This window comes from Manis pentadactyla, chromosome 11 (assembly GCF_030020395.1).
Source record: "Manis pentadactyla isolate mManPen7 chromosome 11, mManPen7.hap1, whole genome shotgun sequence".
Taxonomy (NCBI): Eukaryota; Metazoa; Chordata; class Mammalia; order Pholidota; family Manidae; genus Manis; species Manis pentadactyla.
The window spans coordinates 89,084,174-89,327,903 of record NC_080029.1 but is presented as its reverse complement, the minus strand read 5'-3'; the positions used below and the strand labels follow the sequence as shown (position 1 = coordinate 89,327,903).

Below are 243,730 nucleotides of genomic sequence, written 5' to 3'. Positions count from 1 at the left end.
CATTCAATATGGAATCTCAAGAACATTTTGATTTCTCTATTTCTACAAAGTAAGGGAAAGTGCTTGGGAGTGATCTTCCCATTGTTTAATAGCTGAGCTGGTAAACTGAAGCCCAGAGAAGTCAAGAGGCTAGTCCTGCTAGAATCAACAATAGAGGAGGATGCAAACGCCAAATCTCATAAAACCTAAATCAATTTTCAATTCATTCTATTACATCATGCTATAAAACTAGGGCAATTGTATTGTGGTTTGCTTTAATTTTTCATTTGTAGGTTGCAGTGGACAAGACAGATGGCTGTTAACCATTGCCTAGATGTTTCTAAACAGGCCATTCTTGTTGCCTAGCCTGTCGGGCAGGCTCACTGGTATGAACACTGCAGTTCAGGCTGGGACACACAAGCAGGTCATTTCCAATGACAGCCAAGTCTGCTTAAATCAAATGATCACGGAGCCTCAAAGCTGAGACTTAACCAGCCCCTTATTTTGCTACATGAAGAAACAAGCTGAGAGAGGTTAAGAGACCTGATCAGCTCTTTGCAGAGACCAGATGAGAAACCAGGAATGCATAATTTAAAAGTTTTGTGTGTCAGTGTATGAGTTGCATAACAAATTTTGAGCCAAATTAGAATATTAATTCCAGTTTGTCTGTTATGATAAAATGAAGGGAAAATAAAGCAGCCTTTGTTAAATAATGAGTTTGGATGATCAAATAAGAAAAAGATTTAAACATGAAAGCCAATAGTCTTCAAAATGATGACTAATTCCTAGTCTAATAAACACACTGTATGTTCAGATAGAAACATTACTTTGATTTTGAACTAAGAAAAAAGATGTGTAAGAAGTAAGTGAAATGCTAAGAACACCAGGGTGGCAGCCTGACTGCTGACTGTTGAACAACTCCCTATGGCTGTTTACCAATTTCTTCTTCATCTCCGAGATGTTAACGCTGGGAAATAATTTCTCTACATTCCTGCTTAAGACCCTTCAAGTTTGGTCTGAATACATTTCTAATATGCTATCTCAATTGTTTTTATCTTCCTTTCCTTTGTGTTAAGATAAATATAAAGGTTTGCACAATCATGAAGATTTACATAATTTACATGCTAAAATGCTTTTTTAGTACATAGATCAGGAGACCCAACTTAAAACCAAAACCAAAAAATCCTACAGGATCAGAGACCTAGCACAGTACAGAAGTTATGACTTGAATCAAAGACAAGCATGACACTCTATGTATGGACAGTGTGAAGAAGCTGTGGATTTCAGCCCAGTATTGATTGTTGCAGGTAAATTGCTAAACTTCTCTTCAGCCATTATCCAGAGCAGTGTCTCGACCGTTCTTCTGGCAGAGGTGAAATGTGGGAGTAGAACCCTGTAATCTCAGCTGGCACCCAGCAGCAGAAACTTCAGCTCGCCTTGGGAAGCTTCAGGCAACTCTTTCATTCTTTACAGGTAACAGAATAGCCACAGGCAACCAAACTTTGGAGGCAGCAACTTAAAGAGAGAGTTCAGCAGTCTGTTACTGTTGAGGGAATTCTCTAAGAGAAGAAGAGAAACAGATTTCTCCCCTTCTGGTGAGGATGACTCACTTGGCAGAGCTGATTTCTTGAGGGCAGAACTGAGATGACCTCCTCAAAAACATCATTCTGGATTTTAGAAGATACCGTCATTGTCTTTGTCTTTGTCTTTTAAAGGACAAGTCTCTAGCTTTCTGGGCCATAAACAGAGCTGCACTGTGTGTGTGTGTGTGTGTGTGTGTGTGTGTGTGTGTGCGTGCGCACACGCGCTGAGTTTTGTGATCTCCAGTCTCCTTTCTCCACGCTGATACTCATATCACTTGAACAAGTTAAACGAGGTCATATGACAACACATGAGCTAACTCCTTTCACTTAAAAAATTCCAAGAGTATCATTATGTGTTTGAGTTAATAGATAACTAAGAAGTAGCAAGCTTTGTTCCTCCTGATTTTTAAAATGGGAACATCCTCTGACAAGCACTTGATTCTCCGTAGCCTTCCACAAATGCACAGAAAGAGGAAATAAAGGATTCAGAATCAAGAAGTGGACGTTTGCCAGTTTTCTAGCTTACTATTTACAAAGGAAGTACGGAATGTCTCTGCATTGCACAGCTCCAGGGGTCCCCATGGTGCCTCTCAGAGCAATGACCTTACCACTGTTTACCTTTTAAAACACAATCTTGAAGTTCAGTGTTTTTCAAAGCATGCTCAAGCCGCTACTGCACCAGCATCACCAAGGTACTTGTTAAAATGCAGATTCTTGGGCTGGACCCCAGACCTACTAAATCTGGGAATAGACTAAAATCAACATTTAAAAATAGTCCTTATTAACATTAGAATCTGAGAACCCATATTTAGCAGATTTATTTCATAGCTTTTAAGTACTAAAAAATATACTAAAAAAAGTACTAAACACAAAAAAACTTAGAGTGCATTGAATAAAAATAGGATTACCTTTTCCAGAACTTGCTTTTTGTTCTTTAGGTCTTCATTTACTTCCCTGTTCATGCCTCTTGATTACATGGATGGCACTGCGGCCAAGCAGGATTGGGAAGTGCGGGAGGGAGTACAGTTGGCATAAGAGGGATAAATGAAATAAACCAGGGACTGAAGTCTGCGAAGTTTATATTAATACGGATTTGTGAGAACTTCAGTTTCTCCAAGTCACCAATGGTTATTTAATATTAGGTATTTATGATAGGCACTAAGATATTTTTACAAATCTATTCTGTTGTTTTAGAGATCTAATTTTCACTTTTCCTATTTGGATGGCTATTTAAAGATGTACCCAAGCACAGTTCAGACACAGAATATTTTTGTTCAGTGGTCTCTTGAATCACACCTAAAATCCAAAGGAAGTAAGTTTCTGGAGTTTACAGTTTTGTTTTTAACAGAAGACAATCAGCACCATCTAGTGGATTCAAATAACTTCTCTCCTTGAATTCAGTGCAATGACGAGGTAAAGAGAGCAGGTTTTGGGACAGGGTTGGAATCCCAGTACCAGTCAGTTCCTGAATGACTTTGGGAAATTTACTTAACTTCCTTGTGCTCTGCTTCTCAACTGTAGAGCTGGATAATAATAGTGCTGCCTAATATATTGGATGTTATGAAGTGAAGTGAAATGATGGATCTAAGGCGTGCCCTAAATGCTCAGTAAATGTTATTTTTTAATAATGCTAAACAATAGACTCACAGGAGGTGGGAACTGTCCGTGGCACATACTTTTAACTGCTCTTTACAAGAAATGGCTATTTAAGCTAGTGTGTAGAATCTATAATACAAGGCTTACTGAGATTCCTCTCCTAGTAGGTTGTTACATTTGGCTGAGTCTTATGGTGAGAAAAGGGAGATTGGGGCAACAGAGTTGCAATGGTAGTTGGAGCCCAGATGGAATACAGTGTGTGTTCTCCTTCATTCCAGTCTGACTCCACTGAGAAGGAGAAGGTGAAGAGTAGGGAGAGACTGAAAACCAAAACCAAAACCAGCTGTCACCAACCTAGAAGGAGACCAGGGAAATATTAGCTTAAAAGATCTTGACTATGGAAGACATCTTTATGAATTATTTTGAAAGGCACAATAATTTCTAGATCATGTTTGGAATTTTTGCACATAGCACTTCAGAAAACACTGCATGGAAAAATATATTGGGCTCTTTGACATCTGATTATGAATTGTTTTGACGGTGTCACCTGCAACAACTGACATAGAAATATTTCAGGAAATTGAAAACACAAAGACACAATGTATTGTGTACTAATACACAATAAATAAAGTTTGTCCTCATGGCACATACAGCCTCTCAGCACTTTGCAAAACAGAACAGCAGGAGGTAATAAAGTGAGAATGACAGAAAACAATTCAAGATGTGAACTTCAGGCAAAGTGTAATCAATGGGGACTTAATTTGAAAAGGTTACAGTGAAGAAACACTAAATTTCTATTGAACTTGAATTTTTCTTTTCACTTTCTTTACAGGTATCTTATGTTGCATATATTGTAAAAGCCCCAGTTAAAAAAAACACACTAATTAATCATTAACATTGAACATAGCCCTGATTTTTCTTAGTTGTTTTTTCCCCCACATCCTTAAGAAATCTGAAATATATTTTTAAAATAAGCGTTATATCACCAAAAATTAAAATACAAAGAAAGGACTTCATTTATGGAATATTAGAATTGTGCAGGCATTTGGAGATCATCTAGCTTCTAGCTACTTAAAGAGTGGTTGGTGGACTGGAGGCATTGGCATCACTTTGGAGCCATTTAGAACTTTGGGTCCCACCTGACACTGAATCAGCATTTTAACAAGATCCCTAGGTGCTTGATCGGCACAGTAAAGCTTGAGAAGCCCTAGAATGTCAGGTTCCTTTGATATCAGAGGTAGCCCTGGGATCAGGACTTTATGAACCTACCCCTGGTGAGTCTAACTCAGCAGGGCTAAGGACTGCAAATCAAGCCCAACTTATTTCTCAAATGAGGAAGTTATGACCCACGATACTTTACAGATTTACCCAAGATCACACAGCTATTTAGGATCAGAATCCAAACAATGGCACCTCTCCTCCTTATAAAAAAAATAAAGCAGAGTCAGGGGCACAAAGGGAGGGAGTGCACAGATGGGGATTCTTATTCATATAGTGTGGTCAGGAAAGGCCTGCCTGAGGAAGCAGACAACTCAGGAAGGAGAGGAAGAGAGCCTTATGGATTGCTGGGGAACTGTATCCCAGGCAGAGGAAGCAGCTGGTGTGTGTGTGTGTGTGTGTGTGTGTGTGTGAAGGAGGGATTATTCATATTTGAGGAACGATAAAAAGGAGTAGTGTTTCCAAATTCCCAACAGATATTAATCTTTGGGATGAAAAAATAAGAAATCAGAACTGCCAGGACTTCTCACAATCTTAAATTATTCTTAAAATATTTACAACCTTCTTCATATTTTTAGTTGCTATCATGGTGGCAGAAGTATTTGTTTAAAAAATAAGAACTATTAAATTTAGAAATGTTTACAACAACTGTAGCTTATAGAAAAACAAAACAAAACCAAATTACGTACACACACAACACTATTGGGTACCATTTGAATAATGTAACATGCAAATCTCCAAGCAAGTTTAATAGCAATTCACAGAATCACAGGTTGGATATTGCCAATATAAGGAGTTATTTTTAATAGAAATGTGTCATTTCTTGGAATACCAATCATAGCATTTGTATAAAATACACAACAAATATCACTTACTAATATTTATTTTATTTACAAGAACAATTCACTGTTAGCTGCAGACAGGGCCAGGAACACACACTTATAATATGGTACCAAGCAAGACTGACCAATCAGGTGGTGACTGCATCTCTCCCAGGTGCTCTTTTCCTGATTTCCAGATGTTAATCTCAACTTTTGATTCAGAGTGTCAGCTTTCCCTGTTCTTTCTTTTGACTTGACATTAGTGAATTTCTTTACTAACATCTCTCTGTTGATTGCTAAAGTTTAATTCTCACAGGAGAATTAAAATACTTCTCCAAGTTTCCTGATTTCTCAACTTTTTTAAATTGGAAAAACGTATAAATTTCCTGAGAAATGCTGAGAAGAAATTCTTGCATAGAAACAATAACAAGGAGGACAGGAAGGCTGGAACAAAGTTTACCAGGCAGAGGGTGGTAGGGCTGGAGGTCTGAGATAAAAAAGAGGTGCTGCTCACTTAGAAACTGTGGGCATTATAAGGATTCAGCACGAAATGGGGAGTCACAGAGAGTTCTGAGCAGAGGAGTGTGGCTTGATTTAGGTTTTGAAGACATCATTCAGGAGGCCGTTTCAAAGTAGTAGGGGCAAGGATGGAAACTGGGAGATGTTTGCAAAAATCTAGGTTAGAGATGATGGACCTGAATGGAATCACTTAAGGTGGTGAGAAGTGGTTGGATTCTGGGTATATTTTGCATGTAGAGCTGATAGGATTTACAACGAATTGATTGTAGACTGTGAAAGGAAGAGGAATTGAGGATCACTTCAAGGTTTTGATCTGAACCTAGTAGGATGTAGTTAATGTTTACTGAGATAGATAAGAGGGTGGGCAGCCTATGGAGAAGTTTTGATTTTGACCTGTTAAGTTTGAGATGCTTCTTAAGTCTAAGTGGAGATGGCCCCCTATCTCTGTGAAGGTGCCACATAGTCAGATAAAAGAGTGTGGAGTTCAGGGGAGAAGTCTGAGCTGGAAATAGAAAACTCAGAATTTGGATATTTTCCAAAACAGCAGTATATGGATGCCATTTACAACCAGGTTTTCACACCCAGTACTGCCTTAGATAGTAGCCATTGCTCCTTGACACCTCACTTAACCTTTGTCTATTAAGCTGAGAAACCGTAAGGAATACACATCCTACCTACTTAAAACAAGGCTAAAGGGACCATGTGAAAATTCCTTGTAAACTGCAAAGGGCCGTTCAGATGGAAAGAAGCAGATATCTGATGGTACTGGGGATGAAGAAAATCAGTTTGGGGACCCAGATAAATCTTTTTACGTTCCAAGAATCAGAGAAACCAGACATAGTGCATATAGCAACTATTAAGCTTTCTGGACTGTAGCCCAATGTGGAAAACCAGTATTTTTTATTTACATAGCATCCGAAATTTAGCAAGAACTTCACATACACAATCTTTTTGAGTTGCACAAAAATCTGGTGAGGAAGGAATTGTCACCCCCATTTTACGGAGGAGAAAACTGAGTTCAGGGAGGACAGCAGACCTGCAGGGCATGATAATGAGGGGCAGAGCCATACAAACATCCAGACATCCTCCCTGCGAATTCAGCCTAAGTACGAACAAACCATTTCCCACCCACACCGACTGCAAGGAAGACGCAGGAAACAGCAGGGCTGTCCCCCGCTCCGGGGGCTCACTCAGTGCTCCTCGCTGACCCTGGCCCCCACATCTTGTATCTGGATGGTACAGCCCTTTTCGCCTATCGCGAGACTGAAAGCGTCAAGTTTCTGGTTGCCAAGGGAACGGCGTTCCCGGAGCAGGAGGGCTTTTGAACGGCAGCTCCTTCCAGACTGGAGAAGCTGTAGTGGCGGGGAAGACCCCTCCTCTTTGGGGGACAGTGAGTGACGCCGAGAGTGTCGGTGGTGCGCTTCTGCGCCCGTCAGTACTCCGCGGACTAGCAACTAGCTCCTGGAGTTTCCGCGGGGAAGGTGAGGGACCGCGCCGATTACGAGCCGGGCTCCGGCGCTGCGCAACCAGCCAATGAGCGAGCGGGGCGCAGTCGTGTCGGGCTGCTGGTGACCCGGCTGTCAGGGAGAGGCAGGGCCAATGAGAGGGCGGGGCGGAGTCGTGTCCCGTTGCCGGGCCCCGTTACTGGCTGTGAGGGAGAGGGGCAGGGCCCGTAGAGGCCGGGCTCCCCGCGGGCGATCTCAGTCCGGGGCGAGCGCGGCTGGGGTCTGCCAGGTCTTGCGCGGAGCCCGCGGTGTGATCTGCCTGCTTAAAGACGGGGTCGCCAAAATTTCCTGTGCCCGGCGGCAGACGTTTCTGACCTTCCGTCCTCCTGCCAAGGACTTCCACTGTTCTGTGCCTTCTGGCTCCTAGGATCTAGAATTTAGATAAAAAATTAATCGTTAGCCATTTAAAATAGACCAAGGATGCAAATAGGAATTTCACAGAAAAATTAACAATAAGAGGTGGCCAGTAATTACACATTTGACTAGAGTTTCAACTTCTCTCATAAAGAAATGCTAAATCAAACACACAGATACCTTATGACAATTATCAGAATGAGGAAGATGAAAAAGCATTGACAATAACCAGGCTGACCCCAGGCCCCTTTGAGGAAACAAACACTTACATCTCATTTTACACTAGTACCTGTTGGTGTAATCTGGTACAACCTTTTTTGGAGGACAAATTGACAGACTGCCAAAATTTTAAATGCCAAGTGTTTTTTGACTCAGCAATTCTTATTTATTTTCTAGATACATAAACTTAAGTAAACAAAGATTTGTAAAAACAGGTTAACTTAAAATTGAAGTGTACATAAGAAATTCACCTTTCTAATGTACAGTTCCCTGAGCTTTGACAAATGCATCAGTGCGTAATTCCCACCACAATTGACTCAGAACAGTGTCATCCTTCCCTCTCCACATCCCTCAGTACCTTTTTGTAGTTAACCCCTCCCCACCCCAGTCTTGGCAACCACTAATCAATTTTGTGTCACTGTAGTTTTGTCTATTCCAAAATGTCACATAATTGGAAGCAACAATATGGAGCCTTTTGAATCTGGCTTCTCTCAACTGTTAAAAAAAAAATTCAGTTAAGTAAATTGGAAGATCTAATTGCCTTTGTAAAGCTATTCTTGAATTGGGAAGCATCCCCTCCAGCTAGTTAGGGATGCTCTGTTGAACTGTAGAAAGTAAAGGTTTCTAAAGGTAGGGAGGAGGCAGAGAAAAGGAAATTATTAGCAAAGGATCCATTGTTTCAGGCAAAGTTACCCTTCTAAGGGGAATAGAAGTGGGGTCTATCAGTTAATTTCCTACTGCTGACTAGGAAATTCCATGTTGACTGTTTAAAAGTTACATTCCAGGGTTGAGGGGATCAAACTGCTGTTAGGTTAGGTATTGTTGGGCTTTGCCCACCTATTAACATGAGTGACTCCATCTTTGGGCCTGTTGTTCCCTTTTATTTTTATTTTGGTATCATTAATCTACAATTACATGAGGAACATTATGTTTACTAGGCTCCCCCCTTCTCCAAGTCCCCCCCACAAACCCCATTACAGTCACTGTCTGTCAGCATAGTAAGATGCTGTAGAGTCACTACTTGTCTTCTCTGTGTTGCACAGCCTTCCCCCCACATTATACATGCTAATCATAGTGCCCCCTTTATTCACCCCCCTTATCCCTCCCTTCCCATCCATCCTCCCTAGTCCCTTTCCCTTTGGTAACTGTTAGTCCATTCTTGGGTTCTGTGATTCTGCTGCTCTTTTGTTCCTTCAGTTTTTTCTTTGTTCTTGTACTCCACATATGAGTGAAATCATTTGGTACTTGTCTTTCTCCGCCTGCCTTATTTCACTGAGCATAGTACCCTCTAGCTCCATCCATGTTGTTGCAAATGGTAGGATTTGTTTTCTTCTTATGGCTGAATATTATTCCATTGTGTATATGTACCACATCTTCTTTATCCATTCATCTACTGACGGACATTTAGGTTGCTTCCATTTCTTGGCTATTGTAAATAGTGCTGCGATAAACATAGGGGTGCTTCTGTCTTTTTCAAACTGGGCTGCTGTATTCTTAGGGTAAATTCCTAGAAGTGGAATTCCTCGGTCGAATGGTGTGTCTATTTTGAGCTTTTTGAAGAAACTCCATATTGCTTTCCACAATGGTTGAAGTAATTTACATTCCCACCAACAGTGTAGGAGGGTTCCACTTTCTCCACAACCTTGCCAACATTTGTTGTTGTTTGTCTTTTGGATGGTGGCGATCCTAACTGGTGTGAGGTGATATCTCATTGTTTTAATTTGCATTTCTCTGATGACTAGTGATGTGGAGCATCTTTTCATGTGTCTGTTGGCCATCTGAGTTTCTTCTTTGGAGAACTGTCTGTTCAGATCCTCTGCCCATTTTTTAATTGGATTATTAGCTTTTTGTTTGTTGAGGTGCATGAGCTCTCTATATATTTTGGATGTCAACCCTTTATCGGATCTGTCATTTATGAATATGTTCTCCCATACTGTAGGAGACCTTTTTGTTCTATTGATGGTGTCCTTTGCTGTACAGAAGCTTTTCAGCTTGATATAGTCCCACTTGTTCATTTTTGCTTTTGTTTCCCTTGCCTGGGGAGATATGTTCATGAAGAAGTCACTCATGTTTATGTCCAAGAGATTTTTGCGTATGTTTTTTTCTAGGAGTTTTATGGTTTCATGACTTACATTCAGGTCTTTGATCCATTTCGAATTTACCTTTGTGTACGGGGTTAGACAGTGATCCAGTTTCATTCTCTTACATGTAGCTGTCCAGTTTTGCCAACACCAACTGTTGAAGAGACTGTCATTTCCCCATTGTATGTCCATGCCTCCTTTATCATATATTAATTGACCGTATATGTTTGGGTTAATGTCTGGAGTCTCTATTCTGTTCCACTGGTCTGTGGCTCTGTTCTTGTGCAGGTACCAAATTGTCTTGATTACTGTGGCTTTGTAGTAGAGCTTGAAGTTGGGGAGCGAGATCCCCCCCCCACTTTACTCTTCCTTCTCAGGATTGCTTTGGCTATTCGGGGTCTTTGGTGTTTCCATATGAAGTTTTGAACTATTTGTTCCAGTTTGTTGAAGAATGTTGTTGGTAATTTGATAGGGATTGTATCAAACCTCTATATTGCTTTGGGCAGGATGGCCATTTTGACGATATTAATTCTTCCTAGCCAAGAGCATGGGATGAGTTTCTATTTACTAGTGTCCTCTTTAATTTCTCTTAAGAGTGTCTTATAGTTTACAGGGTATCGGTCTTTCACTTTCTTGGTTAGGTTTATTCCTAGGTATTTTATTCTTCTTGTTGCAATTTTGAATGAAATTGTTTTCCTGGTTTCTCTTTCTATCAGTTCATTGTTAGTGTATAGGAAAGCTACAGATTTCTGTGTATTAATTTTGTATCCTGCAACTTTTCTGTATTCCGATATCTGTTCTGGTAGTTTTGGAGTGGAGTCTTTAGGGTTTTTAATGTACAGTATCATGTCATCTGCAAATAGGGACAGCTTAACTTCTTTACCAATTTGAATTGGTTGTATTTCTTTGTTTTGTCTAATTGCCATGGCTAGGACCTCCAGTAGTATGTTGAATAACAGTGGGGAGAGTGGGATTCCCTGTCTTGTTCCTGATCTCAGAGGAAAAGCTTTCAGTTTCTCCCTGTTAAGTATGATGTTGGCTGTGGGCTTATCGTATATGGCCTTTACTATGTTGAGGTACTTGCCCTCTATACCCATTTTTCTGAGAGTTTTTATCATGAATGGATGTTGAATTTTGTGAAATGCTTTTTCAGCATCTGTGGAGATGATCATGTGGTTTTCTTTTTGTTTATGTGGTGGATGATGTTGATGGATTTTCGAATGTTGTACCATCCTTGCATCCCTGGGATGAATCCCACTTGGTCATGGTGCATGATCCTTATAATGTATTTTTGAATTCGGGTTGCTAATATTTTGTTGAGTATTTTTGCATCTACGTTCATCAGGGATATTGGTCTGTAATTTTCTTTTTTGGTGGGGTCTTTGCCTGGTTTTGGTATTAGAGTGATACTGGCTTCATAGTTTGGGAGTATTCCCTCCTCTTCTATTTTTTGGAGAACTTTAAGGAGAATGGGTATTATGTCTTCTCTGCATGTCTGATAAAATTCTGAGGTAATTCCTTCTGGCCCGGGTGTTTTTTTCTTGGGTAGTTTTTTGATTACCGCTTCAATTTCTCTGCTGGTAATTGGTTTGTTTAGAGTTTGTGTTTCTTCCTTGGTCAGTCTTGGAAGGTTGTATTTTTCTAGGAAGTTGTCCATTTCTTCTAGGTTTTCCGCTTCTGTGTTCTTTTTAAGCCACTTTCAGAGTCTAACATTCTGGGAAGTAAGATTTAATGATGGATGGACCCAGATGTCTTTTGATGAAACTAGTGTAGTGTTAGTTTGGTAGCAACATAATCCTTATAAGGCTCTGAGTTAATTACATCCTAACACTAATGAAACATTAAACATACAGGTCATACATAACTTGCTTTACACTTTTTGTCTGTTTCAGGATCTCAATGGATATTATAAAAGGCAACTTAGATGGAATTTCAAAACCAGCCTCAAATTCAAGAACACGTCATGGTAGCAGAGGTTCAAATGCTTCTTTGGAAGTACTTTCATCAGAACCAGCATCCTTCAAGGTAAATATTGTTTCTTTCCTTACCTTCTCCTCCTTTCTTTTGTTTTAAAATTTTTAGATGTGGCTGATTTGTTCACAGTTGTACTTTGTTAATGCTCATTTGTTGACTTTTTCATAAAGTTTTGTGTTTCAATATCTATGCCACTTTTGTCTCTTACTATGAAAAAGGTTAAGTAATTAAAAAAATGTAGTTTGGGTAACAGCCATGTGATTTTTGTTTTTTAGTATATTACGTGACTATGACTGCCTTTTGCTTACTTTGGTAGTCTCTTTTTCATTTCTTAAAATCTCTGAACTTAATGATTTTTAAAATATCAGTTTTTAATCTAAGATATGGGACAATTTATTTGTTTTAAGGTTATTTGTTTTGAGGTTTGAACAAAAATTTTGAACTTCTTGGTGGAAAAAATCTTTGCAAGTTTACAAATGCATCTCCATTTATTCTTTTAGCTTAAGGACTAGACTTTGCATTATGAAACTCTTAGAGTTTTGTCTATCATGATTTAGTACAGGAAATGGGAAGCACTGTAGGTGTTTCTAGCAGAAAGGGATTGAATACAAGAAATTCAATTCCTCAAAGCAATGGAAGGCCACCAGCAATGGAAGGCCAGCAGGGAAGGAAATCATGGGAAGAGGTTTGTCTCGGGTTACTGGTTCCCAGATCACAGCACATGGCTGAAATTCAGAGATCAGAAAGCTGCTGCTGCTGCATCTGACACTGCACAAGCCCCTCAGGACCACAAAACTGGTGACTAGATATGCAGAGATGACTTCCTTTCATTTTTCTTGCCGATGCCCTTTCAGGAGCTTAGGAAGATGGCTTCTGCCCCACTTCTGCTTTCTAATTTTTGTGCAGATGTATCTAAATGGATAATCTTAACATGCACCCAGAACTCTAGCTGCAGGCAGCTTTGTAAAATACAGTTTCTGTCTTAGCTCTCTGTTTTTTATAATCTAATCCTGCATCATTACTATACTGTGTGTTTAGACTCTTGTAGCTGTGTAATAAGTCTTGATATCTCCTAGGATGGGTCTCCCTATCTTAATATTTTCTAGGACTGTCTTTATTCTTAACTTTCTGTTCTTTTATATTTTAGATCAGTTTTTCAGGTTCTGTGAAAATTACTGTTGGGGTTTTGAATGAAATTGCTTTGCATTTATAGATTAATTTGGAGAGGATTTCTAACTTTATGATATTAAATTTTCCCATCTATTAACACTGACACATATAGTATAAGAAAGAATTCAAAAATTTAAAAGTATGTAAAAAACTGCCCAGAATGAAGCACAGAGAATAACACATCTCATTGACTTTTTTGTTTCTAATATAAACATTTTACATACTTTAAAATTTACTCTTTTTTGATGTATAGCTGAGTCTGGCAAATGTGTAGCATGATACCATCTCAATCAAGATATAAAATATTTCTAGCACTCTTCAAAACATTACCCCTTTGTAATCAATCTCCCCTACCTTTAAAATCTGGAAACTCTTGATCTGTTCTCTGTCCCTATAAGGTTTCCTTTTCCAGGAGGCCATATGAATGGGATTAAAAAGTGTGTAGCTTTTGATACTAGCTTTGACTAGGGGTATAGTGCATTTCAGAGTCATCCATGTTGTTGCATGTATCAATAGTTCACATAAGATTCCTTGTATGGGTGTATCATGGTTTGCTTATCCATTCCCCAGGTGAGGAACATTTGGATCATTTTCAGGTTATGGTGATTATGAACAAAGCTGCTATAAACATTTGCTCACTGAATTTTTTTTGAGGGAAATATGTTTTTATTTCTCTTGGATACCTAGGAATAGGATTTCTGGGTTGTATGGTCTAAGTGTTTGTTTAACTGTAAGAACTGTCAAACTGTTTTCTATTCCCACCAGAAATATATAAGAGTTCCAGCTGTTTTGCATCCTCACCAGAAGTTGATATTGTCAGTTTCTTAAAAAAGCCATTATAGTAGGTTAAGTAGTATCTCACTGTGGTTCTAACTTACACTTGCCTGGTGAATAATAATGTTGAGAATGTTTTCAAGTGCTTATTTGCAGACCACATACCTTTTTTTGAAAATTATATGTTCAGATTTCTTGCTTTTAAAAATTGTGTTTGTTTTCTTACTGTTGACTTTTGAGAGTTCTTTATATATTCTGGATAGAGTCTTTTGTCAGATACATGATTTGCAAATCTGTAGCTTGACTTTTCCTTCTTTTAACTGTGTCTTTTGAAGAGCAGACAATTTTAATTTTGTTAAGTTCAATTTATCATTTTTTTTTCTTTTGAGGATTGCTTTTTGTTGTATCTAAGAACTCTTTCTGACTGAAGATTCTGAAGATTTTCTCCCATGTGTTCTTCTGAAAGCTTTATAGTTCTGTGTTTTAAATTCAGATGCCTGAGGCCTCTCTTGTTGTGATGCCAGTGAGAAGGCTGTGTAAACCCAATGTTCATTCCAGTGTGGGTTGTCCAGTTTAGATATTTTTCTCTGGTTGCTTTAATTTTTTCTCTTTGTCTTAGTATCTACTATTACCCATTTAGGTATGGATTTATTAAATTTATCCATCTGGGAGACTAGTACTTCTTCAATTTGAGGATTTGTGTGTTTCATTTATTTTGAAAAGCTCTTAGTCATTGTGTTTTCACGCTTCAAATATTGCCTACATTAAAAAAAATTTGTGTCATTCCAAGTCATATTAAATGTCTTTGAAACTTTCCCTTCTATTCTTCATATCTCTTGTCTTCTTTTTAATATTTTTGATTCATTTATTTCTCTATGCTTTATCCTAGGGAATTTTTTAACACGTATTTAAAAATTTTTGGGCTATTTCTTATGCTATATCAAATTGGCTCTTTAATCCATCCATTGAATTTTTAAATTTAATGATACATTTTTAATTTCTGGAAGTTCTTTCTAGTGTATTTCCAAATCCATCTGTTTTTTACTTTATTTTGATCTTAAATTCTTTGATTCTCTTTCCCACACTCATTAAAATACTTATATGATTATCATCAGCTTTTGAACATCTTAAATTCTTTTGTTTCTTGTGATTCTTGCTTATTGTTGGTATTGTATGAACCTGGTCATGCTTTTGAACTTTGGGAATGTAAGGTTTAGTTTTGGGATTTATGGAGTCTGGTTTGAAACTACGTCTCCAAGAGCAGGTTTCCGTTTGCTTCTACCAGATGCCTCAGTGATACCACCAGTATGAATTTTTTCTGTGTGTGTGTGTATGTTAATTTTTCAGCTGTAAGTTGGACTGGTGAGGTCCTTTCCTCATATGAATAATAAATCCTGGAATTTTGACTAGTTTTATTGCTCAAGCTAGTTTCCTCATGTATTCAAAGGGGTAGTAATACTATCTACCTCATAGGCATGTATTGAGGATAAAATGAAAGAAAATATCTAAAGCTTTTATAATAGTGACTAGCACCTAGTAAGTATTCAGTATGTCTTAGCTATTGGCCTCAATTCTTTAACTCAGTTGATCAGTCCTTCCTATGTTATTCACAGCATTCAGCATACAGTCTGGCACATAGTAGGTATTCACAAAATATGTGTTCAAAAGATTTAGAATGAAGATTTTCCCATTTTATGTATGTAGGATAATATATAAAGATCTGGCAAATATTAGAGTACCACAGAATTAGCATTTCTGCTTACCTATTTTTGGGTGATGATTTTTTAAAGCAGCAACCTCACAATATTGACACATATGTTTTAATAAATAGATTAATGTGTTAATCTTACTTCAGTCAAGATTTATATAAAAGAAAAAATATCAGCAATATCTTCAAGTAAGATTTTATATAAATCCACTAAGCTATAGGTCAAATTCTAGTATATTTATTAGCCAACAGGGACTTTGATATTTATAACAAAAGCAAAGTTTCCTGAAAGTTGTGATTTGTGTTAATCCATTTCATAGAAAATCAGCAGGGTTCATCTCAGGTTGGGGAAGAAAGCCACAGATCTACTGCGTGCTGACTGCTGATGGCAAATAATTCATAAACCTTATGTATTGTCTGAATAATAAACGCTGGAATTTTGACTAGTTTTATTGCTCAAGTTTGTCTTATTAATTCTCACCCAAAATTTCTATATGGCAGAAAATAAGCCTAAAATGATAGAGTTTTAATGAAATTTCTGTAGTGATACTCTTTTTCTCATTCTAAAAATGTCTAAAGATGAATCTCATTTTAAAATCCAAGTATGTTCCTAATACCTAGTCATGTCTTATATATTCTGTGTTCCCTGATGTAATAACCATTCTCGGAGGAAGGGTAACTAAATTCATTTTATGCCAAGACATAAATGACTGACAGGGCTCATGTGACCTCTCTGAGTAATTTCAGCATTTTCACAGAATTGGATAGCTTTAAGGATTTACTGGATATTATGGATTTTCAGGCTTTACCTGGTCTTTGAGAGAGTTATGTTTTTGAATGGGGAATTCTCTTTAACACCTCCAAGATTCCATAAAGTAGGCACTGTTTTGCTTGTTTATAAATTGGGCCTCCACTAGTTTCATTCTATTTTGGATCTGTTTTCTTGTTCAATTGGGGGAGTAAACCTCTACCACAGGGTTCTTGTAAGTAGTCAACAAGGTGGTGTGTAGGCATGTAGACAGGACCTTGTCAGTCCAGTGCCTCGGGGGATGTTGGCTGTGATGTCATAGCATTCACTCAGCTCAGTTTTGCTGGGGCTCAGTTCCTGGTTCAGGGGAACAGAGATGCTCGTGCAGTCCTGTATCCCAAGTCACTGCAAATGATTCAGTGCCTATAGAACATTATATATTGCCTGAATAATGAAACCTGGAATTTTGTATGTTTGATTCTTAGCACCACCCATGTTCTACCCTGGCGAGTCCCAAGAGGGAGCAGATTACAGTGGGAGAGAGTTGCCCCTGTCGTTGCAGAGAACATCAAACCCTCCAAGGGCTGAGCCCCGAAGTACTGGAGCAGACAGGCCCTCTGTGGAGAGAGAAAGCTCCTCCCGGAAGTGGCTGGCTCTCCCTTCCTGACGTTTTGCCTCTCCCCTGGGTTTTGTTTGCTTCTACCATGACTCTCACTGCCATGAGCAGCCCTAAGGGCCCTATGATTCCTGTGTTTCCCTGGTGCAGCCATAGATGTCTTTTCTTGTTCTCTCTCAGGAACACACAGCTGCACAAACTGGTGTTTTCAAGATGAACTTTGCTAAAATGGAAAGAGGAAGCAAAATGAAATAGAACAGCTGTGAATAGCATAAAAATAATCACCAAAGCATGTGGTTCTGATTTGAAGGATCTCATTAGAAGCGCATCTCAATTCAGACTATTCACTTTTCAACCCTTCAATAGCCACCTGTGGCTACTGGTTATTGTCTTGAACAGCATAGCTCCAGACCTTTGACTTTCCATCTGAATTCATGCTCAGGGAGTGGGGAAGCACATGCCTCATTCCTAGAGCCTGGCAGAGACCTTCTCTTCCGGATTGGTTCCCGATCTTTCTCTATTATTGCTAGAAATTGCTGGAGAATGGTGCATATTTCTTTGGTGCAAATATTATTAAATTTAATTGTTTAGTTGAATTACACTTAAAAAGTGTTATATTTCTAGAATAATTTAATGCAAGTGTCTGTCCTCACATATATTTACATTACTGTTAAAGTAGTCTAGAAATTTTAAGTTAAAAAAAATACATTATTTTTGAAAACTGTTGCTTTGGAAATAATTTTTAGGTTGATACTGCAATCAAGTTGAACTCTGATAGAAGTGGCCACTCAGAAAGCAGTAATACAGAGGAAAGGAGAAACAATAATGATGATAAAGGAGAAAACTACTCTGAGAAAATAGAGTTGTCTGAGGAGGGGTCAGATGATGATCTGATCGTGGTTCAGCATCAGATAATCCCTGCATGTTCAGGTAGGGTAATCAAAAGTGATTGGCTCATGATAATTATAGGTGTTGTAGTTAAAATAGAATTATATGTGCTTTTTATCAGCTAAGTAGAAATTTAAAAAAATGAGACATACATTTTGTAAGCAAGCAATCACCAGGTTTTATTTAGAAGGACATTGAATTCTTAAATACACTTAGAAAAATAATAAAACATGCTATTTAATAAAACTGTTATTGTGGTCATTCTACCTTAATCAAGTAGAAAGTGTATCTACATTAATGATGTGATTTTAAAATCTTTTTAGTGACAAAATTGCACAATAAAATGTATCCTGTAATTTATAAATGCCTTTTTGGGGATAATCCCATCTGATCTTAATAACATTTAGATTTTAAACGGCTCCTTTCTTTCATGGTTATTAAATTCATACCGGTCAGAACAAATTAGAATGGCAGGTATCAAAGTGCCGCCTGCAGAGCCCTGGCGGGTCCTTAAGACTTTCAGGAGCTCTTCAAAGTAAAGACTGCTTTTATCATATTACTGATATATCAGTACTATAATTAATCATAATACTGAAATAATGCTATTTGCCTTTTTGCCCACTGAATGGACATGTGCACTGATGGTAGAAAAGCGATCGCAGGTAAGATTTCTGGTGCTTTAGCCTGAAACAAGGCCATGGCACCAAGTCGTACTAGCAGTCATCATATTCTTCACGGTCAGGCACTGGTGAGAAAAAGAAATAGCCAGTGCTGTTCAAGAATGTGCTTGATGGGACAGTAAAAATTAGTAATTTTATTAAGTCTTGACCTTTGAACATACATCTTTTTAATATCCTGTGTGGAAAACTGAGAGGTCCATATAAAGCCATTCTGCTGTACACCGAAATGTGAAGTTTGTGTAGAGGAAGAGTGCTTGTGAGATACTTTGAGAGCCGAGCTGGCCGCTTTTTAAATGGAAAAACATTTTTATTTGAAACAATCACCATTTTTATCATTTTATTGGAAAGAATTTACTTGAAAGTTTGACCAACAAACTATTATCATTCGGACTTGGATATTTGGCAACAGCCTGTTACAAGGAAAACAATGGACAGTATTTTTTGTCAGTGAAAAAATTTGAGCTTTCACTGAAATTTAGAACTGTGGAAAACGCGTATATGTCAGTGTGAGCATCTCAATACTAGATTTTTCTGATAAACATTGGTGGCGATATTCACACGTGATTTTTTTGATATTGTATACTGAAATGTGTTGCATTTTGAAATTCTGCATAATTCATTGAACCACTACATTTCAAAGACCAATGTAGGGCAAAAGATCCATTCAATACAAAAGATATGCCCATGGATTTTAATGGAATAAATAAAAAAAACTCACTGGTGTGATTACAGACTTCATATTACAACTAACCTTTAGAAACTACCCCTTTTCAAGTTTTGATGTTGTATCAAAGAATATCCACAACTATCTGAAAAGGCTATTAAATTTCTCTTCCTCTTTGCAACTACATGTCCCTGTGAGGCCAAATTTTCTTCATATACTTTAACTGAAACCACAGATTGCAACTGATGGACTGTAGAAGCAGATGAGAATCTAGTTGTCTTCTATAAAGCCAGATACTAAAAATTTTAAACAATGCCATTCTTAATACTTTGAAAAATACAGTTTTCTGTTATAAAGATGTTATATTTATGTTAACATGTAATTAGTAATGACATACTTATTATTTTAAAAAGAATAAATACAATATTTTCCAGTTTTGATTTCTAATATGGTAATTATCAATAAATAGATAAAACACATAAACAAAAGCTACTTTGGATTCTCAATCATTTTTAAAGCTGTAATGGGAAGCTGAGATCATAAGTTTTGAAAAACTGCTAATTTAGAATATGCTTAGAGTGAGATCAGCTCCCAAAGTTATAGTTATGAGGAAACAAGATATAGTTGATATTAGCTACTGACACAGTTTACACTGTGTTTGCTAATATTAAGTACTGCAAGAGTTACTGCAAAATGCCTGCTATATGAACCACCTATGTACATGGAGCCTGAGAATGTTAGGATTGGCAGTTGGGAATTAGAACTAAAGACTATTGCATTTGAAGTAGGTAAGCAGTAAGATTTGCAGAGATAGCATAGGGTCATAGTGAAGAGTGATCAATTAGGTCAGTATTAATTAATAAGATCAGTATTCTTTTTAGATAAGTTTATTCTCTTTAAAAACATCTCTTTCTTAAAAAGGAAATTATATACATTATGGGGAAATATCAATGGACTCTGGATTTTCAAAAGTTGCAAGATTTGGCCTTTCTTAGCATAATGTGCCATTTCTAATGATCTGCCTGGGGTTGCTGAGACTTCAGTATCTGAGCATTTATGCTTCTTACCAGATTTTCATCTTTTATTAGAGGAAGTATTGCTTCATGATGAAGAGTTTTGGCTCTGGCGTCGGATCTGGGTGGGAACTGACTCTGCCATTTTCTAGTTACATCATCTTGGTCATGTATGTAACTCAGTTACAAATCAGCCTTAGTTTACTAATTTGTAAAATGGGGACAGTAATTATACCACCTTACAGGGTTATGATGAGGACTAAATAAAATGATGCCTGTAAATAAAGTACGTAACATTGTGCCTTAGCAGATAACTATAAATGTTAGCTGCTATTATTAACACTATCATTAATCATAAGTTAAAACTTGAATGTGAAAGTTCTAGACAGTTCCTAATTTCAAATAAATTACTGTCAATTATCTACAATTCAAGAACATTTTTAAGTACATCAAGAAACTAGAACAAATGGGAGGGGCATAGATAGAAGGTGTCCAGTTACATGGAGTACTTCTCTGAATTTGTTTCTTTATGTTGGAACCACTTAAGTCACTTATATGCTACATTTCACTGTGACAATTTGTGCAGACAGCTTCTCTTTCAGGTAGTATGAAGCAGCTTGAGGATAGGGTCTTTGTCTTATTCTTTATTTGTTAGCTATAAATATAGAAGGTAATGTAGGATAAAGAACTTGGGATTTAAAATCATATGAGACCCACTTGTGAGTTCAGTGCTATAATTTCTTAGCTGTTTGAAAGGACCCAGTTATTGCAACTGTAAAATAGAGATAAATGTCTATTTCACAGGGTTTGTAGATAATTATATGAAAAAATATACATGAAAACACCTTGTAAATCAAGATATATGACACCATTGGTAGTTATTACCATCAGCCACAAACATTTGTTGAATGAAAGAACAAATAGTAAAAACACAACAAAGCTTTATTGTTTAACTAAACTTCAAGCTAATTCCTACTTTCAATACAATACAGATGAACCTGAGTTAAAAGAAATAGATTCTCAACTTCAAGATGCTATTCAGAAGATGAAGAGGCTTGATACGATATTGGTGAAGAGACAAAATAGAGAAAGAGAAATTAAGAAGCAAGGTCTAGAAATGAGAATAAAGCTGTGGGAAGAACTTAAGGTAAGAATGGTATAACCATATGGCTGACTGCAGTAAATAATTTCCTTTAAGATGCTTAAGAAAGTATAGACTGTGGTAGTGTTAATGTGGTCTGCCTTTATTGATTTATTTTGTGGAGGTAGGACAGTGGTGTGCAAATGTGTGTATGGGGGGAGGTGAGGGAGAGAGTTTTCTGGAACTGGTGATGGTACTTTTGCATTGTTGCCAATTTCAGGCTGTGCACTACCGTGCACATTCCTCACGGGCAGCACTGTAGCCCTCTTTCCAGTGTCAGGCTAAGGCTCCTCCATCTCTGGAATAGAAGGAGATGTGGTGCCTACTTTCATCAAGTCTGTATGCCTCTTTTTTCTACAGCAAAGTTATGGTTTAGAGGTAAATTCACAAATATGCAAAAATTTAACCCCCTGGTTACCATTATTATTTGAGTTATCTTTTGTGACCAACAAGTGGGTGAGTTTACTGTTTCATATGCTGGTCAAGATCTCTTTGGGGAGCTGGGAAGTGCTTGTGGTCTGTCACCATGCTCTCTTTGCTTCTGTCTATGAATTTCTAGGGCTCCATTAACTTTCCTTGGCCTTCTTGGACATTTTGTTCTTTGTAGTATTGAGGAGTGGAAGTAGACCAGCTGTTGGCACTGACTTGATGTATAGCCATTGGCTTATATTTGAACTTTGTCCTGCAAAGGAGAGCACTTTTAAGTAAGGAACATTATAATAACAGATCGTTTTGTTCTTTTTTTTGATAAATTTCTCCTTGAGTAGTTGACTGACTTCTGAGATTTCCTAGATGATAATATGGATTAATAATGGGGTAATTAAGAATACATTCTTACAAGGTTTCCAGGAAGACCAATGGGATGGGAAGAAAACAACATACAAATATAATGCTTTTAACTAGAGAAATAATTTGTGTAAGTCTTTTTTAAAAGAAAAATGTGCCTATTATTCCTTTTGAGTCTCAAAGCAAAATTGTTTTTGTGTGTGTGGGAAAAACTTAAGGTAAGAATCATATAACCATATACTGACATGAATTATGTCATATGAACATGAAACAAGGATTAGAATTAGAAACATAATAAAGTACATTATCTTGAAAGGTCTGAAAATGTAATTTGGTGATGTACCTCTAGGTTACTCATTGGTTGTAGAAATATTAAATAGAAACTAAGGACACTTTAAGCAAGGTAATTCTCATAAAATGGTACACATGTATTACTGTTCTGTCTGGGAATACTCATTGCTAGAACTTTGTGGAAATAGGAAACATTAACAAATTTCCTAATTAAAGGAATAAAAATGACCTGAGCCTTATTGTTTGTATGTACACAATAGGAAATCAGGCTGAAATTTTAAGAAATATCAATGAGTTTAGTTGCCTCCTTTTCCCATGTTTAAACTTTTATTTTTCATTAGTCTGCAAAAAATAGTGAAGCTTTGGAAAGTAATGAGGAGATGGAAAATACAAAAAAGTTTCTAGCTTTGACTGCTGCATCAGAAGAAGCTGTTGGTGAGTGAATGTATTCATCTTTTTTTCAGAGTCATAGAATATTTAGATTTAAGTAAAATTCCCTAACTTGTTATTTATTTATTTTTCTTTGTGAAGTTAACACTTCTTTAATCCTACGTTAGGTAGGAATATATGGAACTGACCTGAACTTAGGTATGTTTCAGAGTCTTGCACAGTTTGCGTAAGGGTGGGGGACAGGGCAGTGACAAATCGGGAAATAGGCATAGATGTCTTTGCCTTTATTTCCTGTGCCTCTTGGGTGCCTCTAGTCACCGATTTATGCAGTCAGTTCCTTAACTGCCTAGAGTCCTCCCACAAGGTGTCTCTCTCAGGCCTCTGCAACCCTTTCATAAAAATCCATTCCTGTTTTGTCCTATTTTCTGTTCTCTCACAGTCTTGCTTTTGCGATGAGCTAATTCATTCTGCATGTTTCTGCTTATCCTCTGTGTATATGCCCATTTGTGACTCTTCCTCTCATCTTCTTTATCCTCCCCTTCTTTCTCCCCTATCTCCCTCTTCTCCCTTTCCTTCTCTTCCTCCTCCTCCTCCTCCTTCTATAGACGTATTACAGAGTCACGTAATCTTTAACCTACTTACACAGTGGTGAAAATCTTAGGGATTGGGAAGCAGTTGGTATTTTTTGGCAGGACGCTTTTGAAATCCTTTAACCTATATTGCATAGGTGGTCATTTAGTACTGCCCAGGCACTAGACTGACTCAGCAGGGGCTTCTGATTTCTCTGGGAATCCAGGGATCCATTTGTCTTTTTACAAGATGAATGTCTAACATTGTAGAACCCTGAGAACCTGACAGAGCTCCCACAACTGTTTAGCATGTACTTTGATGTGGATGACATACCTTCAGGTTTGTTCCTGTCTGGACCCAGCACTGAGAGCTCCAAACTGCTTGGGCCTGAGGGATTTGGATTTAGAATGCATCAAATGTTTCTCCTCAAGAAGGTGGGTGTCCCATCTGGGTTGCCTTTTCTATGATAAGGACTTCCGAAAAAAATGCATGTTTGCATTAGGCACAGGAACAGACCCATAGATCAGTGGAACAGAATAGAAAGCCCAGATATAAACCCAAGCATATATGGTCAGTTAATATATGATAAAGGAGCCATGGATATACAATGGGGAAATGACAGCCTCTTCAACAACTGATGTTGGCAAAACCAGACAGCTACATGTAAACAGAACGAAACTGCATTATTGTCTAACTTAATACACAAAAGTAAACTCGAAATGGATCAAAGACCTGAATGTAAGTCATGAAACCATAAGACTCTTAGAAGAAAACAGGCAAAAATCTCCTGAATATAAACACGAGCAACTTTTTTATGAACACATCTCCTCGGGCAAGGGAAACAAAAGCAAAAATGAACAAATGGGACTACATCAAACTAAAAAGCTTCTGTACAGAAAAGGATACCATCAGTAGAACAAAAAGGCATCCTACAGTATGGGGGAATATATTCATAAATGACATATCCGACAAGGGGTGAATATCCAAAATATATAAAGAACTTATACACCTCAACACCCAAAAAACAAATAACCCAATTAAAAAACCCAAATAGAAAAGTGGAGGATCTGACCAGACAGTTCTCCAAAGAAGAAATTCAGATGGCCAACAGGCACATGGAAAGATGTTCCACATTGCTAATTATCATGGAAATGCAAATTAAAACCACAATGAGATATCACCTCACATTAGTTAGAATGGCCAACATAGAAAAGACTAGGAACAACAAATGTTGGTGAGGATGAGGAGAAAGGGAAACCCTCCTACACTGCTGGTGGGAATGTAAATTAGTTTAACCAATGTGGAAAGCAATGTGGAGGTTCCTCAAAAAACTAAAAATAGAAATACCATTTGACCCAGGAATTCCCCTCCTAGGAATTTATCCAAAGAAAACAACTTCTCAGATTCAAAAAGACATATACACCCCTATGTTTATTGCAGCACTAATTATAATAGCCAAGATATGGAAACAACCTAAGTGTCCATCAGTAGATGAATGAATAAAGAAGATGTGGTACATATACACAATGGAATATTATTATAAGAAGAAAATAAATCCTACCATTTGCAACAACATGGATGGAGCTAGAGGGTATTATGTTCAGTGAAATAGGCCAGGTGGAGAAAGACAAGTACCAAATGAATTCCCTCATTTGTGGAGTGTAACTACAAAGCAAAACTGAAGGAACAAAACAGCAGCAGACTCACAGACTCCAAGAAGGGACGAGTGGTTACCAAAGGGGTGGGATTGGGGAGGGTGGGTTGGGAGGGAGGGAGAAGGGGATTGAGGGCTATTGTGATTGGCACACATGGTGTCTGGGGGGTCATGGTGAAGATAGTGTAACACAGAGTAGACAAGTAGTGACTCTGTGTGGCATCTTGGACAGTGACTGTGGTGGGCTGTGTGTGTGAGGGACTTGATAATATGGGTGAATGTAGTGATCACAGTGTTGCTTAACGATGTTGCTTACAATCTTCATAAGATTGTATATCAATGATACCTTAATGAAAAAAATCAAAGAAAATAGAGAGACAGAGGGCAAAGAGACACAGAAGAGAAGGCAATGTGAAGACGAGGGCAAAGATTGTAACCATGGGTCTCAGACAAGGAACGCTGGCAGCTGTCAAAAAACAGGGGTCAAGGAATGAATGGAATCTCACCTAGAGCCCCTGGAGGAAGCATGGCTTTACTGACACCTTGATTTTAGACTTTTGGCTTCCAGAACTGTGAGAAGACAAATTTCTGTTGTTTTAAGTGACCAAGTTTGCATAATTTGTGACAGCAGCTACAGGAAACTAAGACACCTTTGATTAAATCCTACAAGAGAAATTACTTAGTCAAGAGGTTTTTTAAAAGATTTTTATCCATATTGACTTATTGAAATCTTATGCCAATTTAGACTCCCACCAACATTGTACTTGAGTATTGTTTTCCTATACTCACAGCAGCAATGAATTTTGTAATAGTTTTAAAGATTGTTTATTTAAAATGGAATCAATAATTTATATCTCTTTGATAATCAGGGAGGTTGAATATTTATTCTTTTGTTTAGCCATTTCATGAATTACTTGTTCTTTTCTAAAGTGAGATGTTCTTTTTTTATTAATTTGAAGTACTCCTTTATGTATTCAGGATACTAATTTTTCATCATAAATATTAAAAACATTTTTTCTAACTTATTTTTCTTTAGTTTTGTGGTTTCCTTGCTCTCCTGAAGTTAATATTCCCCCCACCCCAGTTTGTTAGCTAGTGTCAGAAGTTCATAAATAACAGAAGTAAAACCAGTGAATCTCCAAAATAGTAATTAGTAAAAGTTTATTGTGTGCGTATTGAGAGGACAGTTTGCAAACCAGGAGCACTCAAACCAAAACATGGAATGAAGCTCAGTGGTACATTTTTATAAAGCAGAGTGCTTACCTCATATCAGTTTTGGAAAACAGTTTAAGTTTTACTTATGACTTTCAGAGGTGTGAGCAAAAAATGACCGAGGTCAAGTTGGCCTTGCAAAATAAGCTAAATTGCACTTTTAATTCCCTGTTTTTGTCTGCTTGGGGAATTTTCAAGGCTGGTCTCTGGTTGTTTTTCATTTTAACTGTAGTTATCTCAAGACCTTTTTTGGATAATCCATCATTTCCCTCATTACTTGAAATGCTGAATTTATTGTGCACTGACTGGACCTATTTCTAAATTTTCTGTTCTATTCTGTTAATATTTCTGTGCTGATGTTAGTATTACACTGTTTTGATCATTGTAGCTTTGTAATACACTTTATTAGGGCAGGTATATTGTTGTCTTTTTCAAAAAGTATTTTTGGAATGACATGTTTTTATCAAGCTTCTTTTTCTCTGTGAGAGTTTTCTGGCAATGACCATTATTTATGAAAAAAGACTGCAAAGCACCTTTAAACCTATAGATTATAAAATGCTTTTTTACTAATTGTATCTAAAGACTATTGTGGAAGATTATCTTGAAAAGTACAACTTCTTATATTTTCTTTCATATCTATCAAATTTATACCTTCATAGAATCAAGACTCACTTACTCCAAATAAAAAACATGGACAGTGTCAGGAATGTGATTGTGGATGTTATAGTATCTCAGCATCTGTATTTTAGGAAGTAGGAGCTAAATGCTGATTCCTCTAGTGGATGAGACATTTCTAAGAGGCCACACCTGCTTGTGGTTGACTCTGGAGTAAGAACAGTGAAACACACCACTCTGTAAGGGGATCCATGGTGGCCTTTTGACATTGACCTTTTCAGTCACAGAGTCACTCACTACCAAATGAACTTTTGGCCTTCTAGGACAAGACTTTTGTTATCAGTTTCCCTTTCTTCAAAATCAAATCAGAACTATCAAATATTTAATTTTCAAAACTCATGGCATGTATGTATTTGGCTTAAACCTGTAGAGCTCAGTTATATCTCGAGTCACATGATTACTGCAGGCCCTGTAGACATTTACAGTAATTTTAGATTACTCCTAATGTTCTAACATGGAAATTAGTTGGACTTGATGAGCTGAAAGCTGGAGTTAACAGGGGCTTGAAAGCTATGTTCAGAGAGAATCATTGCTTTAAACATCAAATTAGAGTTTCAGTTTTTAGATTTTGAATTCTTAGCTAATTATTATGTATTGGCAGTGTTTATTGTGTGCAGCACAGATAAGATGTAGAAGCAGAGTTGATGTCAAAGAAAACGGGAATGGAAGACACTGTTAGGAGAACTGAATGTTGCCCTTCACTCTTGCTACCATCCGTCTTGATTTAGCTCACCTCTGACCAGTGCACCAAAATAAAGAGACATTATTGTATTCCCTCATATTTTTTTAGAATTTGTTTTTTTTGATGACTGGTCTTTTATAGAAGGCAAAATCCTTAATGAAATTTCCTACAGTCTCTTTACATCATAGGCATATATTTAGCAGTCACACATACCTAATTTTTAAAAATCTTAGAAAACAGAAGAGATACTGTTTACTTTAGGCTACATTGTTAGCCTAATTACACTTTTTAAAATGTTTTATATAGCATAATTATTACCTATTCCAAAAGAGGAAATTTTGGAATCTTCAGTTTAAGAAAGGTATTATTAGCAGAGTGCTTCCACCGCATGCATGAAAGAAATGAATAGGATGCCAGAGTCCAAGTTGACCACATAGCACTGATTTTGAAAGTCTAGTATTCTTACTATTACAGTATAGCCACATATTTAAAAATGGCGTGAAACTGCTTGTGTTTTCTCTGTTCCATTCTGACATTTCGTTCCCATGTTATTCACTGAACCGTGGTTACCCCTCTTAATTAAAGTATAAAACTTTTTAACTTAAAAATTATTTTGATTAAGGCTATATATAGCCATAAGTTTTAAAGTAAAATGTTCCTATAAGGCTTTTATGAAAACAGAAATCATTTGCTGTGTTTCCGTCCATGATCATTTTTTCAGTTACCAGGAAAGCGCAAAGCCTTTGTAGATTGTCCAGTAGGTGGCAGTATCCAGTTAAAATTCATACTATAAAAGTTTGAAGAATTTAGAGCCACGCTTATTTGGATTTGAACTTTAAATGCACATCTGCAAACATACCCAAAACTACTTTCTACTTTTCTTCTTATTTTTTGCCTTTAAAGTAATGGAGAAACTCTTAGGAAGAGTATTCTTCATTGATCTCCCAGGTATTTCCTTAACCTCTTATTTAAGAGTAACGAGGTTACCCCCAAAACACAAAATATATCCCAGTATCCTTCTAGCCTCACAAATAACCAACAGCAAAGCAAAGATACATGCTGAGTTGTACATTTAGTTTTATTTATAGACACTAAACACAAATAAGGCCTTGACTCCAAGAGAAAGGTTAGAACTACATTAAATTGATTTTTAAACCATATTTTGACTTTATAATCTAGAGATAATAACCTCAAGTTTAACATTGAGACTTTGAAATGGATAATATTGCACTTGCTAGAGATCTCAGAAATACTTCAATCTGTTCTACTCCACTTATGAGGGATCATTTCTAAGTTTTTCTAGAAAATTTTCTGTGAAAATCAAAACTCTTTACCACACCAGGAGTTTTCCTTAGTTCTAGCATTTGTCTAATAGATAGAGGAAGAATTCAGTACTTTCTGAGACAAATCCTTCTAGTGAGTAGACTTGTCAGTGTTTTAGGTAGAGATTATTTTTTTCTACCTTTGTCACACTTGCCTCTTGTTTGTCCAGTTCCAAATTTATAAATGTGCGTAAGTGTAAGACGACATCTTCATCCATCAGGCTTCTCACCATTGGTGAGTACCTCTTTTGAAAGTGCTTTTCCCTCAAATTCAGTTATATGATATTTCCCTTGGATGTTAAGATTAAATATTCCAGGAAAAGCTGGTAGTGTCTTTCTGCTTTGATTTGTGGAGCACAGAGGGAGAAAATTACTTACCCATGCTAACTGGTACAGTGAAGAATTTTTGGCTTTTAGCCTCTGCTGGATCCTCAGTATTGCTTAGCATTTTCTTTTGCATTCTTTGAAGTAGCTGTTCCAAATTGTTACTGTGTGTCTAACCTCTTACCTTCTTTTGCAAGTCCTTCACTCTGGGAGCCTTTCTGTCCAGAGAAAACAGATTATTGGGTGGGAATCCCTTCCACATTCTTTCTTTCTGTCTCTATACTGCACTCTGTATTCCTTCATTCCCCTTCTGTCTGACCTCAGTCTGAGGGAAGGTGCTCCTCTTCTCCAAGGCCAAAGTCAGCAACATCTATCCCTTTCACTCTGCCCTGGCTCCTGGTTCATCAATCATTCTGTCTCTCACTAAGAGCTTCAGTATCTCACTTCTCTGGATCCTTTCCTTCAGTTTACCATGTTTGAATCTTCTAGTTCTAAAACAGAATCCAAGGGCCATCAAACTAACCAAACACAAATAAAACCTCCTCCCTCAGTTCTTCACCTTGCTCCCAAACAGGTACCACTCAGTTTCCCTCCTCTCCTTAAAGGTCAGACTTCTTGAAAGACTAGTCCACACCTACTGGTGTTACCTGGTCAATTTCCATTTATTTCTCAACTCCTCAATGGTCTGTATTTTCTTCTATCATACTACAGAAACGTCTTCATCAGTGGGCTTCCCAAATTCTGAATCTAGTGACATATTTCTAATTTTTATCCTACTTGACATTTCTGTAGTATCTGACATAATTGACCACTCATGGAATATTAACACTTTTTACTGGATTCATTATTCTCTGCAGGTTCTCCTTTCCTCTCCCCATACTCTTACTTCCCATTGTTGAAATCTGTTCTTCTTTTGTGGGTTTTCTGTATCTTGGCTAATGGTTTCATCATCCATCTAGTCTTTGTGATGATTAATATTGATGTATCAACTTAACTGGATCCCAGGATGCCCAGGTACCTGGCTAAGCATTATTTCTGGAAGTATCTAAACGGTATTTCCAGAAGGGACTAGCATTTGAATTGGTAAACTGAGTAGAGTGAATTACCCTCCCCAGTGTGGGTGGGTGTCATCCAATCTGTAGAAGGCCCGGATAGAACTAAAAGGTGGAGGGAGGGGAGGATTTGCCCTCTCTACTTGAGTGCTTGAATTGGGACATTGATCTCCCGGCCCTCAGTGATAATTAAATTAACTTATTAATTCTAATTCTCTTTAGTTGTTTGCTTTGAGTATTGTTAGTTTATGATCACCTGGAAACAATGTTAGTTTTTGTGGTCTTTTCAGTAGTCAGTATTCTGGGAACTTTTTAAGGACCTAGCATTGAAATTTATTGAATGTATTTCAATAACTATTCAAATTACCATAAAGCTCCTTGACAAACTTACTTAATGTTTCAAAATTTACAGATTTTAAACAAAATGAGTCTTCTATTCCTGAGTCAATATTTCTTGGTTATAAAAGGCTTATTCTTTAAATTTAACATCAGATTTGAATGGCTGAATTTATTCGGGATTTTTACATCTATTTTTATAAGTGAAATTAGCTCCATGTGTGTATATATGTGACTATGTATGCCCATATACACGTATGTTAGGGTGTTGGCTGGGGGTGTATGAGTATATGCTTTGTCAGATTAAGTTCATAAAATGAATGGGGTTAGATGTTCAGTTATTTCTATGCTTTGAAACAGTTTATATAACATGGGGATTATCTGTTCCCTAAAAATTTGAAAGCTTTCACTGGAAAAACCATCTGGTTCAAATAATTTCTTGGAGGCAATTCTCTGAGTCTCTTCTCAGCTTCTTTCATGTTTACCATTGTATTTGGTTTGCTTGTCTTCTAGAGTCAATTTTGGCAATACAGCCATATCAGCGAGGTTTTAATGTATGTTTTTCACCAAGATTTAAAATTTTACTCATACAATTTCATATGTTATTTTAAAACAATAATTCTCCTTATTGTTTGTATGTCTTATTTCTTATTTCTAATTTTGTTCAAGTTTGCCTTCTCTCTTTAATCAAGAAGTTTAACTTTTTAACTTAGCACAGTTTTACATTTACAGAAAAATTATGAAGATAGTACAGAGATTTCCCATATACCTGCAGCCGATTTCTCACAGCATTAACATGAATATGGTACATTGTTACAATTAATGAACCAATATCGATACACTGTTATTAACTAAAGTCCATACTTTATTCAGACTTTTAGTTTTTACCTAGTATTCTTTTTCTGTTCCAGGGTCCCATGCAGGATACTCCATTACATTTAGTCCTCGTGTCTTCTTAGGCTACCCTGGCTGTGCACTTCCTGGTTTCTGATGATGTTGACAGTTTTGAGAAATATTGGTCAGGTGTTTCATAGAATTTCTAGCAATTGAGATTTATTCGTGTTTTCCTCATGATTAGACTAGGGCTGTATGTTCTTTGGAGGAAGATCACAGAGCTCAAGTGCCATTTCCATTGGATCACATCATACGGTCAACATAACTTATCACTGTTGATGTTAACTGGGATCACCTGGCAGAGAAGTGTTTGCCATATTTCTCCACTGTGAAGTGCCTCTACTTTCCCCCTTTCATTGCTGTCCTCTTTGGAAGGAAGTTACTATGCACAGCCTATACTTAAGAAGAGGCGAATTATGCTTCACCTCCTTGATGGTGGAGTACTTACATAAATTATTTAGAATTATTTTGCATGGGAGATTTGTCTATTCTCCCCGTTTATTTATTCAATCCTTTATTTATATCAGTATAGACTTGTAGATATTTATTTTATACTTTGGGTTATAATATTCCACTTTATTTTGTTGCCCAAATTTTTCCAGTTTTGGCCATTCAGACCTGTCAGTCAACTCCTCTATGATACTTCCAATATTGTGAGTTTTGTTTTGTTGTTGTTGAGCATGTCTTTACTTTCTAGCATTAGAAGATGCCCCAGATTCATCTTGTATATTTCCTGAGTCCTAGAATCAGCTGTTTCTCCAAGAAGCCCTGGTTCCCCTGATTGGAGAATGACATTAGCAGCCAACATCTGGGTGCAAGGTGTGCTTGTTGTTACTGAGAAGTCATAGATTCTAGGCCCTCTGAGAAAGGAAATATTTGTGTATATAGTAAACCGTTATATCCATATCTATAAGCATTTCTATGTGTAACCATCTGTATTTATATTAAGCTAAATGTGGGTTCACATTGATGTCTCCAACTATACTCTATTACTCCATGGACCATTCTAGCCTTTTCCCCTTGCTTATCTGTAACCTTCACTCCAGCAGTGAGAAACTGGGCTCTTATACTGGCCCTCCATTTACTCAGTTGTTCAATTTCACTACACATGTATAGGGATATTAAAATTGTTAACCTGTGCCTCCATAGGAAACAACTTAATCCACTGGAGTACAGTGCTCATGAGCAGTTTCTGTTGCCTTTAGTCTTGCAGACTCCATTCATTTCCAAAGTTATATAAGGCAAGTGCCTTTTTCTTCCACCCACTTCGGTGAGATTGTTTCAGACATTTTGTAATAGAGTTCAATTGTTTTGTCATATTCTGCACTCCATCCTGGGATTCTGTTACATCCTAATTTTACTAAGGTTCACTCTCTGTACTGTAAAGTTACAGGTTTTAAAAATCTCATTGTATCATGTACCCATCATTACAGTATCATACAAAATAATTTTACCACCCTAAAAATATCCCATGTGATTTCCCATTGAAGTCTCTCTTTTCTGCCCAAACCTCTAGCCATCACTCATCTTTTTATTGTCTATATAGTTTGCTCTTTCCAGAATGTTATATAATAGGAATCAATACAATATGTAGCCTTTTCAAATTGTGTTTTTACTTAGCAATATGTATATAAGATTTATCCATATCTTTTTATGGATTGTTAACTGATTTCTTTTTGTTGCTGGATAATATTTCATTCTAAGGATATACCACAGTTTGTTTTCACCCTCTCCTATTGAAAGATATCTTGAAGTTTCCAGGTTTTGGCAATTATGAATAAAACTGCTTTAAACATTTGTTGTGCAGGTTTTTGTGGACATAAAATTTCAGTTTACTTAGGTAAATATTTAGGAGTAGGGTTGCTGAATCCATATGGTAAGATATTTAACTTTAGAAGAAACTGCTGCCTGTCTTCCAGATTGGCTGTACGATTTTGCATTCCCACTAACAAAGAATGAGATTTCCCGTTGCTCCATATCCTTGCCAGCAGTTGATATCGTTTTCTAGATTTTAGCCTTTCTAATAGGCATAAAATGTATCTCATTGTTGTTTTAATTTGCATTTGCATTTCTCTAATGACAAATGATGTTGAGTATCTTTTCAGATATTTGCCTCTGTATATTTTCTTTAGTGAGTTGTCTGTTCAGATCTTCTGCCCATTTCTCAAATTGGATTGTTTTCTTATTGCTGAGTTTTAAGAGTTTTTTGCATATTTTGGATAGAAGTCCTTTATCAGATCTGTGTTTTGCAAATATTTTCTTCCAGCCTGTGTCTCGTCTTTTCATGCTCTTAACAGTGTCTTTTGCAGAGCAGATGTTTTTAATTTTAATAAAGTTCAACTTACCAACTTTTTCTTTCATGGATTGTATTTTTGGTATTGTATAGAGAAATGCATAACCAACCCAAGGTCACATAGATTTTTCTCCTGTTTTTTTTTCTTTTGGTTTATAATCCAATTTGAGTTAGTATTTGTGGAAAGTGTAAGGTGTGTGACTTGGTTCTTTTGTGTTATTTTTGCATACACACAGCCAATTGTTCTAGCACCATTTGTTGAAGAGATTATCCTCTGGTGAACTGCCTTTGCTCCTTTGTTATAAACCAGCTGACTATATTTGTGTGGGTCTATTTCTAGACCCTCTATCTTGTTCCAGTGATCTATGTCTGTTCTTTCACCAATGCTATGCTATCTTGATTACAACTACTGTTTTCTTTTAAAAATTGTACTTGCAGATTTTTATTTTATACTTCCAAGAATGAGTTTTGATTTTTTTTCCTAATTCTACCTCTTTTTCTATTCGTGAACTTGTTTTGTTATTATTTCTGTAGTTTCTTCTGTTGAAATAGTTAATTTTATTGTCTCTTAAAATGTGTTTATTAGTCTGCTAGAGCTGCCATATAGAAATAACACAGACTAGGTAGCTTAAACAGCAGAAATTAATTTTCTCACAGTTCTGGAGGATAGAAGTCCAAGATCAAGATTTTGGAAAATTCATTTTATGGTGAGGTCTCTCTTCCTGGCTTGTAGATAGCCACCTTCTCACTGGATCCTCACATGACCTTTCCTCTGGGGACAAGGGAGATGGAAGGGAGGTGAAGATGTCTCTGGTGTCACTTCCTTTTCTTATAGGGATACCAGTTCTGTTGGATTAAGACCCTACCCAATGGCCACATTTAACTTTAATTATCTCCTTCTGGGTCCTGTCTTCAAATAAAGCCACATTTGGGGGTTAGGGCTTCAAGATAGAATTTTGGGGGGATATAATTCAGCCCAAAGTAATATGATAAAAGCATTATTGCTATGAATTTGCTTCTGAATATAGTAAATTATCCTCTGTAAGTCATTATTGATCCTTATTTTCTCATTGACCTAACAGCTAATTAGAAATGACAGTGCTTTTCCTTGTTCACCAGAATTTTCTTTGTAAATGCTGTATTTTAAAAGCTAATGTAGAAATTTATAATATTTCTATCATTGTTTTGATGTTTTGAATTTATTGAAAAATGCTTAATAGTCTTATAGAGTGGTTCTCAACCATAGGAGACATTTGGATAGGTGCATTTTTGGTTGGTGTGTGACAGGTGATGGGGGACGGCTTCTTCTAGCTCACAGGGGTGGTGAGAACTTCTGAATCTCCTTCATGCCATAGGCCAGCCATGGGGAATTGTATGGTGTGTGTGTGTGTGTGTGTGTGTGTGTGTGTGTGTGTGTGTGTATGTGAGAGAGAGAGAGAGAGAGAGAGAGAGAGAGAGAGAGAGAGAGAAAGAGAATGAATATTCCTCAGGCCCTGTCTTGCCCTACACATGGCACCGGCCATTGTTGCTTTGCAGGCTGTCACGGGTGGGTGAGAAGCATTGTGTGTGGGGTCTCCTCTTGGAGGTCTAGGGGTTCAGAGAGGCAGAGCACACTTTGCTCCGGGCTTTGGGGATCTCTGTCCAACTCCAGGATTTACCTCCAAGGAAGTGTGTACCAGGGAGCAGTTTCACAATTATGTTCACTTGTGTCTAAACTCATCCCCTCTGATTGCTCTTCTAGGTCCTTCCCTATTTTTTGAAATGGGTATAATTTTTTCCCTAGGTGGCAGGAAACAACTTAAATCACATCCTACAATCTTCTTTCAAGACTCTTATTAAAAACTATGCAAAGGCCTTCAAGCTCTACCTCTTGGTCTCTGGAAGGAGATTATTTATTTTCCAGATAAATGTTTGTAGTTAGAATAGGAATTTAAAAAAATTTCCCATTAACTTTTTATTTTGATATAATTTAAGGCTTAAAGTCTTAAGAAAAGTACAAAGAATTCTCAAACACACTTTACCCAGATTCTCCAAATGTTAACATTTTACCACGTTTTTCTTCTCTCTTCTCTATCTCCTCTCCCTTCCATCTCCTTCTCCACACAAGGACACACACACAAATCAGGAAATTAACATTAACAATGCTATTATCCAATCTGTGAGCCTTATTCGTATTTTGCCAGTTGTCCCACTAAAATCCTTTATAGCAAAAGAAAATCCCAGATCATGTGTCACATTCAGTGTCTTGTCTCTTTAGTCATTCTTTGTGTTTAATGACACTGGTGTTTTTGAAGACTACAGGTCTGTTATTTTGTAGACTGTTCCCCAGTTTGGGTTTATTTATATTTGTGCATGATTAGGTTCCAGTGGTACATCTTTGCCAGGTATCTCACAGAAGTGATACCGTGTCCTCAATGGGTCATACCAGGAAGCCTGTAATGTTGGTTGTCCCATTACTGTTGATGTTAACTTTGATCACTTGGTAAAAGTGGTGTCTGCCAGGTTTCTCTACTGTAAAGTTACTATTTTTCCTTTTGTACTGAATAAGTTATCTTGTGGGGAGATACTGTGAGGCTATTATCCTGTTATTCTTCAAACTTTTACTCTAATTTTATCACCCATTGATTTTTAGCTGAGTCAATTATTATATTATTATAATGTTGAATTATTATTGAATTCATACAATTATGAATTATTATTATTACTAAATGGTTATTTTCTAATTTCATCATTCCTTTTGCATTAATTTGTTGTTTTTTACTATAAGGAGAAGCTTTCTAAAGGAAGGCTTTTGAAATTAGGAAAAATTTTTTTTCTCCAGAAATTAAGGTCCTGAAATGGAATGTCTGACTTTAAAAATGACTTTTGACTGAAGCTGAGATAAGAGGCCTGTTTGTTCTAGGCTGTATCCACCTTCTGTCTGAAGCAACAAATCCATTGAAACTAAGGGTAAAGAGCCACAGGGTCACAAGAATAATGTTAGCCTAGGAAAAGCCCCTAGGTTTAAACCATTCAAGTATCATCTTGCTAAAAGAGTAGTTAGTTCTGCAAGTTTTCATATTTTTATGTCTTTATTAAAGGGGCTTTAGTGTAAAATTGAGTGAAACTGCTATTAAAAAGGAATTATGGGATCAAAAATAAATATATCACCACTTTAAGGATATGATGTATCTTGAACCAATAATAAAATGTTGCCAAATTGCTGACTTGCTTGGCCTGTTTTAATGAATATTTAAGACCACTGGTAATAGTGGTTGAAAAAAATTAAAGTTTGAAAAGAACTTAAACCTTTTGTCTTTTGAATAGCTTACTCTTCCACTGAGGCTTACACCTAAATTGCTAGATTAATTCACTGAAGACTGTACGAGGATTAATGTTGTAATGTCATCCCAATGGTGCTACATTATTATGAATTCCAAATTAGAGAAATGGAATTGATGAATTTGATTTTACTATTAGAAGTTGTATATTTTGAACTTGATGATGTATATATGCTGGGGTAAATGTATCTTCCACTTGCTTCCTTGGCTTGTGGCATCTCAGGGAGGTGCGACTGAACCAGGTTTGTTTCAGAGATAGGTGGTAGATCATGTAATATCTTCAAGATGTGTTATGTTTTCTGAGCAAAAACATTCCTGTGCCACAACCTGGCAGATTCTCCCATGTTAAGGCATTTAAAAGAGACTTAAAAAAAGGATACTCATTTATGTTTGCAGTTTCTTGCAAATGTACAATGCCTAAATTAGTTAATAGCGGAACATAAAATAAATTACATTAAAACAAAAAGAGTTGAAAACACAATTTTCTAATTTCCTTATGGGTATTAGTCCAAGAGAATGAATCACAAAAGAAAAAAGCTAACTCTAAGTCTCCCCTGTTTTCTCTTTTATCTTGATGATTGAAAATATATCAGAAATCTTCACCTTGGGGATTTAAGATAAAAAAAGAAAAACAATTAAAATTACTCAGTGTGCATGTTCTCTGTATTATGAATGTTGAAATGTGGATATATTATCTCCAGAGAGTTAATGTGACATTTCAGCACATCCTTGTACTTCCTCTTTGTACATAAGATTCAGGAAAATGCAATGATGTTTGTCTATCTTGATTTCTGCTGTTTGTTTCACTGGCTCATGTATACAATGATGATTATCATTTCTCCTGGGAAGTAACATTGTCTTTAGAAATGTGTGTGCAGTGGGGATTGAGGAATATGTCTTAGAATATTAGGTCTTTTAAAAAAATTGTTAATGTAGACAGTTCCTTATTTATTTGTGTGTTTTTTTTAGAATCAATAGATCCTTCTTGCTGTGAGCATGAAGACACCTTTTTCTCAGTGTTTCGCACTCAGATCCCTCCGGAAGAGTATGAAAACCATAAAGAGAATGTTAATCAAGGTGTGTTTTAATTTGTGTGATTTTATATATTTTAAAAATACTAGCTGTAAACAAATATTTACAGATGAAATGATTTGTGATTTAATCTGGAGTGGGTGGAGATAGGCGAGGTTCTAATGAAACAAGATTGGTCATGAGTTAATCATTGTTGAAGTTAGTTGTTGAGGGTTCATTATACCATTCTTTCTACTTTTGGAAGTCTGAAATTTTATATAATAAAGAGTTAAAGAAAAGCTGGCTGCAAGTAATGGAAACCTAGCTTAAGCAAAAAAGAAAATTTATGGAAAGAATCCTGGTGGTAGACAGTTTCTTTGATTCCCAAAGAGCACATTATGTGGATAGTCACTGAGAGGGAGACTCAATTCCAAAATTCTAGAGAAGAGACCAATGGGCCCAATTTGGATTAGGTGCCTACCCATAGTCTAACCAACTTGTACAACCCAGCAAGGGTTGGGGTCACTATAGGAACATGGCAGTGTCCGCTGTGGGTCACCACCAGGATGGAGAGAAGAGGACATTTCTAGTGAGACAATTCTGACCAGACAATCCAGTGTTTTTTCCTGCAATTTATTAAAAGTATATTTTAAAGAAACTCTATTACAAATATAGACATAGATGTATTTATCTGAGTTATTTTAATGTATTAAGAGCATTTAAAACTCCAACTGAGTGAATAAATCTCTTATTTCAACCTGAAATACTATATGCAACTTGGATGATGGGAAAAAGTTATGTATTGCGTATCTGAGGAGACCACTCATTCTTTAAAGTAACTCATAGGTAGTTGATTTTAAAAAACTGTGTTACTTATTAAAAAATAAAATCCAAAGTATAAAGCACAGATTTAGTTGCCTAGAAATTATAATTTGTATCTGAGTAATTTTTTTTACTCAAATTTATTTTTCTTGGAAAAGACTTTAAATGCAGAGATCTTAGCATTTTCTTGGTTCTTTCTAGCTATTGTTAAATAAATATATTCTTTAATAAATTTTTATTGAATCTTTGATAATTAGTTATAAAGACATCAATTGACTAGCTCCCTTAATCCTTTTAATTGAGGTAACCTTTTATAAAAAAACAAAGATAATTTTGAAGTAAAACTTGTCTGGGTTGAGCTACAGACTGGTGCTTTTCCCTTTTGGACTTTAGTATGGCAATGTATCCTATTTTGTGGGGTGGACTCCATTTGTTATTTGAGAACACTCTTCATTATGCATACTTTTAGAACTTAAAGAAGGGATCACATGATCTTGTTTTAAATGCCTTAAATGTGACTACAGTGAAAACAAGATATTTAATAAAGGGAATAAGATTCCACAAATATTTTTATTATCCTGGTTTTGAACACCCAAGGTTTGAACAACGTAGAGGTTGACTTAAACCTCTTTTCAAAGGTTGAGAAAAACTGACGAACTGAGACAGCCTTTCAGGGTTTGTGCAGATGGGATGTAGAACATCCAGGACACTTATGTCCAGACCTTGATTAAAAGAAAGGTTTGAACAAAAAGTGTATTGTTCAGATAGGGTGATGGCAAATTAATAGGATAGCAGGAAATGACTCTAGTCTTTAAGGAAAGTTTTGCTTTATGAAAAATAAAATAAAATGTGTTAAAAAATCCCCATGACATCTGAGATTTTTCCTTTACATGTATCACTTGAAGTTCTTTTCATGTTTCCTATGATTCCAATGGAACAGCAAGAAGTTTGATACATGATAATGAATAACAAAAGACATTTTATGAGAGCTTAATTGTAAATTATGGCAGCACATTGATCTTTTTAAGAATAAATTTCCATGTATATTAGGTTTCTGTACCTGGAATTTAGAAGTTCTTCTATGTGTATTTTCTTCCTTCCTTCTTTCTTTCCTTCCTTCCTCCCTCCCTCCCTTCCATCCTTCATCACTGATATACAATCTTATGAAGGTTTCACATGAACAACATTGAGGTTTCAACATTCACCCATATTACACCCCAACGTCCCCCCAACCCTTTGCAGTCACTGTCTATCAGTGTAGTAAGATGCTATGAGTCGTTACTTGTCTTCTCCATGCTGTACTGCCTTCCCTATGACCCACCTATTTTGTTATTGCAAATTATAGTGCCTCTTAATCCCCTTTTCTCTCCCTTCCCACCCCCCTCCTTAGTCCCTTCCCTTCGGTAACCACTAGTTCCTTCTCGGAATCTGAGTCTTCTGCTATTTTGTTCCTTCAGTTTTCCTTTGTTTTTATACTCCACAAATGAGTGAAGTCATATGGTACTTGTCTTTATCCACCTGGCTTATTTCACTGAGCATAATACCCTCTAGCTCCATCCATGTTGTTGCAAATGGGAGGGTTTGTTTCCTTCTTATGGCTGAATAATATTCCATTGTGTATATGTACCACATCTTCTTTATCCATTCATCTATTGATGGACACTTAGGCTGCTTCTGTATCTTGGCTATTGTAAATAGTTCTGTGATAAACATAGGGGTGCATATATCTTTTTGATCTGTGATCCGGCTTTCTTCAGGCAAATTCCTAGGAGTTGAATTACTGGGTCAAATGGTGTTTCTATGTGTATTTTATTTCTTATGTATTTTCATATATGTGTAAAGTAAAATTTTAGCATAATGGACAATTATAATTATGAAAAATTTTGAACTTTTTTTAATATTAGATTTTACCTATGATGTTGAAAGAAATGAGTCATTAAACAAAGCAGAAAAGGAACCTTTTTCAAATACCCCTGAACTCAGAGGTAAACACAGCCAGGATTTTATTAAACGAAACATTGAGGTATGTACTTAGATGTTTAGAAGCCACAATATGGGAATAAATGAGCTGTGAAAATGGAGATAGTTGTGTTTGGTGTTTTAAAATAATTTTTTGACCATGATACGTGTATATGTAATTGAAACAGTGTATGTAATTGAAAGAAAAGTTTTATGAACCAGAACTTAGCTCACTATTTTCTATTCCATCATCCTATGCTATCTTTTGCCTTTTAAAAGTGCTAGCTGCAACTCGGTACATTTATTTCCCTACCCAGAAATGAATCTGCTTCCTGCAATTTGAAAAACATATATTTAGATAATAGCTTTGGACAATGTTTGCATATTTTATTTATTTTTTGCATTTCCTCATCACTTTATTTATTTATTTAAGGTATCATTGATATACACTCTTATGAAGGTTTCACAAGAAAAACAATGTGGTTACTACATTCACCCTTATTGGCAAGTCGCCCCCATACCCATTGCAGTCACTGTCCATCAGTGTAGTAAGATTATTTGGCAGATTTAAAATTGCATATTAGAGTATATCTGTAATGTAGAAGCCTCAGGTGCCATTTTTGTTTTCCTGAAATTTAAAGTAATGAGACTGATTTTGTATGTGGTGCAGTTTAGAAATTCGAAGGGAAAATGCTCCTAGCAGAGCTGGAAATGCCATGTGGTTGTCTGCCCCCTGCCACCCCCTAAGCTGAGCTTCTAGACAGCCCATCAGTCGTTACTTCTCTTGATTAACTCCCTGCTTCAGGGGCTTGACCTTGGTCTTCCAGGCCCTGCAGCCTCACTTGGTGTGTCCTCAAGGTGGGCTAGCCAAGGGCACAGGGGCTCGTGCATTAGACCAGAATGCTGATGAACTAATTTACAGCAAGAAATGTAAGTGCAGTGGACAGAAAGCTCATGGCAAACCATTCAGGCAGTTAAGTCACTAGGGAACTACATTGGTGAGTGTGAAGTATTAACAAGAGGAGAGGGGTTAAATTATTACTCACAGTTCAAGCCTGAGGCTTTTTTCACAGTTGGCATTGGATTCATGGGTCAGCCTGCCATTGCCAGGACTGAACTCTGAGACTGATTTCTCTGTGCTCTGCTTTGATCATATGATTTGAAGGGAACTACCTTCTCCAACGTGATTGGTCTCTTTGTGCTGGTCCATTGAGTGTTGATTTATCATTTAATTTTCTAAGAGCAGTAGTGTTTTCCCTTATCCAAGTTCTTGCTGCCACAGACTAGCTTCACCTTGAGTTTCCCTTCCCCCCTTCTAACAGTAGTAACTGAATCTTTATTTAAACTCCTGATATGATAGTCTTGAAATTTCAAAGCAGTTTCATTTAGTGGATATGTGTAGTATTAGGAGGTGGTAAGAAGATTCCTTCCAAATGTCTCAGCAAGTGTTTTTGCATTGACATATATAGAGTTTTGCAAAATGCCCGTTTCATTGTTTTATTTTATTTTTTAAATAAAGTGCTTGTTGAAATGGTTAATATGAGGGCCTGCTTATAGTAGGAATATCTTTGCTTGGAGAATGGACCTATACCAAAAATTTGGAGTAAAATAAAGTTACCTAGCAAATGAACGACACCTTGTTGCACAAATTTTCTCAGTATATCTGTAATGTAGAAGCCTCAGGTACCATTTTTATTTTCCTGAACCATGAACTGCTTTGGGTATTTAATATTTTCCATTAATACATTTTGTAGTTGGCCAAGAATTCTGGAAAATCAGTGGTTATGGTTGACAGAGAGAAGAAAAGGCTGGTTGAACTTTTGAAGGACTTAGATGATAGAGATTCGGGGTTGTCCAGTTCTGAGGTATGTGAATTCTGATATTTAGTGACCTCTTTGCTTCTTAATTTTTATGTTCTAATCATGTTATTGACCTAATAGCACAAATTTACAGTATTGGCAAATTATGAGATAATATTCACTGACTTAAAAAAATTCTATTTTACAGATTTATTTTTATTGAAATTTTCAAATCTATTCTTAGTCTATTCATTATTGACTCTCAGGATTATTTTACATCATTATAAGAATGACTGCACCTTGGCTATCACAATATTAACCTCTGCCTGTGATGTAATGGGCTTAGTCACTGATGACATTTATGTTTTTCTCTGAAGCCCTTTGTTTTGGGCATTTCTTGTTATCCCTAAACTGGCTCCATGATTTCTCAGTGTAGCCTCTAGTACTTAAAGCACACTGTCCTGCTCCTGCCCACTTAACCTGGAACGTCCGGGTCCCTGACGGTCTGGACGGTGGCACTAGCTGAGTCTAACAAGGAGGCACCCTGCCAGGCGCAGGACAGCCAGGCCTCAGCATCTGATGCGGGCAAGGTTTGGTATGCAAAACTGCTAAATACCCACATAATTCTGAGATATTTTAGCTTTAGGATTCATGGTGATTTGTTTATTAACAAGAGCTAAGATAACAGGAAGAATTAAGGGATCTGAGTCTCATTCTTAATTTTATTATTAATTATGAGGTTGGGCAAGCTGCCACTTACTCATTCTTTGGGTACAAAACCATGGCATGACAGATCTTCCTTACATACCCTAGAAATGCTTTAACAATGAATTTTTGTAATTAATATTGTATTTTACATATTATTTTTGTTAGTATTTTTGTCTTGTCCCTCTATTTTAAACTCTTCTCTATCACTTAGTTTCAGGGAGATGTTTTACAAATAATATGTAGCTGGATTTTTGTTGTTGCTATTATGTCTTTATCTTTTGTTATTATTTCCTTGCTCTTTATCTTTTAATGAGGATATTTAATTTATTCACACTTATTATGACCACTGATGATTTTTGAACCTTTTCCTGACATTCTATTTTATATTTCTTTTATTATATTTATTCTGTTTTCTTAACTTTACCCCTTTTCCTCCCATGGCTTGAAATTCAGTGTCCTATTTCTGATCTGGTGCTGTTAACTCTCGAATTCTTAAAATACATTAAAATGTATATTTTCTTTTCAACTTCAGTATTTAAGTAGTCTCTTAACAAGACAGGATCTTTGGTATCTTTGGTTTTTATTTCCCTTTTCTCTCATTTCCTCTCCTCCAGAATATATTAAAATCATCAGGAACTTAATTCTAAAATATTAGAGGTTTTTACCTTTAAAAAACATGCTTCTTGTAGTTTAGGAATCTTTCTTCCAGTAGCCAGATTTTTTAGCCACTTCATTTGCATCATACCTTGTAGGCTCTTTTTATCTGAAGGTTCAAGATCTTTCTTCAGTTCAGAAAATTATCCTCTATTATTTCTTCCCTTCCATCATCTTTTTTCTCTCCTTTTGGGCTACTTGTAAAATGGGATATCAGTTGGGAATGTGATTGGCTGCAAATAACAGGAAACTTTATTAACAGTGGCTTCCACTGTTACTAAGTAAGTAGTTAATTTTTCTTCAGGAACAAGAAATCCAGGTAAAGGCAGCTAGTGTCTTTCTGTTTTCCTGCTGCACATTCTTAGTGTTTTGTTTTTAGGTTTGTAAGACTGCTGCTCTATCTGTAGGTAATGTTTCTCTTTTCTAGGCAGAAAGAAAAGGGGGAGGGGAAGGAGCAAGACACTCCTCTGAGGCTTGCCTTTTTCATTTGGGAAGGTGCGGTGCCCCTGGGGCTTCTACCTGCGACTTGTTGGCCAAGCTGTGTCACAGCTGTGCATTGTGTGCAGCACTGCAAGTGAGGCTGGGCTTTTGGGGATTTTACTTTCTCATAGCAGAGGAAGGCACGGAAGAAAGAAAGAGGAAAAGGGGATCAGGCCAGTCAATGTGCAAGCCCACAGATGGGTGTAGAAGCTCCTGGATATCTCCTCCAGGTCTTATAATATTTTTCTCATAGTCTTCATCCTTTTTTGTCATTTTGCTCATATGAGCCCATTTTAAGTTTTCCAAGTTGGGTTTCAGCCATGTCTGTTCTGCTCTTTAGCTATGCAGACCTCTTTTGAGATTATTGCTGTTATTTTTTACAGTTACTGTTTTTAAACTAGTATTTGCTGAGAGTTCTTTCTGCAAATCCTTGGGGAGAAAGAGGATCCTTTCTTATTATCTGGTGTGGGATATAGATATTTTATACAGAAATTGTATAAAGCCAGATAGAAGATGGAACAGAGATTCAGAGGTGGAAGATACGAAGTATGGCAGGAAGACTTTAAAACACTTTGGGGAAGGGACCTGTCTCCTGTATGCTTACACCATACCATTCCTCAGATTTGCTGTATGCTCTCAAACTTCTGTGCACCCTTTTCTTTATTGATTGCCCCACCATTTCATCTGTGCAACTTAAAGAGGATGACTAAAATGATGACCTTGTTTTAATTCCCAGGACTCTTGCTGTCTGGTGGTTTTTTTATAGTGGAATGTTTAATTGTGTGGATTAATATTCTCCTAAATCTCTCTAGGATACTTAGAATTTTTAAAACATTTCCTCCAATGTTGGGAGCTCCTAAAAACCAGATGCATGGCACAACACATGTTAGTCAGTGTTGTTCTGGGTTGCAAGAAACAGAGATGGACTTTGGTTAAAAAAAGAGCAAATGAATTTATTGGGAGATTTGGGTAACTCATAGACTTAATGGGAGGTTTGGAGAGCCAGGTCTGTAAACCAGGCAGATTTCAAAGTACCCAGAAACACAATCATAGAAAGTTGTCAGAAACAGGCTGGTTAGGGGCTGCACCACAGCCACCAGACACCCCACTTGGAGGATAAATGAGGCCACCTTCACTGCTACCAACACAGATTCTCCCTGCTGCCGCTGTTACTGTTAATCACTTCCCAGGTGCCCTGCATCTTTGAGTCTTTCTCTCCCTAAAGAGTCGAAGTCCAGGGTTCACTTTTGATTGGTTGAATCTAGGTCATTGCTTGTCTTCCTGATGCCAGTGGGTAGGGAGAAGGAGTGACTGGTGGGGACTTGTCCCCTACCAAGATGCATGCAGTTTGCTTTCACTGAAGCAGAAAGGGAGATAGGATGTTGGGGTCAGGGGAAAAAACAGATACGAGACTTTCTGGATAAGTTTTTGAGTGTATTTCTTCTGGTTACTGCCTAGGGTTCAATTTCTGGTACTAGAGTCATGAAAGTGAAGTACCAAATCCTTAAGCTTTCTTGCTCTCTCCCTGCCCCTTTATTCTTTATGTTCTTTATGATTCTTCTGTCCTTGTACTACATGTGTGACCTCACCCACTCCTGTGGTCCAAAGGTTTGATCACTATAGATACATGGGTAAGTCTAAAATACTTATTTCCAATCCAGGTGCCTATCTTGAACTTTATACATATTTAATTACCTAACGTAATCTGTGAATAACCTTGGGACATCTGTGAATATCAAAAGGTCTCAAGCAGAATTCATCATCATTTTCCTCCTCAAGCCTGCTATGTCTCTTATATTCCCTAGCTTGGTCAATGTGACCACCATCCCACTAGCTGACAAAAACAGGAATTAAGTTTTTATCCTTAATCCTTAACTCCTCCCTTCATACATCCCTTTTATTAAATTATCTCCAGATTCTTTAAATTCTACTTCCAAAGTATCTCTGGAATCTGTCCTATGTTCTGCATTCCCAGGAAATCTTCTTTAGTTCAGGTGTTAATCACCTCCCAAGTGCCCTGCATCTTTGGGTCTTTCTCTCCCTGAAGAGTCAAAGTCCAGGGTTCACTTTTGATTGGTTGAATCTAGGTCATTGCTTGTCTTCCTGATGCCAGTGGGTAGGGAGAAGGAGTGACTGGTGGGGACTTGTCCCCTACCAAGACGTATGCAGTTTGTTTTCACTTTTGTTCTAGATTATGGTTTTTGCTTCTTAACTGGATTATCTACCTCTGTCTTTCCCTTACCAGCTCCAGTTTTAAAGTGCATATCCCATCATATTGTTTCTTTAAGATGTGATTAAGATCTATCATTTATTCCAGGAAGCCTTTTCCAATCACTGTCTCCTTGTCCCTTTCTGTCCACAGTGGTTAGTTGACCCTGTCTGGTTTCCATGGTGCCCTAGGCCTACTAGCATTCTTTACACCTTTTTAAAAAGAACTCCCTGAGCACAGCAGTGTGTGAGATTCATACTGAATCACCGGTGCCCAGTGTAATGCCTACACACAGTAGGCACTCAGTCTGAGATTTTGAAATGATGGTTAGGAATGGGTTTTAACCTGTTATGAAACTAATGTTAGTTGAATAAGGAGTTAAATGACCAATTAAGCTCATGAAACCTAAACAGAGCATTTACAGACCCTATGTTACTTTTTAGGGACAAATTTTGAAAATACCATGTCATTACGGGTAAACATGATTTTTTCCTATTCAACATATCACAAGTCACTTTTTCAAACTGGAGAAATGAGAATGTTGTGAGAATCAGACTGTGAGACTAAGAGATTATTCCATACGGGGAAAAAAACCCCACAAAATTTAAGAAGATATTTTACAGAGAGTTTGACAGATAATGAAACCATAAAGTAATTTTTTTCTTTTACTATCCCAATGTTAATTTTATGTTTTTTGTTTATTTGTTTTTGGGAAGTCCTAAGCACTGGTGTAGCATATATATGCAACATAAGAATGACGTGGTGGTCCTTGTTCCCTCTTAGGGGGACCAGCCCGGCTGGCTGGTCCCAGGAGAAGGATACAGGCTTGCAGTCACCCAGCATCAGCAGCTTGCTGAAATCGACACAAAACTCCAGGAACTCTCTGCAGCCTCCCCAGCAATTTCCAGCTTTTCACCAAGAGCTGAAAATCAGAACAATCAGGTATATTTGATTTAAGAGCGCATACACTGCTCAGGTTTATGAGTGCTAAAGCTAGTTTACATAATTTGACCTCTGCTTGTTAATTAAAGAGGTTTCTTCCCAATTGCTGTTTCCATGACTACAACTGCAGATAATGGTGATTTCCATACAAGTGTGTATTTTCTTTAGGTGACTTCCACTTTCTATTTATTTTTCTTTCATTTGGTGATTTGCTGGGGTGGGGATATATTCACTAAGGAATTATATATTTTAGATGATGATATTTTGGTGATTTAAGCTGATTCTTAATCAGGAGAGAGGGAAGGAAATTGACATAGTACTCAATTACTCCTTTTAGAGCCTTATCTTTGTTTATTCTTTTTTTTAAAAAATTTATTCTTATTTCTGTTTATTCCTCTGGTTCTAGGAATTAGTGATGGCAACCACTTGTCCCTTACTCTGCTGCCTTCTCCCGGCTCCTTTAAGCTAACGTCAGGCGGTGAGGCGCACTGTGTTGATGACCTCTCCCTGTGAGGGATTTGAAATGAATATGTTTCCTCCCTAGATAGTTTCCTCAGGTATTCTTTTACAAAGCTCAGAGAAGGTGCAGAAAAAGAGAATAGCAGCAGCTTTGGAAAGTAGAATCCTTCCTCCTTCCCTCATCCCCCCACTTATTTTAGTACTTCATGGGATCTGGTTTGGAGCTGGGCCATGGTTTCCACTTGAAGAGAAAATGGCTGGTCTTTTACTATTCTATGAACCCCCTACCACTTTTGTAAACATTTCACCAAATCATTTTCTGTACAATCTTAGATGCTTGTGATTTTTTTCATCCTTAAAAAGATTAAAATACTGGGAGTCTCTAGGTAATAATTCTGCTTTATAGTGAGTCTTTTCTCCAAACTGTCAGTTGAAGGTTAGGGATTTGGCTTTGAGCCGGTTGTAATGACTTCATGAGAAAGCAACAGTGTTAATGTGTTCCAAAGAAAGTTTGGTCACCGGCAAAACCTTATGGAGCCATCTCAGCTTCCTTAGATTATGTTTCTATGGGCCGGGAACAGCTGCTTCTGAGCTGTTTACACAGCAATAGTGGTAGGAGTGGAAACCACTGATTTCTGGGTTGGGATTAGAATTCTTGGAGAACAGAGAATTGGAAACTCTGTCCCCACCTAATGTACCCCAGGACTTTGATACTAGTTACACTCGTGGTTTATTTACGTTATTGGGTGCCATTTACCAAAAGGAAGAAGCCCAGATGGGGACATAATGGTCTGGGGATATTCTTTGTTCTTCCCGTGTTATGGTGGTGGTGGTGTTAGATCTCAAAAGTAGCTGAGATTTGAAAGCTGAACAGTGGTTCTGAAGACGGAAAAATGTCTTTCATGGCTTCAAATGTTATTCTCAAAAGAGAAGCAGAATTTAGAGATTTGTTTATCCATTAGGTCTTCAAATAAAGCATGACTATGGTCATATTCTGTCATCTGAATCATGTTTTCAGAGTTCACACTTATAGTTCAGATAAAATATTAAAAAAGTAATACAAACAAAAACCAGTACGTTGCTTAGTTGTTACACTGTATGCTTTTATGTGAAACAGCACATATTTAGAGAGGAAAGAAACTACATTTGGAGACTTCCAATGGATGCAGAAACAGAAATGTAATATCAGTTGTTAAAAAATAAATAATTAAGGTTTCTTGCATGCAAAAAAGAGTATCATTTGCGCTTTTGTTCAATTTCCTCCTGGCATTTCTAACTAAAACCAGCATTGCACACTGAATTTTCAAGCCAGAAATGCTAACATGGAGAAGTATTTTATGGATATTATTTTTGGATAGGAATGCTTTTGAATAAATATGTTAAAAAGTATCTGGATAAACCCGGTGTATCTATTCAGTTGATGAATGGGCTGCACTCTATTTGCTGAACCACAAATATTCATAGTACTTATTCATGTTATTTTTATTTTTAATGCTTCTGCAAACCATTAACTCATCGGTAATTTTTCTCCATGCTCCTTATGAAAGTATGTCTTTTAAGTGGAATATAAATTTCTGCTTTTCAACAATCAATTAAACAAATATTAATCAGGAACTCACTGTCTGCAAGGAATAGTAGGGGCACTTAAAGACAAGTCAAGCAAATAGGGAACCGGGGAGTCAGAAGGCTGAGCTTCAAGTTCCGGCTCTTCCACTCACTAGTTCTGAGGACCAGGGCATTAATTAGAAGCACCTAAGCGCCAGTTGCCTCATGTATAAAGAAGAAGCAATAGTATTATTCTTTAGGGTTCCTTTAAAGAGTAAATGAGTTAATGTATGTAAAGTACTCAGCACAGTGTCTGACAAAGAACTCAACCAATGATGTTATAATAAAAAGTGACTTAGGGAACTTATTCCTTATGGGAGACACAGCAAATATATAAATAACTGTGATACAAGACAACATATATAAACACAATTGAAGGCCACTAGCAAAGTGGTGGTTTAGAGGAGAAATAAAAAGCACACACAGAAGGAATATCAAGAAAGTACATTTCCACAAGTGAGGGGCAGGAGGAGAACTAGTGAATGAGGTGGAAGGGGTCACAGGCCCATGAGAAGCTTACCACTGTATAGCATGAAGTTGAAAACTGGTGGCCTGCAGGGCAAATTTGGCTCACAGATGGGTTTCTTTTAGCCTATGTAGAGTTTAGCTAGCATTTAAAATCGGGTGAACTCATATAAAAATCCAGATTTCCTTATTTTTTTTGGGAAACTAGAAAATCTGGCAACATTAGGCCTGAATCTCTTTTTGGCAAACTATAGGATTAAGCTGAGTAACAACTGCTGCTTTATATGGAGTACAAGTTCTCCAATTTGCTTGAGTATCCACCACTCCATATTGTACTGCACGGCCTGAGGCCTACTTCGTCCATGTATGTTGCTTGCCCAGCCCATCAAAACATCTTTGAATGCCTGCTGATATCATAGGAGATGCTGTGGTCATTGATGGTGAGTATCCAGATTAGTATTTGGCTTCATCTCTGACCTTTCAGCAGCTTGTAGGATATTGGAGAGGATGTAAACATAGACGAGTTGTGGAGTGACCATACAATGAAACAAGAAGTACCACAAAGAAACAAAAATACCCGATCTTATGAAAAGTACAGAAAGTATATGCTGGGAGCTGCAGGGCACAGAGAAAGGAAAGGTTATTTGGTGCAGGCATGATAATTAAAAAATCCCTTTGGAGAGTTTTTAAATTTTGTTCAAGAAAATAGTTTTCCAAACAGCTTGAAACATGCAGTCTTTCTGACTTACCTGACTCTGGCAACCATGGGTGTTAGGTTGGTAGGCAAGTAAGTCTAGCATGACTGATGTACCTATGTCAGAATAATTTGAGGGACCCTGGGTATGTGACTCAGAGTTTAAGTGTTGGTTATTGTGAGATAGGAAATCTTATTTTCCTTATGAGCTTGCTGCTGATAATGTTCTCTTATAGATGCCCTGGCCTGGCTCTAACTTTGTGGCAATGTTTTAAAAGCAGCATTTGGCTTTTAGTTACCTTATTTACTTAGCGTACAACAAAGCATGCTGACATTCAGAAGAAAGAATGGTGTATTACTGCTGTTGCTGTTATGTGAATAATATCATGTGGTTGCAGTTTTTACATCTGTTTTTTATTTTCATTTCATCTTAGCAAAAGAGAACTAATTGAAGCAATTTTTTTCTTAAGGTCTGTGGTTGAACTGTGCATACCTTTCTCTGTCCCTCCCCTGACCCTCTAACAGATCAGTTAGTTCTTTCCACATATTATAAATCCCACCATAAAACTGAGTGATGTTCTATAATTTAGTTACTGTAATTTGTATGTGTATATGTATTAGATTCCAGCTTTCTCCAGAAATATCTAAGATATAGGAGTTATGTAAGCATTCAGTTTCTTAAATTCTTAGCAACTGGATTTAATAATAAACTCTATTCAGTTTGGCTCTTGTAAAGATGTGTAATTTATTCATCTCTCATGCAATCAGTCTTACTAAATCTAGAATTCCAGTTCATGGTTAGATTTTTTTTTTCTGTTTGGAAGAATGATTTCAGAAATGGCTCTCATTGATAAGAGGCATTTCTTTGTTTTCAAACCAACTAGTTTGATGAAATAGAAAGGTCCTCTTTAATTTGATTTATTTTCTTATTCCTAAAATTGATCAGTTGTACACAATTTGGTAAGACCAACAAAAAATAGCAAACATTTGACTGAGGAAAGTTGTAGTTGTACTCATCTGTTTTCTTGCCAAGAGTATACTATTATTGACTGGAACAAGTAACTGTTTTTGGTCTCTTCCTGTTTCAGCATTAGCTAAAATTGAGGAAATATAAAATGTTGCTTGACATGTAATCCTGAAAGATGTTTTATTGTTGAGTCCAGGGATTTCCAGAATTCTAATAATGGCCGTACAGTCCACTTGATGTCAAATTGCTTAATACACTGGTTGAAGGAAGGAATCTAGGAATTTTTTAATGTATGCTAATCACAAGCACAGAAATCTTATTGACCATCTGCTCATTTCCCCAAACTAGAAGTATGTCACAGGAGTAGGGACTTCTGGACTGAGAAATAAAAAAGAAGTTACTTCAAAAGTCCTTGCCTCTAATGCTAACCTGTGAAATATATCCAATTAAATCTGGGAAATTCTTGTTGCCACCTATTTTTCACAGATTACTTTGAAGTTTATATTTCTTTGTTTTTCTATGTTAAGCCTCCTGTGTAGTCCAAGTTTCTTTCATTTCATGGCAGTATTCCAAGATGATAAATACAATCAGGCTGGAAGATTTTCCCCCTGCTTTTAGTACTGCCAGGTAAATGATCCATCTGATGACAGGAAATAGCAGTAGCCTGTAGAAAAGTGTAGATTAGTTTGAAAATACAGGGCAAGCTAGATTTATTTAGGCACGTTTGTATTTTTCTGTGGCCCTTAACGCATGCCTTCTTTGCATGTCAGGTAATTTATGATGATGTGAATAATTTCCTCTGTATTTGGCTTTTGGAAATGAGTTTAATTAGCTTCAAAGATCCTTCTTGGCTCAGTCAACACCACAGATGACTTAGATTCTAAGGGCGAACTTAGAATCCCTTGACAATCAGTTAGTCAAATCAACAAATATTTATTGACCTCAGAGACAGTTCTCTTCTCATCCTTAGATAATCTGCATATCACACAGAGCTTTAATTGAACTGAACTTAACTTTTACTGAATAGAAGCATTCCTATGTGACTCAGAAATATAGAAATGATATGGGTGGTCAGAGAGTCTGTTCAAACAATTCTACCATAGGAAATCAAGATATTTCCTGATGATCATGAAAACACATGGTACTGGTTGGCACTTTGATGTGACAGTAGAACTTCTCATGGCACCCAGGGCTTCTTGAATATGCCACTGTGCAATTTTTGCCAGAATCAATGACTACCTGTTCTTGCTCTAAGTCTCTGCTTTCATTACATGCTATTCTTCATTTATTTGAATTATATGGTTGTGCTATCAGAGACCATGCTGAGGAAAAATGTCACATATCCTTGAGACTAACTGTAGAGAACTGCAGACTTATAAGCTGTTAGAATTGGAAGAAACTTTCTCAGAAGAAATTAAGACCCAGAAAGAGAAAGTGACTTGCTCAAAGCCCATAGATGGTTATACCAGCAGAACTGGGGCTAAAATTTAACCTTCAGGACATACCTTTTGGATACAGAATCACATTGTCAGAGCAGAGCAAAAATAGCCTTGGTAGAATAACCTTTTTATTTTCTTAAAAATAAAAAATGCCTTTTTCTGCTTATGAAATAAATACATGTTTATTATAGAAAACTTGGGAAATACACATCTAAGAAAAATAACATAAAGTAATCCATATTTCTACCATCAAGTTAAATTTCCTTCTAGTCTTTTTCTCTACAGTTTCAAACACACACATACATACATAGTACACCAGTTAGAGTTCTGAACAAGAAACACCCAGCTTGGATTTTGAAGATAAATGAAGGAACTATTTATAGATTTAAAGGAGCCAGTGACAGGTGTTTGGACACCCAGGGACTAGCAACAGTGAGTATGGGGATGAAAAAGTATATTGGGGCTTAGGGAGAGCCAGCACCTTGGTAGAAGAATTGGCCATCCAACGTTGTAATCATAGTAGGCAAAGGCTCAACTGAGCCCTCCCCTGCAGTATGAGAATTTGAGTTGTTGTTAGTGTCTTGTTCCCCTGGCAATGCGATGAAAGTTGAATGTCAACTTTAGGAAGCAATTTTGCTTATGCTAAAATGACCCCTGGATTGGGAGAATTATAAAGACCTGATGGGGAAGCCATGCTTTAGGGATCCCTAAGGACAGTGATTCTTGTGGCTGGGCACGTCTCTTGCAGGGAACTTAGGTGCTGCGCCTATAATGTCATTTCAAGAGGTGATGCTCCTCTAGGATAGAAGGCTTTTAAGCCAGTGGCTTCCTTGCCCCTTGTACCTGTATGGTTATGACATGACAGCAGCAAAAACTCCCATTGAAGAGACACACCCCCAAGTGTGCCCTGCTGTGTTTCTCGTCCTATATCCTATATCCAGAGATTGGCCTCTGTTTTATCTTTGAGTGTGAGTATTCAGTTGAATATAAGAAAACCCTCCTGGTAAGCACCTCAGGGCTACATCACTGCCAAAACTATGTCAAAGCCAGGTGAGGAAGGGGAAAATACCCCAAGCCCTTGCCCTCTTTCCTCCTGCCCTCCAGTCTCTTAACACTCTTCTCCCACATTGACTGAACCTAACCACAAGAGAAAGTCAAGGAGATGGGTTGACTCTGCCAGCTTACGTCAGGTGCTCACCACAGTTTATCATTCTCACGTTGGTGGGCATTTGACTATGCATAAAGCTGCTATCAACATTTGTGTGCAAGCCTTGAATCATTTTCATTTCTCTTGAATAGAGTCACAGGAATGGAATGCTGGATCATACCAAAGACACACATTTTATTTTTTAAGAAATTTCCAGCCTTCCAAAGTGGTTGTACCAATATATACATACACTAATAACATATGAGAGCTCCTCTTGTTCCACACTTCTTCAACATTCGGTGTTAAACTCTTTCATCCGGGCTATTCAAGTGGCTGTATAGTGATATCTCATTGTGATTTTAATTTGCATGTTCCTGATGTCTTAATGATGTTGAGGACCTTTTCATGTACTTATTTGTCATTCATATATCTTCTTTTATGATGTATCTGTTAAGTCATTTTAGAACCATATTGTCTTTTATTATTGTTAATTTTATTGTTGAATTGTGTGAGTTTCTTATACATATGGATACAATTCCTTTGTCGGATTTGTGTGTTATGATGTTTTTCTTTCAGTCTGTGGCTTATCTCTTTTTTTAATGTGACTTTGGATAAGCAAAATTAAAAAATATTGAAGTCTGATTTACAAATTTTTTTCTTTCTATATTTTTCTTTGTCTAACCAAGGATACAAAAAGTCATAGTTATAGCTTATTCAAATGATGTCCTTTTTTCTTTCTAAAAAATTATTTCCATTTAAAAATGAAATCCAATTTGGATGTTTTTCAGATCACTGTCTAATCTAATCCCCCATGTGATGGTATTTGGAGGTGAGGGCTTTTGGAGATAATTAGGTCATGAGGGTAGAACCCTCATGCATGAGATTAGTGTCTTTATAAAAGAGTCCCAAAGAGCTCCTTTGCCCTGTCTGCCATGTATGGACATGGCAAGGAGATGGCTATCTAGGAAACAGGAAGCAGGTCTTCATCAGACACCAAATCTGCCAGAGTCTTGATCTTGGACTTCCAAGCCTCTAAATATGTCTATGGTATTTATAAGCCACCCAGTCTGTGGTACTGTAAAAGCAGCTCGAGCAGACTAAGACAGCATGTATCCTCCTTCATAGTAGGTATATCTTCATGAAAGTTCATAAAATCCTGGAGGAAAAACTTCTGGTAGCTCTTGATCTCTAGAAGGATCCATAGGGTGAATTATTATCAAGAATATTTTAAAGAAGGAAACCTAAATGTTTGGGAGTGGTTTGAAATTGGTGGTATCAAGGTCTCTTTGCAGCTCTAAGCATCCAGGATTTTATTTGGGTCTGAGACTCAAGCAATGGGAGATCAGACTGAGAGATAGTCAGAGCCCAGGCCACAAGTGGGTGAGGACTTGCTCTGTGGCTTCTCTGCAAAGGGTGGAAGGAACAGGAAGAGTGGTGGTACCGAGATCAGTTAAGAGGACCAAGTAGTAGCTTAAGTCAGTAGCTCTCAAGTTTTCAAGTGGTTGTGCTTTATGTTGTCATCCCCAGTTCTCATGTATTAAATGAGAATCTGTAGCTTGGAGGCTGCACCTTTGAATATTTTCACAGGCTCTGTGGGTGAGTCTGAAGCACATTGGAGTTTGAAAACTACTGGTTACAGTGAACGATAAGGGGTCAATGAGAAAGAGAGAAGGGCCTTGATTAAAGGGGCATTAGTAAGTAAACTGGTGACTATTTTTGGTAACCAACTATTTATTATGTAAGGAATGAGAATGTGGGAGTATTCTGAGCAATTTAGAAAATGTCATTTGTGCCAGTCACTTACATGGCAACACAGAGTAGGAGATCTGTGGGAGAGAAGGTAGGAAGTTTAGTTATAAATATGGACCAACTTACTATCAAGAAAGAACCATTTATATTTCTTTGAAATATTATTAACCTTGGGAGAAAGTGGTTCTGTCAATTCAAATGTTGCTGATAATAATGAAATAACTTGTGTAATGCTTCTTTTTAAAGGAGACATTCATCTCACATTGTTAGGCACTAAGATTTGTTGCATGCCTACTATGTACTATAATGATTTTTAGGCTAGATATTATTATTATCATTTTGCAGATGATGCAGTTGAAGCTCAGGGAGGTTAGTTGATTTTTCTAAGGCCATCTTAGGTAGGAACGCGGTAGAGCTAGGATTCAAAACTCCTGACTTAGCCAAGTCCGGTTTTCTTTTTACTATTACGCAGCTGTCTCTCTTAACATGGAGATGCAGGGCTTTTTTCTTGTTATTTATATAGATGAACTTGAAGCCCGGAGAAACTGATTTCCCCAAGATTACAAGCTGATAAATACAGAGCAGGAACCAGAGCCCAGGTCCCTGTTTCCTGGCCATGATTGAGTTTACGCCCCTGCTTGTTTTATGTACAGTTCGACCTTTTCCCTCCTCAAAAATGAAGAGTTTAGAGAATTATAAAAATCATTTTGAAGAAAAGAAATACCGTTTGGGAAGCAAAGTCAACTTTCAAGGCTCAAGTGCTTTGGAGCAGTGTATGATGGTACGTTATCAGCCTGTGTATGAATTTTTTTTTAAATTAGGAACCTGACCTTAACGGTGATGAGAAAAACATGGAAATAACTCCAGGAGAAAAGGTACTTCGGAACACCAAAGAGCAACGGGATCAGCAAAATCGGTTGAGAGAGATAGATGAAAAGCTGAGAAAGATGAAGGAAAATGTGGTAAGTCTTTTTTAATTTAAAGTTTAGTTGTGACCAATGATATTAAAAAAGGTTCTAGTTTCCTCTGAATGTTTTATGACTGTTTTTATGTGTTAAATCAGTCAAGAAAACTGACATGGGAATTTGTCAGTAAGGATTTGAGTAGAAGCTAAAAATGTGATTCATAGAACTTAAAGTTGTAGTATACTTAATTATATAATAAAACCTGTGAAATACTATCTGAAGTCAGAAATAATGATCCATTATGCCTAATAATCTGTGTATGACAATGACTAAATGTTCTTCTTTTTGTGGAAAAATTTGATGGTTGATTTCAGAAAATCATCTTTATATATTGAACTTACAGCTTAAATATTCCAGCTTTTTATTCATAATTCGTTATTTATTATTACTCATTAATTTTAATGCATTCTAAATTTTTCTTGAGCCTATTTCATGTTTTAATTGTTTGCCATTGAAAGACATATAATTGCTGATGAGAGAAAGCTCTTAAAGCAACTAAATTGTGAGCTGTTTATATTCTGAATGTATTCGAAATCCTCTATAATGTGATGGTTTTCCAGTTTTGAGGTTGCCAACTAGATACTTGGTTTTTACCTACAATTAATCATGACAAGGCTAAACTTGTGATTTATCTACATCCTCTCTGTTGGGACTGATGGTGTCATAATTGCCTCAAGTACCTACTTTCTGTCTCCTACTAAATCCTTTCATCTTTGCTTATCTTTGAGCCTTGTTAAGTTTTAACTAATGTATCTAATTGTCACCATATCTTACCACGATTCCTTTCGACTCTTTGAAAATCTCTTTTTTGTGCCTACTTGTATCACCCTTCTCTCAGCATTGTCACCTCCTGTTTAGCCACTTATTAGCTGGTCACTCTCTTCTCTCGTTATGCCATTTTATACACTGCTCCATGGCAGTAGGCTTCAGGTAAGTGATTTTGATTAAACTCTGCTCCTCAGAGCTCCTCAAGAGCGGGCACCCATCCCGGCTGAGATTCTCCACCCACCACGATCACATCCAGCTGTACTGCTCTTACCATTTGCCAGCATGGACAGCACACTGACCCAGAGCCTGAAGGATGGCTGGGTCTGTTCAGTGAGAGTCAGGCAACAGATCGAAAGGGAATCAGTGCATTGTGCTTCTCTTTATATGTCATTTTGTTACTTTTCATGGGTAAGTTAATGGGAATTACATTTCAGAGACCCTTACTTTTAATTTCTGAGGGATGTTTTCTGTTTGAGTCTGTTGATATGGAGAAAAAGTAGAAGTAGGAATAGTTAGGAAGTGTAAAGGGCTCTTGGCCTATAGCTGTGTCAGTGATGATGGGGCATTGTAAACTTGATGTGGTAAATGAAATACATTAGAACAGATGGACCTAACAGACATCCACAGAACACTCCAGCCAAAAGCAGCAGGATACACATTCTTCTCAAGTGCATGTAGAGCATTTTCTTTCTTTCTTTCTTTCTTTCTTTCTTTCTTTCTTTCTTTCTTTCTTTCTTTCTTTCTTCCTTCCTTCCTTCCTTCCTTCCTTCCTTCCTTCCTTCCTTCCTTCCTTCCTTCCTTCCTTCCTTCCTTCCTTCCTTCCTTCCTTCCTTCCTTCCTTCCTTCCTTCCTTCCTTCCTTCCTTCCTTCCTTCCTTCCTTCCTTCCTTCCTTCCTTCCTTCCTTCCTTCCCTCCCTCCCTCCCTCCCTCCCTCCCTCCCTCCCTCCCTCCCTCCCTCCCTCCCTCCCTCCCTCCCTTCCTTCCTTTCTTTTTTGGCTTTAAACAGCAAATGTTTATTTTTCTTTCACACTACAAGTATATTGAGGAGTGTTGGGGGCTCCATTCAGCCTTATCTTCACTCTGTAACCTAGGTGATGGGGCAATCATTATGTTATATTTTTCTGGTCATGGTAACAGAAAAAATTCTGAAAAGGTTTCACACCAGCCATAAGGTTCTTGCCTTGAAGTGACATACACCATTTTCATTCACTACTCACTGGATAGATAAGGCACATTGCCCAGCTCAGAATATGGAGTTGGGCCCAAAATACCATCATAAGTAGCTTTACAAGAGAGAGGCACAGGCACAAAAAGAGCCTCCATAAATTCAGAAGGACTGAAATTGTACCAAGCATATTCTCATACCACAAAGGTCTGAAACTAGAAATAAATTATGCAAAGAAAACAAAAAAGCCCATAAACACATGGAGGCTTAACAACATGATCCTAAATAATCAATGGATCAGTGACCAAATAAAAGCAGAGGTCCAGCAATAAGTGGAGACAAATGAAATCAATAACTCAACACTGCAAAATATGTGGGATGTAGCAAAGGCCATACTTCCCTCAGAGGGAAGTATATTGCAATACAGGCTTATCTCAGGAAAGAAGAACAATCCCATATGAACAGACTAAACTCACAATTAACAAAACTAGAAAAAGAACAACAAATGAGGCCCAAAGTCAGTAGGAGGGACATAATAAAGATCAGAGCAGAAATAAATAAAATCAAGAAGAATAAAACAATAGAAAGCATCAATGAAAGCAGGAGCTGGTTCTTTGAGAAAATCAACAAAATAGATAAACCCCTAGCCAGACTTACCAAAAAAAGAGAGTCTGCACACATGAACAGAATCAGAAATGAGAAAGGAAAAATCACTATGGACACCACAGAAATACAAAGAATTATTAGAGAATACTATGAAAAATCATATGCTAACAAATTGGATAAACGAGAAGAAATGGACAACTTTCTAGAAAATACAACCTTCCAAGGCTGACCCAGGAAGAAGCAGAATATCCGAACAGACCAATTACTGGCAATAAAATCAAATCATTAATCAAAAAACTACCTAAGAACAAAACTCCTGGACCAGATGGCTTCATTGCTGCATTTTACCAAACATTTAGTGAAGACCTAATACCTGTCCTTCTTAAAGTTTTCCAAAACGAAGAACAGGAGAGAATACTTCCAAACTCATTCTATGAGGCCAGCATCACTCTAATACCAAAACCAGGCAAAGATACCACAAGAAAAGAAAATTATAGACTAATATCCCTGATGAACATAGATGTAAAAATCCTCAACAAAATATTAACAAACTGAATTCAAAAATACATAAAAAAGATCATCCATCAGGATCTAGTGGGATTTATTCCAGGGATGTAAGGATGATACAGTATTTGAAAATCCATCAACATCATACAAAAAGAAGGACAAAAACCATGTGATCATCTCCACATTAACAAAATGGAGGACAAAAATCCCATGATCATCTCCATAGATGCTGAAAAAGCATTCAACAAAATTCGCTATCCATTCATGATAAAAACTCTCAACAAAGTGAGTATAGAGGGCAAGTATCTCAACATAATAAAGGCCACATATGGCAAACCCACAGCCAACATCATACTTAACAGTGAAAAACTGAAAGCTTTTCCTCTAAGATTGAGAACAAGACAAGGATGCCTGCTCTCACCACTTTTTTTTTATATCATTAATGTACAATTACTTGAACAACATTATGGTTACTAGACTACCCCTATTATCAAGTTGCCCCCCCACACCCCATTATAGTCACTGTCCATCAGCATAGTAAGATGCTATAGAATCATTACTTGTCTTCTCTGTATATACTGCCTTCCCCACATCCCCACCCCACTACATTATGTGTGCTAATCGTAATTCCCCGTTTCCCCCCTTATCCCTCCCTTCCCACCCATCCTCCCCAGTCCCTTTCCCTTTGGTAACTGTTAGTCGATTCTTGGATTCTGTGAGTCTGCTGCTGTTTTGTTCCTTCAGTTTTTTTCTTTGTTGTTATACTCCACAGATGAGTGAAATCATTTGATACTTGTCCTTCTCCGCCTGGCTTATTTCACTGAGCATAATACCCTCAGCTCCATCCATGTTGTTGCAAATGGTAGGATTTGTTTTCTTCTTATGGCTGAATAATATTCCAAAGTGAATATGTACCAAAACTTCTTTATCCATTCATCTACTGATGGACACTTAGGTTGCTTCCATTTGTTGGCTATTGTAAATAGTGCTGTGATAAACATAGGGGTGCACCTGTCTTTTTCAAACTGGGCTGCTGCATCCTTAGGGTAAATTCATAAGAGTGGAATTCTTGGATCAAATGGTATTTCTATTTTGAGTTTTTTGAGGAACCTCCATACTGCTTTCCACAATGGTTGAACTAGTTTACATTCCCACCAGCAGTGTAGGAGGGTTCTCCTTTCTCCACATCCTTGCCAACATTTGTTGCTGTTTGTCTTTTGGATGTTGGCCATCCTAACTGGTGCGAGGTGATATCTCATTGTGGTTTTAATTTGCATTTCCCTGATGATTAGCAATGTGGAGCATCTTTTCACATGTCTGTCAGCCATCTGAATTTCTTCTTTGGAGAAGTGTCTGTTCAGATCCTGTGCCCATTTTTTTAAATTGGATTATTTGCTTTTTGTTTGTTGAGGTTTGTGAGCTCTTTATATATTTTGGATGTCAACCCTTTATCAGATCTGTCATTTATGAATATATTCTTCCATACCTTAGGATTTCTTTTTGTTCTACTGATGGTATCTTTTGCTGTACAGAAGCTTTTTAGTTTGATGTAGTCCCAGTTGTTCATTTTTGCTTATGTTTCCCTTGCCCAGGGAGATATGTTCATGAAGAAGTTGCTCATGTTTATGTCCAAGAGATTTTTGCCTATATTTTTTTCTAGGAGTTTTATGGTTTCATGACTTACATTCAGGTCTTTGATCCATTTTGAATTTGCTTTTGATATGGGGTTAGACAATGATCCAGTTTCATTCTCTTACATGTAGCTGTCCAGTTTTGCCAACACCAGCTGTTGAAGAGGCTGTCATTTCCCCATTGTATATCCATGGGTCCTTTATCATATATTAGTTGACCATATATACTTGAGTTTATATCTGGACTCTCTAGTCTGTTCCACTGGTGTATGGATCTGTTCTTGTGCCAGTACCAAATTGTCTTGATTACTGTGGCTTTGTAGTAGAGCTTGAAGTCAGGAAGTGTAATACTCCCTGCTTTATTCTTCCTTCTCAGGATTGCTTTGGCTATTCGTGGTCTTTTGTGGTTCCATATGAATTTTAGAACTTTTTTCTCTAGTTCATTGAAGAATGCTGTAGGTATTTTGATAGGGATTGCACTGAATTTGTAGATTGCTTTAGGCAGGGTGGCCATTTTGGCAATATTAATTCTTCCTAGCCAAGAGCATGGGATGAATTTCCATTTATTAGTGTCCTCTTTCATTTATTTTAAGAGAGTCCTGTAGTTTTCAGGGTATAGGTCTTTCACTTCTTACTTAGGTTTATTCCTAGGTATTTTATTCTTTTTGATGCAATTGTGAATGGAATTGTTTTCCTGATTTCTTTCTCTGCTTGTTCATCGTCAGTGTACAGGAAAGCCACAGATTTCTGTGTATTAATTTTGTATCCCAAAACTTTGCTGAATTGAGATATTAGATCTAGTAGTTTTGGAGGGAATTCTTCAGGGTTTTTTATGTACAATATCATGTCATCTGCAAACAGGGACAGTTTGCCTTCTTCCTTGCCAATCTGGATGCCTTTTATTTCTTTGTGTTGTCTGATTGCCATGGCTAGGGCCTCCAGAACTATGTTGAATGAAAGTGGCCACTCTTCCTGCTTTTATAGAAATCAGGAAAACAATTCCATTTACAATTTCATTAAAAAGAGTAAAATACCAAGGAATAAACCTAACCAAGTAGGTGAAAGACCTATACCCTGAAAACTATAAGACACTCATGGGAGAAATTAAAGAACACAACAATAAACAGAAATGCATTCCATGCTCATGGATAGGTAGAATTAATATTGTCAAAATGGCCATCTTGCCTAAAGCAATCTATTGATTCAATGCAATCCCTATGAAATAGCAATAGCATTCTTCAACAAACCAGAGAAAACAGGTCTAAAACTCATATGGAACCACAAAAGACCCCGAATAGCCAAAGTAATCTTGAGAAGGAAGAATAAATCTGGGAGAACTGCGCTACCAGACTTCAAGCTCTACTACAAAGCCACAATAATCAAGACAATTCAATACTGGTACGAGAACAAACCCACAGATCAGTGGAACAGAATGGAGAGCCCAGATATAAACCCAAACATATATAGGCAATTAATATACAATAAAGGAGCCATGGATATACAGTGGGGAAATGATAGCCTCTTCAACAACTGGTCTTCACAAAACTGGACAGTTGCATGTAAGACAATGAAATTGGTCTATTATTGTCTATCTCCATACACAAAAGTTAACTTGAAATGGATCAAAGACCTGAATGTAAATCATGAAACCATAAAATTCTTAGAAGACAACATAGGCAAAAATCTCTTAAATATAAACACGAGCAACTTCTTCATGAACATATCTCCACAGGCAAGGGAAACAAAAGCAAAAATAAACAAGTGGGACTATATCAAACTAAAAACCTTTTGTACAGCAAAGGACACCATCAGTAGAACAAAAAGGCATCCTATGTATGGGAGAACATATGCATAAATGACATATTCGACAAGGGGTTAACATCCAAAATATATAAGGAACTCACACATGCTGCAACACCCAAAAATCAAATAACCCAAATAAAAAATGGGCAGAGGATATGAACAGACTCTTCTCCAAAGAAGAAATTAAGATGGCCAATAGGCACATCACTAATTATTAGGGAAATGCAAATTAAAACCGCAATGAGATGTCACCTTACATCAGATAGGATGGCCAACATCGAAAAGACTAGGAACAACAAATGCTGGCAAGGATGCGGGAAAGGGGAACCCTCCTACACTGCTAGTGGTAATGTAAATTAGTTTAACCATTGTGGAAAGCAATATGGAGATGCCTCAAAAAACTAAAAATAGAAATACCATTTGACCTGGCATTTCCACTCCTAGAAATTTACCCAAGTAAAACAAGATCCCAAATTTTAAAAGACATATGCACTCCTATGTTTATTGCAGCACTATTTGCAATAGCCAAGATATGGAAGCAATCTAAGTGTCCATCAGTAGATGAATAGATAAAGAAGAGGTGATACGTATACACAATAGACTATTATTCAGCTATAAGAAAGAAACAAATCCTACCATTTGCAACATGGATGGAGCTAGAGGGTATTATGCTCTGTGAAATAAGCCAGGCAGAAAAAGACATGTATCAAATGGTTTCCCTCATTTGTGGAGTATAACAATGAAGGAAAACTGAAGGAACAGAACAGCTGCTGACTCAGCTGACTCACGGACTCTGGGAAGGGGCTGGTGGTTACCAAGGGGGAGGAGTCGTGGAGGGTAGGTGCGGAGGGAGGGGGAGGTGGATTGAGGGATTTTTCTTTTTTTGGTACAATGGTGTCAAGGGAGTCACAGGGAGGACAGTGCAGTGTAGAGAAGACAAATGATGACTCTGTGGCATCTTACTACACTGATGGACAGTGACTGCAATGGTGTGTGGGGAGGATTTGATAGGTCAATGTAGTAACCACAGTGTTTTTCATGTGAAACCTTCATAAGCGTGTATGTCAATGATACCTTAGTAAAAAATAAAAAAAAAGAGGGATGAGCCATGGTTTCTAGAAGCAGCATGTATGAAACAAATGTTTAGTGTTCTCTCAGTGTGAGTGAGCAATGTAATATAGCTGCTATGTGGTACATTAAGGGGTATGCTACACATTAAGGGAAAGGTGAGCAACATGGATCTTATTTATGTTTGTATAGTAGACAGGGATAAGGAAGATATTTAAAACCTGGTCAAATGAAAGATGGCTAGTGGGACTGAGTGTATTTATATAGTCTGGTGAAGAAAAGACTGTGTGTGTGTGTGTGTGTGTGTGTGCATGTGCGTGTGTGTGTGTGTGTGTGTAGTGTGGGAGGATAAGGATGGTTTGATAGAAAAATCACACATGATAACTTCTCAGAGATTTAAAGGACTATCTTCTTTTGGAGTATTAGTTTTATTCTTTATAGTGTAGGAACAAAAGCATTGTGATTGGGAGGCTATAAAGAGATTTTATTAAGGAAGAAAGAATTATCTCATGGGAATGGTCTATTTGAGGCAAGGCTTTCAAATTAGACTGGAGTGACATTTTCTGGGTAGCTGTAGATAGGGTGTAAGGATCAAAATGTTGCAGGAACCATGGAAACTATGAGCAAGGAGTTGGGACACTGAGACTTTTGGTGAGAAGAAGTATTTATTAGTGCCCTGGCTCAGTGGGTTCCTATTCAAAGGCTGAGCCCCAAGCACAGTAGGTCCTTGCCTTTTATACATTCACTATAAGGTTAAGGGGGAGTCAGCACCCAGGAAACATTGCAGTGGGAGCTATTAGGTCACTATAGGTGTATCTAGGATGCTAGTTATAGTTTAATCTATCTCTATAAAGTATACCCGGATACCCTACTATATGGGCCTTCTGAGACTATGTTCAATAAGCTGTTCCATACCACTGAGTCCCGGTAGGGGGGAATACATTGTTACACTGTTTCAACCTCAAGCACTCAAGCACCTTGTGATTCCTTTACATTCCTGAAGCCTCAACAGAAATTTTGTCTCCTTGGCTTTCTACCACAAAAGGGTGGCTGGATGGTTTAGATCAGTTTCTCCAGCACAGGCAGGCAGCTTGTATATGGAGAGTATGTGGAGGTGCTGTGCTTAGAGTTCTCTTTGACATATGGGAGTAGGATTTGTGCTGAGCCACTCACTTCTTGCTAGTTTGTTCCCACAGGGTTAGGAGTATTGGCTTTGACCATGGATAAGAGTGCATCTGTCAGGCTAACTACATGTATGGAGATAATTTGAGATGATAGAATCAAGTGAATATGGATATAGCTATATTCATATAACAGGCAACCCAAGACAAACCCCACAGACAAGCTCTCCATCATTTATCATGCAATGGTCTCTGGTACCGCTAAATCCTGGGTTTTCTCATCTAGCTCAGACATGCTTTCTATTGTTTTGGGTGCTCTACAGACTTGTCTGTTCATGTAGTCTTCTAATCCCCAACTACTTTATATTATCTTCTTGGGTTATAGTCCTTTTGTGTAAGCTTCTATAAATGGGACATAATTGTTAAGAATCAGACACTGGAGCCAGACTGCTTGGGTTTGAACCCCAGCTCTGTACTTACTGGCTGTGTAACTTTGGGCAGGTTTCCTAACCTCTCTGTGCTTTTGGTTCCTTGATCTGTAGAAGGGGGGAAGTTATAATTAATACCTGTCTTATAGGCTGTTATGAAGATTAGTTAACATGTGTAAAGTGCTTTGTACATGGTCTGGCACATCTTAAGTGCTATATAAATGTTATTTCTAGCATTGTTATTTTTTATTAACATTATTAATATGGCATTACATAAAGTTATTTCTATAATAAAGAAAGGGATGGTATAAAGGGTGACATTGAAGATGGAGGAGGAAGCCTCAGAGAAGAATCCAGATGCCCTTGTTCTGACTCGGATGAAGGAAGGGGAAGGATGGGCCTTGAAAGGCAGTCTTAGAGATGAAAAGGAGGTGAGAGAGGCCATGCCTGAATGTTCTCTACTTACTCTGTAAATTAGAGTTCAAGGCATATGGTCAGAATGAGAAGGTAGATGGGGATGGGGCTTTGAAGCAGGACACGAAAGGACTGGAACAGGTCACATGGGGATAAGAAAAGAGCAATGGTGAACATCAGGACGGCCCAGCTGCTTTGGAAACCCAAGCTGTGAAATGGGGCCTGTCAGCAAGGCTTGGAGTCTTTTCTGACAGCCTTTAGCGGTCCACTAAAAATGGAGACAATGGGTCAGGAGTTGAGGCAGGGGGGAGGAAAGGTTGGGTGATTGCAATGGAAGATCAAGGAGGCAGGGGAGTGACTGTACTAAAATTAAAGAGAAAATGAACAAATGTAATGTATATACTTCCGATATCAGCTGGGACTCTTGCCCTTTGACTTGGTTTCATAACTTGCTCATATACACATTGTATAATTCCGTACTGCTATCAGAAGAACGAGGTAGATCCACATTTATTGGAAATATGTTCATCATATTAAGGAAAAAAAGCCTGTTGCCCAAGATAGTGATCAGTATGATGCCATTTTTATAGAAGTCATAGGAAAATCCTAGAACAATATATACCAAGTGCTTAATGGTGATTACTTTTAGTGGGGATGGGATGGATGAGGAGGTGAAGAAAGGAAATTCACTTTTTATAACTTAAATTTAAAGGGAAGAATATCTTGGGATTATGGGCTTTATATTGTTTCTCATACTCTTCTCTATATCCCAACTTTCTGTAATATTCATGTATTGCATTTATAAACAGAATTAATGTTTAAAAATGTGGAAAATATTGCATTTAGTGGCTCAGTGAGTCATCATAAGGCATAATGTTCAGCCTTACCAGTGATTAAAATTTATATTCAAACAACCCTTAGGCAATATATATATTTATCAGACCAGCAAAAAAATGATAAATGTGATCTAATTATATGTTAGTAGGAGTTGTGTGGAGGTGGAGACAGCAATATTTGAACATTATTGGTAGCTTTTTCAATTTGTTACTTTTCTTCTGGAAAGCAACTGGCTAGTTATAGTGATAACTATAGTATTATTTATATATTTGACCTGCATTATTGACTTTTAGGAATATTTCCAAAGAAGTAATACCCTGGGAAAACCAAACCAAACAAGAAGCAACTTAAATGCTCTCAACTAGAATTCCTAAGCAATTTATACAATCTTAACTCATTTCATACTATGGTAGGATAATAAAAATGACAAGTATATGGATTTTATCAATTAAGGACTTTTAGTTGGCAATGGATAATGCAAAACATAAAATCTATATGGATTGTAGGTATTAACTATACCTATGTAATATATATATACTGACAACAATCTGAAGGGAAATAGAATGTGTGAATAGCTTAGCTTTATTATTTGTCATTTTCTATTAAATTGCCTTTATTCCTAAAGAAATAGGAGTCATAATTGAGGCAATTTTATTATTTCATTATTTTATTTATATATAGTTTAACACTTTAACATAATTATGGACTTTCTGAGTAATTTAAATAAATATTAATGACTCATGTGGTCTAATTTCCCTGAGGTATTGAGTGTTCTGTTGTGATAATAAGACTAAGGGGATTAAAAAAAAATAACACCTTTAGCTTCTAGGATTAGGTAAAAATGCCTTTAATGAAGTTGCTTAACAATTTTAGCTTTCACAAATCAGAAGAGTTCAATTTTAATGTTTGCGTTTTCTAAAAAAGAATCACCTATCTGATCTCATCTCATGGATTTCTGTAATGATAAAGTATTCTCAGTGTGTTTTGTTAGTATTATGAGGAAAAGCTTTCCATGATCCCAATCATTCTAAATGCATTGACCACACTTTTTAGGTCTTTATTGTGTCTCTTTTGGTTCTCAGTTTGAATTTCATTCATTTTTTCCATCATTTCAAGTCTCTACTATTTCTTTCCACATTCTTTCCCTTTTTGGTTTCCTGGAAACCACTGAGCTTGGCCTTGTTTGGTGAACTGCATTGTCATTATTGCATCCAAATGTTTAACACCCTAAGCCTTGTTGCTGAGCATTGTAGGTAAGAATGTGGTTCATAAAGGATGATAAATCCTTATATTCTGGTTCTTATTTGACATGCTTTCGCCATTTAACCTACTATGAGAATACATGGATGCCAATCAGAAGACTGGAGGGTTTCTTCTGCTTCAGTGAATGGACGGAGGGTCTATCTTTAATTGCCAAACATGCCATAGAATTGAAAATATAGAATGTGAGAGCTGAAGTGTCCTTAGAGGTCACACGGCCAGTTCTATGGATTAGAAACCAAAGTCTTGAACAGCTAAATGACTTTTCAAAGTCTATAATTAGTGGTAGACTTGGGCCAGTCTCCATTTCTTTTGACACTTCAACCTGTAAACTTTTTATTAAATCCAACCTAAGTCATACCTGCATAGTTCAGCCAATTTTCAGCTAAGATTTGGAGCCACTCACAAATGAGGGCTTCATTCTAAAACCTCCAAGCTGTGAACAATGATTTACACATCTTTTCCAAATTCAACAGAACTGCAAACAAACCTGATGTGTTTGTGGTTAAACTGGAAAACTAGTGAGTATACTTTGGTATTTATACATTAACTAAGGCCTGAGTTGGAAAAGTATTTATACTTTCTCTTTGGTGTCATTGTTCAGAACTGTAGAAGTTATTTAATCTTTTTTTCCCATTTATATAAGGTTTTAGGAAGATGGATGAAATGACAACATTGACACATAAAATTGGTATTTTTAAGTTTACAACCTTTACTTTTCCTTCGGTAGCTGATGGTAGGTGAGTGCCATAATGATGCAAAATATTTGGTTGTGAAATTTTGAGTGTGGGATTTGCACACTAACAATTAAACAAACCTTAAGAAATTTATTCTCATAATCATAGGCAAAGACACACATTTTGAAATGAGTGAATGGAACCAAAATTTTCAGAAGTACTTATATATGTTCTACATCATCTGGTGCAGAGATCTTAACAAAAGAAATTCTTGTAACTGAATAGCATTATTTAATGGTTGAGAAAGAACATGTAGCAGTTACAGGTACATGGCTGGTGTTCAGGAATTATTCTGGAATAAATAACTAACCTTTTCAAAAATTATCAGCTATATGTAATATTTGAATATGATGTAGGGTAAAACAGAGTTAGCTATAATGCTTGGGGTATAAAATGTCAAGGATAATTGGATGTTTTTTCATTAACTTATTTTCTCAACTATCATTTTTAATCCATTTGTAAAATATATTAATAAATTTCAGTTTCAAATGCATTTTGGAAAAAGAGGGATTATAAATATACTTTGTATTTTGTCTATATTAAAAAATATTTTAAAGATTATTAAGGATATTTTCTTCTGGATTATGATTCTTTACATGTATTATGATAATACAGACTTTGTTATTATTCTAGAAGGTGTAGGTATTGTGCTGTTTCTGAATGATAATGTGCCATAGCTTGAAAGTCATCTTAATGAAAATTTGGATGGCGACTTGGTTTTATAATACCTGTTTTTCCCTTAAAGCTATATTGTTGAGCAGAATCTCTAAAACAGGTAAGTTAGTGTTTAAGCATAACTGACCTTTTGCTTTCTGAATTAGGTTTTCAAAATTCATTTGTTGAAGCTATGTGCCATGGGTGTGATTACATGGAGCAAATGCATGTACATACTCAAGAAATAAGCAAATAATATCACACTGACTAATATAATTATGCATAGTTATATCAAATAAAAAGTATTTTAAAAGATTATAGTATGCTATGTGCAAATAGAAAACATATTTAACTAGTGTAACATAAATAATGATAACTTATGACAATTTTAGAGGTTGAAATTAAACCTATTATTTGGATGTTAACATGGAGAGGTAATACTGTTTAACATCTAAGGTCATTTTTAGTATCATTCTTTTATTATAACAAATTCTTGAATTTTTTCCTAATAGGGATGATGAATTCCCAATAGAGATGTTATTAGTACTCGTATGAGGTCTTTAATCCTTTCATCATTTTTTAAACCAGCTATAGACAATTTTTTTAAACAGATTTTCAGATTCTAGATCCTCTTCCCATTCCCATCTAAGGCTACGTCTGGCCAGAGCAGGGATCATCTACAGCAGGGACTGCAGTGCAGATGGACAGGGAACTGGTTGTTATTGGTGGGGAGCCAGGAACTTTGACCTGAATCTAAGTCCCTGTGCTTTTTACTTCATCAAGAGAAGCTTGCTTAAGGACATGGTTGATTTAAACTCTGGCATAGCTCCTTTTTGCATGGCGGACTCATGACAAACAGCCTGAGGACCGACACTGGCCAGCAGACCACACTGTGAGGGGCGTTGAGTGCAGGCCTGTTGCTTTTCTCTAATGTTGAGCCCATGGTTCTGAGCAACCCTCCTGGGTCTCAGTCACTGAGCTGTGTCTGGCCCTCCCTTTTTGCCTTCACCTTGTGTCTTCTGGTCCTATGTTACTCCTAGAGAGTGTGTCTTGGTATCACGGGGTTTGGCCCTGGTCTTTGGTTTTCAGCTCTTTGGCTCATATATATTATAGGTAACTATGGAGGCCTCCATCTCTATAGTTTACTGAGCTCACAGATTATCTATTAAATTCTTGTTCTCAACATCCTGTCCAACATAATACCATTGGTCACTGGCACTAGATGTTCAAGTTTAGGATGGTCCTTAAAAAATATGTCTGAAATTCTACCTCAAAGTCGAATTAAAACAATACCTTAATCTTGATTTCTGTTTAAGATCATGTTATAGACCTAAGTTATACTTACCTCAGCTCCAACTTTATAGAAAATTAAAAAAAAAATAGCATAATAGTAAAGCAAGATGTAGTATATCTCCATGGAGCAGAAATCTGATAGAAACACAAAACTTAGCAGACATGAAGCTGAGAGTTTGACTGATGTGAGGTCAAATTGATCCTTGTGAGCCCAGGGACCAGAGCCAGATTCATTTTGTGAAGCAAGTGGAAGGAAGGCTGTGGAAGGAAGTTGGAAAAAACTGAAATGAACTGAAAAAATACTGCCTGTGATTATGAATTATATAAAGCTTCATACTTAGAAATAAGAGAAAACATGGCCTTACAGCCAGTCTCTGTGCCAAGTCTCTGAGTAGAAGAGCTCTACGTCCAGTTATATGGCAAACTAGCTAATTAGAGAAACTGCTCTTTGTAAAGCCAACCCAAACATGCTGTATAAAATGTAGTTTTTACAAGCAATTTTTAAAGCTTGGTTGAATTGGCAGAAAAGGGAATTCCTTGGAGGACAGAAATGTTAAGGCACTGTGAATCATGACGGGTAAGTGGTTTGACCAGCAATGTCCTTGAGGTATCTGTTGATCTCCAATGGCCAAAAGCCCAGGTTTTAACAGGCTATGTGTAGCGGGCTCAGGAGACAGAGCCTGAGGCTGAGGAGGTTAAATCTTTCAATATTAAGTTGGAACACCAAATGGTTAAAATTTGAGTGGATGAATGAGGAAAAACTTGCTGTGGAGAGGGAATGGTCTATGTATGTATAATCTGTCTTTATTTTGGTTATGAGTGGAATTGAACAAAAAATCACCCATGAGACTTTCTAACTACAAGCTCACATGAGGGTAAGTTTTAGTTTTGAGTTCATACTATTTTCAGGGCCTGAAGAACCTCAGTTGAATGTTTAGATGAAAGGGGTCTTAGGTAGGCAGTACTCCCTCCTGGTAGAAGGAAAGGAAAATCTCTCTGGAAAAACACAATTTAAATCCAAATATTACAGACTCCAAGAAGACACTAGTGGTTACCAAAGGGAAGAGGGTGGGGAGGGAGGGAGAAGGGGATTAAGGGGCATTATGATAAGTATACATGATGTAAGGGGGTCACGGGGAAGGCAGCATAGCACAGAGAAGAAAAGTAGTGACTCTAGCATCTTACTATGCTGAGGGACGGTGATTACAAGGGGGGCTGGGGGGACGTGATAATATGGGTGAATGTTGAAACCACAATGTTCGTCATATGAAACCTTTTTCATAAGACTGAATATCAATGATACCTTAATAAAAAATAAAATAAATGCAGGTCTTAAAGAAGTCCCACAAAGTTTAAGGACCATGAATTTGCAATAAGGAACTCCCCTCTCCCCAAACACATAAAGAAATAAGCCACCACAAGCAAGAGGTAATAGAAAAAAACACACTGTAGAATCAGTTTCACATAGACTACAGTTTGGAATGATCTATTTCAGAATGTAAAATAAATCTACTTAATAAATAAAAGGAGCTTTTGAGAGTATGGCAAAGGAAGATTTGAAATCTACACAATTAGAACTCACAGAAATGAAAATATAATGAAAGTGGAAATTCATGGGTTAGACCTTCCTTGATTCCTGGACAGGATTCTGGCAGTTACATTTGCTGTTCCCCTCAATTTTCTGTAACTTCCCTAAAGCTTTGCATCATCCTTCTGGTGAGAACAACACAATATTTTCAAATCAGCCAGAGAAAAGCTATGTTGCCGAATAGTTTCCCTAAAAATCCTGTGTTCTACCTACTCATTCTTCCTCCTTTCCTTCTGAGCTTCTAGGAACTGCTGATCTTTTCTCTATGGTTTTGTCTTTTTCAGAATCTCATATACTTGGAACCATGTAGTATGTAGCCTTTTAAAAAGTTAAGAGGTTTTTTTTGAGTAGTTTTCAGTTTATAGATAAAATTGAGCAAAAAGTACAGAGAATTTCCACATACCTTCAGACCATTACCTATCTCCCCCATTTTCCCTATTATTAATATTTTACATTAATGAGGTATATTTGTTAAAATTCATGCTCCAATATTGATACCTTATTACTAGCTAAGTCTATAGATTACATTAAGGCTCACTCTTTGTGTTGTACATTCTATAGATTTTGGCAAATGTATGATATGTACCTATCATTACAGTATCATACAGAATGTTTTCATTGCCCTTAAAATTTCCTGTGGTCTACCTATTCATCCTTCTCTTCCTCCCCACGACTTCCCTGGCAACCACTAATCTTTTTCCTACCTTCACAGTTTTCTAGAATGTTGTATCTTTACTGTCTTCAGAGCTTCCAGAATGTCCTATAGTTGGAATCATACAGTAATGCTGAATTCTCATTCACTTCTTTCACTTAGCAATATGTATTTATAATTTATTCATATCTTTTTGTAGCTTACTAGCCCATTTCTTTTTTGCTAAAAAATATTCCATTGTATACTATACTTTAGACATATACTAAAGCACATCTTGGTTTTCAACTTACTTAGGTAATTACCTAAGAGTGTGATTTTTGGACCCTATAGTAACTATGTTTAACTTATAAGAAATTGCCAAACTGTCTTCCAAAGTGGCTATACCATTGCATTAACACCAACAATGAATGAGAGTTCCTATTGCTCCATATCCTTGCTAACATTTAGTATCATCAGTGTTTCGGATTTTAGCCATCCTAAGTAGTATGTAGTGGTGTTGCATTGTAATTTTCAATTGCCTGATGACTTATGATGTTGAGCATCTTTTAATATACTTATTTGCTAGGTGTATATTTTGTTTAGTGAGGTGTTTGTTTAGATCTTTTGCCCATTTTGAAATTGGATTGTTTTCTTATGTTGAGTTTTAAGAGTTATTTGTATATATTCAGCATAATCTGATGACCGGTATGTGTTTTGCAAACACTTTCTTCTGTGGCTTGTCTTCATTCTCTTAATCCCTGATCCATTCTTCACCACTTTAAGGATTATGTGTATTTTTTTGTTACAAGTCATAAATGTATAGAATATAATTTTAAAAGAATATGAAATACCAGAGCTTAAAAATATTAGTTTGAACGATATGTAATTGCTTTTTTCATAGGTCAAAAAATGATAGAGTATTGGCAATTTTGTGTAGGCCAACCTAACAGAAGCCAGCGTTCTCCCTTCAGTTTTCTGTGTGTGCATTATCCATCAGCAACAAATCATTACTATGTTTTTGAGATGATTTAGACAGAAATTAAGCTCATATTGGAATCAAAAGCAGATGTAGATGTTATAATCATACAACTTCAATTTTCAAAGACAGCTCTGGTTTCCATCACTCTGGTCACCAATTATTGAAATATTCCAGTTATTTTAAGGTTTCTTGCTTCCTAAAGCTACATTTAAAATGGGAACTCACCTAGGAATGGTACAAAAATTCTATATCCTAATCTTAATTTCAGGAAATTTGTTCATCCTCTGCAGAAGCTCAAGAAACTTTGTTTTACTGGATTTTGCTGCTGAACGTATGTGGGGGCCACTGGGCCAGAGTGGAACAGTGACTGCCTGTGTGGATGCTCATAGGCAATCTTCCTTGCTCGAAGCCATCCATTCAGATATCTGTAATAATTTTCTCTGGATCTCCAAATGGAAAACAATGGGATAATTATTAATTTGAGAGTCATAATTTGTGACCAGATCTTAAAACCGTGGTGGTCAACGATATGGCAATATTAAATTGTTCTGTCCAATAGATAAAACAAATCCAGATTTAAACAAATCTCTACATATTTAGTAAGTATAACACTGTTTTAAAGTTGGGGTATAGAGTCAAGTTTTTGACCTAGTGGGAGAAGAGGACTAGTAAACAAATATGACAATATAAGACAGAATAAGACAAGTGACATGAGAGAAGTGCAAGGAAAGTGCTATATTTGTTCAAATTAGAGAATGAGTAAGTAGAGGGATCTGGAAAGGCTTGGTGGAGAAGGTGAAATCTGAGTTGACGCTTGGGGAATGAGGAGGGTGCCACTTTGTGTAGATGGGGATGGGCATTACGAAAGAAGATACTTCGTGGAAAGGGCCAGATATGGGAAAGCTTGGGTCATTTTAGGGAACAGTAAGCAAGATCAGTAGCATTTATGAACTAGGCATATAAAGTTTGGGCTTTACGCTAATGACACAAAGATACACGACATTTTAGAGACTTGAATTTTGCTGAAGTAAGCATTTGAACCAGACTTTCTGCAGGGCTCTTGTTTGGGAGTGAGTCATTCAGTGAGTACCCCGAGCTGCCGCGCAGCATCCACAGCCAGCACAGCTCTTCTAGTATCAACTGGCACCTGAGCACCTGTGAGGCATGGACCTGAGCACCTGTGAGGTATTAAAAGCTATGTTTCTATGGTTTTTATTTAAAAATTTCTTCTAGTGGTTGTGATTGAGATTTGCAAAGAGGACAAAGACAGTGGTGCTTAGTAACAACAACAATGCTCCAGATAAATGTAAGAGTATAATGCTGAATTCAGTATTAGATCAGATTGGAGATAGGAATTTGGAATTTTATGGGTGACTTGGGACAAAACTTTGTGTTATCAGGCGTTTGCTTTTATTCAGTTTGACTGAAAGGAAAACAAGAAAAAAATTTAATATTAAAGTAGGAGGCCATATTTAATTGCAAGCTATGGCAGGTTGATAAAATTTTCTGAGTAGCAGTTTAATATGATTTGGACTGTTTGATATCTGAATTTTTAGAAAAGTTTTTATTGGTGTATTGATTAAACTTTTTGTCAACAAAGATAATGCTGAAAATTACTCTAAGGACTATTCCAACAGATAGAAATTCAGTAAAATGAAATGATTCCTATGATGGACATTACACTTTTAAGGCTTCTAGTCCCCCAGTCTTGTGCCCCACATTGAGATTGTGTGGATTATCTTGGGTTTTTCTGTAATATTCATCTCTCTAGGCATTATTTTTAATCTCTCTAGTAGAATTACAATAGTATTTGTTATAAAAAATATAGCTATGATAGACATTACCAGTTACCTATCCCAACTCCATTTACCCTTCCTCCTTACTGATGAAACTCTGGGACAGCCATGTGCCTAGTTGAAAATACCATCCCAGATTCCCTTTTATCCTGGGGGTGTCCATATGAATCAATTCTGGCCAATGGAATAGAAGCAGACATGTCCTATTGAAAAAGAAAGACTCATTGACATACGCCCTTTGCCTTTTATCCTTTCCCTTCTTGTTTGGGGCAACGAAATATTGCCTGAAGCTTCAGGAGGCTGGGGCAGTAATGCCACCATGAAGCCACTACCTCATCTCTTGTCTGCTTACCTCTGACCTATTCCTTAGGTTAGAGAAACAAACTAACCGTGGTTATATCAGGAGGTCGTGGTTTGCCGTTTCTTTCATGAAAGCAGTGCTAACTGATACAGTAGCCTACTTCCAGTCAGGTGTAAAATGGTTAACATTTCATGCTAGAGCGCAGAGGGCAGGGGGCGGTTAATGAGTTTGCCAGGGAATTGCCATGGCGCTTCAAGGTGTCTGCCTTTTGGGATGTGAGTTTGAACCTCAAACTGAAAGTTACCCTTCCACCAGACCTCTTCCCATTATTAAAGCATATGTAGCATAGAGGGCGAAATAGCAAGGGAGAGAAAGAACGCTGATCACAAGGAGCACAGAGTGGTCAGATTAAAGTATCCTGGGAGCTTTCAGTAAACACAGAAGTTATTTTTAGGGAAATTGGCCATAAACATTTTGCAGAATGTGGTGGAGAATGCAACACTCCTGCAAATGCCACTGGTGAAGACCCATTATTTAAAGAGAATATTGAGTGGTAAAAAGAATATAGGTGGTAATAAGAATCTTAGAATAATGAACTAACATTCTAGATCAGCATTGGTCAAAGAAATACAATGCAAACCACTTACGTAACTTTAAATCTTCTAAAAGTCACTTAAAAAAAGGAAAAAGAAACAGGTGAATTATATTTAACCCAATATATCCAAATATTATTGTTTTAATGTGTAATCAATATAAAAGTAATGATATATGCATATCTTCCTGTTAAGTTTTGAAATTCAATGTGTGTTTTACACATACAGCACATTGTGATCCAGACTAGCCACTCCTCTATTTGTTCTTTTCTAGTTATGTACAATATTTTTTTTTTTTTCTGGACTCTTGTTTTATTCCATGGAGCTATTTATCTGTTCTTTGTTCAACACCACAAAAGCTTGATTACATAAAGCTTGTTTGCTATAGCTTTTTTTTTTTTAATTTTTTTTTTTTTAAATAATTATTTTTTATTGAAGGGTAGTTGATGCACAGTATTACATTACATTAGTTTCAAGTGTACAACACTGTGATAAAACATTTATATACATAATTCTAGGTTCCAGCTATCACCCTACCAAGCTGTTACAATATCTTGACTTTATTCCTTATGCTATACATTACATCCCGGTTACTTATTTATTTTACCATTGGAAGTCTGTCCCGTTTTTTTTGTTGTTTGTTTGTTTTTTTTTTTGTGAGGGCATCTCTCATATTTATTGATCAAATGGTTGTTAACGACAATAAAATTCTGTATAGGGGAGTCAATGCTCAATGCACAATCATTAATCCACCCCAAGCCTAATTTTCGTCAGTCTCCAATCTTCTGAGGCATAACAAACAAGTTCTTACATGGAGAACAAATTCTTACATAATGAATAAGTTACATAGTGAACAGTACAAGGGCAGTCATCACAGAAACTTTCGGTTTTGCTCATGCATTATGAACTATAAACAGTCAGTTCAAATATGAATACTCATTTGGTTTTTATACTTGATTTATATGTGGATACCACATTTCTCTCTTTATTATTATTATTTTTAATAAAATGCTGAAGTGGTAGGTAGATACAAGATAAAGGTAGAAAACATAGTTTAGTGTTGTAAGAGAGCAAATGTAGATGATCAGGTGTGTGCCTGTAGACTATGTGTTAATCCAAGCTAGACCAGGGCAATAAAACATCCACGTATGCAGAAGATTTCTCTCAGAACGGGGGGGTGAGGTTCTAAGCCTCACCTCTGTTGATCCCCAATTTCTCACCTGATGGCCCCCCTGCGACTGTGCCTGTCTTAGGTTGTTCCTCCCTTGAGGAATCTTACCCGTCTCTGGCTAACCAGTCATCTTCCGGGGCCATACAGGGAAATGTAAAGTTGGTAAGTGAGAGAGAAGCCTTGTTGTTTGAAAAGGTTAGCTTTTTACTTCTTTGCATATTTATGCCCTGTATCTTCTATGCCCAGCATTTGTCTTGAGGTATCTTTACCACTTGGAAGAATTATGATACTCGGTAAATTTGATATGAGGCACGAATTCTATTTAAGGGTTGTAATTAGGAAGGAAGAAAAAAAGCTACAGAAGTAGCAGGCGGAAGAAAACATGGGAAGATTGATTATTTCTTTGACATATCTTCTTGTAGAGTAACTTCAGCATGTATAGGTTTTAAGCTACTACTTAAATTGCGTACACACATTAACATAATAGGAGTATAGTTACATAACCAAAGCATATCTGTAATTACCAGCCATCTGCAGTGAAACCAAGAAAACCAGTTAGGCACCTTAGGCATTTGTGAAAACTTATCTATGATATGGTGGATATTGTCCAACTGAACTTGAACAGTCTGAGAGAAATCAGACAAATTAAAACAACCCATTCCTGGGGAATGTTCACATCCCATATGTTCTTTCAACAGTAAATAGTCTGTAGTTGTAAGAGTTTGGAGCGCTACAATTTGCACTTCTCCAAATTCTTGGTTGAGTTCCAACAGTATAGATCCAGTCAAATTTGTTGTTTTACTGTATGCACAGGCCAGCTTAGATATCTCCTTCCTCATTCCCATGGCAAGTCCAGGAGCTGGTGGGATGAGTGCATCTACAGCTGTAGCAGTGTGTGGATCTTTGTTGGGGTTTTTTGATGATCATCTTCTGGCATGAGTCTTCCCGAGAGTGCTGATGTTGGAAGTTCTCTTTCATATTGTATCTTAGTTCATTTTTGGGGTAGCCCAATTAGGCTTTGATCCTCTGTATAAACACAAACAGACCCTTTGCCTACACTTTTATATGCCCTTTATACCCTTGTGTAGAACCCATTGGAGGTTACCACACAGGAACTGCCCTTTTTTTTTTTTTTTTTTTTGCTTTGTTTTTGGTATCACTAATCTACACTTACATGATGAATATTATGTTTACTAGGCTCTCCCCTATACCATGTCTCCCCTATAAACCCCTTTACACTCACTGTCCATCAGCATAGCAAAATGTTGTAGAATCACTACTTGCCTTCTCTGTGTTGTACAGCCCTCCCTTTTCTCCTACCCCCCCATGCATGTTAATCTTAATACCCCCCTACTTCTCCCCCCCCTTATCCCTCCCTACCCACCCATCCTCCCCAGTCCCTTTCCCTTTGGTACCTGTTAGTCCATTCTTGAGTTCTGTGATTCTGGTGCTGTTTTGTTCCTTCAGTTTTTCCTTTGTTCTTATATTCCACAGATAAGTGAAATCATTTGGTATTTCTCTTTCTCTGCTTGGCTTGTTTCACTGAGCATAATACCCTCCAGCTCCATCCATGTTGCTGCAAATGATTGGATTTGCCCTTTTCTTATGGCTGAGTAGTATTCCATTGTGTATATGTACCACATCTTCTTTATCCATTCATCTATCGATGGACATTTAGGTTGCTTCCAATTCTTGGCTATTGTAAATAGTGCTGCGATAAACATAGGGGTGCATCTGTCTTTCTCAAACTTGATTGCTGCGTTCTTAGGGTAAATTCCTAGGAGTGCAATTCCTGGGTCAAATGGTAAGTCTATTTTGAGCATTTTGATGTACCTCCATACTGCTTTCCACAATGGTTGAACTAACTTACATTCCCACCAGCAGTGTAGGAGGGTTCCCCTTTCTCCACAGCCTCGCCAACATTTGTTGTTGTTTGTCTTTTGGATGGCAGCCATCCTTACTGGTGTGAGGTGATACCTCATTGTAGTTTTAATTTGCATTTCTCTGATAATTAGCGATGTGGAGCATCTTTTCATGTTTCTGTTGGCCATCTGTATTTCTTTTTTGGAGAACTGTCTGTTCAGTTCCTCTGCCCATTTTTTAATTGGGTTATTTGTTTTTTGTTTGTTGAGGCGTGTGAGCTCTTTATATATTCTGGATGTCAAGCCTTTATTGGATGTGTCATTTTCAAATATATTCTCCCATACTGTAGGGATCCTTTTTGTTCTATTGATGGTGTCTTTTGCTGTACAGAAGCTTTTCAGCTTAATATAGTCCCACTTACTCATTTTTGCTGTTGTTTTCCTTTCCCGGGGAGATATGTTCAAGAAGAGGTCACTCATGTTTATGTCTAAGAGGTTTTTGCCTATGTTTTCTTCCAAGAGTTTAATGGTTTCATGACTTACATTCAGGTCTTTGATCCATTTTGAGTTTACTTTTGTATATGGGGTTAGACAATGGTCCAGTTTCATTCTCCTACATGTAGCTGTCCAGTTTTGCCAGCACCACCTGTTGAAGAGACTGTCATTTCGCCATTGTATGTCCATGGCTCCTTTATCAAATATTAATTGACCATATATGTCTGGGTTAATGTCTGGATTCTCTAGTCTGTTCCATTGGTCTGTGGCTCTGCTCTTGTGCCAGTACCAAATTGTCTTGATTACTATGGCTTTATAGTAGAGCTTGAAGTTGGGGAGTGAGATCCCCCCTACTTTATTCTTCTTTCTCAGGATTGCTTTGGCTATTCGGGGTCTTTGGTGTTTCCATATGAATTTTTGAATTATTTGTTCCAGTTCATTGAAGAATGTTGCTGGTAGTTTCATAGGGATTGCATCAAATCTGTATATTGCTTTGGGCAGGATGGCCATTTTGACGATATTAATTCTTCCTAACCACGAGCATGGGATGAGTTTCCATCTGTTAGTGTCCCCTTTAATTTCTCTTAAGAGTGACTTGTAGTTTTCAGAGTATAAGTCTTTCACTTCTTTGGTTAGGTTTATTCCTAGGTATTTTATTTTTTTGGATGCAATTGTGAATGGAGTTGTTTTCCTGATTTCTCTTTCTGTTGGTTCATTGTTAGTATATAGGAAAGCCACAGATTTCTGTGTGTTGATTTTGTATCCTGCAACTTTGCTGTATTCCGATATCAGTTGTAGTAGTTTTGGGGTGGAGTCTTTAGGGTTTTTTATGTACAGTATCATATCATCTGCAAATAGTGACAGTTTAACTTCTTCTTTACCAATCTGGATTCCTTGTATTTCTTTATTTTGTCTGATTGCCGTGGCTAGGACCTCCAGTACTATGTTAAATAACAGTGGAGAGAGTGGGCATCCCTGTCTAGTTCCCGATCTCAGAGGAAATGCTTTCAGCTTCTCGCTGTTCAATATAATGTTGGCTGTGGGTTTATCATAGATGGCCTTTATTATGTTGAGGTACTTGCCCTCTATTCCCATTTTGCTGAGAGTTTTTAACATGAATGGATGTTGAACTTTGTCAAATTCTTTTTCAGCATCTATGGAGATGATCATGTGGTTTTTGTCTTTCTTTTTGTTGATGTGGTGGATGATGTTGATGGACTTTCGAATGTTGTATCATCCTTGCATCCCTGGGATGAATCCCACTTGGTCATGGTGTATGATCCTTTTGATGTAGTTTTGAATTCGGTTTGCTAATATTTTGTTGAGTATTTTTGCATCTACGTTCATCAGGGATATTGGTCTGTAGTTTTCTTTTTTGGTGGGGTCTTTGCCTGGTTTTGGTATTAGGGTGATGTTAGCTTCATAGAATGAGTTTGGGAGTATCCCCTCCTCCTCTATTTTTTGGAAGACTTTAAGGAGAATGTGTATTATGTCTTCCCTGTATGTCTGATAAAATTCCGAGGTAAATCCATCTGGCCCGGGGGTTTTGTTCTTTGGTAGCTTTTTGATTAACGCTTCAATTTCATTGCTGGTAACTGGTCTGTTTAGATTTTCTGTTTCTTCGTGGGTCAATCTTGGAAGGTTGTATTTTTCTAGGAAGTTGTCCATTTCTCCTAGGTTTCCCAGCTTGTTAGCATATAGGTTTTCATAGTATTCTCCAATAATTCTTTGCATTTCCGTGGGGTCCGTCGTGATTTTTCCTTTCTCGTTTCTGATACTGTTGATTTGTGTTGACTCTCTTTTCTTCTTAATAAGTCTGGCTAGAGGCTTATCTATTTTGTTTATTTTCTCGAAGAACCAGCTCTTGGTTTCATTGATTTTTGCTATTGTTTTATTCTTCTCAATTTTATTTATTTCTTCTCTGATCTTTATTATGTCCCTCCTTCTGCTGACCTTAGTCCTCATCTGTTCTTCTTTTTCCAATTTCGATAATTGTGACATTAGACCATTCATTTGGGATTGCTCTTCCTTTTTTAAATATGCTTGGATTGCTATATACTTTCCTCTTAAGACTGCTTTTGCTGTGTCCCACAGAAGTTGGGGCTTAGTGTTGTTGTTGTCATTTGTTTCCATATATTGCTGGATCTCCATTTTGATTTGGTCTTTGATCCATTGATTATTTAGGAGCGTGTTGTTAAGCCTCCATGTGTTTGTGAGCCTCTTTGCTTTCTTTGTACAGTTTATTTCTAGTTTTACGCCTTTGTGGTCTGAAAAGTTGGTTGGTAGAATTTCAATCTTTTGGAATTTTCTGAGGCTCTTTTTGTGGCCTAGTATGTGGTCTATTCTGGAGAATGTTCCATGTGCACTTGAGAAGAATGTATATCCTGTTGCTTTTGGATGTAGAGTTCTATAGATGTCTATTAGGTCCATCTGCTCTACTGTGTTGTTCAGTGCTTCCGTGTCCTTACTTATTTTCTGCCCAGTGGATCTATCCTTTGGGGTGAGTGGTGTGTTGAAGTCTCCTAGAATGAATGCATTGCAGTCTATATCCCCCTTTAGTTCTGTTAGTATTTGTTTCACATATGCTGGTTCTCCTGTGTGGGGTGCATATATATTTAGAATTGTTATATCCTCTTGTTTGACTGAGCCCTTTATCATTATGTAGTGTCCTTCTTTATCTCTTGTTACTTTCTTTGTTTTGAAGTCTATTTTGTCTGATATTAGTACTGCAACCCCTGCTTTCTTCTCACTGTTGTTTGCTTGAAATATGTTTTTCCATCCCTTGACTTTTAGTCTGTACATGTCTTTGGGTTTGAGGTGAGTTTCTTGTAAGCAGCATATAGATGGGTCTTGCTTTTTTATCCATTCTGTTACTCTGTGTCTTTTGATTGGTGCATTCAACCCATTAACATTTAGGGTGACTATTGAAAGATATGTACTTATTGCCATTGCAGGCTTTAAATTCGTGGTTACCAAAGGTTCAAGGTTAGCCTCTTTAGTATCTTACTGCCTAACTTAGCTCACTTATTGAGCTGTTATATACACTGTCTGGAGATTCTTTTCTTCTCTCCCTTCTTGTTCCTCCTCCTCGATTCTTCATATGTTGGGTGTTTTGTGCTGTGCTCTTTCTAGGAGTGCTCCCATCTAGAGCAGTCCCTGTAAGATGTTCTGTAGAGGTGGTGTGTGGAAAGCAAATTCCCTCAGCTTTTGTTTGTCTGGGAATTCTTTAATCCCACCATTATATTTGAATGATAGTCGTGGTGGATACAGTATCCTTGGTTCAAGGCCCTTCTGTTTCATTGTATTAAATATATCATGCCATTCTCTTCTGGCCTGTAGGGTTTCTGTTGAGAAGTCTGATGTTAGCCTGATGGGTTTCCCTTTATAGGTGACCTTTTTCTCTCTAGCTGCCTTTAACACTCTTTCTTTGTCCTTGATCTTTGCCATTTTAATTATTATGTGTCTTGGTGTTGTCCTTCTTGGATCCTTTCTGTTGGCGGTTCTGTGTATTTCTGTGGTCTGTTCGATTATTTCCTCCCCCAGTGTGGGGAAGTTTTCAGCAATTATTTCTTCTAAGATACTTTCCATCTCTTTTCCTCTCTCTTCTTCTTCTGGGACCCCTATAATACGGATATTTTTCCTTTTGGATTGGTCAGACAGTTCTCTTAATATTGTTTCATTCCTGGAGATCCTTTTGTCTCTCTCTATGTCAGCTTCTATGCGTTCCTGTTCTCTGATTTCAATTCCATCAATGGCCTCTTGCATTCTATCCATTCTGCTTATAAACCCTTCTAGAGTTTGTTTCATTTCTGCGATCTCCTTTCTGGCATCTGTGATCTCCTTCCAGACTTCATCCCATTTCTCTTGCGTATTTCTCTGCATCTCTGTCAGCATGTTTATGATTCTTATTTTGAATTCTTTTTCAGGAAGACTGGTTAGGTCTGTCTCCTTCTCTGGTGTTGTCTCTGTGATCTTTGTCTGCCTGTAGCTTTGCCTTTTCATGGTGATAGGAATAGTTTGCAGAACTGGGACGAGTGACGGCTGGAAGGACTTCCTTTCTTGTTGGTTTGTGGCCCTCCTCTCCTGGGAGAACAGCGACCTCTAGTGGCTTGTGCTGCACAGCTGTGCGCAGGCTGGGTTTCTGCTTCCTGCCCGGCTGCTATGGAGTTAATCTCCGCTGTTGCTGTGGGCGTGGCCTGGCTCGGGCAGCTACTCCAAAATGGTGGAGTCGCGTTGGAGCAGGAGCTGCTGGGAGGCTATTTATCTCCGTAAGGGGCCTCCCTGCTCCCTGCAGCCCAGGGGTTAGGGTGCCCAGAGATCCCCGGATTCCCTACTTCTGGATTAAGTGACCCACTCTGCCCCTTTAAGACTTCCAAAAAGCACCCGCCAAAACAAAACAACGACCACCAAAAAAAAAAAAAAAAAAGAAAAAAATTTTTAAATTAAAAAAAAAAAAAAATTTTTTTTTTAATTAAAAAAAAAAAAAGGTGGTCGCTCGTTTTTCTTTATTCTCCGGTGCCAGCCTCAGGCCTCTGCTCACCGGTCTTGCTGCCCTGTTTCCCTAGTATTGGGGTCCCTATCCCTTTAAGACTTCCAAAAAGCGCTCGCCAAAACAAAACAGCAAAAAAGCAAAAAAAAAAAAAAGGTCGCGTGCTTTTCTTATGTCCTCCGACACCCGGCCTCCAGTGCCCGCTCACTGTTCTTGCTGCCCTGTTTTCCTAGTATCGAGCGCCCTGCACTCTGGCCCGGATGGCGGGGGCTGGGTGTTCGGCAGTCCTGGGCTCCGTCTCCCTCCTGCTCTGCCTGCTCTTCTCCCGCCGGGAGCTGGGGGGAGGGGCGCTCGGCTCCCGCGGGGCCGGGGCTTGTATCTTACCCCCTTCGCGAGGCGCTGGGTTCTCTCAGGTGCGGATGTGGTCTGGATATTGTCCTGTGTCCTCTGGTCTTTATTCTAGGAAGGGTTGTCTTTGTTATATTTTCATAGATATATGTTGTTTTGGGAGGAGATTTCCGCTGCTCTACTCACGCCGCCATCTCCCGCCCCTCTATCTATATTTTTATTATAAATCAAATACAGTGATTATCCTTGTCTCTGCATTTGTTGAATTATTTTCTTAGGATAAATTCTAAGCAGAATTGCTGAGTCAGAGTTTATATGTAAAGAATTTCTCTGTTACCAAATTAACTTCTAAAGATGATTTAAATTTATACGTGCACTAACCGTATTCCAGAGTGCTATGTCTATGCCAGTAGGGTTATCATTTGAAAATATTTACCAATTTGATAGCTTAAAAATTGTATTGTTGCTTTAATTTACAAGATTTATGAATCTTGGCATGTGTTTAAATGTTTATTGGCAGTTCATATTTCTTTGGTGGATTGCTTATTTCTATTTGTTGTTTATTAAGATGCTTTTCTTTTCCTTTTTTGTTGGGAAGCTGTCTACATGTTTAGAATATATGATCTTTGTCATGTAAATTACAGATTTAACTGTTTCCAAAAAATTAATTCCATGTATTATTTTCCAGTATTAAGAAAATTTGCAAGAGGCTGTTTTTCTAACTTATTATCATATGGAGTCATTTGTGAGAAATATATGTTGGCTGTTGGGACTTGCTTTGTATTTCTTGAAATAATCCATCAAAAGTGTTTATATCCTTTCATGTCTAAGCCCTGCATCATCTCTAGAGTATGTTTTGAGTAAGAAATGTCAAGGAAATCACCATCTGATTATGTTCTTGCTAAGGTGCCTATTACTAGCTTTGAAGTTTGCTGCTAATCTCTTCTTCATTTCATTTCTTTGGATCTATGGTTTAGATAAGCAGCGACAAGTAAAAACAGAGAACTATGTAATTCTTTTCTTGAAGGAGTCTGCTTTTAATATTTTAACTTAATGTTAACAACTGAGATTTAATAAACTCACTGTTTTTATTTTTATTTAATCTATGCTTACATTATATGAAAACCCACATAATCAACATCAATGGTCTAAGATTATCCTCTAGAAAACTTCCTGAGATGGTTACTCAGGCAATACCCAGCAGTCAGTGAACACTGAACAATGCATTAAAATTTAAAATACCTGCTATCCAATATTATAGCTCATATTTAAATGTTCTTACCACAAAAAAGAAATGGATACTATGTGAATGGTGGAGGTGGTAGCTTATGTTACGGTGGTAACATCTGGAACATATAAATGTGTCAAATCAACATGTTGTACACTTTAAACTTACATAATGTTATGTGTCAATCATATCTCAATAAATCTGGGTCGGGGGGAGATTTTAAATATCTGTCAAAAATTGGAACTTTTCATAGTGTCAAAAGTCCACCCACTGAGTGGTGTTTTTACTCACTGTCATACTTTTCAGTACAAAAGTAACATGGTAATACTAAGTTTGACTATGAAATAAAACACATTAAATTCATGACTCTAAGATTTAAAGTTAAATAGGGGACACATGACAAGTACATATTTTTGTAAATAAAATGTTTTATTTAGGTAAGTAAGTAGGTAAACAATAATTTAAAAATTTTGAAGAATAAAGTATACAAGGTGATACTTGAAACTTTAGCAAACAGGAAAGAAAACTTTATAGGTAGAGCTTGAGTTTTTCGGAGAGAAGGAGGGGAGTAAGATAAGCAGAGTAGGAACGGTTGGGTACTGGATGCCACAAGGGTACTGATGGGGATTGGCCGCCGTGGATGGCAGGCTGGCAGAAGATACAAAAGGCAGTGACCAGCAATGTATTCTGAAGTAGAAGTCAAGGACTAGCCCCTGGTAGGCAGCTAGAATCTTGGGGAAGCAGTGGGCATGGCATGGCTATCGCTTGCAGACTGATAAAACAGGTAATGTACTGACATATGCAAACCTTAGAGATATACAGTCAACATAGAAGCAAGACAGAGCTCTAAAACCCTATGCTCCATAATTCTGTCTGCCAGGAAAATGTAAACCCCACTGACAGTGCATCTCTATTATAAATTTATAGGAGAATAAATGGGCTAAGAAAGAGAGATGACATAATTCATTATGATTTTTTTCTATGGTGCCTAACTCACATTAGGTGTATTTTTAACTGTTTGATCAGATGACTATAAAAATGCCTTTGAAAAATGGATCAGAGTGCAATTCAAACTTTGCACATAATTATGTGTAAATACATGAACTTATATACTTACTGAGAATTTTGTGTATATAATTTGGATCTTTGTAAAGTTGGCTTTGTTTGTAATGATTGCTGTTCTTTAGCCATCCACTTTTAACCATATATTCCATTTAGACGAATTTCATAATTCTTAAAACTTTGATATTCTTTTTGATACTGGGTTAGGGGACTTTGAGTGATAATTCATAGTAAAGGGAGTTGAGGTCACAAGGCCTCAGTGGCTAAGGTGGCTACATATTAAAATCCTTGAATCAGAGTGAAAAACAAAAAGTTCACTCCATATCATTTGTAGAGTGTAATCATTCCCTTTATCTTTATAGTGCATAATAATAAGCAAAGTGCTTGTCCCTGCAGTTTGACTTGATCTTCATGACAACCCTGGAAGTAGGTGGCATAACCATCATTACCTGCTGTTGTCACAGGTGAGGACACCAAGACATGGGACTTAGGTGATTTGCCCATAACCTATATTATCTGACTTGAGGAGATGTCTTTAAACATATATGGCCTCTATCATCATCATTTGATCATAGCTTCTCAGTTAGATAATATTGGAAGTACTTTTTTTCTTCTTTAGGTGTACCATACTATTTCAGGCTTAGAAGAATTGGTATTCAAATATTTGAATGAATTCTTTTTCCTGAGAAAGGTAATAATACAGCTCTACCTTGAATAGATTGTTAAAATATTCAAATCTTACTGTGTACTGTGTTTCAAAACAGATGTTTTGAAAAAATTAGATGTAGAGATAGGTCAACAGCCATGCACTCCGCATGATTCCTTCCCAGAGACATATTGCAGCAGTTAAGCATGGAGAGTAAAGTGTGTAGACAAATCTTTTAATTAGCCCATGATCATGGAACTTGTCTCATTCACTTAATAGATCTGCAAGGGCACAAAGAAAGGTTATTTCAAGTCCTTTTTATACTGTTTTTGTGGCTTGTATACTTGGCTGTTCAGGAGCTACTAGACCATAAAATCCAGCCAGTGAGAGTGTTGGAAGTCACAGAGCTCAAGGGTTTATTAAGTGGTGTGAAACTCTATTGCTTTGTGCATGTATTAAATAATTCTTTGAGTGCAAGACTTGAAAATTCCTGGCTAGTAATAACACAAATAATACTTTTAATGGCTTCAAAAGGAGATGAAAGAAATTTTGTAGTCAGCACTTTGGAGATATCACAGCATATGTCAGTTTTGTTATTGTGAGGACTTTACTTTTGGCAGATGCTCTCCCTTCTGGCACAGAGGTCTAATTACCATACAAATTAAGCTGGGAAGTGAGTGGAGGGCACAAAGCCTGGCCCCTTCTGCTTGTACCCATGTTGTGAGGGCTGCAGTACCATGCAGGCATAATGTGGGCTCATGGAACAGAGAGGGCTCTGACTGCCTTTCTTCCCATTCACATTGATTAGAGGGACATTAAGCTGCTTAGCTGCTGTGCAAACACAAGGATCATTATTTTCTTTCTTTTTTTTAGCCCAGCATCTTCTCTCCAGCAGCTTTCCACTAATTAGCCTAACCCATTCTGCTTTAATTCATAGGCACTAATTATATTTCAGCATACATTCTTACACACTAAAGTATAAGTATCTTTACTTTAATCAGTTGTTAACTATTCCTTAAATTGAGGGTTTAGTACTTTCTTGTATAGAATAACGGGCTTTGCTATGTGATGGGATGTGATTAAACCTTTCATTTAGTACACGGAGCTGAAGATGTGGATGATGCATTATTTATTTCCTAAAAAGCTCTGTATTTGCTTCTAGCCAGAGTGTAATTCAAGACTTTGTAATGTCCTTTTAAAATGGTGTTCAATGCTTAGGTAGATTTTGGGTTTGAACTAATAACCACAATTAGTAGGGCCATAATGATAATACAGATGAATAACGGCTTTTGGTTGTAAAGCATTTTCCATTTAAACTGTCTTGTTTGGTGTTTAAATAACCCTCAACATGGGTAATTTAGGGATTAATACGAGGTGGTTGCTGCAGGCCACACAGTTAGTTGGTAGTACAGCTGGTGTTTGAATGAAAGTCTCATCTCCCTTTGGGGACTCTTTTCTCCCATTTCATACTGCTTATTGACTGGAGAGTCACCCCTGCTGTTAAGCTTACATACTTACAAAGTTTCTGATACAATTGTCCTTTCCTATCAGCACTATTTATCTTTTTATTAGACTTTATAGAAAATCATCATAATTTGTTGCACAAAGAGAACCGCCTATGAGCATTTTGCAAAATTTTACATTTCACTTACAACATAAAATAGGAATCTGTATTTTTTTACTTTTTGGCAAGTAATTGCTATTCTAATTCCTTAAAACAATTATGCTTTAAAAAAATGTATCACAGGGTTTTAAGCCTGTTTAAAGAATTGTAAAGAAGATAATTTGGTGACTAGCCCCTTATGAATGGCTATTCAGAGTGGGTGAGAGCTATAGAGCTTCACAGTAGAGCTAGGTAAGAATCAAATTGGCTTAGAGACATATCAGCCTCCAGTCTAGTGCTGCCCCATCCCCCCTGAAAAGGTGTGCACCCATTAATCCTTCCTGCCATCTTATCTTACATCATTGGGATTTCTCCCCTTTAATAGATGAGACTGGGTAGAAAGGACCTTAACCTGCCAAGGTCAGAGGCTCATCCTGGAACTTCTCCTCTTGAGGAAGATCGTTCAGCCATGGCAATCTTGGGCAGGGCTAGTAGGTGGCTGTGCATTGCGCAGAAGTGACTGGTTAAGGGACAAGAAGGAGCTAATGTCCAGTGTGCTCATTTGGTGAGGTGGGCTTACCAGTCAGGTGCTGGGTTCAGCTGGAGGAAGGGGAGACATTCTCTTTACAAGTCGCAGTCCAAGCCCTTCAGTGGGGTTGCTTCCTCCCAGAGGGTTGGGGCACCTTTTGCAATTTTCCCCAAGGCATCCTGTCTTTGGTGCTGCCCTGTTGAAGGGACTCAGAGCATAGATGGGCAGTTGTATCACCATCTATGTGGTCACCAAGGCTAGACACTTCACATCTTTTCTGCTATTTTTCTTTTTTAAAATTGAATGAAACATCCAGGCATGTTGCTTTTTAGGTGGACATGGAAAGTCACCCTTTCCTAAACACTTGATTGGACCCTATTAACTGTGCAAATGTAAGGCAAATAAGTGACCACTGTTCTAGGAGAAGACTGACAGGAAATTTGTATCTGGACAAAGCCACCCCTGCTGGTGTCCCTTAGTATGCATTGCTGATTGCCAGTACAGAGGCCAACGAACCTCCTAGGGAGAAAGGGAACCAGATTTTAACCCCCCTCTCTCTTTCTGCTTACTTTTACCAGAACCTCTCCAGTGGATTACTATTGCCTCAGCTGAGGTCCTTTGAAAGGGAGGAATTCCAAGAGGCCCAAAGGGAAACTCACCAAGGAAGCAGGAGGAGGTTGAACTGGTGACCAGGCTTAACATAGGGCCTTTGGAGACTCACGGTGGAGGTTCTGGCAGCTGAGCCTGGGTCCCTGGCACAGCACTGGGCCTTTGAGATAGTGTGCATGAAGGTAAAACAGCGGTACCCTGCAGACCCTAATGTGAGGCACTACTGTAATTTGCGTGGGCAGTGGATGAAAATGGCAGGTCTGAGCTTTGCTAGAGCCATGGCAGCTAGAAGTATGGGCCTCTCTTGGACTGATTGGACTTTCCATTCTCTGTCAGCCTTGGAAGAGGCCTTGACTTTGTGAAAGTGGGACAGAACACAGACTTTTTGAACAGTTGAGGATAGGGACAGTGGAGTAGCTGCTAGAGGGAGACACTGGAATTATCGCTAACAATATAGGCTTATGGCAACTCAAAAACAATTGGAAAAATAAGAGGATTATGTTTTTTATCCTATATCTATGAAGGGTGTCATATCAGGATATTCTTTCTCTTCAGCGTGTTTCAAATCCTCTGCCTCACCACATTAAAGGGCCTTTCTACAGCCAGTCACTCTAGTCCATTTCCACACTGCTGCAGGAATGAACTTTCTAGAATACAAATATTGTTATGTCACTCTCCTGGTTGCCATCTTATAATGGCTCTGTAATTTTTAGGATAAAATCCAGATTCCGGGTTGGGTAGGTATGAGCCTCACTCCCTGGTAAGAGTCTGTCTTCCAGCCCACCCCTCACCAGTTTGCCCAGTGCGCTCACTGCCATGAACTATTTGCTGTTTCCTAAGCATACTTATGTATTATAAGCATAAGAAGCATACTTATGCTTCTTTATTTCACTGAGTCTTTGCATGTGTTATTTATCCCCTGGTTTTACTTTCTCATACTTAAAGGCTTATTCAAATATCATGTCCTTGGTGGTTTTTTTCTCCTCCACATGTCTACTTTTCTAATGAGGCTATGGACAGGGGCTATACTTTATTTATTCATTTCAGAGTGAATGTACCTGTTCCTAGCCCATGCCTGGAGATGGTAGACTATTAACTGTGTAAAATGAGAGTAAATGTGGAGACTTAAGTTTTCAGCAGGAATGGAACCTTCCCAAGTATCTCTGAAATCATGCTAGATAGATTTGTCCTCAGGGCCAAATTCAAGGCCTCTTCATTGCTCCACCATACAGTCTAGGGCAAGATACTCCATTCCCAAAGAGGAAGAATGTGTGCTGTTTTCATTCTGTTTTCCACTGGCTGGTGTTGTACTTATTTGAAATGGGAAGAGGCGAGGCCTGGCCTGGTCCGTCCTCCTTTCTCTTCCTCTCCGTTTCATTCTTTCTCATCCAGAGGCAGGTAGATTCAGGGGCTATGCTCTGGCCAGAGATGGCCTGGAGTCAGCAACAGGAGGCTTTGGGTAACTCTTCTCTTGCTTGTGGTCTGGTGCCTTTTCCTCCTCCACTGATGAGATGGCCTTTTGTCTTCATTTACTGGGAAGTTCCTCCGAGGCTGCATTTGTACAGGGCATAAAATGGGTCAGTCTTATCAATAAATGAATGGATGAAAAAGATGTAGTACAAATTCAGCCATCAAAAAGAAATCCTGCTATTTGCAACAACACGGATAGATCTAGAGGGTGTTATGCTCAGTGAAATAAGCCAGGTGGAGAAAGACAAGTACCATATGATTTCACTTATTTGTGGAACATAAATACAAAGCAAAACAGAATGAACAAAACAGCAGTAGACTCATGGACACTGAGAAGTGACTAGTGGTTACCATGGGGGAAGGGGAGAGTGAGGAAGATAAAGGGGCACTGAAGTTCTCAGTCATAATATAAGTTGGTCATGGGGATGGTAATACAGCGTGGAGAATATAGTCAGGGATTCTGTAACATCCTTGTATGTTTACAGTAACTGCACTAGTGGGGGTGAGGATTTAATAATATGGGTAACTACTGAACCACAGTGTTGTATATTTGAAACCAATGTAAGGTTGTATATCAATGATAATTCATTAAAAGAAAAATAGATAAGCCCTGTTCTGGTGGGAAAAGGCTTTTTTCATGGGTCCATTCAAATCTTTGCTAAAGTTAAATTGTGCCCTTTGCACACTGTAACTTCCTCAAGGAATCTTAGAATGGGTAAGGTAGGATTTTGTAATTTATCAGAAAAACTCCACTACAAACCATCTGAACCCAATCCTAAAAGCCCAGGACCTAGGTGCTGTCCTCCTACTCATAAGGATGGCTTTTGACTGATGGTTGAGATGTTGGTTAAAGGCAAGGTGTATTTTCAACATGAGAAATGAATGACTTAAGAAAACCCATACTGAAAGAAGAAAAGTAGAAATAAAATAATTATCCAAATGATTCTCCATTTACTTCCAACATTTTCTCTTGGGGGACTTTAGTGATTTTCATCATTTCTGGACATTTAAGTAACCAATCTTTTGATTATTATTATAAATATAATAATTTGACTTAAGTATGGCTTTATCTTTCTGATGAGAGGGTTTGCTACATATATATATATTCTAATCATTATCTTCGGTCTGTAGTGTGGCTTCTTTGAAGTACTTATTTTGTGAATACATATGGTTGCAACAACCTTGGAACAAACTGGTTTGGTTTTCTTAGGGATATGTCTGTTTATTTTGTATTCAGGAGGCATTAGCTATAAGTAGAGTAGGTAGCTAGCTGCCTGCTGAAATGGTTCGTGGTTGCTTGGGAGGCCCCTTTGCCCAATAATACACCTCCTTTCTGATTCCTTTTGTCTGAAGTTCTGTAGCTTGATTTGGGTCCAAATTTTTGGAGCTGGAGACCCCTTTAACAATCTGATGAAAGCTATGACGCTCTTTCCTAGAAAAATGCTCATAAACCTGTACATAAAATCTTACTCTTGAACTCTAAAATTGAGAACTCCTTCATTAACTGGAGGTAAAGAAGAGATTACATCTTTGCCGAGAAGATGTAAATAGGGCAAGGAAAGGGGATACATTCATTAAACAAGCATTTCTTAAGGTTTTATTATTTCCAACAGCATAGTAAGTTTTGGGATACAGGTTAAGACCCTGTCTTCTTTCTTGACAAACTGTTAGCCTGGTGGAGGAGATACTCATGTAGACAGTTATAATATGAGGTATAAGGGCTAAAACAGAGGCAGGTTACAAAGTGTCAGGGGACCATGAGGGAAGGAGGGACCAGCTCTGTAAGTGACCAGCACATGTTTACCTTAGAATGAAATGGCTGATTCAAGACCCTTGCTTTGGTTTGTTTAGAAAGGAGAAAGGGCATTGAGTGTCAAAAGCAGGTGTTGCTGAGCAAAAGGCTGAAAAGCAGGGAAGGACACAGGTTGGGGAGGCAAAGGAGTGATTGAGATTGTCAAGGAGAAACCACGCATACTTTGAAATTTTACTTGGGACCCAGTTTATTTGTAGCCATCTGAAACTTAGTTGATATTTTTCAGCTAAATATAAATAAATAAGCATAACTGCCCACTCCATGCCAACAACAAACAAAACAAATCTAAAAATTTCAAATAAACAAAATGCCCATTACTCAGACTTTTCCTTTCAATCTAATGATGCCACGTAAGCCCTGGGAAATTTGCTGATTGTTTGTGAATGCTGCAAGGTCATAGTCTACCTGTTTAAAAAAATCTTTGAAAGCTTCAACACTGTTTATTTAAAATGGATAAAGAAATGATATACATTCTGCCCTGTCTGCAGGGTCACTTGACATTTACTGTCTTCTAGGATTTGAGAAGTATTAGAGGCCACCATCTATTTTTTTTTTTTCAGTTAGACACAGCCTTATAGGATAACCACTGTATGCAGGGGAAGGACAGAAAGGATTCTGAAAGGATTCCTGTCACATGTGTTTAGAAGATACAACAAAAAAGAATGAAAATAAATTTGTCCTAATTCTATGTGGTAATACTGGAACGATACATTGCCAAAGAGAAAGAGGGAGACAGAATTTCAATTTATTTATTTTAGTTGAATAAATACATTTATTTAATAAATTATGTAATGATTTTAAAGTTAATAAATTATTAAATAAATTTTTTGAGGTATAGTTGATACAGTCTTATATTGGTTTCAAGTACACAACACTGGTTTAAGTTACTCATATTATTAAATCCTCACCCCAACTAGTGCAGTTAGTATCTGTCAACATAGGAAGATGTTGCAGAATCATTGGCACAGAATATCAATTTCTAATTAGTTTGGTGACATACCCTTTGATGATTATATCCAAAGCATTGTATGTAGAAAGTTACAGAAAGCACTTTTTTTTAATTAAAAATGTTTTTTCTGAAAAATTTTTTTTGTTGGTGTTAAAATCAGACACATGAAGTTTGCACTGCCGATATTCTGGGAATGCCCTAAGATTAGGTTTAGAGATAAAAGAAACAGTATGGATGTGCCCCCTGGTGGTCACATCATTGTGTTTGTATTCTCTTTCTTTCCTGTAGCAGTTGAGTAGGTGGTAGATTGCCGGTAATGTTCGGGTTTCCTGCAGAATATCTTTAAGATATAAGTGGTGAATTTGAGTAGCATTTTGTTGTACTTGATTGGATAATGTTTTTACCTTTGATTTAGGGTCACTAAAATAATCCTACTCCAATTTCATTATTTGAAATCAGTTTTACTGGCTGCATGTATTTTGTTACCCTTCTTGAGAATGTTTTTAGCTAACTGTATCAGCAAAGATTCGAGTTAAACTTGAAAATCATAGCTTAGTGGTAGCTTATAATGTACATTGAAATGTAAATATGCAGAAGACATACACAGTAACTGGAGTGTATGGTGCGACCTAACTAAAGTTTGGATGATGGCCAGGTGCACTGGAATTTCATTAAACACCTTTCTTGTTCTTTCAGGATTAATCTCTCTTTAGTAGAATCTTGTAGAAGAAAAAGATCCGTGGGAAAACTCATTCTTTGCAAAAAACTTTTTTTTCAGATAAGCTATGTTTATCAAGCATAGACCTCATTCGAGAGACAGTCATGGACAGCTGACTACAATAATTTCTTTTCTTTACCCTTAAACCACATGTCATCCAGACTTGTGTCAAACATTGAGATTCTCCAAAACAAACTGTTAGTGATAGAGATCTTAAAAATGATCAAAATTCCCGGAGGGCACTGTATACTTTATCTCCTCAGGGACAAGAAATCTTTGAAGGTTACTCTGTTTGTGTGGGGTGGGGGAAAATGTTTGTAGCAAAGGCTTTTAACTGAGATATAAAATAAAATTCCCCAGGAGGATTTTTACTTTATTGTTTTGTATTTTAGTATGGTTTGGTATCCTTTTTGGATGGTATTTACATAAAAAGTCTTAACATCTGATAGAGTACCAACATTTTATCTTTATCACACATGAATAGTTTTTTTTTTGTCCAGGAAATTTTCACGGTGGAATTAAATAAAACATCAAAGAAACCACATTCAGAACAATGCAGACTTTTGCTAAAAACTTTCTCTACAGATGTTCTTTCAATTTGCAGACAGCCAGGTAACACACCGGTCATTTTGATTGTAATGTGTCTACTGTATGCCCAATACTGCTAGGTGGTGGTTACCAAGAATACAAAAATATGTATGATGGAATCTGGGATTTCAAGTCATTGTAAGAGGTACTGTTGAGACAAGTATGGAGCCAAATTGCCTGTTGGTATCCCTGCCCTGCTTCTTACTTGTAGTGTGACCATGGAGAAGTTACTTGACCTCTCTGTGCCTTGGTTTCTTTACCTGTGAGTGTAGATGATAAAAACTGACCTTGAATGTAAAGTGCTCAGGAGAGAGTCTGGGTATGTGCTGAGGGCTCAATTCATGTTAAGTATTCTCATCCTCATCATCTGGCGAGGAAGTCAAAGCTTAGGCACCATATGCAAGAAAATGGTTCAACACCATATTTCATCAGGTAAGAAATTGGTATGACCACTTACTGCAGGGATTCTCAAAACAAACCAGTGTGAGGTGCAATATTTTGGAAAGGAAAGAATAAGGAATGGATCTGGATTTTGAACACTTAAAAAAAAGAGATTTTTTTGCTTGTTTTCCCTATTTGGATTTTAATGAAGCGGAATAATTCATTATAAATCTTGCTAATTTCCCTCTATAGGTCTGAAGACAAAGAATGCACTCTTCTTTCATTGTTTCACTATTCGTTTTTCATTTATTCAGCAACAATTTATGGATTAAGTCCTGTGTACCAGGCATTGTATTTGGTACTGGGGAAGTGACGGTGAGTGAGGCACACAAGAATCACAGCTCCAGTTTCTGTTCTCCAACCTTTTGATAATGTTCTCTCTGTGCCTCAGTGTTCTCTCTGGATCATGTTTGGCTTATTTCTCAGTTTGTTTTTAAAAATTATTTAGGATGAAGATTGCAAGCACATACAAAAATGTAGTCAGAAGAGTATAATGAACCCAGGTACCCATCTCTAATCTTTAGCTTCAGTGATTATCAAGTCCATGTCCCTATTCCTGACCCTTCTCTAGCAGGAGTTATTCTAAAGCAAATCTGAGACATCATATCATTTACCCCATAAATACTTCAGTATGAGTCTCTAATTAATAAGGAAATTTTAGCAATTAAGCATCTGTGCTATTATCCACCTAAAAAATCAACAATAATTCCCTAACATTAAATTACCTCAAAGGTGTCCTTAAAATTTCTAAATTTTAAATTAACATACAGAAAAATGTACTTTTTTTGCATAAGGTTCTATGAATACTAACACATGTAAGAATAGGTGACAGTTCTGTTGCTCCCAAAACTACCCATGCTATCCTATCCTTTTATAGTTACATTCTCCCCACATCCATAAGGGAACACCATGTACATGGAGTAACAGTGTGTAATCTTGTGTCCAGATTCTTTCAGTCAGCCTAATGCCTTTGAGGGTCATCCAACTATTATTCTTTCCTTTTTATTGCTGTTTTCCAGTGTGTGGAATACAGTGAATAGTATTCCATTATACAGGTGTACCACAATTTATCCATTCACTTGTTGAAGGACATTTGGGCTATTTTCAGTTTTTGGAGATTATGAATAGAATTGTTATAAACTTTGTACAGGTTTTTGTGTGAACATATTTTCACTTCTCTGGGATGTGTGCTCAAAAGTGGATTGCTGAGTCATATGGTAAGTATATGTTTACCTTTAAAAGAAACTGCCCAAACTGTTTTATCCAGTGGCCTTACCATTTTGTGTTTCCCTCCAGCAAATTACAAGTTTTAATTGTTCCACACTCTTACCAGCCCTTGGTATTGTTAGAATTGAATATTTTAATCATCCTAATAGTTGTGAGTGGTATCTTGTTGTTTTAGTTTGCACTTTCCTAGTGGCTAATGATGTTGAACCTACTTTCATGAACCCGTTTGCCATGTACACACCCTCTTTGGTGAAGTCTTTTGCCCATTTTAAAATCAGCTGTTTTCTTACTGTTGAGTTTTGAGAATTCTTTTTATTTTCTGTTCATAAGTTCTTTATGAGATATTGGGTTTTTTTTGCAGTCTGTGGCTTTTCTTCTCATTTTCTTAACAATGTCTTTTGCAGAAAATTTTAATTTTGATGCAGTCCAGTTTATCTTTTTTTTTTTTTTGGTGTCATGTCTCAGAAGTCTTTGTCTAACCCCAAATATGACATTTTTCCTTTATGTTTTCTTTTAAAAGTTTTATGGTTTTATATATTATCATTAGATATATGATCCATTTTGAATTAAGTTTTGTAGAAGGTGTAAGGTTTAGGTCCAGGTTCTTCTGCTTTTGCATATGGGTGTCCATTTGTGCCAACAGCATTTGCTGAAGGTGATTCTTTCTTTCTTTGAACTGCTTTTTCTATTGAATTGATTTTACACCTTTTTAAAAATCACCTGGCCATATTTGTGTGGATTTATTACTGGGCTCTTTGTTCTGTTCTATTGATCTATTGTGTCTGTCCCTTTGCTAATACTTGCCTTAATTGCTGTGATTTTATAGTCAGTCTTAAAATCAGGTCATGGTGATTACTCCAAATTTATTTATCTTCTTTCAAAATTATTTTAACTATCATAGTTCTTTTGTGTTTTATATTAATTTAGAGTGAGCTTGTCTATATCTACAGAAAATCATACTGAAGTTTTGATTGGGGTTTCATAGACCTATAGATAAATTTGGTGAGATTGGCATCTTTATTATGTTGTATCTTCTAATCCATCAACATGGTATGTCTTTTTACTTATTTAGGATTTTTAAAAATTTATTTTGGCAGCATTTTGTAGTATTTCATATATAGATCTTGTACTCTTTAGGTTTATACTAAAGTATGTCACTTTTGGAACTTTTGTAAATGGTATGTTTTGTTTCTAATTGTACATTGTTAGTATATATAGAATAATGATTAATTTTTTGTGTTAACTTTTATCCTGTGAACTTGCTAAAATCACTTATTTGTTCTAGGAGTTTTTTTCCTGTTTCCTTCGGATTTTCTCCATAGTCAATCATATGTGTGACTAGGATTAGCTTTATTTCTTTATTTCCAATCTGTATGCCTTTTATTTATTTTCTTGCCTTTTTTCTTACACGTAGAGCTTCTAGTATAATGTTAGGTATGGGTGTTGGTGGATATATTTGCTTTGTTTCTGTTCTTGGGAGGAAAGCATTCAGTCTTTCACCATAAAGGATGATGTTAGCTGCAGGTTTTATCAGGTTGAAGAAGTTCCCTTCTGTTCCTACTTTGCTGAGTTTTTATCATGAATGGATGCTGAATTTTGTCAAATGCTCTTCTGCATCAATTTATAAGAGTCTGGTCTTTTTTTTTTGTCCTTTAGATTGCTGATCTGGTAGATTACATTGGTTGGTTTTTGCATATTGATTTGTTTTCAGTCCCATGATATCAAGTTGTGGTTCATATCAAGTTTTGAAGTCCCATCTGGAAATGTCTAATAAGGGATCAATTACCAGAGAACATTTAGACTTATTTTAGGGCTGATGTGTTGGAAATCAGTTGGCTATTTGGGCTGTAACCACCCCGTTAGGTTCTGCTGACCTGGTTCCCAAGAACTGACTCAGAGATCAGCCTGTCTCTACTGCCTATATATTTTGCCTTCACCCTTTCTATCTACTTATATTAAGTTTCCTTCTCTTGCCTTACCTGTATCGAATGAGGAACTTCTAAACATTGGAGTCACTTCTGAACATCTCCTTCCACCATTTGTACATATTTAATTTGTAGCAGGAGAGTCAGGGAACAGATTGTATTTTAAGAAATAAACATGTACTTAAATTATTATAAATACATTTGTGACTGGAGTGTTAAAATTTAAATAATATTAAATAATTTTCACAAATTTTGTCCTTTCATGTGGCATGAAAAGAAAAAACTATGGATGTCTTGTCACAACTAGTCTTCTAAGATCTGATTTAACATTGCAAATATTTTTGGAAGTTAATAGAAACAAACCAGGGAGTCATATAAATGTTTGTATGTGGTTAACATAATTTGCTTGCCTCCCCGGAGGCTAAATTCCAAAGAATTTGTTTCTGTATACTTGAGTCTGGAGGTACAACTGTACAGAGATCCCTGTGAAAGCAAGTCCTCATGGGAAGCCTCAGCATGCGTGGCTGCCCCACTCACCCGCCTCCTGCCCAGCAGTTGGAATGCCATGGCTATGGCATCAGCTCAGAGTTCTGCTTTCTGTTAAAACATAGTCTCAGTTTCTTCGATCAAACCATTAATAGATGTCATTTCACATTTTAGGTTTTAGTTCCCAGGCAGTGTTAAAATCAAATGTGTGGGGTTTATATTCCCAGCTGCCTTTTTTTCCAAAGTAAAATATGTAGGTTTCAGTTTTCAACAGGCCACATTTCTTCTAATAAAAACAGGTGGAACAAAATATGCTTTATACACATATAAAAATGTCAAACCATAATGATTTTAGTACTGCATATTAAAAAAATGGCTAATATTTAAGATATTAGTATCTGCAAAGAAAGTAAATTATGGAAAGTAAATTACAATATATCATTTATATAAAAGAAAAAGGTGGTTGGAAACTAGTCCAGCAACTTTATTGAGACGATTTTATTTTAGCTTCTATATATGCATGTCTTTGAGCTTTAAATTATTGAGATTTTGACCTTAAAATTATTAAACTTTTGTACCTGATACTTGGACCCAAAGTTTCAAAAATCCTATTTGTGTTTGGAGACACAGTTCGTCATGTGAAAAACTACCTTCATGCTGTGGACTCACCAGATAAAGCATCTAAGTAGGTTCTGGTGCCAAAATCAGTTGTGCCTCCTCATGGCTCACTTCCTACCATCTGATTGATACTCTGAGTGCCTTTTTGCCCTGTTTGCTAGGAAGCTCAGAAAAAAAAATTTCAGCCTATCTCTAGCAAGGCTACAAGACTTTGGTCCACACATTTTGCACATTGAGCATACACCTGGAATCATTTTCATCTGATTTCTTTTACCATTTTTTTTCTTTTGCCTAATTTTTTCACTTCCTCTCATGTTATATTGTAGTTAGTGCTATAAGCTGCTGTATATCCATATTGGAATAACACAGTTAGAAATTGATTTTAAAAAATCTGATTTGTTATTCTTAGATGATTTCATCTACAGCATTATATTTTTCTAGCACTTTGGCACTTTTTCTTTATAACTTACCCTTACACATTCTTAAATGATAAAATCCCCAACAGGAAAATTCCTGGGATGTATTTTAAGAAATCTTTACTGCCTTTTCAGATAATGAAAGTAATGCTATCTGGTTATAAAAACATAAAACATTATAGAAATACATAATGTAAAAAATAAAGGTCTCCTCCATAAGCTCCTTCCAAAAAAAAGAAAAAAAAATCCAAAATCAAAACCAAAGAACTGTTAACCATTTGGTGGATTTTTTCCCCAGGTTTATTGAGAAATAATTGACATAAATCATGGTGTAAGTTTAAAGCATACAGCATGATAGCTTGATTTATATATATTGTGAAATGATTATGACAGTTATGACAGTAAGTTCAGCTAACATCCATCTTCTATTAGGTACAATAAAAAGTAAAGAAAAAATAATAAAGGAAAAAACTTTCTTCTTGTGATGAGAATTAAGATTTACTCTCTTAACTTCTCTACATATCAGACAGTAGTGGTAACTCTAGTCATCATGTTGTACATTACAACCCTAATACTTCTTTATCTTGTAGCTGGAAGTTTGTACCTTCTGACCACCTTCCTCTAATTACCCCTCCTCCCACGCTTCACCTCTTGTAACTACCAGTCTGATCTCTTTTTCTATGAGTTTGTTTGCTTTTTTAGATTCCACATGTAAGTGAGATCCTACAGTATTTATCTTTCACTGACTTACTTCACTTAACATAATGCCTTCAAAGTCCATCCATGTTGTCACAATGGTAGTATTTCCTCATTTTTATAGCTGAATATTCTATTGTATGTATATGTATGTATACATATATCATAACTCCTTTATCCAGTCATCCATCAATGGACACTGAGGTTGTTTCAATATCTTGGCTACTGTAAGAAATATGGCTGGAACCCTGGGGCTGTGGATATCTTTCCAAGCTAGAGTTTTCATTACCTTTGGATATGCTCCTAGAAGTGGGATTGCTGGATCATATGGTACTTCTATTTTTAATTTTTTGAGGATCCTCCATACTGTTTCCCATAATGCTGTATCAATTTACAGTCCCACCAACAGTGCCAAAGGGTTTCCTTTTCTCCATATCCATGCCAGCATTTGTTATCTCTTCTCTTTCTGATGAGGTGATACCCCATTGTGGTTTTGATTCACATTATCCTGATAACCAGTGATATCAAACATCTTTTCATGTATCTTTTGACTGTGGCATTTTGTACATCTTCTTTGGAGAAATGTCTATTTAGGTCCTTTGCCAATTTTTAAATTGGGTTATTTATTTTTATGCTTTTGAGTTGTATGAGTTCTGTATATGTTTTGCATATTAATCCCTTATCAGAAAATATTTGCAAATATTTTTAACAATGTGTATGTTATCTTTTCACTTTGTTGGTGGTTTCTTTTACTGTGTCGAAACTTCCTTGATGTAGTCCCACTTGTTTATTTTATTTTGTTGCTTGTATTTTATTTTTTTAAATTAAGGTATCATTGATATACACTCTTATGAAGGTTTCACAAGGAAAAAATGTGGTTATTACATTCACCCTTATTATCGAGTCCCCCCCATACCCCATTGCAGTCACTGTCCATCAGTGTAGTAAGATGCCACAGAGTCCCTATTTGTCTTCTCTGAGCTACACTGTCTTCCCTGTGACCCCACACACACCATGTACACCAATCATGATACCTCACAATCCCCTTCCCCTTCCTTCCCCACCTGCCCTCCCCCACCTCTCCCCTTTGGTAACCACTAGTCCCTTCTGGGAGTCTGTGAGTCTGCTGCTATTTAGTTCCTTCAGTTTTGCTTCATTGTTATACTCCACAAATGAGGGAAATCATTTGGCATTTGTCTTTCTCTGTCTGACTTATTTCACTGAGCATAATACCCTCTAGCTACATCCATGTTGTTGCAAATGGTAGGATTTGTTTCTTTCTTATGGCTGAATAATATTCCATTGTGTATATGTAACACATCATCTTTATCCATTCATCTACTGATGGACACTTAGGTTGCTTTCCATATCTTGGCTATTGTAAAAAGTGCTGCAATAAACATAGGGGTGCATATGTCTTTTTGAATCTGAGAAGTTGTTTTCTTTGAGTAAATTCCTAGGAGTTGGATTCCTGGATCAAATGGTATTTCTATTTTTAGTTTTTTGAGGAACCTCCATACTGCTTTCCACAATGGTTGAACCAATTTACATTTCCACCAGCAGTGTAGGAGGGTTACCCTTTCTCCGCATCCTCACCAGCACTTGTTGTTCCTAGTCTTTTCTATGTTGGCCATTCTAACTGGTGTGAGGTGACATCTCATTGTGGTTGTAATGTGTATTTCCTTCATAATTAATGATGTGGAGCATCTTTCCAAGTGCCTATTGGCCATGTGAATTTCTCCTTTGAAGAATTGTCTGTCCATATCCTCCACCCATTATTTAATAGGGTTATTTGCTTTTTGGGTGTTGAGGCATGTGAGTTCTTCATATATTTTGGATGTTAACCCCTTGTCGGATATGTCATTTATAAATACGTTCTCCCATACTGTAGGTTGTCTTTTTGTTCTGCTGATGGTTTCCTTTGCTGTATAAAAGCTTTTTATCATGATGTAGTCCCATTTGTTCATTTTTTGTTTTCTTTCCCTTGCCTGAGGAGATGCGTTTAGGAAAAAGTTGCTCATGTTTATATTCAAGAGATTTTTGGCTATGTTTTCTTCTGAGAGTTTTATGGTTTCAAGACTTACATTCAGGTCTTTGATCCATTTTGAGTTTACTCTTGTGTTTGGGGTTAGACAATAATCCAGTTTCATTCTCTTGAATGTAACTGTCCAGTTTTGCGAACACCAGTTGTCAAAGAGGCTGTCATTTCCCCAATGTATATCCATGGCTCCTTTATCTTATATTAATTGACCATATATGCTTGGGTTTATATCTGGGCTCTCTAATCTGTTCCATTGGTCTATGGGTCTGTTCTTGTGCCAGTACCAAATTGTCTTGATTATTGTGGCTTTGGAGTACAGCTTGAAGTTGGGGAGCATAATCCCCCCAGCTTTATTCTTCCTTCTCAGGATTGCTTTGGCTATTCGGGGTCTTTTGTGGTTCCATATGAATTTTAAAACTTTTTGCTCTAGTTCATTGAAGAATGCTGTTGGTATTGTGATAGGGATTGCATTGAATCTGCAGATTGCTTTAGGCAGGATGACCATTTTGACAATATTGATTCTTCTTATCCATGAGCATGGGATATGTTTCCATTTATTGGTATCTTCTTTAATTTCTCTCATGAGTATCTTATAGTTTTCAGAGTATAGGTCTTTTACTTCCTTGTTTAGGTTTATGCCTAGGTATTGTATTCTTTTTAGTGCAATTGTGAATGGAATTGTTTTCCTGATTTCTCTTTCTGCTAGTTCATTGTTAGTTTATAGGAATGTAACAGATTTCTGTGTATTAATTTTGTATCCTGCAACTTTGCTGAATTCAGATATTAGTCTAGTAGTTTTGGAGTGGATGCTTTCAGGTTTTTTATGTACAATATCATGTCATCTGCAAATAGGGTAAAGGTAACCTCTTCTTTACCAATCTGAATACCTTTTATTTCTTTGTATTGTCTGGTTGCCGTGGCTAGGACCTCCAGAACTATGTTGAATAGAAGTGGGGAGAGTGGGCATCCTTGTCTTGTTCCTGATCTTGAAGGAAAAGCTTTCAGCTTCTTGCTGTTAAGTGCAATGTTGGCTGTGGGTTTGTCATATATGGCCTTTATTATGCTGAGGTACTTGCCCTCTATTCTCATTTTTTTGAGAGTTTTTATCATGAATGGACGTTGAATTTTGTCGAATGCTTTTTCAGCATCTCTGGAGATGATCATGTGGTTTTGGTCCTTCTTTCTGTTGATGTGGTGTATGATATTGATGGATTGTCGAATGTTGTACCATCCTTGCATCCCTGAAATAAATTCTACTTGATCATGATGGATGATATTTTTGATGTATTTTTGAATTTGGTTTGCTAACATTTTGTTGAGTATTTTTGCATCTATGTTCATCAGGGATATTGGTCTGTAACTTTCTTTTTTTTTGTGGTGTGTTTGCCTGGTTTTGGTATTAGAGTGATGCTGGCCTCGTAGGATGAGTTTAGGAGTTTTCCCTCCTCTTCTACTTTTTGGAAAACTGTAAGGAGGCTGGGTATTAGGTCTTCACTAAATGTTTGATAAAATTCAGCAGGGAAACCATCTGGTCAACGGTTTTGTTCTTAGGTAGTTTTTTGATTACCAATTCAATTTTGTTGCTGATAATCAGTCTATTCAGATTTTCTGTTTCTTCCTGGGTCAGTCTTAGAAGGTTGTATTTTTCTAGAAAGTTGTCCATTTCTTCTCGGTTCTTCAATTTGTTAGCATATAATTTTTCATAATATTCTCTCATAATTCTTTGTATTTCTGTGGTGTCTGTAGTGATGTTTCCTTTCTCATTTCTGATTCTGTTTATGTGCGTAGACTCTCTTTTTTTCTTGATAAGTCTGGCTAGGGGTTTATCTATTTTGTTGATTTTCTTGAAGAACCAGCTCCTGGTTTTATTGATTCTTTCTATTGTTTTATTCTTCTTGATTTTATTTATTTCTGATCTAATCTTTATTATGTCCCTCCTTCTACTGACTTTGGGCCTCATTTGTTCTTCTTTTCCTAGTTTCATTAATTGTGAGTTTAGACTGTTCATTTGGGATTGTTCTCCTTTCCTGAGGTAGGCCTGTATTGTGTATACTTCCCTCTGAGCATGGCCTTTGCTGGGTCCCACATATTTTGTGGTGTTGAATTATTGTTGTCATTTGTCTCCATATATTGCTTGATCTCTGTTTCAATTTGGTTATTGATCCATTGATTATTTAGGAACATGTTATTAAGCCTCCATGTGTTTGTAGGCTTTTTTGTTTTCTTTGTGTAATTTATTTCTAGTTTCATACCTTTGTGGTCTTAGAAGCTGGTTGGTACAATTTCAGTCTTTTTGAATTTACTGAGGCTCTTTTTGTGGCCTAGTATCTGATCTATTCTTGAAAATGTTCCATGTGCACGTGAGAAGAATGTGTATCCTGTTGCTTTTGGCTGGAGTGTTCTGTAGATGTCCATTAGGTCCATCTGTTCTAATATGTTTTCAGTGCCTCTGTCTCCTTACTTATTTTCTGTCTGGTTGATCTGTCCTTTGGAGTGAGTGGTGTGTTGAAGTCTCCTAAAATGAATGCACTGCATTCTATTTCCCCCTTTAGTTTTGTTGGTATTTGTTTCACATTTGTAGTTGATCCTCTATTGGGTGTATAGATATTAGTAATAGTTATATCCTCTTGTTGGATTGACCCCTTTATCATTATGTAATGTCCTTCTTTGTCTCTTGTTATTTTCTTTGTTTTGAAGTCTATTTTCTCTGATACAAGTACTGCATCTCCTGCTTTTTTCTTCCTATTAGTTGTATGAAATATGTTTTCCCATCCCTTTACTTTCAATCTGTGTATGTCTTTTGGTTTGAGGTAAGTCTCTTGTAGGCACCATATAGATGGGTCTTGTTTTTTTATCCATTCAGTGACTCTAGATCTTTTGACTGGTGCATTCAGACCATTTACATTTAGGGTGATTATCGATAGGTATGTACTTATTGTCATTGCAGGGTTTAGATTCGTGGTTACCAAAGGTTCAAGGGTAATTACCTTACTGTCTAACAGTCTAATATAACTCACTTAGTATGCTATTACAAACACAACCTAAAGGTTCTTCTTTTTTTTTTCCTCCTCCATACTTTATATATTAGGTATCATATTCTGTACTCTTTTTCTATCTCTTGATTGACTTTGGGGGTAGTTGATTTGATTTTGCATCTGTTTAGTAATTAATTGTTCTACTTTCTTTGCTGTGGTTTTATTATCCCTGGTGACAGCTATTTAGTCTTAGGAACACTTCCATCTATAGCAGTCCCTCCAAAATGCACTGTAGAGATGGTTTGTGGGTGGTAAATTCTCTCAGCTTTTGCTTATCTGAAAATTGTTTAATCCCTCCTTCAAATTTAAATGATAATCTTGCCTGATAGAGTATTCTTGGTTCGAGGCCCTTCTGCTTCATTGCATTAAATATATCATGCCACTCCCTTCTGGCCTGTAAGGTTTCTGTTGAGAAGTGTGATGATAGTCTGATGGGTTTTCCTTTGTATGTGATCTTTTTTCTCTCTCTAGCTGCTTTTAAAAATCTGTCCTTATCCTCCTTGATCTTTGCCATTTTAGTTATTATGTCTTGGTGTTGTCTTCCTTGGGTCCCTTGTGTTGGGAGATCTGTGCACCTCCATGGCTTGAGGTACTATCTCCTTCCCCAGATTGGGGAAGTTTTCAACAATTACCTCTTAAAAGACACTTTCTATCCCTTTTTCTCTCTCTTCTCCTTCTGGTACCCCTATAATCCGAATATTTTTCCGTTTGGATTGGCCACACAGTTCTCTCAATATTCTTTCATTCTTAGAGACCCTTTTTTCTTTCTGTGCCTCAGCTTCTTTGTATTCCTCTTCTCTAATTTCTATTCTGTTTACCGTCTCTTCTACTACATCTAGTCTGCTTTTAAAACCTCCATTGTATATTTCATTTCAGATATGAAATTTCTTAATGATTTAATCTCTATCCTATATTCATCCCTGAGTTCTTGAATATTTTTCTGTACCTCCATGAGCATGTTTATTAATTTTATTTTGGATTCTCTTTCAGGAAGATTGGTGAGTTCAGTTTCATTTGGCCTGTTTTCTGTTGATTGTGAGATTTTTGTTTGAACCAGGTTCTTTTGATGTTTCATATTTGTATGTGGCACCCTCTAGGGGCCAGAAGCTCTAGTCTCTGGAGGTGCACAGCCCCTGGAGTTATGTCAGGGGTCACAGGGGAGCTGCATTATATCCTGGGGGTAGGAAAGAGCTTTTTCCTGTTTCCCGGCTTCAGTGCCTGTCTCCACTCTCAGAACCACTGGGCTGACCACACAGTTGCAAGCCTATGTGCTTTGCGTCTGTGCCTGCCATAGGTGGGGCCTCCCTCTGTCTGGCCTTATGCCAGGGCAGGGACTGCCGGTTTGTGAGCTGGTGCTGGCAGGCCAGGAGGAAGGCACAGCAGGCTGTGCATCACAGTGCGGGACCATAGAGCTGAGTAGCCAGCCATGGGAATGGAGTGCCTGAAGCTCCTGAAAATTCCCAACCTTCTGGGCAGTGCACACCCAGACAACCTTGTCCACCTATCTCTTTTCCTATGCTGCAATTCTGTGCAAACCCTGCCCCTTCAGCAGCCCTCTCACTGCTAGGAAGCCTCCCAGACTGGCCACCTTTACTTTGTCCCAGAGCAGCCGGATGAGGATCCCTGTCTTCCACAAATGGCTGGAATCTCAGTCTCTCCAAGTATTCCATCTGTCTTAGCTTTCCAACCCCACTAATCTCCAGAGCACCATGCAATGTAGGTTTGTGCTCCTAAAGTAGATCTCCTGGGCTGGGTGTTCAGCAGTCCTAGACTTCCACCTACTCCCTGCTCCATTTTTCTTCCTTCTGCTGGTGAGCTGGAGTCAGGGAAGGGCTTGGGTCCCACCTGGTCAAGGCTTTTGAACGTTACCCTGTTTCATGAGGTCTACTCTGTTCGTGAGGTCTTTATGCAGTCTGGTGCAGCCTTCTTTCCTGTTGCTGTTTTAGGATTAGTTGTATTAACTATATTTTCATATTATATGTGGTTTTGGGAGGAGTTCTCTGTCTCACGTCTCATGACGCCATCTTGAATCTCCTGCCTCTTGTTGCTTATATTTTAGATGTCATATCCAAAAAATCATTACCAAGACCCATGTCAAGGAGCTTTGGCATGCTAAAACTTGTTATCTCTTGTCTTTTTGATGAGATGATAGCCATTGTGGTTTTGATTTGCATTATATTGAAAAGAAAACCTGTATTTTCTCCTAGGAGTTTCATGGTTTCAGGTTTTACATTTACATTTTCCCTCCATTTCGAGTCAATTTTTGTGAGTGGTGTATGGTGGTGTTTTATGTCATGCCTTCAAATTATATCACATTGGAGTGGCAGTGGGAAAGATTTTTTCCTCTGTGGTTCTTAGCTATGTAACTTTTTATCATTTCTATACTGCATAGTCTTGAAGATACATCAGTCAAATCTGAGGGACCTACAACTCAGTGTTCTTGGAATGTTTTGTAGGGGTTGCTCTCCAGATCAGGCAAATGGAATTTAGAGCATAGAGTGGTGGTTCACAGTCTGGCTGTGACATGAGAATCAGATAGCTGAGTAACTCCAGGCAAGTTACCTTTCCTTCATGAGGCCCAATTTTCTGGGGATAATAATTGCTTTAAAGTATTTTTGTTTTGTGCAAATAAGTGAGATTGTATGTAAAGCACTTAGCACAGTGTGTAGTATGTAATAAATGCTAAATAAATGTTAGGTTCTATATTATTTTGAGTAATGACTGATTGCTCTTTATAAACCCTAAATAATCATGGTACAAGAAGATAGAAGCTTATTCCTCTCCCATGTGTATGTGTAGATGAAGGTTCAGGACTGACTATAGTTCCACAGTTACAAATACCCAGGTTGTTTGTACCTTGATGCTTATGTATCTTTCATTTCATGGTCTAAAGTAGCTGCTGTAGCTCTGTGGCTACCTCAACTATTTTCCAGCCAGGGGAAGATCATGACTGAGAAGTTGCATATATTATGTGTACTCACATCCTGTTGGCCAAAACTTAGTTATATGACCATGCTAGCAGCAATGGAGGCTGGGACATGAGTTTTTAGCTAAGTGCCATATGACCAACTAAAAGTACTGATACCATGTCAGAGGAGAACAGACATCATGAGGCAACTTGCAGCCTCTGTCACTGCACCTATAGCCTTGTCTCTGAGGTAAGGCAGGTGTTCTGAATGTATTTTCTTTAAGAACCAGTGCATTTCTCAAACACCTTTGTAAACTTTTTTATGTTTTTATCTTTTGAAAATTCTTTAAGATAGTGATCGCCAGATGTTCATTAGTTCTTGTATAAAGAACTATTTCCTTTAATTCTAAAATTATTTTTTTATGCTTCAAGAACTCCCTAATATTTAGGATTGTGGGCCTTATTATTATTTTTTTGTATCATTAATCTACAATTACATGAAGAGCATTATGTTTACTAGGCTCCCCCCTTCACCAAGTCCCCCCCACATACACCTTCACAGTCACTGTCCATCAATGTAGTAAGATGCTATAAAATCACTACTTGTCTTCTCTGTGTTGTAGAGCCCACCCCGTACCTGCCCCCCCACATTATACATGCAAATTGTAATGCCCCCTTTCTTTTTCCCACCCTTATCCCTCCCTTCCCACCCATCCTCCCCAGTCCCTTTCCTTTTGGTAACTGTTAGTCCATTCGTGGGTTCTGTGATTCTGCTGCTGTTTTGTTCCTTCAGTTTTTCTTTGTTCTTATACTCCACAGATGAGTGAAATCATTTGGTATTTGTCTTTCTCTGCCTGGCTTATTTCACTGAGCATAATACCCTCTAGCTCCATCCATGTTGTTGCAAATGGTAGGATTTGTTTTCTTCTTATGGCTGAATAATATTCCATTGTGTATATGTACCACATCTTCTTTATCCATCCATCTACTGATGGACATTAAGGTTGCTTCCATTTGTTGGCTATTGTAAATAGTGCTGCGATAAACATGGGGGTACATCTGTCTTTTTCAAACTGGGCTTGTGGGCCTTATTCTTAACATTTCCTGCGTTCTATGTTTTAAGAAGTACACAATTCACTGAAATTAGTCATATACTGTGGGAGTTTGCTTAAGATTTTCTCTACTTCAGGTTAACATGGTATAGACTTTAGTTACATGATTATAAACATTCATATGAATGCTGAAAGATTCAGATTTGGAAAAGCCGAAAGTTTATTATCATAAGTAATAGTTTTGGTACCTTGTGGCCATTTCAAATATTAATGTTAAAGTTTGTGCCTGTGACAAATGGAAAGTTATGTAGTCAGGGAAACACCTGTGATGACATTGCCAGTGATGACATTTGTTGGGTTTTCTCCTTTAATAGACTGATATTTCTTCATATTGACTAATCCTTAAAATGCTTTAACATAAATGATTCTTGTTGGTATCTATGATATTCTTTCATATGGTGATAAAGTCTCCTATGTGACTAGGTTATCTATATACTAAGTTCTGTCATCTCAGATACAGCAGAACTCTTATTGTAAAATTTGACTTCATGGTTGTCTCAACTGAATAGTAGCTGAGACTATGACCCAAATTTGTGTGTTACTTAGGGAAGACATTCATTTTTCCATGTCAGTTTGCCAGGGCAGCAGTTCAGAAATATGTACAAGGCCTTGCAATATTTTTTCAGGTCTGTTTGTTTTTTGAAGCTGGATTTAAGATATTCAGCGCTCTTGGTTGTTTAGCTTTTAGCCTACTTGGGCTTCTAGGCTGCTGCAATAATTATACTGAGCTCTCTCTATCTTTCTTAAAATCTTAATATTGGTTGTCTGAGCATAGAATATCCTAAAATTTCATGAAAAACTATTCAGCTTTATCCAATTAACAAGGAGAAAAAGGATAAAAAGGATTCAGACACTGAACAGCATAGTAAACTCAGCTGCAGAATGAACCTGTGCATATGGATGGCCTAACACCCAGATAAAAGCCATCCATGCTTTTGGATTCTGTTTTGAGACCTCAGTAGTGGGGACTTTCTTGTGATTAAAAAAAAAAAAAGACAATACTCAAAGAATTAAAAAACCTAAAAACTTATAATTGACTTTTGTCTCCAGTGTTTAATTTTAGCAGCTTTTGTGATTCTGTGTGGACAGATTATACAGGGAGGCAGACTCGGGCTATGTGACTTTAGATTGTCTTCCAGCAGGGAAGCAAAATTTCCATTGGATGAGTCCAAAATTCTGATACTCTCATTGATTTTAGCTAGCAATAACATAAAACAGTATTAAAGGAGGAAAATCCCATGCTCTTGATAAGAATTGGTAGCAGTTTTATTTTTAGAAAACAAAATATGGAAACAACTATATTTATTGTTTTAAAAGATTTTATATGTTTTTGTAAAGCGTATTGCACTGTTATCATTACTTTAAATATGAATGCGTTTATATTTCAAACAAAATATTCACTAATATTTACCTTTCCAATGAGATATTTTATTTGCATGACTATTTTTAAAACATGTGCTCGTTTTGGTGGAGTTACTCTTGTGGTGTTTAAACTGTATTTACATATTTTCCTCTTCCTTATGACTGTCTCATTTCTGACTTATAAGACTAAATACCAAATGCTTTTTTTCTGTGTGTGGTTGTTGGATAGCTTACAGATAGAACACACACACAAAAAGTATGTTTATTATTAACTAAATTCACTTATATTTCATTTATTAAATATAATTTTAATTATTTTGTAAGCTTTTAAATATATTAAGTTCTGTTAGCAAAATGTGTTAACTACCTTTAACATTTTGGTGTATTTTCTTTCTACAAGTTCTTTTTCTATGTATACAAATATATTCATTTATACCTATGTAATAGATTAGATATAGGTGTGTGTGTATATATATATATATATATATATATATATATATATACACACACACACTATTTAGATTGTACATATAATGTTAATATCACAAAAATTCACCTTGTCAGTATTTACACTTTTAAAATACACTTTCACTTTTTTTGCATTAAAAAAATGGGAATATAGTTGACATACGATATTACATTGGTTTCAGATGTATAGCATAGTGATTCAGTAATGATAAGAATTACTAAATGCTCACAACTGTAAGTGTAGTTATCCCCATAAATACACTTCTAAACAATTGCCCAGTACTATATTATATTGTGTGATATACCACAATTTACCAATTCCCTTGTTGAACATTAAAATTTTGTGTTAGAAATAATGCTGCAATAATCATCCTTGTATGCTTATTTTTGTGTCTCTGAATTTCCTTAGGATAAATTCCTGGGAGTAGAATAACTGGTTTAAAGGGGTGAAAAAAATTTTTAAAGGCTCTTGAATGCATTATGCCAAATTCATTGGTCCATTCAAAAAATATTTTCTAAGCACCAATATTGTATCATGCCCTTGGGATACAGCATTGAATAAGACAGCCCTTTCTCTCAACTTATAGTATAGTTGGGGGACAGACATGTGTATGATTAAGCTCAAGTCCATGCTCTCCAGAAAAATTATGTTAATTTACATGTCATTAAAATTGTCAATATATGCATGTAGTTTTGGTATGTGTGTATGTGTTCTTTTGAAATTAGGACATCATGGAATTCTTTACGGGAAATAAAAATGTATGTGGTTTGGTTATTGTTTATCATGAATCAAATACCTAATAATTTTGGACATAATTGATTTAGAAAACATAATCCATTTCAGTGTTTTCAGTTCCCTAACAAGGCATTTATCTGCATTTGTATTGTGTTCTCAATTCCATTTTTTTAATGGGTGCTTTCTTATTATGTTCTCCCAGTGTTTTGATAACTTCTGCCACTGACGAATAGAACACTACTCTGACACTTGGAATGGTTGATGAAGAACACTGAAATCATATTGCTTAAAACCACCTTGCCACTATTTTGTTCTAATTTCAAGGGAGAAAGACCTTTATTTTGTATGTATTCTTTATAAATGAGGATAAGACATGTAAGAATGGAACTTAAATACCTATAGTAATGAAAACTCATGGTAGTGCTATTATATTTAATTTGCAGATTTTCCAATCCCTGTTAAGCATTACCTTAATATTCAGGACAAAAATAGCAGAAATTTTCCAGTTTTCTGGACAGTAGGTTGATTTGTTGCATTCATATAACTAGTATATTAAATATCTGGCAACCAAAGGCAATATTTGTCATCAGAATAGACTAATGACATTAAAGAGGGGAAAACCCCCACATTTTTTAGTGTAGTCTGAAAGTGAGGAGGACAATTTCATGGAGCACTGAGTTGCATTCCCATGTCCAGAATACACAGTCCTTGGGAATAATTATTCTATTCACTGCTCAATAGGTTTCCCACATGTGACGGCTGCCAAGCTCTCCTGGCTTCTAACTTAGGAGCTAATGAGATTTCCTTACTGGGCTTAAAAATAGTCTTTGAGTAAATGTATGGCTTTCCCCATTCACTCAGAAATGGCTACAGATGGACCAAGTGTGGCAGGATAAATTATGTGATTGAGCTGTTTTCCAAAATGTACCTCTTACAATAATATATCTAAAATTTTTCTGGTTTACTAGAGTTCTCCAAGACAGTCTTTATGACTGAGTATATGATCTCCATCCTTAAATGAGCAGCAAAATTATTCTTAATAAATAATGGGATATGGTTTAACATCTACCACTGTACACTTTCAGTTTTATCTATTTATATTTCATTTGATCTTGATGAAGTACATAATTTTATTTATCAAATGAAGTAAGTAGATTGCATATTACACCATGGAAATTCAGAAGATTTGTGCTTTTAGATAAGGTTTTAGAGAGTTAGGCATTTCAGTTTATTATTTGGATTGCTGGTTTAATATATCCTTAAATTTTATATTTGAGTTTTTATTTGATAAACGGGTATCTTGATATTGCCAATCTTTTAGGACTTAACTTTTCAGACAGCATTATATTACCAAGATCTATCTCTACTTTAGCATACATCAGTAGCGCATGCTTTTTGAGGGCCGTGTAACATTCCATAGGGGGTTTATTGTCTACATTTATTTACACATTTTCTTGAAAACAGGCATGTGGGTTTTTTCCAGACTTATGTTATAAATGCTGTTGCCATGAAACATTCTTGTATATGTCATCTGCTCTACATGTATAAGAGTTCCTCTAGATCCTATTTTGGACTGAAATTGCAAATGGGTCAGAGTATTTGAATGGTCAGCTTTACAAAATAATGCAGTCCTGCCTTCCAAAGTAGTTGTACCAGTTTGCATTTCAACCAGCAATACTTAAGAAATCTTGTTCATCCATATTCTCTCTAAACAGTTGTTATTATTAGGCTTTTTAATTTTTGCTAATTGTGTGGTTTTATAATGGTCTTCATATGCATTTCTCTGGTCACTAATGAGGTCAAGTATTTATTGCCATATGTATTCCTTCTTTTAAAAAATGTCTGTTCATGTCTTTAGCATAATTTAAAAAATTGGATTGGTTGAGCTTTTCTTATTCTTACAGGAATTTTAAATATATTTTTGATAGTAATCTTTTGGTGATTATATGAATAGGAGATATCCTCTCCCAGTTTGAAACTCATTTTTTCACCTTCTCTAAGGTGACTTGAATGATCAGATATCCATGCTTTTAACAGAGTCAAATTTATTAATATTTTATAATGAAAAATTTTGTGTCTTTTAAAGAAAAACTTCCTTGTCAAGGTTATAAAGAATTAGAAAAAATTTCAACTTAAACTTTTCAGCTTTGCTTCTGGTATTTTAGTCCTGATCCATCTGGAATTCATTTTGTGTGGTGTGAAATAGAGGTTCAATTTTCATTTATATCATAATTTATCACTTCTGTCATATATTAAAAATATATATGTGTGTGGAATTTATTTCTGAGCTCTCTTCTTTTCCATAGGTCAGTATGTCTATCCCTGTCAGTCATATTCTGTTAATTAGTTAGCTTCATAAGAAGTCCTAATATCTCATAGGGCACAACTTCCCTCAGCAACTCACTAGATTCTCACCCAATTTCCCAAAGTGAATCTTTCACCTTCATCTTAACATGAGGAAGTTGGGGCTTGGAGAAGTTCAATAAATAGCCCAGTGTCACACACTTAGTAACTGGCAAAACCAGGAGGCACTCCCTGGTCTGCTGACTCCAAAATCCACACTCAAAACCACTGCCTATGCAGATACTACTCCCTTGGAAGTCTTTTCATGCCCCTATTTCCTGGATGTTGACTTGGAAGTATGTGGAGCCCAGAACTCAGTGAGACCAGCTGGGTGGGTGACCAGTTGGATTCTCTGTGCCATATGGGAAGCCAACTCCTTCCTAAGGCAAGAAAAGCTTTAGAAACTTTGGGAGCTATTTGGCCATTTATCTACTGAAGATTAATTCTAAAATGATTTAAAGCTGGGATTGGTAGGTTTGAGAGATTTTTGTATTATTCACTTGGGTAAGGAATATTTAGATATGTAGCATCTGTGGCTCTATTTTGGATTTTTAAGTCAGAAAACTAGAGGGTTTATAAAAACCTTTGGAAAATATCTGTAGCATGTGAAATTAAGTGACAGAGCGCTTAATAAAAATATGCATTAATGCATGAATCTACTGCCCTCATACTAGGCACAAGAAATCTCTGTTGAACCTTGGGAAAAATAAACTTACTCCCTTGGCTTTTATGGAGGTGGCACTAAAATTCTGTGTTTGTGCCCAGAAATGGGGTAGATGGCATAGAATGAAAACAGTCTGCAGGAGCCTTCAGATTCTTTAAAACACAACCAAATTAAACATTAACATAGTCTTTACAGAATGAATCCCTGATTCTCTCATCCTGCACATACAATTGATTTTTTGAAAAGAAATTGAACTTAAAAAGTTAGTCTACTCTTCTACTCTTACCAAGTATTTAATTAGTCATGATTGAAGGATAAAAGAGTGTAATTTTCTGTTTAAAATTCTTTCCTTCTACAGCACACCAAAAGTATGAGAGAAGTTTTAGGAAGAACTGTTAAATTTTAGTTTTTGTCCTTTTGCTAGTTCCCTGCCTTGATCCAGTTAATATTAAATACTCAAAAAGCAATTATCATTTATCTTTCTAACTTGATGAACAAGTATTTTCATTGCAAATGAAGTGTGCCCTACAAATGATTAAACATTAATAAAACAAGAATCAACCTTATTTGTTTCAACACCTCTATTTCTCTGCAGGAGGTGACATTTTTCTTTCAGTTTGTCAAAGTGTTATTTTTGCAGCCTCGCTTTTGATCAAGTAGTGTATATTTGGCTTGGTTTTGAATTCAGTAAGGAATATGACAATTCTAAAATGGGAAATAATATCATACTTTCCAGATTCTGTTTATAAAAATGATACATAAGTGCTTACAATACATTTAGAAGTTTGTGACTTCCAAGAATTTCTATGGCATCTCTCAATATTAAATGTTTACAGCATATTTATTGGTAACATTGAATAACATGTAATATAACATGGCAGCACCATTCAGCTTTCCATTTAAACAGCCTTACTATGATGGTAGTTGACCAAAACCTGACAGCTGTTCCTGCCTCTGAAAGAAATTGGGTTCAACATTCCAGCTGAATCAATTGGCCAATTGATTTTTCTGCAGTATTCTCTGTACACCATTAAGAGAGTAATAATCAGTACTCTTTACTTTACATATAATATATGGTTCCTTAATTCACTTTTAATATATGGGAGTACATTTTCTGCCATTTTCATGTGAGGGGAGTTTCTGGACCAAATCTGTTTCCTGAATTCTTGTTTCTGTTCACCAAACAAGGTAATCACTATTGGAATAGGTTTAGCCACCCAAACATTAATTGGAACATAGTAGGTGCTCAGTAAAAATTTTTTCATTAATAAATGCTGGACAATAAATACAGGGACCTTTTGGCCTCTCTGCATATCTAATTCAGTGGCCATATATTTAGAGATTTCTGGTTTCAGGAGGGTTGGAGAAAAGACTTTCCCAGAATGAGCATGATTCCACTCCAATAGGAATGCTAAAATTAAGTGGTTCTGTTTGTATAAAGCCTTGGCAGTAACTCAAGAGTGGATCTTCTATCCTTTGGTTTTTTTTTTTTTTTATATATATATATATATATGTGCTTTGCTGGCAAAAATGCTGATAGTTAATTTATTGGTGCCAAGCAGTTATAGGACCAGCTGGACATTGAAAACTAGACTGAAGGATATTATACACAACTTGGTTGTTTTACTTGTTTTTGTAGTCTTTTACATCATGGAATTACATGTGTCCATAAAGAAATAACCCTATTGATATTATTAATTTTATTTTTATATTTCAGAATTTCTTTCAAGATATAGTTGAAAGTTTGTGCTCTGTGAGAGTAGAATTACAAGTTCTTTGAATGATTACTTGAAGTGATTTATTATAATGAGAATACATGTTTTATTCCTTTTTTAGAAGTAATCAGTTTTGTTTTGATATGATATATGATATGAAGGGAAATGTTTACTCCAAGTCCTAAATATATGAATTAGATAAGCACAGAGCAGAGGCCAAAGTTCCCTTCTGTGTTAGTTACAAAAGGAGTATTGTGTATTTTTCACATAGATCTCGGCTATATAGGGGTGCTGTAACAGTGTCACTGTGGTACTGTTAATAATACTGTCATATTATTAGATATGATACATTAGTTTTATCCTTTTATTTTTAGCTTCATAACTTTCTTCCTAAGTTATTTGGAATAAAAAGTCAAATGTTTAAACTTGGCCTATCATTAAATTGAGATTTTTTCAAAGTATCAGCAAGGACTTGATTTGCTTAAAATATGAAATAAAAATATACTTCTATTAATTAGTAGAACAATTTAAAATCAAGTTACTCAACAGGCCTGTTCTTGGTGTTTCAAGTATGTAGTTAAGTTTCATGTTGACCTAGTTAGTATGTCCAAAGTAGGTAAGTAGAGTGTGGCAGTTCGGATTCTCCAGAAGCAGTGGGAAGATGGAGTTTGGGGTGCAGGATGTTTATTAGGAGCTATCACCGGCAAAGGGGGAGGAGGAAGCACATTCTGGGAGGGAGAAGCTGAACTGCCTGCACCCTGGCAGACCTCCATGGACCCAGCAGGGAAACGTTTCCACTCTGCAGTGCCCTGTGTTAGCTGAAGTGGCCGGCCTTTCGATCCGCCTTGCTCCGCCACTGAATGCAGGCTGTGCTGGAGAATGTGGGACCTCAGGCTAGAGGCTCCCAGCTGCTCAGTCCCGCGGGAGGATCTGCCAGCTCGAGGCAGCTGCGGACCGGCCACCCAGCTGGGCAGAAAGTCCTTGCTGAGGCAGGCACTGAGCTCTACCTCATGGAGCTCTGACAGTTAGTAGTGATAATACTTTTATTTTATATACTTATATCATTATCTTCATCTGACCAATGAAAAATGGAGGTAAAACAGTTTGCTTTTAAGACCTTGTGGTTAATTCTGGGCAAAGCTAGAAAGGCTAACTTATGGGTTCTACTTTCTTAGTCTTTGGCAAACTGATATCATGCTACATTGGACGTATTAATTTTAAATGGGTGGCCAATGTATGTTAGGAAAAAGCAAGGGGTAGAAATTGTAGCTACGCAAGAACTAGAGTAAACAAGAAAGGACATGGTTGCAGATTCCAACAGATTTGGCCTCCCAGTTTGGGTTCTCTCTGGCTCTGTGACAGGCCAGTCCCTCGGTCAGTCTGACCTTCAGGGTTCTGATTGGCCTATAAAAGGAATGAAGTTAATGTTGCCTACTAAATAGTGTAGTTGAAAGTCCATAGTACTTTCATGTTCATTACAGGAAATGCAATACAGGCATTTTTAATTTTTTAAAATACCAAGCCCAAGTGAAGCTGTAAAATGTTGGTAGAGAAATGAACATTCGAACTTGAAGGTAGGGAGAACTTTTCTCCCTACTAAGCTGGGATCAGCAAGGATGGCCCACTTCTGTTCGCTGCCACCCTCTGGTTTAGTTTCCTGTGTTATGCCAGGTTTACTGCAGTAGGCTGGCAACTATATTCCACCTATGGACAGCCCACCTTCAATCCACTCTTTACAGAAATTCTGATCCTGTTATTTCCTACTTGACATTACTTTCATAAAGGCTGACATACTTGGCATACTGCTGTCTGGAGCCTGCTAACCTCATTTCTCACTAAACAGTGAGGGTTTGTTACATTTCCAAACCCAAATCCACAGTTCCCTTCCTTCCCCTTCCCCACCTTTCTGCTTCATTAGCATCTCCAACAGGCTTTGCCCCTGTTGCTTTAGGTCTTTGCCTCAACTGGTTCCTCACTGTGGAATGTTCTTTCCCTTTCCTTCTATACCTGGTTAACTTCTACTTGTTGGACACGTTACATCCTCTGGGAAAGCTGCTGCTGACCCCTAGACTGGATTGGGTCACCCCCTTACTCTCCTCTAATGCTCTCTCTTAGAACTGAGCACAGGAGGTAATGGCATGTTTTTGTCTGTGTGATTGTCTGTTTTCCTCATCAGACTGCCACTCCTAGGTCCGTTTTGGGTCTTTTTTGGCTCACATTTGCTAAGCACAGGCCTGGCACAGAGTTGGGAGTCACTGAAGGATTTAAAAGACTCACATGATCACATAATCCTCTTCTGAGCAGCCTGTGCTTCCCCGATTGCTGCTGGGGCCATCTGAGGTGGACATTTGCCAGCGTAAATCCCGCTTAGATTAAGCTGTGCATTTGCTACCGCAAAAACCAGGAAACAAGCCTTCATTCTGATGTCTACAACCAAAAAAAAATCTTATCTTTGCTTAAACTTAGTATTCTTCATATTTTAGTGTATGCTGTCATGTCAGGTTAAAAAAACTATACTTTTATTTACCTTAACCAAGTTACTGAATTATGGGAATTGATAATTTTAAAATATCATTATTCAAATAAATTTTTTGAAGGACTTGTTTTTGTTCTGGAAGGAGGGAGAACCAAGCACTTCACCCACTTTTTCTCCTAAAAGCCTTCCTAATCTAATGTTTTTGCTGGGGCCAAAAGCTCATCTATAGTGTGCAGTGTCTTGTAAGGAGGAGCCAGAGGAAGCATAAGGATGGAACTGAAGAGTGGAAATCTGTCGTTTGCTTACAGGAGCAAATGTAAACCTTCTTGCGAAAAGTGCATTTCTTGTCCATTTATGCTGGTATGAGTTCAGCCTGGCCTACTTTAAAATGGACATCTTCTATTTTTATAGAAGACACATGGAATGTCTGGAATTCTGCTTAGAAAAAGGAATTTGCATCCTGCTGTGAAGCAGCAAAGTACTCCCTTTTTGTGAGTTGTGGTCTTAGACTTCAATTCTGAAGGCATCCTAAAAATCAGGCTTGATTGACTGAAGTTCAATACTGCATCTTCAACTGATGAGAGGGATTATATATATTTAGTTTGAAAAATTTGAAAGTTTATTCCATTCACTTTGGTAGTATTGTTTAACTTGCCATTTTGTCTTTGTGTTTTATTTTGAAACCATTTACATGACAAAGCTTTCCATATGGATATTTATTTTCACTTTGAATAAATTAAAATAATTGGTAGTTTAATTTAATTATTGCATTTTTGACATTCCAGCAGTTCTTATTAATGAATGCCAGAGCTAATGGACTAAGAAAATAGTTCATGATCATTCGTGCAAAAAACAATATAGAAATCATAATAATAATAACTTTATTTGGAACCTTTACTTTTTTTTAATCACTATTAAAACTACTTCTGGAAAGTTTGCAGGCTTATGATTTATAGATCATGTCAGCCTACATCTGGGCCATGTCATTCGGCCATTTGTATTAACTGTCCTAGGAATGGAGCTAGCTGAATTTTTCAGTCACACAGACATAGCTTTATCTTATTTTATTTTTCAGTACAGTTTACCATTTTTACTTTGAGGAAACATGGATTGATAGACTGACAGTTGATTAACATGGAGTTTTGTGCTTCACTGTTTATTCCCTTCATGATTAACTAGAAGCTCCAAATAGCTGATATTTTATTTAATTTTTAAGTTTGCTGGTTAATAAGTACATGAGATTCTTCTAAGGTCACCAGTTTCCACATTGTGAATGTGAATGTAACCTCTCCTGGGAAACATAAGAATTTAAGAAAAAAGGAAATTAGATTTTTTTTTGCATCATGGTTATCTTCTAGGAATCCACACAAAAAAGTAGCCATTGTACTCCCAGGGTTTTTTTTTTTTAAGTGGCTTTTGTTTAGCACTGTGTGGTATGATCCAGAAAACAGACTCATTTGTTCTTATTAATAGCTTTTCCCCACTGCATTTTATTTACTACAATTAATTCATTAAAACTTTACTCTGCTTTGTTAATAGACAAAAATTATCAACTACCTTCATAATAACAAAAATGAAATCTAAGGCTGTATATTGGTGGAAAATGAAAGCTCTTTTTTGTGTTGGTGAGATAGTTAACTGTCATGGCCTTAGTCTTTGATGTTGGGGGTAAAAATGTTTTCTCATCAGAGACTTAGACTGTCCATCAAATTAAGTGATACTCTACTTGTCTACTTTATGTCTAAATGACTTTTGCAAATAAAGAAGAGTGACTTTTTGTTATTAAATAGATATATTATCTTACATATTTCTTGTGAAAAAATACAAGATGAGTTGGAAATTAATTTATGTTGGAATATAATTTATAATTTATAAAGTAGTTTTGGACTTTTCCCCCAATTCAGTCAGAGAAACTTACTGAGCTCATTCAGGCATTGGTATATAATCCAGTAAGTGGTAAATAATAAGGCACAGTCTTTCCTCTTAAGTATTTTGTTTTATAGTGTGGAATGACTATCAAAATAATGGAGTATGTATTTTTAACAAGTCCCTTCTGTCCTATAGGAGGGATGAAAGTGTTATGGGAATGACTAATTTTCCATGCATTTGTTGAGGGTCATGCTAATTTACAGTGCTGGTGATGGCAGTGGCAGAAGAGGATGTAATTTTCAACAAATATTCAAGGAATTTTTATTGCACACCTATTGTGCATGAGCAGTCTTTCAGGTCTTGGAGAGCCAGTGTGAACAAAACATCTCACCTTTCATGGAGCTTATATTCTAGTAAGAGGAAATAGATAGTAATCTTTCAAGTTTTTGATGAATAGGTAGTATTTTTAAAAGTAGAGTGGAGGGAAATTATTTCTGGCCGTCCTGCATTTTCTTCTCTTGGATGGATCAGAGATGCTTTGTGGAGGGTCAAGAGTACATGTTGGGAGCTTAGCCTTCATTGGAGGAGGGTCACCTCTCCCAGGTAACAGGAGGGAGAAAGGGAAAATGGAAATCAATGCAGGGGCTTATAACTTTATGGTGGGACTTTCAAGAGATCTTATCTGAAATCTTTTGTTTTTTCAACAAAATTGAGTGAGGTCCTCAACTGGGGTTGGGGTCAGGTGTGTGCTGGGTAGTTGAAGGAGAGAAGAGCAGGCGTGTCACAGTTGTTTGAGATGGGAATGAAGACTTACAAGAAATACAGCAGGATTTCTGGACAGCGTTGAGGTGAGCAATCATGAGTCTAAAATAAAATGAATCTGCTTGGTTTGATTTTTCTCTACTAATAGTCTGCTACTACTCAACTCCTTGGCTACAGATTGATGGCTGGGTTCATCTGGGATTGAGGTTTTGATTGACTGCAAATAAATTTGGTGAATGGATGGATTCTTGACATATTTATATAGATATGGAATTCCAATATTTATTTTAAAAACCCTTTAAAATGTGTTCATTTAACCAAAATTATAACAGATATCTTAATTCTAATTCTTTTCAAGCATAAAAGACTTTTGCAAATTGACATTAAAATGTATGCTTCACTGTTTTTCAGTTGACTTGTCATTCATTAGTCTTCTTTTCTAAATGGAAGAAGTTGCATCAGGTGAAGCTATAATTGTTGACAGTTGTTTTGGATTTTGAAGAATAATATAATTTTAGTAATATAAAAAATCTGCTTTCTGCCAGTGCTGTCTAAATGTGAAGACCCTCTCCCTAATCCTGTATGCTATTTCATGGCCGCTTTCCACCTTTGTTTAACAGACCGTTCATGTTTTCAATTCAAAAAGCTTTTAGTTACCATTAGAAATGGATCCAAAATAAGTGGCAGAAATTAATAGACAATACCGTTGAACAATGCTTTGTTACACTCCATTGCACAATATCTAACTCCATAAAATTCTTTTCTTTTCTTGCTAGTGAAGTAGAATTTAAATAGAGCATAGGATCACTGAATAATGCCTGAAAAAACATTCTTAAAACCTAGTTATCCCTTCAAGACTTTTGTCTATTTCCTTTTTTATCTCCCCTTGGGCAGTGTTTTATTGTGGAAATTAATTCTGCAACTGCTTTTGTTTCATACCTTACTTTTCTCAATACATTGCACATTTTTACTTCTGCTCAAATTACCTTCAGTGAAAATGGTTTAGTCCATTGTCATTCCTAACTTTATATTATAAGGATGTATTATGAATGTGCCAAGTATAGTTCCTGTTGTTTTGATCTGAATATAACTGCTGCTGCCATAGAAACCTGCATGTGAATTTTCATTTCCTTCCCTTTACTCTGTATCAGAGTTTGATTTGGGCTGAGTATTGAGTTGGATATATTTCTCCTAGATATGAATACAGGAGATGGACAGAGAGATATAGAGATCATTTGTATCTATTTAGTACAAATTAAAAGTTAATTATCTTTGTTTATATTTACATATAGTATATTCCCTGTGGAGTAAATTTCTTCTGTTGTGATATCAATTATTTGTGGTGTATTTAGAAATTCAGCATGTTAGTGGACCTATAGGTTTTTTTGAAGAACTATGTGTAAGTGTAAGTGGGCATAATAATGTGATGTATTTTATTCATTTTCAAGTGGGAAAAAATTGGATTAAATTTAGTTACTATTATACTGCATTTAGGGGATTGAAAACCACAGTGTACACCTGTAAGGGATCTTAATTTTACATATCATGAATCTTTCAAGTTTTGGGCAGATTTAATTTTATCAAAACAAAGTTTTAGCAAGAGAGTGTGCTTGAGTTTAGCAAGGATGTTTTCTGAGATTGTGTTTTAAATATATCATTTTGTATTTTTGGTGGGTAATTTTTTTGCCAGTGAGAAAATATACTGAGTACGTGAGATGCTAATCCTTTGGCTGTTTTTGACTTATGGTCTCTTACTTATGCCATTAACCAGATTTGTTTATGTTTGCAATTAGCAGTGAATTATTTTGCTTTTCTAAGTGCTATGTAATAGTACCTGAATTTCATCATCAATTAATGAACTTAAAAAGAAAGCCAGTTAATACAAAGCATGAATTGTATTATATTTTTTCTATGATGTAATGGATTTTTCTTAACCTTACAGCCTAATGCTGGCTATTAAGATAATAATCCCAGTGTAACTGAGGATGCCAATTGAATTTCTCAGTGCTGTTCAGTGTGGAAGACTGGAGAACACCTTACTGCCTATTAATGTATCCATATCATTATTCCTCTTTGAGTAATATGATGCTAATTAGTCGAGAAAAGAGTTGTAGGGCGTGTGACTACATATCCTTAATTTCCAGAACATCTGTTATTTCAAAACATCTTACCTGCTAAATCTTTCCTTCTCCTTGTTGGGTAGATAGTGGGGCCCTCATGATAATTCATCTTCTAAAGAACCCGTTAGGTCCTGGGTTTTAGAATTTTCTAGATTTTGTATTTATAGCTGATATTTTATAGGCTTGATTAGATTTATTCTAGGCATTGCACATGTAAACTCCTGCTACCCAGTATAACTCTATGAAAATACTAAAATAATGCAACTTGCCTGTAGTTTTTGCTTGAGTACATTTGAATAATGACCTTCAACCCCTACTGCAGCACTTTCCCCCATTCCCACTCCAGCCAGCTAGACAGGTAAGCAGTTGAACATTAAATAAAAAGTCTTTTAATATTATATTTAACTGTATTTCTGAAAACTGGATACCACCCTTCTTCCAGTTAGTCCTGTGACTCATTCATTTGGGTTACAGTATCGCTCAGGGGGCAATCTAATAATTTTTCAAAGATGTCCTGGCCTGTCCAAGAATATAAACTTTAAAATGCTTATGCTGTAGAAGGTGTTAATAGAATGCAGGAGAGCAGGCTCCCGAATGGCTGATTAAATAATATTTTTGTATCCTGAAGTAATGTAAAAACCAGGCAATCTTAGTAGAAACAAAAAAAGTGATTTCCAGCTGGATAGAACTCAACTAGATATGACCTAAAAATGAATATTTGTGGTTAGAAAACTGTATCTCTTACAGAGTCAAATTTTCTCCGGTGTGTGATTTGAGGGAAAGAATAAGTAATAAGTTAATTAGTTCTGGCATCTGTAACCAAACCCAGAGTGCTTTGAGTCTAGATTGTCACTTATTCAACAATTTGGGAAAAATGTTTTCACCATCATTGCCCAGAAAAAAAAATATGACCATCTTGGAGCTTTAGGTGAGTGAACAAAATCCTCTTGGAATTATAGTCTAACCTTCATATCATTCAGATTTTTCTCAGAGTAATCATGTAATTCGTTCTTAGTGTGAAAACTATCCAAGTAGTAAGATTATACAAAAGAATCTGGATTGATTTAAGTGGGAAACTTTTTACATTAGCTAAAGTAGGCTCAGAAGAGTCAACATTTGTAGCAGAAGCTAGTATCCCAATTACTTATCCAGACCTTTGATATAAAGCAAGCTATCTCATCCCTTAGGTATAACCTAACTGGAAGTTTGCCTTTATTTTATGTATGGAAAGAGAGTTTTGTTAAGAAAATAAATGGGGGAAAAATTTCAAGGGGAAAAATACTGGCTCTTAGTATTTTGAAGTACCTAGTTTGCATACTAACAATCTAGTATGTTGTTCATTAGGCAAGCCAATAGGTCCTCCAAATGCTTCCTTTTCTTAATTATTCCTTTTGGATTAAGGTGTCTGCTTCATATAGGAAAATTCACTAAGATTTAGGATGCACATGTTAAAATTTTATACAAGATTAATTCAGTTTTCTTATTCCAAATAAATAAAATTTTACTCTAAGTAAATAGTCTTTTGTTTTAAGCCAGTAGTTTTTTATTCATGTACTGTATCTTCTAAAGATTTTTATCAGCCATTTTTCATATAGACTAGATAGTGTACTAATTTCACTAAAATATACCTAACGTTACTTTCTGCTAGAAGAAATCTACTTGTAAGATTTATAATCAAGGGAATCAACCCCCTGGCTAATAATCAAAACAATTATAACATAATAAAGGCCCAATAGTCCCTTCTGTCTCTCCTTTTTTTCCCTGATGAATTTAGTTTTTCCAATGAATTCAGCTAACATTTCTTGAAAGTTATTAAAAGGCTTATAATGAGCTAATTTGCATTTGTATGGGGTGAAGAAAGTGTAAATGTTGCTGACATTTGCGAGGCGCTTCCTTCTCTACCAGGGAGTGGTCTGTTCTTCCTCTCTTGCTTGCTGAGTGTTAGGAAGGGTAAAATGGTAACTTAATAACTAATGTTAATAGATTCCCCATTTTTTAAAAGGATGGAGTAAAAGCAGAAATATTGAAATAGTGGAAATGTTTCCATGTGTTTTATTTTATGTCAAAGAATATAGTCAATATTTTTGTTAACTAATAAATCTTTTGCTAACTTGCTAATTAAATTAATTTATGTACCAACATTTTGTTGACCATTACTTGTTCTACTAAATATAGTGTTCTTGGATGAATGGCTAAAACCCTAATCAGACATTTTCCGGGTTTTTTTTGAGGTAGTGTCTTCCCTATGAATTTGTATAGTCATCTCTATAATTTCTGTTTTACCCACAATTCATAGTTTTTCTCCCTTATACTCTTGGACTGAAACAGTTTAGGCAATATCAGCAGGCTAGGATTTTGTATTAATATTAAAATATTAATCTTCTGTTCAGAAAGTAGAGACTTTGGTTGTCTTCATTTTTATGTCCCCAAGGATTAACATAACCCCATTGTGGGTGCACCCACAGTGTTTGTTAATGAGTAAAGGAAAGAATTAATGGAATTTGGGACTGTATTATTTTATTTTCAAGGAGGAGGAATGGTGGAATGAAAGTTTATTTGCTATTTTTGTAAACATCTTTTAAGCCTCCCAAAATGCAGAAAGTTCACCACTGAGTTAAAGGTGTGCCAGTTTTTCTCCAAGAAAAGAAAAAATGGAATAGAGAAGATTTTTTTCCTTAAGGTTAATACAATAGAAATAAATGTGTCATTTTTGTTTGCCAGTGCTTTTTTCTGTCGTAGTATCAGTTGAACATGGTGACAGTGTGGATCAATGATGATGTGTGTAAAGCTACTTTTGTAAGTTGTACAATCTTGTCTCTTTTTTGTTTAAACTCTTCAAGTTGAAGACATGAGATCCTTGGTATGAAATTGATCTACATGAGAAGACTTCTTGGTCTCTTTTGTTGATCCTGGTTCAGGTTATTGCTCCCCCTTCTCTCCATTTAAGGTGAAGTTTTTTCATGTGATAAACATTCTGTGAACTTCTGAACTGAATCTGGATTTGAAAATCCAGATTTCTTACTTTGTGATAATTTGTTACCTAAGTTCTCTTTTGTTACTTTTCGTCATAGGAGGGCCTATGATTATAGTTTTGTTCTTCCAGTTGTTTCTATTAAAATATTATTTCTTTTACTTAATCTTGGTACAAAAATTCTTTAAATATATAATGAAGGTTACCAGAGGTTGGGTAGAATTATATCCATACATGAAATTCATCCTTTCAAAGGATACTGATTTTTCTGATATTTGCTATTTGTATTTGAAAGCTTTGCCATTAGTTCTACTTTTTCCTTGTGGGTGAAGAGTCAAGAAAACGCATTTTGTATTAAGCTCATTCAGTTTCCTGCTGATACAGTTTCAGCAGTCACGGAAACTGCTTCTGGATTTTTCCTTTAGCAGATGCCTCTTGTGCCCTTCATCATTCTAGATTGTAGAGAACCCAGTCTTGGATTTAGCAGCCGTGCCGGTTATTGAAAGTCTTACGCAGGCGCTAGTGTTTGTTATGTGACCCTCCAATGAGAAGACCGGGTAACTGAGGAATTACTCTAACAGCTACAGAGCTTGTGAAAAAAGAGAGCGGAGTCACTGGTGAACAGGGGCAGCGTAACTGAACCTAATTGTTACTATTTAAAACTTGGCCATCTGGCTGAGAGTACCAAGGTCTGGGACGTGGGAGCTGTGAGGCATGTGTTCAGGCAGTTGCGGCACTCAGCCAGGCTGCTGAGTCTCAGTGCTGGTGGCTTTTTACAGAGAATGCCAGATACTTTTGCTCCTGCATCTGTGTGAGGTCCGTGGGAGGGGGGCCAAGCGCAAAGCAGAGACCTCGGAAAGCAGATTTGGCTCTGGTGACTTCTCTTAGAGACTGTTGCATAAAAAAGAAAAGTGCAATGCTTTTGTCTAGACTTTTTTTAAAACAGTCCTTTAAAGTTGACTTTTAAGTGTAAAAGTTACAAAAAGCCAAGATTTTGAAAAATAAATAAAACATATACAATCTAAAGTTCATAGGATTCTGGAAAGTACATTGGTGCTAATATGTCTGCTCTTAAAGGAATTCTCTTTGAAAAAGAGTGGGGGAGAAAGCCAATGTTTAAAGAGTTATAAATAGGATAAACTCTGCCTGAGAAGTTGCTCTGGGAAAAAGAGTTTGAGGAACGTGGGAGCAAGCTAGCATCATGCTGCCTGTCAGATCAGAATGTGAGACACATAGGCTGATCTTCTGGCCTAGTTAGGGTACTGCTCCTCTTTGCATGATGTTTTGGTGTGAAGAATCTGCCCTGACCCAGAGTACCTGTGCAGTCCAGAGGTGCAGTGACCCTCTATTTTCCCAGGAACTGCTGAGCCTCTCTGAGACCCACTTGAGCCCGTGGTGGAGTGTGTGGAAGGGGTCTTGCGGTAGAGCCATAGTGATGCTTTCCACATCACATGCTACTTCTGCTTTTTCTCAGCATTATTGATGAGTCTCTGGCTTGTTGGTGAACATATCTGGGATCCAGGAGGCCTGGGTTCAGTTTTGCTTTGTCACCAACACAAGTGAGCCCTCAACCTGCCTGCTTTTTTTTTCTCTATAAAAGAGGGCATGAGATGGAGGAACACAACATGTCCTGGGTGTAAGTAATTAAAAAAATAAATAATTATCTCTTTCCCAGAAAAATGTAATTCTCTCCTTGTAGGTCAGAACACTTTTAAAAATGTCATTTAACTTAGCGAATTTCAGTTCTATTTTGCATATAAATCCACAAGATTGTGACAGTGAGAACTTCTTAGAAAATATTTTCTAGGTTAACAGTGCTTTCCACATGCCTCTTTTGATTCTCATGAAAACTGTGTGAGGTAGGTTATTTTTCTTACTTTATAGATAAAGAAATTGATGTTCACACTGATTAAGCAATTTGCCCAAGTCTCCAGCTAGTAAATGGCAGAGTCAGAATTTGAACCCAGGTCCTCTGCTTCGATGCCTCATCTTCAGACAGTAGTCACACAGGAAGGTTGTTGCCAGTCCTTGAGAAGTGTCCAATTGCATGAAAGAGGACAAGCTTTAGAACAAGGCTGTCGGGTTTGGCTTTTGGTTTCATGGGAGGTGTAAGTATAAGGAATTTATTCCTAATTCTATGTTGAACAAACTTAAGTAACATTATAACAATAATTTAATTAAAAAATCATTTATAACTAGCTTGTGCGGTATATACTTAAGGCTGAGAAGCATTGTGGTATAGCACTTACGCTGTTGAAGACCTTTCATTCCTCACATTATTATCCATCTGTCAAACAAGCTCTTCGCTGGCTTCGCACTCCATGCACTCTCGCTCCAGTCTTGTCTCCTTGGTGATAACAAAGGCTGCTTTTTAGGATTCATGTCCCCCTTCGTCTGTGTATGGATGGTCTCACCTGTCATTCAGAGCCCTTTGAAACAAGTACAACTTCCCTTTCAGCCTCATCTAATCTATAATTCTCACTCCAGTCATGTATTCTATACTGAGTTCCCCCAGATGCCCTCCTATTAATTAGCCTGGTGCCTTTGGTGGCCCCTCTGTCTGTTCCACTGCCCTATTTCTGTTTGTCCAGTGCTCCCCAGCCTTTACAGCCAGGTCAAGATCCCTCTTCTCTGTCAATAAGAAGACTCCAGGCAGAAGCGATCTCTCTCCCCTAATTTTTTTTCTTGTGGTAAAATATACATAATGTAAAATTTCCCATTTTAACCATTTTTTCAGCTTTATTGAGATATAATTGACAAACCAAATTGTAATATAATGTGAGGTGATGGGTGTATTAATTAACTAGATGGTGGGAATCCTTTCACAATGTATATCAAATCACCATGATGTACATTTTAAAGATCTTACATCTTAGTTGTTTTAAGTATATGGTTCAGTGGTATTAAGGACATTCACATTGTTATGCAACAATCACCACCGTTAATCTCCAGAACTTTTTCATCTTCCCAAACTGAAACTGAGTACCCATTAAACACTAACGGCACAATTCCCCCTTCTCCCAGACCCCGCAACTACCATGCATCTTTCTGTCTCTGTGACTCTCTGGGTAGCTTATATAAGTGGAAACACACAATGTTTGCTCTTTTGTGTCTGGCTTATTTCATTTAGCATAATGTGCTCAAGGTTCATCCATGTTGTAGAATGTGTCAGAATTTCCTTCCTTTTAAGGCTGAATAATATCCTATTGTATGTATATATACCACATTTTGTTTATCCACTCATCCTTTGATAGACTCTTGAGTTGCTTCTACCTTTGGCTGTTGCAAACAATACTGCTGTTAACATGGGTGTATAAATGTCTGAATCTCTGCTTTCAGTTCTTTAGGGTATAGATCCAAAGTGGAGTTGCTAGATTCTCTGGTAATTCTATGTTTAATGTTTGGAGAAATTGCTGGTTCTGCAGTGGCTGCACCATTTTACATTCCCACCAGGAATACAGAGGGTTCTAATTTCTCCACATCCTCCTCAACACTTGTCATTTTCTGTTGTGTTTAAATATTTTTAAAATAGCCATCCTAAGAGGTGTGAAGTGGTATCTCATTGTGGTCTTGATTTGTATTTCCCTAGTGATTAGTGATGCTGAACATCTTTTCATGTGCTTATTTGGTCATTTGTGTATCTTCTCTGGAGAAATGTCTATTCAAGATTTTCCCCCATTTTTTAATTGTTTGTTTTGTTGTTGTTGAGTTTTCTCCTGGTATTTTTAAGCACTTAGCTTGTGTTTGTTTTGTAATACTCTCCAAGAGTCTGGCTCACATTGGCTTTGTTTACATGTGTCTTTGTGTCCCTTCTAGGCTGGATGAGCCCCTAAAAGACAGTCATGGTTATTTGTCTCTTTTTCCAATAGTACCTAGAATAGGTATTGCTTTGCACATAGTAAACCCTGAATAAAAATTTGGTTAAATGGGTAGTAGAAGACAGTATAGCTATTCATTTAACAAATACTTGAGTACCAGCAAGGGTCCAGACACCTCTGGGCACATCATCTGAGCATGGGGTGCATGGCTGGAGTAGGTGGAGGGCAGCAGTGGAGGTTCGGGGAGGACAGGGAAGCAGTTGTTTGGACAATGTGGCATGAAGTCTCCCCATGAGATCATGCCCATTAAATAACTCTCATGCAATAAGTGGAATCATAATTTATGTTTCAAATATACATAGCTGATTTCTTATTCTTTTTCCTTTCTGCCTTGTTTCTGACATTATCTCCCTCCAGCTCTCTTCCCTTTTGGGGAATAGCTACTTGGGGCATTAGGTGGAAGGTTCAGAAGTTCCGTGGAGACATTGGGAACAACCATAGAGGTGTAAGTTTTCACCTCACTCCCTTTAGGAGGAAGCTTAGGTTTCTGAGGCCTGTGGGTATTCATTTGTCTAGCTTTGTTTAAAATTGCAATATTGGTATCAACTCAAGATGTGAAAAGTGACAGTTCAAGAAAAGTGTTACCAAGCTACTACTCAGGGGTATGCCAGACCATGCACAGTAACTCATGACCTGGTACCTGGTTGCTTGATGTCTGGTGAGTCTTCCAGACTTAATTGTGACATGTGAGTTCTGAGCTCCTGTGTAAGGGTGTGCTGTTAGCTCCAGGAGGGCCACCAGTGTCCCGAGTACTGCAATTTAACCTTGGCTTTCCAAGTCAGATGTATCCACCTTAATGAACTAAATTCTTGAAGTTTTAGTAGAGAATTTATAAATTGTGCTCTTGAAATATCCTTGGGCTTATTTCCATGGCAACTACCTTTTAAATTTTAGGAATGATAGGCATTTATTAATGTTTTCAAATGGTATCAAATTACTTTGATTGAACCAAATGCAATTTCATTGTTCTCTAATATTAGCATTTTGCTGCATATTTAGAGTTTGGACTTCATATAAATTAAAAATTGTTTAAAAGTTAATAGTTGGCTTAACATATCTTTTAATATTTTTTAATCTTATTACTTTTCTCTGTGATCTGTTTAGAGTGTATATTTTTCTAATGCATGAGTCCCCATGAAAATGGTGTTGGATTCATTTTTCTGGTATGGACAGCATTTGTGTTAGGAGGAATATTTAGGAACTAAGGAGAAGAGGTACTTGTGCATATTTTTTGGTTATTATCAATTACCTGCAGACTATCTGTGAAAAATTATAAAATTTGGACCTATTTTCTAGTCATGTCTTTCTTGGTTTTCCATCCCATCACTATTTGGTCTGTATTTTTAGGTATTTTAAATAACTTAATTTTAAGCAAAATAATAGTGAGGAAATAATTAAACAATTCCTCATTCGAAGATGAATGCTAATATTTTCTGCATTTTCAAGTATTTTAGGGCTTGTTTTATGGCTGGATATTGGACATGCACATGCACACACACACACAAATACTTGAAAATGAAGAAAAATTGGATGCACAGAAATAATAAGACTACAGGTGATCAGTTGTCATTTGTAATTGTTGAAGGTTGAATCACTTAAATCTTTAGATTTCAAGCATTCAGTTTTCAGTATTTGTTAAGTTAGGGTCCCTACAGGACATAAATGGATATTTATTGCCATCTCAAATGAGATAACTGGGAAGAGTTTAATAAAGGGACTATTTACAAAAATGTGTGCAGAGCAAAGTGAAACCAACTAAGGATGGTAAAACACCCTGGGATAACAACCATGGGAGGCTGTTACCTTTCTGTTTCCACCCTTGCCAGAAAGGACAAGGGGAGGAAGATGTTAGGGGCTTCCTGACAAGAGCTGTGGCCTTTGTTGAAGGATGCTGCCAACTCATGGTGACCTTGCAGGGAGGAGATGGGGAATCAGCACCTCAACCTCACTCTCTTCCTTCCCTTTAATCTGCTGATGACTACCTGTTGGGTGACTCCAACAGAAAGCTGGAGGGCAAGGAAGCCCATACACATCAGCCTCCCAGGGCGCAAAGCAGATAGAGAAGGGTACAGAGTAGATCTTTAAGGGCAAATGGAAAATATCCATCCCAAATCCATTCTGCCCCCCTTGCCTCTTTTTTGCTGATATCGTGTATTAGGTCTCTACAGAAGAGATCGAGCTGTCCAGCTGTCTGGGCAACGTGAAGTATCTAATAGTAGATGTTCTGGATGCTGCTTCCTCAGAAATCCTGAGCAGCCAGATAAGAAGTGACACTGAGCCTTGTTGGTTCACAGCCTATTTTCCTACAAGAGAAATATCAGGGGCTGCCTCTAAACACTCTGAGCACAACTTGCCCTGCACTCCCTGATTTCATACTGGGGAGTCTTCCTAAGGACTGCTTAAGCCTTCTGGAAAATTGAACACCTCCAATGTGCCAGGCATGGACTAGGTTCTGAATTCATAAAGACAAATAAATAATTCCTTCCTCAAGGAGCTTACCATCTAATAATGATGCCAGACCTTTTAAAATTACATGCTATAGATCAGAGGAGTGCTCGTGAGCTCAGGGCTGTTTGGCTGCAGGAGAGGAGCAATGCCTGCCTCAAGGGAACTTGTTTCTTCAAGTTCTTCTGGCAGTGATTCTGACAGTGAGGGGGACAGAAAGTTTAGGGAGGAAAAACAAGGTTACTCCAGAAAAATCTGCAAAGAAGCAAAAGACTGGTGAAACTCCAAGAGCCCTGTTATCCTTTAATCAGAGCAGCAGCAGAGATGATAATATATTTCAGATTGGGAAAATGAGTGTCTTGTCAATGGGTTTCAGCCCCAGGCAAGTTCACTATGGATTCAATGTGACCAAAGAAATTGACAGCAAAACGTTCTTTGGGGTGAAAGGGTTTATTACCCGGCTTGTTCTCCAGCGGTAGGTCGAGCACTAGTGTCTCTGCCTCCCCCCAGAGCACTGGGCCAAGCTCTCTATATAGTGCAATAATAGCTTATTGCCTAAAGGTGTGGAAGCGGTAGCCTAGCAACAGGCCAGTTACATAATCAGGTGGTTTAAGTTCAGTGAGGATCCTGGCCATAGGAAGCCCAACTTCCCCACACTCCACCCCTCCAGGATTCTCGCCTTACAATCTACACACTTCCAATCTTCTGCAATGGCCCCTGTGGGAGAAAGCTGGAGCACTGTAACCAGACTCCCCAACAGCAACAGAGAATAACAACTTAGAGACAATAACAAAAATTAAGATACAACAAGATTTTGATACAGGTAACAAAAATTATAATAATCCTCAAGCCAGAGGAAGTTCCCAATCCACAAAGACTTTAGGGGCGATAAGATACATGTTTTAATGACACCAACATAGGCAAATCTTGTCTTCAGGTAGGATGCATGCAAGAGTGGTCCTGTGACAGGACTGTAGCAGGAAGGGGGTCCCTCCTTCCAGGTCTAGTATACCATACTTTTACTCCTTTCCCCATGGGGGTTACTGAAGGGTCTGTATATAGCGCTACTGGAGGTACACGCACTGGCCATAATGATAAAACAAAACTCCCTGGTAAGATGCTCTTACCTTCTAGCTGTTCAGGATATACTCCTGTGACCTTTGGCAGCCACTCTGCTGTTATTCCAGGACTACACAGGAGGCCAGCTTCCAGGCCTTATCCTCAAGGTGCCAGGAGAGTCAGCCATCGTTGGTCCATGTGTCGAAAGGTCCAAGGCCACGTCCACTCAATGGAGTCTCCAGGGTTCAGTGTAGTTGGTGCTGGCAGCAGATTTTATTCTGATGGCTGAACCTCAGCTTCAGTGATTCTTCCTTGGTTTGTACTTGCAGTTGTATAGGGGAGGCAGCCATATGTGTCAACATGTCTACAGGGCTCAGGGCTCCCTTTCTGGGTCTCTCATTCAAACTCTGTAGCATGGTCTGTAAGTGGACTGACTGTCCCTGCAAACTATTGGTATCTGACTTTAGTCCAGATTTTAATGAGCCATTGTGCCTCTCTATCATGCCTACTGTGGTAGGACTGTATGGCACATGAAGCTTCTACTTGATTCCCAGCTGTTGCACCCATTCTTACAGTGTATGTCCAGTAAAATGGGTGCCCTGATCACTCTCAATCACCTGTGGTCGGCCATAGGCAGCAAAGAGATGCTCCAGGCCTCTTTTGTCATCTGCTGGTCTGCACAATGAGTAGGAAAAGCAACCAGAAGTCCAGTAGCTGTGTTCACACAAGTCATCGCATACCCAGATCCTTCTGACACAGGTAGAGGCCCAGTATAGTATCTGCCACCTGATGAGGGGTATAGGCCCCTTAGCTATTGTTTCATGTTGCTGTGGAACTCAGTGTAAGTCTCTTTTGGAGCACTTGACACACTCCTGATGGGCTCTGATGACTTCTTCGAAGGTCAAAGGCAAGCCCCACCGACGGGCTACAGCCCACATTGTCTTTTGCCCTGCATGCAACAAACGCTGATGTAGCCATTGGGTTACATCAGAGGCAGGCTTTCCTTCTAACCAACGTATCTGGGCTAATTTATCTGCCTCATCATTTCCTGGGGATGCCAGTGGCAAATGACCTGTCACATGGTATACTGTAATTATTTTGGTCTGACCACAGGCCCATAAGTCTTGCCATAATTCTTGCCCCCAAAGGGGTCAGTGACCAACCAGCCAGTTGGCATGGTACCAGGTTGGTAGCCACAGGGTCAAGCCCTGATAGACAGCCCAGCTGTCAGTGCAGACAGCTATAGGGGAGGGCTGTTGGCTGATCACAAGCCACACAGCCTGCAACTCTGCTCATTGGCTGCTCTTCCCTTCACCATCTTCCATCCATATTGTGTCAGTCTTAGGATGGGAAGCTATGGCCCTCCATTTTGTGGGCTGCCCACAGCTGGGGCCATCTGTGTACCATGCATCTTCTGGTATAGAGGCTCTTCCCTCCTGACAGGGACTCTCTGCTACTAATGGTTCAAAAGCAATTTCTTCCTCCTTTCACTAATATATGTCACCGGCCCCAGTAAGCGTTGGAGTTCTTCACTCAAGGGACTACTAGAGAGGGCACTACACTGCTGTAGGTAAGCACCTCACTTGGCTAGTGTGGGCATTTGTACCACACCACTCCTTGGCTTTTGGGTCCAGTCTCCTAGATGAGATAGGTGGTTATTACCTTTATCGGAGCCCTTCCAGTGATGGGTTCTGTGGCCAGCAAGGTGTGATACATGGCAGCCAGTTGTTTTTCTATCAAAGTGTATCGTAACTCTGCCCCTTTCCAGAGTTGTGACCAGAATCCAGTAGGTTAACGAGTTCGTTCAAGCTGCTGCCACGGACCCCAGCTATAACCGTCTTTAGTCACATGAACATCCAGTTCACAGGGCCTTGAAGGGTCTATCACACTTAAGGCCTGCACAGCTTTGACTGCCTGTTTTTCTGTAGTAAAGGCAGATGCACATGTATCATCCCAGTCCCACCTGACACCCTTTTGTACCAACCGGGATAAGGGCTTTAGAATTTGTGCCAAGTGTGGGATAAACACTCTCCAGTAGCCTAGAAGACCCAGAAACTCCTGTAGCAATGCTACAGTTATAGGGGTAGAAAAGGCCTAGACTTTTATCTGTAACTGCTTCTGGTATAACTTTGGTCTCACCTGACCAGATGACCCCCAAGAATTTAACAGACAAACCAGGTCCCTGAACCTTGGTACTGTTCACAGCCCATCCTTTCTCCTGTAAATGTTGCAGCAGTCTAGGTGCTGCACCTTCTAGATCTGAAAGAGAATCGGTAGTGAGCATGACATCATCAGTATAATGGTACAGCTGCACCATTGGCAGTTTCTCCCATGTAGCGAAGTCCTGGGCTACAAGTCCATGACAGATGGTGGGGCTGTGGAGGTATCCCTGTGGAACGATGGTGAAAGTCCATTGCTATCCTTCCCACATGAAGGCAAACTGTTCCTGACTTTCCTGCTCAATGTCAATGGAAAAGAAGGCATTAGCAAGATCTACCACATAATGGTACATTCCTAGTTCATGGCTGAGGGTATCCATCAGGCCTGCAATAAAGGGGACAGTAGCATGCTTAGGGGTATGACTTTATTCAGTTCTCTGTAATCCACAGTCATACGCCAGGAGCCATCTGGCTTTTTTACTGGTCACACTGGGGAATTGAAAGGACTATGGTTGGGCTTTATAATACCCACCTTGTCCAGCTCCTGGAGAGTTTCTCCAATCTCTTTATGCCCTCCAGGCAGTTTGTATTGTTTGGTATTAGTCACCCACTGAGGCACAGGCAAAACTATGGGTGGGTGCCTAGCATGTCCCCTCAGAACTGCCTTCACCACACGTACTCTCAGTCTGAACTCACCTGCGGTGGTCTGCAACCATAGACCCTGCAGGATATCAATCCCCAAATATACTCAGGGATAGGAGATATATACACGGTATACCCTTTTGGGGGTAGACACCCTATTCCCAAAGGGATTTGGGCTTTTTTCACTCTGATAGCCTTATCCCCATATCCATCTATGATAGTGGGGGTCCCGGGGAACTGCTCAGGGTTACCATGAATCAGTGAACATTCAGCCCCTGAGTCCACCAGAGCCAGGACACATTGTATATTCACTGGGGACCAATGGATAGCTATTTCAACATGTGGCCCCCAGTCCCCCCTGGTCCCTCAGGGCAGATACCTTGACCTTCCCCTCAGTCAAACTGTGTTCCCCAATCACCTTCCTGTGTGGGCTCAAGTGAGGTTGGCTCGCCCTCCAGCAGGAAGTCTTGGAAACACAGAGGTGGGACTTGTGGCTCTGTCTCTGACCTCTGCCTCTTTATTCAAATGGCTGCAACTGCTGCTCTGGTTTCCATTGTTGCCATAGCTCTAGTAAGATCCTATTTGACTTTCCATCTAATTTCCTTCCATCTGTTCCTGCCCGTATTAAATCAACCCACATCTGGGTCCTCGTAACCTTCATGGGGCCCCTTAAATTCTTCTTGTGAGTAGCAGATCTTATTTCTTCCTGGGTTCTCATTGCTTCAGCCTCTCCTAAGTCTGCTACTTTATGTGTCACCTCGCTTATGGGATGCCCTAAGTGAGGGGAAAGAATGGCCACTAGAGACCCAAAGAGGGATGTGGGAGTCATTTGAAGCACAATATGTCTCATACCAGTAGTGAAAATTTCTTCATCTGGGCCATAATTCTCTGGACTATAAATGGCATTTCTTATTCCTAGCTCTCGTAACACCTATTGGAGCTCAGCATATGTCTGATCCTGACAGAACAATTCCATCCACCCCCAAGTCCCACAGATGCAGGAGCCAAGCTGATATTGACTCCAAGGGTTTCTGCCTAAACCGGGAGCCCAAATCCACCAGCTCAGCCTGAGTATAGGGGCAGAGCATAGAGTGCTCCAGGACCTGGGGAGGGCACTCCTCCTCTCCTTGGGGAACTTTCAGTTGCTGGGTCTTTATTTTCTTTACAACCACTGGGCACGCTTTCAATATGGGAGAGGTCAGTGCCTCTGGCAGCACCATTCATCCTTCCCCAGCTCCTCCATTTCTGGGGCTGATGGCTCCTTTCTCTCCTCTCCCCCGAGTGCCTCCTCTGCTATGACCTTTACCTTTTCTACTGTGCCTCGCAGCAATGCTAGCTCAGTCTTCAAAAGCTCTGTTACCTTCACTTCAATGCTTCACAGCTGGCGTTCTTGTGCCACCTCTGCCTGTGCTTCCCTCAGGAGTTCGTCTTTTTCCTTGATGGCCTTTTCCTCCATCAGAGCACCTGGCAGTGCTGTGGGCTCATTCTGTGAGGAATTTTTTGCCTTTTGAATAGCACCTTGGTGCCAGCGTTCTCGTGCCACCTTCTCTCGTATCAATGCCATTTCCTTCTTCAGGGAATCCACAGAAGTTTGCAGCTTGCATTCTCGTAACACCATTTCTTGGGTCTTTTTCAGGAGCGTATCCTTCTCTCCTGTAGACTTTTTAATGCTGTGAGAAGCAGCCAACCCACAGTCCCCACTGCCTCATGGGCACTCTGTCTCTCAAAAGACCTACTTACTATACCAAGAGCCACCCCTACTGCCTCAGATATCACCTTCACTTGCCTCCAGTCCTTTGGTGGGTCCCAGTCCTCTAGGAGGCAAACCACCTCAGACCACATACCCATTGGGGGACCATCCACTGTCTCCCCATTCACAGGGGCAGCCCGCTGATGCACCCTTCCCATAAGGACAGCCTGTCTTTTTCCTTGGTCAACAATGAACCCTGCCATTTTTTGCCAATTGTCTTGCCAATGGGTTTCAGCCCTGGGCAAGTTTGCTATGAATTCAATGTGACCAAAGAAATTGACAGCAAAACATTCTTTGGGGCGAAAGGGTTTATTACCTGGCTTCATTACATAGTCATGATTGATGAAATTATTGTCCATTGGCTCATTCAATCTCCAAGCCCCTGTCCTTGGGTGGGGTCAAAAAGTCTCTCATTAACATAATGAGACAGCCATTTCACCTTTATGGCTCTAAAGCTTTTCAGGAACTGTAGATGAAGACCAGGTATACCTGAGAGACATATCTGAGAAATGTATTTTGGTCATCTGAATAACCAAAATATGTATTTCTTATAACTCATTATGTCACGGATGGCTTTAGAGGTCTCTTCATCTCAACTGCTGTCCAGGCCTACATATAGGTACAATGAGTCATCCTCATCCTATTCTTGGACAAGTGGAAAGGTACAGAGTGAACTGCCTGAGATTGTGAGTACTACCCTAAAAACATTCCAAATATATCATCATCTTCTTCTGGTTTGGCCCATGTACCTCCCCTCCCAATGGGACTTCCGAATAAGGAGGGTGGTGTTCTTCTAGCTTGGCTCTTAAAAAGTAGTTGAATAACAGCAACCAGTGTTTTGGAGACAAACACTGAAACTTGAGAGTTCAAGAAACTTATTCAAGATTGCACAGCTTTTGAGTTTCAGACCCAGCATTTCTAGAGCTCATAAAATGATTACAGCATGAGCTTTGTAATAGGCATTCAATAGGTTTTTGTTGAATGAATGAATGAATGAGTGAGTGAATAGATTGTTGGAATGTCAGATCAGCAGAAGAATTGGGCGATTACAACTGAACAGAGAGTTACATTTTGAGGTATGTTTCTCTGAAAAAATATCTAGGATGGAAATGTGCTTTTGGTATAATAAGTCTGTAGCTCAATGTTTTTAAGCCTAAAAGACAGCTGCTGCTGGGGGAGGGGAATGGTGTATATTCATGAAGACCCTTAAGAAAAGATTCCCTGTAAGTTAAAATTTCTTGTCCCGAAGGACAAGTTCTCTTATAACATAGTCTGTGGTATGTCTTAAATCTCTTTTTATACAGTATTCCTTCTCACATTGCTCTCAAGGAGAAAACAGGTATTGGAAAGACTATAGTTTGAGGAACATAGATGAAGTAGAATTTCCTTGGGATTTTTCTGTGTATAAGTTTAATAAACTCCTGTGCCCTGATATACTTTGATTAATGAAACTGATTAAAAATAGAGAATGTCATCTCAAGCAATGGCACATGCTTATAAATGTCTTGATGTTTTTCACTTATTGTTGGAGAAACCATTTGTTTATCAGCTAGTATGTCTTTTTCCAGAACATGAGCAGTTTTCATGATTCACCTTTAAGCTTTTAGGGAAACAACTTCCCCTTAAAGGAAAGCAATTTCCATAGTCAGAATAGGCAAGCTTCTTTTCTTGTCATTCATCATTTACCAGCCTGGAGCGCTGTGGAATTTGTTCTCTGTTTAGTCTTGAGAGCCATTGGTCACAGGTCTTCCTGACTGATGTAGCATCCTTGTGAACCAGCCTCAGTGAGACTCTATTGCCAGACACTAGTGAAAAATGAATTCTCTTCTTATGTCTGAGGGAACATGTGCTGTACTATTTCAGGCATTCAGGATTCTCATTTATGTTCTTCTGAAATTCTCTAACTTGGTAGGCAATAAATACAAGAGAAGGGTCGTAATTTTGAAATGTAATGAATGACAAGACCTGTTCTTCTGGTTTAACCTTAAGAAACATGCTTTTCATACAATTTATATGACTTTGAGAACATTTCCTGGGCCCATGTGCATGTGAGATGATAGTTTCTTGTCCATTCTTAGGCAACCTAGGAAGTTTGGCTTGAACAGCTAAGGTAGAGCTAAGGATCTTGTTAGCTCTTGTACTAATTAAATCAGTAATTTCTCTAATCTCTCTTCTAGTGATGGTAATATCTGGCATTAGTAAGATTTAACCTCTTATGAATATGGATGAGAGGAAAAAACAATAGGGAACAAAGACCTTAAATTATTTACTAGTCATTAGGTGCATTCATTTTTGACATTCTCAAGTATATACTTGGACTTCTAAAATGTCTTTTAAGAAGCTTGAAATGTTTTGCACATGAGATCTATTTATCCAAATTCAATTTGAACTTTACCAAAGTCACACACCTAAAAGTTTCTTTAAGAAATAATTCATTTTCCATTCATTAAAGCTTGAACTAAGTGTAATATTTATCATTTTTTAATAGAGGGTTTGAAGAAAAATATGTAAATTTGAGTTTCTTATTATTTTGTATTTAATATTGTGAGAAAACCGTAATGATGTTGCAAAGTTCATTAGAATAATGGAGTAGAGATTGTTTCTACAGTCACCATTTCTTGGGTTCATGATAAGAGTTTTTCCAAATGGGCTCTTGCATAAACATAAGAAATTTAATTCTAAAATGAACTGTTGTTACACTAGTAGAACCTGAACTGTAACTAGTCATGGAGACTTACCACAACTCTTTTTCCCAGATTTATTCCCTCCTCCCACCTAAACAAATTCCTCTCTCCATGGCCAATGTCCTCTGAAATTCCATCTGACTAATTACCAGGTATGCATATTGTCAATTAAGAGCACTAGGAGTGTTACTATTACTGTTACAGCTGAGAGGCAAACTGTTCTGCCTAGTAAAATGTTTGTTAACTCAAATCCAAATCACAAGAAACTAAATTAACAGGAATTGTTTTTATTCAAAGGAGGCAAAGAGTAAGAAAACGAGTTAATGTTAGAATAATAAGAAAGCCAAGCACAAAGCACAAAGCCTTCTTAAGAATGTTCTGGAATGATACATTTAGTCTAATATCTGATTGTTTTGCTCTTACCTTTATAGGGTTGTACAATGAATACTCTTTTAAGGAATCATAACACTGAGATCCTAGAAGATAGGCCACTGTAACTGGGAGGTTCCCCTTGTTATTGAGATGAGGACACTGAGGCCCGGTGAGATGCTCTGCCTGAGGTTATTTTTCAGAGTGGTGCTGTCGTCTTTTTATTATGTCATCTGGCCTCAGTCATCAAGGATTCATTCACTCTACTTACTGCTTGCCAAGGCAGGAAAGTAAATTAATGCATCTTACAAACTTTTGCCAAGGATTGACACAAACAGTATTCTCTGCTAGTCATAAGGGAGGAAGGAGTTAATATTTTAGATATCTGGAAAGGATTAAGATGTATAGAAGGCAGGGAGGAATAGCAGGATAACACCATAGAATCAGCACAATTAAGTGGTAAATTCTGTGGTACATAACAGTAAACAACAGTGAACAACATTTGCCAAACAAGTTTTCTCTGGGATATCAGTAGTTATGCTGGAAAAACATATGCTCCTTGCCCAAGTAAGTTTGTGAAATGCTGACTATTGTATACCCCTCTTAGGAATTCACAACTGATGGTAGCTTTAAATGCTCTGAGAGTTCCTGTAGTAGAGAAGCATATTTAACTTTGTTTAAACCAGAGTTTCCAATTTTATTTGAGGATGGAATCTCTGAAAACATTCTAGAACAGTGCTCTGTGAACCCAAGTTGAGAAATGCTGATTAAAGGATCCTGAGGGTAAGGAAACTGAGTGGTAGGTCAGCATAGTTGAGGACAGCCATGTGGAGGATAGGATATTTGACCCAGGCTTTTAAAAATGAGTGAAGTGTGAATGTACAGAGAGGAATAGGGATGAGCAAAGGTGTGGGGCCAGAAATGAGCCCTCACTTGGTGTATGCATTACTGCATATATATGCAATACCATTGCATATATTGCATATATACCATGCATATATACCATTGCATATATTGCATATATACCATTGCATATATACCATGCATATATTGCATATATATGCAATACCAAATATGCATATCTGGTAATTAGTCAGATGGAATTTCAGAGGAATATATGAGTATATATATTCATAGATACTGAATGAATATGTGAATGGAAACATGATTTTCTTCCAGGGCAGTCAGGATATTGGCTTGATTGGAATGAAAACTTTGGGAGAAATAGAAACAAAGTTGAAGAGAGAGAATCATCAGGTTATGGAGGACTGCTCTGAATATTCAGGGCTTGATCCAACAGGGAGCTCTGGTTGGTTCCTGGGTGGAGGATGATACAGTGAAATAGTGTTTGGGAAGAACAACCTGAGGATGTGGAGCTAGGTAAGGATGGAAAAGATGAAAAATACCATGAAGAGCAGGAGCCTTAGAATGCGATGCTAACTTCTGTGGGTAGAAAGTGGGTCACATACTGGTTTTTGTACATGCCTAAGTAAAAGCAAAAACAGAAGGCCTTTTAAAATATAAGAAACAAGCTAGATTATCCCATGACAATCATCTTTGGTATCTTGAAGATCAAAGGCATAGTGAAGTATTATCATAATAGGTAGAAAAACTATCCTTGGAGACAGGAAACCTGAGCTATTTTCTGCTTGGAAACCTATGATGTCTTTATTAATAAGATGTATTTGTCCTTTATTATATTTGCAGGGTGTGAAACTCAGGATAAATTATTCTGTCAGGAAACATCACCAGCCAGGGTTTCTGGGGGTGGTTAGACATTTGGCTTTCCAAGTTTTTTTGGTGTCCTTGTATTGCAAAACTGTTTATGTGAATAAGCTTGTAATTTCTCTTTATTCATCTTATTTGTGCTGAGAACTCCTAGTGCTCCTAACATAGTTCCCTCTCAAAAAGAAAGAAGACTAAAATGGTGTACAGTCAAATGCTAATGTGCTTGTCTTCATTTTGTAATTGAGTTATTGGTTATTTTCTGTTTGCTCTGCTTAGTTGTCTTTCATTCACTCTTAGGCTAGACAAATCCTCTTTGGAGTGATATATTTTCCAGATCAGTTATAAAAATCAACTAAAAAAAACTTCCCACAAACAAAAAGAATGCCAGTCTTAATTAGCATTCCTTTTTAAACAATGATATAAAGATAAGATACATCACAGCCATTATTGCTGGTGACTGAAATGCTCAGATTTATTTTAAGGGGATGTCTTGAAATGTCTTCCCCTTTATTCTGATATTCATTGGCTCTATTGTACCTTATAATTCAGTTTATAATCTATCTTTCCTAGGAAGTCTCCCTTGATAGGCCAGAAACCACCTACTATATCACGTATTCCACACTTTCCAATCTACTTTTTTGCATAGATATTAGTATTTTATTTACGTGATTAATATTTTCTATTTGTGTACTTCTTCTGGGTTCTTTATCATTATTTAAGTCTTTTCCTAAGAATATAATGTCTTGGAGCCATTGGCCTGCATAGTGGTTCTCAATCATTGAAGATGAGAATTGCCAGGAGAGAATTTTGAAAATTCTGATGCATGGGTCTCATCCTCTAATTATGACTTAATTTGTAGAACCACTGATCTACATCAAACTCAAGTTACAAAAACACTGTATTGTAGTGAGTAGTACAAAGCCATGAACTCTATGAAGATATGGCAAATGTTTTATATTAAGGAAATGAAAATTATCTAGGACATTTCAAGCTGCCAGTACAATGCCAATTTTCTTCTTTTGTTTTTTGGTAATAATTTTATACAGATTGTTGTGTTCATTTAATGCTAGTGACTCACTTCTCACTTTTAACTGACTCATAATGATAATAAACAGGCTTTTGGATTCCAGACTTTATGTGTCATTCATTATTTTTTTATGCCAATATACTAGTTTGGTGTCTATATAGCAAGAGATTGTTAGAACCTTTAAATGTGTGTTTTATTTTGGAAATTAACAATGAAGAAATGTCTTTTTTGAAATATACCTGCCCCCATTCTTGGTGTGTATGTGTTTTCAGTGATAATTTTAGTCAACAACTGTTCTGAAATTTGAACTATAAATTAGTTAGAAAAACCCCAAACCAGAGTAACAAATCAGTGGAGTCATGGAGTGGTATGGAAAGGGGTGGGAAGGGCAGAGGTGTGGTATGCCTAGGGAAGGAAAGGGGTGGGACAGACACCTGAGCTCCAATTACCGCAAAACAAAAACCACATATTCACCGTGGAATAAACCCCAAATTTTGCATCCACAGGGCTTCTGTTCTTAAGAGCAGCTTTGTTCTAAAAAGCTTCTTTTGCATATAACTGTCTGATAATTATGCAGCTCACGGATGCCTGGATGAGAAATGGAATTATATCACTTTACATGAGCAATTTGAAAATTTGGATTAAATAATTTAATTTTCTCAACTTTTGAGGCTAGCAGACCTTGAAAAGGAGTTTTATGAACAAATAAAAGTTAACTATCGAATCATTTTACCTTTAGCTGCATTTTCAAAACATCCTCTCTGCTAAGTTCATTTTTCAGTACTTTCTTGTAAATCACAGTGCCTTTCAGAGAGGTTTTGAACATTATGTGTCTAGATACTGCTTTTCAGCTCTAGTTTTCTTCTCAACTTCTGAATTTGAAACTACTTCGCAAATGTTCTTTTGGAGGCCATAGAGCAAATCATGAGCAATTAAAACAAAGGTCTCTCTTCTTGTTTGTGTCTTGGATGCATACCTGAAAAGAATCATCTTGGCAGATTTGACTGATAAAGGAGCACTTGTTAGCAAGGGGATGGATGATATGCCAGTTCAGCAGGACATCTTGACTGGTGGCAATAATAGAGTGTCTGGGGTGATCAGTCCCTAGGGAAACAAAAGGGCTGCTCATTGCCAGGCATTAATCACCTCTGGACCAGCTGTTTTAAACCCTCGAGCCTGTCTGATGGGGACATGGCACAGTCGGCTAGGCAGCTGGATGGTAATGTACTCTCCTGGCATGCGGGGAAGTGTGTTAGGGGCTCACACACATTTTGTTGTGATAAGCGTGAAATTCCAGGAGGTCAAGTATACAGAGGAACTTTCATAAATTGAATTTTGAAGGTACTAAAAGCCTGATGAGAAGTCTAAAGCTATAATGGGATGTCTTCCAGACTGTTATAGAGTTTTAGCTGAGGAAAATTACTGTCACCAGGTTTATTATTCATAAACTTCATGACATTAGATTCTTTGTAGGCTTGTAAACCATGTAGTTACATTCTGCTCCTTCAGACTTTATTTTAATTTATGGTTGGCAAACTTCCTTAGCTCTGTAGAATTTTCCAATCCTACCAAAGCTAAACTGGAAGGTTGAAAAATATGACATTGATTTTTGAAGCATAGACCCAATTTAAATGGCTTGCTTATGAAAGAATATTTATGTTGAACAGTGAATTGCAAAAGCACTTTTGTAAGTTATGTAGTGAATTGCAGGCAAATACAAAAATAAGGGCCAGACTTGATGCTTCCACTTGTAGGTAATGAAAGTTTGTTTCTTACAAAAGTTAAGAATCACACTGTCTAGATTTTTCCAGATACATCCAGAAGTCCCTGAACAGATTCAGGTGAATTTGGGGACTGAGAAGCACTCCTACTCTGGCATGGGTGGTGGCAGGCTTGTTTCAGATCAGAACCGGCTCTGCTGTTCCCCTGCCCATCTGGTTCCCCTCCCTGCTGACCTTTTTTTTTGCGGTGACTTTTCTCAGACCTCCTTTTGGATACCTCAGGATTTCACAATGCCCAAATTAACCTAGTGGGCAGCTCCACATAGGCACATCACCTGAAATAGGCCCAGTTAGGATTTATGTGGGCAAGTACTTCCCAGAATTACTCTCAACACTTAAAAACTCAGTTTTAATCTTCTCTAATAACTTATTGCGGTTTCATCCTTGCCTACTTGTCTTTTAAATATTTTTTATACTTATAATCACTTTTCTAATAAAATAGCAGCCTCTCATATATAGGACCTTTTTTCCCCTCTTTTCTCTTTCTCGTTTTATATTTGAACTTTACTCTGTTGATGCATAAAATGGTACCATTATTCTGCCACATTTCTGACTTCACGTGCAAAGGATTAATTATACTGCCATATGATTTTTCTCTAAGGAGAAGTTTGAGTATGAATTTATTGATTCAGTATTATGACTACCACCTAACAATGAGCTACTTCAAGGACTGTCAGTTGTGTAAAGAAACTGTCTCCTTTAGAGGAATTTTGTTTTCTCTCTAAAACTCCTGGAGACAAAATATAGTGCAAAGTTCTTTTGGAGATAAGAAGTACTATGACAATGAACAGCCAATTTGTGCACATAACTGAAGGAATAAACTTACGTTTTTTAATTTTAGATTCACTTGATGGATCCAAAGAGAAATGTAAATCATTTGGAAAGTTTATTCCACATCTCCCTCTAAAAAAAGGTTTGGGATGTTAAATTTTTTTACTTTTACTGAGACATTTTCCCTGAAGAAATGAAAAATGACTTTATAACTTTGAACTTGCAAGCTGAGTCACAGCAGGCCTGAATATAAAATAGCTGAAACCATGTGTGTGCATTCCTACCCCAAGCAGCATTCTTTATTCCATAGATCACTGTCACTAAAGAATTCAGTTGCAAAGACCCTCAGGTAGAAATGGGCTGTTAAGAGCCACCCCGAGTCTGTGAGTCTGTGAGCCTGTGAGAGAGCTAGAGAAAGCCACTCATGTGAACATCCAGTTGGAAAGGTCATTAGTAAATGCCTATCACTCCAGACTAGGAAATGGTTTCTTGGACCATAAGCAGATTAAAAATAATAAACAAAAAGTCAGGGAAGTGGGAGGGGAACTTGCATAAGACTCTTCGGTCTTATTATAATCAGCAAGAATGCTTAGTGTTTTATTCATTATAATGAAGGGATCAGCAGCTGAGTTATTTGGTCCTACAGCTTTCTGCTTCTGCGCGTTGGCTATTTGCAATATTGTATAATGATGATGGCAGAATAATGTTGTCACATATAGTATCTATGACTCATTTCAGTTTCACTAACTTTGACAAGTATAACATTAAAATTGGAGGCTTTATATCAAAATATCAAATGTGAGGTAAAAAATGAAGGTTGATTTCAAGGGTTCCAACCCACGTCCTTATTCTTGTGACTGCAATTTGCATTTTTATAGCACCCTGTAATCAAGGACTGTGCCATAGTTTTGTGAATATGATTAAGACTTACAAGCTGCTATAAATTTATACTGGCAGCTGGGTGATCTTTCAGAGTTCTGGATTTTTCCTATTTTACATTTTCTGGTTGCAGCAAATGCCCTAGGGCATGGGTGGTGGGGCTTGTGTTTTAATCCTGTGTAATTTTGTTATAACATAGGAAGGAGAGCAGATTTTTAGCTCTGCATCATGTAGATGGTAGAGTGGCAAACAGACTGGCAGTGGTGACTCACGACCCTTCCACTCTACCTCTGAAATAACATTTCATCAGGTAGACCAGGAAAACGACTTTATTGGAAAGTCAAATAGAACACCATGCCAATTTTACATCATTTTTATATATCATATTTCCTGGCATTAGTCATAGTGCTTATTTGATTTCAGATACTGTAAACCCTGTTAATTATAGTCAATAAACAGTCTTGAGGATTTTGCCTTCTTATACAACTGGTTACTATATATGATGTGATGAGAGGCAAATGATAGGCTTCCAGGGAAACTCTGTGCATTTACCCACTGGTGCAGTTGACAGTCTCCAGCCACCCATGTTGATTCTAAAATGAGAGCCAGAACTTTGCTTTTGTGCTCTGGTGGTGGGTAATATGCTGCTACCACAACTTAGGCTGCAGAGATGCGTACTGTGGTGGGCGACTCCTGCTTTCCTCTTTCTGGAGAGTAATGGGAATTAAACATTTTTAAGACTTTTTCCAGTTTCAATTAGAACTAGAAAAATTTTATACATGTAACTTGTGTTGTCTTCTTTACTCATGCCCTTCTGTAGCTACTTGAGGCATCATGGGCTCAAAGATTCCAGGTGTCTAACAGATCTTTATAGGTAGTAATGAATCATTTCTGTCCCTGAACCTTTGAGGTTAAGAAACTGGAAGTGATGTGGAGTTCAGTGTCCTGCCTCATGAATGACATCCAAATCATCCTCTCAAATGCCAGGTGAGAAGAGGAATTTTGGAAGATAGTGTTTTATACATCAGGTCTCTCAGCTTTATTTCCTGTCATGCATCCTTCATTTGTACCACTTTTTGGACACCCTTCAGCATCCGTTGTGGGAATTGGGCACCTGTCCTTCCAAGCATTTGGTTCTTGCCACTAACAGCTGAATTTAGGGGAGGCTGGTATCATCATTTAAAGACAACATTATTAGAATAATGCAGGATGAAAAGTTTATCAGAGAAGGGAAAAAAAGGCCGAATTTTTGAGTGGGAAATAAGAGACTAGAAATCTAAATATCTGTGTAGAGCTACTTCTACCTCTCCTGCATGTGGCTGATGCCGCAGCGGAACTCAGTCAGACCACGAGCTTTGCACGGAATGACTGTGCAGCACTGCTATTCGGATGGAAGTAGAAGCAGTGCAGTCTGAGAAGTGGTTTGAAGAGTCTGGAATTCTTAATGAATGGTTAAAACTATGCAAGCTAACAAATACCTTGACTATGTAAGAGCTCAGGACTCTGCAGAACAGAGGTTCAAGTTTTCACTCTGCTACCAGGGCACTGGGGTGAGCACTCAAACCCTCTGGGAAGTTCCTCGTCTGTGAATTGAGGTTGAATTAGGTGGTTCATATGTTTCCATCCAGCTCTAAAGTTCTCTGATTCTGTATTTCCTCAGGTCCCCAGAATAATTGCACAGCCAGATAGACCTCATGTTATGTTACTAGGCATGATGGGACAGAGAAGGCGACCATTCATTATGCCCAGAACAATATTGTCTCCTGGGAAGCCATTGTAGCTATTAAGGTGCCAAGATCAATGGATAATCTGCCAATAGGATTTTCCAAAGACAAGTGATATTTTTCTCCCTCACCGTTTTGTCTCTCATTCTTTTATTTTCTCATCTTTGCTTATTACTTAATTGACATTGTTGGAGCCTAAGTATATATTAATATACATTATGTATATGCATGAAAGCAACACTTAAATATTCATTGGATTATTGTTGAATAGTAATTTATTCAATTAACATATATCCTACTAGGTACTGGGATTACAATGATGAAAAGACAAACTTGGCCCTTGCCCAAATGGTACTTATAGTCCAGTGGGAATAAAGTACTCTTCATTGTTTTAATTTTGAGCAGAATTTACAATGGCTGTTTTTGCTCTTTACTTGTTTGTGGACTTTCATTTTTTTCCCCCTCTTCATGGTATAGAAATAATTTATGTGAAAAAATAGTCCCTATATGTCCCCGGCAGTGTACACTCTTGGTTATCCAGTGTATGCTATTGAATGTGTTCTCATATGCATTTATGATTCAAGGAGGAAAGGTGCTCTCCATATGGTGTTGCATACTTTTGGGTAGAGCCAAAGCATTAATTGGAGAGAAAAAAACCCCTGGAATCATAGAACTCAGGAGAAACCGTAGCATATTAATTTGTGTTGCAAAGTTCTGATACAAAATATAGTTCATCCAGTTCCTGACTACCACCTTTTCAAAAGCGTAATTGTAGAGTTTTGTATACCAAGTTCAAATTCATTTTATTGTTACTGCACTTTTTGCCTTTAGCTGATATTGTTTCATTATAGATCTAGCTTAGAGTTTCCTGGCTTCTTTTCACTCACAGGCAAGGGCTCTTAAGGAAGACCTACCAGAGCTATATTAAAAACATTTAAAAAAATTTTGTCAGAGGAATGAGGGAAATACTTTCTCTGCTTCATCATGTCCAGTACTCAGTCATTCCTCTGGAAATCCCGTGGGCTCCCTGCAGGCCTGCCAGCTTTGGCAGTGACCACTGCAGCTTCTGCTTTGGTTTCAGTTGGGAACCAAGAGAATTTGGTAAATTTTAAGGCATTAAGTCTTTTTATTCTTTCCTTTCTTTTTTCTCTCCAGTGTTACATATGATATCATAGTATCCCTCTGTCTTCACAGGCTGCATTTAAAATCTGAAGGTACACCTTTGTATTTTTCTTAACATATAGCATTGGGTCTTAATCTGGCATTAGCTTTTCTTCCTCTAGCTTCATTGAGATATGTAATTGATATCTAACAGTGTGTAAGTTTAAGCTGTACAATGGGAAGATTCGATATACATATATATTGTGCAATGATTATGACAATGAAGTTAGTTAACATCTCTATCACCTCACATAATTACCTTTCTTTTGGTAGTGAGAACAGTTAAGAGTAGAAACTTTCACATATATAATACAGCGTTGTTAACTATAGTTGCCATGGTGTACTTCAGATCCCCACAACTTACTTATTTTATAATTAGAAGTTCATACCATTTGACCAACATCCCTCATTCTGCCCCCCATCCCCAACCACTGGCAGTCACCATTCTTCTCTGTTTCTATGAGGGTTGGTTCACAACCTAAGGAGCTTCCCAGGTGTAGTATGAAACCAGCCCCCGTAAGTGGAGGGTGGGGTGAGACTGAAGAAAAAGGCAGACCACTACAGATTGGTAGGGAGCAGGTTTAATAAACAAGCGAATTTACATTAACAGTGCTTGTCTTGGGTGACCTTAGGATGAATAGATCTCTGCGCCCACCCACCAGAAGCTTTATATAGAGGCCTTAACTGGGTTCAGTCACATACACTATCCAGATGGTTTCCCAACACCTCACTCTGTCAAGGCCATGTCCTTGGAAATGCTTCCACTATGGGAATGGTTGGCAGAGTGTACATTCCAAGGGCAAGAGAGGGGCTGAGGAGCCTCCGATTGTCCAGGTCCAGCTTGAGGGTCAATCAGTGGTTAAGTCCTCTTGATGACTTCTTCCAGCAGTTGGTTTTGCTTTTTTAGATTTCATATGTAAGTAAGATCATACAGCATGTGTCTTTCTCTATCACTTATTTCATTAAGCATGATGCCCTCAAGGTCCATCCGTCTTGTTGGAAATGGTCAGATTTCCTTCTTTTTATGGCTAAATACTATTCCATTGTGTTTACATATGTGTGTGTGTGTGTATCACATTTTCTTTGTCCATTCATCCATCTATGGACGCTTAGGTCGTTCCTATGTCTTGACTGTTGTAAATAACAGGCATTAGCATTTGTACTTAAATATAAAAAGAATAACAGAATTGTGAAGTTGAAGATTTCTGTTAAAATGGACAAATTTGCTAATCAAAACCACACACGCACAGAGGAAATAGTAAAATAGTATACTCACTCCTCTTTGTCTGCTTCTTGCTATCTTATTTTTCCTCTTTTCTCTTTTTCAGTTCTCCTTACGGTCCAGCTAACCACATTTTTATGAAGTGATTGTCTTCTAGATGTGTCTAATCAAAACACACATAGTGAAATGGATCCAACTATTGAAATGCTAACAAGCAGATAAAGTACTTCTATAGTGCTTAGGTGATTTATAGCAAGAGGGAGGAATGCATCCTTGGTCAAGATGAGAGATCACTGTGTATTTCTTTAACTTCTCTATATTGTTTTCTTAATATGGAGAAAAAAATGGCTTGCTTCCCACCAATGAAAAAATATCTAAAATCACTGAGTACTCACTAATTGCTTTGCCAAGTCACATATTTCTTCCTCTCTTCTTCCAGTTAGATTTCTGGTTCTCCATTGTTGCTCCGTTGTGTTCCATTGTTTCTCCCCTTAGCTCTACTTCTTGAAGTGCAAACTGCTTTAATGTGCTCTGTATAAGTGCTTTAAATACATTTAAAGGGAAGTATGGAATCTAATATAAGAGTTTTTCTCTCCTTTGATGCTCATATTCATTCAAATTGGTAGCAAATGTTCTCCTGTAGGTCTTCATGGAATTTTAAAACATTCTTGAGACAATATTAGCAGATACTTTAAATATTCTCTTTGATTCAGCCTTAGTAAGAACTGAAAGAAGGATGAGAGATCAAGAGTATTATTTCCACATTCTCTAATTTGCATGGTTAAATTCAAGGGAACTTTTTACCAGCTTTCTTTTTCTTCATTTTCAGACATTCCTCCCCCTTGTAGATGCCAACCACTCACAAATAAATAAAACTTTTGCAACTATTTTCCCCTTAGCATGGAAAATTCCAATTTTGGCTCACATAAGCATCTGTCGTCTTTTGTTGTAAATATGCTTCCCAATAACATAAAGGAGATACCTATAGGGGATATTTGTCTTCTTTTTTTAAACTGGTTGCCTAGCATATGATTCCTCTTCCCTTGTTTGGGAAATTCCCCACTTGGTGAATCTGAACAGGATTCAGATCTTGCCTCTCTCTCTGTAGAATCGGGGATGCCCCACCACTCAGTTTCCCAGAGGCCTTTGCCCCAGGACATATACTAGACCTAGCCTATCAAGCATACCCACTCCGAACTAGCAGATGGAATGGGGAGAGTGGAGCACCCACTGGAAGTCAGCAGGGGTGACAGATCATGCAAGCAGCATTTTATTTTTTACTATCTAACACTCAAGTAAAAATGAACATTGAAGTAAATTAGAATGATAATATGTGATAGTTTCAGTTTTGCAACAGAATATTAAAATCCCTAATGCATCTTCAATGTCATGCATTATTTATAGTAATTAACTACATCTAAATATTTTTATCTCCACTGGCTTTACAGTCATATATTGTTCATTTTAATATGGTGAGTTAGTTATAACACAGCAATTAGACTATGGATTGATAGACTCATGGTAATTTATAAATGTAAAATTGTTTTAGCAAGTTAGTCATGAAAAAGTCAACTGGCTTAATTAACTAGTGCATTCAATTAAGTAATATATTTTAGTAATTTAAAAAACTCTATTAAGTTAGTCAATTGTTTTGGCATTTCACAAAGCTGGTGTATGTGAGGAAGATTTTGGACATTGAAGAATGGTAACTCATAAGAAGGGAATTTATATCCAGGAAATGGAAACACTTTTTTGAATCTTCCTCTCTGTGTTTCCATTTCTATGCATTTTTGTATTTTAGCCTATCATCCTAAAATTAATTGTTATTAACTGATTTAGGGGAAGTTCTGTTTTGACCCTGTACCCAGGCCATATCCTGGGACCACTGGCCTGTAAGGAGACAGAAAAAGGCCGTTGAGTTTAGTTTTTAGGAGTGTGGTGCCCCTGCAGAAGATGGAGGAGCACCCAAAGAAGGTTTCTGGTAGCCAGCAAACCTTTGCCTGTGTCTATTTGAAGTTGAAACATTAATTTGAAAGCTGATTAAAAAGGAATAAAGGCTGTTCATTATTTTGTCTGACTCCCAGAGACAGTATTTTATATATCATAAAATTGGGAAGTACAAAGGTTTAAAGCTTTTATTGCTTTCTGTTTCTTCAGCCAACATATTTTAACATATTCAATTAGGCAATGTTTCCAGCACCACCACGTTGAACATTGCTTGCACTTGTCTTGATACCATTCATATTCCAGTCTAACTATAAACACTCAGCACCCCCACCTGGTGCAGAGGCTGGAGCTCATCCTAGCCCATCACTGGAAATCAAAAGAGAGAATGTTAAAGTGACATGATTAGAAAATATGTCCCATGAAAAAAGGGGACCTTATTTTGGCTTGTTTATTTGAAGTATTTATTTATTAATAAAGAACCGTTTGAGAAGGCTCTTTCCCTATAAATACTTATGAAAAGAAGTGGTTTTCTGCCATGCTTGTGAGGCTTCCTATATAAGTACATGACTAGATTTCCATAATTAAACACAACCACAATCAAAGACTGTGGTTATCATTCAGTTCTATTTCCACTGCAGACCAAATTAAACCTCTATGTCAGACCTGCAGTGAATACTACAGTGATAGACCCAGAATATGGGCTTTTTATTGCACTTGGGAACTTTTGTGAATCTGAAGCATTTTTCCTTGGTCCATGCTTACGGAGTTGGTGAGGACGGGAGGGCAATCCTTGATATTATCATCTGCCCACAGGTGGAGTGAGCTGTTGCCTGTGGAGGGGAATGTGGAGAGTCACAGAAGTATCTTCTCCCTCAAACAATTTGTCTGTCTATCCTTGCTGGATCTGAAGTGTTAGGAACTCTTCAGGAGTTAAAGAATTTTATCTGGTCTGTCCAAATCACAAACAAAGTTCATTAGTTGATACAACTATTACCTTCCAAAGCCATGTGGGGAGAGCAGGGTCCAGAAGAAACAGGGCACAGGGAAGAAGAACGGGGCTGGGCCAATCCTGGGAACGCTGGCCTGTAAGGGGACAGAGTAAGGCCACTGAGTTTAGTTTATAGGAGTGTGGTGCCTCTGCAGAAGGTGGAGAACCACCCAAAGAAGGTTTTGTGTAGCCAGCAAACCTTTGCCTTCTGTCTATTTGTGCCATAAGGATGGGGACACAGAGATAGGGAGGACCTGGTCCCAGCCTTGAGGAACATAACATCCATCAGGAAAGCAGACACAGTGCTGTGCTGAGGAATCCTGGCACTCCAGGTTTGGGGGATGTAGAGGCGGCAATCACCCAATGGAACGTGCCTCTGATTCACACGGCTGCCTTGGGTTTATGAGGTCAAAGGGGCTCTGATGTACAACATATTCAGACATAAAATAGTATGGAGGGGGCATATCACTGGTACCGTGCTTCTGCCAGAGTGCTCCCCCTGGAAAATGGAGCTCCGTTAACTCTTCTCAGCATCTGTGTCTAAGACAGTAAGGAGTATGAACAACCCTGGCTTTATATTCTGGTTTCTTTTTTTTATTAGTTCTGGGCCTTGGGCCAAGATATTTAATTTCTCTGAGCCTTAGTTTTCTTATCTGTTCAATGTGTAGTTTGATTTCCCAGTTCCCCTCACTGGGTAGCAGGGAGAATGAAATGGAATAACGTATATCAACATTCCTGGCACATGGTGGATAGTCGAGGATGACATACCCTGCATGCTCCATGCCCAACCCCGGTGCAACAGACTGATGACCCTGGCTGGGCTGGACTCTTGCCTAAGAGAGGGCCCAATGCCAGGGCAGGAGGGGGAGGGAGTTGTTCCTCTCTTACAGCCTCTTGCTCTTTGTGGAAGGGAAAATTAAATGCACCATTGGAGGATCAAGCTATTTAGATCCTTCAGAGTTTGGATCCGATTTACTTAAATGGCTTTTAGTTTGACTTCTAGAGAATTTAACTACCACAGTTTGGATTATAGCAAAACTTGGAAGTTATTGTTCACAGTATATTATCCTTACTGTTAGTAGTGGCATGATTTCACATTCAGATTGGCAAATGTGAAAGGACAGTTCACTGAGCCTCAGTGTTAATGGGGAGCCCCATGTTTATGTAATGATGTCGGGCTTTGTGTGCTGTACAGAATGTACAGGGGTAATTAGATGCTTCAAATACATGTCTAGACAGGGTAAAGCTCCGGGAGCACTTGCTCAACCCTGGGAAAAGCTATAGGTCGTCTATTTGTGACCAGAAAAAGCCCTCTTTGATTAACAAGTTAAATGTGGGGTTAACTCTCTGGTGCTGGATTTACACCCAAGAGGAAAATCAGATCTGATGAGATTTGACAGGACCAATCATTTGTAGAACAAGACTAGGTCTAGCTGTGTGGCCTGATTTGAGGGTGCTAAAAATAATGTCTCCCAGGTATCTTCCTACCATCCTGTAGGGGGCCCAGCATTCCCATTCTTAGAATTACATCTTTGGGTTAAGTCATTCTGATTTGAGGAGGCTCCTATAAACTGCAAGCTTGATGCTTGGGATGGTTATACATTGACCTAGATTGCTTAGTATTAGGGAGAATAATGAGGAAACACATCTCAGGATAGGTAAGTTCTAATATGAGGACAATAGGACATTTTAAAAGTTTGGAATTAAGTATGCTTTTTGAGGACAGTGTGCTCAGCAAGAGAGGTCTCAGGACAACACGAGGTCTTAGGGTGCTTCAGAAAGGGAGCAATAAAAGGTGAGGGGATTGGTGAAAGGGGAGGTGTCCTGTGTGGGTCTGTGCCTGTGCTTGTGAAGCAAGGGATAATCGCCTTTCCTCTGTATCCCAGTGCTTTACAAGACTCATCTTGAGTCCTGAGATGCATTATTTTGAGCAAAGATAAAAGTATCTCCAAACTAGCGCCTTTCAGGGTGCTTTCTGGTTATTGCAGTACTCTCTGTTTTTGAAGATTTCATAGTGTGTATTCTGAAGTGTACACATTCTTGCAGATTTGATGTACTTACATTCCACTTTTCCCTCTTGCATATCCTCCCCCACCATCTAAAGGCCTCTGCAGTCCCCACACGAATCTGTTAGAGTGAATGTGACAGTTGACTCATTGCAAATTGTTTGTCGTGAGATTGTCTTGCCAGTGGGTTCCAGCCCTGGCCAAGCTTACTATGGATTCAGTGAGACAGAGAAATGACAACTGGAACGTTCTTGGGGTAAAAGGGTTTATACTGCCTTTATTCTCCCAGTGATAGGTTGAACACTAGAATCACGTCTGCACATCTATAATCCACCTCTGGCTCTGCCTTTGTCCAGAGAATTGGGCAAAGCTCTTTATATAGTGACTCAGTCCATAACAGTTTATTGCCTATGGGTATGGAAGCATTAGCCTAGCAGCAAGCCAGTTACATCATCAAGTAGTTTAGGGTCAGGTGAGGAACCTGGCCATAGGAACTTCCATTTTTCCCCACAAAGATGATCTGCAAAGCTCTATTCCTGGTACCTCAGAGAGACCCTCAAGGGGAGGGGCCAACTGAACATGGAATGTGCAGTCTATAAGCTCCTACAAGGTGTCATCTAACCACTACTGTTATCAGGTTCTCAAATTGAAGCTTAGTGTTACTGTTGATGTTCTGGCATTGGCTGAAATTGTGTGTACTTTGCATCGAGCATGGTACTTGTAGCTTCATACGTGTATCTCATGCTCTTTGCAAGTTGTTAATCGTTAGTATTCCTCACAACTAGTTGTTAGGAGTCAGCTAGCTGCTAGTGCTTCTATTTTGCAGTTAGTGAGGGGTCAAGTAATTTGCCCAATATGGAACAGCTGGGGAACGAGAGTGCTGGGATTTAAACTTAGAAACATCAGCCTCCCTCTATCACTCTCTGCTGCTCTTAAGGGTATTTCCTTTTCATCTGGGGGGTTTCTGTTTTTTCAAAAAGCATGCATCCTAAGGAACACTAAACTTGGGGAACTCCACCAAATGGAATATAAATGGCTGTAGGAAAACAACATGGAGAAAGGATGCTGGTGAGACATCTAAGATGTGGAGGAATGTCACATAATTGTGTGGCTCATCTAGCCCCTTGTTTTGATCCCTCAGTGGCTCTGACATGGTAGGTCTGCTCCTGCTTAACTCCTTTTAGACCTCAGGCTTGGTCTTGTCCTCTGCCCACCCAGAATGAAGGCAGGTCTTCCCTGTCTTTGGAGTGGATGTGCCTTAGTACTGAACACCATAGCATAATCTCTTTTATGCCTTGTGTTTGTCATTTTTTTTTCCTGTTTATCTTGACACTCAAACCTAGGCTATGACCTTGGCTTTCTCCCCTTGGCTACAATTCATACTCCTCCTCTAGCTGTGGCTGCCCTGGGCAGATGTCCTCCCAGGATGCCAAGGGATTTCCTCCTTTGACCCTGCCCCTTGGGCAGTGCTCTGCTGCTTCTGTCCAGCAGTGCCAGTAAGAACCAGCTACGAAGTCAGGAGCCTCCAGGAGCCTGAGGCATCACGGTGCCTCCTCCGGCCTCAGTGGTGCCGGTGCTGGCCATAGCTCTGCGGTCTCTGTGGCAAGCTAGCACCACGCTGTCAGCCATTGACCACTTTGCAGAGGCTGGGTGGAGCTACTGGCCCTGCGCTCCCAGGCCCAACCCTACAGCTCGAGCTGCCACTTCCAGGGCCTGGCCAGGACTCAGAAGCTGTTGCTTATTGTGACTGTCTCAGTCTGGAACAGCGGAGCCTCAGGCAAAAGCTTATATGCTACCATTCAGTTAGAGAAAGCAACACCAGAGAAGCAGAAGTGGGGAAAGGGGAATGAGACAAAGAAGGAGGCAGAATAAATAAGAGAGCGTATTATTGACCTGGCTACTGCTTGCTAGCTGGTATAGGCTGATTGTTTGATTTTTGCAGGACATCTTCAGAGTGAGTCCATATAGGTGACTACATTTCAGGGGAGTCCTTCCAGGGGAAGGAAGGGAAAGGATGTTATTCACTGGCTCCTCTCCTGTCTTGGTCAAAGTCTTCCCAGGCCTAGAAGTGCCAGCTGCCCATCTCATACTTCATTAGCAACTCATACCTCAGCAACTACTGAGAAGTCCTGTGCGGGAGGCAAGAGGCGTGTGATGTACCTTTGGGTGACATGAGGGAACATGGCATCAATAGTGATACCACCTGGACCCACAGCCATGGGGGAAGCACAAACCATGTTAGATCTGCTTAGCTTGGCAGAGGGCAAGTGTGCAGATCTGGGTGATGGATAAACTGAATCCAGTCATGCCGGAGCATTTCAGTGTCAGTGCACCTTGACCCCTGAGCCTGTCTGTGCTGCTGGGAAACTTCTCTCCATTCAAGGAAATACTCAGTTTCCCTTCACATTTCCCAAGGTTGAGCATCTCTCTGAGGGGTCTCTCTTGTATGGATAGGGTCCAGCTGAGTATTCTTTCTGATTGGGGGTGTCCAGATGATGCTACAGTTACTGGTAAGATACTTTTCCAAGCATGAGACAGAAGAGCTGTCTTCGGATCAGCTGATAAATGTGGTATTGATCACATACTGAGGGCCATGTCTCTGGAAGGCAGAAGTACTTCATGGTCAGAACCTGGAGCCCTCGTTCAATCCACTGGCAGGCTGTGTGAGGCCAGGTACTACCTTCCAGGCCATGCCATGCCTCCATCTTGTTTTGGCACTGGTAGATGGCCTCTTCCATGCCCTACTAGACTGAGCATGGTCATTTATCTTCCTTAACACCTGTTGGATACATTCTCCTGACCTGGCCTTAAATGAGTCCCTAGTGGGGGTGATCTTGTAGTGACCACAGCACCGCCACCTCCAGGCTAGCCCAGATTCTGGAAACAGTTCTGAGGTCACCTTCTCTCCAATTGGGAAGTTTATATGGGAAGTATCTAAAGTTCTAGAGAGGCAGCCTGGTAGGCATACAGAGATTCTGTAGGTTTTGATTATACCAAATTTCTCTAACTTGACTAACATCGCAGTGAACTCCTATGAAATGGTGAGGCGTGATCTGGACTCTGGCCCATGTTAAGGAATTTGAATGCCCTAATAGTATTTAATACCTTCTTGATTTCTGACCCCACTGTGGCCTCCCTTGATCCAACTTATCTCTGCCTAGTGAAAATAAATGTTTCATACTGAGAGTAGGGAAGACAGTGCAAATGATTTTCCTGTTACTATAAACCAGCACTCTTGCAGAGCAGGGGGAGTTTGTTGCTCTGAAAGTGCCATATGGGATGTATTTCTCTAGGGGTCGGGGGGTGGGCTGGGGGGGTGACCCAGTTCCCTGTGGCCAGAAAAAGTGTTCTGTATGCAGACTTGTTTGCCTCATTTTCAACGACCTCCTGACTGAATTTTGTTTTGCTGGGAGTATGTGGGGGCTCCTTCCAGCTACAAGGCTGGAGCCCAAGCCTTGTTTCTGGAAAGGAAGTGATAGATGTGTGACAAAAAGGCCATTCCACTGACTTGATCAGAACAAGGGGGCTCTGATCCAAGTGGACTTGCTGTCTTTGCTGCTAAAAAACAAAGTAGTGAGGTTGGTCTAGCTCTCCTCTGAGCACATCCACTCCCTTCTGACTATGTCACTAACTAAAGCTGAGTTCTTGGCTCCTTTTCAAATGGGGAGAATTGAGAATCCCATGTTCTGTGCCTAGCTCCTGCCATTTATGCTCACCCTTCCCTTAAATACTCATCCCACCCATCTTGTCCTCATACACAGAAACAGAAAGTCTGGATTCCTATGCCATGGAGACCGACTCTGGCACCTGGGCTGGGAAGAACCGTCACAGAATGCTCAGGGGCACAGCAGCCTCTCACCAGGCAAACGCATCAGGCAACCGTCCCAGGCCCTGCCCTGCCCAGCTGTTTGCGGCAGACTGGTGGCCTGGGCAAGGGTGGTGTCCTGTTCTAAATGGTTACTTTGACATGCCAGCACCACGTAAGGGCGGGCTTCCAACACCACCACAACATTCACAAACTCATTTCAGAGCCTCCTGCCTTGGCCGACTTCACACTCCGTATTATTCTATCCACAGATCCTCCTGGCTTCTGACCTGGGTGCTGACTCACTTTCCTGTTTACAGCCTTGCCTCAACCCTCATTCCTGATGTTTTACATAGTTACTCTGGCAATGACCTTTGCTTCCCTTTTGACTAGAGTTCAGATTCTTTTTTGACCAGATGATCTGTGACTATTCTGGGTAAAAATATGCCAGATCTTGCCTATCCCCCAGGACTCTGTACCTGTCATGACCTCCTGAGAGCATTGTACCGGCCAGACTTGCCTTTACATGAACAGGGTAGCCTCAGTGGAAGAGAGGAAGGTGGAAGAATAGAGCAGGGAGGGAAAGAGATAGGAGGGGAGGATGCTATGAATGCTTAGCACCTTTGGTACAAACATTAAAATGAACACCAATCATTTTATGTTCACAAAGTTTAGACTTGTTTAATCTCAAAGAGCGACAGCAAGTCTTATGAATGTATATGAGAGCATATTAACTTGAACATACTGAACATACTGACTTGATACTGTGCTCTGTAGTCCAGCTGGAAGCCCAACTTATCATTCTAGCCACAATATTTTTTGACAAGAAATTCTACTTTTATATCTTAATTAACTATTCAGTGAGTACTCAGAGTGAATGAGATTGGTGAAGTTTGGGAACACCACGATTGCTAATCCTCTAACTGGCTATAGGACTTCATTAAGTGTCAGGTCTCCTCTGATGGTTACTTACTTCATAGCAATTATAGTTTAACAGTATGGTAGATTGATTTTTGGGATCCCTGCTCTGCTCATGCTTTCTTCTTTGGGAAATGTCCCTTACCTACAGCTCTGCCAAAAGCGTGGACTTGGGTAGCCATGTTATATCATATGACCCTCACCACAGGTGATTGGACTAGTGGTGAAAATTTGAAACTGATATTCAGTCCATCATCTGGTCAGTGACCAAGGTTATCTTGCTTGGAAATTTGAATTAATGGACATAGAGATCACTGTCAGTTGCTGGTGGGTTCCAGACTCTTAAGGTCATGTTGAATGAGGTCCAGAGTCAATTCCTCTACATGGCAAGCTGAGGTTGTGAGAGAGCAGAAACCATTTATAAGAGGGAAAGCTATTTGCAGAGAGGAGGATGAATTGGACACGCAGTGAGTTAAGAGACTACAGGAACTCGGAAAGAGAATGATGAAGCCTATGACTTTGGTTTTCCTGGTGCTTCTCAGCTCTAGACCCCAAAAGGTCTTGTCTATACTTAATTTCTTGCTTGTTGGTATCCATGAAATGACTTGGATCTACAACACTCACCTCTCCTGTCTTGAGATAAAATTTTTCAGGCTAACAAAACTAGTGTTCATTGCCTGCCTCTTTCTTTTCTTTTTTTGAGATACAGATTTCTGTTCCTTAAGTTGCAAGTTAAAAAACCTTGACTAAGATAAACTACTATTTAGGTGATGCCAGCAGTGGCTGGAGCAGAGTTGTAAACTTATATCTTGGTAATTAAGCAAAGGGTGAGATGTTTTCTAGTTGCTAATTTTGAAGCAGAACTTGATGTCATTCAAAGCTAGTTACATCCACTCTCTTGTTAATCATTTAGGACATTCTGGCTTCCCACCCCTTTCTCACTTGTGATAATTATATTGTCTTTATAGAATAGGTCTTCAGGAACTTGGCATTTATGGGAAGAAAAAAAAAACCCAACAATGGACATAAGTTTACATCAAAGGACAAGATTGCCTCTGCTAGTTTATAATGGTGTACTTTCTGATTATCTGCACCAGAGACATAATCTTGATTGCCTTGTCAACAAATCCAGTGCCTAAATAACTGGAGATTTTTATGGCTAGGGAAATTCTGGATATATAGTATAGGAGGAGAGGCAGGGATGAGGGCGAGGTAATCCACAGTCTGTGATCCATCTCCAGCAATTACAAGTTGCAGCCCTCATCAGATTTAGCTCTTAAAACAAACTGGTATTTATCTGGGTGGAGAAGTGTAAACAGTGGGCACCCTGGGAATGAAGCTGGGGTTGCCTTTTTTTTCTGAAATGAAAGAAAGGGTGAGAAGAAGCTGAAAGAGAGGGTGCTGTCTAAATTTGCATAAGACACCAGGCTAGTCTTGGGTAATCAAATCCAAAATTAAGTGGCATACTCTACAGGAAGAGTTTTTACAGTTGAGAGAATAGACAGACAGAAAAAGGAACATCAGTTGGAAAAAGGATACATAGAGAACAGTAGAGGGAGAGCTCATTTACAGCAAGAGACTATGGAGCCTTAGTCATTAGGCACGTAGGCTCTGGATCCGACTACTTGGATTCAAATCTCAGGTCTACCACTTAGTAGCTGTATAGCCATGGGGAAGTTTCTTACTTTCTTGGTGCCTTAGTTTCATCATCTATAAGATAGGAGTAACAATAGCACCTACCTCATAAGTTTGAGGTGAAGATTGCATAGAGCAATGTGTGACCCTGAGTGGGTGCTTCATAAATGAGAGTTTATAACTAATCAGTAAGACATCACCTAGTTTGCCAATAAAACCAGCAAGATTGCAGGAGACTGAACGTAAGTGTCCAAATTCCTTACGTGATGAGGGAATCCAATATATGCACTCTTTGACTGTGGAATGTGTGTGTTTTGGCTAAGACAAGAAATATTCATGAAAGGGCTACTCAAATGAAGACAGGAAGAGAGAGGCTTTCATATAATGAGAGAAAATAGATTGGGCTCTGGTCTGGAAAAATGAAGACTGACATGCACTATGATGAATTTTATGGACAGGAATAGCATGAATAATAACTTGTTTATGAAACACTGGAAAATTAGAATTGGCGTGAAAGACCAGTACTTTGAGGTGAATACTTGAACAGATGTGTGCTTGACTGTGCTTGCACAGTGAGTCGCTCAGTTATGGAGCTCATTAGCTCAGGAGTTTCAAAGTGATCTGGACGAAGGGTATGGGACGAAGGGTATGGGTTATGGTCCCTTAACCATCTATCAAGAGTCATTAAGGATGTTTGTGATTGACCCCTGGGTTAGTCCAGTTCAGGATTTGTAAATAAGTGATATTAATGTAGTATTTAGCCCTTTCAAAACACTGAACAGCTTTAATTCATTTGATTAACTGCAGTGATTTACTGAGCTGATTTATTTCTCATCGAAAGATGAGAAAGATGGCTCATGTTGAAGGTTCTGATGTGCATTGCCACCCAGAAACACTGAAATCAAATTAATTCAGTTTGAAAGTTTAATATACATGGTTCACTTTTACTCATAACATTTTGAGACCAGAGAATTTTTAGTTATTTTTTGAGTTCAGGATTGATATTGTGAATAAATTAAGGAAATAAAAGTTTTTTTTGTTATCGTTTTGTTTTTATACAATCCACCAAGGTGACACTTTGTTAGTAAAACAGCTTATTCCTATATTTATTTTATTTTTAGAGTAGTTATTCATAAAAAACAATTCTAGAGCTATAAGCTAATTTAGAGATCATCTTTTTCAGTTGCTCATTTCACAGCTGAAGGTGACATACACACAGTGGCAACACTTGGTCTGAAGCCCAAATTCTATGTAACCTTGTCTATTTTCTTTCCCATCAGGCTGCTTCCCCCAGAGGATCAGGGTGATTGTAATTGAGCTTATTTCTGTGTACACACAAACTCAAATGTGTTATGCTCTATCTTGGAGCACCCAGAACAGATTTACTATGAAACCAGTGAGGCTTTCGTTTCAGGGCCCCTCACTTGTATGAGCCTTGAATTGGAGAGAAGCTAGACTGCAACCAGGAAACATTTCCATAGAGCATTTCTGGTAAATGACCTTAAGAGATGGACTTGACTTTCAAAGGCTTCAGTAATTTGTTGTGATCTTTTTCACATTATAAAAATACAAAACTCACTTTTGCACCTATTTTCTATTTGTAATTTTGTATTGTTTTCTTTAAAGAAGTACCCTCCCCAGGTTCCAAGATCATATAAAATTTCAGAATCTGTGAAACCTGGATCTGCTGATGCCCATAGATATAATCTGTTGGGAATTTCATTTTAATATTTGGGATACTTATTTTTAAGCAATTTTTATTTAAAAATTGAATACATTTAAATTACTTTTATATTAATATTTTACTTTAATTTTTACTATAGTAATGAACTAGTTAAAGAAAAGGTTGTATTAAGATATTTAAATAAAATCGCAGTTCCTTTCCCCATCTTGCTCTACCCATCAGTTTTATTCTCTTGAGCCAACCCGTTTAATTTTTTAGATATTTTCCCCTACTGTTTACCTCTATTTTTTAATAACTTTCTTTCTTAAATGATCCACTTTATATCAGTTTACAATGATCTAAAGATTTATATAGGTAATACAATGGTATTGCATTATTATATTTATATAGTGACTTCCTTATAATAGTAGCTAAGGATTTAACTTTGTTATTCCAAACAATCCTTTGTCTCCTCCCATTTCCCCAAAATAGTTAAAGCACACAGTTTTTGGTTACCTCAATCATCACTATTTATATTATGATGACTGTTGTGAATATTATTTATAGCAAAAGCAAGTAATATCTTATGGCATCCTTTCTTGTACATCTTTTTGTCTTGGAGTTAATAATTATCTCATTTCCTTTTGCTCAGTTTTCCTTATTATCTTTCTGAAAAACTATCTTTCCATTCTTTTCATTTAGCCTTTTATTTTTCTTAGCATTCATAGTTACTTTGTTTTTTCTTTTGCTTAATTTTATGTGTATCTAGCCAAATACATCATCAGAACTGCCCATCATTTATTCTATCAGTATCAGTATTATTTGTGGAAGTGCTCAAATATGTCAGTTAATCTTCCACCTCACCTTCTTGCCTGCCCTCTCCCCGAGACCACCTCTCGCCATGACCCTTCATCCTCCTGCTCCTGTGTGGACTGATTGTCTTCTAATATCTGGAAATTTCATATGATAAGCTTTTGGTGAGAATGTTTGGTGAGGATGACACTCAGTGGGCCTTTCCTAAATCTTAGGGAATTGTCTACTCATTATAAGCAATTTTATAGAAGCAAATTTTGAAAGTGTAAGTATCCAGTACCACATAAAGAGTGCCTTCATTTTCTAACTCACTAGGTTTACACAGTAGGGAAGATAATTCTCCTAATAATGGATAAAGTACCATATCTGGATGCCAAAAATCCTAAAAGTAGGGTTTGCTAATATATAATTCATTTCCTATTTTTTGACATGTATATTAACCTTAGTGTGAAGTATCTGAATTTTGAATTCCAGATAATTATTAAGAATATATTCCCAGATAATTTCTTGCTACTCTCAAACTCATAATGGCACTTGCCACTATGAAAACTAAATATGATTAGAAAACACATGATATATTTTAAGAAATATGCAAAAATTTTTTAATACTATTGTTAGCTTCATTAGAACATTACACAATAATAGAGAATTAACTCTACTAGTTCCAATAACAACTGTTTTTCCCCGCAGTACTTTATATCTACACAATACAGTTGTCCCTTGAACAACATGGGTTTGAGCAGTGTGGGATCACTTACACACAGATTTGTTTCAATAAATACATTGGAAATTTTTTTTGGAGATATGTGACTATTTGAAAAGAAGGTTCTTTTTTCTAGCTTACTTTATTGTAATGTATATACTTTACAATATATGTACCTTATTGCATTTGTATATAATACACAAAATATAAAAATTTCTGTTAATCAAATATTTATGTTATCAATAAGACTTCTGGTCAACAGTAGGTTGTTAGCAGTTAAATTTTTGGGGAGTCAAAAGTTATATGTGGATTTTGACTCTGCTGGGAGTCAGTGCTCCTAACCCCTGCATTGTTCAAGGGTCGGTTGTATTTGGTTAATTGTACTGTGTACCACAATGTAGGCCAATAGCATTATTTTACTTTACTGAAGTAGAAATTAAGGCCATTGCAATTAATTATTAGGTTTTCTTATGGGGACTTCTTATTCTCATATAATTCATCTCCCTGTAAAGATTTTTCAATGTGTTTCAATATATTTTAATTCCATTCCATTTTGAGGTTGTTGCAAGTCAAGTAGCAGGCTGTTCAATTGAATTTTTATAAAATATAGCTCTATACCTTCATTTGATTTTATTTCCTGAGGACGTCACTGTAAGAAAAAATGTTTTTAAATCCTTAAGATTTTGGTTGAAACACTCAGTCCTGATAACCTTACAAGCAAAGATTAAATGTGCATTAAATCCTCCTCCCAGAATGCACAGCTATTGGAATGCCCCTGGCCTCTGTCTAGACCTGGAGCTTTGAAGTAACTGCACATCTCAGGATGCACCACCCATTCACCCTTCCTTTTCTGTCTTCAGTAGTATTGTCCACTGAAAGTTGTGGACAAAGGATTGGTGAATCTCCAGGAGCAGGTGTGGTCTGCCCTGTTCGCCTAAGATTTTTTTTCCAGTTACGGTATTGGGTGGTGATGGAATTGACACTGAGGAGTGGCGGGAACAGATAAACACCTACTGGAGATTATGGCAGGATTCCTGGCTATTTATTGAAGGTGTGGTTGCTCATTCCCTGCTTGATGTTCCAAGAGTAGTAAAATTGAAGGTGCTTTTCTAATATCTCTATTTCATTCAAGTTACTTCTGTGTGTATAGAGTATTAGTGGGTGATCTGGTGCAGTAACTCATTTCCATCAGTGTTGTGGGACTTTTCCCTGGTTTTTAGTGTGTGTGATTGATTCTAAACTTATTCTGTAGGGATGCTGTACATTTCTCCTGCAATCTTGGATGATTTTGCTATTTGGGAGTTTTGTATAAGGGGTTTCCTGGCTCTTTTGTTTATGTTGTATTACTGGAAGCTTATCCAAAAATAAATGTGTTTACTCAATCGACTAAGAAAATTTTCTGTTTCTTTTATCAGTTAGATTCAACATCACTTCTTTCTGAGAAACAGTTAAGGTGTCTTCTGGATGAATGCACATTCAAGCAAAAATCCATGATTAGACTTTCTTATGAAAGAGAAAAGAAAGACATTGAGGATGTAACACCTGAGTATCCTCAGCTTTCCAGAACTATCCTCTCTGAGTTAGTAACTGAGTCAGAAATAAAAGTTGAAGGCCCTGAGGTAGAAGACACAAATATGTCTGAAAATGCAGAATGTGAAACATCTAGAGGCTACTATCTCACCAAAGCTTTGACTGGGCATGACATGACACAGGCTCTTGTCATCGAAGCAGAGAATAAAAAGTGCCTCCAGTTTTTCAAGGACAATGTTGTTAGTGACACAAAAGACTATTTTATGTCGAAGACTCTTGGCATTGGGAGACTGAAAAGGCCCTCTTTTTTGGATGATCCACTGTATGGCATCAATGTGAGCCTTTCATCTGAAGACAAACATCTGAAACTCAGCCTTCCAGAGAAACCAAAAACAGGTAAGGCTTGGAGAGAATGTGTGTTTTGGTGAATAATTCTTACTAAGCATCTCAACATAAAGGTATTATCATTTAAAGTAGAATAAGATAAGAAAGTATGTTTGTAAGTCAGATGGTATCAACAGCATGCATACGTAAGAACGTATTTATCAATGTTCATATGAAATTAAGGTTGAGATTTAGTACTCTTGTGAAATATATCATTCTTGATGGTAATGCATGCATATTCTTGATGGTTATCCAGAAAACAATCTTGATTTCAGAAGAAAAGAGAAATTAGTTTGAATGGATACAAATAGTTCACATCGATTTGCTTAGCATTTCAACTTCCAAACTTCAGTGATGACAATTTGTCCTAAGGAATGAATTTGTAAAATACAATTATATTATTGTGGTTCTATTAGTTTCTATACAAACTTCCCATCCCAGCTGCTTATAAATTCTCAGGTAGTTGTCTTGATTCAATGTTGCATCTTACAATGGTATAGGGTACAAAACTATGGGCAGTTTTTGACATAAGCAAATATTCAATGCTTTATATTAGAAGTCTAAAATAGTCTGTGGTATATTTGGTGAGTCTATTTAAATAGCTTCAACTTTTCCTCTACTGTAGATTATTCTAAAATATGTTGTTATTAAATCTATATTTATCTCCTGATCTTTTACCTATTTAATCTATAATCGATTAATTCTGAACTAACACTTCAGTCTCATATTTCTAACTGCTGGCTAGACAACTCCATCTGGATATGTTCTCAAATTGATTTCCTCATCTTTCCCTCTCAACTCAGATTTTGCTCCTCACCTTTGTTTCCTCAACTACCCAGGCTCAAAGTCTGAGTTGTTATTGAATCTTCTCTCTCTCTTCTTCCCACTTTCAGTCTTCAGATATCGTTGGTTTTACTCCTGCAGAGACTCCCCACCCTTCCCTTCCTTACTCTTCTTACTTCCTCAACTGGACCAATGTGGTAACTCTGCCCCCATCAGTCCTCCCGTCCTCTGGTCTCTCTCCACCTCCGGCCATTGTTGACCACCACTAAATGAATTACCCCGAAGTACAGCTTTGATCATCACACTTCCCAGCTCACAAAGCTTCTATGGCTCTCAGTGCCTATTGAATGAAATCTGATTTATTTCCCTAGCTGTTCAAGGCCTTCATGATCTGACCTCAAGTTCTCTTCCCAATCTCTTAACTAGTTCTCTAAATGTTATTCAGGTATAGCTAATCTGGTCTCAGGATTTCCAGTGCTTTCCTGTGCCTCTACTGTTGCTTAGCCTTGTTTCTTATCTGGAATGTTCAGTTATCCCTTCAATGGCAATTGAATTACAACCCTATTCTCTCTGAATGTCATCTTCCCTGATCCCCTCTTTAAACATTTTATTTCTTCTCTGAATGTCCCAAGAGCACTGGTCCCTGTTGAATCATTTTGTACACACAGTCTCAGTGCTGTTCTTCACATACACACATTTTCTTCTTTAAGATTGTGTAGCCTTTTTGAGGACTATCTTCTGATAAACACTGTTACATCTTCTGTGATATCCAAATAAATAAATAGGAGAATTTAAATTATCCAGTTTTAGAATAAATACTGAAAATATGGCTCACATTTATTCTTTATATTATGAATGAAAACAGGTGGTATTGCTTAAGAATTATATAAGCTTCACATTCTATATAAAGATTTGGAACTCTTTTTCCCTTTTTTAATGACATTTCACAAGCTAAAAACTTCTCTTACAACATGCAATTCAATTAGCAGGTATATTTTGCCACCCACACCATGGATCTTCATTTAATAAATTAAATTAAAAAAATTTTAAATCAGGTGATTCACATTTAATAAATAATGAAAACTTTGTTCTACTTTAAATTGCAATGTATTTTCTTTCTTTTTGAAGAAACAGGCTTTTATTAGAGAGAAAGTATCTGCTTTTCCTCTTTGTCTACTGTAACCAAACTTACTAAATTGGATGGGATAATTTGTTATATATTGGGTCTTATTCCCATGGAGTCAGAGTGTGTGTGTGTGTGGGTGGTTAGAACATCATTTTGCTAAGATATGACTACTTCCATGTGAATGTGATTCACACTGATAGATTACCTGTTGCTAAGTAGAACATGACAAGATGGAATGAAGTAGAACTTAATGTGACTTAGTGGAAAGTAGCTATGGTGGCTTACCGGTAACTTCACAGAACATGTCTCTTATGGCACCAGGTAATCTTAATATATGATTATAATAACCCTTGTATCATGCCAATGGGGTTCAGCCCTGGGCAAGTTCACTATGGATTCAGTGAGACTGAGGAATGACAATGGAACGTTCTTGGGGTGAAAGGGTTTATTACCTGGCTTGTTCTCCCAGTGATAGGTTGAGTACTAGAATTATGTCTGTGTCCAACAGTCTGCAGGTCTGTAATCCTCCTACATTTCTGCCTCCACCCAGAGCACTGGGCAGAGCTCTTTATATAGGGACTCAGTCAGTAATAGCTCATTGCCTACAGGTGTGGAAGCAGTAGCCTAGCAGCAGGCCAGTTACATCATCAAATAGTTTAGGTTGAGGTGACGATCCTGGCCATAGGAACCTTCCCTTCATCCACACTCCACCCTTCCAGGATTCTTGCCTCACAATCGACATGCTCACAATCTTCTGCAGTGGTCCCTGTGCAAGAAAGCTGGAGCACTGTAAACAGATTACACAGCAGCAACAGAAGATAACAACATAGAGATAATAACAAAAATTAAGATACCACAAGATTTTGATACAGGTAACAAAAATTATGAGTCCTCAAGACTGAGGAGGTTATTTCAGCTATATTCAACCAGTTCTACTCAGATGAGTTAATTGATTAATTAATTAATTAATTTTGTTATCATTAATCTACAAATACATGAAGAACATTATGTTTACTAGGCTCCCCCCCTTCACCAAGTCCCCCACCCACACCCCATTACAGTCACTGTCCATCAGTGTAGTAAGATGCTGTAGAATCACTACTTGTCTTCTCTGTGTTGCACAGCCCTCCCTATGCCCCCCTGCCACATTATACATGCTAATTGTAATGCCCCCTTTCTTTTTCCCCACCCTTATACCTCCCTTCCCACCCATCGTCTCCAGTCCCTTTCCCTTTGGTAACTGTTAGTCCATTCTTGGGTTCTGTGATTCTGCTGCTGTTTTGTTCCTTCAGTTTTCCTTTGTTCTTATACTCCACATATGAGTGAAATCATTTGGTACTTGTCTTTCTCTGCCTGGCTTATTTCACTGAGCATAATACCTTCTAGCTCCATCCATGTTGTTGCAAATGGTAGGATTTGTTTTCTTCTTATGGCTGAGTAATATTCCATTGTGTATATGTACCACATCTTCTTTATCCATTCATCTATGGATGGAGACTTAGGTTCCTTCCATATCTTGGCTATTGTAAATAGTGCAGCAATAAACATAGGGGTGCACCTGTCTTTTTCAAACTGGGCTGCTGCATTCTTAGGGTAAATTCCTAGAAGTGGAATCAAATGGTATTTGGGTCAAATCCTGGGTCAAATGGTATTTCTATTTTGAGCATTCTGAGGAACCTCCATACTGCTTTCCACAATGGTTGAACTAATTTACATTCCCACCAGCAGTGTAGGAGGGTTCCCCTTTCTCCACAACCCCACCAACATTTGTTGCTGTTTGTCTTTTCGATGATGGCGATCCTTACTGGTGTGAGGTGATATCTCATTGTGGTTTTAATTTGCATTTCTCTGAAGATTAGCGATGTGGAGCATCTTTTCATGTGCCTGTTGGTCATCTGGATTTCTTCTTTAGAGAACTGTCTATTCAGCTCCTCTGCCCATTTTTTAATTGGATTATTTGCTTTTTGTTTGTTGAGGTGCATGAGCTCTCTCTATATTTTGGATGTCAACCCTTTATCGGATCTGTCCTTTATGAATATGTTCTCCCATACTGTAGGATACTTTTTTGTTCTATTGATGGTGTCCTTTGCTGTACAGAAGCTTTTTAGCGTGATATAGTCCCACTTGTTCATTTTTGCCTTTGTTTCCCTTGCCCGGGGAGATATGTTCATGAAGAAGTCACTCATGTTTATGTCCATGAGATTTTTGCCTATGTTTTTTTCTAAGAGTTTTATGGTTTCATGACTTACATTCAGGTCTTTGATCCATTTGGAGTTTACTTTTGTATATGGGGTTAGACAGTGATCCAGTTTCATTCTCTTACATGTAGCTGTCCAGTTTTGCCAGCACCATCTGTTGAAGAGACTGTCATTTCCCCATTGTATGTCCATGGCTCCTTTATCATATATTAATTGGCCATATATGTTTGGGTTAATGTCTGGAGTCTCTATTCTGTTCCACTGGTCTGTTGCTCTGTTCTTGTGCCAATACCAAATTGTCTTGATTACTGTGACTTTGTAGTAGAGCTTGAAGTTGGGGAGCGAGATCCCCCCTACTTTATTCTTCCTTCTCAGGATTGCTTTGGCTATTCGGGGTCTTTGGTGTTTCCATATGAATTTTGGAACTATTTGTTCCAGTTCATTGAAGAATGCTGTTGGTAATTTGATAGGGATTGGATCAAATCTGTATATTGCTTTGGGCAGGATGGCCATTTTGATGATATTAATTCTTCCTAGCCAAGAGCATGGGATGAGTTTCCATTTGTTAGTGTCCTCTTTAATTTCTCTTAAGAGTGTCTTGTAGTTTTCAGGGTATAGGTCTTTCACTTCTTTGGTTAGGTTTATTCCTAGGTATTTTATTCTTTTTGATGCTATTGTGAATGGAATTGTTTTCCTGATTTCTCTTTCTATTAGTTCATTGATAGTGTATACGAAAGCTATAGGTTTCTGTGTGTTAATTTTGTATCCTCAACTTTGCTGAATTCCGATATTAGTTCTAGTAGTTTTGCAGTGGAGTCTTTAGGGTTTTTTATGTACAATATCATGTCATCTGCAAATAGTGACAGTTTGACTTCTTTACCAATCCGGATTCCTTGTATTTCTTTGTTTTGTCTAATTGCTGTGGCTAGGCCCTCCAGTACCATGTTGAATAACAGTGGGGAGAGTGGGCATCCCTGTCTTGTTCCTGATCTCAGAGGAAAAGCTTTCAGCCTCTGGCTGTTCAGTATGATGTTAGCTGTGGGTTTATCATATATGGCCTTTATTATGTTGAGGTACTTGCTGTCTATGCCCATTTTGTTGAGAGTTTTTATCATGAATGGATGTTGAATTTTGTCAAATGCTTTTTCAGCATCTATGGAGATGATCATATGGTTTTTGTCCTTCTTTTTGTTGATATGGTGGATGATATTGATGGATTTTTGAATGCTGTACCATCCTTGCATCCCTGAGATGAATCCCACTTGGTCATGGTGTATAATCCTCTTGATGTATTTTTGAATTCGGGTTGCTAATATTTTGTTGAGTATTTTTGCATCTACGTTCATCAGGGATATTAGTCTGTAGTTTTCTTTTTTGGTGGGGTCTTTGCGTGGTTTTGGTATTAGGGTGATGTTGGCTTCATAGAATGAGTTTGGGAATATTCCCTCCTCTTCTATTTTTTGGAAAACTTTAAGGAGAATGGGTGTTATGTCTTCTCTGTATGTCTGATAAAATTCCAAGGGAAATCCATCTGGCCCAGGGGTTTTGTTCTTGGGTAGTTTTTTGATTACTGATTCAATTTCGTTGCTCTTAATTGGACTGTTTAGATTTTCTGTTTCTTTTTGGGTCAGTCTTGGAAGGTCGTATTTTTCTAGGAAGTTGTCCATTTCTCCTAGGTTTTCCAGCTTGTTAGCATATAGGTTTTCATAGTATTCTCTAATAATTCTTTGTATTTCTGTGGGGTCTGTTGTGATTTTTCCTTTCTCGTTTCTGATTCTGTTGATGTGTGTTGACTCTCTTTTTCTCTTAATAAGTCTGGCTAGAAGTTTATCTATTTTGTTTATTTACTCGAAGAACCAGCTCTTGGTTTCATTGATTTTTTAAAATTGTTTTATTCTTCTGAATTTTATTTATTTCTTCTCTGATTTTTATTATGTCCCTCTGTCTGCTGACCTTAGGCCTCATTTGTTCTTCTTTTTCCAATTTCGATAATTGTGACATTAGACTATTCATTTGGGATGGTTCTTCATTCTTTATATATGCCTGGATTGCTATATATTTTCCTCTTAAGACTGCTTTTGCTGTGTCCCACAGAAGTTGGGGCTTTGTGTTGTTGTCATTTGTTTCCATATATTGCTGGATCTCCATTTTAATTTGGTCATTGATCCATTGATTATTTAGGAGCATGTTGTTAAGCCTCCATGTGTTTGTGAGCCTTTTGCTTTCTTTGTACAATTTATTTCTAGTTTTATACCTTTGTGGTCTAAAAAGTTGGTTGGTAGAATTTCAATATTTTGTAATTTTCTGAGGCTCTTTTTGTGGCCTAGTATGTGGTCTATTCTGGAGAATGTTCCATGTGCACTTGAGAAGAATGTGTATTCTGTTGCTTTTGGATGTAGAGTTCTATAGATGTCTATTAGGTCCATCTGTTCTAGTGTGTTGTTCAGTGCCTCTGTGTCCTTACTTATTTTCTGTCTGGTGGATCTGTCCTTTGGAGTGAGTGGTGTGGTAAAGTCTCCCAAAATGAATGCATTGCCTTCCATTTCCTCCTTTAATTCTGTTAGTATTTGTTTCACATATATTGGTGCTCCTGTATTGGGTGCATATATGTTTATAATGGTTATATCCTCTTGTTGGACTGAGCCCTTTATCATTATGTAGTGTCCTTCTTTATCTCTTGTTACTTTCTTTATTTTGAAATCTATTTTGTCTGATACTAGTATTGCAACACCTGCTTTTTTCTCTCTGTTGTTTGCATGAAATGTCTTTCTCCATCCCTTGACTTTTAATCTGTGCATGTCTTTGGGTTTGAGGTGAGTCTCTTGTAAGCAGCATATAGATGGGTCTTGCTTTTTTATCCATTCTATTACTCTTTGTCTTTTGATTGGTGCATTCAGTCCATTTACATTTAGGGTGATTATTGAAAGATATGTACTTATTGCCATTTCAGGCTTTAGATTTGTGGTTACCAAAGGTTCAAGGTTAGCTTGTTTACTACCTTACTGTCTGACTTAACTCGCTTATTGAGCTGTTACAAACACAGTCTGATGATTATTTCTTTCCCTTCTTTTTCCTCCTCCTCCATTCTTCATATGTTGGGTGTTTTGTTCTGTGCTCTTTTTAGCAGTGCTCCCATCTAGAGCAGTCCCTCTAAGATACCCTGTAGAGGTGGTTTGTGGGAGGCAAATTCCCACAACTTCTGCTTGTCTGGGAATTGTTTAATCCCTCCTTCATATTTAAATGATAATAATGCTGGATACAGTATCCTTGGTTCAAGGCCCTTCTGTTTCATTGCATTAAATATATCATGCCATTCTCTTCTGGCCTGTAAGGTTTCTGTTGAGAAGTCTGATGACAGCCTGATGGGTTTTCCTTTTTAGGGGACCTTTTTTCTCTCTCTGGCTGCCTTTAATACTCTGTCCTTGTCCTTGATCTTTGCCATTTTAGTTATTATGTATCTTTGTGTTGTCCTCTTTGGTTCCCATCTCTCGGGAGTTCTGTGTGCCTCCGTTGTCTGAGCAACTATTTCCTCCCCCAGTTTGGGGAAGTTCTCAGCAATTATTTCTTCAAAGACACTTTCCATCCCTTTTCCTCTCTCTTCTTCCTCTGGTTCCCCTCTAATGCAGATATTGTTCCTTTTGGATTGGTCACACAGTTCTCTTAATATTGTTTCATTCCTGGAGATCCTTTTATCTCTCTCTGTGTCAGGTTCTATGCGTTCCTGTTCTCTGGTTTCAATTCCATCAATGGCCTCTTGCATCTTATCCATTCTGCTTATAAATCCTTCCAGAGTTTGTTTCACTTCTGTAATCTCCCTCCAGACGTCATCCCTTAGCTCTTGCATATTTCTCTGCAGCTCTGTCAGCATGTTTATGATTTTTATTTTGAATTCTTTTTCAGGGAGAATGGTTAGGTCTGCCTCTGCAGATCCTTTCTCAGGTGTTGTTTGAACTATCTTGGACTGGACTAAATTTTTTTGCCTTTTCATGGTGATAGCAGTGGCTGTAGGCAGGTTGCGGGTGTGTCAGCTTGGAGAAGAAAGTCCTTTCCTGCTTGCTGGATGCCTTGCCCTTCTCCGCTGCCTGTGACAGTTACCCGCACTTCTGGAGCAGCCACCAGGTTAGTCCCCTTAGCTGCTGTGGGCGGGGTGTCTGTCAGAGCAGTGCGGAGCCCTGCGGGGGGTGGCAGGCACACCAGGTGCGCTCCTCCGTGCTAGCAGTGCCCCTGCCGGGCAGCTGTGTGCCAGCAACAGCCTTTGGGTCTGGCCCGGGCAGCTGTGCCTTGGGCTGGGATTCCGGTTGGCTGCTGGGAGGACGCCTGCTCCCTCTGGCTCTGCTGCACATGTGTGTGGGCCTTTACCGGGCTCCTCTGGCTCCACTGCCGCCGGTGCACGCGAACCACGCCCGGGCTGTTTGGTTGTGCTGCTGTGGGCTCGCACAAGCCTCTCCTGGTCTCCTCTGGTGCCACTGGTGCACGGATCTGCTCCTGGTCCCTTCCGGCACCGCCCTCCCCGGCACGCACTGCCACTCTCCCGCTACTGGGCCGGTGTGTCAGGGTCCGCGCCAGTTGGAGGAATGACTGGCAGGCTGCTTAGTGCCATGAGGGGCTTCAGAGCTGCACTGCCTCCCCGGGGTTTAGGGTGCCTAAGTTTCCCCGGTATTCCCAGCTGCTGGCTAATTGTGCCAGGACAACTTTGTCCAGCTATGGGGTCCCTGTCTCTTTAAGACTTGCAGAAAGCACTCGCTTTTCTTTTGTCTCTGGGGCGCTGGTTGCGGGGAACTGCCCACAGGTTTTGCTTTTCCGTTTCTCTAATATCCAGCACCCTGTGCACCTTGTGACTGTGTTCCGGGTGCGGATTTTTAGAGCTGGTTGTTTAGCAGTCCTGGGCTTTCACTCCCTCCCCGTTCTGACTCCTTTCTTCCCACTGGGTTTTAGGGTGGGGGAGCGTTCAGGTACCACCTGGCCGTGGCTTGTATCTTACCCCCTTCATGTGATGTTGAGTTCTCACAGATGTAGATGTATCCTGGCTGTTGTACTGCATCCACTGGTGTCTCTTTTAGGAATAGTTGTTTTTATTGTATTTTCATAAATATATATGTTTTGGGAAGGAGATTTCCTCTGAACTCCTCATGCCGCCATCTTCCCTTGAGACTTCCTGGGCTGCTGCATTCTTAGGGTAAATTCCTAGAAGTGGAATTCCTGGGTCAAATGGTATGTCTATTTTGATCTTTTTGAGGAACCTCCATACCGCTTTCCACAATGGTTGAACTAATTTACATTCCCACCAGCAGTGTAGGAGGGTTCCCCTTTCTCCACAACCTCACCAACAGTTGTTGTTGTTTGTCTTTTGGATGGTGGTGATCCTTACTGGTGTGAGGTGATATCTCATTGTGGTTTTAATTTGCGTTTCTGTGATGACTAGTGATGTGGAGCATCTTTTCATGTGTCTGTTGGCCATCTGAATTTCTTCTTTGGAGAACTGTTTGTTCAGCTCCTCTGCCCATTTTTTAACTGGATTATTTGCTTTTTGTTTGTTGAGGTGAATGAGCCTCAACCCTTTATCAGATCTGTCATTTATGAATATGTTCTCCCATACTGTAGGATACTTTTTTATTCTATTGATGGTGTCCTTTGCTGTACAGAAGCTTTTCAGCTTGATATAGTCCCACTTGTTCATTTTTGCTTTTGTTTCCCTTGCCCGGGGAGATATGTTCATGAAGAAGTCACTCATGATTATGTCCAAGAGAATTTTGCCTATGTTTTTTTCTAAGAGTTTTATGGTTTCATGACTTACATTCAGGTCTTTGATCCATTTTGAATTTACTTTTGTGTATGGGGTTAGACAGTGATCCAGTTTCATTCTCCTGGAACAAATAGTTCAAAAATTCGTATGGAAACAGCAAAGACCCCGAGTAGCCAAAGCAATCCTGAGAAGGAAGAATAAAGTGGGTGGGATCTCCCTCCCCAACTTCAAGCTCTACTATAAAGCCACAGTAATCAAAACAATTTGGTACTGGCACAAGAACAGAACTACAGAGCAGTGGAACAGAATAGAGACTCCAGACATCAACCCAAACATATATGGTCAATTAATATACGATAAAGGAGCCATGGACATACAATGAGGAAATGACAGTCTCTTCAACAGATGGTGCTGGCAAAACTGGACAGCTCAGATGAGTTTTTGACTCACACTTAGTAGCGGTACAGATAGGGAGATCCATCCACTCCACCAAGTAGCAGTTTTTGCTAGGGTGTGTGCTCAATCCACAAAGACCTTAAGGGTGATAAGACACATTTTAATGACACCCACATAGGCAAATCTTGTGTTCAGGTAGGATGCATGCAAGAGAGTGGTCCTATGATAGGACTGTAGCAGGAAGGGGGTCCCATCTAGGTCTAGTATACCATATCATTACTCCTCTCCCTGTGGAAATTACTGAGGGGTTTATATGTAGTGCTCCTGGAGGTGCATACACTGGCCATAATGATAAAACGAAACTCCCCAGGAAGATGCTCCTACCTTCTGGCTGTTCAGGCTATACTACTGTAAAGTTTGGGGGCCACTCTGCTGTTACTCCAGGAATACACAGGACGCCAGCTTCCAGACCTTGTCCTCAAGGTGCTAGCAGAGCCAGCCATCATCGGTCCATGTGTCAACAGGTCCAAGGCCACATCCACTCAATGGAGTCTCCAGGATTTAGTGCAGTTGGTGCTGGCACAGCAAGATATTATTCTGGTGGCCAAACCTCAGCTTCAACGATTCTTCCATGGTTTGTACTTGCATTTGTATAGGGGAGGCAGCAATATGCATTAGCATGTCTATGGGACTCAGGGCTCCCTTTTGGGGTTTCTTGTTCAAACGCCATAGCACTGTCCATAAGTGGACTGACCATCCCGGCAGACTATTGGTGTCTGACTTCAGTCCAGATTTTAACAAACCATTTTACCTCTCTATCATGCCTGCTGCAGTAGGATTATATGGCACATGAACCTTCCATTTGATTCCCAGCTGTCGCACCCATTCTTGTAGTGCATGTCCAGTAAAATGGGTGCCTTGATCACTCTCAATTAACTGTGGCTGGCCATAGGTTGAAAAAAAAACTCCAGGCCTCTTTTGGCTGTCTGTTGATCTGCACAATGTGTAGGAAAAGCAAGTGTCCACACAAGTCACGGCATATTGGTACCTTTCTGACATGGTCAGAACCCCAACATATCTTTTACCTGACAGGGGGTATTTGTCCCTTAGCTATTGTTCCATGTTGCTATGGAACTTGGAGTCCCTTAGAGCATACAACACACTCCTGATGGGCTCTGATGACTTCTTCAAAGGTCAAAGGCAAGCCCCAATGATGGGCTACAGCCCACATTGTCTTTTGCCCTGTGTGCAACAAATGTTGATATAACCATTGGGCTACATCAGAGGCAGGCTTTCCTTCAAGCCAATGTACCTGGGCCAATTTATGTGCTTCATCATTTCCTGGGGATGCAAGTGGCAAATGACCTGTCACATGGTATACTGTAACTCTTTTAGTCTGACCACAGGCCCATAAATCTTGCCACAATTCTTGTCCCCAAAGAGATTGGTGACCAACCAGCCAGTTGACATGGTACCATGTCAGTAGCCACAGGATCAAGCCTTGATAGATGGCTCAGTTGTCAGTGCAGACAGCTATTGGGGAGGGCTCCTGCTGATCACAAGCCACACTGCCTGCAACTCTGCCCATTGACTGCTCTTCCCCTCACCATCTTCCATCCTTATTGTCTCAGTTTTAGGTTGGAAATCTATGGCCCTCCATTTTGAAGGCCCACGGCTGGAGCCGTCTGTGTACCATGCATTTTCAGGTACAGGGGCTCTTCCTTCCAGATAAGGACTCTCTGCTACTAATAGTTCTAAGGTAAATTCTCCTGCTTTTCACTAGTATATGTCACTGGCCCCAAAAAGTGTTGGAGTTCTTCACTCAAGGGGCTACTAGAGAGGGCACTATGCTGCTGTAGGGAAGTACCCCAATCAGCCAGTGTAGTCATTTGTGCCATGCCACTCCTTGGCTTTTGGGTCCAGTCTCATACCCACTCCAAGATGGGATAGGTGGTTATTACCTTTATTGTGGCCATTCCACTGATGGGTTCTGTAGCCAGCAGTGGATAATATATGGCAGCCAGTTGTTTTTCTATCAAAGTGTATTGTACCTCTGCCCCTTTCCAGAGTTGTGACCAGAATCCAATAGGTTGGCGAGTTCGTTCAAGCCACTGCTAGAGACCCCAGCCATAACTGTCTTCAGTCACATGAACATCCAGCTCACATGGCCTTGATGGGTCTATCACACTCAAGGCCTGCACAGCCTTGATGGATCTTTTTGTTGTAGTAGAGGCAGATGCACATGTCTCATCCCAGTCCCACCTGACATCCTTTCATGCCAACCAGTTTAAGGGCTTCAGAATTTGTGCCAAGTGTGGGATAAACACTCCCCAGTACCCTAGAAGACCCCAAAACTTCTGTAACAATGCCACAGTTGTAGGGGTAGGAAAGGCCTGGACTTTATCTATGACTGCTTCTGGTATAATTTTAGTTTTACCTGACCAGACGACCCCCAAGAATTGGACAGACAAACCAGGTCCCTGAACCTTGGTGCTGTTCACATCCCATAATTTCTCCTGTAGATGTTACAGCAGTCTAGGTGCTGCACTTCTAGATCTGAAAGAGAATCTGATGTGAGCATGATATCATCAATATAATGGTACAGCCACACCGTTGACAGTTTCTTCCATGCTGCCAAGTCCTGGGCTACCAGCCGGTGACAGATAGTAGAGCTGTGAAGGTATCGCTGTGGAAGAACACTGAAAGTCCATTGCCATCCTTCCCATGTGAAAGAAAACTGTTCCTGACTTTGATGTTCTGTCGGTGGAAAAGAAGTCATTAGCAAGATCCACAACATAATATGTTCCCAGTTCTAGACTGAGGGTATACATCAGGTATACAATAGAGGGGACAGCAGCATGCATAGGGGGTATGACTTTATTCAGTTCTCTGTAATCCACAGTCATAAGCCAGGAGCCATTTGACTTTTTTACTGGTCACACTGGGAAATTGAAAGGACTATGGGTGGGCTTTATAATACTCACCTTGTCCAGCTCCTGGAGAGTTTCTCCAATCTCTTTATGCCCTCCAGGCAGTTTGTATTGTTTGGTATTAGTCACCTGCTGAGGCACTGGCAAAGCTGTGGGTGGGTGCCTAGCATGTCCCCTCAGAACTGCCTTCACCACACGTACTCTCAGTCTGAACTCACCTGCGGTGGTCTGCAACCATAGACCCTGCAGGATATCAATCCTAAAATATATTCAGGGATGGGAGAGATGTACACAGTATACTCCTTTAGAGGTAGATGCCCTATTCCCAAAGGGATTTGGGCTTGTTTCACTCTGATAGCCTTACCCCCATATCCTTCTATGATAGTGGGGGGGAATCCCAGGAAACTGCTCAGTGTTACCATAAATCAGTAAACATTCAGCCCCTGTGTCCACCAGAGCCAAGACATGTTGTATGTTCACTGGGGACTGATGGATAACTATTTCAACATGTGGCCTCTAGTCCCCTCCATCCCCCAGTCCCTCAGGGCAGGTACGTTGACCTTTCCCTCAGTACAACCGTGTTTCCCAATCTTCTTCCTGTGTGGGTTCAAGTGGGGTTGGCTAACTCTCCAGCAGGAAATCTTGCAAACACACAGACCCTGTCTCTGGCCTCTGCCTCTCTGTTCTTAATGGGTGGAACTGCTGCTCTGGTTTCAGTTGTTGCCACAGCTCCAGTACGATTCTATTTGACTTCTGATCTAATTTCCTTCTGTCTGCTCCTGCCAGTATGAAATCAACCCACATCTGGGTCCTCATCACCTTCATGGGTCCCTTTAAATTCTTCCTGTGAGTAGCAAACCTTATTTCTTTCCATGCTTTCATTGCTTCAGCCTCTCCTGTCTGCTACTGTATGGGTAACTTCACTTATGGGCTGCCCTAAGTGAGGGGCAAGAATGGCCACTAGAGACCCAAAGAGGGATGTGGGGGCCATTTGAAGCACAGTGTTTCTAATCCCTGCAGTAAAAGGCTCCTCATCTGGGCCATAATTCTCTGGACCATAGGTGGCACTTTTTATGCCTAGCTGTTGTAACACCTGTTGGAGCTCAGCATTCGTCTGCCATCTAGCAAGGGAGGATGGTAAATCGTCCTGATTGGGCCACACAGCATGAAGTGCAGCCATAAGCCAATCGAGGAGGGAGTGATTTCCTGGGGTCTGATGTGCATTTTCTAATCGCTGCCTAAAAGCAGGCTGACCTGTCAGGGAAGCCAGCTTTCCCATCTCTAATCCAGTCAGAACAATTCCATCCACCCCTAAATCCCACAGATGCAGGAGCCAAGCTAATATTGACTCTGAGGGTTTCTGCCTAAACTGGGAGCCCAAATCCACTAGCTCAGCCTGAGTATACGGGCGGATTATAGAGTGCTCCATGACTTGGGGAGCGGGCTGCACCTCCCCTGGAAGAATCCTTGGTTGCTGTGTCTTTATTTTCTGTACAACCACTGGGCATGCTTTCAATAGAGGAGGGGTTGGTGCCCCCAGCACCACTCCTTCATCCTTCCCCAGCAACTCCATTTCTGGGGCTTATGGCACCTTTCTCTTCACTCCCCCAAGTGCCTCCTCTGTTACATCCTTTACCTTTTCTACAGTTCCTCGCAGCAATGCTGGCTCAGTCTTCAATAGTTCTCTTACCTTCATCTTAATGCCTTGCAGCTGGTGTTCTAGGGCCGCCTCTTCCTGTGCTTCCCTCAGGAGTACATCCTTTTCCTCCATGGCCTTTTCCTCCTTCAGAGCACCTGGCAGTGTTGCTGTCTCATTCCATAAGGAATCTTTTACCTCCACTGGACCTCACAGCTCATGTTCTTGTACTGCCTCTTCTTGTGGCTTTTGCAGGGGTCCGTCCTTCTCTTTCATGTCCTTTACCTCTTCCACAGTACCCTGTAGTGATGATATTTCAGTCACCAAAAATTTTTTTATCTCCTCAATGACACCTCACAGCCAGTGTTCTTGTGCTGCCTCCTCTCATATCAATGCCATTTCATTCTTCAAAGAATCCACAGCAGTTCACAGCTCATGTTCTCATGCTGCCATTTCTTGTGTCTCTTTCAGGAGCATGTTCTTATCATCTGTAGACTATTTTAATACTGTGAGAAGTTACCAACCCATAGTTCCTGCTGCCTCATGGGCACTTTGTTTCTCAGAGGACCTACTTACTATAGCAAGGGCCACCCCTACTACCTGAGGTATCACCTCCACCTTCCTCTAGACCTGGGGTGGGGCCCAACTCTCTAGGAGGCAAGCCACCTCAGACTACATACCTACTGGGGCACAATCGACTATCTCCCCATTCATAGGGGCAGCCCACTGAAGCACCCGATCCATAAGGGAAGCCTGTTCTTTTCCTTGGTCAACAAGGAATCCTGCTGATGTCACCAATTGTCTTGCCAATGGGTTTCAGCCCTGGGAAAATTCACTATGGGTTCTGTGAGACTGAGGAATGGCAATGGAATGTTCTTGGGGTGAAAGGGTTTATTACCCAGCTTGTTTTCCTGGATAGGTTGAGCACTAGAATTATGTCTGCATCCAACAATCTGCAGGTCTGTAATCCTCCTTCATTTCTGCCTTCACCCAGAGCACTGGACAGAGCTCTTTATATAGTGACTCAGTCAATAATAGCTAATTGCCTATGGGTGTGGAAGCAGTAGCCTAGCAGTAGGCCAGTTACATCATCAAGTAGTTTAGGGTCAGATGAGGATTCTGGCCATAGAAACCTTTGCTTTATCCATACCTTGTAAGTCTGGAGGATTTTAAGGTGATATAGAAATGAATCTGTGAACCATATTTTATTTTCTGTTTGTTACATAATAAACTTTAAGGAATAGTTCCTACATTATCATTTTTAGTGCATGTTAAATTATCTGGGGTTGAAGTTTTTCTTTTACTAACATCACCATTTACAATTATTAAAATAACATGCTGATCAATTTTATTGTAAAATAGAAAATTGTAATTAATGTGCTTTTTACAAAAGTAAACAACAAAATGGAATGCTAAACTAGTTTTCTTGGTGAAAAGCCCTTTAAAGATGTAACTACTGAGGGTTGCGGTGTGTTCAGCTGGATGCATGTGAATGTGATTCAGTGTAGATTTCTGTAAGAAGATAGGAAGGAAATAAGAAAAACTATCATTTTCTTTCAATACCAAATAGTATTGATATGTAGTTTTCTTTTACTAGATGAACTGAGGTCTGTTACAAGTATTAAAATTATGCTTCTAAAAGGCAGAGTCAGATAAAATTTGAAGAAGAAAACCAAACCTAATGACGTGGAGGATCAATTTGAATTGTTATATTAAAAAACAAGGATTTGCTTTACAGCTTTAAAGTTTCCAGTGTGAAATATTTCATTTTCATGTTTGTGCTTTCAGCTTAGAGGTAACTACTGTTATTTAACTTTCTGGATCAAGGTCTGACAGATTCAGTATTGTACTTACTCCCTGTTGGGGTCTTAGGGGACAGATAGAACACCTTCTCTTTACCAGTTGGATCAGAACCAACTGAGAAATAGATGGATTCCAACAAACAGAAATCAAGGAGGTTGACTTTAATCAGGGGTGATGGAATGTAGAGCATTGTTTGAGCTTGGCAGGCAGCCAAATAGTCCTCCTAAGGCTAAATCCCCAAAATAAACTTACACACCCAGTCACTGGCAAAGGTGAATAACCTCAGGTCTCACATGTGGAGATGGGTCCATGTGGAACTAATAGTGTGGAGGAACAAAGGCTGTTACTCATCTGTTGGGGAGGAATGGTGTGATGATACCCTCGGAGGAAGGGGCTGAGCTGAGCATGCTATTTCTTTCCAACTTACCAGTCAGATAAGTGGCTCTTCTTCCAGTGAGAGTGGAGGGGGGAGCAAGGCTGGTGCTTCCCACTTTAAGTTCCTCCCCAGGGAGGGGTGAGGAGCGTGGGGAGTGAGTGCTCTTTAACTTGGAGATGCCACTGAGTACCCTGGCCCTTCAGAAAGAAAACGCTTCAGATCTGTGATTAGTCTAGTGTTTAATCAGATTATCTTATGTTGAATTGCTTTCTGGATAATCAAAACAAAAAGTCATCTATGCATGTACAGAATTTTCTTTTTCCCACTAAACACTGGAGATACTTATCAACTGAAATTCATAAAGAGGAAAATGTCAATGTGGCGAAAATAGAAGTTCCTATGGCCAGGATCCTCACCTGACCCTAAACTACTTGATGATGTAACTGGCCTACTGCTAGGCTACTGCTTCCACATCTGTAGGCAGTTAGCTATTATTGACTGAGTCACTATATAAAGAGCTCTGTCCAGTGCTCTGGGGAGAGGCAGAGATGGAGGAGGATTATAGACCTGAAGGCTATTGAACGTAGACATGATTCTAGTGCTCAACCTATTGCTGGGAAAATAAAGCCATGTATAAACCCTTTTACCACAAGAATGTTCTGTTGGCATTTCTTGGTCTCACCAAATCCATAGTGAACCAGCCTGGGGCTAAAACCCTCAGGTGAGACAGTCAATAACAACAAAAATAGTAGAATAGGACAAAAAAAAAATACAAAGTCAATCATGAGCAAAGAAGGGGGACAGAACTGTACTAATTCTTTAAGGAAAACAAAAGTGGAATTTCCCATAGGATCCATTTCATAAATCGGTCTTAAACATTTCTGTAACAAATGCAACAATGAGTCAAATATGGTTATTTAAAAAAATAACACCCCTAAATGAAAACTAGGATGACCAACTGTCTTGGTCTGTTTGGGATTGTCCTGGTTTTACCACTGACTGTCTCTTATCCTGGGAAACACTTGGTCCCTTGCAAAAGGGAATCTTGGTCACTCCGACTTGAAACTGAGGACATAGAATCAGAGAGCAAATTAATTCACCAAAGAATAAAGCTAACAAGAGTCCTGGTACATAGCAGGATCCAGGCTAGAACTTAGACTAGCCTGGTCTGCCTACCCACCAGCGTGATCTACCTGGTGGTTAGGAATGTGGGCTCAGGGTGAGGCAGACCTGAATTTGAATGCTTGCTCTGCTTTTAGCAGGTGATCTTAGGCAAGTCACTTAATCTCTCTCTCCTCTACACCTTGGTCTCTTTAACTAGAAGACAATGTGGCTTTGATACTTGTAATAGGGATCACGTAAGACCACACAAAATGATAAGGTCAGTGACTGGATGTGGTTGGCTCACATGGTATAGTATTTCCCCCTTTATCTGTGGTTTCAGTTTCCCTGGTTTGGAAGCAAATGATCCTCCTTCTAATGAATGATCAGAAGGTCAATAGTAACCTAACACTGTGCCATAGTGCCTACATCAGTCACCTCACTTCATCTCATTATGTAGGTATTTTATCATCTCATGCCTTTACAAGAAGAAGGGTGAGTACAGTACAATAATATATTTTAAGGGAGGGCCACACTCACAGTAATGTATATTGTTATAACTGTTCTATTTTATTATTGGTTATTGCTGTCAGTCTCTCCCTGTGCCTAATTTATAAACTGAACTGTATCATAGGTATGAACATACAGGAAAAAACATAGTATATTTAGGGTTCAGTACTATCTGAGGTTTCAGGTATCCACTTGGGATCTTGGAAAGTATCCCTCAGAGGTAAGAAAGACTACTCCACTTAACATTTAATTAGGAGATTGCCCATAAAAGACTGGATTTCTGATTTTTCTGACAAATCAACAGGTTGTTGCACTGGCAAGGAGAGCTGAATAGCCAATGTTCCCTTTAGAAGGGTCTGTTCTCTTCAGGAGGATGTGGCCCCATTGGCCCCTCTGTATTTTATGTGCTTTGTCTTTGGAGTCATACGATTTGCATCCCATGTTGTAAGCCTTTGCTGCTTAGAGTGAGGTCCAATCTCTGTGGGCTCATTAGAAATGCAGAGTCTAAGGCCCCACCCCAAACCTTACTGAATCAGAATTTGCACTTTAATAAAGATTTCCTGGTGATGCTTATAGTGGAGTTTGAGAAGCAATGCTACAAATCACAGAGCATTATTCCTAAGCACAGTGAGCATCAGGATCATCTAGAGAATTTTTTGCTTGTTGATTTTATACCTATGTCCAAGACCCCAGCCAGATTTACTGAAATCAGAATCCCTGGTATGGGGTGTTCAGTCTGTCAAATTAATGCAAAATGCAAGATTTTCCTATGCATATTTGTGAAATATGGGTTTCAGTTTGGATGGAAGAAAGCTAATTATGTTATTCTCTTGTGGTCCTCGGAATAAATTCTACCAACAGTTACAGCTATATGACCTGAATATATTTCATGTTAAAATTCTGCCTATGAAAAAACTCATTTGATTATAACTTGCTTGAGGAAGCCTGGTTGTGGGTAGATTGACTTTTAGGGGGGATATTCAGTGATTGTAAGGGTGTGTGTGTTAGTATGTTACTACTCCTATCACCTGAACAGTTTCAAAGGAACTAGATTGTTTTGGGAAATGTTGTTGTAATGCTGTCTTACTGGTTTGCAGGGGAGCAGTAAGATTCTAAAATAGTAACACTGTTAGTTATTTTTTTCCATTAAATATATTTGGGCTTGCTCTTAGCTGTATAAATACTTAACTTGTTATTGCTTTGATGGAGTTCTGTTTCTCAGTGTGTGCCTTGAGGCCTCCCACTTACTATTTGTTTCATTACTTTTCCAAGGCTACTAGTTATTTCTCAGATGCTTTTAGTAACTTAACACTCTTCCAAAGTTTATTTGATAAAAATATCAGTGTTGCCATAGTCTGATGTTAACTCCTTTTTTATATAAAACTGTATTATATAGTAAATTTATATTTGAATTTATCCTTTCAAGTTACTTTCGCCTAATTTTCTGTAATTCCGTTCTTCTTTAGGTAGACTTCATGTAAATATTTGCCACTGATTATTTTCTCTGTCTGCTTATACAATATCACTTCATCTATCATTTTGTTTAGTAGTGGAATGCGAACAAAGGCATGTTGAAGAGTCTTGAGGATTATTGTAATGTACTTATCACTTTATTGGTTATTGGGAACTTCTGATTCCATTGCTTGATTCAAGTTGGCAAAATGAAAAAGTTAGTAAAGATCACAACTGTAGATTAGATCTATGGATCGGCAATATTGGCATCACCTGGGAGCTGGTTAGAAATGCAGCGTCCCAGGCCCTGCTGCAGACCTACCGTATCAGGGTCTGCATTTTAACAAAATGCCCCCAGCAGGTGATTTGTATGCATGCCCATGTGTGAGAAGCTCTGGACTAGATGGTTTCCTAGGCACTCTACTTTAGGATTGTAAAAAATACTAATATACATGTTGGTGGTGAAAATAATGTCAGAAAGTATCTTCTTTCCCATCTGCTTTTTCTTCTTAAATTTCTTTCAGTGAAGATACTACCTTCTCCAGATTGTCTTATCTCTCCAACCACTTATATTGTCCTTTTTTTGGGTAACTTTCCTTTTAGCCACTGGGAGGAAGCATGCTCTAGCTTAGTTAGGTTCTCTACTCTTTTATAGTTAATGTTTAATTTGGAGACACATGTAGTCAGTATGGGATCATCTATGCTTTGTATACTTTTGATTTCCAGGTTTCTCTATATGATGTCTGCCTCGAATCTGAATGGGCTTTTAAGCTATACTGAGTCCATCCCTAGAGAGTGCTTCCCATCTCTGGCAGCTCACTAGAATCACCTGGTGATATTTAAAACAGATTAATTCCTTGGTTCCATCCCAGATGAATTAAATTTATTTCTGGGGCTTGGCTCTGGCTACCAGTGTCTATTTAATCAGTTTCTGAGGATGGGGATCTGGGTGATTCTGTTGTGTAGCCATGCTTTAAAACCACTGCATGAGAGATCTGTCGTATTCCTCATGTCAGTGCATTAAGGACATTATTGTAGGGTATAAGGTGAGTAGGACATAATTGCTGCTCTGAATTACTTCATAGTTTATTGATGAAGGCAGGTACATAAGCAGATAATCATAGCAGGGTGGGACAAGTATAATGAGAGCTTCAGGATAGAGTACAAGGCAACACTATGGAGGGGATGATGAACATGGGGGGGATGGAGTGGCATTTGAGTCTCCAAGGAGGAGTGCCTATTTAATGAGAACACTCCAGATAGAAGGAATAGCACTATTGAAGGCATGGAGTCACTGACTTATTCCTCATCTCATGGGTGGAGTATTGAGGTTGGCTTCTCATCCATCCCCACCTTCCTCTATGTGGATAAAATGAGAGTTCCTGTGGCCAGGATTCTCACCTGGCTGTGGCTGACTAGCTCACTGCACACCTGTGGGCAATACATGGCTGTTGATTCTATAAAAAGAGCTCTGCCCAGTACTCTGGGCATGACACAGTGGCAGGGCTGCAAGGCTGCAGGAGAGCAGAGCAGAGGACAGAGGCCTAGAGGATGGCTGTGTGGGACAACTGTGCAGAGAGGCCCAGAGGATGGCTGTGCGGGACAACTGTGCAGGCAGAGAGGCCCAGAGGATGGCTGTGAGGACAGGGGCTCAGAGGACAGCTGTGCGGACAGAGGGGCCCGGAGGCAGAGACCAGCTCGCTGCATGCAGACTCACTCTGAGTGAATGGGATTCTAGTGACTGACCTGCCACCTGGAAATAAAGTTGGGTATAACCCTTTCACCCCAAAGAGTGTTCTACTTTCAATTTTCTTTGGTCACACTGAATCCATAGCGAACTTGCCCGGGGCTGAAACCCATTGGCAAGACACTCTACATACTGTTTTAATATTTCTTCTCCATGTGTTGACACTATCCCTACATTTCTCATTTTACTTTCTGAAACTTCAAATCACTTGCCTTTATTAGGTTGATTTTTTTCTTTTAAAGTAGAAGCTTTATTAACATATTAGTGCCTATGGTTACCACAGTGAAGATGTATTATCTTATAGTTTTGGAGGCCTGAAGTCTGAAATCAAGGTGTCAGCAAGGCCCCACTCTGCTTGGAGGCTCTAGGGGAGAATGCTTCTTTGTTTTTTCTAGTTTCTCAGCCTTTTGACTTTCTTTGGCATCCTTGCTTTGTGATCACATAACTCCAATCTCTGCCTCTGTCTTCACTTTACCTCTTTCTGTCTGTGTCTCAGATTTCCCCCTGCTTTTCTCTTATAAGGACATGTGTTATTGCATATAGGGCCCACCTGGGTAATCCAGGATGATCTTCTCATCTCAGAATCCTTAAATTAATTATATCTGCAAAGACCCTTTTCCCTAGTAAGGTAACTTTCACAGGTTCCAGAGATGAGGTTGTGGACATAATTGTTTTTGGGCCCCATTCAACAATATTATGCAGTTCAGTGGTTTTTAGTATGTTCACAGAATTGTGCATCCATGACCACTATCAATTTTACATTTCCTGACTCCAACCCTGAGCCCTAGGCAACCACTAATCTTTTTTCTCTCTGAATTTGCCTAGTTTGAACATCTCATATAAACAGACTCATACATGTGGCTTTTTTTGCGTCTGGTTTCTTATATTTAGCATAATGTTTCCAAGGTTCATCAATGTTGTAGGAGGTATCAGTACTCCATTCTTTTGTAGTGTTGAATAATAATAATCTTATATGGATATACCACATCTTCTTTATCCATTTATCAGTTGATGGACATTTGGGTTGTTTCTACTTTTTGGCTTTTATATGTAATGCTGTGATGAATATTGGTGTACAGCTTGTGGGTTAGATCTATGTTTTTTTTCTCTTGGGCATATACCTAGGAATAGAATTGCTGGGTCTATGATAACTTTTTGAGGAACTGCTACCCTGTTTTCCAAAGTGACTGCACCACTTCACCACAATCAGTACATAAGGGGTATTTTATTTTTTAGATTCCACATGTAAGTGAAATCATATGGTATTTGACTTTTTCTGTCTGATGTATTTCACTTAGAATAGTAACCTCTATCTATATTGTATCCTAATCCATATTGTCAGAAATGGCAAGATTTCATTCATTTTTTATGGCTTAATAATATACCATTGTATATACACATACTACATCTTTACTCATTTATCAATGAACGCTTAGGTTGTTTCCATATCTTGGCTATTATAAATAATGCTGCAATAAACAGAAGAATGCATGCATATGTCTTTTCAAATTGGTGATTTTGTTTTCTTTGGGTAAATTCCTGGAAGTGGCATTGGTCAAATGTTATTTATATTTTTAGTTTTTTTAAGAAACCTCCACGTTGGTTTCCTTAGTGGCTGCACCAATTTGCAATCCCACCAGCAGCATACAAGGATTCCCTTTTCTCTAGATTCTTGCCATACTTCTTTTCGTGTTGATAACTAACCATTCTGACTCGTGTGAGGGGATATTTCACTGTGGTTTTATTTTCTATTTCTCTGATAATTAGTGATATTGAGCATCTTTTCATGTGTCTATTGGCCATCTGTATGTCTTCTCTGGAAAATGTTCACATCCTCTGCTTATTTTTTAATCAGATTATCTTGTCTTTTTTTTTTTTTTTGGTGTTGAGTTGTACAAATTCTTTATGTATTTAAGATATCAACCCCTTATCAGATATATCATTTGCAGATATATTCTCCCATTCAATAGGTTGCCTTTTCATTTTGTTGATACTTTGCTTTGCTGTGCAGAAGTTTTTTGGTTTGGTGTAGTACTACCTGTTTATTTTTGCTTTTATTTTGTTTTGTATATGCCTGGGGAGCTATATCTCGAAAAAAATTACTAATGCGAATGTTCAAGAGTTACTGCCTGTGTTTTCTTCTAGCAGTTTTATGGTTTCAGGTTTTATATTTAGGTCTTTAATACGTTTTGAATTTATTTTTGTGTATGGTGTTAAGAGAGTGGTTTAGTTTCATTCTTTTGAATATAGCTGTCCAGTTTTCCCAACATAATTTCTTGAAGAGATTGTCTTTTTCCCATTATATATTCTTGCTTCCTTTGTCATATATTAATTTGACCACATAAGCATGGGTTTATTTCTGGGCTCCCTATTCTGTACCATCGATCTATGTGTCAATTTTTTGTGCGAGTACAATACTGTTTTGATTAGTGTAGATTTGTAGTTAGTTTGAAATCAGGGAGTGTGATACTTCCAGCTTTGTTCTTTCACAGGATTGCTTTGTCTACTTGGGGTCCTTTTTGTGGTTCCTCTAGGATTTTAGGATTATTTTAGGATTATTTACTCTAGTTCTGTGAAAAATGTCATTGATATATTAATAGGGATTGCACTGAATCTGTAGATTGCTTTGGGCAGGATGGCCATTTTAACAATATTAATCTTACTATCCATGAGCATGGAATAGCTTTCCATTTATTTGTGTCTTTAATTTCTTTCATCAGTGTCTTATAGTTTTCAGAGTATAGGTCTTTCACCTCCTTGGTTAAATTTATTCCAAGTATTTTATTCTCTTTGATGCAATTGTAAGTGGAAATGTTTTCTTGATTTCTCTTCTTGCTAGTTCATTATTAGTGTATAGAAATGCAACAGACTTTTGTGTATTGATTTCATATCCTGCAACTTTACAGAGATCATTTATTAATTTTAATAGTATTTTGGTGAAGTCTTTAGGGTGTTCTATAAATGATATAATGTCATTTGGAAATAGTGACAATTTTACTTTTTTTATTATCAATGTGGATGCCTTTTATTCTTATTTGATGTGGCTAGGACTTCCAATACTACACTGAATAAAAATGGTGAGATGGGCATCCTTATCTTCTTCCTCATTTTAGAGGAAAAGCTTTCAGCTTTTCACCATTGAGTACAATGTTGGCTGTGGGTTTCTCATATATGGCCTTAATTATGTTGAGGTATGTCCTCTATATACACACTTGGTTGAGAGTTTTTATCATGAATGGATGAATTTTGTCAAATGCTTTTTCAGCATCTATTGAGATGATCATATGGTTTTTATCTTTCCTTTTTTAATGTGCTGTATCACAGTGATTAATTTATGGCTACTGAATCATCTTTGCATTCCTGGAATAAATCCCACTTGGTTGTGCTGAATGACCTTTTTGTGTATTTTTGGATTTGGTTTGCTAATATTTTGTGGATGGATGGTTAAGTTCAAATACATTCTAAAAGCACTATTTCGTCATTCCGCCCTCCATGTATTATGTATATGATGTCATAATTTAGATCTTTTTATTTTCTGTACCCCTTGACTAACTTGTATATATAATTGATTTTTCTACTTTTGTCTTTTAGACTTCATGTTAGCTTTGTTAAGTGATTGGTCTGCCACCTTTACTGTGTGTTTGTTTTTATCCATTAAATTTTTTCTCTTTTCCTAATTTTTCTTCTAGTTATGGCCTTTTCTTTCCTCTTTAATTAAGTTCCTTTAACATTTCTTCTAAGGCTGGTAGAACTTCTTTTAACATTTATTTATATGGAAAACTATTGCCCTCTCCTTCAATTCTAAATGATAGCCTTCTTAGGTAGAGTATTTTTGGGTGTAGATTTTTTTTCCTTTTAGTGCTTTAAATATATCATGCTATTCACTTTTGGTATGTAATGTTTCTGCTAAAAATTAGCTGATAGCCTTATGAGATTTCTGTTCTATGAACTGTTTGCTCTTTTCTTGCTGCTTTTAAAATTCTCTTTTTGTCTTTAATCTTTGCTATTTTAGTTACTCTGTATCTTGGTGTGGACCTCCTTGGGTTCATCTTGTTAGGGACTCTTCTCAGTTTCTGGGCCTTGATATCTGTTTCCTTCTCCAGGTTAGGAAAGTTTTCAGCTCCTATTTCCTCAAATACATTTTCTGTCCCTTTCTCTCTTCTCCTGTGACCCCTATTATGTGAGTGTTGCTCTGTTTGAAGTTGTTACAAAGATCTCTTAGCATCTTTTCATTAAGTTTTTTTCCTTTCTGTTGCTCAGTGTGGTTGTTTTCCATTACTTTGCCTTCTAGATTGCTGATCTGCTCTTCCACAGCCTCTAATCTGCTATTGTTTCTTTTTATTTCATTGCACTTACTGTATTCTTTATCTCTGACTGGTTCTTTTTTTATATTTTCTATTTCTTTGTTGAAGTCTCCCTGAGTTCATTCATTCTTCTCTCTGGTATGGTGATCATCTTTATGAACATTATTTTGAATTCTTTATCAGGTAGATTGTTTATTTCCATTTCATTTAGCATTTTTTTTCTCTGACATTTGTTCTTTCATTTGGAACATATTCCTCTGCCTCTTCATTCTGTCTGGCTCTTTGTGTTTGCTTCTATATATTAGATTAGCTATGTCTCCTGATCCTGAAAGCAGTGGCTTTATGTAATAGGCATACTGTGGTGCCCAGAAGCACAAAACCCCCTGGTCACCAGAGCCAGGTGTTCCAAAGGTGTGTCCCCTTTGTGGGCTGTGTGTACCTTCCTGTTGTGGCTGATGCAGCTACTGTGATTGTGCTAGCTTATAGGGCTCACTCTAGGTATGGCTGGCTGAAAGACTAGTCAGAGCCATTTCTAGTGTGCTGGTGTGTGGGGCCAGCTCTCAGCCTGGCTGCCTGTAATGTACAATAGGATTACTGCTACCATGCTGGTGGGTGGGGCTCACTCCTCCCCTCCCAGGAGGTGGGATGGGTGGTTGCTTTGGTGGAGTATCTTGTCAGGTTGGGTGTGTTGGGTGGGGCAGATTAGCAGGGAAAGCCAGGACAGAGTCAGCTATGCTGGTAAGGTAGATGGAGAATGAATAAGAGCTGGCTCCTGCAAACATCCAACCATTTAGGCTAAGAGAAGCCTTGAAAAATGTCATCCATGAGCCCCTCCCCACCAGAGAAAGCTCTCATAGGCTCCTTCTTCTCTGGCATACTTCTCAAAGTTAATCAGTAAATCTCCTTTCAAACCACCGCTTCTGTGTTGGGTCTCAGATTGATTGACACACCACACTGGCCCTCTAAGAGCAGAGACTTGGCCATCCATAGCCATCCAGCTCTTCCCTGCATTAAGCCCAATGGATTTTCAAAGCCAGACATTATGGGGCTTATCTTTCCAGTGTAGATTGCAGGGCCAGGTGTGCTGGGTTTCAGGGAGTTTATCCACTCCTCACTGTGTTCCTCACTCCCTCCTGCTTATTGGTTGGGACGGGAGAAGGGTTTGGATCCCAACTGATGGCTCTTCTCCTTTACCCTTCTTGTTGTGGCCTCCTCTTTCTTTTGTCGCTGTGGAAGGCCTTCAGGTTCTGCCTGTCTTCAGGTTGTTTTCAGAGTTAGTTGTACTGGATGTACTTGTTGCCTTTGTGTGTATGTGGGAGGAAGTAATCACAATGACCTATTTTGCCATCTTCTTAGAATCTACCTCTCTTTCTTTTTCTTGTGAATTTTGCAGTATGTGTTGACTGTTCAATAAATATTAAATGTGATTATTGTTTCATGTGTAAAAGGATTTAATGTCTCATGGGCTGAATGATTTTTATTAATCATGCACACATTTCTGATTGCCTAACAACTTTGGATATTGTTTTTAATGTGCAGATAAACAGGAAACTGAAGATGTGGCAGAAGAATGTAAAGAATCTTAAGGAAAGACCTGCTGGGCTGTGCTTTTAAGGAAGTTGGTAAATTAAGTTATATTTTTTCCAAATTCTTTGAGTTCAGTGAATGCATCATAGACACCATTCCTCAAATAATGACTTTAAATATTTGGCTTCTCTCTTTCTGGATTACATTTCCTTGATATTTTTGAAACTTGTGGTAAAATTGTGTTTTATTGCTTATCTTAAAACATCAGGGATACATTACAGAAATCGACATTTTATGTATGTGTGCCATGTTAAAACTAGTTGAAGTGCTGTGATTCTTTTGTATTTGATTTTATATGTTACTTTATTGTGATTCAGATTTAATCACTATGAATTTTTGTTTTGGCCCTGATTTTCCTTCTTTTATCCTCTCTAATGCCTGTTAGGTAAGCAGAACTTCTCAAAGAAAGAAATGAATTTTCTAACAAAAGCAATGTAAGGGTAGCCTTTATTGTCTTATTAGTAATTGAAGCAGGAGTTTGAATTATTTGATTTATTATCTTCTTTCAGAGTTTGCCTTTTAGAATGCAGCAAGTAAAGATCAGCTACTTTAAAAAATTCTGTGGTACGATATTAAGAGGGTTTGGTCTAGTTACAAATCAGTAACCTAGATTCAGGAGAAAATTTTATGTTAACACTCCACAGATGAATTAGCATTAGAACTATAAGTGCAGTTTACTTCTGATTTAAAAAGTGAGCTGGCTGTTATGCTGCCTTTAATGAAATTTGGAGTCATGTATATATACTGTTATTTTTTGCTGGCACATTTTCATTTACTGATGATGAATAATGTTAGTAATTGTTTGCATCAAATTTCCTTGATTATTTTTAAAAATGAACTATTTTCAGAGGAATTGATAGGTAATTTCTTTTTCAAGCCTTTTCTCCCAGTTTACTTTAAAATAATAGTGGCTCATGTTGATATCAATGTGCTATAATGTAATTTATCTTGATGCCAAGCGTTTTTCTCTCGGGTGCTAGCAGAAGTTAAAAGTTGTGATTGTTGACTCTTAAAATGAGAGTGTATTGTAGGGTTTGGGTCAGAACAATCAGAGGGGAGAGGGATTTGTGTGGGAGTTTGGAATGGTGACAGAGAAGCTATTTTTGCCCAGCAGCCTTTCAGAGGAGCTCAGCCTTCTAAAGACATGTGTTTCTGGTATTTGATTTGTGTGTGTGTGTATGTGAGAGAGAGAGAAACTGGAGAAGAGAAAAGGAAAAAAGAAGAGAGAGAGAGAGGGGAGAGAGGGGCAGAGGGAGGGGAGGGACGGGAGGAGTGGGGAGGAGTGGGGAAGGGGAAATGGGAGCAAAAGGAAAGTAGGGTGGAGGGAGTTTATGGTTTTATAATGGTGAATTGTATTTTGGTCATAGTGAGCCTTTATTTGATACACGTTTAAGAGAGGGGACAGAAAACAGAATGGTCTTAAATAATGAATTTTGCATTAAAAGAGGTGATACCATTCTGTAGCATGTCAACCGAAGGTACCTCCAACAAAAACTGGTAAGTTGAATTTATACTTTAACACAAAGTCTCCAGATTTTTTAAAAAAGGTTACCTGGATAGGGAGAGAAATTGTTATTAAAAATCAGGTTTTTGTTTTAAGGTTCCCTCTACACTTGAATGTTTGCCTCGAACAAGATGGAGAAGAAAAAGTATGAAAGAGAAACAGCTAAGTCGTTTCAGGAATGAAGTTAGGTCTTAAAATCTGAGGTTTTTCTATTTATGACGTCTCAAGATAAGTACTGTCCCCACGTTTATTGTAAATTGCCATAGGACCTAGAGTGTATTGCTCTTCAAGCCAACACTTTCTGTAACAACACAGCAATAAACTCTTGAAGGAGGAAAAAGCTATCGCCTTGATGGCATGATTTTAATTTTTAATAAGTCCTTTATTTCAGTGCAACCTCCTGATTTGAAGGTTGGTTTCTGAGTGATCATGGAACATACCTGGGGAAAAAAGCTCATGTTTGCAGATACTTTTTCTGTCCGATCTTGATATTTTTGTTTACTTTTGGTCTACTACTTAAAAGTGAATTAGAATTCTCTCCCAAGACTTCTCATGTTGAGCTACTTTGAGGATGAATGATGTCATGTTTCAAATAATTCTTTCAAATCGTTTTTCCAAACTATAACCAATACCTTCTAGTTTTTCGTTCTTCACCTGGCTTCCATAGAATTATTTGGCAATTCACACTTACATATGATTATGCTACCCTAGATCGATATGTGTTTTTAGCATGAAAGAAAAATCAACAAGAAGATTCTCAGTCAGACCATCCTTTCTAGCGTTTAATGGGTCTCAAAGCCAGGTCCTTAATCTACCAATAAAATTAATTTTTCTGCCTGTTCTTATTAAAACTGTTAGTTAATTCGTATCTACATTCATGGTCCACCTGAAACTCAAGGTCTGCTTAGTGTAAAGCTTTGGCCTTCTCTTCATAACTTTATAATTTTATATATGTGTGTGTGTGTGTGTGTGTGTATATATATATATATATATATGTATGTATTTTAGGATTTCTTTCAAATTCTACTTTTCTTTTTAGTTCTGTTTTTGACCAAAGAGATATTGATTCTTCAAAAGGTGGTATCTATAGAGTTTTGCTCAACTTTCAAAGGACAATTCCTCCTCCTTAAACTTACTTCTAAAGTTCTCTATAATATGTAATCATGTTGCCCACCAAGAGCCATCATTCATGGGTCAGAAAATGTAGCTGAGAATTGTATGCACTTCACTCCTGTTAGTCCTTTTGTTTTTAGAAACAGAACTGCCCTTTAAAAAGGATTCAACAAATGACATTTAATAATTAGTCAAATATGAGATTATATCCTTTTGGGCCTACCTCTTTGGGGTCATTTCTCTATGTTTTTAGTATGGCAGGCTAATTTGTTTTGCCCTTAAATAATATAAGAAGTGTGAATGTTACTATAATTTCTTCTTGTGTATGCTCTATTGGTTTAAGAATGGAATTTATCAACTCAGCCAGTAGAGAACAAACATGGATACATAAGTATAAATAAATTTCTGTATTATTTATTGTTGTTCCTTGTACATAAGAAACAGTAATATACAACTTACACTGCTTTAGAATGTAAAATGGATAAAAATGTGTACAAAAAAAGCACATTCCTAGAAAAAAGGTATTGGCAAATAGTAAAAACTTGGGGGGGGGGTAACAAGCAAAAAACAAATAAAAAAAACAAAACAAAACCCCAACAGTTCTTCAATTCAGTGTGCAAACATTTTATAAAAATAGAAATACTAACTCTACAGGCAGTATTTCCTGATAAATTATTTAAATAGAATATCTACACAATCTGAGATATCTATTCCAATGGCAATGAGAAAATAATTTATAAAAATAAAGCAATGGTATCACAAGATGACAGAAAAAACAATTTTCAGAAAATGTATTTAACATTTCAATGCTATTTCCTTATTGGGAATACTTTTCTGCAAAGAATTTTTATACTATGTACAACATTGACTTTTTTTTGGTACTACAGTAGCTTTAAGTTTGTTAGATGCTTAAACTCTTTCTGCTTGATCCAAAAATTCTTTACTCAGTCACACAACAAATGAGGTAATGTTTGTATATAAAAGTTTCACCTTTGTATTTTTTTCTCTTTGGGAAAAATGAAAAAAGTGTAGATGTTTTTCTTCTCCCTGGAATTAGGCACAAGGAATAGAGTAAAACAGTATTAAAGGCCTCATGGATTTCTCTGCAATGTAAAAACACCTGTACATGGACATACCACTAATTCCACTTGAAAAGCTAAAACAAAGAAAAAAAATTCCCAAATCATTCATTCTAAGCACAAAGTGAGGAGCAGCTTGCCCTGATTTTCCTTGTGCTGTTCTTGTGAGAGATTTGCTGAGAAATCCCCACTACCTGCTATCAAACATTTTCCATATGAAACCTAGATTCCAGGTAGGACAGAGTTAATAAATAATCTGTATTTACAACCTTACAGTCATGAAGACTTGTAACAAAGATGACATGGACAGCCCTTGTGCTTCTTCCTGTTCCATGAATAGTCTTTCAGACAGATCTTCTAAGTAAGTAAAAATAAATATTTTACATTGTAAAGTGTAAAAATCAAGGCTACAAAGAAGGAATTTGGATACTCTATGATATTCAGAAAAAAAAGAGAAAAGGAATGTTTTAGTTGAGAATTTTGTGCCTTTCTAACCATAAAAATACAAGCACAGCTGCTCCTCCTTTGGGAGGCAGCCTGGTGCTCACTGAGATGGTAGGTTTTCTTATTTTCTGCTACATCTGCACAAGCCACACCTGGAATAAAACCAACCGTGTCCATGTAATCAGGCAGTGGCAGCAAGCACTGCCTCACACTGGTTTAAGTTTGACTACTTACTCTGGTCACTACAGGTGATGTCTAAGGGCTAGGGATCCAGAGGAAGTCCAGAAGCCAGTCTTCCCCTCCCTTCCTTGCTTCTATTTAAGTGCCAATTTACATGGGTTAAATCAGCTAACACCTGTCAGCATCATGAAATCCAGCAAGTCATTCAATCCCCTGAAAATGATTTAGTACCGAACATGTAACAGTTCCTCCACATTTTCTTCATACAAGTCCTTTATTCCCGTGGGTATGCACCCTCCCCTTAGGGCTTTGGTCCCTGCTCCCCTTATTCCCGAGGGAGTGTGTCGGGGTGGTTTGGTTTGCCAATTCTAGTGCGTCCTCCCTTCTCTTGCACGCCTGAAAATGCTTCTGAGTCCACTGCTCAGAGGTGGCCTCACAGTAGCACCGTGCTCTGACAAAAGCCAAGTGGAACAGGCACCTTCCAACTGAAGCAAGTGGTTGCTTTTGCATTTCCAAAAGCAAACCAATGTAACTGTTTATATTTGCAGAAGATTCTCTTTCCAGAGGCTGCAATGCTGAGTCTGGTTTGGAAAATTGCATTTTCTTGAGGCAAGTCACATGTCCTAGGAGTCCACACTGATGCAAGCAGAGAAAAAAGGCAGGCAGGCAGGAGTGGTCCTGGAGGTTTTCTTAAGCCCGTGGTTCCAGAAGGTGCAATACCAGCACTGGTTATGATCTGTCTTTTGATCAACAGTTTCATTAGGAATCTGTTAAATAAACATAAATACATAAATATACAAAAAAATTCATAAAGGCATTATCTTAATACCAGTTAATGCATTAATAACCTTGGTATTACTTTACTTTTAGAATAACAAAAGTATAATTTAAGGTTGTCAGCTTATAAAAGTTACTGTTTTTGAGTATTATATGGAGTTTAATACAGCTTGATCTCTAGAACTTAGGTTTTCTGAGACCTTCAATGTTAAACATAACATTGAGTCTGAATTTTTAAAATTAAACTCCCTAAAAGATTTTACTCTGAATATTTAAATTTTATAATCAACCATCTTTTTTCACTCTGTAGGCATCAGACCTTGGCCCAATAAACATTTATTGAGCACTTATTTTCTGGTAGGCCCAACACTACACTCAGCGAGAGCTTAAGGAACTGCTGAGTAAAAGAGAATGGGGGAAAAAATGCCAAGGTTTGCCTTTCCCTTCCTGGGATTCAGGGAAAAGTTGTGAAAAACAGCTTGTTCAGTAATGGCACAAATAAAATCATAAGCAGTGTGCAAGACATAAAAACATGCCAAATTAAAAAATATTAACAATGTGGTCTAAACTATCCAAGAGATTGTAGTTTATCCTTGCAATGAAGAACACAGATGACTAAGCAAATGAGTACTGTTAACAAGGATTCCGGATTTCATAAACTGCATTTCACAGGCATTGTTATCTTCAACAGCAAAATATAAATAACCCTGTCCCTAAGTCTTTAAATCAGACTCTCCCATAAATGGCATTCTCAAAATCTGTCTAAATTAGAGATGTCAACTTCCCATTCGGTGTCACATTGCCCCTACCTCTGCATTCATATTTCAGGTCAGAGAAGAACACCATTTCTTGAGAGAAGACAAACATCCCTAGTCTACCGCCGGCGTAGGTTTTGTCATAGATGGGTCCTGAGTCAGCCATGATTTTTTTCCCTTCATACATCACCACTCTGCAGGGAAGAAATCTTGTTAGTGACACCCTGCTTTTTGGTCTCCACCCCCTTAATGTCACACAATCAGATGTCAGTTGAAATATAATCAGTGCAATCTTACCTAATGAAACCCGTCTTGGGCCTGTGGCTGAGACGCCATCTATAGGCAGTGAAATCTTTCCAGCCTATGTAACGAGGGTCATGCCACAGAGTGCGTACCTGAAGGAAGAGGACCAAGAAGAGGATGAAATCCAGCCCCATCAGATTTACATTTCATTTTGTAACAGTGCTTGAAAGGTAACAACTTCACCTAAATAAGAGGGTTGCAACATAGGGTTTTTTCCATGCCCTCTTTCGTATGAGGCAAGCCCTTGAATGTACATAAAAAGCAGCAGGGAAAGGTTTTTTGTTTGAAGAGGCTGAAACTGCCTTTGGACTGAAGGGTAACTCATGCTTACTGCGAGCTCCCCTCTTAGATCCTATGTTTTTACAAAGCAGAACTTCACATCACAGTTGGTGAGGCTGCGGACTTGGTATCTAAGACTTGGTTGGGGCCGCTCAGCTGAAGCACCGCATCCTGAGTGCTGGTCAAGTGCCCATCCACCCTCTGCTGTCACTGAGGCATCCTTACCTGGCCAGGGGTGTTTCCTGTGTGCCACAGGGCATTGCGCAGGTGCTCGCCTGGCCCTGTGGTGGAGTTCACGACCTTCACAGACAGGCCTGAGTAACCCTGAGCCCTCGTGGGGTTGGTGTCCCAGTAGGACTGGGTGACTTGCTTCCACATCACAACATAGAATCGGCTGCTGGACTGGTAGCCAAACACAAATCCGGCATAGTCATCATCCCTCTCAGTGTTGATGAAGAAGGTGCCACTGAAGTCCACAGCATTAAATTCATCAAAACCTAGAAGATGAGGTCAGACCTAGGTTAAAACCTGCAGCCTTCAAAGGGTTCTCCACTGCAGTTCCAGACATCCTTAGTACCCACAGGCACACATGCAACTGGCAGGTTTTATATTTGCTTTTGTTGAAAGTATGCATTAGCCTTTTGTTTGAAGAACTCACTACTCACCTATAGCAAGTCCAGGATCACAATTGACAGTCTGGACGAGTTCTTTACCCTGATGGCGTACAACCCAGTTAGGATCATTCTGGGATGTCCCTTTGGGATCTAGGGGAATCATCTGGAATCGGCGGAAATCAGTCTCGCTGATATCAATGTTCTCAGGACAGATGTCATCGATGTCTGGCACGTTGTCATGGTCAAAATCATCTTTGCAAGCATCACCTCGACCGTCACCTAAGGTCAGAAAGGCCAAGAATTCAGGGAAATTCTGAAATACTATTATTGGTGTCAGAAACTCACTCTTGTTGAAGTTGGGATTTAGTCACTTCAGCCTCTCAAACATATTCAGTTTTGCATTTCTCTCTTCACGCCAGAGCACCACGGCTTCAGTTACTCTCTTCAACACCTGCTCCATGGACTCACCGTCAGAGTCCTTCTGGTCGGGATTGGGCACGAGCCTGCAGTTGTCCCTGTCATCAGGAACGCCGTCGTTGTCGTCGTCGTGGTCACAGGCATCCCCCTTGCCGTCCTTGTCATGGTCGGCCTGGTTGGCGTTGGGCACGTAGGGGCAGTTGTCCAGGTTGTTCTGGTGGCCATCTTCATCAATATCCTGATTGTTGTCACAGGTGTCTCCGATGCGGTCGGAGTCAGAGTCGAGCTGAAAGAGACAAAAGTGGAGGGTAAACGGGTGCAGACATTGTTAACGACCCTGCGGATGGTTCTCTACTGTTTGGTAAGGCCAGTGGGATTTCATGTCCATATGGTACTCCTGAACAATATTAACAAATTTTAAAAGATTTTTCTTGATCTTTATTTTTGTATGAAATTGGAAAAGGGGTATATAGGAGTTCTTTTTGAAACATAAAACTTTCTAAATTAAAAATAGAAAGTCTTATTTTATCATGAAGGATGAAATATGATGTGTTAACTGCTTTTATGTTAATGTTAAATTCTCTGGGTCCATTTTGTTATTTTCCACAGAAGGTTCCAACTCTAACACTCACATGTCAACTTCTACTCTCGGTCATTAAGTCATGGAGACATTGCACTGTTTTTTTGTACATACTGGGTAATACATATGGTGGGGCTCAATTAAGTTCTTTTTTAGGTATTTGATTTTATAAAGCTAGTCCATAAGGCCTGTCATCTATTGGCTAAGGTAAAGTCAAAATTTCAAATTTTGTCTGAACTGTTTCTCAGAGTACTTTTATGTTTTTCAGTGTATATGCTTTTGGGATTATTTACAGAAAAACTGTAATTTTTCTCACCAGTATTTATGTTCTTTGCTATTAAGATTTTTACATGATGTTTAAATTATTATAAATTTTATTATGATCTGAGGGAAACTCATCCTCAGAGGTTAAACAATATTGAAGTTTAATTCATGGCAACATCAAACTTGAAACAGATGACCCTCAATGCCATTTCATCAGCAAAGCTGTCCCTTATAATACATGCCTTCCCTGTTATAGCCCCAAAGCTATTTACCCCATTGCTTTTTGTTTTACAGGTCTATGTAAGAACAAATATTGGGAAGAAAAGCTATACTTCTCATTTCTTGAATCTTTCATATATCATTAGCCATAACAATGGTTGTTTATTTTGCTTAAGGATATTTTCTTCCCTCTGTTAGTCTTCAGTATGATCAGTATCACTGGAGAGTTGTCACAGATTTCTGCTTTGTCTAATTCATCCTAACAAGGGTAGATCATGCTGAGCAAGTCATTAGACCTTATTGTAGAAGACACGATTAAAGTTGTAAGATTGTCACACTAAAGGGCTAATGCACTCTGCATGGAGTTCATATCAGGCAAACTATTTACATGAAAACATTGCAATCTGCTATGAGCCCACTGAAAGCCATGGTAATGGAAGTGTTTGAACTCTATTTACCTCTATTTTTAGAGGCTAGGAAGAGATAGTCCAATGCTTTACTGAAAGATTCTGAAAGGAGTCCACCTACCTGATCTGGGTTGTGTTCCAGGGGGCAGTTGTCACACTGGTCTCCAACCCCATCCATGTCAGTGTCCTTCTGGTCCACGTTGTAGACATACTGGCAATTGTCTCGTTCATTGAGGATACCTGCAGAGTGCAGACGACACAGAAGAGTGGGCATCTCTGTCTCAGATGTTTCGGCTAAGCTGCACACTGAAAGCCAGCAAGGCTGGAGAGAGAGCAGCTGGAAGCAAAGCCTGGTCACCACTGCCTCTGGGCCTGCTGGAGCCAGGGACTGCTTACCGTCCCCATCGATGTCTGCGGCACAGGCGTCTCCTTCCCCATTGTTGTCTGTGTCAGCCTGGTCTGGGTTGTGGTTGTAGGGACAGTTGTCACAGCGGTCTCCCACATCATCTCTGTCGTAGTCATACTGGGCTGGGTTGTAATGGAAGGGACAGTTGTCCTGCCAAGAGAAGTAATGCAGCAGTTCATGACCTCATGTGGCCAGCTCGGCCTCGGACCACACACCTCATTTATGTAAGACTGCAAAAACTAACAATCATTTCCTACTTGGTGCATATGCTAATTGACTACTCAGTGTAAAATGTCACTGCAAAAGTTGAACATAAGGAATGAGAAATGGATTGTTCTTGGTCACAAGTCAGTGAGATGGAAATATAAGTTCTCATCTCAGTTCTCAATATGCCCAAAGTATATTTTACTTTAATTTAGATTATTAGATTAGACATTTGAAAGGAATCTGGGGAATAAAGTGTCATCTGTTTATACATATAATTTCTTGTTTAAATTAGGGGGAGAGCAGGTTGTGATGAAAAACAAAACCTTCATTTAAAAATTCTCTTGGCAACATCACAGTCTTGAAACCGCTGAAACACAATGAATAATTTCTAATTATCCTATATATCAGTTCTGTAAATTTCCCTGTACGATCCATAATTTCCTTGACTCTGAAGTGCTTCAGGGTGTCACTAGAGGGAAAGGGTGAGGAAAGGAAAACATGGTCTTACCCGGTCATCTGGGATTTTATCATTGTCGTCGTCGTCGTCACAGGCATCACCGATTCCGTCCTTGTCATAGTCTTCCTGTCCTGAGTTTGGAAGGTTGGGGCAATTATCCTGGAAAGAGAAGAGGTACATTCCAGCTGCGTCTGCACGCCCTCTGCTCAGCTGGACCTGAGGGAGCACAGCCCAGCTCTGCTCACAGAGAAAGAAGGGAGCACCGCTCCTCACAGCAGCTGTTGTCAATGGGAAGACAAAACATAGATACCGGTCTCCCCACAGAGAGCAGTATTTGTATAAATGCTGTAGGCTTTGTACACGCTGGGAACACAAGTCATACTCTGCTGGCATTTGGTAGAGTAAGGGACATTTTTTAGGGACAAATTAATCGACTATGGAACACAGTTGCCAAAGGGACCTGTCCATTCATATTCTTGGTAACAAGTGTTTTAAAAAGAATTAGTGCCCCTCTGCCTTTGGGTGAGTTAATCTTTCATTTTCATTTTCAAACTTGAAGCATTTAAAACCCCTTAGTCTGCACTTCTGATATGGGGATATGCCTTCCGGCTGGTGGCACACGTGGGAAGCTGGCTCTACCTTCTTGCAGTGGTAAGTTGCATTGGCCACGCACACCAGGTCCTCGTTGGGCCAGCCGTCCAGGTCTGTGTCCTCGCCGCAGATGATGCCATTGCCAGCATAGCCGGGCCGGCACTCACAGCGGTACATGGGGTCGCTGTAATGGCCCAGGTAGTTGCACTTGGCGTTCTTGTTGCAGTCATGCGTCCCATCCGTGCAGGGGTTGCGGGGCTTGCACACCTGAGGGCGCACGGGCCTGATGTTAATGCAGACCCTTGGAGGGCCCCAGATTCCCAGGAAACAAGAACCTCCCAACTCCTGTCATCTGTCTCCAAGTGGACAGAGGTTCCATGGGGGAAGAGTCGGGGTTACCTCTGTCTTGCCCCATTCTCCCCCTGGGGATGTCCAGGTGACAGGCTAGCATTGTTTTATGTGTGTGTTTCTTGAAACCACTCAGCAGTTAGGCATTTACAAGTCTATTGGCTCACAGCTTATGCCAGAGAAGCATTTTCAAATGTGATGGCTGGATATTCAGTGGATTTTCTAGTCATATTTCTAAAAGCAAGATGGTACACTCAACCTCCTCCCCATTTTCTGTGAAAGGGTGAAATGCCATCCCTCCCTCTCCTAGTTGTCGGTTGAGGCCACCTCTCCCCTCCTCTAACTTATTGATCTCATCTGCTCTACCTGTTTGTTGGCTCTGGCATGTTCTGCACCCTGGCCAAAGGGCTGCGGACCAGTGAAGCGGGGTGGGCATGGCAGGCAGTTGTAGCCGGGGTCTGTGTTCTCACATCTGTGCTCGCCATTGTGGTTGAAGCAGGCATCAGGCACTTCTCTGCACTGTGGAAGAAACAATAATTTGCTTAATGTTTAAAAAAACATGGCATAGGAAAAGATTAGGACAGGTTAGCTGTGTTCCTAGGTCCAGTAACCGAGCCATCGGTTCCCCACCTCATCGACATCTTTGCACTGGACGCCGTTTCCGCTGTAGCCAGGGGGACAGGCACCGCATTTCCAGCTGCCATCTGGGTAGCTAGTACACTTGGCACCGGCGAAGCAAGGATTGGACAGGCATCCGTCTGAGACGAGAGAGATGGGCAGTGGTGGGTCTGCGCTGCTGTTACTGCCAGGCTGGCCATGTAACACAGTGCAAAATAGTGTAGGGTTGATGTAACTGATAGCTTAGTGATATTAAATGTCAGGTGGACAACAGAGTAATTAAATCCCTCAGGACCATTCAAATCTGTAACCCCTGAGGGTTGACCATGGCATTCAGTGAAAAAAACCAAAGAAGTCAAACAAATCCCCCCCTAGGGTTTGCTCTGGGCTGCCTGCTCACCGATCGGACAGTCCTGCTCGTTGCACATCTGGTTTTCTGTCATGTCTCCCACGCAGTCCTTGCCTCCAAACTGGGGTGGGGGGTTGTTGCAGAGCCGGCTGCGCTTCTGAACCCCTCCTCCACAGGTGACAGAACAGATGTCCCACAGTGACCAGGGACCCCAGCCGCCGTTGACTGCAAGAAAATGAGCCACATGCAAAGTTAGGGTCAATTCTCAAACACCTCACCTGCTACAGAAGACTCTCCTAAGTTTGTTCAAGAACCCACTGCTACCCTGATCCACGGAAAAAGTGCTGGGGAAGAAGGTGACTTTGAAATGCTTTTCTGCTTCTCATTAAAAGAAGCTGCTGAGTGGGCAGACTTTGCTTCCATTGGTTTCTCTAGGAGTAACTTTTCCCTTCATGACTGACCGAACTGAGGGCCACAGATGCCAAGCAACCCGCTGGATAGCTGCCAGTCGGCACTCAGCTGGGCAGTGTGCTCACACTTACTGGGGCAGGCGTCCTTCTTGCAGGCTTTGGTCTCCCGAGCTTCGCCTTCGCATGGCTTCCCGTTCATCTGGGGGCTGGGCGAGTTGCAGAGCCGGATCCTTGTGATTGCCCCTTCACCACATGTCACAGAGCAGGATGACCATGGGGACCAGTGGCTCCAGCCTCCATCCTGTTTAACTGAAGGACAAAGCTGATGGGTGTAGAGTACTCACCGTGAGCCTAGCTCTGTGCTACATGCTTTAAGTGCATTATCTAAATAAAATTCTCAGAACAACTCTATCAAGTACTATTATTATCCTCAATTTGCAGATGAGGAGAAAAACCTCCGAGAGGATAAGTTGTGCTCAAGGATGCACAGATAAGTGGGCAGATCTGAGAGTCTAGAAGATGGGCTCTGAACCTCTGGGCTATGGATCTGCTCTTGATGAGGGCAAGGCCAGGTCAGCTCCACATTCCTGCATGGCCAAGATGCTTACATCTCTTATCACACTCCTGAATGTGGCAGGTCCGTGTCTGGACAGAGGAGCCCTCGCATCGGTTGTTGAGGCTATCGCAGGAGCGGCCACGCTGCTGGATTCCATTGCCACACGTCACAGAGCAGGAGGTCCATTCAGACCATGGGGACCAGCCATCGTCCGCAGAGTCGCTGGCTGCAGAAGGAGCAGGCTCATTTAGTGTATGAACATTAAGACAAGTTACTTTTTAGACTGCTCTGTGCAGGACTTTCTTCCCTTGTCAGAGTGTGAAAAGCAATCAATTTCTTAGGCCAACAGCCAGGGCTTCCTCCCAGGTCCTCATGCGTACGGCATTGGAGAAGCAAATGCTGTGTCTGGGTCAGTACAGCTGGGCCTCTGCCCAGCATGTGTTCTCCTATTCATGTTGATTTCTTTCTTTCTCAGTGTTTCTCATGCATTTCCCTTTCCTGACTTAAGATATCTTGGTAGGCATTTCCAGTCCCAGGCTTCCAAGAACACTGGCATTTTAGGCAGCTTATAGGAGTCACCTTGGACTTCCTGGGGAGCCCCAGACCATGTGTTGGGCAGATGAGCTTGAAGGCTGCTCAGCTGCTGCTGGCTCTGCCCCCAACTCACTCATGAGGTTAATCAGTGTGCTGCCCTCTTCCCCCAGCCTTTGGGGCCTTCTCTGCACATATTTTCATTAAGAGGGGAATGTGTTTGTTTACCATGGGCCCAGGCACCATGACTACAATCACATGTAACTGCATTAGACCCAAGACAGAGAACTTGTTTTCTCCTGCCACCCACTGAAAGTTATCCTAGCAATCCGATTCAAGTTCAGGATTCTGCTAGTCTCCAGCTAGCTGTGTTCCCTTTAACTCACGCCTGAAGTGAATGCTGAACAGAAATAGATGTGCAAATGATTATTACAATACCAATATGGCTAACATGCTCCCTGGATGGGACTAGTTATTCTGAGCTGTGAACAATGCCTTTAGAGCTGTGTGTGGGTGTGTGTGAGTGCATACATGCATGTGTGTGTATGTATAGGGTGAATACTACTTTCTTATCTTAGTTGTGAGGAATTGTTTCTACTATATTCAGTTCTGTCTCAGCGAATTAATTCATACTGGCAACAAAAACCAGGGATAGAGTGAGCACACAGAACAGTATTTTGTTCAGTGTTCTGAAACTCAAACTGCTGTTAATCTCAGGCCTTCTATTCCTGCAGATAAAAGGGGCAGAATATTCAGGCCCAATTAAGTCAGTGCTTGTAGTATAGCCCATCAATTTCTCTGCTGATTAGATTTTCCTTAACTCTAGGCTATAAGGTCCAATTCTAAAAGCAGTTAACTTAGAGCTACTGCTGCCTCAAATTCATCTCTCCTTTCCTCAAAGTGTAAAAATAAGGAACAGTAAACTATACCAAGATCATTACTGCCTACACTATAATCCAGAGGAGAATTAAGATTTAGTCCAAATGGAGTTTCTGGTGCTATACAGCCATCAGTTAACCAGATGCCGCAGTAAGAAACTGAATGGAAACACATGATGGAGATGGGATGGGTTGTGTTCAGCCAGTACTCTGCTCAGCTGTCCTGTGTTTAGAGAAACAGTCACTGAAGGATGGTTACACAGGTTTAGGAACTTACGCCAACACCGTGGGCAGCATTCTCCATCGGGAACTGTGGCATTGGAGCAAGGCATGATGGGGCAGGACACTTTTTTGCAGATGGTAACTGAGTTCTGCAGGACAAGAGGGAGGGAGAAATGGGCTACTGAGCATATTGTAAGCAGAAGTTTATATACTGTAACATTTTAATTGCAAGATACACTTAGGGTTGTAAATACTCTAGTGGGATGATTTTAATAGAAGGTCTGCTCTGTTGTACTTGAAACGAACAGAATTATAGGAACAGTTCAAGTGCTAGTGACTTGTCACTCCATTCCTTGGAGGGTTCTTTCTTAATTGCCACTTAGTCAGTGGTAGAAGTTATAGCATAAAGAACTTACCTGAAGGGAACCACCAAATTATCATGAGTTGAATCTAGTAATCTGGGACTGAGATCAAAACATAAACCTCAGTCAGGACTTTTAAATTTTAAAATTATATTTTTACGGGGATAAGATCAACAAGCATTTTTTCCCCTCATGCACAGATCTGGCTCTGTATTCTATTGGAGAAGAAAGGAAGTTTCATAAAGTCACTGTCCAAATCCAGCAATCCAAGATTTATATTTAAGCTTGACTTTGTTCAGTGTGCCAGGCAAGCCCAAGCTCACCTGCCACTGGTGTTGAGGCAAGAGAAGTGACATACACTAAGTCATTACTTTTAAGCAGATAGCTTCACACTGCAGTGTTGGGCTAGATGCCCGGAATAACAATCAGTACCGTATTAAGGGAATCTCCATGCCACAGCTGAATACAAATCAGGGTTGACGAAAAAAACAGGTAATGTTCCAACCAGTTATTTACCTGATATTCAACACTTAGCCTTTGAACTAACGCAGGTAAATTATTCAGATGTCTTAGATTTGTTCTTTTAGATACTTAGCCTGGGGTATAATCAAGACTTTGAAAAACTTTGAGAGTTAAAAGAGGATTTTATAGATGTCATAATTGCATCTAAAAAAACCCAAACTACTGTAGTATTAGGCCCTAGAACATAAAAAGAGCTTGTGTGACCATCTGGGTATTTCCCCAGAGACGGCTTCAAACACACACCAGCGTTCATACTTCGGCTCGTTAGGATCCCTTACCTGACAGCGGCACTCAGTACAGCTATCGACAGTCCATTCCTCGTTATTCCTGTACTGAACTCCATTGTGGTAGCAGAGGGGGGGCCGCCTCAGCTCATTGACCAGCTCTTTGTTCTCTTCAGTCTAAAAGGGGGAGAAAAGTCATTAATGCCCAACATCTCCAGTCATCTGGGATCATCTGATACACTTCAGGGGCTCAAGCTGGAGGGCTGCACATGGAGGCCACTGACCACTTTGCGGATGCTGTCCTGAAGTGTGGTCACGATGGTGCGCAGGCCCCTCAGCTCCAGGACCATGCTGGACAGCTCGTCACAGGAGAGGCCACATATGGCTTGCAGATCCTTTGTCTTGTGGCCAATATAGTTGGTGCGGATGGCAGGGCTGGAACCATTCACCACATTATTGTCAAGGGTGAGGAGGACATTGGTAGCTGCTAAGAAACAGAAATAAACACAATGAGAAAAGTAATGGACCTTCAAACAGATGCTCTCACAAGCCCCTAGGGTTCTTAGGTACAAAAGACGTTTCACTTGGGGTGACGCAGGTGGAGAAGACGCATGTGTGTGGGTTTGCGTGTGGAATGCCTTTTGTGGTCACTCCTATATACATTTTAATTTTACACACTTTTAATTATCTGGGGTAATTTATGTACAACCACCAATACTTAAGTTTCTCAGCTTGATTTGGGTAGAATTTCTAAAAACCGAAGGGTACTCACAGCTGGAACAGCCTTTGTTCCTGAGGATGTCCTCCGGTGTGGTTCCAAAGACGAACCTCACGTTCTGCAGCACCCCCTGTGGGCCGAGGACTCAACGTTACTTCCTTGGGGAGTACTGGACAGGGGAAGGTGGAAGAGACTTTCGGCACACAATAGATGTGCTCAAAGTTTGAAAGAGCTCCTTTTTAAGATCACCATGTCAAAATAACACAGCAACAGAAACTGTCAACTTCAAAATCTTATTTGTGTCGTCTGCCAAGTCTTCAGTATTTCATAAAGAATTCAGTTATCAGCCTACTTGGATACACAGGAAATGGAATCTGATACTAAGGCCAGAGAATATGACACTCTCCAGTGTCAAGGAGTTAAATGTGAGAGTTTCAAAGCTACAGTTGCAAAGATCTAGAAGTTTAGGCAACTGAATAAGATGCAGCAGAAAATAACCACTATTGTAACCTTTTATTTGAGACTAGCTACATCCCCAAGAGAAATGGGATAGCAAAGTGGTATTTATTCTGCTCCTACAAGTATCCATTTCAAGCAATGTTACAACTGGTGGGAATGCATTTGAAGTAAGTTCATCTTCCTTGAAGAAGCAGAAGTCCCTAAGGCTTGGACAGAAAGCCATACTTGAACAGGAAAGCCATTTGTTTCCTTTGGTGGTTTTCAAAGCCTAGTCCCCAGAATATCAGCACCAGTATCAGTGTCACCTGGCACTTGTTAGAAATGGGATTTTTCAGGCCCCACCCCAGACCTACTCAACCTGGAGGCCTGGGGGTGGGGTGCAGTGGTATGCAAGTATCAGAAGCCCTCCAGGTGATTCCCATGCCCTAGGAAGGGTTGAGAACGACTGCTTTAGTCCACAGGCAGTATGCCCTGTACTGGAACCCTGCCTGTCCTGCTAGAGCCCTCCTGACAGGTCAGCTGGCCAGCAGCTGACCCCATTGGCCATGAACCAGAAAAAAGGCCTCACCTGGAAGTTGTCATTGACACCTCCTTTGGCGATGCGCAGTCTGGCAATGTTGGCCAGGTCCCTGGTGAAGATGCTCTGGATGGGGACGTCCAGCTCAGCGTTCTCCATCTTCTCACAGTCAATGTACAGCTGGGCCCTGTCCTCCTGCACAAACAGGGTGATGCTCTTCCACTGGCTGGTTGCCAGGAGCGCTTCTTCCACAGACACCACATGCTGCTTCCCCTGCACGGTCAGGCTCAGGTCCAGGGTGCCAGCCTTGCCGTTGGAGACCACGCTGAACACTTGGCCAGAGTGGTCTTTCCGCTCCACGGCCAGCAGCGTGCCCCGGGTCTTCTTCATCTGCCTCAGGGAGGCCAAGAGGAGGAAACCTTTCTCTGCTCGCACAGCATCCACCAGGTCTTGGAACTTGTCATCAGGCACAGGGGGAATCAGGTTGGCATCCTCAATGCGGAAAGCTGGGCTGGAAGGGTCGGGACCCTTTACCAGTCGGCGCCCAGAGCCCTTGCGTGCAGCCCCCATGAGTTCAAAGAGGTCGAATACGCTGTTGTCTCCTCCAGACTCTGTTAGATAGGAAGAGGACACACAGTGAGATTTCTAGGCTGGGGCCAGGGGTGGGGACTCAGCTCTGAGGGATGGAGACAGAGGGGCAGGGTGAAAACTCCTGGCAACTGCTGAAAGAGCTGAGAAAACATCATGGTCAGAGAGAGCCTGGACTGTGCTGTTCAATCAGGGCTCAGGGGAGAAAGTGCTGGGAGACCCGGGGTACCCACATCTCCTCTTCCCTCCCGCCTCACACGTATTATACAGACTCACCTGGAATTCGATTGGAGACACACACATGCAACAGGAACAGGACACTGAGTCCCCAGGCCAGCCCCATGGTGGAGCTGTTTGTGCCCAGCAGGGAGCCTGCAACAGAAAGCACAGAGCACAGGGTCAGAGGCAGCCAAGCAGGGAGGGTGGGCAAGACCTGGGGGCTGGGCTTGGCACCAAGGCCCCAGGGTGCCCGCTTGGGCCTCACAGTTGCTGGAATGAGGGACCACAGTATTTACTTTGGAGAGCGCATCAGGAAAAAGAAGTTGAGGGGAGGAGACGGTGGTTTGAAGTGGGGTGAGGTAAGGCAACAACTGGGGGCTTTTCCTTGGGGCATCTGGGGCAAACAGCAGGGCTAGGGGTTTGAGGGCGCTGGGAGGCACGGGGGATGTAGAGAACTGGTAGAAAGGTTTAGGGAGGGCTTGGGAGACTAGAAAAAAAATCGTGGGGTATCTTGACCAGTTGGCTTGTGACCCCAAGGCTGGAGAGGGTGGCTCAGGAGCTGTTTCACGAGGAGCGTCCCCCAGCGGCTGGGAAGGACAGGGTGGGGAAGGCGCAGAGTAGGCGACCGGACCCTGCGGGGGCTGAGCCTCGGAGCTCCAGGTGAATGGCCAGGGCCGCCGGGACCCCTTACCTGTGTGCACACGGCGCAGCGGAGCGGAGCGGCGGCGAGGGCGCAGAGCCCCGGCGAGCCTCGGGGAGGGCGGTGCGTTCGGCAGGCAGCGGCCGGAGTCGGAGGCAGCGCGGGGTGATCTCGCGGGATCCCGCACTGGCCGCCGGCTCGGGAGCTGTGACTGCGGAGGCGGCGAGCCGCGCGCCTTTAAAGGGGCGCTCACATTCCTGGGGAGTCCCCTGGCCAATGGGAGGCGGCCGGGCAGGAAGCGGGAGGGGGCCAGTCTCGGTTCCTCTCTCCGCCCCCCGCTGCCTGGCGCATAACTTTCCAGCTAGAAAGTGAAGGGGGAGGCGGGGGTCGAGGAAGGGGGGCGCTGGAACTTCTCAGAAGGAGCGCGGCCCGCCCACGCAGCGCGGGGTCCGAGCCCGGCCCTCTGGCTCTCGAGCCACGCGGCCGCTTGCGTTCCGGGCGAGCATCCGAAACCTTCAGCGGGGTTTTGGGCAAACCCGTCTCCTCGAATGCCTGGGCGACCGCTGAGAGGTGGACATTTGGAGATAGAGCCCTTTGTTAAAAAAAAAAAAAAGAGCCCGACGGGGTAAATGGGACCAGAGAGAACCAGCCATGAAAGAGGTTCCCTCTTGGGAACTTGCCTACTCCTTCATCCATCCAGTGGGCTGGGGACCACGCGCCCGGCCCTGGCCCTCCGCCTGCCCCAGTAAGGGACCCGAGGGTGGTGTGAGAGCTCGCGGAGCCGCTGCCCGTCGGGGCGCACTCTTCTGCGGCTGCCTCCTTTCCAAGTCAGCGCGAAAACTCGCTTCTCCGAGTTGCTGCGGCGCTTCCACAGCTTGCCGCGTGGGGGCGGTATGTGTATTCCGATCAAGGGGACGCGAAAGGACGGTTTCTTTCACGTCAGGAATGTTAAGGAAATTTATTCCTATCCTATCCAGTTCCCTCCAGCCAAGATTGAAATTGTGTCTTGAAAAACAGTTTTTGTGCCCACTCGTGCTTCTTAACGTGACTCCTGGTTGGAGGATTTGCAGTACCATCTGGCTTTGGGGTTTTAAACTATTTACAGAACGGACCCATAGAGTCATAAATTTCCCTGTGCCTATCATTTTAGTTCCTTTTTTCCCCCTCCCTAAACGTTCTTTTCATTTTTCGGCTCCTGAAACCGAGGTGTGGGTTACATTTCTGCGGGTGCACACATTGCCTTGAACGCTGCCTGCTTGATGCCTTTGTCATTCGAAGTCTGGTCTCCAAGCCACTGTCCCAAGCCAGCATGACTCCAGCTGCCTGGAATTCCATTCATCTTTTGGCTGGGATGTCAGCAGCTACACTTCCCGTGCTGTGGTCCTGCATTATCAGGCTGGCCCTGAGACTCAAGACGCAGGTAGTAGCTTTGCCAAATAAGGATCTCTGGCCACACGCTGGGAAAAGCCCTGGGGTTCGCCTGCCTTCTTAGCACTCATACCTGGCAGGACTCCTAGGCTGGAAACACCCACGAGTTTGCATTCATCCAACAGCAATTTCACTTTTCTTGTGTGGGAGTGTTGTGTGACACGGTGCATGTGTATGTGTGTGGATTATGGAGTGTTTTACCGTTACTCAGTATACATCAAGGTCTTCAAGAGGACAAGTATGTTCCTAGGACACTAGCTTGTTGCTTAAGTAATTACTAAACCTGACAGATTACACATGTTGAAAGGCAAAAATAAAAGTCTCTATCAGATGATTAGTCAAAATCATATTCCTATCCTGGAAGTTATAAGTAATGAGTCATCCAAACAGTTCTGAAGATTTCAGCCAGCAGCCACCCATGTGGCTTTTCTCCTTCCCCAGCATCCTACTTGCTCCTTCAAAGTTGATTTTTTTTTCACTTGCTACTAATTCTTCATGATATACCAGGTACTTAGATAACAGTTTTCAGAGGGATAGATAGCTCCCCCTGGCCCACTTGCTAATCTTTTACAGATCAGCTGAGGGCTAGAGGTTCACAAGAGGTCCATGAAGCAGGATATATCTCTTCTTTTATAAAAAGATCATCTCCCTTAGGCTTAGTCACATGGATTGAGTAGAAGCTCACTGAATGTCCTGTAAGGCTAGCTGCTTCCATGACTAAGGGACTGTATGAATCCCTTAGGAATCCCAAGAAAACTGTAGGAGTTTTCTTGGAACGTGGCTTTTTTCAACCAAACAAGGACAAGAATCTTAATATTCTACATGTTTTACAAATAGGAAGGTGACCTACATGGTGGCAGGGAAGAGCTTTCTTGTTAGAGAAAGCTGACAAGAGGTGTAGGAGTAATTTGCCTCAAACACAAAGGCCTTCCCAAGCTGTGGTACTCTGGCTTTTCTGGTGGAACAGAAGGAGTTCAGTGGAGGGATGCTGGGGCAGCTATTGGGAACTCACCCACATTCCTGCTGGGTGAGTGCTGAGAGTATTTTCAGACACCTAAGTCCTTCTGGGATGCTTTGAGAGAAGCAGAGATAGGAAAAAAGAAAACCTACATATTTAATGTGGGCGATAGTGTCGTGTGTGTGTGTGTGTGTGTGTGTGTGTGTGTGTGTGTGTGTGTGTGTGTGTATGTGTCCTCAGTCTGAAAGTGCTGTTATTTCAGGCCAATAATCTGAGGACCCAAGAGATGGGCCTTCCAGGAAGAGGGTCCAGTTCTCATTCTGCCAAGTTACTATCCCTGAGGATTATATATATAAAATGAAATTGTATGGCATATGGCATTTTGCTGTAGGATTTCCTTTTTCCCCATTCCCCTAATTGGATGTGGGATTGACATAAAATCGTGGCCAGTAAAGAAATAGAAGGAAAGGACTCTTAGTAACAGCTAGGTGAAAAATTGAATGTGATTAAGGGGAGCAAATCATTGAAAATAAAATTTTGTTTGTCTAGCAGAGAACAGCAAGGTGGGCTGTGACTTTGTGTAGAGATTTTTTTAAATGTTAGAAATGTTTAGCAGTAGAAAATTCCTTAGAAGTGAGCAGCAACCAAAAGTCATCGTCTTCTAGAATAGATCAAAATCATAGCTTCTCTAAAATGAAGACATCATTAATTCAATCTTTCTGAATAAGTTCCCTAGATCATGGTTTAAAGTTGTTTTAATTCAGCTGCCTTGGTGGCCAGAGCCAAGGAAAGTCACCAACAGATTTTTCTTGTCCTTCCAACACCCTCTCAAGCTCCTCCTCTTCCATGAGGTGCTCTCCAGTGACTTTATGTGGCATTCTTTCTTCTTGCTGTGCAATTTTGAAGCATGCATTATCTCTACCACATGACCTAACACTCTGTATTCATTGGTTTTTCAAGATCAGTTTTATTTTTTTATGTGCAAGGACTAGATTTTTAAGTACCCCAAAGGCTTGGGCTTTGGGAAGAGCTCTCATATTTGAATTTCCAAATCCCTTTATGTTTGAGTCCATTTATGGGGCAGAAGGACTGGACCACTCATCTAGGACAAGCAGATCCTGAGTGAAGGGGCTGGGAAGTCGACATGCTAGGAAATCTAGGAGGATATGGGGCAGGAAGTAGAAAAAGGAGATGGTGAGATCTTAACCTGGGCCTAGAAATGGTTTGGGGAGAATTAGCAAGAAAGGGGAGTCAGGACATGAGGAGCAGCCTCTTAATCTGGATAAACCCCAAATTTTGTTTTCGGTAAAAGACCCATGGGTCTTCTCAGTGAGGGGTGCAGGGCTGCTCAGGGTCAGTGATGGAAAGCACTGTGTTTTGAAGCAGCTTCTCCAAGTCCCCATTCATTGCTCTTTTCTCTATTCAACTTTTTTCAGCTTAATTGAGGTGTAATTGACAAATAAAATTGTAAGATGTTTAAAGTGTGGGTACAACGTGATGATTCAATAGATGTATACATTCGGAAAGAACTCCCTCCGCTGAGTGAATTAACACCTCATGTATTTACCTTTGTGTGTGTGAGACATCTAAGTTCTACTCTCTTAGCAAATTTCAATTAGGTGATATGGTATTATCATCTGTAGTCACCATGTTATGCATTAGGTCCTCAGACCTCATTCTCTATTCAACTTTTATGCTTTATCATCTTGATGAGCTTCTGGGACATCAGTAAGTATTGGGTTATAGTGGAAATTTTTCTTTTCAATGTTTGCTCTCTCACAAGGAGGCCACACACCCGAAAGCAGCCTTACAAACAAGAGGAGAGGGCTGGGAAATCACCCATTCGAGTTAATGAGTCTGAAGCATGCCTCCACCTCCCAGTTTCTTCTCTCTCCACAAGGGCTTGAAATTCCTCCAAAAATCAAGCCATGGAACTTTTTAAGCCTGAGCCATCTAGTGCCTCAATTAATAGGTGAAGAAGTTAGTTCAGGGAGGTGAGGTGACTTGAAAAATGTCACAGAGCCTGCTGCTGGTGGGCGTCCAAAACAGTCCAGGTGCCCTGATCTCCAGCTTAGAGTCTTTCCCTTTATATTGTTCTGTTCTTTGAGAGTCACTTCATATGGTTTTGAGGATGTTTCAGTATTGAAATCAGCAGAAATGCTTTCCAGTTTGTCTGTTAAGAGCAAGGATGTACCTGGGATATGGAGGCAGGGAGACATGGGACAGCCAGGAGAGGAGGGAAGAGGAGGGAAGGAAGCAGAGCAGAAGGCGCTGAACAGCCTGCGAAGCCGAGGCCACCCGCAGTATCTCGTGCCCTCTGCCCGCTGGGAAGCCCCCTGCCCAGGCCCTGACTCTCCTACTGGAGCGCTCGCTGCCGCTCCGGGAGGGTGCTACCTGTTGGCACAAGGGTGGGATTTCTCAGCACTTTAGAAGTGCCCTGTCACTTCAGGTTTACCCATCTTAGGACATGATGTTACAGAATTAGAAGCAATCTGGCCCCCCAGGTTCCTTGGAACTGAATCCTTAGGCCCAGCACCGACTGCATCTTTTGTACAGTGAGCTGTTCAGTTGTTCTGCCCACAACGGAAGGGCCCAGGGACCCCTGGCTTATGTACAGGGGCCACACAGAGGGTCACAGGGCTGAGAAAAAGTAGACAGATTAGTTTGCAGAGGGGTAGTTGTGCCTTATCTGTACCTTTTTTGTTACTGAAATCGCAAAGGTGGTGCTCTTCTTATTGCCAGAAAGGATTTGGAACAAAAGCAGTCTCTTTGGAAGTAATGGTTTCCTAGAAGTGAGGATTATAATGTGATGGAATGTTACTGAGACAGGTTGTGAAATGCTGTCTGGATGTTTCACCAATAGTATGGGTTCATTAAGTAGTCTGGAATCAAGCGGCCTCCAGAGGTGCCTGTTACTAAAAGGGGTCTATGAGGCTGTGAAGCTGTGAAACAAAGGAGTTTCCAGGACTTTCATGAGGGACTTGGCTTCTGACAGTGCTTAAACACATTCCTCCTATAGAATTTAACTTTTCTGAGGTTTAACATGCTACTTCAAACGACCCATTTATAAAATACAATTTTTCAAATTTTCTGAACAGTCTTCACATGTGCAGTCCAAATTAAGTGATATTTCCAAGTTTTCAGTTATTATTTTTCCCTGGAAGAGAATTACGAGTGTCAGTTCAAGAGTAAGACATGCAAACATAAAGAAGACCCCAACTATCGTGCCCAGGATCCTGAAGACTGACTATGACTTGGCGACTGGCATCCCATTTAAGTCTGGATGAATGACCCCCGGCCTCTGGGAAACACCGACAGCAGCCGAACCGCTGGGTCACCGGGCTTTTGTTCTAAGTGATATCAGTCTCTTGGGAGATGGTTTTTTTCCCTTTTCCCTTTTTTAATAGTGAAATCATGACAGTTTGCATTTTACCGAATGGAGCCAAGAGAATTGCCACTTGTTCTAATTTAAGAGGATGAGTGTACAGTCTGAAAAAAAGCTTTTAATTTTATTATGACACTGAAGGTAAACACTGCTGCTTCCCAGGGCAGAGATGTACACGGAGGAAACGTTCTTTCTCTTCCCCCCTTCCCTCTCCCTTTCTCATTTGTCTCCTTCCCCTCCCTCTTTTCCTCTTCCTCCTCCACTCCTCCTGCTTTGCCCCCTTCCTTCTCCCTCCCTTTCTCGTGCGCATGAGCTGCAGCCACACATGAAGAGCATTTAGCTCATTATTCAATGTCCTGGAGTCCCCTTGCTCGAGTTCCAAGTCCTGACTTCCTTCAGAACTCCAAGCACCCTCTCCACCCATCTTTGTCCCAAGACTGGAAGGCAGAGGGCTTCTGTGTGACTTCACCCTTTCTGCTCCCTTTGTCTGTCAGTCTGTCCTCTCCTAAGGCATGGTGCTCAGCACCTTGAGCCTCTTGGCTTTGTTGAACTGGGGAGGGTGGGGGTTGCCTTCCACAGAAGGAGTCGTGGCAGGAGGGCAGACGTGGATTCACCAAAGGCCGGTGGGAGTTTCGCGGCTCCCCTGTGCTTGGGCTCCTTCCAAGGCCCTGTGTGCGTGTGGTCATGTGGAAACATCGGTAACGGTGGGAACATTTACAAAAGGAAGATATTTTAACCACAACTGGTTAAGTCCACTGACTGTTCCATTCTAATTTGCCTTCTCTCACATTTCTGCTCATGTTGGAGAGAGTGACCACAGGCATTTTTAGATGTAGGATATATTTATGTGGGTCACAGTCACTTCTACATCTCATGGAGTAATTGTTGGCCATCCGGGCTTGGAAGTGGCTTCCATGTGTGTTCTTGTTGCCTACCTGTCCTGACATGAAGGTGTAGGGCTAGAAATCGTATCATGACATGTAGTCTATAGTGAGCCACACTGGATGCATGTGTATAATGAAGGAGACACAAAGGTGAAATGTACTGAGCCAGAAGATAGTCTGTCGAAAAGTGTTATAGACGGGTATGATACAAATGTTCTGTTACTTTTTTCTGGATTTTTGTGGTATTTTGCTATTTGTTACTTTAAGTATCTTTTAGCTTGCTGTGAGATTTCTTGTTTTAAATGATCATTTTTACCTAATTTTGAATTCATAATTTTATATTTTTTTCCCTTAAATAAGACCCCCTAAACTCTACACATTTCTAAGTTGAATCCTCCCCTGGATGAGGGCATAAGGGGGAGACTGAACAGGCAGAGAGCGTGGGGAGACTGCTTGGAATGGTGACAGAGGCAGGTGTGTGAAAGGTGCTCAGGGTGCAGAGAACTGCCTCCTTGGCACCTGTGCTTAGGCTTCTGTGTGGTAGGCATTGCTAAGTGGGTGGTATCGGCGGCACTACCACTTCTACCGATACTGGAGAACCAGAAGTGGGGAAGGAAAGTATAATTTAGCTCTGCTAATTATTATAATAATCTACACAAGCTGCTCACCACTGCTACATAATTCCTATATAGTAGAATAATTATGTGCACCAGCTAATGTTTCAGATTAACTTGTCTAAGTTTTATTTGATTGTAACCTCAAATATTCTGTATATGCCATAATCTTGCAGTTTGAAGAGGGAGCTCCAACGGCTGAAGCTTTAATTGATCCAAGATTTTCGTAGCTTAAATCATAGTACCTTCTATGTGTGTCAACGTCCTGTTCTGAAATACTTTCCACTGTTAAAAATAAATGAACCCTACACCTTTAGTGTTTAGAACTGAGAGTTACCTAGAGGCCAATTACCTCTCTTGGAAGTTTGGAAGATGTGGCCGGTTACATAGATCCTGTGGGATAGGTCATTGTTTATCTTCTTCTGTATGTCAGATTTTTTTGTTTGCTTCTAAATGTAAACTGCCTAAGGTAGTCTTTATTATTTAAATGTTCACAATGAATGTTTTCCTTTAAACACATGTTCTGAAAGTTCATAACCTATCTATTCTTTATCATTTATTAGTGCCTACTATGTGCCAAATACCTTCCATGTTATCTACCAAGTCTGTGAGGGAGAAGGCCCCACAAACACGATGCTGGTGATGAGGGATGAGTTTTGAGGGATAAGCCTGGATGTGTGGGAGCACCGAGAAGGGGCCTTGCCTGGCTGGCTGTGGGGAGTGCTTGGGGGTGGAGAGCTCCCAGAACCTGTGCCTGAAGAGGTGGTGTCTGAGCTGAGTCTTGAAAGATTCTGTTCAGAAAGTCTTGGACTTTTGGATACAGAATAAAGACTAGTTAGTGTGTTAACATTCACAGTCACTATTTTTGCTTCCACTAGGCCCTTCTAGTATCTGAGCAAGAGGATCTGACCAGTCACAAGGACCCCAGAGAGGAACATCTGTGTTTTTTGATTCTCCCCAGTGTATTTTCGAAGGATTGTTCCTTCAACTCCTTGCCTTCTTTTGCCTTCTGTGTTAAAACTCAAAAGCCCGGAAAGCAATTAATCATAGCCAGTAATTAACTTTCTCCTTGGATGGGCATAATTTAGTGAGGTTTCTTGGCTAGTGAAGTTCACTGTGGTTTGTTCTGCCTCCTTTGCAGGCAGTTTTGTCGGCAATGTAGATGCCACTATTTCTGAGTTTTAATTAAATACCCCAGGCTCCTTCCTGTATATTTCTGTTAACACAGTGCCTTTGGACCTGGTAAATATGCAGTCAATTTTTGTGAAGGAAAGAGTGTATGAATGAATGAATGAATGAATGAATGAATATCCAGTATAAACTTTATTATCAACATAAGTAAACCTCAAAGTATGGGGTAATATGGGAAATAGTTAAATTATTTTCTTTTTTTTCTTAATCTGCTTCATTATGATAACTTTTCCCATCCTGTCCCCCACAAAAAACCCCCAATATGCACTCACAAAAACACCTTAAATTCCAAAGAGAGAGGGCTCAGGAAACAGTTCTTGGTCTATTTTAAGTTTATAGGAGTTTTCAGGCTAATTCTTTGTGAAAATGCATCTAATTCAGAAAACATGCTTTGTTGAGGTCCAAGAACAACACATATTTTCTTTGAACAGTTTAGGTTTAAAACACACACAAAACTCAAAGAAAAAAACCCTCCAACCACAGTTATGGCTGAATGGCAAACACAGAGGAGTGAGTTACCCCGGATGACATCCTTAAAAAAATAGTAGTGCTGCTCCTGGCTAGCCTGGCCTGGTCAGGGAAGACATGAGGGCCGGGTTCAGGCATAAGGCTCTTGTCTCCTTCACGGCCCCCAACCAGGGAAGTTTTCCCAGCCACCTAACAGGATGCCAACTTAAAGCCTAGCTGAGTTGTCATCTGAAACAGAGATGGACTGAGCAAGACATGCCCAGATGAGCCTGTAAGGAGTCACCGCCGAGGCCGGGGGAGCCCTGCCTGGGTGGAATTTTGCGCAGGCGGCAGCACTGGCTCTGGTACGTCTCTAGTCAAGGCCCAGTTGGGTTTCTTTTTCTTGATTCCTCTTTCGACCACCTTGGGTTATGGGTCTAAACTGAAATAGAAAGTTGTTCTCTTCTGAATTACAGCCACAGCAACTAAGGACTTGTAGTGTATTTATTTTCCAGGCTGTCATTGATAGGATAAGAGATTAAATCTAAATAAAAATAATCATTAGGCAGAGAATTATGGAATGAGTTACAGGAGTTACTTAAAACATCCTTCTGATGGTAGGGATGAAAACAGATGTGACCTTGAGCAATCTTTTCTTTCTTTATAGGACTCTTTCTTCATCTCCATTAGATGATTGCTACAGTTCCATCCAGTTCTGACATGACACGGGTTTTCTAATTCCTCCCCTCCCCGCTTTAGGTCAATATGTCTAAATACAAGCTGAGCAGCTGGTCAACCTGTGATTTACTTGTGTGAGAGAGGAGACCACTAAATTATATATGCTTTCTGAAAAGATGATATGCAATAAAACCGCACTATATGAGCCTTCTGGAAATCCAAGGATCGGTATCAGTCAGACGATTTGACTGTAAAGAAAGAAATTCTGGCTAGTTTAAGCAGAAAAGGGATTTATTATAACAATTACCTGTGAAGTAACTCATGAAATCTTAGGTAGGCAGAGAACCACTTGAAATAATAAAATACAGCCAAGTCCCATCCACAGTTGCTCTAGTAAGGACACTGCTCAGTTTATGGATAGCTGGAACATTTGTTGTGCCTCCCGAATGTTGCTATATAACTAATAGAATGTTGAGTCTCACTCAAAGTAATTGGCTGCCTCCAGAGGTGAAGCTGGCATACACATAATATCACACCATGTATGCTGAAATATGGGAAGGAATACAGATGGTGCAAGAAAGAGCCCAACTACACGAGTCCCCACCTTCCAGTATAAAAGCCAGAAACTTACTTCACCAGCCTCCTGTGGATAAAGTGAAGGATCCTAAGGCCAGCGTCCTCCCCTGCCCCTAAACTACTTGATGATGTAACTGGCCTGCTGCTAGGCTACTGCTTCCACACCTGTAGGCAATGAGCTATTACTGATTGAGTCACTATATAAAGAGCTCTGCCCAGTGCTCTGGGCAGACAAGAGACAGGAAGATCACAGACCTGCAGACTGTTGGATGCAGACATAATTCTAGTGCTCCATCTGTCTCCGGAGAACAAGCTGGGTAATAAACCCTTTCACCCCAAGAACGTTCCATTGTTATTTCTCCGTCTCACTGAATCCATAGTGAACTTGCCCAGGGCTGAAACCCATTGGCAAGGCACCTCCCTTGTTTCTAGGCTCTGTCAGTTAGGTTCCCTTGTACCTGATTGTGAAGTTAGGGATATAAAGAAGCAGTTGAATTTTCACTAATTAGCATAGTAAAAATCAGAAGTGGGGGTTTCATTGTGAAAACTTGTGGCTTATGAATTAGTAAGAGGAATATTAGAGATGGAATATCATTCAGAAATCAATATTTAGGATATTATTATGGACTCAACTATGTTCCTCCAAAATTCACATGTTGAAGCTCTAACCCTTAGTACTTCTGATGTGGACTATGGGGCTTCCAGAATCCTGTCTCTAGAATGTTGTCATGTCTGCCTCCAAAAAATGCTTCCCTCAAGGTAGTGGTCAGAGCACCTAACAAGACAGAAAGCTGGGACGTCTCCGAGGTGAAAAAACATGTTGTATGAATTGTTAATAAATCTCTAATAAGTGAGAAGTACAGCAAAGGGAATAAAGTAAATAATATTGTAATAACTTGGTCTGCTGACATATGGTAACTACAGTTAACAGGGTGAACATTTCATAATATATAAGTGTCAAGTCTGTTGCACATTTGAAACTAATATAATATTGTAAGTCAACCACAATTCAGTTTTTAAAAAATGTCTGTGTATGTAACAGAATTTGGTCCAAAACTTGGATTCATTCAAAGTAATTGGTGCTAAGATGATGGTAATGTAGCTAAACTTCACCTCACCTCATGCATGACTGACTGGCTTGGGTCATTGTTCTCCAGGGCTTCACAGGTGCTGAGAATCCCTAACAAGGACGAATCTCTATTTTAGTGACCAACTGGGGAAATCGGCTCAGTGACAGGTGTGAGGTCAAGGTTACCTGTGGCCTGAATGGTGGCCTCCCTTTATCTCACCTCCCTTAATTTTAAATGAGGTTGTCTTTTCAACTAAGCACTTATTTATGTTTTTCTTTCCTTTGGAGCAGAGATGCCCAAAACACATGCCACAAAACATCTCTCAAAATTGAATTCTGCAATTACATAAATCTGGAAAACAGTTAAATGCATATTTAAGATTGCATTGGAGATTCAGAATGCATATTAGCATCATGTTAAAGCTATAAAGATGTCCGTAGTAAAAAACCTTGTTTCAGTATGTTTAATCCAGCAGTGTTCATGTGACCACAGGTCCTTTTCCTCCTTCCAAAACACCTGTTAATATCCCAAGGAAGTGTTGTTGCATGGAACACATGATCTAAAGTCTGGTTCCAGAAGGATATGTGTACCTGTGATTAGATTTGTTCCCTTTTTCTTCACATAACAGAGAGAATTCTATTTCTCACTATTCATACATGTAGGCAAATAGAGGCAGGACATAGTTTTAAGTCAGTCGCCAACCAAATAGTTGATAGAATTAAGTATATAACATCTCCTCAGATTCAGTGGTTTACTTTTCGAGTGGCCAAGAATTTACTCGGGAGTAACAAAATGTCTAATGTATTGGAACCTGGCAGACATCCCTCAAAGCATGCTGGAAAGGTCCTGGGGAGGGTCTCCTGTGAAAAGACAGTATGAAAAACAGAAAGTGAAAGAAGACTTTCCTTTAGGATCATGTTTAAAAAAATGTATATATGCATATATTTGCATTTATATATAGTATATAATATATGTATGTGTATTATATGTATTAATACATACATCATGATCAAAAAATGTTTTTCCTGGGAATACATATCTACTTACTTCTCTCCTAATCTTCCTCATGTAAATAAATAACATCATCATAGTTACTCGAGCCAGAATCCCAGCACTCATTCTCTTCTGCTGTGTCCCCTTCACCTGCCACACTCAGTCCATCAGCAATTGCTGTTGCCTGCAGTGAGCCTTAAACCCTCTCCTTGCCACGGCTGTGACCTAGTGCAAGCTACCAACACTTCATCTAGCGCCCTCCGAACTGGACTCCTGACCCTGCAGTCCTTCCTAGCGGCTCTTCCTGCTCTACGACTTTGGTTCAAACATTTACCTCTCTTGACTCAGTTTACTTCAGGTTAAATAAAGGTAATAGTTTCTGCTTCATAGGATAAATGTAAGATTTAAATGAGAAAATGACACCCAGTACTTAGCAAGATGGAAGGGCTATGGTAAGTTCTCAACCCATGTTACTACTGCTGCTACTGCTGCTACCATATCACTACTGCTGCTGCGGCTATTCCTCTCAATACCAAGGAGAATTTCCACTGGACATTTTAATGTCAATAGATCAGTCCCTTAAGGGGTACATGTTATAAAAATATTTGTTTTTTTCTATCTTGCTAATCAGTGACTAAATACCATAATTACATAGTTATAGGTTCTTAGCTCACTGATGTGTTTGGGGGATTCATAAGAGAATTTCTGTGTGATTTCATATCTCAGGCAGCCCGCCACATTGGCCTGATGGAAGCTATGGAAATGGAAGATCCTGTTCTATTTGGGATGGTGAAGATTGAATGGCTCCATTTTTTTTCTAGGTAAACTGTTGCCTTATATGAGAGATGCAATTAAACCCAAATGAAGAAAGGTTAAATTACAGCTTTGAGATTTTACATAATTGGAAATGATTTTTCTGGCTGAATTATTTTGTAATTACTTGGTGTTTATTGAATATGTGTCCATTAATTTATTAACCAGTGTCATAAGGCAATGCCTTTCCTAGAGCATGAATTACCCAAATTTTCTGAAATGAGTAACATTTGAAAGTGGACTATGGTCTCTTAGGGATTACTTGCATTTATAATTATTACTAGCTATGCTGTACATGATAATGAATTTAAATCTGGAAATCAACCACCTGTAAATCTTAGTAAAATTTAATTAATTTAGATTCTCTAAGGGGAAGGGAAGAAGTAAGGAAAAGCCCTAATAATTCATAAAATTTAAAAATTCAGTCTTTGAATTGACTCTAATCTTATTGGAAGGTATTACTGGGTTAGAGAGTCTGTTTGAAAATCATCTAATTAGTTCAGTTAACTTAAATCACTTCTGTCCCCTCCAAAAACCAAGGATATATTAAAAACTATCATTAACAGTGAAGGAATCTATCCATGTATATTTGTGGCTGTGTATGTAGATGTGTGTAAGTTAGATTGAGATGGTATAGTTTGTTAGAACCATCCATCTATACTTCCAAGTTGTCTTCCTTTTAAGCAAATGGTAGGATTGCATTTCTATGCCATTTTGAAGTCAGGCATAACTCTATGACTTTATTTGGCCAATAAAATGTAATTGGAAATGACATGTGTCACTTCCAGACAGAGGACTGTGAAAACCAGTGCATAATTTTCCACCTCTAGCTTCAGCCACAATAAATGACAGCATTCAATAGCATAACCTCTAGTGTAATAGGTCCTTGAGTCTGGATGACACAGAACTGAGCCTCCCATGATCCGTGATAAAGCTGAAGCCTAAGTGAGGAATAAACCTTTGTTCCAAGCCCTTGTGATTTTATGGTTGTTTACTAAAGCCACATAACTTAGCCACTCCTGGCAAATACATATGATAACAGCAACTCTGGAGGTGGCACTGGCCAGTCTCTTTAAGAAATGGAAAATATTGTTATTATGATTAAGGTGTATGAATAACACTAATTATAAATCTATCACAAGGAAGCATGGTGGTTGTTTTAGAGGTAATAAAGTATGAAATAAAATAAGAGGGTAATATTTGGAAACAGAGGATAAATTATCAGTATAAATATCATATATAAAGATGATATGAGTATCTATCTAAAACCAATACAATTGATTGAAAAAATGCTTAGAAATTCAACAGTATTAGTGTATTCAAATAAATGTTCAGAAATCAAGCTTTCTTTGATATCAACCATAGCCAATCAGAAAATTTATTGGGAAAAAAAATCCTTTTCAAAATGCAATACCCTGTACAAATTCCAGAAAGATCAAATAAAGAATTGTTTTAAAGTTTGCAAAAAGAAGCACTGGAGAGATAAACAAGAAAGGGGGTAATGGGAGAGGAAGATAGGGGCTGAGGAAAGACCTCTCCTTGTATGTCTGTTTATATAGATTTGGCCTTTCAGTCATGTAAATGCATTATCTTCTCAAAATATGAAAATTAAATCCTATACCAACTTGAAGACAATGAACATGGATATTGGATCATGTGGGAAAATAGTTTCTATACTTAAAAACATAGGAAGAAGCTAGTCATGGGAATAGTCGTGTAGCATGGAGAATACAGTCAGTGATTCTGTAACATCTTTCTATGTTGACAGACAGTAACCATACTAGTGGGGGTGAGGATTTAATAATATGGGTAATTGTGGAACCACTGTGTTGTATATTTGAAACCAATATAGTATTGTATATCAGTGATACTTTAATTAAAAAAACCAAGATAGAAATAGAATGTTAATAGTAGTTGCATTGTGTTGGTCTTGCATAATTTGTATTTTTTACTTTAACTTTTGATGTATTTGTCCACATTTCCATAATAAACATGTACTATTTTTATAATGAGAAATGTGATTTTTTAGAAGAATGTGAGATAAGAATTTAAAGCCCTCCTGAGCCCAGATTTCTTCACTTTCCTCAAAAATCTCCTCCTCTTCATCAAATTCCAGTTGAACATTATTTCCTGAGGCTATCATCATTAAAGATAACTTTTAAATATGTTTGTTTAAATTATGTCTAAGCTAATTATAATAATACCACAGAAATGTTTCCCCTATTTTCATTGCACATATATGATTTTAGCTGCATTATGAATTCATTAGATTTGTACTGCATACCTATGACCATTTATAACACTGTCCCTTTGGAAAAATGTGTTGTGACCCTCAAAAAATGAATTTAGAAAGAACCTTTTAGGATACAATGTGTTTATAAGTAGCTTATGTTCTCCAGATATTGCAATTTGAATTTCTGATAATTTATTGTCCTTTAAAATTCCACAGGGAACTTCACAGGTGTCTTTTTATCTCAAGAATGAGACTGGACACTGCTCTGGAGTGACAGGTACACATGAGCTAGGCGTAAAGGATCATTTCACCGACTTCCAAGAGTATCCGTTAAGTACTCAACAAATGCTAGCCGAACAGAATAGAAAAGATTCTTGGTTTGGAAGAAGGCGGGGGCATCAGGTTGCTGCAAAGAGGAGAGCTCAGTGTTGACAGACTGCATTCCAGTAGTTTCCAGGTGAGGGCCTGGCATCGTCTTTCCATTCCCTTGGCCTGGATACAGCGAGCAGATTGTGTTTCACGTCAATGGATTAAGGCTGGGAACTGAGTTTACCAGTTCCTCCTTTGTCCTGTTTTTAGTTTCTCTTGCGTGCACACACCTGGTGAGACACTAAACTCCTGGTCCCGGGAGGGGCTGTTTCCTGAACTCTGAGTTTTGTGCGTCTCAGATTTGAGCCTTCAGATCTGCACCCCTCCCCAGATCAGCTGGCTTTCCAGTGAGGCATCCTTCAGCTCTGAATTCCCTTCTCTCTCTGTCCAAGTACTCAGAGGAACGCCCCCTATTTGCTCCTTCTAAAAATCCAACATTAGAATCAAGCCAGTAAAAACATAAAATTAAACTTTTATGATGTTTTGCAGGATACTGAGCTCTCAATTTACCCATATTTTATAATAATGGAGAGATTGACACTGTCCTCTTTCTAAAACAAAGCAATGAAAACCTCTGTGTTTTCCAGGAATTTTCTCTCTAAGGGACACATGCTTTTGTGCAGAAAGTTCTGACTTCATGCAGCAGGAATGTTTGTGGTTCGGGGCCTGTGTTTCAGGTACTGTGCCTCTCCTTTTCTTACCACTCGGCCCCACCAGAAACTCCTTTTCTGCCTGTTGTGAGGCTTGTTTGCTGATGAGCGCGTTTATGCGGCCTTCCTCAGAGCATTTCAGGTTGCCTTTATGCTGTGCAAGCTGTGGTGGCCATTGATATTTGAGAGGCTAAGGAGTTCCCCTGGGAGAAAAGGTGGCCAACACTCTGATTGCCTTTGAAGCTCAAAGTAAGGCAACTGGTTAAGTGGGATCAAGAGCAGTTGCTCCTTAGAGTGTGCACCACAGACACCTGGACTGAAATCACTTGCAGAATTTGTTTAAAAAAAGCAGATCCCCAGTTGCAGCTTTTGGGGAGTGGAGCTCTAGAATCTGCATTTTTAACCAGAGCCTTGGGGAATTTCACTAAGTAGGGTGGAGTCTGGATGCCACCTTTGGTTCTCCCTCCACAGTGCTGAGATGCTCCGGGAGTAGGTGACAGTCACCCAGCCAGTTCCTCGCATGCATTCTTTCATTTTTCTCATTCTGCAGATATGTTTTGAGAACCTGCTATATTCTAGCTATTGGAAAATCTCAAGAAATCCAAGGATGGCATCAAAGCTGCCTTGGGGCCAGTAACTGTAGACAAGCAGTGTCTCCCATGTAAGCATTCCCTGCCTTTTCCACTTCTCATGCTGGGGGCTGTGCGCTGAGAAGCCTTTCTTGTGGACCCCTCCCCACTGAGTAAGCAGGGCTCTCAGCCCGTCCCCTCCCCTTGGTGGCAGAAGCAGCGTTGGGTCACATCTTTGTATTTTTGTAGCAGCTGCAGTGACAACTGTCACAGCAGAGGGTTTTCCATGGGTATGAGAAGTGAAGGGAAGAGGGACTGGCAGGCTCACTTGGAGGGATTCACTCTGCCCTCTGTGTATCTGTTTTTTGCTTGGGTGCCCTATATTCAGAGTGAATTTTTCAACATCTTAACAGTTTCTCAGTTTGCCCAGGAGGTCCAAAACAAAGAAGATTTATCTTTAAAAGGGCAAGAAGCATCTGCTATTTGGCAGAACTGCTGATCAGACTTTTTGGAATCCAATTTCATGATCATTTCTGCATTTCCACCTACAACCCCTTCCTTCCTGCTGCCCAAAGGGGCCCATTGCCGGCAGCCCCCCAGCTTCACTGCCTGCTCTGCTGGTTTGTTATCCCCTGTCAACTGGGATGAATAGTTGCGAGAACAGCTCCCAAGGTGTATTAGTCAACACAAGACACGAGAAACAAGGAAGATCCCTGGAGATGTAAACAAGTGAAGTACTTGTATGAAGATTCTTCATCCAGGCTAAGAGTGCATTCTGAGGCTTCTGGAATCTTTTGCTTCTGCTCTGTTTTTGTTTTTCTGGCATCCATTGGGCATTTCTAAGTGCTTCTCCCTGAATGCTCACTAAACCCATATTAGTGATGAAAAAACCGAGGCAGAAAGAGTTGCTCAAACTCACATGGCAAGTGTTGGAGCTCAGACTCACACTCAGATACTCTACTCCAGGGCCTGCCCTCTTAACTGAGCTGCTATCTGCCCTTCTCAAGGGATCCTGCATTTCCCTCCATGTTTTTAACATGCCCGACTACAGTACACCATCTTTTCATTCCTATCTGCTTGATTCTTGACCCACTGGGTCAGAGGTTGACCCACTAGAAGTCAGAAACCACAGAATTCTGCATGAAGCATTTCCAGGGAAGGGGCACTCCCAGAAGAAGGGGATCTTTGCCCTCCCTGGCTCAGTAGTGGGCCAGAGGGGCAATGAGATGGTGGAAACTATCAATGTTTGCATAAAGGAGAAGCTTGCTTATTAGTGAAAGGGTCTGTGTGCTAGTACTGCCCAATGATGCTTTCAAGGCTCTAGAGGCAGAGGCAGAGAGGTGGAACTGAGGCTGGAAGAAAATGGGGGAGGAGCCCCTTAAAGAGAGCCGTGGGTGCCTGGGCGGCTGATGGACAGCCGACATCGACTGTGGACTCCGAGGGACACCCACTCACGTAGAGATGATTGCACTCGCTGCATGGGTTCTGTCTCACATGTTGCTTAACTCCTCCAGGTCTGAAGTAGAACAATTGACTCACAACTCTGCCATTCTAGTTCAGAGCTAGGAATCACATGTCTAGTACAGGGCTAGACCAAAGCAGACACTTAGTAGTACACCGTGACTACTGAAAATTCCTTTCTCCCCTTGACCAGCCAAGGCACTCCCTTTTTTCCTTTTAGATCAGGCTGCTGTAGAAATACAGAGGCTTTTAAGATTTTGGTTATTTGCACATGCTGATCAAAGTATGATCAGCAGTGGTTGGGAAAAAGTTCTTGAGGTGGATTATTTGGCTAATAGACATTTCTTGGAAAGAAATCATCGATAGCTGGTCATCGGTGTACTGAGCATGCTTTGCCTCTGCCCATCCTCTAGCTGACGCTGATCTGAAGACTGGGTGGGAAAATGTGCGCTGGCTGCTGTACAGCCTGCCTCCATCATCGGGGTGCTGCCCACTCTTACCCCTGTCAGTTAAATGTTGTTCTGGTCTGGGTGCTATTGTTTCTGCAGTATAAGGGGCTCCAATTAATGTCCCTCAAATGAGCTAGTTTGCCTTTTTATAAATAATCTCAGCTTTCTGTTGTTTTGCCATAAATTAAACATTGTGTGCTCATCCATCTCAATTTGCTCTTCTCCCTGGGGTTTGCCAAAATCCTGTTTTGCAAATCTTCAGATTTCTTTCAGGGATCTTTTGTTCTCTCTTCCACATTGCTAATTAGAATGCAAAATTAAATCTAAAGTGAGCAAGCACCAACTCCAGGGCTCCCTGCTGAACGCCTCCTCTTGCTGGAGACTGGCCGGAATGCCTCACCTTTCCTTCAGGATCTTGTTACTCTTCAGCGGCATGTGACTTACTCTCCCTGCCAGTGTGAACCATGTTAGCAATTAAAGTTTCATGAGCTGCTGCACAAAATGCTAGAATTCAAGTCCCCAAATGCAACATCTGCTGTGTTTCTTTTCTCCTATCATATGGTTACCCTTTACAAAACACAAAACAAGATATCATGTTGTTTTGCACTCATTTACCTTAAGGAAGCCTTTTTGCTTATTGCTTGAGAATTCCACTGTCTCAGATATATTTACAAAGCAATTTTTTATCCACACTATCCTTATTCTTTTAATTAGAGGCCTACAGGTATTGATTAATTTCAGGACAAATTTCAGAGATTTCCAGTTTCCACTCCCTTCCACCCCTCTGCTTGCCAGTAAATTCTGAGAAATAATGAAACCTTTCATTGGTTTCTTATCCAGGTCTTTGAACATCCCAAACTACTTATTACTCGGCCCCTTTGATTTGCAAATGTTCAGATTGTTCAACTACTGCTTTTTGTGTTATTTTCCATCAGCTCTATTTGTAGAGTCTTTGAAGTAATACCATTGTATCCAATTTCTTTTACATAGAAAAATCCTTATCTGAGAGCAGTGTTTTTTAGCTGGGGCTGCACATTAGAACCCAGGGTGGAGCCTTTTAAAAATACAGGTGCCTCTCCCTGCAAGGTATTCCTATTAGTGGGTTTGGGATGGAGTCTAGGTGCTTTTTTAAAAAATATTTGTTATTAAGGTATGATTGATATACACTCTTATGAAGGTTTCACATGAAAAACAATGTGGTTACTACATTTACCCATAATATCAAGTCCCCACCCATACCCCAATGCAGTCACTGTCCATCAGTGCAGCAAGATGCCACAGATCCACTATGTGCCTTCTCTGTGCTACACTGTTTTCCCCATGACCCCCCACATCTGGGTGCTTTTTAAAAGCCCCTGAATTGATTCAAAGGGCACCCTGGTTGAGAACCCCATTCTGTAGTGTATCTCAGGTCTGCAGTGTCCAGTCCACCACCCTGATCGGCCCCAGCACGTCCCTCGGCCCTGGTCCACACGCATGGATCCTGGGCTCTGGCTTCCTGTTCCCTCTCCCTGGTTGGAGAAGAGTCCATCTGAGCTGCAGTGTGCATGTGTAGGAAAGATGAAGGGCAAAGACAAAAGGAGGACTTTCAAGATGGAGAGAAGGGCAGCTGGGATAGCGAAGGCAGAAGCTGGCTGGCAGGGAATCAAAGAGCAGGCTGAGTGGGAACCGAGAGCGGACCACCTGATAGAGAGGCAAGGTGACGTGGGTCAGGGCCTTTACTTTATATAGGATGGAGTGGTGGGGGCCAGCCCCGAGGTAGTGCCAGGTGAGAGGCTGAGAATCCGATGCCACACCTTGGAAATAAAGCCAAGTTCTATCTTCTCTTCCAGGACAGATGATTTAGCACCCAGAGCTTTCTGAAGCAATTAAGAATACACTTTGCTTTTCATTTTCTTAGGGGCATTGTCATGCTGATGGTTTCTGCCCTGTACTTTGCCTGAAGCCTGGCTTCTGCTGAGATGATCCCATGGATTTCTCGACCTAGCACTGGGACCTCTCTCCCAGTTCCCCGCCAATGCAACCAAAAGCACCAAACTGCTGAGGGGTGGGGGAGGGGAACCCCTATCCAGGATGGGGCTTCTGCCAGTGCCTATTTAATTTAATTTTTGCTGAGCTTTCCAGGTTCCCCTTACAAGATGAGGAAAGATAGGATATATAATGAAGAGCTTCTTTGTAAATTCTATTTGGACAGGCATCATTATCTACATTTTATGGCCAAGAACACTGAATCTTAGAAGAAGTTAAGTAACTTGCCTGCAGTAACAGAATAGTAAGGGGTGGAACTAGGGTGGAGAACCAGGTCTCTCTGGCCCTGAACCCATGCATTCTCCATTACACCACTTCTGTCTGTCTCGGTGGGGGATTGGCCAAGGGCATCCCTGGTGAGGTTACACCTCATTGGTATTTTTAATCAGACATTAGTCTAAGGCATGTCTAGGCTTATTGGAGGATTTGGGGCAGATTGAAGGCATGTAAGGGCAGGTAGTGTCTGGCAGATTGATGATGATGGATATTCGGGACGGTTGCAAGACCACTTGGTCTGCTTTGCAGTTTTGCCCACGCTGCAGTAGCACGCAGGGGTGTTGCTCAGACTCAGACGGCAGCTTCTTTGGAGTTCTCGGGTCTGCTCTCCAGCTCAGTCTCATCTTCCTGCTTGGCGGAGGAGGAGAGGCAGGCGGGGGCAGCTCTGCAGGTTTTCAAGGGAAGTTCCAGGTAACTCTTGTCTCAGGGTGTTTCCAGTGCATTTCCCCTTCTCAGCACTCGTGGGGCACCTGAGAGGCGGAGGAGCCCCCGCTGCCGGCTGACAGCGTTGTTTGGCCTATATGATTTTCAGGAAAATCTCCTCATAAATCTCTGAGCTGCTGGAATGTAATTTCCACAAAGTCAGGGTCTAGGTCTACATATTGCCAGCATCTCATATAGTGCCTGACATACTGCATATGCTTTAAAAATATTTGTTGAATAAACACAAGAGTTCTGGTTCCACATCAAAGAGATTTCCACAGTTCTATAGGCAGAAGGGAAGGGAACTAAATTCATTAGAGCACCTTTATTTTTATTGTTAGCTTTCCTAGCTTACCACGCAGTCACTTCAAGGGTCCCTTTGTCTCTCTCAGCTCTCCAGCCTATTCCCCTAGGTACATTCTTGTGTTTTAATCACGTAATACAGAAAAATGAAGTGAAGAGAAGAAGGAGAGATTGTCAGCACACACTGGTGACTTACTGAGAATGCAAAATCACAAGCCCCACTTGTTTCGAGGGACCTCTTACCATGGCCAGGCTAGGACACTCTTGGCTGGATGGGGCAGAGCAGGGACAGACAGGCATGTCCCTCCCCACTGAGAGGAGGGCACAGAGAAGACAGCAGAGATAGGACCCCTCTCTTCCTGGAGGGCAGATGTCACCTCTTCCTGCTGCAGACTAGGCTGTAGCCATAGGAGAGAGGAACGATGCTTGGAGATGGTGTGTTGGCCTTATTTCACTCCTTAAAACCTTCCCATTATCTATTCCTGGTGTTTGAACTATCTTGGGGGTGGACATAAGGAATGGGGAAAATGGAAATGTTTGATTTTTATTCAGACCTAGGAAATGTCAGGGGCTTAGTGATGGAATGGGCTCAGTCTTTGAACTGCTTTGGTGTGGTTGGGCTCTGCTGAAAAATGAGGAACTATGCATGGGGGATTATTTAAACATGAAACATAATTTAGCATCACAATTAGTTCATCCTAATATAAAGATTTATTTTTAAAAAGTACCCTCCCTTACTCTTAGGGCTGGGCTCCTATTGCCTAGGGATTCTTGGTCATGTCAACTGAGCTAGTTTCCTTTAATTGAATTCTTTTCTTTAATGCTCGTGATCAAAGTCTGAGGATTGTAAGGTTTTTGAGGGGGGAATGATTAAGCAAATTCTTACTCCCTGAATTGTCAAAGTAAGCCAAAGAAATCAGAGATTTTTCTAGAGTTAAGTTGTTAACTAAGGAAAAAACCCAGCAAACCAAGGACAGGCAGAGGAAGGCAGACCAAACCACCCATCTCTGAGTCACTTACCCGCTGGGGAACGGAATCCCAGAGGGCCCAAGCTACCTTAGAAATCTAAATTATTACTAAATTCCATTCTACATCCAAGCTTGCCAAGTGGGCATATATGCTATTCTTGAAAAATTCAGTGCTGAGGAGCTCACCATCTTTTATTTTATCTAAAAAACAGTCTGGCAGTGAGATAGAATTTTATTCAACTTAACAAAATTTGACTGTTTTTGTGCATTTTCCTTGTATGTATACCATTGCATCATCTAATTTCTCTTTCATTGTTTTTAAATAATATGTTTGTAAACCATTATAGTTCTGTATCCTGCTGTTTTCATTTAAGACTTATTGTGAACACTTAACCTATGTCACTAGATTACAAAGATATGAGTTGTAAGGGCTGCAAAAATTTATACTTCATTAGTTTGGTTATCTATCTCTTACTGAATATTTAGGTTCCTTCTAATTTTTAAAATTATTATGTCACAATAGAAAACTTAAAACTCTGATTTTTGTCTCTCATCATTTCCTTAGACTCTCTTGGATGTAGACTACTAGGTCCAAGTATTTGCATGTTTTTTAGGATTTTCAGGTACACTGTGTTTCAGATCATGCTCCAGGGAAATAGGTGGTGCGATGGGGATTTGTGTGCAGGGGGTTTGTTAGGGAGTGCCCTCATTGCCTGTGAGACAGTGAGTGCGGGAGTGAGCAGGATGTGAAGTGGGCCATGCAATTGATCAGCCTCAGCTGACCCTGGGGAGGTCTGGACTTTGGAGGGTCCTTTAAAGTTGTCCCAAACTGAGGAATTACATGGTCCTTACATTGACTACTCATTGGTTGCTGGTTGCCTCCACGCAATGGGCATGACCCTACTGAGCTGGGGTATCACCCTTCAGCCCAGGGTAATTCCTGGAGAAGGATTCAGACACTAGCTTTCAGCAGCTACAGTCCTGGCTGTGGGGAATGAATCCCATAACTGAAGGGGGGATCTTGTGGTACACCAGAGCAACCACTGAAGTAACCCTTTGCACCTCTTGGAACTATTTGTTTCTCACAAAAATTCATCCTATCTGGGAAAAGATCCTCTAGAATTCCGGCCAGCCTCTTTCCTAGGTACATGTACAAGAGGAAGTTAATGGGACAAACGATAGCTCTCACTTCTCAGGGGGTGCCTGACAGTCATCAGATCCTTCCACTACAACCCACTGTGGGCTCTCCTCCCCCTTGGCTGCAGTTCTGCTGATCCAGGGAGCTTGCCTGGTGGGTGACCCAGATCCCCATCCTTGAACGATTGAGTGCAGGGCCGTCATGCTCTTCTCAAGCCATGGCTACTGCTCCAATCCATTCACCATTACAATTGGTTAGGGAATTACCAAGAGATTCCGCACAGGCCCATCTCAGTGCCAAATGTAGTCTTCTCTGTCCCCTTCTCTGTGTAACAACAGCCCAGCCTTCTGATGACCAGGGTCAATTGCCCTGCAAGGGTGGTGATGCATTTTCTTGCCTGTTAATCTCTTGGCACTGAAGTCCAAAGAGCCTGGGAAGCAGCCATAACTTAAAGTTTAGTGGGATTCTTGCACTGCTCCTGGTGGAAGTATTTCTGATCTTGGAACCAGAATCTTTGTATCTGTAGAGCCTAGAGTTGTGGGGATGGAGAACATAAATTCCCAATGTTGGTCATTACGTGAGATAGCAAGTGGGACAACCTGTACTTTTATCTGGAACCATATATTCTATGGAGAGAGGGCAGAGCACAATATAATACTTATTGATTAAGGGTATTTCCTGCCTCGCTAAGGATGACACCCCATCATTATGCATCATCTCTAATGGACTTCAGCAGCACCTCCAAAAGGCTGTTCCTTCACCTGTAAAGTCAAGAGCTTCTGGCTGGTACAGGATGTGACAAGACCAGTGGCTCTAATGGTCATTTGCCCACTACTCTTCCTCCTTTATTTGAAATTAGTTCCTTAGTATCACGCGATGCTATGTGGGGTCCTGTGTTAGGGACCTAAGCACTGAAGGCAAATCCTCAGAGAGTGATGCTGGGTGAGGCTCTGTGGGCAGGAAGGGTAAACTCATACCCTGAGTATGTGTTGATTTCATTTGAGATGGATTTCTGACTTTTCTGTGGAGAAAGGGGTTCAGTGTAATTAATGTACCACAAAATAGCTGGTTGGTCTCCTTGAATAATGGTTCTGTACCAGAGCCTTGGCAGATGATTGTTTTTGGAAGTCTGGACATTCAACAGTAGATAGGTCAGCTTTTCTCCAAGCTGAATTTATGCACAGCCTCTGTCCCTGCCACTGTAATTACTCCGTTCACGTGCCTGCTGTACCAGCACTGGGATAGCTAACGAGAAAGGGTCTCCAACATCAACCGGCCAACTCCTTCTGTCCGTGTGACTGTGAAGGGCCTCTTCCGTGGTGATGGCTCTTTGGCGGGCATTAACATGGCACACAGGGGTCTTCACACTTCATGCCTAGTTCCATATTCCTCTTCCCCAGACCTCCTTGTCCCTCATCTTTTAATCTCTTTCCTTTCAGGCCACTGACCAACTGGCAAAGTTACCACTGACCATAAGTCTGTGTGTACTTCTCTAGGTGAGCGATCAGATGCATCCCCCAAAGCCTACAGGAGGATATCCCTCTGGTTCTCTCTCAGGGACAGTCTTGAGTGGGACTGACAATGCTGAAGTCCATTTCTGCTTTGCATCCGTACATCACGCTGACCCAGCTGTGGACAAGCCTGGCCTTTTTCCTCCTCCATTGACTGGACACCAGGGACCTCCATACCGCCGTAGGTGGTGCAACAGTGGTGAGTGACCCTGCATCCATCCTCCCTCCAAGTGCTGGGACATCCCCTTCCCTTTGTTTATAGGTACTTTGGTAACCGGCTGTGGGAGCCTTTGGCGAAGACTGAGGGAGGCCATCACTACCAAATACACCTGCTGTGGCACCGCAGGGCCATTCCTTCTGGGTGCCTGGCCTCTCCTTCTGTCAGAAAGGTGGGAGATCTGAAAACTGGCTTAGTCCTAGAAACTGGGCAAGAGATCATAGCCTTTTCTTGGGTGGTTGCCCTCAGCTTCCAGTCTTGGTTTCTCTTAACTGCACAGATTGAGAAATGCTCTTGCCCACAGCCCATCTTTCTGGCCCTTAGGGATGTCATGTTCAGTTAACCATTCCATAGCTTGCTGCATGTCAGGGACTCCTGGCTGCCACTCCAGTTTCACTGCTTAATACAATTGTTGCATTCATCTGGCCTTTATGTTTATTATTGCCTTTCTTCTCCATTGCTCTCAAGGAGCCCAGTTCTGTAACAGCATCTGCTAGGGGCAGCCACGCCTACAGAGCCAGTCGCCGCTGAGCTTCCCAATGCTGCTGCTCATCTTCCCAGTACATTTCTCATCCCTCTGGCGAACGATCTATCTCCTGGGCTCCTGCACCACATAATCTGCTGGCAGGTTTTCCAGCTTCTATACCCCACCTCATGCCCACTTCTCTGAGCCTTTGATTTCTTCTTCCATAATGCAATAT

The 243,730-nt window shown here is 39.2% G+C and overlaps 2 protein-coding genes across 7 annotated transcripts; one reads left to right on the top strand and one right to left on the bottom strand.

Annotated features, from left to right (window-relative positions):
* Positions 1 to 7,014: 7,014 nt before the first annotated feature.
* Positions 7,015 to 201,123, top strand: FSIP1 (fibrous sheath interacting protein 1). 5 transcript variants are annotated; one of them, XM_057488661.1, is made up of 13 exons: positions 7,015 to 7,197; positions 11,768 to 11,900; positions 17,612 to 17,795; positions 21,103 to 21,257; positions 22,670 to 22,763; positions 38,022 to 38,129; positions 40,790 to 40,908; positions 42,599 to 42,709; positions 47,478 to 47,636; positions 56,983 to 57,123; positions 170,450 to 170,960; positions 198,593 to 198,675; positions 200,241 to 201,123. In XM_057488661.1, the coding sequence occupies exons 2-12, from the start codon at positions 11,775 to 11,777 to the stop codon at positions 198,637 to 198,639; spliced, it is 1,755 nt and encodes a 584-aa protein (XP_057344644.1). In that variant the 5' UTR covers positions 7,015 to 7,197; positions 11,768 to 11,774; the 3' UTR covers positions 198,640 to 198,675; positions 200,241 to 201,123. The 5 variants fall into 5 exon arrangements, with proteins under 5 accessions (XP_057344644.1, XP_057344645.1, XP_036779809.2 ...); XM_057488662.1 differs by lacking the exon at positions 170,450 to 170,960; XM_036923914.2 differs by lacking the exon at positions 200,241 to 201,123 and having other exon boundaries at positions 198,593 to 199,479.
* Positions 201,124 to 201,649: 526 nt separating this feature from the next.
* On the bottom strand, positions 201,650 to 217,618 carry THBS1 (thrombospondin 1). Of its 2 annotated transcripts, none has more exons than XM_036923913.2 (22): positions 217,449 to 217,618; positions 216,815 to 216,910; positions 216,002 to 216,561; positions 215,029 to 215,104; positions 214,541 to 214,740; positions 214,311 to 214,433; positions 213,204 to 213,297; positions 211,570 to 211,743; positions 211,094 to 211,270; positions 210,603 to 210,776; positions 210,215 to 210,342; positions 209,951 to 210,103; positions 209,285 to 209,503; positions 208,697 to 208,804; positions 207,972 to 208,131; positions 207,697 to 207,815; positions 206,157 to 206,391; positions 205,740 to 205,967; positions 205,300 to 205,571; positions 204,790 to 204,887; positions 204,547 to 204,686; positions 201,650 to 203,727 (listed from the first exon to the last, which is right to left on the bottom strand). In XM_036923913.2, the coding sequence occupies exons 2-22, from the start codon at positions 216,879 to 216,881 to the stop codon at positions 203,720 to 203,722; spliced, it is 3,513 nt and encodes a 1,170-aa protein (XP_036779808.2). In that variant the 5' UTR covers positions 216,882 to 216,910; positions 217,449 to 217,618; the 3' UTR covers positions 201,650 to 203,719. The 2 variants fall into 2 exon arrangements, with proteins under 2 accessions (XP_036779808.2, XP_036779807.2); XM_036923912.2 differs by having other exon boundaries at positions 214,541 to 214,743; positions 217,449 to 217,617.
* Between the last annotated feature and the right edge of the window lie 26,112 nt (positions 217,619 to 243,730).

What these genes read in the sequence shown, in the direction of transcription:
- FSIP1 (XM_057488661.1), top strand. Translation starts at nt 11,775, where the DNA reads ATGGATATTATAAAAGGCAACTTAGATGGAATTTCAAAACCAGCCTCA. An exon ending in AGCTGTGGGAAGAACTTAAG is followed by an intron (nt 21,258 to 22,669) that starts GTAAGAATGGTA and finishes ATTTTTCATTAG; the next exon opens with TCTGCAAAAAATAGTGAAGC. An exon ending in TGCATCAGAAGAAGCTGTTG is followed by an intron (nt 22,764 to 38,021) that starts GTGAGTGAATGT and finishes TGTTTTTTTTAG; the next exon opens with AATCAATAGATCCTTCTTGC.
- THBS1 (XM_036923912.2), bottom strand. Translation starts at nt 216,881, where the DNA reads ATGGGGCTGGCCTGGGGACTCAGTGTCCTGTTCCTGTTGCATGTGTGT. An exon ending in AGTGCAAAGATGTCGATGAG is followed by an intron (nt 210,104 to 210,214) that starts GTGGGGAACCGA and finishes TTTCTTCCACAG; the next exon opens with TGCAGAGAAGTGCCTGATGC. An exon ending in CCCAAGACGGGTTTCATTAG is followed by an intron (nt 204,687 to 204,789) that starts GTAAGATTGCAC and finishes TCTTCCCTGCAG; the next exon opens with AGTGGTGATGTATGAAGGGA.